At 48.5% G+C, this 201,986-nt stretch overlaps 68 protein-coding genes across 68 annotated transcripts; 33 read left to right on the top strand and 35 right to left on the bottom strand.

Moving 5' to 3' along the window:
• Positions 1–145: 145 nt before the first annotated feature.
• On the top strand, positions 146–5,478 carry N7455_003918 (snoRNA-binding rRNA-processing protein PWP2; the record flags this gene model as incomplete). Its single annotated transcript, XM_040959393.2, has 7 exons — positions 146–163; positions 251–363; positions 432–927; positions 991–1,238; positions 1,294–3,100; positions 4,116–4,881; positions 4,979–5,478. The coding sequence occupies 7 exons, from the start codon at positions 146–148 to the stop codon at positions 5,476–5,478; spliced, it is 3,948 nt and encodes a 1,315-aa protein (XP_040810108.2).
• A 309-nt stretch (positions 5,479–5,787) lies between these two features.
• N7455_003917 (chromatin-binding exonuclease XRN1) lies at positions 5,788–10,032 on the bottom strand (the record flags this gene model as incomplete). The annotated part of the gene is made up of 2 exons (XM_040959409.2): positions 5,788–8,282; positions 8,343–10,032. The coding sequence occupies 2 exons, from the start codon at positions 10,030–10,032 to the stop codon at positions 5,788–5,790; spliced, it is 4,185 nt and encodes a 1,394-aa protein (XP_040810113.2).
• Positions 10,033–10,291: 259 nt separating this feature from the next.
• N7455_003916 (WD repeat RBAP46/RBAP48/MSI1 family protein) lies at positions 10,292–12,261 on the top strand (the record flags this gene model as incomplete). The annotated part of the gene is made up of 6 exons (XM_040959405.2): positions 10,292–10,550; positions 10,606–10,683; positions 10,751–10,856; positions 10,912–11,373; positions 11,437–11,922; positions 11,988–12,261. 6 exons carry the CDS (start codon positions 10,292–10,294, stop codon positions 12,160–12,162), a joined length of 1,566 nt encoding a protein of 521 aa, XP_040810141.2. The 3' UTR covers positions 12,163–12,261.
• Positions 12,262–12,921: 660 nt separating this feature from the next.
• On the top strand, positions 12,922–14,601 carry N7455_003915 (GTP cyclohydrolase I; the record flags this gene model as incomplete). Its single annotated transcript, XM_040959460.2, has 4 exons — positions 12,922–13,223; positions 13,295–13,428; positions 13,498–13,802; positions 13,859–14,601. 4 exons carry the CDS (start codon positions 12,922–12,924, stop codon positions 14,159–14,161), a joined length of 1,044 nt encoding a protein of 347 aa, XP_040810124.1. The 3' UTR covers positions 14,162–14,601.
• Positions 14,602–15,686: 1,085 nt separating this feature from the next.
• On the top strand, positions 15,687–17,750 carry N7455_003914 (uncharacterized protein; the record flags this gene model as incomplete). Its single annotated transcript, XM_040959471.2, has 1 exon — positions 15,687–17,750. One exon carries the CDS (start codon positions 15,687–15,689, stop codon positions 17,748–17,750), a length of 2,064 nt encoding a protein of 687 aa, XP_040810162.2.
• Positions 17,751–18,972: 1,222 nt separating this feature from the next.
• Positions 18,973–23,678, top strand: N7455_003913 (putative protein kinase). Its single transcript, XM_040959418.2, has 4 exons — positions 18,973–19,870; positions 19,934–21,296; positions 21,361–23,277; positions 23,331–23,678. Exons 2-4 carry the CDS (start codon positions 20,140–20,142, stop codon positions 23,515–23,517), a joined length of 3,261 nt encoding a protein of 1,086 aa, XP_040810157.2. The 5' UTR covers positions 18,973–19,870; positions 19,934–20,139; the 3' UTR covers positions 23,518–23,678.
• A 268-nt stretch (positions 23,679–23,946) lies between these two features.
• N7455_003912 (MFS transporter) lies at positions 23,947–25,629 on the top strand (the record flags this gene model as incomplete). Its single annotated transcript, XM_065604625.1, has 3 exons — positions 23,947–24,061; positions 24,114–24,608; positions 24,662–25,629. The coding sequence occupies 3 exons, from the start codon at positions 23,947–23,949 to the stop codon at positions 25,627–25,629; spliced, it is 1,578 nt and encodes a 525-aa protein (XP_065462176.1).
• A 46-nt stretch (positions 25,630–25,675) lies between these two features.
• On the bottom strand, positions 25,676–26,777 carry N7455_003911 (uncharacterized protein; the record flags this gene model as incomplete). The annotated part of the gene is made up of 3 exons (XM_065604624.1): positions 25,676–25,748; positions 26,040–26,467; positions 26,562–26,777. Coding segments are annotated over 3 exons (717 nt in total), but the record flags the coding sequence as incomplete, so codon positions are not given.
• An 869-nt stretch (positions 26,778–27,646) lies between these two features.
• N7455_003910 (uncharacterized protein) lies at positions 27,647–28,039 on the top strand (the record flags this gene model as incomplete). Its single annotated transcript, XM_040959459.2, has 1 exon — positions 27,647–28,039. The coding sequence occupies one exon, from the start codon at positions 27,647–27,649 to the stop codon at positions 28,037–28,039; it is 393 nt and encodes a 130-aa protein (XP_040810122.1).
• Positions 28,040–30,303: 2,264 nt separating this feature from the next.
• On the top strand, positions 30,304–36,617 carry N7455_003909 (NACHT domain protein; the record flags this gene model as incomplete). The annotated part of the gene is made up of 3 exons (XM_040959406.2): positions 30,304–30,792; positions 30,853–31,192; positions 31,264–36,617. The coding sequence occupies 3 exons, from the start codon at positions 30,304–30,306 to the stop codon at positions 36,615–36,617; spliced, it is 6,183 nt and encodes a 2,060-aa protein (XP_040810116.2).
• A 387-nt stretch (positions 36,618–37,004) lies between these two features.
• N7455_003908 (uncharacterized protein) lies at positions 37,005–41,658 on the top strand (the record flags this gene model as incomplete). The annotated part of the gene is made up of 4 exons (XM_065604623.1): positions 37,005–37,559; positions 37,639–38,020; positions 38,080–39,641; positions 39,697–41,658. The coding sequence occupies 4 exons, from the start codon at positions 37,005–37,007 to the stop codon at positions 41,656–41,658; spliced, it is 4,461 nt and encodes a 1,486-aa protein (XP_065462174.1).
• A 233-nt stretch (positions 41,659–41,891) lies between these two features.
• N7455_003907 (ABC transporter integral membrane type 1) lies at positions 41,892–45,454 on the bottom strand (the record flags this gene model as incomplete). Its single annotated transcript, XM_065604622.1, has 8 exons — positions 41,892–42,579; positions 42,672–43,451; positions 43,503–43,574; positions 43,628–43,679; positions 43,803–44,156; positions 44,211–44,373; positions 44,436–45,181; positions 45,265–45,454. The coding sequence occupies 8 exons, from the start codon at positions 45,452–45,454 to the stop codon at positions 41,892–41,894; spliced, it is 3,045 nt and encodes a 1,014-aa protein (XP_065462173.1).
• A 3,067-nt stretch (positions 45,455–48,521) lies between these two features.
• On the top strand, positions 48,522–49,636 carry N7455_003906 (eukaryotic translation initiation factor 4E; the record flags this gene model as incomplete). The annotated part of the gene is made up of 3 exons (XM_040959396.2): positions 48,522–48,556; positions 48,631–49,380; positions 49,441–49,636. The coding sequence occupies 3 exons, from the start codon at positions 48,522–48,524 to the stop codon at positions 49,634–49,636; spliced, it is 981 nt and encodes a 326-aa protein (XP_040810161.1).
• An 833-nt stretch (positions 49,637–50,469) lies between these two features.
• On the top strand, positions 50,470–54,472 carry N7455_003905 (uncharacterized protein; the record flags this gene model as incomplete). The annotated part of the gene is made up of 5 exons (XM_065604621.1): positions 50,470–50,700; positions 50,888–51,162; positions 51,236–51,296; positions 51,354–52,459; positions 52,516–54,472. The coding sequence occupies 5 exons, from the start codon at positions 50,470–50,472 to the stop codon at positions 54,470–54,472; spliced, it is 3,630 nt and encodes a 1,209-aa protein (XP_065462172.1).
• Positions 54,473–54,795: 323 nt separating this feature from the next.
• Positions 54,796–55,443, bottom strand: N7455_003904 (gamma-glutamylcyclotransferase family protein; the record flags this gene model as incomplete). Its single annotated transcript, XM_040959416.2, has 2 exons — positions 54,796–55,367; positions 55,416–55,443. 2 exons carry the CDS (start codon positions 55,441–55,443, stop codon positions 54,796–54,798), a joined length of 600 nt encoding a protein of 199 aa, XP_040810093.2.
• A 270-nt stretch (positions 55,444–55,713) lies between these two features.
• On the top strand, positions 55,714–56,637 carry N7455_003903 (signal peptidase complex subunit SPC3; the record flags this gene model as incomplete). Its single annotated transcript, XM_040959469.2, has 2 exons — positions 55,714–55,883; positions 55,992–56,637. Exons 1-2 carry the CDS (start codon positions 55,738–55,740, stop codon positions 56,635–56,637), a joined length of 792 nt encoding a protein of 263 aa, XP_040810142.1. The 5' UTR covers positions 55,714–55,737.
• Positions 56,638–56,967: 330 nt separating this feature from the next.
• On the bottom strand, positions 56,968–57,459 carry N7455_003902 (YqaE/Pmp3 family membrane protein; the record flags this gene model as incomplete). Its single annotated transcript, XM_040959467.1, has 3 exons — positions 56,968–57,142; positions 57,204–57,279; positions 57,411–57,459. 3 exons carry the CDS (start codon positions 57,457–57,459, stop codon positions 56,968–56,970), a joined length of 300 nt encoding a protein of 99 aa, XP_040810084.1.
• Positions 57,460–57,829: 370 nt separating this feature from the next.
• On the bottom strand, positions 57,830–59,575 carry N7455_003901 (protein kinase PKP2). The gene is made up of 4 exons (XM_040959413.2): positions 59,295–59,575; positions 59,110–59,229; positions 58,757–59,039; positions 57,830–58,701 (listed from the first exon to the last, which is right to left on the bottom strand). Exons 1-4 carry the CDS (start codon positions 59,423–59,425, stop codon positions 57,910–57,912), a joined length of 1,326 nt encoding a protein of 441 aa, XP_040810127.2. The 5' UTR covers positions 59,426–59,575; the 3' UTR covers positions 57,830–57,909.
• A 540-nt stretch (positions 59,576–60,115) lies between these two features.
• N7455_003900 (ubiquitin-specific protease UBP15) lies at positions 60,116–64,462 on the top strand. The gene is made up of 10 exons (XM_065604620.1): positions 60,116–60,298; positions 60,363–60,483; positions 60,652–60,783; positions 60,873–61,031; positions 61,088–61,277; positions 61,327–61,435; positions 61,501–62,428; positions 62,487–63,613; positions 63,670–64,105; positions 64,169–64,462. The coding sequence occupies exons 1-10, from the start codon at positions 60,290–60,292 to the stop codon at positions 64,276–64,278; spliced, it is 3,321 nt and encodes a 1,106-aa protein (XP_065462171.1). The 5' UTR covers positions 60,116–60,289; the 3' UTR covers positions 64,279–64,462.
• Positions 64,463–64,666: 204 nt separating this feature from the next.
• N7455_003899 (p24 family protein) lies at positions 64,667–65,598 on the top strand (the record flags this gene model as incomplete). Its single annotated transcript, XM_065604619.1, has 4 exons — positions 64,667–64,813; positions 64,925–65,113; positions 65,182–65,461; positions 65,588–65,598. The coding sequence occupies 4 exons, from the start codon at positions 64,667–64,669 to the stop codon at positions 65,596–65,598; spliced, it is 627 nt and encodes a 208-aa protein (XP_065462170.1).
• Positions 65,599–70,016: 4,418 nt separating this feature from the next.
• Positions 70,017–70,376, top strand: N7455_003898 (uncharacterized protein; the record flags this gene model as incomplete). Its single annotated transcript, XM_040959425.1, has 1 exon — positions 70,017–70,376. One exon carries the CDS (start codon positions 70,017–70,019, stop codon positions 70,374–70,376), a length of 360 nt encoding a protein of 119 aa, XP_040810076.1.
• A 2,957-nt stretch (positions 70,377–73,333) lies between these two features.
• Positions 73,334–74,010, top strand: N7455_003897 (uncharacterized protein; the record flags this gene model as incomplete). The annotated part of the gene is made up of 3 exons (XM_040959478.1): positions 73,334–73,646; positions 73,726–73,808; positions 73,894–74,010. The coding sequence occupies 3 exons, from the start codon at positions 73,334–73,336 to the stop codon at positions 74,008–74,010; spliced, it is 513 nt and encodes a 170-aa protein (XP_040810098.1).
• Positions 74,011–74,527: 517 nt separating this feature from the next.
• Positions 74,528–76,159, bottom strand: N7455_003896 (RNA polymerase II-binding domain-containing protein; the record flags this gene model as incomplete). The annotated part of the gene is made up of 2 exons (XM_040959453.1): positions 74,528–75,943; positions 76,013–76,159. 2 exons carry the CDS (start codon positions 76,157–76,159, stop codon positions 74,528–74,530), a joined length of 1,563 nt encoding a protein of 520 aa, XP_040810137.1.
• Positions 76,160–78,108: 1,949 nt separating this feature from the next.
• Positions 78,109–78,411, top strand: N7455_003895 (uncharacterized protein; the record flags this gene model as incomplete). Its single annotated transcript, XM_040959437.1, has 2 exons — positions 78,109–78,302; positions 78,381–78,411. The coding sequence occupies 2 exons, from the start codon at positions 78,109–78,111 to the stop codon at positions 78,409–78,411; spliced, it is 225 nt and encodes a 74-aa protein (XP_040810152.1).
• Positions 78,412–78,625: 214 nt separating this feature from the next.
• N7455_003894 (uncharacterized protein) lies at positions 78,626–79,542 on the bottom strand. The gene is made up of 4 exons (XM_040959404.2): positions 79,484–79,542; positions 79,416–79,429; positions 79,314–79,339; positions 78,626–79,222 (listed from the first exon to the last, which is right to left on the bottom strand). The coding sequence occupies exons 1-4, from the start codon at positions 79,490–79,492 to the stop codon at positions 78,870–78,872; spliced, it is 402 nt and encodes a 133-aa protein (XP_040810130.1). The 5' UTR covers positions 79,493–79,542; the 3' UTR covers positions 78,626–78,869.
• A 444-nt stretch (positions 79,543–79,986) lies between these two features.
• N7455_003893 (TFIIH/NER complex ATPase/helicase subunit SSL2) lies at positions 79,987–82,564 on the top strand (the record flags this gene model as incomplete). The annotated part of the gene is made up of 3 exons (XM_040959441.1): positions 79,987–80,014; positions 80,065–80,178; positions 80,238–82,564. The coding sequence occupies 3 exons, from the start codon at positions 79,987–79,989 to the stop codon at positions 82,562–82,564; spliced, it is 2,469 nt and encodes an 822-aa protein (XP_040810101.1).
• A 1,976-nt stretch (positions 82,565–84,540) lies between these two features.
• Positions 84,541–85,213, bottom strand: N7455_003892 (uncharacterized protein; the record flags this gene model as incomplete). The annotated part of the gene is made up of 3 exons (XM_065604618.1): positions 84,541–84,914; positions 84,961–85,015; positions 85,067–85,213. Coding segments are annotated over 3 exons (576 nt in total), but the record flags the coding sequence as incomplete, so codon positions are not given.
• A 749-nt stretch (positions 85,214–85,962) lies between these two features.
• On the top strand, positions 85,963–86,897 carry N7455_003891 (uncharacterized protein; the record flags this gene model as incomplete). Its single annotated transcript, XM_065604617.1, has 4 exons — positions 85,963–85,972; positions 86,029–86,065; positions 86,119–86,314; positions 86,433–86,897. 4 exons carry the CDS (start codon positions 85,963–85,965, stop codon positions 86,895–86,897), a joined length of 708 nt encoding a protein of 235 aa, XP_065462168.1.
• An 8,628-nt stretch (positions 86,898–95,525) lies between these two features.
• Positions 95,526–95,711, bottom strand: N7455_003890 (uncharacterized protein; the record flags this gene model as incomplete). Its single annotated transcript, XM_065604616.1, has 1 exon — positions 95,526–95,711. The coding sequence occupies one exon, from the start codon at positions 95,709–95,711 to the stop codon at positions 95,526–95,528; it is 186 nt and encodes a 61-aa protein (XP_065462167.1).
• A 664-nt stretch (positions 95,712–96,375) lies between these two features.
• Positions 96,376–97,176, top strand: N7455_003889 (aspartate/glutamate racemase family protein; the record flags this gene model as incomplete). Its single annotated transcript, XM_040962087.2, has 1 exon — positions 96,376–97,176. The coding sequence occupies one exon, from the start codon at positions 96,376–96,378 to the stop codon at positions 97,174–97,176; it is 801 nt and encodes a 266-aa protein (XP_040807468.2).
• Positions 97,177–97,348: 172 nt separating this feature from the next.
• On the bottom strand, positions 97,349–99,370 carry N7455_003888 (fungal specific transcription factor domain-containing protein; the record flags this gene model as incomplete). The annotated part of the gene is made up of 1 exon (XM_065604615.1): positions 97,349–99,370. One exon carries the CDS (start codon positions 99,368–99,370, stop codon positions 97,349–97,351), a length of 2,022 nt encoding a protein of 673 aa, XP_065462166.1.
• Positions 99,371–100,247: 877 nt separating this feature from the next.
• N7455_003887 (hydantoinase/dihydropyrimidinase family protein) lies at positions 100,248–101,906 on the bottom strand (the record flags this gene model as incomplete). The annotated part of the gene is made up of 2 exons (XM_040962106.2): positions 100,248–101,741; positions 101,874–101,906. The coding sequence occupies 2 exons, from the start codon at positions 101,904–101,906 to the stop codon at positions 100,248–100,250; spliced, it is 1,527 nt and encodes a 508-aa protein (XP_040807459.2).
• Positions 101,907–102,479: 573 nt separating this feature from the next.
• Positions 102,480–103,127, bottom strand: N7455_003886 (ankyrin repeat domain-containing protein; the record flags this gene model as incomplete). The annotated part of the gene is made up of 1 exon (XM_040962090.2): positions 102,480–103,127. The coding sequence occupies one exon, from the start codon at positions 103,125–103,127 to the stop codon at positions 102,480–102,482; it is 648 nt and encodes a 215-aa protein (XP_040807466.2).
• A 698-nt stretch (positions 103,128–103,825) lies between these two features.
• Positions 103,826–104,029, bottom strand: N7455_003885 (uncharacterized protein; the record flags this gene model as incomplete). The annotated part of the gene is made up of 1 exon (XM_065604614.1): positions 103,826–104,029. The coding sequence occupies one exon, from the start codon at positions 104,027–104,029 to the stop codon at positions 103,826–103,828; it is 204 nt and encodes a 67-aa protein (XP_065462165.1).
• An 899-nt stretch (positions 104,030–104,928) lies between these two features.
• On the top strand, positions 104,929–106,823 carry N7455_003884 (alpha/beta hydrolase; the record flags this gene model as incomplete). Its single annotated transcript, XM_065604613.1, has 6 exons — positions 104,929–105,269; positions 105,328–105,369; positions 105,429–105,685; positions 105,747–105,855; positions 105,929–106,586; positions 106,650–106,823. 6 exons carry the CDS (start codon positions 104,929–104,931, stop codon positions 106,821–106,823), a joined length of 1,581 nt encoding a protein of 526 aa, XP_065462164.1.
• Positions 106,824–107,225: 402 nt separating this feature from the next.
• Positions 107,226–111,023, bottom strand: N7455_003883 (uncharacterized protein; the record flags this gene model as incomplete). The annotated part of the gene is made up of 5 exons (XM_065604612.1): positions 107,226–108,973; positions 109,026–109,177; positions 109,232–110,030; positions 110,090–110,869; positions 110,939–111,023. Coding segments are annotated over 5 exons (3,564 nt in total), but the record flags the coding sequence as incomplete, so codon positions are not given.
• A 905-nt stretch (positions 111,024–111,928) lies between these two features.
• On the bottom strand, positions 111,929–113,082 carry N7455_003882 (uncharacterized protein; the record flags this gene model as incomplete). The annotated part of the gene is made up of 2 exons (XM_040962098.2): positions 111,929–112,262; positions 112,316–113,082. The coding sequence occupies 2 exons, from the start codon at positions 113,080–113,082 to the stop codon at positions 111,929–111,931; spliced, it is 1,101 nt and encodes a 366-aa protein (XP_040807456.2).
• Positions 113,083–113,720: 638 nt separating this feature from the next.
• Positions 113,721–114,241, bottom strand: N7455_003881 (uncharacterized protein; the record flags this gene model as incomplete). The annotated part of the gene is made up of 2 exons (XM_040962089.2): positions 113,721–113,826; positions 113,880–114,241. 2 exons carry the CDS (start codon positions 114,239–114,241, stop codon positions 113,721–113,723), a joined length of 468 nt encoding a protein of 155 aa, XP_040807451.2.
• A 1,279-nt stretch (positions 114,242–115,520) lies between these two features.
• Positions 115,521–116,606, bottom strand: N7455_003880 (uncharacterized protein; the record flags this gene model as incomplete). The annotated part of the gene is made up of 1 exon (XM_040962101.2): positions 115,521–116,606. The coding sequence occupies one exon, from the start codon at positions 116,604–116,606 to the stop codon at positions 115,521–115,523; it is 1,086 nt and encodes a 361-aa protein (XP_040807455.2).
• Positions 116,607–117,407: 801 nt separating this feature from the next.
• On the top strand, positions 117,408–118,984 carry N7455_003879 (uncharacterized protein; the record flags this gene model as incomplete). The annotated part of the gene is made up of 2 exons (XM_040962085.2): positions 117,408–117,808; positions 117,874–118,984. The coding sequence occupies 2 exons, from the start codon at positions 117,408–117,410 to the stop codon at positions 118,982–118,984; spliced, it is 1,512 nt and encodes a 503-aa protein (XP_040807457.2).
• A 529-nt stretch (positions 118,985–119,513) lies between these two features.
• Positions 119,514–119,945, top strand: N7455_003878 (uncharacterized protein; the record flags this gene model as incomplete). The annotated part of the gene is made up of 1 exon (XM_040962100.1): positions 119,514–119,945. The coding sequence occupies one exon, from the start codon at positions 119,514–119,516 to the stop codon at positions 119,943–119,945; it is 432 nt and encodes a 143-aa protein (XP_040807472.1).
• Positions 119,946–120,200: 255 nt separating this feature from the next.
• N7455_003877 (uncharacterized protein) lies at positions 120,201–120,746 on the bottom strand (the record flags this gene model as incomplete). The annotated part of the gene is made up of 3 exons (XM_040962091.2): positions 120,201–120,431; positions 120,490–120,562; positions 120,619–120,746. The coding sequence occupies 3 exons, from the start codon at positions 120,744–120,746 to the stop codon at positions 120,201–120,203; spliced, it is 432 nt and encodes a 143-aa protein (XP_040807454.2).
• A 263-nt stretch (positions 120,747–121,009) lies between these two features.
• On the bottom strand, positions 121,010–122,816 carry N7455_003876 (uncharacterized protein; the record flags this gene model as incomplete). Its single annotated transcript, XM_040962097.1, has 5 exons — positions 121,010–121,623; positions 121,679–122,115; positions 122,171–122,348; positions 122,431–122,575; positions 122,631–122,816. The coding sequence occupies 5 exons, from the start codon at positions 122,814–122,816 to the stop codon at positions 121,010–121,012; spliced, it is 1,560 nt and encodes a 519-aa protein (XP_040807463.1).
• Positions 122,817–124,309: 1,493 nt separating this feature from the next.
• On the bottom strand, positions 124,310–127,217 carry N7455_003875 (glucan 1,3-alpha-glucosidase ROT2; the record flags this gene model as incomplete). Its single annotated transcript, XM_040962095.2, has 2 exons — positions 124,310–127,107; positions 127,169–127,217. 2 exons carry the CDS (start codon positions 127,215–127,217, stop codon positions 124,310–124,312), a joined length of 2,847 nt encoding a protein of 948 aa, XP_040807452.2.
• Positions 127,218–128,308: 1,091 nt separating this feature from the next.
• N7455_003874 (uncharacterized protein) lies at positions 128,309–129,062 on the top strand (the record flags this gene model as incomplete). The annotated part of the gene is made up of 5 exons (XM_040962105.1): positions 128,309–128,331; positions 128,421–128,451; positions 128,540–128,687; positions 128,744–128,874; positions 128,934–129,062. 5 exons carry the CDS (start codon positions 128,309–128,311, stop codon positions 129,060–129,062), a joined length of 462 nt encoding a protein of 153 aa, XP_040807461.1.
• Positions 129,063–129,237: 175 nt separating this feature from the next.
• N7455_003873 (uncharacterized protein) lies at positions 129,238–129,870 on the bottom strand (the record flags this gene model as incomplete). The annotated part of the gene is made up of 1 exon (XM_040962088.2): positions 129,238–129,870. One exon carries the CDS (start codon positions 129,868–129,870, stop codon positions 129,238–129,240), a length of 633 nt encoding a protein of 210 aa, XP_040807464.2.
• A 437-nt stretch (positions 129,871–130,307) lies between these two features.
• On the top strand, positions 130,308–132,443 carry N7455_003872 (methylenetetrahydrofolate reductase (NAD(P)H) MET12; the record flags this gene model as incomplete). The annotated part of the gene is made up of 2 exons (XM_040962092.1): positions 130,308–130,397; positions 130,458–132,443. 2 exons carry the CDS (start codon positions 130,308–130,310, stop codon positions 132,441–132,443), a joined length of 2,076 nt encoding a protein of 691 aa, XP_040807465.1.
• Positions 132,444–132,686: 243 nt separating this feature from the next.
• On the bottom strand, positions 132,687–134,297 carry N7455_003871 (tRNA-ribosyltransferase family protein). Its single transcript, XM_040962099.2, has 3 exons — positions 134,062–134,297; positions 132,986–133,988; positions 132,687–132,931 (listed from the first exon to the last, which is right to left on the bottom strand). The coding sequence occupies exons 1-3, from the start codon at positions 134,285–134,287 to the stop codon at positions 132,757–132,759; spliced, it is 1,404 nt and encodes a 467-aa protein (XP_040807470.1). The 5' UTR covers positions 134,288–134,297; the 3' UTR covers positions 132,687–132,756.
• A 201-nt stretch (positions 134,298–134,498) lies between these two features.
• N7455_003870 (bifunctional thymidylate/uridylate kinase) lies at positions 134,499–135,232 on the top strand (the record flags this gene model as incomplete). Its single annotated transcript, XM_040962102.2, has 2 exons — positions 134,499–134,646; positions 134,700–135,232. 2 exons carry the CDS (start codon positions 134,499–134,501, stop codon positions 135,230–135,232), a joined length of 681 nt encoding a protein of 226 aa, XP_040807450.2.
• A 31-nt stretch (positions 135,233–135,263) lies between these two features.
• N7455_003869 (structure-specific endonuclease subunit SLX1) lies at positions 135,264–136,532 on the bottom strand (the record flags this gene model as incomplete). Its single annotated transcript, XM_040962107.2, has 2 exons — positions 135,264–136,233; positions 136,291–136,532. 2 exons carry the CDS (start codon positions 136,530–136,532, stop codon positions 135,264–135,266), a joined length of 1,212 nt encoding a protein of 403 aa, XP_040807469.2.
• Positions 136,533–137,288: 756 nt separating this feature from the next.
• On the top strand, positions 137,289–143,224 carry N7455_003868 (uncharacterized protein). Its single transcript, XM_040959420.2, has 6 exons — positions 137,289–138,016; positions 138,098–138,146; positions 138,229–139,095; positions 139,154–139,245; positions 139,297–141,962; positions 142,012–143,224. Exons 1-6 carry the CDS (start codon positions 137,663–137,665, stop codon positions 143,126–143,128), a joined length of 5,145 nt encoding a protein of 1,714 aa, XP_040810095.2. The 5' UTR covers positions 137,289–137,662; the 3' UTR covers positions 143,129–143,224.
• Positions 143,225–143,445: 221 nt separating this feature from the next.
• On the bottom strand, positions 143,446–144,630 carry N7455_003867 (1-aminocyclopropane-1-carboxylate deaminase/D-cysteine desulfhydrase; the record flags this gene model as incomplete). The annotated part of the gene is made up of 1 exon (XM_040959432.1): positions 143,446–144,630. One exon carries the CDS (start codon positions 144,628–144,630, stop codon positions 143,446–143,448), a length of 1,185 nt encoding a protein of 394 aa, XP_040810099.1.
• A 210-nt stretch (positions 144,631–144,840) lies between these two features.
• On the top strand, positions 144,841–146,238 carry N7455_003866 (putative exopolyphosphatase; the record flags this gene model as incomplete). Its single annotated transcript, XM_040959394.2, has 1 exon — positions 144,841–146,238. The coding sequence occupies one exon, from the start codon at positions 144,841–144,843 to the stop codon at positions 146,236–146,238; it is 1,398 nt and encodes a 465-aa protein (XP_040810123.1).
• A 421-nt stretch (positions 146,239–146,659) lies between these two features.
• On the bottom strand, positions 146,660–151,210 carry N7455_003865 (putative SH3 domain protein (Cyk3); the record flags this gene model as incomplete). Its single annotated transcript, XM_040959407.2, has 1 exon — positions 146,660–151,210. One exon carries the CDS (start codon positions 151,208–151,210, stop codon positions 146,660–146,662), a length of 4,551 nt encoding a protein of 1,516 aa, XP_040810133.1.
• Positions 151,211–154,112: 2,902 nt separating this feature from the next.
• Positions 154,113–154,875, bottom strand: N7455_003864 (uncharacterized protein; the record flags this gene model as incomplete). Its single annotated transcript, XM_040959439.2, has 3 exons — positions 154,113–154,205; positions 154,249–154,613; positions 154,677–154,875. The coding sequence occupies 3 exons, from the start codon at positions 154,873–154,875 to the stop codon at positions 154,113–154,115; spliced, it is 657 nt and encodes a 218-aa protein (XP_040810146.2).
• An 882-nt stretch (positions 154,876–155,757) lies between these two features.
• Positions 155,758–155,937, top strand: N7455_003863 (uncharacterized protein; the record flags this gene model as incomplete). The annotated part of the gene is made up of 1 exon (XM_065604611.1): positions 155,758–155,937. The coding sequence occupies one exon, from the start codon at positions 155,758–155,760 to the stop codon at positions 155,935–155,937; it is 180 nt and encodes a 59-aa protein (XP_065462162.1).
• A 2,027-nt stretch (positions 155,938–157,964) lies between these two features.
• On the top strand, positions 157,965–164,785 carry pksP (polyketide synthase alb1; the record flags this gene model as incomplete). Its single annotated transcript, XM_040959481.2, has 5 exons — positions 157,965–158,251; positions 158,320–158,611; positions 158,672–162,094; positions 162,151–162,906; positions 162,963–164,785. 5 exons carry the CDS (start codon positions 157,965–157,967, stop codon positions 164,619–164,621), a joined length of 6,417 nt encoding a protein of 2,138 aa, XP_040810115.1. The 3' UTR covers positions 164,622–164,785.
• A 590-nt stretch (positions 164,786–165,375) lies between these two features.
• N7455_003861 (uncharacterized protein) lies at positions 165,376–169,071 on the bottom strand (the record flags this gene model as incomplete). The annotated part of the gene is made up of 5 exons (XM_040959464.2): positions 165,376–166,317; positions 166,370–167,161; positions 167,217–167,944; positions 167,993–168,764; positions 168,856–169,071. The coding sequence occupies 5 exons, from the start codon at positions 169,069–169,071 to the stop codon at positions 165,376–165,378; spliced, it is 3,450 nt and encodes a 1,149-aa protein (XP_040810147.2).
• Positions 169,072–169,466: 395 nt separating this feature from the next.
• On the bottom strand, positions 169,467–170,978 carry N7455_003860 (putative flavin dependent monooxygenase; the record flags this gene model as incomplete). The annotated part of the gene is made up of 2 exons (XM_040959426.2): positions 169,467–170,853; positions 170,908–170,978. The coding sequence occupies 2 exons, from the start codon at positions 170,976–170,978 to the stop codon at positions 169,467–169,469; spliced, it is 1,458 nt and encodes a 485-aa protein (XP_040810156.1).
• Positions 170,979–171,511: 533 nt separating this feature from the next.
• Positions 171,512–173,192, bottom strand: N7455_003859 (uncharacterized protein; the record flags this gene model as incomplete). The annotated part of the gene is made up of 3 exons (XM_040959433.2): positions 171,512–172,579; positions 172,650–172,946; positions 173,001–173,192. 3 exons carry the CDS (start codon positions 173,190–173,192, stop codon positions 171,512–171,514), a joined length of 1,557 nt encoding a protein of 518 aa, XP_040810112.1.
• Positions 173,193–175,589: 2,397 nt separating this feature from the next.
• N7455_003858 (uncharacterized protein) lies at positions 175,590–180,137 on the top strand (the record flags this gene model as incomplete). Its single annotated transcript, XM_040959429.2, has 2 exons — positions 175,590–176,003; positions 176,061–180,137. 2 exons carry the CDS (start codon positions 175,590–175,592, stop codon positions 180,135–180,137), a joined length of 4,491 nt encoding a protein of 1,496 aa, XP_040810153.2.
• Positions 180,138–180,329: 192 nt separating this feature from the next.
• Positions 180,330–182,320, bottom strand: N7455_003857 (DUF3176 domain-containing protein; the record flags this gene model as incomplete). Its single annotated transcript, XM_040959465.2, has 3 exons — positions 180,330–181,507; positions 181,563–181,729; positions 181,788–182,320. 3 exons carry the CDS (start codon positions 182,318–182,320, stop codon positions 180,330–180,332), a joined length of 1,878 nt encoding a protein of 625 aa, XP_040810140.2.
• Positions 182,321–182,870: 550 nt separating this feature from the next.
• N7455_003856 (uncharacterized protein) lies at positions 182,871–183,632 on the top strand (the record flags this gene model as incomplete). The annotated part of the gene is made up of 4 exons (XM_040959472.2): positions 182,871–182,987; positions 183,040–183,099; positions 183,407–183,535; positions 183,591–183,632. The coding sequence occupies 4 exons, from the start codon at positions 182,871–182,873 to the stop codon at positions 183,630–183,632; spliced, it is 348 nt and encodes a 115-aa protein (XP_040810139.2).
• Positions 183,633–183,856: 224 nt separating this feature from the next.
• N7455_003855 (NAD(+) diphosphatase) lies at positions 183,857–185,220 on the bottom strand (the record flags this gene model as incomplete). The annotated part of the gene is made up of 3 exons (XM_040959400.2): positions 183,857–184,560; positions 184,621–185,067; positions 185,124–185,220. 3 exons carry the CDS (start codon positions 185,218–185,220, stop codon positions 183,857–183,859), a joined length of 1,248 nt encoding a protein of 415 aa, XP_040810077.2.
• A 393-nt stretch (positions 185,221–185,613) lies between these two features.
• N7455_003854 (glutamine-dependent NAD(+) synthetase) lies at positions 185,614–188,406 on the top strand (the record flags this gene model as incomplete). The annotated part of the gene is made up of 12 exons (XM_065604610.1): positions 185,614–185,642; positions 185,701–185,970; positions 186,023–186,081; positions 186,143–186,332; positions 186,388–186,413; positions 186,463–186,554; positions 186,607–187,184; positions 187,267–187,601; positions 187,661–187,664; positions 187,718–187,760; positions 187,823–188,240; positions 188,297–188,406. 12 exons carry the CDS (start codon positions 185,614–185,616, stop codon positions 188,404–188,406), a joined length of 2,154 nt encoding a protein of 717 aa, XP_065462161.1.
• A 371-nt stretch (positions 188,407–188,777) lies between these two features.
• N7455_003853 (uncharacterized protein) lies at positions 188,778–190,238 on the bottom strand (the record flags this gene model as incomplete). The annotated part of the gene is made up of 1 exon (XM_040959475.1): positions 188,778–190,238. The coding sequence occupies one exon, from the start codon at positions 190,236–190,238 to the stop codon at positions 188,778–188,780; it is 1,461 nt and encodes a 486-aa protein (XP_040810092.1).
• A 958-nt stretch (positions 190,239–191,196) lies between these two features.
• On the bottom strand, positions 191,197–193,556 carry N7455_003852 (uncharacterized protein; the record flags this gene model as incomplete). The annotated part of the gene is made up of 2 exons (XM_040959421.2): positions 191,197–191,275; positions 191,326–193,556. 2 exons carry the CDS (start codon positions 193,554–193,556, stop codon positions 191,197–191,199), a joined length of 2,310 nt encoding a protein of 769 aa, XP_040810154.2.
• An 891-nt stretch (positions 193,557–194,447) lies between these two features.
• On the bottom strand, positions 194,448–196,266 carry N7455_003851 (questin oxidase family protein; the record flags this gene model as incomplete). Its single annotated transcript, XM_040959462.2, has 5 exons — positions 194,448–194,545; positions 194,603–195,007; positions 195,085–195,444; positions 195,512–195,814; positions 195,870–196,266. 5 exons carry the CDS (start codon positions 196,264–196,266, stop codon positions 194,448–194,450), a joined length of 1,563 nt encoding a protein of 520 aa, XP_040810103.2.
• Positions 196,267–201,986: the final 5,720 nt, after the last annotated feature.

Below are 201,986 nucleotides of genomic sequence, written 5' to 3'. Positions count from 1 at the left end.
ACTCGCCTTGCCTATCTGGGTTTAGCGTAAACCACTAGTACTAATTGGGATCGGGATCGGGGCATGGATGATCCGAAGGCTCTTATCACGGTAGCTGGTGGAATTATCTCTAATTTTTTGATCTTTGAGATCGCCGACAGCCAAAATGAAGACAGACTTCAAGGTATGTACTACGCTTGGATGGTTGATCGCATGCAATTGTCAGAAAGCCTTGATTATTAAGTTTCATACTAACGCCACTCAATTTTAGTTCTCCAACCTTTTGGGGACGGTATATCGCAAAGGAAATCTTCTCTTTACTCCCGATGGCACATGCTTGCTTTCGCCAGTAGGCAATCGAGTCTCGGTCTTTGATCTGGTACAGTATGTGTCGCCTGCTGTTTCTTCGTTTGGTGGTTTGGAAACCAGTCCGCTCACAATTGATTGTATAGAAATACTTCTTATACCCTGCCTTTTTCGCACCGTACAAACATCGACCGTCTCGATCTTTCGCCCAAGGGTAATCTTCTGTTGACCGTGGATGAAAATGGTCGCGCAATTTTGACCAATTTCCAACGGCGCATCGCCATTCACCACTTTTCCTTCAAAGGACGAGTGTCCGCACTCAAGTTCTCCCCGTCCGGCCGACATTTCGCTGTCGGCGTCGGAAGACGCCTGCAAATCTGGCAGACACCCTCTACCCCAGGCACCGAAACCAATGGCGAGATTGAATTTGCACCCTTCGTTCTACACCGGGATCTTGCTGCCCACTTTGACAACATCGAAAGTGTCGAATGGTCCAGCGATTCGCGCTTCTTGCTCACTGCCGCCAAGGATTTGACGGCGCGAGTATGGAGCATGGACCCGGAAGAAGGTTTCGAGCCGACCACTTTGGCGGGACACAGACAGGGCGTGGTGGCTGCCTATTTCAATGCGACACAAGAAGTGGTAGGTGCTTCCTGGAAATTGGGGTTCGAAATACGAAATACCCTACTAATTTTTTATCTATAGATTTACACTGTCAGTCAAGATGGCGCACTCTTCCGCTGGGAGTATGTCACGAAAAAAGACGAGGAAACTATGGAGGACATTTCCGATGCCCGATGGAGGATCGTCAAGAAGGATTTCTTCATGCAGAATGACGCCAAGGTCAACTGTGCGGCGTTCCATGCGCCGACAAACCTTCTGGTGGTAGGGTTTTCAAACGGTCTATTCGGACTCTACGACCTGCCAGAGTTCAATATGATCCATCAATTGAGGTACGTTAGTTTGTGACACCCTCCCTTCCACAATGACTAACATCTCCCCCTCCAGTGTCTCTCAGAGCAATATCGATGTTGTGACAATCAACAAATCAGGCGAGTGGCTAGCATTCGGATCGTCTAAGCACGGTCAGTTGCTGGTGTGGGAATGGCAGTCCGAGTCATACATCCTCAAACAACAAGGTCACCTTGATTCTATGAACGCCCTCGCATATTCACCGGACGGCCAGAGAATTGTCACGGCTGCCGATGACGGTAAAATCAAGGTTTGGGATGTCAAATCAGGCTTCTGCATCGTTACTTTCACGGAACACACCAGTGGAGTGACCGCATGTCAATTTGCGAAGAAGGGAAGTGTGTTGTTCACAGCATCTTTGGACGGTTCTATCCGTGCATGGGATCTTATTCGCTACCGTAACTTCCGAACCTTCACAGCGCCATCCCGTCTGTCATTCTCTTCGTTGGCCGTGGACCCCAGTGGAGAAGTGATCTGCGCCGGTTCACCGGACTCCTTCGATATTCACGTCTGGTCCGTGCAGACCGGTCAATTGCTTGACCAGCTCTCCGGCCACGAGGGTCCGGTTTCCAGTCTTGCTTTCGCTGCCGATGGCAACCACCTTGTCAGTGGAAGTTGGGATCACACAGTTCGCATCTGGAGCATCTTCGGCCGGTCACAGACCAGTGAACCTCTCCAGCTCATGTCAGACATTCTCAGTGTGGCTTTCCGCCCAGATGGGCAACAAGTCGCCGCATCTACCCTAGACGGTCAGCTTTCCTTCTGGTCCGTTGAAGATGCTGTGCAACAAGGAGGTGTTGACGGTCGCCGTGACGTCTCTGGAGGACGCCGAGTGGGCGACCGCCGTACTGCTGCCAATGCCGCAGGCACCAAGTCTTTCAACCGAATCACATACAGCGCAGACGGTAGCTGCATTCTGGCCGGTGGCAACAGCAAGTACATCTGCTTGTATGATGTCGGAACCGGGTCATTGATCAAGAAGTTCACCGTCTCCGTCAACACCTCGATCGATGGTACCCAGGAGTTCCTGAGCAGTCGTGACATGACTGAAGCTGGTCCCCGTGCTCTTATTGACGAGACCGGCGAAGCTTCTGACCACGATGATCGTGTTGATAGCACTCTTCCTGGCGCAAGACGCGGTGATGCCGGTGCGCGCACCACACGCCCAGAAGTCCGCGTGACATCTGTGGACTTCGCACCGACCGGACGAGCATTCTGTGCCGCCTCTACCGAAGGTCTCCTTGTTTACAGCTTGGATACTGACTTCATCTTTGATCCCTATGATCTGGACATCACAATCACACCATCCAGCATCATTGCCACACTAGATGCTGCCAAGGCAGCCGCCACATCCGACACTGTGGACGAGGAGAATACCTTCCTCAAAGCTCTTATCATGGCCTTCCGATTGAACGAACAAAAGCTACTTCGTGTCGTATATGAAGCGATCCCTCCGTCAGATATTCCCCATGTGGTTCGGTCCGTGCCCTCCGTCTATTTACCTCGCCTTCTCCGATTCGTTGCACATGCCGCCGAAGAAACTCCCCATCTTGAGTTCAACCTCATGTGGATCGAGTCTTTGTTCAGCAGCCATGGTCGCTACTTCAAGGATAACACAGGTACATTCGCAACCGAGCTTCGCGCCGTCCAGCGTGCTGTCGATGACATCCGTGAAAATCTGAAGCGGTTGACGGAAAAGAACCTCTACGATCTCAACTACCTGCTCTCAAAGCCTGTTCTTGGAAACAAGAAGACTAGCAGTGCTTTGTTGGCCATGGAAACCGAGGATGCTGAGGTTCCTGATGATCAGATGGTCGATGCTGACGAGGGAGAAGGTGACTGGGTTGGCTTTGAATGATTTCTATGGGGTTTTCTTCGTGTATGTCTACTTGCATCTGAGCCAGGCGTTTTGTATATAGCAAAGACCAAAAAAGGGAAAATAGACAGAGAGGTCTTTGCCGGCCTTGTGTGAATAATATACTCCAAGTTCCGCTCTCTGAGACCTCAAACGGACCCTTTGTCCATCTTTTCGCTTTTAGCAAACGCCCTTTTTTAAAATAAAAAGGTCTTACTTCCTAATACTATCCGACTGTCTCCTGTGCCACCCTCTCATTACTTTTCTTACTCTTTCCTACCACCCAACAACTTCCTTAATCTCCCCGATTCCAATATCCCGGACAATCCAAGGCTCCGGAGAATCATTTATCTAGGTACCTTTCCCCATCTGCTGTAAAAAGCAATATTCCACCAGCAAGTCTGAAGATGACTGGCCTACCCTTCTGGCCCCTCGTTGGGGTGTTGGTTGTAGTGCTCTATCTCCTTCGACGACCACCAGCTTCCAGTTTGAGACATGTCCCAACTGTCAAGTACAATGCCTATCTACCGGATTTCATCAATCGATTCATCTACTACCCCAAAGCTGCTTCGATGATCAGTGAAGGATATGAAAAGGCACGCAGTATACTTGAAACCAGTCGTGTGCCTTACTGACATCTGCAATATTTAGTACAAGGATACTCCATTTCGCCTGCTTACCGGCGATGGGGAAGTCATCGTCTTGCCAGTGAAATATCAGGATGAACTGAGACATCTTCCTCCTTCGAAACTTAGTTCTCTACATGCCCAATATGAAGTAAGATCATGAGTTTATCTGTGCTACGTTACGTTGAGAGGTTGGAGCTGATACACTACTTCACAGAACGCATTGGGTCAATATACCAACATCATCATCAATACTCTTTTACCTTCTATGACCGTGCGGAAAAAGTTGACACCAAGTCTAAGTACTGACATTCTTTGCTTTTCTTATTTTTGGCCTCATGCAAAAACAGAGAATTAACATATATCAAATCGAATAGGCCGTGTCGTTCCCGGTATCATCGACGAGCTACGAGCAGCATTCGACACTGCCCTCCCAGGATGTGAAGGTGCGATATGCGAACGCTACTTTGTGGGACCACGCAGGCGAACACTCAGATACTGACAAAGACGTACCGAACACAGACACCTGGATTCGAATCAACCCATGCGAGATGTTCACCCGACTAATCGCCCTCTCGACATCCCGCATGATGGCCGGCGACGTCCTCCGCGAAAACAAAGAATGGCTGAACGTCGCAAGCAACTATGCCGTGAACGTGGGAATCACCATTCTCCTCCTCCGTCCAGTCCCCAAATACCTCCGTCCCATCGTAGCGCCTTTCCTCCCCAGCGTCCGGACAATGAGGAAGCAGTTGCGCTATGCGAAAGACCTCTTTATTCCGATGATCCATGAGCGCAGACTGGCAGAACAGGCTAAAGATCCCAATCATACCAAGCCAGACGACTTCTTGCAGTGGATGATAGATCTGGGTGGAGAAAGGGATGAGGAACTCGAACCGGATACCCTGGCGCATCACATGCTGCTTTTGGTCACACTGGCGGTTGCGCACACAAGCACGATGGCTTTGTGTCACTGTCTCTTTGATTTGGTTACTAGACCCGAATACATTGAGCCTCTGCGCGAGGAAATGAGCCGGACTCTACCTGATGGCTGGTATAATGCGACTCAGGCGGCGCTTAAGGACCAGTCTCGTCTGGACAGCTTCTTGCGCGAATCTCAACGTTTTGCTCCGCCTGGTGAATGTGAGTATTGTGAATATCTTCTTATGGCTGCGCGGTATAACGAGTCGGAGGCAGGGTAGTGATTGCATGTCGTTCTCTAACCACCTGCGTCGTCTAGTGAACTTCCACCGTATCGTCAAAGAACCCATCACGCTCCATGACGGCCTCGTTCTTCCAGTAGAAACACATGTCTGTTTCGCTGCCGGTCCGATTAGCAAAGACGCCGCCTTCATCAAAAACCCAATGGTCTTCGACGGGTTCCGCTGGTGCCATGACCCTCGGGACCGATTTGTTCTCACTCCTGAGCTAGCAAATTCCGATACGATGCCGAATGGTGCTGGCGAGGTTATGCAAGGGGAGAAGCCCATGCCTGGCGCCCATTTCGTTTCTATCACCAATACTAACATGCATTTCGGGTACGGGGTCCAGGCGTGTCCTGGTCGGTTCTTCGCGGCGAATACTCTGAAGGCGATCTTGAGTCGCATCGTCCTTGATTACGAGTTCAAGTTTGTTCATGATCTGGATGGGAAGAGACCCCGTAACCTTGTAGTTGGGGAGCATATTCTTCCGAATATGACCACTGAGATGCTGTTTCGGAAAAGGCCTATTGGACTTTGAGTAGAGGGGGAGACACGGGGATTTTCAGAGAATGTTGCTGGTTAGGGTTACCAGAGGTCGATGCGCAATGCCATATTTACTCATTTTATCTACAGGTTGCAGTTATTTATGTCTAAAAGATCCCAGACTGGGAAATACGAGCATCGAGTTGGGTTTCAATTCCATCGTACATTCATCTTCAATAGATATAAGCACTGCCTCGACGTACACGTCTAAACTACGTGCAGATATCTAAAGTGTCCATATACATACAGGGTTCAAATCCAATCATTTCATCATATCTTCGCTCTTGAAAGCCACGTCCATCATTCACTGGGGGGTGGCCTGGGGTGCACCTCGCCCACGACCTCCTCTGCCACGGAACCCATTACCACGACCGCGACCACGGCCACGTCCTCGATCCAATCCTTGTGGCGGCGGAACTTGAGAGTAGTTCTGCGGGCGGAAGTTGGGGTTGTTTTGGATAACACCCTCGCTGGGGTCACCGTTATCCATTGCGACATATCCACCCCGGGCACCTCCGCGACCGCCGCCACGGGGACCACGGGGAACACCACCACCATTGGCGTGGGGACGGAAGGGGAGAGTGGTCTGCTGTCCATTGTTGAGACCCAGACCCCCGCGACCTCCACGCCCAGCGCCATTGCCCTGTCCGGCGACAGCTCCTCGGAAAGAACCTCTCAGGGGCGGAGGGGCAGTTGCGTTCTTCAGTTGTCCCTGTCCGTGGGGGCCGATAGGGGCGCCATACCCGGCAACTGTCAAAGGAGTCTGTGTCTGCTGGGTCTGCTGGCTAGCTGTAGCACGGGAACTAGTAATAAGTTGTCGGTTGGAGATGTTGAGGAGGGAAGATGCCAAAACAGTTTGACCACGGAATGGTGAGCATCGGCCACCTAGTGTAGTGCCGCTCATAAATGACACATCAAAGACAACATCAAGCAGAAGAGCTCGCGAGGTTCTGGTGAGACCGACAACTGTGCCACGAGTAGCGATCGGCACTTTGCCAGAATCTTGCGCATACACAACCCGATCGCCAAGCTTGAAATTTTGGTTTCCGAGACGGTGCTCGACATCGGCAGGCCGAAGGAGGGCACTACGGGGTACACCCCGAACCTTCTTCGGTTGCATTTCTGGCAGGGACGCATTGAGATTGTCGGCATCCTGCTCAATTAACATCACAATATCCGAGTCAAGCTGCTCAGCATCGAGGGGCACTCTCTCGAAGTTCTTAGCTTCTATAGATTTGAGCCAATCCTTGATCTCCTTCATCTTGAGGGCGGCAATTTCCTCAGGATAGAAATCAGTCGGAGAATAACGGTCGCTTTGAGGGTTGCGCTGGATGCCAGCAATGAATTCAGGGAAATTGATCATATACTGTTGAATCAGTTCCACTGCCTTCTGGCTGAATTCCCAGCCGGATTCTCCTCGACGGGAGTATCCAAGAACCTTCTGTTGCTTTGCCTGGAACTTCAGGTTAAGACCGAGATTCGCACGTTGGCCTTCGATGTCAACAGTAAAGGAAGATGTGATCTTAGCCAGTACTAAAGGATTGAGGCGAAGACTGCGGGCAACAGCGTACGAAGGCATGTACGGGCAAAGTTGCTCAGATGCCCTAACACGCTCTCGACCGAATTCTGGCTCGCGACCTTTCACAGCCGCGACCAGTCCATTCACCTTTCCGTCTTCGTGTCCGCCAACATACACAGGTCTTCCGTAGTTGAAGTCACCCAAGAAGAAGGCACGAGAACCTTCAGGGAATTCTTCTTGGATAGAGAGAGCTTCCCGCTCAATGAAACGCTCATCAGGATTGATCACATCATCAACAACAACCTGAAGAGCATAGTCTGTCTCTTGGCCGGGTATGTCAGCGAATTCCTTGATCGTGGCTCCATCGTCGGTCTTGCTCATGCCCTTCAGAAGTTGGATGTGGACCAGAGATTCGACATCGCCAATGATAATTGCTAGACGCTTGCTGTAGGTGCCCTCGATCTTATTGGCCTTCCTCTTCCACTGCTCAATTTGCTGAGGGGTGTGGGGAATAGACAAAGCGTGTTCTTCTCCGACAGGGAGAACATAATCAAATAATTCATCCGAGACGCGAACCACAAGAGCTTCTTGCAAGAATGGATAGCCCACGTGGACACGCTTCCCAAGCTTCGTCTTAGCCAGTTCAACGCTCGACCGGCTTCCCGGATCGAGGAGTGTAATAACTTGACTCTCATTGCGGCTGTCTTGATTGAACACGCAAACGCCGTGGAAACCCAATTGGCCATGGTGCGGAAGTGTCTTGATGCTAGGGAAGCCAGCAAGCGCTGCTTTGCCTAGGTGCACGCCGTCCATTAAGCCAGCGTAGGGCACCAAACCATCCATGACGGGGAGGTCGAAGAGGTTCTCAATGCAACGGCAGCTAGGAAGATCTGGGAATACACCGGGCATTGAGGAGGGGTAAACGAAGTTCACCTCTGGGGAATAGGTGAATTTGAGGCAGGCCCCAAAGTCGTTCCTTGCTTTTTCGTCCGCGGAAAGATGGTTTTCTTTCGTTTTAAGGGCGTCCAACAGTCGCTTTTCGTCGATGAATGGGATCTTGACAACAGCTTCCCATTCCATCTTTTTCCCGTTCATATCAAGATCGAAATCACGAGGGTAGAAATCGTAGATGGGGGAATCAGGCGAGGTCATCAGGTCCCAATATGCAGTAGGCACAATCTTCTTGCTGCGGTCGGGCAAGACACCCATAAGTTGGTCGAACGGCCGGAAAGGCTGTCCCAATTTGAAGTCCATGTCTGCACCAAGGCCATCATTCACATCTGTTCCACCGTCAGCAATCAAAGCAATCCAAAAAAAAGGGGGGATTTAGTGCTACTAACCAGAGATCATAGGGGCATAGTGGTACTGGAAGAACCAGGGCCACGATGCAATGCCACGGTAATAGTAGAACAAGACCCACTGCAATCCTTGCACGTAGTTTTGCGCCAACTTCTTCATCTCTTCCTTGTTGTCGAGGCCCCAACCGAACTTGGTCCGATAATAATTATCTTTCCATTCAAGGAACTTGGCGTCATATTTCTCCTGGGCGGCCTTCTGCGCTTCCTCGGCCGTCATCTCCTGAACCTTGGCCTTCTCGTACTTCCGAATAATACGCTGAACAGCCATTGATGCCTCCTCGTCCTCTTCATCGTCATCACTATCACCGTGGGTCGGAGGCAAGGAGAGCCTCATGAACCGATCACCGTTCTCATTGTCGAGGGAGGACCAAGACAACCGGAGCTCATCCGCAAGCCGTTCGACGAAAGTGCGGTCACGAGCTGGAAGTGTAGGAGGGAGGTCAAGAGGTTCAGATGCCTTGTCAGACCGGTTCAGAACGTACTTCTTGACCGTCTTGAGGATCTCCTTTTGAGAAGGAGTGAGCGTGAGCTCTTTCTTCTGTTGCGAGTTCGAATAATCAATGTTTGAGTCTTTCTTTGACTTAATCCATTGGGCATCAGAGTTCTCTGCCTCAAAGAATCGGTATTCCACAGCACTGAGTGCGGTCACGAGCATACCCAACCGTTGCACATTGATAACACCCTGCTCGTTGATGTAGCCGCCCATCTTTGGCAACACCTCCTTGTAGAGCTTGAACATAAGGGCAAGGGCACCCTCGTTGATATGTAAGTTTGGAAGGTTGGGCAAGAAATCGTTGCCAACGAAAAAGGCCATGAGAATGAAATCATCAATAACACGCTCCATATCGAATGGGAAATCCAGAACACCTTCTTGTTCTAGCTCTTGGAATTCTAATTCCAAATATTCCCGAACCACGCTCAGATGCAACAAATAAAAATTTTGATGTTCCAGTTCCTTGGGCTTCTTGGATACTTGGCGACCAAAGGTCACCTCTTCTCGAAGAAGGCAGAAGTGAGGGTCATGGCTGAGAAGACCCAGCATGATCAGATCGGCATCCAGACCGTAAAGACAGTGGCGAACGTTGGATTCATAGTCAGGCTGCGCTTTCGAGCAGCGAATATATTCCATAATCTTGTGCTCGCCTTCTCCTGGAACCTCGTGCCCAGAAAGCACAATTTCCACACCTTGCCAATCTGTGTCCTCCGAGATCTTCTTGTTGATGAAGTATTTGAGTTGTTTCGTCAATTTTTGCATGAACTCAGTACCCGGGGTGATGCAGTTGCTGTCAAAGGCATCTTCCTTTGGCATCTCCAGGCCCTGCTGGATGGCCTTCTCCTTCGCGTTTTCTGCATCCAGAGCCGTTCGGAATCGACGAGCGCGTTGTTGATTCATCTTAGCGCGAGGCGCAACACCGTCTACCGCCATATAGAACAGTTTCTTGGGCTTGATCTTGCCAAATAGGTGTTCAATGTAATTGAAGATGGCAATGAACATTTGATCCTCCGTCATGCGAAATGTCGGGGAATCGCTGTCACTATGCGTACAGTTGTGAATAATGCCGTTCATGTCGAGGTATAGGCTATCGAATTCGGGTATCCGGCTCTCTGCGATCAGCATCGAGATTGACGGATACCGCTCACTCAGCCAGCGGAAGAATTTCGGGACACCCATGGTGAAGGTTGGGTTAGATCGAAGACAATATTGTCAAGGAAGGAAGCGGCAGGTAATTTATTGTAAGAGTTGAGAGATCGTATGAGGGGTACTCGTAAAGGATTGAAGTAGACTTGCGACGAAAGGTGAAATCATCCAATGAAGAAATCTTGGAAAAGATACTGCGCCAGCCAAGTGGTACCCAAAGAAAGATATAGGGGTAGAAAAAACAAGCAAGAGAAAAATATAGTAACGCCAAACTGACGCTTTTCAGTTGTCTATGATGCAAGAAAGCAGGTGTCCCCACGATGTGAACATTGAAGAGTCAACGGAGCTCACTCACCGCCTATTAATTAGGACTAGCGCCATTACAGGTCTCCCGGCACTCATTAACGCGCTGTTGCGCGTAGCTTTCCGCTGCCTACCTATCTGCTTCACACACTCTTTCTCAGTAGTTCGAGGCCCATTTCCTAGTGATCTCAACATACTGCTCGGTCTACACCACCCTAAAACCATGGATCCCTACGAAGATGATGCTGGTGAGCATTTATGTCCTTGCGCACCACTTAAAATCTCAATCTAATCAACGTCTAGGTGTTGGTGACGAGCACGAGAAAGATCAGGATCAGGATCAGGATCATGAACATGCTGATGAGAAGGCGATCAATGAAGGTACCTTTGCTCAACCTCTCAATTTCTACCAATTACGGTTATATCTAATCACATTCATTGAGAACAGAGTACAAAACATGGAAGAAGAATGCGCCCTTCCTCTATGATATGATCCTGAGCACAGCATTAGAATGGCCAACTCTTACAACCCAGTGGCTTCCAGATAAGCAAGAGTACGCCCCGAACTCATACTCGTCCAATCATCAATCTAACCAAGTCTATCTTCAGAGTCCCAGACAAGCCCTACTCAACCCACCGTCTCCTCATTGGCACACATACCACTGGTGATGCGCAGAATTACCTTCAGATTGCCCAGGTGCAACTTCCAAACCCTAATGCCCCAAACCCGGAAGACTATGACGAAGAGAAAGGAGAGATTGGAGGCTATGGCGGGGGTTCAAAGAAGGCACAAATGGAAATCAAGTTCAATATTGTGCAAAAGATCGATCACAAGGGCGAGGTCAACAAGGCCCGTTATCAGCCACAGAACCCGAATATCATTGCGACAATGTGCACAGATGGTCGGGTGATGATCTGGGATCGTTCTAAGCACCCCAGCTTGCCAACCGGCACAGTGAACCCTCAAATGGAGCTCCTGGGCCATGAAGCTGAAGGCTTCGGACTTAGCTGGAACCCCCATGTGGCAGGTCACCTCGCAACGGGCAGTGAGGATAAGACTGTTCGACTTTGGTAAGCGAGCGCAACAGGAAAACATAAAATTTGCTGTGACTAGCATCTAATGAAGCTCACCAGGGACATTACTACATACACCAAGGGTAACAAGGCAGTCCGACCAAGCCGCACTTTCACGCACCACTCCTCGATCGTCAACGACGTTCAACACCATCCTCTCCACTCCTCTCTCATCGGAACCGTCTCCGATGACATCACGCTTCAAATCCTCGATACCCGCCACGATGATTCCACTCGCGCGGTTGCTTCGGCTGAAGGTCAGCACCGCGATGCCATCAACTCAATTTCCTTCAACCCGGCCTCCGAGACCATTCTGGCTACGGGTTCCGCCGATAAGACCATCGGTATCTGGGATCTCCGCAACCTGAAAGCGAAGCTCCACTCACTGGAGGGCCACACTGATTCGGTGCAATCTATCTCGTGGCATCCATTTGAGGAGTCCGTCCTGGCAAGTTCCAGTTACGACCGCAAGATTATGTTCTGGGACCTCAGCCGGGCAGGCGAGGAGCAAACCCCCGAGGATGCTCAAGATGGGCCACCAGAGCTGTAAGTGACTTTTTTTTCCCCACTTCATTTAATTTGTCTGAATTGTTGGCTGACCTAATCCTTAGTCTGTTTATGCACGGTGGACACACGAACCGTATCTCAGACTTCAGCTGGAACCTGAGTGACCCGTGGGTTCTCTGTTCCGCGGCCGAGGACAATCTACTGCAGGTATGGAAGGTAGCAGATGCAATTGTGGGCAAGGATCTGGAGGATGTCCCAACAGAAGAAATTGAGGCATGATTTTATTTCTACCGGACTTGCGGTAGTCCAGTCATTTTTTCATATGAGTGCTTCTTTGGTATAGGTGAATTAAGACCATAGCGAGTAATCATAAAAACACCGTTTCATCTATAACCCCTGTTGCCAGCAACATGATTGTCATATTGTCCACTAACCCTACTATCTCTAAATATTGTATATAGAAGGGTATGCCATTACCCATGATCACCAGCCTAGCCAAGCCAAGCCATGATATATTAACCAAGTTGCACAGCACCTATAGCTCTTGTAGACTTCAGGACCGCTTAGTGAAGTCAGTATTTATTTCGTACATTATTAGTTGCTCTATTTCAAGATGTTTCTCACTGCAGGGGCTTAGAGTGCATTCCCGCACGTTCCACTACATAAAGCTAACGCTGAGAGTATATGAGGTCTGTGACGAATGGAGCAAGGAATATGTTCTGTACCACACTCTAATATATAGTCCAGGATTCATATAGTACAACATAAATATGTAGCTCTGGAGATCTATGCATGTGCTATTCGGGCGGGAAGTCCGTTATCTGACCGCGGGGAGCATGTCATCATTCCCGTGGGATATGATTGGTGGTGATTGGTGGGGGGCGATGAGGGGGACAGAAGAAAGTTAGTGTCGTTTGCTAAAAAAAAAAATGTGTCTGACTTTAGTTTAGATGCTCACCTCGTTTATTATTTATATATCATCTTGGAAGGTGACATATTCTACTTTCTATCAACTTCACTCTTGAAAGAATCTCCATCATGGGTTCCGGTTCCCCTACAAGCCCCAGGGCCTCAGCCATTCCGTCCCACATGCTGAACGGTAGCTCCCCGCTGCAACGTTCAACGGGCGGCCGTGATTCTCGTGAGCGCGAGAGTCTGAGTACATCCATTCGCTCCTCTTTTGAACCCCGAATTCCCATTGAATTTGAATCTCCTGAGACCAAGACCGACGACACCAAGACCGAGACCGAGACCCAGGCCGAAACCGAGGAAACTGGAGCCGCCCCCACCCAGGCCGTTTCCAGTGCTTCTGTGCCAATCCGTAGTGTGGCGCCAGTGCGGTATGTATACAACGATATCAATATTGGTGAATATGGCGCTTTACATTTCATTGCTAATCTCTGGGATGTAGTCCTACCTTGAATGACCCTCCCCGCGATCCCCGGGATGCGGCCGCCCCATTGACACCCTCAGCCACTGTCAGCCGACCTGCCAGCCCCTACACATTGACCCCACCAATCGACTTTGACGGTCTCAGCTGGCCTTGTTAGTGATACCAACCCCATCGGTGGACACCGCTCTATTGGTGTGTATTCCTCTAACCATGATCGCTAGGCCCGGGAACCAGACAGCGGAAGGAGTCGACACCGGAGGAGACCGAACAACGACTTGAGAAGATGTCCGGAGCTATCCGCACAATCCTGGAATGTATCGGCGAGGACCCGGAAAGAGAGGGACTTCGCGAGACCCCCATGCGATATGCCAAGGCCATGCTCTATTTCACTAAGGGCTACGAAGAGAATGTTCGGGACTTGGTCAACAACGCTGTCTTCCACGAGGACCACGATGAGTTGGTTATTGTCAAGGACATCGATGTCTTCTCGATGTGCGAGCACCACATGGTGCCATTCACCGGAAAGGTAAGAGTCGCGACATATAAAGATACCGTGGTGGCAATCATTCTAAGAACTTACAGATGCATATCGGATACATTCCTGACCGCCGTGTCCTTGGTCTGTCAAAACTGGCTCGCCTGGCAGAGATGTTCTCTCGCAGACTCCAGGTCCAGGAGCGTCTCACCAAGCAAGTTGCGTTAGCCATTTCAGAGGTCCTCCAGCCTCGTGGCGTTGGTGTCGTTATGGAATCTTCCCACCTCTGCATGGTTATGCGCGGTGTTCAGAAGGTTAGCAGCACCACCACTACCAGCTGTATGCTGGGATGTATGCGGTCCAGCGCCAAGACTCGCGAAGAGTTCTTGACTCTGTTGAACCGGAGATAATGCCCCATTTCCCCATCTGCCCAACCTGAACACAGGTTGTTGATTTTTGGAATTTTTAGGAGTTTTGGGTACCTTTCAACAGGTTTTGGGTGGTCTTGCTTTTTACTTTACATGTCAAGCGTGGATTGGTGTTTCTCTTGTCTTCTTTCATCTGGGTTTTCCTGCACATACTCAGGCAAATCTTTGCCCTGGTGTCTTGCCATGCTTCCCTTGTCCATGAAGCTCATACCCTGGTTGTAGAGCTGATGACTTTGCGGGAAATGGTGAACATCCCTTTCCTCGACCTATGATGGGCCCGAGGAAGAAAATAACCCCCCTCATTCCCTATCCCTTATGCCCTATGCCTTGCCATACTAACACAACCGCACAAGAGGCCTTTGCTATGCTGTCTACTGAGATCTTACTCTCACTAGATAGCACCCGCAAGGCTGTTTCAACACTTAATCTCATGCCGCTTACCAGCATCCTAGTAGGATTTCCGGGAGCTATCCACTTAGATACGATGTATGTATTAGAATCAATGTACAATCTCGTTCAGATTCTTGTTTCCTCGTCTAGAAAAGCAAAGCTCTGGTAGTGATGTGTCGACGTTCAGCATAGACCTTCAGTTAGAGGCCTGCAGCTGATTTCTATAAAACTATTTGGGCTGTCTTAGGGCTTTTATAAGACCACTCAAATCTTCCAAGGTTTGATGAAGGGTGGCTGGGTGATCCCCGCTACCTGTCAGGCGTGGGCATATAGAGAGGTACTTTGATCTCCGAGTGCTTGGTGCGCTTGAAGATAGGTATTGTCAGAGGCGTTCAAACTTCTCGCATCAGTGAGGACCTCGTCAGCAGCAATGACACCTGGGCAACCACCCATCTGACGACTAATCGTTCCATGTGACGATGTTCTACACGTACACAAACCTGACATTGTTTTCTTTTCAATCCGTCCTCTAACAAACTCTTTATTCCTCTCCTCTATCACCCAACTCTCTATCCAACTCTCAAACTCTCCCTATTCGGAATCTTACTCGATTAACCTTCAGTTCTTGCAATCCATTGATTGCCTCTGCTTGTGCTTATTTGCGCTTCTTCTGTTACATTTGACGTGTCTGTGCATCTCAGTCACGTCCACGTCTCTCCTTACCTCTTGTTATCTCTTACCACGCACCACCCCACAGGCACTAAAGAGTGGCATCGGTGTTATCTATTTCTGTAAGTCTCGTGCGAGTTGATCCAGTTCCTTTGCGTGTGCTATATACAACACCAGCTGCCTATACATATCCCGGATTTTCTTTCAAGAAAAACATGATATGATACTCCTCTGATCTGATCTACGCATACTTGTTTGGTGCCATGAGATGTGACACTAATCTGTTTGCAATACAAAAGGGTTCTCGCACTCAAACCTGTCAAATACCCTGCACCTGAAGGGTTCACCCAGACAACAGTGATCACTGCAGGTATGCTGAACGTGTCTGATCAACTCAAGCATGCGACTTACTGACATGGAGTGAAAGGAACCTGAATCCAAGAACACAATGGGGGACCACACTCGACGTTCAGCCTTTCGTAGCTCCCCGAGTATCTCTTCTGACGACGATGACCCCGACTTCTCCAACGAGCCCACCAGTACCAACAATACTGCCGGGTCTGGATCTCCATGGGTTCCCTCTCAGACAACTATTGATATTCTCCAAGCGCACCTGGCAGTTGACCCCGACTCTAACGCTTCCGACACTTCTGAACCGCGTGTGCACCCCGACTTCTTCGTCTATCTTGAGAGACTACGAAGGCTCAACGAAACCACTCGAGTAAATGCGCGCAGGGAAGTTGAAGCCTGGTACCAAGATATGTTTGGGTCAAACCAGTCCCAGAACCAAGCTTCTCAGACGGTTGATTCCCAACAACAACACCATGCTTCTCGCATGATTAATGAGTCCCACGATGAAGATTCTCGCATGATTGATGAATCCCAGGATGATGCTTCTCGGATGCTTGATGAGTCTTATCAAGGAACTTCGCAATTTACCAACGAATTCAACCAACCCGCGTACCATTCCAGTGCTGAGCATGGGTTACAGCCATCCACGATGGGCGTGCGTGAGCAACATGGAACCCAAGATCCCACTGCAGCCGAATCATCCGGGTCGATTCCACATGTCCATTTTGAGACACCCGATCCCATGGACACTGCCGCTAGGGACCATTCTCACCACCATAGGCCTCCTTCCCCCTACCCTACAGCAACTCGGGGCGAATCCTCTGCTGCTCCAATCTCCATGCCACCTCCTCCCATACCAGCACGTGAGCCACGCCGGTATAGCGACTGGGGAAACCCTTACAGATTTCCATTTGACCCTGCTCCGTTCCCTGAGGGTGCCACCCCTTATTCTCCAGAACGCATTATGCAAGCATGGCTTATTCGGCAGCAGCTAATTGCCGGCGTTCGTCCTGAGGATATCGAGCCCATGGCGGTCCCACGCGGAAGGCGCCACCGAACTCCTCCCTACATGATTTTGAATGAGACCGGTGCCCATATCATAAGAATTGAGCCTGCCGCCTTCGAGGGTACCATGCTTCCTCTGCCCGTCCTTCCTTGGCTGCCGCGGCGCTCAAATCCAAACGCACCCACTGCATCTGTTTCATCTAATGCACTCGATGCTTCGGGTCTACCCACTGGTCTAAATATCGCGGATGCTCCAAACTCAGCGAGTGCTCCAAACCCGTCGGTTGCCCCAAATCCCGCCACAAACCAGCCAGTTGCTTCTGGTCTGCCAGCTGCTCTAACCCCGCCGGATCCTCCAGCCCCTACGGCTAATCCGAGCCCCGCTAGTACTTTGAACTTTTCGGTTGCCCCAAATTCGTCGGCTCCTCAAACGCCTCCGGTTGATTCAAGCTCAACTAGTTCTCTCAACTCGTTGGCTACCCCAAATATGTCGGCTACCACAAACCCGCCGGTTGCTTCACACCTGCCAGCTGCTCCAGCTTTGACAGACTCCACTGTTGTTTCGGACCCAACTGATGTACCAGAACAAAGTTCGGGAGATCCAAGTCAAGGTGTTGGAGAAAGTCAAAACCCGGATCCACGTATGGTGGCCTTCTTCCAACCTCTTAGGCTACATGAACCTGCTAATTCAGCCTCAGCTTCTGTACCAGATTCTCCTCCAGAAAGACCAAGCACATCTGAGCCCAGCTCCAACGAGAACAGCCAAATTTCCGCCGTTGCCCTCCAGTCGCAGTCGCAGGCCACCATTCCCCTGACTGTGCAAAATTGTACTGATGCTGATTCGATCAGTTCTCAAGAAGTCCATGGGGTTGGGGTGTCTCCCGCCCATTCTCAGGACCGGGACTCTTCAACTGTCTCTCCTCTGTCGAACGAAGGGACCGAGACGAGTAGTGTTCCTCCTCCTCATGCCCCCAATGGAAATGGGGTTGTGCATCACGCCATCACCTTCTCGGAGCCCGAGGACCCTGACGAACCCGCTGCGCCACGTCTCCGTCGTTTTGCCATCGATGGAGCGGATGATTCACTCGTGGTGGGCCACTTTTCTGAGGAGGTTAAGGCTGCAGGTGGTCAATCCTCCTTCAGAGGGTTGATCTAAGGATACATCAACGTCTGTATGAGTATTTACCGAAGGAATATTGCTTACTACGTAGGCACGAAGTGATTTGCGGGCGATCTTGAAACAGTTGTGCCAGTGGTGAGGCTGTCAATCTTCGAAAGAGAAGATGGAGTGTATGGTAGAGTATTACTGAATAAATTTGTATGAGTATCAGTTGTTTTATGGCCTAGATCTACTACTAGATAGCATGTAGAAACATATTTGTGTGCCTATAGGCTATGTATTGATAGGTAGGTAGACATAGGGTCTCAGACTCTGATTTGCTCACCTATGTAATAGAATATATATTCGTCGCCCGGTAGTTGCACCACGACAGGTCACAGCTACACACGCACGCCTGTCGTTGGCGTTTCCTTATCAAAGGAGTCCTATGTGTAGTGCTTGGCTTCATGAGCTCAGACCGGACGACAAAGGGGGTGAGTCGTGTGACAACGTGTCAAAGACCTAGCACATAAGTTGGTATACTCTGTGTTCAATATAATGAGCAGCTATATATAGGACCTGGGGGTATTGTCAGTATAATCTGTAAGCAAAATCTCCTGTTGAAAACCGCGAGGAAAGTACATAAACAATATGACGTCACGTGATCCAAATGTGACCCCACGCCCAATTCCGGCACAACTTCGACCTGCCCATGACATCAACCTACCTCTTTGCTTTCTTAGTTACTCGGCGATTCGGCATGGCGTGCCCTTCTGATCGTACTGCGATAAAATCTTTTATTGAATCTAACCCCCTGGATTTTCTGGGGAATGTCCCCTTTTTTTGTCCGGTGAGAATGGCCGGGGGTTTGTGTTCCAGCACATCCCGCTCAATCTCGGGCTGACTTTCAGCCACGGCCCTGAGTTCCCTGCAACCACATCCACATCATGAGATGTTGCTTTCTGTTAGATTACAAACTGTCAATTTCTGGCCCTGGATTTGATCTCGCTATTTAATATGGGAGGCGGGGTTGGCTGAGTGCAGGGCCTAGTCTCTAGCATTTCACCTACAAGCTACACCTTTGGGAGGAACTTGCTCATTCTACTGAATTGTACTGGACTGGGGTGGAACCAAGATTGTTTTTAGGCTCTTCTTGCCTTGACCGACTCGTACATTGACCCCTCATTCGGTATGCTCCCCACCATTATCGCGAGCCTTTTTTCTGGTCAACCGACCTGGACACTTGGGTATCAGCAACATGAATCCGCAACCTGGTGGGGCACAGCCATAAGGATACAGGATTCGCAAATGTCAGGTTAAAACGACGTCGCAACCGGGATTTCCGCCCATGTTTCATCTCTGCCCCGGTGGTATTTATCCCCCAGATAGTCAACCATCAGTCTGTCTGCTGTAAATCACGACAAAGCTTCATTTCATCGCACACTATTTTCCTGGTGGATGACCCGAATCTCGACAACTGACCAATCTACAACTTACGAGACATCGAAAAACTGACTGGCCGGGTGTGATACAGACCATCAAAGTTGTCTGCAACAAAGAATCACAGCGTGTCGAATCGGCCCTCTGAATTGACCAACAGCTCCGTGATCCTGGGGAAAAGAATGATAGGAGACTCCAGCCATTGATTTCATGGTGTGACCTGATAATCCAACGGGGATTGTCATGTTGACAATGGTGCCTCGGGAATGTTGGCCCATCTGGCCTTGTGCAATACGTAGATAGTTTCATTCGTGGGACAAGCCAACACAGTCTCAATATGGCTTTGCCAAAAACAGGCAACTGCTGTACAAAAAGGCAGGGCAAGGCGAGCACAAAGGAGACAAAATGCTAGCAAGCCTGGCTAGCATGTCAGTTTCTCCCACACTGGGCCACCACCTGATCAGCTCGTCATGTGCTGAGCAGACACAGACTCGACACATTCGGTATTCAAAAAGAAACTCGGAGGAGCCAAGCAGAAGTACAGGTTGCACTTGTCTTCGACAGCTGCACGCCAACCTTCCAGCATCCAAGCGTCGAATCAAGTTGTAGAGCCGCAACGCGCGGATCAGTCAGCAACCCCGAGGTCTCCAACCTTGGGAAAGCCCACCTTCCACGGCCAAGTAGTGTTCTTTCTTTACGTGGAAGGGTGACACGCCGTATTTGATAAATCTGAATTGGTGCGTATGCCCCATTCAATTTTCCCCTTGCTTATGTTCTTGTTGTTCACCAACGCTTGATAGTGTGAACAGTTCGGAATCTGGAAGAACCATCGTTCCGGATCCCCCAAACCCGAAAGACTTCCGCCTGCGATCGCCGACACGCTTGGATGCCATCGCTCACTGCGCTTTCTCATCATTATCTTTAATTCAAGGCCGCTTCCAAGGACTGGCCTCGCTGACATTCTCTACTTCTCCTGATTGAACCAGATGCCGTTGGCGACGTTTACATGGCTGCGTCCCGTACGAGTCCGGTGTTGAGAGACCAGTGGAGCGCTGACCCAGACCGTGATCCCCGTGACAGGGAGAGACGGAGGGGCCGAGGGTCAGGCCGCGATCGAGGGAGAAACAGAGGTCGTGACCGAGGCCGTCCATATCGGCCCAATAACCGCAATTTCGATCGCCCGGGGCGGTCGCCACCACGCGCTTCCCGCTTTGGCCCTGACTCTTCTCGCGACCTAGGTGATTTCGCTCCGGATCGATCTCCTCCTCGAGGTTCTCCTCCACCTCGAAACTTTCACAACAACCGTCGACTAGATTCAACCCAACCGGGGTCATCAGCCGGTGACTGGAACACCCACAACTCCGGACCTTTCGACAGAGAAGCCCCCGGTCTTCGAAGAGACGAGTCATCAACCGGACCTCCACAGAAACGGCAAAGGACTCGAAGCCCCTCACCGCGTGGCGGTCGTGGCCCTCTCCCTCCACAGCGACCAAATTACTCCGATAACTGGGATATCCGGGATCGAAGCCCTTCATTCAAGAAACGAGGAGGCCGCAACCAAGGCCGTGGTGCTCCGAGACGAAGATCACCACGACGGGGCCGCGACCGTCGTGGAAAGGACCGTCGCCGTCCAGATATCCCACGTCCAGGAAGATCTAGGTCACCGGTTCATGAACGAGGGTTTCATCCTTCGCCCGATCGACGGTCTCGTACCCCTGGCGATGATAATTATAGCGATCACGGATCTCACTATCGGTCGAACTCACGGCACTCTGTAAGGTCTGCAACCTCGAGATACTCAGCATCGTCTCGCAGGTCAAGGCGTGATTCAGCTATGAACATAGCTCGACCGATCCAGTCTGCTGTGGACGGTACTGCTCGGTCTCCATCTCCACCGCGCCCGATTCCTAGTTTTGACTCTGATAACTTTGGTCCTCCTGGAGAACAATCTAATCCCGCGCGGGATGAGTTTCCAATGCATGCCATGCGCTCTGACCACCAGCCTCGCCGTCGGTCATCCCGACCACATCTTGATACCCGACCCTATGCAAACGCTCAAAACGCAACATCAACAGGCTCATACCACGGTTCACCGCAACCGCCATCACCTTATTCTGCAGGACGAGGAGGATGGTCTGGCCCGCCTCCGTATTCTGGAACTGGGTGAGTTTTCTATTGCTTTCACTTTACATGTTACATTCTGAATCACACTAACACTCCCTTTTAGCCACGCCTCTCCTTATCGAAATGATGACTATTCATCGCAAAATGGAAACTACTATCACAACCAAGGTCAATTTAACGGCCCTAGCAATCATCACCCTCAGTCTCCATACGGCGGGCCTCCTCACAGGGGTGGCCACTCTGGTGGCGGTCATCGAGGAAACTTTTCAAACCAGGGTCCCGATCGGCGATTTCCTGGCTCTGGCCCTCATTCATATCACAACGGACCTTCACAACGCGGCGCGAGGGGACATTTCAACAACCTACAATGGACCGCATCGGGATCACGAGGCCGTGGGGGACAGCATAGCCCTCGCCCGGCACACAGTCATGGGTCAGAAACTCCCAATCGACCACACTCCTCTCACAATGACCTGCAATCTCCTCGAGCTGGCGACAGTGATAATTATGCCCGGCCCTCCAGTAGGGATGAAGAGGAGAACAAGACACAACCCCAACCCTCTGGCGGAAATGCCCAGTCCATGCCGCCCCCAACCCACGAGTCCAATCAAACCACGCCCGCAAACAAGGGCGGGAAATTCAGCTTTGCTTTCAAGTCAAAGGCTGCACCTTCCCCCGCTCCGAAGCCGGTACCTGACCTTGCCCAGAGGATGCAGCAGGTCCGCGAGCCGGCCCCTCGTGCACCAGAGCCACCCCAACAACCCCGCAATCGGTTTACCAATGGGCCGTTGCCCAAATTCAAACCAGATTCGAGGGGTGATCGCCGTGACCGGGACCGTGGTGGACGAAATCGAGATCGAGACCGCAGAGATTTCCGCGAGCCACGAGAATTCCGTGATCCACGGGATCGCAGAGATGACCGTCGTTTCGATCAACGTCGTGATCGACGACAAGGAGAACGGCCCCCAGATAAGCCCTTGGACTGGCAAGATCGCCGCCGTGAACCTTCTCCGGAACCGCCGAGAGAGCCACCACCGCCCAAAGAGAAGCAGATTCTTACTCGCCCTAAACCACGCCCTACGCTCCCTGAGGAGTTCGCTAATGCCGAATCTGTGTACTACCGAAAACCGGGCAATGAGTCTGTGATCGGTGCTGGAACATATGGAAAGGTGTTCAAGGGAATCCACGTTTATACCCAGCGCAAAGTCGCACTCAAGAAGATCCGAATGGAAGGCGAGAAGGATGGCTTCCCTGTTACGGCTGTCCGAGAGATCAAGCTGCTTCAGCATCTCCGAAACCATAATGTCGTCAGCCTCCTGGAGGTCATGGTTGAAAAGAACGAATGTTTCATGGTCTTTGAATACCTCTCACACGATCTGACTGGTTTGATCAATCATCCTACTTTCTCTCTCACTCTCTCTCACAAGAAGGATTTGGCGAAGCAAATGTTCGAAGGTCTCAATTACCTTCACCATCGAGGGGTTCTACATCGTGACATCAAAGCAGCCAACATATTGATCAGCAATCGTGGATTGTTAAAGTTTGCCGACTTTGGCCTAGCCCGGTTCTTCTCCAAAAGTCGTCAACTTGACTACACCAACCGAGTCATCACCATCTGGTACCGACCTCCGGAACTCCTCTTGGGTGAAACTCGATATGGCCCCGCGGTCGACGTATGGAGCGCTGCCTGCGTTTGCATGGAGATGTTCACCAAAAAGGCTGTCTTCCCCGGCGAAGGTGGTGAATTGAGCCAGATGGACAAAATCTACAATGCTTTGGGTACTCCTACCAAGACTGAATGGCCGGACCTTGTGGAGATGCCCTGGTTCCACCTGATGCGACCAACGGAACGAAGGAAGCGTGTTTTCGAGGACGTATACCGTGACGTGCTGACGTCCGGTGCGATGGATCTTATATCCTCGATCTTCCGCTACGATCCCTCACAGCGGCCGAGCGCCGAGGACATTCTCAAACATCCATACTTCGTATCGGAAGAACCAGCTCCTCACCCGCCCATTGAGTATGTTTCCCCGCTCCCTCCTGTATACTATCCCTTCTAACCTTTGTCTACAGATTGGAACACGTTGAAGGAGACTGGCACGAGTTTGAATCGAAGGCGCTTCGCAAGGAAGCTCGGCGCGTCGAGTATCAAAACCAAAAGGACCGCGATAAGCGTAAGGCCGACGCATCGGTTCCCAGCAGCGATCGGGATTCCAAACGGACCAAGCAAGATTCAAGTGATCGTGCCTCTGCACAGTGATGACTCTTGATTGGTAAATTATCTTATTATTATTATTATTTTGCTGTCTTATTGCATCGGACATGGTTGGTGGAATGGTTTGCATTTACTTTTCACGAGATTCACTACCCTAGGTATTTGGGGGTTCTTCCGGGCTTGTCTTTTTTTGTCACATATTGCCCATTGATCAAAGAAAATTTAGATCAAAGTTATTATTGTATGGTCAAGCATAATGGACTGATGTATGGACTGATGTATATCGATGTGAGAATCCATGATATTTTAACCCGCGAGGGGCGATCCATGGATCGCGCCCCCTGGAGGTCCACGGGTCCATGGGTGGCAAGTCTTCGTTACTAAGCACCTGGGCCTCCCGAGGTCGGGGTGACCAAGGCCTCAAAAGTACCCACTCATTCTAACTCCCAACTTCACTGATCTGTCCCATCTTATATGTGGGCGCTTATCCAAAACCGGCAGATTGGAAGGATTGTCGCCCTTGAAAGCAGACAAGAGCAAGTTATCGCGCTGCATAGCCCCAGGGACGACCTTGGATTTGCACAGCTAGGTGGGTGATATTCAGAGTTGGGGGAAAGAGGAATGCTAAAGATCTATCCCAGATGCCGACAATGACCGGATCTGGGTGAGAACAATGGGCGATGGCGATCCTATAAATCCGCAAAATTGGACATTGCCATCGAGATCCAAAAACATTGCAATCCTATCACTTTTGATATTTGCCCAAGCATGGGCAGGCTCTGCCGATTCTTCGGCCAACAAGCAGGCGAGCCGAGAGTTCGGCGTGTCTCAAGTCGCTGAGAACCTCTCAACGGCAATGTATTTATTTGGCATTGGTTCGGGATCGCTATTTGCAGGGCCGGTATCTGAATCTATCGGAAGAAACCCAACGTACCTGGTGTCAACCTTCATTTATCTTCTCTTCCTTCTCGCTTCCGGGCTTACTCCCACATTTTCCGGTCAGGTTATATGTCGATATTTCGTTGGTTTTTTTTCCAGCGCGACACTATCAATAAACGGATCTAGTGTCCGCGATCAATTCCGACCAGTTAAACGCACATTTGTTTTTCCTGCCATTGCATGGGCTAATATTGTTGGTAAGTATGTAGAATTGACAACCCCAACAAATACTGACATAAATGTATTTTAGGTCCGACAGTTGGCCCGATAGTAGGCGGGTGGATTGTTTCTAACTCAAGCCTAGGCTGGAGATGGACAGAGTTTATTTCTCTGATCATATCAGCCGTAGCATGGGTTATAGCACTTCTCCTTCTCCCTGAAACATATTTGCCGATATTACTGGACTGGAAAGCGAGGCAACTGCGACACTGCACCGGAGATACACGTTACGCATCTGAACACTCCGCAAGCTCCTCTTTCTTTGGACGGGTGAAAGATATCCTCCCGCTCCCTGTAATATTTTTCGCTACAGAGCCGGTGATTTCTGTGCTTGGCTGCTATCTGATCCTCTTGTACTCCATTTTGTTTACCTTTTTATCCGGATTTGACTACATCTTCACACAAACCTATGGCATGTCCACAGGACAAACAGGATCCTGTTTTGCGGCCATCGCAGTAGGTGCCACGATCGCCGCATTTGCTGCGCCTGGGCTTTACATATGTGCCCGCCAGAAAACCAAATACCAGCATGGCGCCACGGTGCCTCCCGAGTTCCGTCTTTGGCCAGCGATCATTGCCAGCCCTTTTCTCCCAATTTCGCTATTTTGGCTGGGATGGACAAATTATACTACCGTGTCGATGTGGTCCGGCCTTTCTGCCTGCGGAATTTTTGGTCTCGTTTTAATTTTTATTTATATTAGTTGCTACGAATACATCATTGATAGCTACGGGGAGCACTCCGCCAGTGCATTAGCAAGCATTACGATGTTGCGATACCTGGTGGCAGGTGGTATGGTCATGGCATCCCGTCCTATGTACGAAGGAATCGGTGTCCATTGGACGATGACCATCCTGGGTTGCGCGTCAATATTATTGGTCCCTATGCCATTACTCTTTAAGAGGTACGGTGTTCAATTGAGACGGAGAAGCCGGTACGCAGAGAGCCCAGTTAGCCGCCCAAACTCACAGCTTGTATCATCTGGGGCCGTCAGGGTATAATTAATATTGTCTCCAAATAGCACTTTGGAATACCCTTGAGATACCTTTGGTTGTCCTTTGGTTGTCCTCGCAAATTTGCACAGTACTTCTGAACAGTTGCTACTAAACGAGTACTGGATCTATTTAAAGTAGTAACTAGCTGTGTATTTACCTCATTCGGGTCAGGAATGACGAGACCATCTAGCTCTGGAAATTCAAGGGTCTCGTCGTTCGGCTCAAGTACAGGAACATAATACAACATGCGGGGGCTATGTAAAAACCAGGGTCATAGGAGAGATGCATGTCCAGATAAATAATGATTTTAATTGAATTAATTGAATTAATTTAATGGAGTTTTGGTTGACATATACGTAAAAGAAAACATAAAGAAAAGTGAATAAAATTTTACGCGAATTCATCACGATTCCGACGTAGCTCGCTTGAGACGAATTTCTATACCTTCAGAACCGGGCGGGAGATCAGCTCCATCATCATTTTGATCAAAATACAGCCGCCAAATCTCGCTACCATCGCCGATCTCGAGGTCTGCCTCCGCTTGTTCCCTCGTGTGGTCTTCCGGTAACCGGACTGCCAGCCACCCCTCCCACCCCTCTAGCGTGATGCACTGCTCATCTTTCGTCCAGTCAAAGGGCCCACATATGTGGCCCGCACTGTCGGGGCGCCCACCCCATCGCATTTGATGCGTGTTGGAATCCAGGAACACCCAGCGCAAAGTGGGTGGTTGTTCGCCAGTGATGGTCACAACGCCGGAGGTATTGTCAGGGGGGAAATCCGGGTGTGTATAGAAGCCGCCATTAAAAAGAGACATGGTAGAGCTGGGTTGTTTGGTGATATAAAGCTGACACAAAGTTAAATGGTTAGAATGGATTTTTTTTACACTCTTTTTCTTTTTCTTTTCCTTTTTCGGCTTTCAGCTGCTTGACGATACTTACATTGCCGTCTCGCCCCACATATACTCGGGCATTGTGAACCTGTTCGCGCTGGGTCTGAGTTCCCTTGTTGACTTCACACATAGCCACTAGGTGACATCTCTGCTTGCGTGCTGTATTCTTCCGGCTGTTCTCTTGATCACGCGTGCCTTTAGAGGCCTCATTTAGTCCCATAATGGTCGGCACCATGGCCGTCATCATGACTATCCCCAGGACCATCGTCGAAGAGTTAGCGCAGCGCAGGGAGTCCGTGAAAATTTCAAGTCTTGCGCGTGTGTGTGTGTGTGCGTGTGTGTATAAGACGTGGAAAGGCCCGTAGGCGTATACCAGCTAAATACAGAGCTTTTCAGCTCTTCCCAATATGGAACATCGACATCGATCGCAATACATACAGCCCAAGAAACAAACGTAGTTCTCCACTATTATTCTGCCCGAAATTTATTATTCATCAATGTATTGTGTTGTTTTAATACTGCATAGCCCGTCCATCTCTCTCGATCAGAAGAAGCGGGGTTTGTAACGTATAGTAATAATACGGGGCGGTATGTTATGAAATGGAAAGGCGGTGAAGAGGGCTAACGTTTGTTTCTTGGTGGCCTGTAGGGATAAATCCAATAGGGATGAATCGATCTACTTTGTCTCTATGACCTACGTCACCTTTTCTGCAGCTAAAATGGATAATCCAGATATTTTCCGAGTGTGAACGCAGAGATGAGACCAAGGTGATATGCAGATCTTCAAGGGATTCAGCTTCATTATCATAGCTAAGTGGAACTGCAATAGATCTTTCCATCGAATAAACAATCCTTCCCGGCCAAAGCGGTCTACAACACATATATATTTTTATTACCTCTTGCCTATGAGTCCTAGAAGTACTTATCCCCTATTCTGTCTGTTGTTCTCTGCTCAAACCCTCATAACCTCATCTCAGCCCTAACCTTTCTTAAAGCAAAACAATGTCGCTCAGGTATACCTAAACCATCTCCTTTCAACACTGCATCCCCATCCTAAATGATCATTCCTTTACTTGGCTCGCCCTCATAACATTCAATTCCTTCCCATTACCCCCCTTCATTTCATCACCGACCATGGCAAAGAAAAACAAGTCCCAAAAGGCCAAATCGGACGAAAAACCATCCAAAGGCCCACAATCAAGCCACAACATTACTCCAAACAGCTCAAGTGAGACTGACTTTCCCCCGCTACCAAATAGCCCTACCACCGAATCCGTCCCCGCGCTGGGTGGCCGCAAGGGCAGCAACCTAGCTGACGACCCCGTCGGTGCCGTCGGCGAGACCGCCCAGGGCGCCCTGCCTAGCACCAGCGGTCTGACAGTTCCCGGCGTCACTGATACTGGAAAGAAGGATGGCGAGGATGACAAAGGCAGCCTCCAGATCAAGATTCACCTCAACCTACACGCTAAGATCAAGCTCGAGCTGGACGCCCAGATCTACGGTGACATTGTAATCGGACTGCTATAATCAACTTTCAATTCTATAGAATTGAGTTTTTCACGGTTATGGTATGTATAAGTCCCGTCATATTGGCTTGAGTGTGTCGTACCTGCGTCGTTCCAGTGTTCTGCATCTAATATGGGTCTGACAAATTATTTTAGGCATTTTGGCTTAGGGTTAGATCCGGGATGGACGTGATGGCCGGGAGACAATGGGACTGTGTTACGCTTGGAATAGTCATAATTGTATGTATTTAATGGTCCCATCTGGATTTTCATCATAGTGTATACAATATGGTGCTTTTTTCTCTTTCAACCCGGGATGTTTTTCCCACGGGGTAAATGCAGGTCCTGCAAATGCAAGGTTTCATGGTGTGCCGCTTTCGTACGTAACATGCACCTCGAGGTCTGTATTTCAGCTCGACTTTGTTTCAGCCAGCATGTTTTGTGTGATCAGTAATTTAGAAATTGGACAACTTGTATTGTGGATCGGGCCATTTGTGAGAGAATTCTCCCATTGGTGAGACAGTGCAGAAGTTGGGTTTTAAAATGGTTGGACCTGAAGTGCTGAAAGAACATTGTGGGTACAATATATAGCCGCTAGCCGCTAGCTTGCCCAGTTGTGAGGGAGGGGGAATGCATATCGCACTTGCAAGGCAAATCTTCATGGCAGTTCAATATTGATATCCTGTTGGACTTTAAATTCAATTATGTAAATTAGTGGATATGAGATGGGCCATGCATTTGTTTGAAGTCCAATCGTGTGCTAAGTTTCCCAATACAAGATCAGAGGTTATATACTGTTTTATATTTATTCCTTTGTAAACTCTGCACCTATTATATTAATGACTTTGCTGTACACAGTACCCGGGCACATCAAATGGTTGATAATTACTGGAAATAGCCCTTGAGGCCTCTCCTTTTCCCGTTTCCCCCTTGTCCCACGGACTTCTCCGCAAGGTATTTGGAGGCAGCTGAGTCGATACCCCATTTTCTTCCACGGACCCAACCACCTACGTCAATAATTATGCATGAGTTCATGACGATCGGCACGCACAGGCAGAAATAAACTTGGCAACCAACCCCGTGCGAGAAAGGGACGACACGGCTTAGTTCCAAGGTTCATATACCGAGATCGATCGACAGTTCGTCCGAATGGGTCCGAACCGCACGACCAGCTTCTAAACTGTGGATTCTTTTTCATTGGCTACCGGCACAGCGGGTGGAGGACCCATTTAGGCCCCACACCTTTGGGTGACGGCGGGAAATTATATGGTTGTCAGCCCGCCACATCCGGCGCACGGGGCAACTCTGATACATACTCGTACCTCTTAGATGATCGATGGTGAAACCAATTCTACGACCGGAGGCAACTATTCTCTACGGTAGCGGTGGTTTCGAAATTTGGGCTCTCATATATACAGATGGATAGGTTTTGCTACCAGCTGGAGTGGAGCTGGTTATATACCGTGCTGAAGAAAACCGGGTCTTTCATGGCAAGAGGAGAGAGAATACTTTTCAGCCATCTCCATCATCCTGCAGGCCCTATAATGATCCACATTTGCATTGGTCCAGCTGAGGCATGGGATCACACTCGCATTGACTGAATTGGAACACGGGATGACATTGGCAGCCCACAAATGCCGTCCACCCCTGGTGTAGTTCCTTGTCATTGGATCATTATGCTTTACCACCATGCCGCTCCGGCCCATTATATGCGAGGTTGAACTTTCTATTGTCCCGAAAGGAGAACACCTGGAGGCAGCTCCGTTTTTGAGAAACTATACTCTGTACTGTTCCTTACATTCCTGATTGAATACGTCCACTTCCTACACTATAGCCCATTGGAACATCCACATTTTCAGCCAATCTAGGTATAGCAGGACTGATGTCAGCGCTATGCAAATCCTTCCTCGGAACCTGTACTCAAGAGGAAAAGTGGGAGGCAGGTGCTGGTGCCCACCTTGAGTGCTACAAAAGCATGGCTTTCTCCACGAAGCTGCATGACCTTTCTTTTTCTACTTTAATCCTTGTGAGCTTATCGTGGTGATATCATACATACTCCTTTTGCCGTTTTTCTTCCTAGACCAGATTGCCAGACTGTCTCGATTATTTTGTTGCTTTAAGAGCCGTTGTCCCAAAGAAGATATATCGGACTCCAACCCTCCTCCCCGACATACCCTTATTACAAAACCTACGACCAAAGAGTATACTGAAAGCATTACTGTCCCTACCGGTTTAATTATCGAGAAAAGACCCTTTCTAAGCTCAACTGAATCTATACCAAGCACAATGGCCCCAGGTATCTTGGCTCCCGTCCCGGGCAATCTCACATCCCCTTTTTATAGCAACCGGCCTGGTAGCTCCAGACAGGTTTCTGCTATGTCTAGTATGTTGGATAACGATAGCCACTCCAATGGTGGCTTGTCCCGCTCCGGTACGTCCCGCCGTGAGTCCTTCATGCCTCGGAAGTTCCACTCCGCTGGCAGCTCAAAGCTCTCTGGTGTGGTCCAAGGCCTTCAGCGCCAGAGTGGCGCCGAATTGGGTGCAAATGTATCCTCCACACTATGCAATACCGACCACGCTGCCATCTTGGATTGGATTGCAACCGAGCGCATGAGCCACCTGCCCCCCGAGGGAAGCAGCTATGATAAGGTGCTCGCTTGGGCCCAGCTCTTTGTTGAGCGTCTGCATTCCTTTGACCTGGCTATTCGCGACTTCGAGGGAGGTAGTTGGCTCGCTGCTCAGCTCTCTTACGGATACTGTGCAATGCTCCTCGAGGTATGTACCAAATATATTCCTTTCAAGTCTTATGCTTCTTCAATACTGATTCCATCATAGCTTGGCAAAGAGAATGCGCCAGCTCTGATGGCTTCCTTCGGGTTCTTTTACAGCACTTCCTCCACTTTGGTGGACCTGCTTGAGCGCACTGAGCTCTTCGCTGTCTCCCAGACAATCAAGAACCAGCTGGTTGAGGCCTTGGCCGACCTTGTTTCTTTGGTCGCCGGCGTTTCCACTCACTTCCACCAGTCTATCTATGCACTTTCCGAGGGCTCGATCTCAATCAATATCTATGAGACCTTCACTGGTCAGATCGAGTCTTTCCGTGAACGCTGCGCGAAGATTTCAGACTCTATGTGGAGACATCAACTCGTACAGGAGAGCAAGGACCCCGAAAACGGTAAGAACAATTTGCATCCTTTGAGCGTTGGAAACATTCGAATGATACTAATTATATTTGATTATGTTTAGTGGCCGTTGTTAAGTCCGTCCGAAGCTGGCTGTCTCCCGAGGACCGCATCCTCAGCCACCTCGCCGAGAACACCTCCCACCTTGCCCACGAACGCGAGGAGATGACCTGTCTCTGGATGAACCCATACTTGACCCACTTCCTCAAGAGCGACAATCACGTTCTCGCCTTTACTGGTGCCCTTGGATCTGGGAAGACTGTCCTCGCCTCCGTTATTGTCGACCGCCTGCAGGACCACATCGGCGGTGTTACATACAAGTCATTGTTTATTCCGATCAATTCCAGAATTCCAGCCGAGGCCACCCCGATTGCAATTGTGAAGACAATTCTCTTGCAGCTCTTTGAGAAGCGTATTGGTAACATCCAGCTGCTGCAGATTCTGCACGAGGCCTACGATGCAAGCAAGAAGACCACAAACCCGGAGGAATATGAGAACATTCTCTGGAATGCTCTGGAGAACGCTTTGAGCGCAGCTCTTGCCCGCGCTAAAGACCTTGTTATCGTCATTGATGGCGTTGATGAGGCTTCTTGTGGCGAGGCACTTTTGCTCCAGAAGCTGATTGCTGCCACCTCCAATGGAACCAACGTCAAGCTTATCACCCTTGGTGCCGAGAAGCCTAAGACTTCTGTCGGTCTGTCGCATGTCCCTATTGGTGGTGACCGAATTGCTGATGACATTTCCACTGTTGTCCGAAGCAACTTCACCGGCGCCAAGTCGCCTGGAACCAAGGTCTTCTCGTCTATGGATGAGATGGAGCAGGAGACCCTTGTTGACCAGATTAGCGAGGCCTCTCGCGGTTCCTTCTTGTGGGCTAAGCTGTGCACCAAGCGTGCTCGCCTTGAGCATACCCCCGATGCCCTCCGCAAGGTCGTCGACACTCTGATCAAGAGCAAGCCCACCATCGCCGACTTTGTTCTCCACAGTGTCCAGGCTCCCGAAGTCACAGAAGAAGCCAAGCTCATGCTCCTTTGGCTTGCTACAGCTGATCGTCCTCTGCTGGCAAGGGAGCTCATCACCTTGGCTTCGATCGAGCCAGAGAAGCAGATTGTGAATGATCGCAAGATCAACATTCGTCAAGTCTTGAAGCCCTTGAACTCCATCGTCTTCATGCAAGATGGTCAGGTGTACCTTCGTCACGGTCTGCTTAGGACTGCCGTTTTGGATGTGTTCTCCAAGGGCAAGCTGATCCCCACGGTCAAGGACCGCCACACTGACCTCGTCACCCGCCTCTTGGTATACATCAAGTACACCGTTCCCGAGCAGCATGAGCCTTCCCTCACTCCCCTTGATGATCGTGATGTCGCCCCCCGTGTGAAAACCCACCCTCTTCTTGACTTTGCCATTCGCTACTGGCCTCATCACTTTAAACAGACCACGACCTTCACTACCGGTGGCAATGCTCCCACTGCTAAAGAGTTTGGCAAGGTATTCCCAGCCAGCGTTACGCTTTTGCTGGTCCAGAGCACACTCTGGAACAACTCCTGCACACCCACACTGCTATCGTACCACACCACTATTACCAACATGTGCCGCACAATTTTGGGGACCAACCACCCTGTGACACTCCAGTCCATAATCTCGTTGGCTCTGCTGTACCGTGAGGTCGACCAAACCCCAGAGGCAATCCCTCTTATCTACGAGATTACCACTATCAGTCGCACTTTGTTCAGTACAACTCACACAATCACGATGCAGATGGCTCTGTTGTTCCTTGATCTGACTGTAGACATGGTCACCTTTACCAAGTCCGATATCATGACTAGGCGTGAGGAGCTTCTCATCATTATTGTCGAGTGCTATCAGGCTCACTACGGCGAGAAGTCTGAGAAGACACTCAGCATCATGAAGACTCTGGTTGAGCATTACCGCGCGACCAAGGAAGAGGCAAAGATTCAGACTTGGACTCTCAAAATCCAGAGTCTTACCACCACCACCACCAACTACGACGGCGATGATACCCGTGATCTCAGTGTCCGCCTGAAGGGCCACAAGCAGGACCTAGGTGACACTGGTATTCGCTTCCTCCTAGATGCCGAGCACGACGAGGTCCACGAAAAGTCCGAATCGTTCGAGGGCCAGATTACCAAGGCCGAGAATTACATGGCCAATGGCCGCCTTGACCTGGCCGAACGTCTGTACATTGAACTCTGGCAGCAGGCTAAGACCCAAGAACACAAGTTGCAGTCTGTTCTTGCTTACTCGAAGTTTTTGGCCACGAAGAAGAGAGAGCATGAGGCTTCTTCCATCCTGTCCAGCGTTTGGGAAGAGCAAAAGAACAGCGCTCACTCGCTTTCTGAGAGCTCGACTTCACACTTCGAGCAGATCGCTAAGGTGATGACTACTGTTGGCCTCACTGTCGCTGCCTTGGGCGTCTTCAAGCACTGTGCCTCGTTCTACCAGCGTACCAACCGTACCTCATCCTACTCGGAGATGCAAAAGCACATAGAATCTACCTCGCAACACGTCAAGAAACAGGCTAGCTCATCATCGTCGCACTTCTCCGAGACTACCTTGGAGGAGATTGTCTATGAGGCTTCTAGTTCCTCCAAGCTCGACCAAAGCTCGCTCACTGCTACCAGTACTTTGCTGACCTTATACACTAAGGAGCACCGCTGGAAGGATGCCACCCGTCTCCTCAAGAAGGTTCTCCATGGTATTTGGCCTTCCTTGTTTGCTCCTTCCATCCAAGATGTTGTGCTCCCAAAGGAGCACACTGACAAGGCCGTGGACCTTGCCGAGCGTTTGAGCCAGTGCTACCACTACCGCCGTCGTTTCCCCCGCGAGGAAGGCATTCGCGCCCGCGTGTACCGTGCGGTACGTGCCGCTCGGCCAGTAGGTGACAAGCTGAGGGAGACCATCAAGGATCAGCTGATCAGCTTCTTCGAGGGGTCTTCCCAGCCCGACAAGATCATCAACACCTATGAAGAGCTTTTGGACGACTACACCAAGCACTACGGCCCTGAACACCCCAATGTGATCAAGACCCTATTCACCTTGGCTGAGCTTACACGTCCTCGCCCCGTCTTCGTGGAGTACTACCAACGCATCGTTCTCGCCTTGAACAAGCACTCGTCGGCCATCAAACCCGAGGCATTGGAGCCCGTCATCATTGTTGCAACTGAGCTTTGGGCCCAAACTCGTTACACTGATGCCGTCCCCTACTTTACCCTGCTCTTCACCACTTTCCTGAACCAGCCCAAGCAGAGCCCTAAGTTCCAGGACGAGGCCTTTGTGCAGTCAGTCTTCGATCGCTACACTCACTGCCTGCGCAACAACCGCACTGAGTTTGCCTTCGTCCACAAGATTACTACCGAGTTCTACAACAAGGCCAAAATAGTCTTCGGAGCCACCGCTACAATCACCATCCAAGCTACCTTGACCCTTGCCAAGGTGTGCCAGGAGACCAAGACCTATGAGAGTGACGCTATCGCACTCTACGAGCAGTTGCTCAAGCTCAAGCCTGCTGGCGTTAACCTTGAGGAGATTGAGGTCATCCTTGACGGTATTTTCGAGGAGCAGACCGCCAGCGCTACCTCCAAGTCTCAGTCCGTTTCCTCCGAGCAGATGAAGCGCGTCACTAAGATCATGCGGAAGCGCATTGAATCCGCTCGCGAAACTTACGGCTGGGCTCACGAGGAGACCCTTTCCAAACTTCAGGAGGTAATCTCATTCCACTCCAGCCACAATGACACCCAGCGTGTGTCCCAGGAGCTGCACGAGTCAACGAAGCAGATCCTATCTTCTGAGACCTCTTCGGAGCGCCTTGTAGCCGCAGCCACCACTATTGCTACCGGCTACATTACCAGCAGCCAGGCTCACAAGGCCGTTGAACTGTCCCAGGAGCTCTATCGCCAGATCGTCATGAAGGACACCTCTAACTCTAAGGAGACCCAGCTCGATGTCTCCTCCAAGGGCCGCCAAAGCCTTGTCTTCTTGGCCCAGCTTGAGCACAGCGTGCACCAGGGTACCTCCAGCGTCACTGAAATCCTCGCCTCTTTGACCACCGAGTATGTCTACTTCGAGGAGTTCAGAAGCCACACCAAGTCCAAGAGCAGCTCTTTCTCCACAGTCGCGGTTTCTGCTACCCGCCTTTACAACTTCCTCCTCGCCAACAAGCGCCAGGAAGCTGCTAACCGTGTCTTCGGTGACTTTGTCGCTTATTTCGTTTCCACCGAGGGGGCGCGCATCAAGTTGACTGAGACTGCTCAGGTGACCGTCTTCCTCCAGACCATGATCGGCTATCTCACTCAGCACCAGACCTCGAACTTCGTCCGCTCGGTCGGTATTGCCTCCAACGTCAAGGTCCTCGAGCTGCTCGAGGCTAAAAACTACGATGGTGCTACCAACCTCGCCATCGCTGCCTTCCGCTACATTTCAGCGCACGATGTCTACCGAACCCCTGAGATTGTCAAGTTCGTGTTCACCTTGGGTCTGCTGATCTCTGGCCAAACCCTCCCTCAGCCAGAGCCTTCCGTCCAGAAGAAATTGCGCAGTGTGTCCGCGATCATTATCCAGGAGGTCCTCCGCGTTATCGTTGACCTGAAGATCAACCTGGCCCAGATCAACTTGGACTACCTGAACGCCCTCATCGGCATCCTCGGTGAGCAACAGGACTACAAGAACCTCGTCTGGCTCCTCAGCGATCTCTGGAATAGCCGCAACAAGCAAAGCGACTGGACCCCCTCCGTCACCCTCGACCTGGCCCGCCGGTACATTCTGGCCCGTTTCCTGGTTGGAGATGCCGTCAAGGCCTCTCGTCTGGCTGAGGACATCGTGTACAACTGCCGCCGCGTTAACGGCGCTCGCCATACGAACACTCTCGAGATGTCCACGCTGCTCTCGCAGCTGTACACCGCGATCGCGCAGCGCTACCAGTCCGATAAGAACGGCCAGCACATGGCTAATAAGTACTACAAGAAGAGCGCCGCGGTGCACGAGAGCCTCCTCCGCGTCTTGGTCGACCCCTCGCTTGCGGAGTTCGAAGGTACCCTCGACGCTAGCTTCAGCATGGATGGCTCCGCGTACGACCTGAACATTCAAGAGCAGGGCTCCGACGGCGGGTACTCGTTGGCTAGCGGCGAGCACGTTCGCGCCCACCTCAACCTGCTCAAGCTCTCTGTCCAGCGCCTAGGTGACTGGCCCAAGGATTACAGCGAATATCAGACCCTCAGCGCCGGCCTCTTTGCTGAGTTCGGCGATGAGCTGAAGGGTGTCAGTGGTGTTGAGGAGTGGAATCCGAAGAACTACGGGTCCGGTAAGGCTGCCAGTGCTGAAGACATATTGGATCTGAAGGCCTTCACTTGGTCTATTGATCTCGGCGAACAGAATGGCGAAGTTGAGGAGGAGGAGCTGTAATTGCTTGTCTTCATGATACGTATATTTGTATTTCAATTGTGTTATTAGCTTGTCTTTACGTCTTTGTCCAATCCCAGCCATATACTCGCACTCAGTCAGAGCCTTTTGGCACCACTTAAGCATGGTAAAAGACGATAGCAGAATCCTACATTGTTTGAGTCAGTCAAAGGGATCTTCAACTCCTCATCGTCTAACTATCTTTTGTGTGAAATATACGGAGTACTATGTATACATTCCTGTACCCATTTCTGTCAGGACATTTAATTGGCTATATCAGCTCAGCCCCCACACGAGAGACCCCTCATATAAATGCCCAGGTCCCTTTCCCACACCCCCACATCTCACACTTCCAAGGTTGGTATCTCTTTCATAGAAACCCCAACTACAATGGGAAAACCACATAGGTCTTGGAAACAAGTGTTGCGCATTCAGCCTTCCAAACACAAACCGACCGGTCCAGACAATGGAGCTAATACTTCTCCTGCCAACTCAATTCACTCTGCTACCACCCACCCCCAGAGTCTGACCTCTTCACTTTCCCCTTCTTCAACGGTGTTAGTTAATTCTACAAACCAAGAAGCAACACATAAGCCAAAGAGGAAAGCCATCGATATCTCACCAGATGAACTCTGGCATCAAGCCTACGATGAACTCAAAACTGAGGAACCAAAGCTATTGGAGGGATATGAAATACTACTCTCAACTAAACTGCCTTTGGATCAAACGGACAAGGTCAATGACCAGAGCCAACGGAACAAACTATCTCAAATGAATCTCCTTTTGGAGGCCGCTTTGGACAAGACAGCCAAGATCAGCAAGATAGAAGGAAAGTTTGGCGAGGCCATCAATGTTGTTCGGTCTGTTAGTAAGCCTGTTGGTGCTGGCCTAAGCGCTGTTCCGGCCGCTGCTGCTGCTTGGGCTGGCATCTGTGTTGCTCTAGAGGTGAGTTGGTCTCGAGTTGCCCTGATCCACGCACTTCTCCTCCTTTGTTTCTGGTGTTTTCACCTCTAAAAACCCCTAGTTTCTCTCAAACGCAGAAAACGAGGCAAAGAAAAATCGCGAGGGCATCACGAAGGTCGTTCTCAAGATGAAATCGTATTCTAGTCTCTCAAAACTCTTCGACCAAAAGAGCTCGATGGCAAACGACCACTTGACCGAGCTACGTGAGCAACTGGCCGAGCGCATTCTCGATTTATACAAAGAAATTCTCCAATACATCATCGAAACTATCTGCTCCCACTATCGCAACCAAGGTGTGAGGTACCTGAGAGATTTGGTCAAATTGGATGACTGGGATGGGAAACTGAGTGGTGTTGAAGAAGCTGAGGCGGACGTAAAAGCGGCTGCTAAAGTCATTGGGATCCAACAAACCAGCTCATATCTCGAACTGCTTGTCAATATGCGTCGGTCTAAAACAGAGGACGCAATGATGGAAAAATGTTGGGTCTCAGCATGGACGCAGACATCGAACTTCTTCAGGGACTAAAAGAGAAGTTGCTTCCTGAATCCTATGAATGGGCTCTTCGGACTCAGGAATACATAAATTTTACCAATTGGGACGACGGAAATTCCAATAATCTCCTGTGGATGAGAGGAGATGCGGGAAAGGGAAAAACAATGCTACTCATGGGTATTGTTGAAGATCTCAAGGCCCGATTGCAGACTCGCTTTGATGAATGTTGCCTATCTTACTTCTTCTGTCGCGGTACAAACGACAAGGTCAACACAGCGACGTCGGTCCTGAGAGGGTTGATATGGATGCTTTTGCGCCAAGAAAAATCACTTATCTATCACCTTGATGCATTCAAAGGAGATCACTTGAATGCATTCAATGATGGCTCGGCATTCTTCAAATTGAAGAAGGTTTTCCTTGAAATTATCCAAGACAGCTCCTTGGGAAGAGTCTTCTTTGTGATTGATGCCCTCGATGAATGCAAAAGGGAGGAACCTGGTTTAGCACAACTTTTGAACCTGATCAACGAAACGGCTAAAGACGACAAGGTGAAATGGCTACTGTCGAGTCGGAATGAACCCGAAATCAAAAACCTCCTTGGCAAGGGTACGACAAACGCCCAACTCAGCCTCGAAGTGAATTCACCGGCCGTTGAAAATGCCGTCAACGCCTATATTGACCGTAAGGTCTCGGATCTTAGCGAGAAATATCGAACTGATTACGAAGCGGACTTGGCCCCTAATCTTCCGTCACAGTACGAACTCGAATGTGCTCAACGGCTCGAAGTCTACCTTTCTCAAGCACTGGCTGAATTGAAATGCAAGCTCAAAGAAAAAGCAGACGGCACTTTCTTGTGGGTATGCTTGGTCATGAAGGAACTACAAGACGTCAGCCCCGATGAACTACTCCAGAGAATCGAGCAAATTCCATCAGGCCTTGCTGAAATGTACACCACCATGTTGGACAAGATGAATAGTTCCAAGTGCGCAGCAACGTGCAAGAAATTGCTCTTGGTCATGACAAGCGCATATCGTCCTCTCCATTTACGCGAATTGCGCGAATTGGCCAACTTAACAACTTGGGCTGTTTCACCCCCAGTTGTGAAACAATGCGGCCTCCTTATTCTAGGGGATTATGATCAGACGGTTTATTTTGTGCATCAGTCTGCGAAAGATTACCTTGTTCAAGTCCAAGGTCCAGAGGTCCTATCCAGCATTTTTCCACATGGCCATATCGAGGGACATCACATGATAATGACTCAATCGCTTGAGTGTATGAAGAAACTGAAACGAGATATCTACGGGCCGAAACACCCTGGATTGTCCATCGACGAACTCGAAGACTCCAAAAAACATAGAGATCCACGTGAGCTCCCCCGGTATTCTTATGTCTATTGGGCCGATCATCTTTCGGATTCTGAAACCAAGTTTCAGTCAGCCAGTCTACGGGATGATGGTCCAATCAATCAGTTTTGGAAAGAACGTCTTCTCTATTGGATTGAAGCTCTTAGTCTTATGAGAAAATACTCAGTTGCAGGTTACACTTCGATAAAACTCATCAAATTGCTTTCGGTGGGTATCGATCCTAATCTGAGAATATCTACTAGAATACAACTGACAGAACTAGACTCTCTTGCCTGAAGCTCAATTTCTACTCTTTGTTCGAGACTCTCATCGGTTCATCTCGTCGGCCAGAGGTGCTATCGAAAGTTACCCTCTCCAAACATATGCCTCAGCACTTGTGTTCGCCCCAACGGATAGTCTGGTACGAAAGACGTTTGAGCATGAAGAGCCAGACTGGCTTGTAACCAAGCCTCTTGTGGACCCAAAGTGGAATCAATGCATACAGACTGTTTACAGCCACTCCGACCTGATAATTTCAGTTGCTTGTTCTCCTGATGGTACACTCATGGCATCTGGATCAAAGGATAATACCATTAGGATCTGGGAAAAAGAAAGTGGTGACAGCCTCAAGACCCTGGTGGGTCATAGCATGGCAGTTCATTCAGTCAGCTTTTCGCCAGATGGCACACGTATTGCATCCAGATCATCGGATTGGACAATCAGAATTTGGGACGTTAATCGTGGAGAATGTCTGAAGACTCTTTCTGATCACACGAACTCTGCCACAAGGGTTAGTTTCCCTCCTGTCGGTCAGATTGCTTCGGCGTCAACTGATAGGACTATCAAGATATGGGATTCTGAAAGTGGTCAATGTCTGAATACCATCAAATCGGATTGTCTAACGGGGGCGGTGCTTTCTTTTATCTCTAGCGAGCATGTCGCCGTTGCTACCCCTGAGTACCAGATCAAAATCCTGGACGTAGTTAGTGGGACATGCCTCCGGGTTCTTTCAGGCCATACAGTTTGGGTCACCAGCATTGCTATTACTCTTGATGGACATATAATGTCAAGCTCACTTGATGGGACTGTCAAATTATGGGGATCGGACAACGCCTGTCTTCAAACACTTGATCATCATGACCCAGTTACAGGGGTCGCCATGGCTTCTAATGGGAACATTATATCTGGCTCTAGGAATTTGGTGTATATCTGGGATCTCAAGAGTCGAAGCCCGCCTAACAAGATGACAGGCCATGCCGGTTCTGTCCTGTCAGTGGCCTCGACCACTGATGGTGATATTGTATCTTGTGGGGAGGATAGAACCGTCAGACTTTGGGATCCTACAGGTACCCATTGCAATCACCGTGATAGTAGTCCTAATACGGTTATGTCCTTTGCATTTTCCCCAACTTCCGCCGTCAAAATTGCATCTCTGCATCGAGATAACATTGTGAGGATTTGGGACCCTAATACCGGACTCTGTCTCCAGCTATTGGTCAACGACAACAGGGCATTTGTACACTCACTGGCATTCTCGCCTCACGGTATTCTTGCATCAAGTTCAGATAATGGTATAATCAGGATCTGGGATCCGGAAGATGGCAAATGCCTCGATAAATTCCAGGCTCATGATGAAGTGACATCAGTTGCTTTCTCTCCCGATGGAAAAAGCATCCTGTGCGGCCTATCCAACGGAGAGATCCAGATTCTGAATTTCATGAATGGCATCTGCGTCACTAGGTTTAAAGTTGGTCACCAACCGGTCAGGTACATTTCTGTCTCAACTTGTGGCATGATTGCATCCTGGTGTGTCGGTGCCGACAGCATCAACCTCTGCCAGACAAGTGGTGTACCATTGAAAACCCTTAAAGCCAGCATATTTCCTTGCTTTTTGCGCTTCTCTCATGATGGCTCATGTTTAATGATGAAAGATGTAACTGATTACATCATTTGGGACACCAGCAGTTACGAATGCCTCCTAAGAATCAAACAACACGAGTGTAGCCTCGAAAAAGCATCGGAACGCCTTGGTCCTGGTTCAAAACATCACTATGCTCTTAATTACAGCGGAGAGTGGATCACCTATGAAGGGGAGAAAGTTCTTTGGTTGCCTGTAGAGTATCGCCCACCTACCATGTGGTCATGGGCGGTTGAGCCGGCTGATGCAGGAAACCATCTCGTCATTTGCTGTCTATCGGGTCAAATCTTGATATTCAAGTTTTCGAACTCTCAGACCCCTCTCTGACTTGTTTTTCTTTTAGCCCTTTTATATTTCCCCCCCCTCGTGGTATCTAGAAGCGGTACAATTCCTTGATTCTCTTGTGTTTTGTTCTTTTGGAACTTGTGGCTGAGGCATTTTCTAGGGCAAACGAGTATAGGATCTATTTCAAAATTCTGTCGTGATCTAAGAAATCAGGATTATCCACGGTGACGAATCATGTGCTCATCCTAATAACCTAGCTTCTCCATATATTTCCTTCATTTGTGCGACGCAGTGTGAAGCTTACGAAACTCCGACTCACGCCCTAGCAATGCCCTAGGAGCATCAAACTCCACCAACTCCCCGTGTTGCAGAAGAGCCACTTTATCAAAGCGCTCGATATGCCGCAACCGATGCACAACAGCAATGACCGTCTGTCCCGCACACTCCTGCTCGATTATCTCCAGTATCCGAGATTCGGTTTCCCAGTCCACGCCGCTAGTCGCTTCATCCAAGATAAGTAGCGGGCTAGGGGTGGTCAAGGCCCGTGCCAGTGCTAAAAGTTGCCTCTCGCCATATGACCAGTCCAGCGCATTGAAGGTGGCATCCAGTTCACTCTTTCTGCAGATCGAGTCCCAAAGGCCTACTTTCTCGATAGCGGCGACGATCCGCTGTTCCGATAGGGTGTCTGTATGGTTGAAGCAATAACGTAATGTGCCGGGGAGAAAGAAGGGATCCTGTGGGATAACAGTAATCTGTGCACGAAGCGCGGCGGGGTGGATGGTGGAAATGTCCACGTTGCCTATGGTGATGCGGCCCTGGGAGATTTCCAGCATGCGCAGGATAGTCATGATGAGGGAGGTCTTGCCACTGCCAGAAGGCCCACAGACTGCAATCTTTTGACCGTAAGAGATATGGAATGAGAGATTTAAGAGAGTAGGTCTATGGCCGGCAGTATTATCGGACCTAAGAAAACTTTGTTAGCTTTGCTATTGACTTGGGGGAATATTGGGTGAAGATTTAAATTCATAGTACTCCTTTTCTTTGCCTCTACATACCTATATCCCGTGCTGACATTGTCGAAACGTATATCTGCGCGCGTTAGCCAGCCCTCTTCTATCCCCGCTGATGCTTCGGCGGGCGTCTCCTTCATAAATTCCTGTACGCGTGCCACTGCCCCGAGTGAGATCTCCATCTCCGTCCACGCCTCGATGGCAGTGTTCAGGTTCTGACTAATGGAAATGATCAAATCCAGCGCAACTCCGATTTCACCGGCACTGAAACGATCCTTCAGGGCGGTGACCACTGCGACGAGGATAACTGCAAGGAGCATGACCAGAACATCCAGCGCCAGCTTGAGACCCTGTCGTATACAGTACAGCATATAGAAGGGTTTCTGGGTCACATCGAGCTTTGCAATGCATTGCTGGTGGAGCTGAGATTGCCACCCCAAGCTCTGAATCACCGATAGTCCGTTGACGGTCTCTTGGAAGTGGGAGAATAGAAGTTCCTTGGCTTCGATATCCAAGAGATGGACCTGGCGGGATGTCCGGAGGTAGCCATGCTGGAGGACAGAAATTGCGACTAAAACGAATGGGAGCGCAATAGTGATATATTTGCCGACCACGCAGAGGATCACCAGGCTGACGATGCACAGGCTGAGGGTTGGATAACTGACGTTAATAAAATGGCCATAGTCATGTGCAGTGGCTGGAGGCTTACCTTCCACAAAGTTCAATGCGTTGATTGGGAGTCCAAAGTCAATGAGCTCCATGTCCTGGCTAAACCGGTTCATGATGCTTCCAATATCGGTTTTCTGGAGGAAACTAAAGGGTGCGCTGGGGATTTATCAGTAGAGGCTTCCTGTAACCGATGCTTTCTCAACTTACCGTAGCACTGAATGTAATAGGTCTGAATGTAGATCTAGTGAGGTGTTGCCCACAATTTCGAAAATCAGCATCCTACATCGAAATAAGCAATTTTACACCACAGGTGAAAAGAAAAATGATCTTACCAGCACCCGGCACCAAGGGAAAAAATAGCCAACAGAGAAATGACCGTATAAACTCCGAGCTATTTGCCTATATCCGAATTCGGATGGGCCTCATTTGCATCAGACCACCATTTCAACCAAACCGCTAAACAGTCAGCTTAGCCTCGATACTATAAGATCGTATGGGCAAGCTTACAGGAGAACTGAGTGGTGAAGCCGTACGCGAGTAACAACGCGACAAAGAAAGCGACTTGTAGAAGCCCTGCTTTGCGGGCGTAGTAGCTGTAGATGGACCAACTGCCATCTCGTCTTGCCAGGTTTTTCTTCAACTCGGTAGATTGGGATTCAGTTCTTTCGGTACTTTCATGGCTTAATAGAGGGTTGAGTTCTGTTATTTCGTTGGGTTCTGTAACCTCTGCGTTATCTTTGTCGTTAAGGCTAGACTGTGTATACTCGGGTAGCTGGTCGATCAATTCCTGGTATGTGCCTTGGATAACTTTGCGACCATTTTCAAGGAGAATAACCTCGTCCGCATATGGAAGGAGGGATCCTAAGGCCTTTATATTAACAACCTTACACTAAGAGGGTCGTATGATATGCCCACGAGTATGTGTTGCAAGGACCACAGTTGTATTTGTCCGTCGAAAGATCCCATCGGACCCAAATAGGCGCTCGCCAATAATGCGGGTGTTTTGTGCGTCCAGTCCACTGAATGTGTCATCAAGGACTACATTGGGGAGCCGAGAGTAGACTGCGCGCGCAAGAGCCTAGGTTAAGTTAGCATTTAGTCTAGGAATGTAGACTTTTCGGCTGTTCGCTATTCTCTTACCACTCGCTGTTTCTGCCCACCGCTGAGGGCTATTCCACTACTGCCAGTGATATGCATGTTTCCTCGAGGGAATTTGCTTATATCGTCCACAAGTCCACAAGCCGAGATGGTAAGTTCGTACCATTTCTGATCTAATTGCGTCCATCCAGTGATGTTATCCTGGATGGAGCTATTTATAATCCAAGGGTTCTGCGGGCAATAGGCTACCTTTCCCGAGGCACGGTACACAGTGCCACGATCAATCTGAGTCTGGCCCATGATCGTGCGTAGAAGAGCGGATTTTCCACACCCCACTGCACCCACGACCATAATGATCTTGCCTGTAGGGATGGACAGAGTTAGGTCGTGAACAATGGGAGAGCTTTCAGCGGTCCAAGATATGGATGTGTTCTGGAATGACACGAATTGGTCGCACGAAACTGATGTTGTAGGGGCCTTGGTAGCCCCGGAAACCTGAGCAAGTTCAACACTGCCATCTATCAAAAATTCGGATTTTGTATGGGTAGTAGGAAATTCACTTGATCTTTCTCGTAGACAATAATTCTGAATCCGGTCGAAGCAGCCGATAGACTGTATTATTGTAGGTAGCGACTGGATGAACGACATTAGAGGAGTTGTCAAGATGGATATAAGAGACAATGTGGTGAATGCCTGCGTAGTAAGGATCTGCGCATCATGCTTGGCCAGAGCTATAATTGTAAACACAAGAAAGACTGCATACGGTGAAAGGTCCACAGAAACAGATGCTGATCAAAACGGAATCCCATTGAGTTAGTACATTTCTACAATATGTTCTGTCAGTCAATGAACACAACTTACATAGCATGACAATTCCTAAAGGCAACGTTCTTCTGTGTGAAGATTATCCGCATGCTATCCTTAAGGCTATGAGCCAGAGCCATTATACTCCCGAGGTCTCCCGGAAGCGGGCCTGACAGTTCTTCATTGTCACCAGAGCTTGGGATCTTGGTGTAGTCGCCGTCTTGGTGTCGAGCAGCATGTTCATTGGTCTCCGGCATGTACCAGGAGCGTAGAATGGAAATAGCACTACAGATGGAGTTCAAGAGAAGGGGAACCCAGAGGCTTTGTTTCATTAAAAGTGAGCCAACTGGGGGCGAGATTATCTCGGCAATAATCACCGCTGCGTTGAAGTACATGAAATTTTGCGACCTGTTCTCAATCGCTCATAATTAGTATCACGACCGAGAACTGCTGGCAGATAAGGGGAGTTTACCTCTTTGTCTCCGGCGTCGAGTCAGTAATGACCATCATGCTAACTGATGCGGCGACATTGCTGCCCCCTCCGATGATGAGAAATAGAGACGATAACCACATCGCTCTGATGGGTAATCCTAGCCAACCTGTGTGAGAGATCAAAAATTAGCGCATCCCTTTTGATGAGACTATTCGGCTAGAATAAAAACTAACCTGCAGACGATCAACACCCAGGACATTCCAAGAAATTGCCCTACGAAACTCAGCGTCATTATCAACCGCCTTCCGTATTTATCTGCTAGTATTCCGTATGGTAGTGCAAGAAGAAGTCCGGGAATATTGTCGAAGAATGATTGCCATCCAAGGAGTTGGGCCAGGGCGGCCTGAACAGGACCTTCCTTACAGAGATGTTCAGGAATCCCTGCTTCTGACCCCGAGGACTCCGAACCTTCATAGTACTGCTGGCATATGATTGACTCCAAGAGACGTAGTTGCGGTGCAGTGCTGATGAAATACCCAATTCCCATCAGAAGGTACATAAGGGTACAGAGTATAGCAGGATGCCAGTAGACAGTGCTAACATCATTGTGTTGATCTGGACTTGAGTCTATTATAGACTGATTGCCCAAGGTATCCTGGGGTTGTTCTATCTTTTCGTAATGAGGCATTCCCTTTTTCTCCAAGTGTAGATTGAATGAATATTGGAAAGGGGTTTGTACTAGCCAGAAGAGGAGTTTTAAGAATGGAGTGAAGGGAGAAGTACTAGTACATATGTAGTCGTTGGGACAAGAAATACCAAACAAAATACGATACAAACAGACAGACAGATATAATACTAAGGTACCTATTTATGTACATAGGTAACTATACTCCGTACTTTCTTATGATACACCGTTACATACTATAACCAACATGCCGTGTCTCCTCGGGACCTCCGACGGGCCACCCGGGTAGCCCCACTTTCTTTTTCCAAGGCGACGGATTGTAATATCAACTTCGGAATTTCCATAGCTGCTTGATAAAACATTAAATGTGATAACCATGGTATGTTGCATCAGTTATGTGTTCGGTACTTCTAGACAGGGAGCAAAACAACAATTACATATAAACTACACTGCACGCTCAGACTAGTGAAATACTGCCTTCTATTCAACCATTACATTATACTCCATTTTTGCTAATATTTCCCATCTTGAAAACGCAGTCTCAAAGAACTATCTTTGGAGAAACAGAGACCAACTACTCTCGAGTATCCTCAAGCGATGGAGGCCTGCTATCCTGACCGACGCGCACAGCACCTCATTCCGTATGAGGTGTTGGAACAAGGTGAGCATGATTAGGCTTATAAGTTTCTAGAGAGAGAATTAATACCGCTTGTTAGCTATTATAGCTCTTTTAAATAATATCTTCTCGATACTTGTAAAGGGTATGTCTGGGCGCGTACTATTCCGCTCGTCCAAAAGACCATTATGTCAGAGTTCGAGCTCTGACATGCCCAGGACCATTATATATAGTAGCACCAAAATTACCTAGGTGCCGCGGGACTTGTCAAGGCCTAGTAGCTACTAGCCGAAGCAAGCCTCTTAGTTGAAGCTTTTTAAATGATTACAACTACTAAGCCGGCAGAAGCAACTGGGCACCTGCCACCTGGGCAATAGAAGAGTGCCTTCCCCTTAGCATAGGGCCGCGCCGCTTCGCCGGCTTTATATCTAGCAATACGGGCTACAACATGAGTGGATTTGAGATGTAAGAATCTAAGGTATAAAATCAATAGATGCCCAGAAAGACGATATATTTTACTAGATTCAATTTAATGGCGTTATGGTGGAGATAAATGCATTTCAATTTAATATGTAGAGATGAAATACCCGTGGACGTTAGTGAGCAGGACCATAACCACCCTCATAAAACGGCGGCACATACTGGTACATATTGTAGGTAAGTTACTAGACATCAGTCCATTGGTCACTGCAAGAGACAGAGAACTATATATAGCATATTCAAAATATATTTCAAGGCTCAGACTTTGCCTGTTGACCGCATGCTCATCCAGCCCGTGAGCCCGAAGGCCAAAGTAGTAGGGCGGTTGAGACCTCGGATTACCAGAGAGCTCAAAAGAGTTTCTTCACTGCGTTGAAATATGGAAAGAAGAATGAAAATCAAGATGGATTGCTATTGCGTAGACGTACCTAGGTACCCTATACTACATAAAACAAAGAAAACAAAGAAAACAATGGATGTGCCGTCAATCAGGTCATCAACGTTTCATGGGTTGCTCGTAAGCCCTCGTGATGATGGTTTTAGATGCGATCAATTTAATCTCGACACACACATCGGAAACGCCAGTGCTGTAAAAAGTAATGAGTCGCCAGCGTTGATTTGAGTTTGGTGGTCTTGATATAAAAAGAAGAAGAAGAAGAAAAAGAATCGAAGGAAAAAAAAAACGAAAGAAAAAGGGAAAACTGGAAAAAAGACGGTGCGGGCTGCAGGCGAAAATGGGGCTCACCTGACTCTGATTGGTCAGGACAGCTGCTCCTCCAAACTGCAGTCGAGTCTCCGATTCATATCGACACTTTTCCCCTTCAACCTGATTCCCCCTCTATACATTTGTTTCTCTATTTCGATATTTCTTTTTTAAAAACCAGCATTACCAATATCCTCCCTATTACCCTCGTTCGAACTCACTTACTTTCCCTGGATTTCCCTCCCTCGAATTTCTTATTCCTCAGGAATTTCCCGCCATCTGCCACTATACTACGTCACTGAGATAATAGCGCCGGCGTCTCATCTCTCTGTGTAACGCTTCTTACGGATCCTTTCTTTTCCCCCTGATGACCGCTCGTGTCTCGGGCAGTCTTCTCACCCGCCGCGATGGATAATGCAAACCTGTGGACCCGCCGGACAAAGTTAGTCGTGTGCCCCTCCTCACCCAGGTTGACCATTGTAACTTATATCGGTGTTTTTTTCCCCCTTTGATTAGCTCGTCCAAGTTGTCCCTGTCTACGTCCGGAGCGGACGCGAAAGACAGTGCCCGTGTCGAACTGCCCCGCCCATCCAAGCGGTTCGGACCCGACAGCTCGCACGGCCGCTCGAATCCATTTAACGCAATATCCCCATTATCCGGCGGCGTTTCCTCCCCATCCACCAATGCCTCCTCCGCCTTCGGCCTAGGGTCCGGCGCATTCGCCTCTTTCGGTGCGCCGAAGACTCCCGGTGGCTCCGAGTTGAAAACACCCGGACGGGAGGTACCCTTGGAACACGATGAGGCTACCCGCAAGGCCTTTGAGAACCAATCTGTCGCTGCTCCTGGTGAGCACCCGTTGAAGTCTACGTGGATCGTCTGGTACCGCCCCCCGACACCCAAATACTCCGACTATGAAAAGTCCACCGTGCCGCTCGCTTCGATATCTTCGGTAGAGAGCTTCTGGGCGGTGTACTCTCATCTTAAACGTCCCTCTCTTCTTCCTACGGTTTCCGACTACCATATCTTCAAGAAGGGGATTCGCCCCGTCTGGGAAGATGAGGCGAACAAGCGGGGAGGTAAGTGGATCGTACGTTTCAAGAAGGGGGTTTCCGATCGATACTGGGAGGATCTCCTCTTGGCTATGGTTGGGGACCAGTTTGCGGAGGCCGGGGATGAAGTATGCGGCGCTGTGCTGAGCGTGCGAGGTGGTGAGGATGTTTTGAGTGTTTGGACGAGGATTGACGGGGGGCGCAACATCAAGATCAGGTATGTACAAAAAATCTTGCTTTATCTTACCACTGTGCGGTATATCTAACTTGACTCCAGAGAAACGATCAAGCGCCTGCTTTCTTTCCCGGCAGACACCAACATCATCTGGAAGAGCCACGACGACAGTATTGCACAGCGTTCTGCTATTGACCAGGCTCGCCACGACAAGACTGCCACTGGCACCGGTCATCAAGAACGGCGGCGTACAGGCCAAGATGACTCGGACAAGGCTAAACCGGCTGTGGCCCTATGAACGGATCCATGATCCCAGCCTGGCCTTGGGCCCTGTATAGTAAACCCGAAAAAAAAAAAACCTTCAATCACGAATCATTGGGACGCGTTTGGGTCTTAGGGGCGGTGGGGCATCGAGGCGAACTAAGCGGTTTGATTTGATTTATGTCTTGAGTGAACTCATCTGTGCTATGTGTTTCTTTTTTTTGTGTCTACCGAGCTCATGCGTGATGTTTTTCCTTTATGTACCCAACATGAATGCAGCACCAGCTGCTATTGGTTTTCTCGCCTGGGAGTATTGTCTATCCTTTGCGTGATGAATTGGTTTCTTCTGTGAAGTAGAGCCCTTTCACTTAGACTTAGTCTATTCGACGTTAGGGCTCTGCTAGATATCCTAACTACAGCTATGTATGCAAAAGGTGATCCAAGGTATTTGTGTATGGTCCTGGCGATATGGGCATAATAAACTATATGCAAGCCAGACACCCTGGTAACTATGTCGGGTTGTTTTATTGTTCACGCTATTGGGCTATTGGGGCATCGAGCTATTGTTGTGAATAGTGCCAATAAGGCAGAAAGGTATGAATAAAGTAAATCACTCGGACAATGCAACCAACCCCTTGGAACATATTGAACCTATTCATCTATTCCAATATTCCAAGATATCAAACAGTGAATGTCTACGTAATGCCTAAATCCTCAGGCGTCAATCAATGCTGACCGCCCTAGGGCTCAGATGACGATGCGGCGTACTTGCGTCCCATGAATGAAGGAAAAAAAAAGAGACATTAGACAAACAATCAATTGGAATGGGATCTATGCACTGCAGATTGTCATGACCTTGTGGCTGCCTTCATGCCTGTGTTTAAAAACCTAGTCGACCTCTTCTCTAACTTGTCACCGCGACGCCAACGCGAGACCGAAGATCAACGATCTGCTGCTCAACAGGCTCGACCACCGCCCTCGACCCCTCCTCGTTCTCGATCAGATGGATCTGGTCGCAATCCCTTTACTCTGCTATCTGACAAAATCAACCTGACTGAAACCACTTCTCCCAAAAACGCTGGGATCGCTCCTCTTCCAACGGTGTGTATGCTTCCGTATCTCCATGCGCGTCCCGCCAATATTTGCTCTTTGGCCGTGCATATTGCTTTTTGATAATTCGACCCTACGCAATCTCCTCGTCTTGCGCACTTATCTCTTGGCTCTCTGCATGTTTTCTTGTTGCAAGCTATCCTCACATATTTAACTTGGGACTAATTGATTTTATCAGGTTGTTCATAGTTATGTCGATACTTTTTCGTCCCCAACTGGATCTACAACCGCAGACGAACCGTTGCGCACACGTCCCTTCCACCCTTTCCTCAGTCCCATTACCCGGTTAGCCATGTCCCATCGGAACCCACCGCCTTTCCCCGCCGGCAGGCAAATGCTGATACCCCCACCCATTCCCAGGCAGGGTGATTCGTCGCCGATGTTGAACAAGGACCAGCAGAAGGATTCTCAGAATCGGCAAGATGAGGCTCGTTTGCTCGGAGCCAGATATCCGTATGTTCTACGAGTGTGTGTGGAGTCGTTCGAGATATTGTGGCTAACCAGCTTTTTTTTGTGTGCTTGATAGTGACTCTAACGCCGTCAAGATAAAGCCCGGAGCATTTCATGCTAGGAACAAGAAGCCAGGGGTAAATGCCCGCATTTATATTCATGACTATAACATCCCATCTGATCCTCGGTCACAGTCTAGCTTCGCGCCGTCCCCCGTGGACAAACTTTCACAGAATGCCCGAAGCAGCGGGCCGGTCCGTTCTTACGGAGGATCAAATCAACAAACTTCACGGATGAAGTCGCGCCACTCTGAAGATGAGTTCGAAGAGTCGAGTCGGCCTACCAAGATGCGACGCCAGAGTGAAACTAGTGAAGCCATCGACCTCACAGCCCAAGTGAACCCAGCCATGGATCAATTGGAACAGCCCTCTCTCTCCCGCCCAAATGCACCTCGTCGCAACCGACATGAAGGTTCCAGGGACGCGGAGAATGACATTAAAGTAGCGCAAAGCTCTATTCGTCCTCAGCATGGCCAATTCTCTTCTGTGGACTCTCGGGATGAAAGGTTCACCGGAACAGCAGCACAGCAACGCCGTCAGGCGAGATCTGCGGATCCCCGTCTGCCTCAGGTTAACGACAAATCTAACCAGACTAATGAGGCCGTTGTTATTGGGAGCATTGAAGATGGACCAAAGAGAGCTGGCCGGAATCGCACTGCAGTTCCTTCGACGAACATCCATCGTCCTGTCAACGGCAGAGAAAGTCCAGATGAGCTTCAGGGCGACACCACCACACATCCAGTACCGAGATCCTTCTCAGGAACACAAATTCAAACCACTCTCCCATCCAAACCCGGAATGCACACATCACCAACGACTCGAAAACACTCCCCGTCCGATACCCGAACCCCAGACTTTTCGCCATCACCGGCCGCAAAAAAGGCCAAGGTCTCTCAAAAGAACTCTGATAAGAAACACCTATTGCGCTACTTCCGAACCGGCTCCTTCGGCAAATCTTGCGACATGAAGGAATTCGTCTCAATTTATTCAAACGAGGAAGGCCTTGAACTTCGTGAGAATGCACTCGGCCAGGGTAACACGATATCAATACCTTTTCAGCAAATTCGTCAAATCATCATTGGCGAGCCCCCCAGCCGGAAAGTGAGAATCAAAATGCTACAGAGTTCCGTCCAAGCAGACGACCAGCTCGACGTTGAGTTTTGGACCACCGACGAAAGATTCAAGTTCCTAGAAGTGTTGAAACAAGTCAATACCAAGGCCCAGCGTCCTATGAAGGAGATGTAGGTTTTATTGGCTATCTTTTAGTTGAGTTCGCAGTTTACTAACATTGAAACAGGAAATGGATGGACAAGGCTTTTTTGAAATACGAAAAGCAATTCCCACAGGAGAACAAGCTGCCCAAGAAGCGACTTCTTGATGACTTGGTGGAAGATCCCGATCCTGCGCACTCTCCTCCTCCCTCGCGACGACCCAAACTTTCAAAGTCCTTGAGAGATGACTATGGTGAAGTCAACAATGTGAATCTACTTGAGATCAAACGCTCTGCTCAGGAAAAGGGAAAATATGGAAATGGCATTGATTCTCAAGCATATGCCAAAGAGCAACAGAATTCCCTCCCTCTTGATAACGGCGCTGAAGTCGATATTCGATCTACCATCAACCCACCGGAACATGAAACCCGGTCGTCTACCCGCCGTGTCGCTAACAAGCCCGGCGTGTCGAATGGAGACATTGCATCCGAAGCACACTTGGGCTCACTTCTCAGAGATGATTCTTTCAGGTACAAGTGGAAGAAACCGTTGGTGTATCCGCGAAACGGAAAGAAGAAGGCCGAGGTCACCCTCGGCGATCGTGAACGGTTACTTCGGGATGACTTCCTGAACGATAACCTGATCGCCCTGTACATGCGTTTCCTTCAGGACCACCTCGAACGCACCAACAAAGAGGCCGCGAAACGAATCTACTTCTTCAACACCTACCTCTTTGCAACTCTCACGAACACCCCACGGGGGGACCGTGGGATCAACTACGGTGGTGTTGAGAAGTGGACTCGGAACGTCGATCTCTTCAGTTATGATTATATCGTCGTTCCCATCAATGAGAGTGCGCATTGGTATGTTGCAATTATTTGCAACTTGCCAAGTTTGTCTCTTGGTTCTGCCAGCGGCGTAGAGCCGGTTCAAACACCGACTCTACAGAAAGAATCATCCAATGCGTCTGAGAGTGAGATCCAGGAAATTGAAGAGACCCCTGAGCCGGAACCGAGGTCAAAGTCAGAGCCCAACGCTTCTGACAAGGCCCGTCAATCCCGTGAGATTCGAAAGGGATCTGAGACCAGTGGAGACCCTGCTTCCCTGCAGATTGAGCGGGATGAGCATGCGATCCGGGATGCACCCGACCAGCACCCACTCCAACCCCCAAATCTCTCCAAATTCGCCGCCCAAAAGCTCGCCCAAGATCAGGCCGCGGCGTCGCAACCGACGCACAAATCCAAGAAGAAGAGATCTGGGTTGAAGCTGGATCCCAACCAAACAACAATCATCACATTTGACTCCCTCGACATGCCTCGCTCCCCCACCATCAAAATCCTCCGCGAGTACATCTGCCGTGAAGCAGAGTCTAAACGCGGCGTGGAACTCGACCCAACCGAAATTAAGGGCATGCGAGCACGCGACATCCCCCTTCAGCCCAATTTCTGGGACTGCGGTCTTTATCTGCTCGCATACTTGGAGAAGTTTGTTCAAAGTCCTGATTGGTTCATCACGAAGGTGCTCCAGCGGAGTATGAGTTCTACCGATGACTGGCCGCCACTAGGCTCTGGTCTCCTGAGATACCGTTTTGGCAAGTTCCTGGACGAGCTGTACGAGGAACAGCGGGAAGCCGATGAACCAGTCATGGCAGCCAGACGACCCGTTTCATTCCTGCTTGGCCCGCCCCTTCCATGTCAAGAAGAAATTGCAGATGTCGATGTGGTACCTGAGTCTCAGCATGATACAGATCCTTCAAAGGACCCTGTGAAGACTGCCAATTCAAAGTCTGAAGACTCGAGTGAAGATTCAACCGCGGACCAGATGCATCTCTTACCTACCGAAAAACACTCAAAACCACAAAAGTCATCCTCGAACCCACCTGCAGACACAAAGTCGCAGAATCGCCATGTTGCTCCACCAAGGGAGGAACCCATCATCCAAGTACCCGGTAGCCAAGAAGAGCCCGGAGTACGAGACACACCGCCCCCTACAAGAAAAGAACGAAGGAAACACAGCCCACGAGGCCCTTCGCGAAAGAGATGAGTCTGTTCATCCTAGTGATACAACCCTATTGTCTAAGATAATCTCGACATCTGAACACAGTACCGGCTGGACCGGAACTGACCCTCTACTTCATGAATCAAATATGTTCACTGTTGTTTTAGCGTTTTAATCCGTGTGCGTCATGGCATGTCCCGCGCATAGCCCTGCGTCGGCGTTCGATGAAAGAAGGATGGTGTTTTTTTCCCTTCATGTCTTTACAACCATAGCATCATATACCATCGTCCGCATCGCAATGCGAATTTAATCGTTATTTTTCGGCCAAGTACCAATAATAACTACATATGATCAGACACATGAATGAGCTACCACTCACTCTCATTCGCCCCAACCCCAACCCACCACGCCATCTTATCACTCCTAAACGACTCAAAATCCCATTCCGTATCCTCGAGCAGATCCTTCCCAGCAGTCCACACATAAGTCACAGCCGAAATCTCCTCCTCCTTCCCCTTATCAGTAACCTCGACACCCGCCGCATTCAGCATTTCGCGCAGCTGGCTCTCAGCAGTACTCCCCTCGCCAGACTGGCCGTTATCACCATGCGACTCCCGCAGCAGGCGCACAACAACCGTTCTCTTGTCATAATCAGACCCCTCGAACCTATCCAGTCGGTAAATGTCGCCGTCTGTTAGTCCCGACACCAGGGTTCCTATAACTGATGTCCCAGCGTTGGTTTTCGGATCAGATGACTTCTCCGTCTCAGCTGCTGGCTTTGGCACTGCCGCGATGCCTGGGAAATCGGCGTCCTGCACCCGGTGTCGTCGGTACCCGTGTAAAATTGCGGGTTGGAAGCGGAGCATGGCTTTTTGCCAGGGTTCTGGGTTTGCCTTGCCGTGGATTACTTTGTACAGGATTTGGGGGACCATTAGGGTTCCTATAAGATTTTTAGCTTTTGCTTTCTCTTGATTCGAGAGGGACTTACCATAGAAGAAGAGGACGTGGTCGCCCATTATTGTGTTTGGTGTGGGGTTGGGGTTGGTCTTGGTGCGTTTGTTGGTTCTTGGGTGAGGGTTGAGTGAGGGTCAGAGATAGTGAATTCTATGGAAATGAGATACTATATGGATTTCCAAGTCCAGCTCAAGCTTAGTGTATAAAGAAAGTCATAAAAGAGAGAAGGCAGAAGCCAATGGGTTATCTATGCGGAGATGACAGGCCCCGGTCTATAGCTGCCGCTTATCGATAAGACCCAAACATCCAAACAGGCCCAGCTGGCTTCATCTTCTCAATTCGACCCCAAACACACCATGCATTCCTCCTTGAACCGCATCCAGTCCGTATTCGGCTTCTTCACTACAGTCGCGCTGGTCGTCAGCGCACTGGCAGCCGTCTCGGTCACCCTCTTCCCAGCAGACGAGGCCAATGCCTCCGTGCAACTGAAGAACGTCCAGGTGTAAGTTGAAATCGCGATCTCCCATTCTCCCTCCAACCCTACACTCCCCCGGGACAAAAAAGATATAAAAAAACAAACAACCCCCCATTTACTAATACCCATTTCCAGTGCCAGAGGCCGACCAAACTACTACTCCACCAAACGCGAAGAATACGCCCAGCTCCGCTTCGACCTGGACACCGACCTAAGCCCCCTCTTCAACTGGAACACAAAACAGCTCTTCGTCTACGTCTACGCTACCTACTCCTCCTCCGATATCCCCGGCTCGCAAGCCCGCCTCTCGGAGTCCATCATCTGGGACATTGTCATCCCCGCGACCCCGTCGCCGTATTCATGGGATATCCTCAAAGACCAAGTCCTCGCGCTTCTTCCCTCGTCCGTTACATCCGAGGCTGTGTCTGCTGCGAAGAGGAATGCGAAGCGCCATGCTAAGTCCGCTAAGGCGGCTAAGAGTAAGAAGGAGGCTCTTGCGCCCGGTGTTCTGAGACTCCGTGGTCAGAAGGGTAAGTATCAGATTAGTGATATCTCTGGTCGTCTGGCGGAGCGTCAGAATGTTACTCTTCATGTTGGTTGGAATGTTCAGCCTTGGGTTGGGGCTTTGTTGTGGGCGCCTGGTACTGGTGCTGCGCCTAGGACTGAGGGGAATATTGTTAGTAGTGAGCCTTTTGATTTCCCCGCGGTGAAGGATAATAAGAAGGCTGCTGCGGAGAAGAGGGCTAGGGAGGCGGAGAAGGTGGAGAAGGCGAGTGTATAAGCTTTGGTTAGGTCTGTTGAGATTCGGAGTTGGGATCTACCTTATTTTTTTTATTTACTTTTGGGAGCTTCTAGAATGCTCACCTCCTACAGTTGCATTTTGAAAAATGATACATATGAAACGCATCGTCATTGGAGTGGAAACCAATCCTTCTTGTTTTATTTATTGTTTCAGAGGGGTCCAGTTACACTCGAGTGAAGAACAAGGATCGACGCTATGGATACAGAAGAGGTAGAGACTCGCTTAGGTTCAAAGTCGTAGAGAATGCCGACCGTCGACGGACGGGGTCAAGCATGTCGAAGAAGAGAATTCGGAGGTATCGAAAGAAAATCACACGGTACCGTAATTAAGGTCTGCGGGTGTATGGCGATGGCCTCCATTCTGGATGCGGTCGGAGTAGACGCCCGGTGCGGGTCGTTGAGAGGCACGAGTCAGTGGATCGCGATCGCGACGATCATAATAGACGTATTCCAAATAGAAGGCATGGATGTGTCCGGGGAAGTAGCTAGAAGATATGGTTAGTTTTCGAATACAACGGGAGTATGGGTATCTAGTATAACACTCACCCGAGAATTGTGAGCAGGACGTTGATCCAGAAATCAACTCCGCAGCCTGCAATCATAAAGACACCAAGAGGAGGAACTGTTTGGTTTGTTAGCGGGTCATTCTGGTGGGGATGGGTTGATACATGTAGATTGAGGGGCGACCAGGGACCACCATGTGGGGTAGTTTTTTTTTGGAGGTTTTTCAGGTAGCAGAAAGTGTCGACTTACTGAATAAGGTGATGATAATCAAACAGAGCGTCGAGCAAGCGCCGGCCATGATTGTGGTGGTGTTTGATGTTTGATATATGTGGTGTTTTTGTTCAGGTTTGGCAGATCAAGGTCTGAAATCGGTAGTGGCCAGAAAACTGAGGAGGAGGATTGCAAAGAGGAGGATGAAGATATAAATAGGAATGTTGTCATCCGCAGGGGAGTTAAGGTGTTTCATCTTGATCTTGACCACGACGTCACGACTGGGATTTGAAAGGGAGCCAGGTAGGGCTGAGGCAGCCGTGAAGCTGATTTGCTGGAACAGATCATGACGTCATCCCGAACTGTCACCGCCACATGCCACAGTCAACAGATGTGGCTGGTGTCTGTGCCCAGGTGTACATGGCAAGTACACTTGACCGGGCAGGTACAGGCAGGTACAGGCAGGTACGTTGGACGGACTTGGAACAGATGTAGAGGTACTGGGAATAAATTTCCTGTAAGATTCCGTATCAAGTTCTTACACCGCATCAATCGCCGCCCGGGTTGTAACTTGCTCGTTCTTGTTGCCAAGCTTTGAGATCTGCAAAAATGCGTCCACTCCATACCCTTCGAGACTGTGCAGTTCCAAACTGCCTGCCCAATATTCAGCATAAACTCGGCTCATGGGGAGACCCATCCCCAGACGGAGATTGGGTGGTCGTGATGTCAACGTGTCCAGAGATCCTTCATGGTATGAATCCCGGCCGGTGTGTTTATGGTCGTGTGACACTTGCAGTTCTTGCATCGTCGCCGCCATTGCAGGGACCTGTCCAAGATTTTCCAGCCGCGATTGCGTGCGAGGCCCCTTGCTGAAGGACCACAGATACGGCAAAATCTCTCGAGGGATTCCTCCTCCTTGATCAGATATGCGCATTATCACATGCTGCGGGGTCTCGCACACGAGCACTTCGATGGGTGGTGGGGGTTCGGTTGAATCCTGATATTTCTCCATCACTGCTTGTACTGAGTTGCGGAGAAGTTCTCCGATGATATATTCCAAGTGGCTCAAAATATACGGGAAGGTCGCGTCGACATGGCCCTTGACGGTGATCGCGGGGATCTGAGTCAACCCTGATATGTTCCGCATTAGATCCTGTGCGACCTTCCCACATCGCTCGACTACCTCCTTCGCCTTGCACTTTAGGAACACTTCACCCACGAAGTCTGCGTTCATGTCGGTTCGGTCGTGGGAATCGGGGAAATGCCATGGCGAGTTGAAGGTTTCGGTTAGAGCTAGGTGTTGCTCTGCGATGACTCGGCGAGAGATTCGCTACCGAGGAGATAATTGTCAGCTAGGAGGCAGATCAGAGGTCGACCTTACATACCGCTCGCAAAAGTGTGTTCATTAACCGATCCATTTCGTCTGCCGGAGCGAGATTGCGGCATTCCAGCACTCCCATCGCCAGGTTGGGAATCGCAATCAGATGCTCCCGTAGCATTTCTTTCAGGATATCACAAAAACGGTCATTATCATCAAGGCTACGGATCTCAGGAACTACCCGAGCCCGCTCAAATGCTTTGTAGTACAGTTCGTATACAAGGGTGAGATGCGGATTGGCAACTACCACATACGGTAGTTGCTGGATGTCTCGCAGACGATGCGCAAGGCTATTCAACAGACCATGGTCAGAATTTTTGCTTTTTTGGGGGGAATTCTGCAGATTGTCTCCCAACTTACCGAGTAGGTAGCTCAGTCCGCACATAGTTTGCGGAACTGATGAGTCGTGGTTCGGTCAAGGTGCGACCAAAAAAGGTCAACTGACGAAGACTGATAGGTCGAATAGCTCGTTCCACCCATCTACCAGTACATCCCAGTCAGTATTATGTACCATTTTAAGCTTTATCAACGAGAGTCATCCATACTCATCTACTGCAGAAACTGGCCGCCATGGTGGCGGGCTGTGAGCTCCAGAATAGCAGCGTTTCAAGGGAGATTGGAGAAGCTGCCAGCTTCTAGCTGGATAAGTCAACCTCATTGTGCTCCATGCACTCATTCAATAAGTACCAAGACCATATAAGTGCTCACTATCTTGTGCACGCGCGTAGTTGGGAGTTCCAGAGTTTGGGGTTGCCGGGCGGTGAGTCAATCTTGGAAGCATGTGACACCAACAGACTTGTTATGCTTTGGGTCAGTTTTGTTTTGCTCGTCATATATATATATATATCCATAATCCATATATATCCCGAGGTCTTTATATATGTGTTTCAAAACACCGCAAATGCCAATGTCATACGATTTGAGTTCCCATCCCAACTTACCTCGGATCTGAGGCAACTCGCACGGACTTGGGGCTAACGCATCATCGGCTCATGGATCCTTTGGATCATCTGAGAGTGAACTGGGGAAATTTGGATGATTTGAGAGCATGCAAAGAGATACACATATGGATTGGCATACAGAACTAAAACATACATATGTATCTATCTACGCTATCTACTCCCGTACATCATCGATAAATCAGACTGGTACAAAATAGGGCTTTCTTCACCGTATACTCCGCACCTAGGTACTCCTGCATATATTATTGCACACTACCAATTAAACAAACTAATTGATTTCAATTCGATAGGGAGAGAGAGAAAAGTCAGAGCTTAGTGAAAAACAGCTATATGAACACTATAAATAAGCATCTAATCAAAGACAGATCTTATAAACAACATCCTTTCAATATCACTGCCGAGCCCTCGAGGCTCCGCCACCGCTAGCTCCGGCCCTTATTATTTTGCGGGTTCAGACGAATTTCCTCCACCACCAGGCTCTACAGTGTATTTCTTTCCAACATTCTGTCTTTTTATTCACAAAACTTCCTTAAAATACAAACCCTGACGCCTTCCGGGACGGGAAGGCGCTTTCCGCGATGGAAAACGTGAGAGATCCCCCGACCGTGCCCCTCGCTAGTGTCGTCATTGGACCTAACCCTGTTCTACCAGCTCGCGGAGAACGACATGCTTGTCGATGATTATGACCAATACCCTGCCGAAAAGACCGATGTCGTCGTCGTTTCCCGGTCGGGATCCGACGAGCCTGAGTCCGCACCGACCGCAGATGATCGTATGTTCTTTGTTGCTTTTTTTCCCGTTCCTTAAACCACAATCAGGAGGGCGGTTTGACGGGTGAACTGGACAAAGCATGGCACCTGAATGAGATCGCCCTCGAGAAAATATACACCCTGTTTGCTTGTCGGTATTGAGTGGTCGCTAATCAAGACGATGGACACAGACGCGGCGATGATGGCAAAGGTCCTCCCCAAGAACTCGGACCTCGAAACCCTAGACGAAGTCCACAACACATGGCGCTTGTCAGACTGGCGGAAGATGGAGCGCAAGTCACACGGACCCATCTTCCGATGCGGTGACTCCCCGTGGTGAGTACCTGAAATCTCTTTGCCGGGATTTGGCTCTTATGGCTCTGTGCTGGCATTGGATCTGACTCGAGAATAGGCGCATCCTCTTTTTCCCCGTACGGAAACCAGACCGAATTCGCCTCGTTTTACCTCGAACATGCGTGGGAAGGTGGACCACCGGAGAACTGGTACGCTTGTGTGCAGTTCGCGCTGGTGTTGTCGAATGTGAACGATCCTTCCATTTATACACACCACGGTAAGATATTCAATTCCTAAGGGATTGTTTGATTAGAATGCTGAGTTGGATTTTAGTTGCAACCCACCGTTTTACGGCCGAGGAAGGAGACTGGGGTTTCACTCGATTTTCCGACCTCAAAGGTCTGTTCAGCCACGCGTGGGAGGGAAAATCTGTCCCGTTGGTGCAAGATGACGAGGCAATTGTCACGGCCTATGTTCGCGTAGTGAAAGATCCCACGGGTGTCTTGTGGCACAGTTTCCAAAAGTGTGTTCTCTCCGGGAAGTTTGACCGAGTGAAACTAACTTCTTTTTAGTTACGACTCGAAGAAGGAGACTGGAATGGTAGGATTGAGGAACCAGGGAGCTACATGCTACTTGAACTCACTTTTGCAGTCGCTCTATTTCACAAATGCTTTCCGCAAGGTACGAAAAGAAAACTTCGATTGCCCCCCCCCCCCCTAACTACTGAGACTAATGGAAATCCTTAGGCCGTCTACCAAATACCGACTGACCAGGAAGCTTCCCGTGAGAACAGCGCGTGGGCCCTCCAGAGACTATTTTACAACCTGCAGACCAACGATGTTGCTGTTTCCACAACTGAGCTCACCGCGTCTTTTGGCTGGCAGTCCAGCCAGATCTTTGAACAGCAAGATGTACAGGAGCTCTCACGGAAGCTCATGGAAAGATTGGAGCACAAGATGAAAGGTACCGTTGCAGAAAAGGTTCTACCTGATCTGTTTGTCGGAAAAACCAAAACGTATATTTCTTGCATCAATGTCGATTACGAGTCTTCCCGCGTGGAAGACTTCTGGGATATTCAACTCAATGTTCGAGGCAACAAAACCTTAGACGACAGCTTCAGGGATTACATTCAGGTTGAGACGCTGGAGGGAGAGAACAAGTACGAAGCTGGGCAGCCATACGGTCTGCAGGACGCCAAGAAGGGCGTCATCTTCGAAAGCTTCCCTCCCGTTCTGCATCTTCACCTCAAACGTTTCGAGTACGACCTCAACCTTGACATGATGGCTAAGGTCAATGATTATCACACATTCCCTATGGAGTTCGATGCGGCCCCGTACCTTTCTGAGGGCGCTGACAAGTCGGAGTCCTGGGTTTACCAATTGCACGGTGTTCTCGTCCACAGCGGTAACCTCGATGCTGGACATTACTATGCCTTCCTGAAGCCCACCAAGGATGGACACTGGTACCGCTTTGATGATGACCGAGTCAACCGAGCTACTGACAAAGAGGTCCTCGATGAGAACTACGGAGACTCCCAGCAACGCACGAACGGAGCGACTGGAGGGCGATCGGCTATTCGCACAAACAACGCCTACATGTTGGTGTACATCCGGAAGACGAAACAGGATAATGTATTATTACCAGTCACAAAGGATGATGTGCCCTCTCACATTGGTACGTCCAGAGATTCCTCTTCTTTGGAGAATTGACCGGTTGGCTAATCTTAAAATAGAGAAGCGTATGTCTGAGGACCGGGTGGAGATGTTGCGTCGGAAGAAAGAGAGAGAAGAAGCCCACCTTTACATGAATGTTGGCGTTCTCAATGAGGATGCATTCCGAAACCACCACGGCTTCGATCTGACTAGCAATGACCTACCCGCGGACGATCCGGCCCTTCCCACTCCATACAAGATTCTTCGGGCAAAGAAAGTCAGCGAATTTGCACAGGAAATCGCCGAAGAACGAGGCCTTAAGCCGGAATCCATTCGATTCTGGGTCATGGTAAACCGTCAGAACAAGACAACCCGACCCGATCAGGTGATCCGCGATCCAGAGATGACTGTTGAGGAGGCGTACAACAAATACGGCACTAAAGGCCAGCTCTTCCGCTTGTGGATGGAGGTGGCACCGACCGGCGCGGACGGAAAGCCTACTTCGTGGCCCGATAATGATTCGATTCTCATTTTCCTCAAGAACTTTGACATCACGGCCCAGACATTGACTGGTGTTTGCTCTGTCTACGTTCAAAAGAGCCAGAAGGTGAGCGAACTGGCCCCGACAATTCTTTCCAAGATGGATTGGCCGGCCGGTACAGAGTTCTTGCTGTTCGAAGAGATCAAACATACCATGATCGACGTTATGAAACCGAAGCAGACTTTCCAGCAATCTGAAATTCAGGACGGCGACATCATTACCTTCCAGCGCGCAATCAAGGAGTCCGAACTGCCACCCTCAGCACTTTACACAGACGCTCGGCAATTCTACGATTACCTGTTGAACCGCATGGAAGTTCAATTCGCCCCGATCAAGACCAATGAAGGAGATACTTTCTACTTGACTCTCAGCCGCAAGATGACCTATGACCAGTTCGCCAAGAAGGTTGGTGAGCATCTTAAGGTGGACGAGACTCATCTTCGATTCGCACCCGTGATGGCCAGTACTGGCAAGGCCAAGCCTTTCCTGAAGCGCAACGTCAATCAGAACCTCTCACAAATTCTCAACGGTCAATATGGTGCCTACGGGTACACCATGCATCGGGCAGACGCTTTGTACTACGAGGTGCTGGACATGAGTTTGACTGACTATGAGAGTAAGAAGTGCTTCAAAGTGACCTGGCTCCCCGATGGCGTTACCAAGGAGGTTCGTGTTAAGGATTCCCTCTCCGTGACGCTGGGATTTGGCTAACATTTAAGTAGGAGATTGTTGAGCTCTTGGTTCCCCGCAGTGGCACCGTGGCAGATCTTCTGTCTGCGTTGCAACAGAAGTTGGAGCTGGGCGATGAACCCATCCGGATTGCCGAAACACACAGTGGAAAGGTCTACAAAGAGCTTCGGGAAGAACAAAACGTGGCTGCCATTAATGAGTACGCCACGCTCTACGCCGAAAAGATCCCATCGGAGGAATTGAAGTTGGACGCCGAGGACCGCACCATTGGCGTATTCAGCTTCGATCGCGAACCCAACCGCACTCACGGAATCCCCTTCAAGTTTGTTGTGAAGCCTGGAGAACTTTTCGCGGAGACAAAGAAACGTCTTTCCGCTCGCACACAGATCAAGGGCAAGAACTTTGAGAAGATCAAGTTCGCCGTGGTCCCCCGGGCATCATTCTCTAACGCCAAGTATCTCGAAGATGGTGAGTGTTTCTCTTTCGATCTCATTAGAAAATCTTCTTTCGGACTGACTAAACCCCTCTCAGGTGATATCTTGTCAGATGTAGCGGCTGGTGCCGACGACTTCCTGGGTCTTGATCATCCCAACAAGAACCGCAGCTTCTGGGGCAAGAGTGATGGATTCTCTATTCGTTAAACGATTGTTAAAGCCATGGCGCTGGGGGGTTATGAGTTGATGGAGGGCTGTATGCTGCAATCCGGTACATGAGCAGCAACACCCTGATGTGATGATCATGCCTTTCTCTTTTTTTTTTCTCGTACTATTTTATGTAACCAGCCGCAGTAGAAGACATTCCGTCTATATTATGAGTGCAGATTGTCTATTTTCTCAATTGTCGTGCATCCCATTTACAAAATAGACTCATGAAGTAGTCAAGAGTCGACTTAGTCGATATATACGGAAGTTTATTTGGGTGGATGCAAACAAATCAAACAGCGGAACACAAAGTTGGCCAGAACGCCATCTCCTGACGCGGATATCATCCCCCAGTTCAACGGTCCCCTCTCGGTACATCTTTCTCACAATGCGGTTCGCTCTTTTCGCCGGCCTGGCCTCCCTGGTCTCATCCGTGACCGCAACCGCCCTCACCTACAGACTCGAAGCGAATGAGAAAGCATGCTTCTTCACGAACGTTGAGCAGAGCAACGCCAAAGTGGCCTTCTACTTCGCGGTACGTCCAATTGATTATCCAGCTATAACACATTCATTCTATGATAAATATTTTGGTTGTGGAATTATGGGTACACGGTGTGGTGCCAAATGCTGATATTGTACAATGCAGGTCCAATCCGGCGGTTCGTTCGATGTCGACTACTCCGTCACCGCACCGGGCGGCAAGATCGTTCTAGACGGCACAAAGGAGCGCCAGGGCGACTTTGTCTTCACTGCCCAGAGCGTCGGCGAGTACACCTTCTGCTTCAACAATGAGATGTCCACCTTCGCCGAGAAGATGGTCGACTTCGAGATCGCCGTACGTTTCATATCCGCCGACTCAAGGAAGCAGTGAACAAATACTAATTGAGCCATTGTAACATACAGGTCGAGAACGAACAGCGCGCCCAGCTTCCCTCCCGTCAGGGTGCTAGCCCCGAACAAACCTCCAGTCTGGAGGAGTCTATCTACAAGCTCTCCGCGCAGCTCTCCACCGTCTCCCGCAACCAGAAGTACTTCCGCACACGTGAGAACCGTAACTTCAGTACCGTTCGGAGTACCGAGCGTCGGATTTTCAACTTCAGTGTGATCGAGTCTTTGATGATGGTTTCCATGGCTGCGTTGCAGGTCTTTGTTGTGCGCTTCTTCTTCCAAGGTGCCCGGAAAGGTATGTTCACTTTTCCCCCGTGTTTGAGGGTTCGATATAGGCGCAAGGCATGGTCGTGTCTGGACTGTTTTGCCGCTGTTGTCTATCCCATTTGGTGGATGATTAAATAACATTCTTTTGAAACAGGTTACGTGTGATGTGAGCATGAGCATGAACAATAATATGATGCATTTTACTACCTTTTATATTGGCGTGTTGGCCTAGTTATTTCTGTTGAAAAATCTATGATGTTCTTGTCTGTCTGGACTAAAATTGAGAAATATACTCGGTATAGTAGTTGGCTTCGAGCCGAGGTGGCTGCTGATCGTATGACATGCCAAAAGAAAGCAATTGAGGTGAATATTTGGTTCTTAAAGGCAACTCGGGTTCAAGGTGAGGGTCAATGACTGTAGGGGGACTTACCACTAAGGGAAGATCCATTGACACACCAGGCTCAAAATACACCGGGGAACTGCATGCTCGAGATGCCCGATGGTGTACGCTGTACGCCCCAAGCTCTGTGCTCCATGCTCGAGATGCTCAATGCTATATGTTGTACGCCTCAGGCTCTCTAGTCCATGGTCACAGGGGTATAACCGGATTCCGTCGAAGGAAAGTCTCCAAATAGAAGGTCAGGTCGTCTGTCGCTGAGCATCAATAAGCACTGAACCATAGCGGAGCCGGGGAGGCGAGGGCGATCGTTGCTGCATGTTGTATGTTCGCATGGATAGAACCGGTTTATGTTCGAACGAAGGTTTCCATCGGCGAGCCTAGACGGTCTTTTGCTGAGTCGAGGCTGATGAAAAAGTGCGTCGATATTGTGCTGGACCCGTTCTCATGCCTCGCGCCTCTCCCGGCACCTACCATCCGGGATGACCGTGCAGCCGGGGAACCGGGTACTGAATGCTCGCAGTGATGGAACCTGTTTCTGAGCGAAGGAAAGTCTCCATTATTATGTGAAAAGGAGTATGTGGAATGACTTGCAGCATATATTTGCGACCAGAGCGCAGAGCAGAGGCGAAAGCTCACATACTGATCATACTAGTTAGTTTCGGACCGGTTTCGTACGTCAGTTAGACGTTGTCTTATCTATATATGATGCTAGGAAAGATGGTAAACACAAGTCCAGATGCATTGATGAATGCTAGCGTGTTGAGTGCTGTCCGGCTAAGGGGCAATGTTGTACATAATACTATCGAGGCCGATGTCCTGTCCAAAACAGGTTTTTGGCTTCTCGTCCTGGCCCGCAATGTACAAGAGCGTGCAGCCAAATCATAGGAATGCCAATAACAAATGTGTGGAGATAGGTTGTTGCTGGACATCCAGGGCAAGGGCCCATGACGTGAGACGGTGCCGGTAAGAATCGGCTCCGTGCAGCTAAATTGCTGCCAGTGATATCATATGCTCGCTACGATGTGCAAAATAGGTACATAGTATACCTTCGTACTCCTTTGGCTTACAATACATCGTAGGGATCGCCGTCAGAGGCTGCGGTGTGATATCATTTGATACGCACTAGGAATTGTCAACCTCGGGTGTCTACTGTTTCAGTTGATCGACATGTAGTACTAAGACATACAACATAAAACGTATGTACAAAGTATTAGATTTAATTTGGGCAGTCTAGGGCCTATCATAACCTGTGGGTTCGTATGTGGTTCAGGCCTTCAGACCAGGCACGACATGGAATGGGACAGTGAAGAAAGTGGACCGTGGAGACTCATTTATTGACACTTAATGGGCAGAGAAAGACCCGCAAGTGCACATTTCGGTATCATCTACGGAGTATGTCTCGCACGCTTGTTTTTGACACATTCGGATGTTGATACAACTTGTATACTGTCATGTCTGGGATCGGACCCTTGAGGTGAAGCAGCGGTATGGTTCGGACTCCATCAGACTATGTTATAAAAGGGGCTAAAACATACGTTGTACTCCACAAGTTTGTTTCTACTGACGACATCGTATAGAATTTCAGTCAACTCTGATATCACACGAGTATCATTCTCTCTCCATTAACTTGATGAGAAGATATCTTTCTAGTCTGCATATTGGTGGTATGATAAGCCCACTACATTACCGACTTTGGTGCCAGCTGGATTAGACTGGTTCCTCTTCAAAATTAGGTCGCTGGTCTGAAAAGTTAGATGGCTGATCATGTCTGTAAATGACAATATAGAGAGTATTTCAAACGCTCTGATGTTGCTGGGTTGCTCCTACTTGAATCATCTTTCGAGGCAAAGGGGATCCTATATGCTGGATATAAGCTCCGGCTTGCACTAATATCCCCTAATGCAGTAGTACCATGTAATGCGGCCTCTTCAAGCTGAGCAAAATGTACAACTATCGAAGAGGCAAATTGTGACAAATGACTCTGATATTTTCGGTATCGTGCCGATCCTGCAACAATCTGCCTCTCCCCACTGTCATCAAGTTTCGTCCAGGGTTCATGGATGGCAAATGCACAACTCCGTCCCACCTCTGTTCTTCGATGCGAATACCCCTGTCACTGGCCCATGCGCCTTACCGATCGTTCTGGTCAATTTCGTTATTCTTCTAGTAGGAACAAGTATGGACTCCAATATAGTGGACCTACCCCGATATTCCATATCGTAACGCAAGTTTGGTTGCGACCATTGGAGAGCGTCAGAGTCTATAGACAATAGGATTTCCTGACTCTGGTACCGTGTCTGGGATTCATCTGTCGGGAACCCGACTGATTTGTCACTATTTCCAATATAGAATAGCGTGAGGTTAATATACAATGTAGTCACTATGTACATAACTAAGTAACATCTGAAGATGAGGGCTCACTGACGTCAGGTGCCATTCTGCCTCAGGCATCAACGCCAAGATTGGCACATTCCCCAAGGAAATCACTAGCTCATCTCCACACGGCGTCTCCATTTCTTCCTATTTCGTTCATTTCTGATCATTCGGCGAATGAAAACAGTCAAAAAATTAATTAAACCTTCCTCTGCTGCAAACTGTATCTCCACTGTGGCTGAAAGCCTCCATGTCTTTGATACGATGTACCAAACTGTTTCGGCTTCAAGCTCATTTTCCGCAGAAGAACGTTCCACTTTTTATAACCAAATCTGTCTCGGGTGACTCTGATTTCATTTACCATTTCTATGACCGGCGATTATCAGTATCTGATGGCCGGCCGAAGCACAAAATCAAATCGATTGCTCGGATCGCCCCGGTGTCTTGGGGTATGACGGCATAGCTCCAACATGAGCCTCAGCTACTGCACAACCTTTTTCTTGTGCAGGCGCATTTACTGCTTCCGACCACTCGGATTACATTGATTTTGATGGGCATGCCAAGCTGACTATTGATTTAGTTTGAATCAATCGATGTATCCAAGCATCTCACTACACACTACTCCGTAGAACCACACCCCAATCTGCGGCTTTGTAACAGCGTGTTTCTCACTCCTATACCGGGGCTCCACTAGTGATGCCCACATTTTCCTTCCAAAGGACACCCTATCCCGTATCGATACAGAATGCGACATGGGCCTCGCCCCTCTAAGGCCATGATAATTCAATTATGATTCGTCCTGTAGACGTCAGGTAAAGATCTGCAGGGGACCGGACTGTAATTGTGCCGATCTCAAAACGCCTTCGGCTCTCAACAGTCATTCACATTCCCCAGTGACCTCATCGAAGCACTGTGACCAATCCATGGGTGGAACGACTGATGATATCGCTTCCGGAGTTCACCAGTCTCCGTGCACATGTGGATCTTAGTTAGTTCATAACATCCTGTGATGATGATTTGACCCCACATTATGCTATGCGACATACCCAATAGGTCGACGATATTCACTTGCCTACAAACATTGAAGGCTGGGGTTTATGATGCTTCTTATGATGTCGCCTAAGAGAAAATATCCTCCCCCTCCTCCCGCCCCCTTTCGGCCAATTATGTCACCGTACTCCCCTCAGTGTAATCGGTAGAGATCTCTTGTGTTTACCATGGGTGGAGGAGAAATTAGGCAACTTATTGACCTATCAGAGGCTGCAAAGTCGGGTGCGTTTGCCATCTTCGACCACCCGATGTGATCTCAGTCTCATGTGGAGCCACGCGTGTCTTATATAACAACCTTCCTCGCAAATTGGATCCAGTTCTTCGTATATGTGCCCTAACTCCTGAATCCTGCACCATAGCACTTTCCCCTACCATTTTATATCTCCTTGGACCGAAACATACACACTGTTAGATTTCCGCCGATTTAGTACAACACATCATCTTGTCTACCCGCGACCCTCAGGACCATTACTATCCAACACAACGACTCTAATTGGTTAGATCTTGAAATATTTTCCAATATCACAGGTGAGTAACTGTTGAATTGACTGGGATACCAGTACCATCTACTTTCCCCACGACACCCACAACCCAACCTCCACCCCACGGTGATCGTCCTACAAATCAGCCTCATCCCTATGTCACAACCACCCACAATGATACTATTGATCAACTTTTTTTTACACTCCTGTCGCTGTCTGATAGATAGTCCTGAAACCTCAGCTGACCGTTTCACCTCGAAGACACTTTTCCTTCCATCATGAGTCACCCCGCCCAAATACAACAAGCAACTGAAAACATCCACACCATGTTCCCAGCCTCTGATAGCGTGGACGCCATGTCCAATGAGACCCTGGTCGATTCTTACCGGTCGCTGGATCCCTCTCGCGCCTCGCTGGAGGACTACAATCGCTCCATGCTGCAATACACCCAGCGCCAAATGTCTTCCTTCGTTGACACAGACGACTCTCGTCGTGATAGCCAGAGCAGTGGCAAGAGTGGTCGTAGCATCGCTTCCAGTGCCAGCAATATATCCCGACAGGCCACTGGATCTTTCACACCCGTCAGCAATACCCCTCACCTTGCCGAGACCAAGGTCAGTGGCCGCGATATGGCTTGAGGCTGAGTCTGTTGGATATTGAGGCTGTGCCCTGTATCAAGGTATGCATTTTATTTCACACTGATAGTTTCAATGTATAAGAAAGCTAACAAATGTACTTTCAGCGGTCCTGTTCCACCAATATCGTGATCTAGCATCATAATGATACCTAGCATTGGCGAGCTGTTGGCGGCCATGTGGGACCGTCAACAGCCACGTATACTTTCCGTCAATGCCTACCCAGATGCAGAATTTCTGTGGAGTTTTATATGAGATTCGTGCAAGAGAGCGTGCCTGCTTTTCAAGCGATATATTGAATGTTTTTTTGAGTTTGATTTCTATATGGCCTCGACTCGTCGGGGTCAACTGCGATATCGTCCTTTACTTTCCCCAACCCCTTTTCTACCCACTTTTTACTTTTGCATAGCATTTTTGGGATATCGATTGATCCTCGCCATCCTTTCCCCGGGCTTTTAGTGCCGGATTACGCACCGCGTATTCCGCCACTCCAGACCCCTTGGTCGTGAATCATCGCTTTCAATCCTTCTGCATCCCTTATCGGGAAACACATGACTTTTGCTTTTTATCATTGTCATCTATGACCGTTTGGGGGGTTCATGGGACTGGAAGGCAGTCTACAAACAATAGTTCATTTCCATTCCGAACATTTCTTGAACACTATCCACTCTTCCCGGGGTCTGGGGTAAGCGATCGACTCGTCCGTTCTGCTTGATATTCCTTCACAGAAGGAATACTGGCCTGTATATTATCTGTGTTTTTACTTCTTCCCAGCGATTTGTGCGTTTCCCTCTTATGATTCTTCTATATGATCAACCAACTCTTTCTCTGAGTCGAGGACACTGGACTGTCCCTCGGAGAACGATACCCTGTTACGATACCACATAGCCGCGTTGGCCATTGATGACCTATACAATTATACACAATCAACCCGGAGCAATCTTGTCTTTCTTCTACTTATGTTTATTTTCTTTATTATTTCCTTTTCGGCTGTTGGCTACGTAGTAGAGAATGGCTTCGGTACATTTATCCCATTTATGAAATACGCCTTAATATTGAGTTAGTGGCTGAAACAAGGCTTATACTACTCTGAGACAAATTGACGTCAGCATAACAGTACTATTGTGGCTTGGACTAATATATTTAGCCTAGGTGGCTTCTTGGTTTGGTCTAGCATCGTCTTTTTCGGAGTTTGTTCGGTATATTTTCTAGCTTTTTGTTAATATAGTGTATGTACTGTTGGTGGAGACCAGGCAAAATAAACATGTGAATACTATATATAATATACCAAAGCTGTAAGAAACAAGTCAAATCCGAGATCTAAAGAAACACTAAGAGTTAAGATCGAAGTGAAAGATCTCATACCTAATATGGTAATATTTCTCGTTATCATACATCAGTGGGGTCGAAGGACTAGTCAACCGTCACAATGGTTAGTGGCGCTCTGACCGGAACGCTAGGACAACACGGGCATCAGATGATTACCCCTCTGGATAGATACCCCGGTGTGAGCCCTGTAGAGAGATAAGACTTCCGTAGCATCCGGGACGGTGACCAAATCTTAATATTGGAGTTGGGAGTTGGTGTCTTGTCTCTGAAGTAGTGTTTCGAGTATGTTTTGGAGGTTCCCTCGAGGATCGACTGCATGGAGCTAGAAAGCTTGGCTTGGCTAGCTTTATCTAGGTCCATTGAAAGCGCAAGTGGTCAGATAGGCTGGGTCCATCAGTCCTCCCAGCGGGCCGGGGCCGCTTTGATCGGCGATGCCGATGTTTCAAATATGTGTTTGTTTAGGTGAGGATGGGACTAAAAAAGACGTGTGCGCAATGCGTTCATCTGACTCAAATGGGAATTTCTGTTGGTATGGCGATTAGAGAAGCGAATAAAATGGGGTTTGTTGCACTTTGTAGGGTTATATATCTTTGGTAGGCAAAACCTGATGATTGCATCCAAGTTTACTTTTTTTTTGACCCCAGATTTATTAGGATTGTATTTTCGTGTTTGAAGTTAACTAGGACATGTATTTAGTATTGCCAATTAGGAATAAATCCACTTTTTGCTCAGAAGGACATCTTCAACATATGTGTACAATCTACCATTTTGCTCTCCTGGTTCATAGATCGAACTCTCTGAATAATTGCTTCTGAAGTCGTGGGCTTCTACGAACATTATAGTTTTAACTTGGGATCTTGTCGCGTTGTAGTGAAGAGCTGCGTGCTTGAGGCATCCCTTGCATACCTCCGAAGGGGAATCCAATACACCCGTAGAGAACTTGTCCTCCCAACGAGTTGTATCTTTTATTGAACATGAGGTGGGTTAAAAAGACCATGAATATATTGTTGTGAGCATATTACATTGTTGTATGTCCCAATTGACTCTACTTTATATCGCTGCAAAATATATACATATCCCAATTCGAACATAGATAAACAACAGACAATACCAACACCGAAGCCCACATACCAGAGTAAAAGGACCCAGAGAGACCAGTAGAAACTATTACCGAGAGTGCACATTCCACATGGTTCAACTCAGCAGCGAATCAAGGCCATACCGTACCTTACTAAACAGAGGGATGAGACCCTTGGAATCCTGGGATTCGACTACTAGCCAACCAAAAGCGCCCAAGGGAGGAAGGCAGAAGAAATTACGATAGGCCTATTGAGGCTGGTAGGCCCCCCAAAAAATCGAGCATTGCGTACATTGAAGGTCAACATCGTGTTCCTGTTTCCTCCCCTCCGACATCCGACACACCCATCGACAACCTCGCGACAATCAAACCGGCCCAGCTGCAGCCGTTCAATTAGATCTCGATTCCAGAGACCAACACACACTCATTTAATTCACTCCCTCTTACATTGACGTTCATTCCGGATATCCAAGTCTCATAGCTATCCGCGGTTATACATCCACTCAGTACTTTTCACACTTGCACAACACACGAACAACAATAATCAGCAACGATGCACCTCACAACTTTCCTCACGGGCCTTGTCTCCCTCTTGTCTGTCACTACCGCCATCCCAGTGGGAAACGATAACCCAACACCCGCATCCTCCGTATCCAAGTCTCTCATCTCGCCCTCCAGCTCTGCCTCTGCCTCAGCTTCGGCTACCCCCTCGTCCAACCCGTACGAGGCTTACACATGCCCCAAGGGTAAGTTCAAGTCCTGCTGCATGTCTGTGCAGCAAGCGGGCGGAGACGTCGTCAAGGGGCTCGGCGAGTTAGTCCCAGTCGTCAGCGGGCTGCAGGTTAGCTCGGCTATATCTTTCCAGTGTATGTTTCTCTCCATTCTTTCTTCAATATGACATTTGGAGACTTGATTGTTGTATACTAATTCAATATAACCGTGCAGGCAAGAACATGGCTGAGAGAGAGGCTCCTGATACATGCAACGGGAAGGGTTACTCCCCCATGTGTTGCAATAGCAAAAGTGATGTATGTATTTCATCTTGTCTTGCTTTTCTTTTATTTTGTGTTTCCGAGAAGAGAGTGTATCTGACTTGTTCTTTTTTTTTTCTAGGATCCCGGCTTCAACTCCTGCAAGCCTTTCGAGGAGGTTAAGAAGACTTACTATATGAACCATATGAAGGATATGCCAGAGACGCAGGTCGATATGATCATGGACATTCTCACTTAATTTCAACGGCCTAGCCGGTCTGCAACTATGTGACATGGGATGAGTGCCGGATTTACTTTTTGGGGTTGTATACTTACAAATTGAGGATTGTGTGCTGGGGTCTTTTGGTTTCTTTTTTCGTTTCTACTTGATATTATATGGACAATTTACCTGTGATAGTTTGGCTCATGGAAATTACGGTGTGTGATTGCGTACGCCATGCTTCTAGCCGTGGTTATTTTCGATCTTTTTTCAATCCTCGCAAGGCTCCGCTGTAAATGTTTGCAGATTGCTATGTCCATCGAAGTTTACTACGTTGTACCTATACTTACTGTTGAAAGTACTTACTCAAATGCAACAACAATCAAATGTACTCTTTCATATTGTGCTTTAAATTAACATGAATACCCCGCTGCGGTGGGGCCGTAATCATACAAACCGCAGCATTGGAAGGCTGCCTTTCCATTGACTCGATTTGAGTCGATCGCATTTCAAGCATTCAAGCATAACTCTTACATCTTTCGTGTGCACATGTTGATTACCACCCGCGCCCGCCCTGGGGAGGAGGTCCCCGTGGCGCACCACCCCGACCCCCGGAATAAGGAGGGGGGAAGTGATGTTGACCCTGCGGCATTCCGTACCCCTGTCGCTGTCCCTGGGAAAGAGAAGGATGATGGTGGTACGGAGGAGGGAAGGCTGAGGAGGATCCGGGTCCGGATGCGGGGAAGGGCATCGCTGGAATATGCGGGGGAGGCGGAGGCCAAGAACCGTAGTTGGGTGCAGGTACTTGGGGATAGCCATTGCTGGGACCCATGGGAGGATGGGCATACTGTCCATTGGAAGTATGGGTAGTAGGGAAGGAGCTGTAGGGTGCGGCGGGGTGTTGAGGTTGGTGAGGGGGCGGGAAGTGTGAAGTGGATGATTCGTGAGGTGTGTATGAGCTTTCCCGGCTGCGTGAGCGCTGTGGAGAACGGTTTCTTGCTCGCGCGTCATTCCGATGACGGAAGCCAGGTCGGTATGATCGTGATTCACTTGGAGATCGTGACTCGGACTGACTGGAGCTGTCGCTGTAGCGTTGGCGCTTGTTATTGGTTCGTGATACACTACTACTGCGACTTCGGTCACGGAAGCTCTCGATGTCTGTGTCGGCGGGTTGGCAGAATTCAAGGGACCATCCGGAATAGTGTTCGCCGTCGAGGATATCGCCTGTGTTCTCACCCCGGATCACTTCCTGGCCCAGCTGATCGGCGTCTGTATGTTTGTCATCCCCAGGGACTCCCGGGTCGAAGTTTTTGTCCACATCATCGAAAAAGGCTTTGAGATCTTCCACTAACTTTGCGTCGGCAGGACCTGCTAGTAATTGTATCGGTTTCATGGTACCAGCTCGGATTGGACTAGTCGAGTCGGGCAGAAGGTGAGGATAAATGTTGCCTGCACGAACATCCTGCCACGTCGTCGATGGATCTCCATGTCTAGATGGCATGATAAAGGGCGCATTCTTGCGTGACTGCTTGGCTGAGTTTAGCTCGTTGGTCGCATTGTTGAAATCCATGGGGATCCCCAAGGTCACGACTTGTCGAAGCTTGGTGACCAACTCGGGATGGAAGTATTCGTGCTCAGACCAAAGATCTAGGAGATCATCTAGCCGTCGATGGTGCCGTGGGTTCTTTTGGCGATCACAGTTTGCTGCGTGGCTGACCAACTGCACGATACGCAGCTGCAGGGACCCGGTCACTGCGCAGAAGGTTGCCGGGGTGTCCATGTGGTACTTGCAATGGTGTAACAGATCATTAATCAAGTAGAGGATATGGAGGCGTTGGCGCTTTGCTGATATTTTGGATCCAGTGGGCTGGGATGGTGGGGAGGACGCCGCGAGAGCATCCAGGTAATTGGCCAGAGCCCGTACCCGACTAGATGAAGATGCAACAAAGCGAACCAACCAGGCTTTACAAGTCTATAAGAGGGAAAAATATGGTTAGTAAGGTGGTATGTGAGAGTAAACAGAGGTGACAGCGGCTCAAACCTGAATGTTGGCTTTGGAGCAGTGCGACAACGCGCGCTCTAGCGAGGTGTGGAAGGCGCTTATCTCATCGCGAGGAACCGAAGTAGGATCTGGAGATAGAAGGCAAGCGGCAAGCGTAGCCTTGAGAATAACCACATTGGTCGACATTCTGGTTAGGTCTCACGATCTCCGATCTCGCGATATTTTGAGAGAGAGAGTTCCAGGGTGTCAGCCTGTCTCCATCATGCTCGGGCATATTCCTTATCGAAGCTTTTATCGCACGTGAGCACATCGGATCATTCATTATCCGATGCCGCTTTGGGTGTCCCACAATTATTCCGGGTCCACGGGTGGACATCAGTGTGCGTATTCAGCAAAGGGGATACCCGTGGACCCGTGGACCCCGGGGCCGTGGACGGCCTCGTCGCCTCGCCTCGCTTTATATTAATACCTAGGTACAGTTTAGTCGGTTTATCCATTAGGAAGGCGGAAACAACCGAACATCCACCCATAATTCCTTGGCACAACGAGCATTTATACAAAGGTAGTAGCGGATAATCAAGAAAGACCAAGGTAGCCGTGCCAAGTGTGTTGGGCGCTTGGCACGGCTATAGAATGCATTTCTTTTGGGGATTGTTACTGGGACGGACCCCCCTTTTGTTATTTGGAGACCCCCTGCCCCCCAGCCTGAATTTGGCCTGGTCCCTTAGGCATCAATATATTCTGCCAGCAAAATATCTGCATGATTGAATATTGATTTACCTACAATTGACCAGTGAAGGCAGTGATTTCGAGTGCAAAGCGGCTAGCAAAGCGGTCAGTGTGTGCATGGGGCAGGTAGGAATTAGGCAGAAATTAGGCTAAATTCAGGCAGCGGCGGTCCAAATAACGAAAGGGGAGTCCCAGTAACAATCCCCTTTCTTTTTATATGTGATTTATTATGCAGAGTGGAGAGATCTCTAGAATACTACAAATACCCTCTGCAATCTGCATTTTTATACCTAATTGCTACGGAGTACATATCTCACAATTGTCCCTTGTTGGGGTATAATAGGTATACTTGAATTATTCCTTTTTGAAAGAAGCCGACGATCAACAGCAAGTGTGGCCGAGTGGTTAAGGCGTCGTGTTTAGGTCGTCATTCATATGATTACAAAACCGCGATTCTCCGGAGCGTGAGTTCGAATCTCACCGCTTGCATAATTTCTATTTTTTTTAGTCCAGTCGACGAGACGAGCCGAAGGACTAAAGGAAGAGTCGATCACGTCATTGAAATGGATATTGTGAAACAGTGGAATGAAGGGAAATTGGCCATCTAGAGTGAAAAAGGACACTCATATATTATGATTATATATAGTAACAACATTTGGAGACATTCGGTTCAACCTAACCGATTTCTAGAGCGACCCGCATGCCAGAGAGCATACGGAGTACAGCCTCGAGCGTTCTCCTCTTCAATATGTTATGTAGGTAACTACTACGTAGATTGTAGGGTATATACTATTAACTGGTTAGCAGCAAACTCATACATGTAGACATCCATCCACTAGATGTCTAGATCTAGAAGCCTTCTCAGGATCGGGTATGTGGTTCAGTATCCGTAGCATAGCCGTAGACATACATGCATCCGTAAAGTTACCCGTGAACGCGTTTTATGTACCTATGTTTACCAACATTGAATGTAGAGAAGTGAAAGTGTTCGGAACTGAGTTCCCGGTCTATACCCATATCATATTCCCGCAGTTGACGCGGTGAAGTCCAAGCCCACCTTTCGACAGGCACATAGATACTAAAAAGATCCCCATATTTTGTGACTTGAAACCCCGCGATGGCGTAAGGGAAAGGAACAGTGCCGATCCATAAACCATCTGATCACGGATGAGGATTCCCATCGAGGATCAGGCCATATACCAGATGCCCCGCAATGTCCGGGCCACTTGCGCGATTGCATGGCCTGACTGCTAGTTACCTTCTCTTTAATATAAAGTCTCTCTGGTCATTTAAATCTTAGTTTTATCTTCATACTCTGCGCTACACTACTCTATCCTGCTTTGCAACTCTGAAATCAAAATCAAAATCAACATCAAACCATACCCTCAAGGATTCTTACCACTACTATGGCTTCCATCCTCGCTTCTCAAATCGCCCGTCCTTCCATCCGTCACTTCTCAGCCCACCGTCCTCGTCCAGACTCTCGCGCTGCCCGCGCCGTCGCCATGGGTTGCATCGTATCTGGTGTGGTACTCCCGTTTGTCCCACCTGCTCTGGAGAGTTCGCGACAACGGAGCTCTGGCATGTCTACTAGCGCCAAGTAAGTAATAAAAAATATACCGCGTTTTGCGTCTGCAGTCAATGCGAGCTGGTGTGGAGAAACTAACCTGATATACAGGAACCCCCCACTTTGCTTCCATGCGCGCTAGTCGCCGCAACCTTTGACGACTCGCAATTTTGGCGGGACTGGCGGTGCAGGCGCTGATACAAGACTCAGTTGCCATGGTTGCGATATGATGCATTATGACCGAGGAGTTTGGAATTGGCGTTGAGGTTCTCTCTCTTTTTTTTTTTTAATACTAGCACTGTGGGATCGTGCTAGTACATACATTATTACTATTGAACGTGGAGACAAGGAGGGGGTGGAGACATGTTAGACCTCATCGCTATGAATGGCAGGGATCGATAGACAGCCAACTTTGTGCGAATCAATCCATTACTGAACTGACTTGGAGCTCGAGTGCAACGAACTAAATGTGGTACAAAGTAGATCGAGTCCGAGGAACTCCCCACTTCCAGGTTATCCACCTTGTTCCACAATCCTATATTTTTCAGTTTGCGTACGGAGTATCCCGTATCAAAATAGTATACAAGGCGCGCCAGCCGATCAACTAAACCGGTTCCCACTCGGAGGCCGGTACGGCTGTGCCGTTTCATATTTCCCCTTCTCCACCACACGGTCGGTATCGGTCAAGGGTTCGTGCCGGGTAGGCGCCGGGTCGTGGGAAGCTTCGGCACTTGGCGAGGCGGCATCATCGGAGGAGTTCTGGAATCGGGCCATGCTCGCTCGTTTCGAGCTAGTGTCGTTGCCCGGGGTTGGCGTGGAGGCTGATTGCGCTTGGCGCTTGTGCTCGTTCTCCATTTGCTTCATTTGCGCCTTGCGCTTGACCTCGGCTTCGAATCGGGCTTGTCGGTCGGCGTTGATCGATTGCTTCGCGAAATAGTAAGCTCCGCCGCCGGCTATAGGGGGTGTGGTTAGTCGCTTCTTCACTTGTGGATTACTGGATTTGTCACTGGTACTTGGCCAGCAATCAATCAATAGGTCACATACCCAGGCAAAGGGTGCCCCAACCCATCCTGTTTAATTGAAAGCCATATCAGTACTCATGTTCTGTTTCTATTTTATCTTTCAGATAGAGACATCTTCGCTCACCAGGTAGATCGAATCTAGAAGAGGACAAAATTAGTAACATTAGGGAGGCATTGGATAGAGGAAATTACCGTATTCATGGCGAACAATGTGGTAGTTGAGAGATGTGTGAAGTAAAACAGAATCGAAAAGGACGCTCTACGTCAGTCCGAGAGACTCCCGAGGTCGGACCCGGGCTGCGCACAGACCAATGATTGTAATGATGCCTCAGGCCACTGATTATCAATCAGCGCATCGTCTTATGAAGCCTAGGAATTAAGGACGACCGTTGCCTTGATTAACCTTCTCTATCATATATATGCTGTCGCTCTAGTCGACATCTCAACCACCACTGAAGGCTTCACCCTCCATTTCTGACGACCGCCGCCCACCGACACTTATCCCGTTGTTTCGCAATAAACTCTCGATCTTTTTTCGCCGCCTGTTCATCCGGCGCAGCATCTTGGTTCCATGCTGGCGTGAGATACTTTAAACGGGGGGCGTTGCTCCGCCTCACCGGTGACTCACTCACTGAGATACTATTTGATCAGACTTTCCGCGCTGTTTCGTTTGTCTTGCTGAACACAGTTCAAACATGCCTCCCAAACGCAAAGCGGCCGACAGTAAGTCTCTGGTACATATCTCCAAACGATAAGTGACTGATGATATCCAGCCGGCCGGTCTAGCGGTGCTTCAAAGCGGGCCACACCAGTCCCCGATATCGACATCTCCAGCGGCGATGAATACTCGGACCAGGAAGAGTTGCCAGAGGAATCCAACTTGAAAGGTACAGTGTGGCAGTCTGCTCACCTAAAGTGAACCAGAGACTAAAATTGGAGCATAAAGCGGTCGTCAATAAGTTCTCTCTCGAGGCTTTCAGCAAGAAGAACCAAGTGGAGAAGACGGACCCCAGATTTGGATATAAGGATCTTTCTTCGCTCCCACTGAAGCGCGACCACTACAACCGGCCGTTATGGATCGAGCCCTTGAAAGGAACAATCACCCTCGAGAGTTTCTCCCCGCTGGCACCCCAGGCCCAAGATTTCCTGACCACCATCGCGGAGCCGCTTTCCCGTCCGACCCATCTCCACGAATATCGTTTGACCGGACACAGTTTATATGCGGCGGTCTCGGTTGGTCTTAAACCGCAGGATATCGTTGAGTTCTTGGACCGTCTGTCGAAAACACCACTCCCCGAAAGCATTCGGACGTTCATCATCGAGTTCACAAAGTCTTATGGAAAAATCAAGATGGTGTTGAGGCATAATCGATACTACGTGGAAACGACAGATCCTGAAATGCTTCAGCGGTTACTGAAAGATGAAGTGATTGGCCCCCAGCGAATGGATAATACCGAAGGAATCATCGAACGGGCTGCTCCAAAAATGGGCGGTCTTGTCATTCCTGGAACGAAAGATGCTGCTGGTGTACGAGAGACCACTCAACAGGAGGCTGCCGCTGCCATAGCTAGAGATGAGACCGAAGAAGGAGGGGCCGTGAACTATGGCATCGATGACATTGGCGAGGATGAGACTGAAGAAGCAATCACGTACAGTTTCGAAATCCCCGCTGCTGGTGTCGAAGTGGTCAAGGCCCGCTGTCAATCGATCGGATGTCCTGCTTTGGAAGAGTACGATTTCCAAGGAGACACAGTCAATCCAAATCTGGACATGGATTTGAAACCCGCGGCGCGGATTCGGTCTTACCAGGAGAAGAGTTTAAGTAAAATGTTCGGTAACGGACGTGCCAAGAGTGGTATCATTGTGCTTCCTTGTGGTGCCGGTAAAACCCTTGTGGGTATCACTGCCGCGGCGACTATCAAGAAAGGCACCATCGTCCTCTGCACCAGTTCTATGTCCGTGGTTCAGTGGCGAAACGAGTTCTTGCGGTGGACAACCATCGACCCGGGTGATATCGCCATTTTCACGTCGGACCACAAAGAAAAATTCAAGCGGTCAACTGGTATCATTGTGTCCACATACTCAATGGTGTCACAGACCCGTGCCCGGTCTTACGATGCCCAGAAGATGATGGACTGGCTTCAATCGAGAGAATGGGGTATGATGATTCTTGACGAGGTGCACGTCGTGCCAGCATCGATGTTCCGAAAGGTCACATCTGCAATCGCCGCACAGAGCAAGCTAGGTCTCACTGCAACATTGCTACGTGAGGATGACAAGATCAAAGATTTGAACTTCTTGATCGGACCGAAGCTCTACGAAGCAAACTGGATGGAACTGGCTGCACAGGGCCACATCGCCAAGGTCCAATGTGCCGAGGTATGGTGTCCAATGACAACCGAGTTCTACTCTGAGTATCTGCGGGAAAGCTCCAGGAAACAAGCTCTGCTATACATCATGAATCCTCGCAAGTTCCAAGCGTGTCAGTTCCTGATCGATTTCCACGAGAAACGCGGCGATAAGATCATCGTGTTCTCGGACAATGTCTACGCTCTCGAGCGATATGCGCTCAAGCTGAACAAGGCTTACATTTACGGTGGAACTCCTCAAAACGAGCGCATGCGTATCCTGGAAAATTTCCAACACAACGAGCAGGTCAACACTATCTTCCTGTCCAAGATTGGTGATACCTCACTCGATCTACCCGAGGCCACTTGTCTGATCCAGATCTCGTCTCACTACGGTTCGCGTCGTCAGGAGGCTCAGCGCCTGGGACGAATCCTGCGAGCCAAGCGTCGTAACGACGAGGGCTTCAATGCCTTCTTCTACTCGCTCGTGTCTAAGGACACTAATGAGATGGTATACTCGGCCAAACGCCAGGCATTCCTGATTGATCAGGGTTATGCTTTCAAGGTCATCACTCATCTGCAAGGCATAGACAATTATGAAGGACTTTCGTATGCGACCCCAGCAGAACGTCGCGAACTTTTGCAAGAAGTCATGCTGCAGAATGAATCATCCGCCGATGTCGAACAGGTCAATGATGATTTGTTCTCAATGCGCTCTGGAAAGAGAGTCACCGCCAAGAAAGGAGGTGCTAAACGTAGTGCTGCCACTCTTAGTGGTCTGGCTGGCGGTGATGATATGGCCTATATCGAGTACAACAAGAGCCGGAACAAGCAGCTCAAGGATAAGGCTGGACATCACCCGCTGTTCAAGAAGATGGAACGAGACCGACAACGCCGCAAGAAGGAGAGGGAGACAGAGGACTAAAAGCTGAAATGCGTTTGCTGTTTTTGCTTTCCTTGGGCGCGTTAGTCTTTGACCTTTTCTCTTGCACCTGCACCCCAGAATGAGATACCCCTCAAATAATCACCATACGTGTTTATAAAATCAAATAGTAAGTTTAAAAACATAAACATTTGTACTATAGAGCAATCTAGACCTACAAGTCTGATCATCAAATGAGTAAGTTGGTACTGAACAACTACATACCTATGTACTTGATTTCCTCTGCCACTTCTTGGCGGTCTCTTTCCGTATTAGTGCTCAGACCTTGCCGCTTTTTGCTCACTGAGTACAACTGAGCACGCCCCTGAGCGCTCTGATCCGCTCACTGAGCATTATCTGAGCGTCCTGATTCGCTCACTGAGTCTGAGCTGAGCCTAGGGGTGAGCGGCCTGAGTAAGCTACATCAATAAAACGCAACACGCTAGTCCCATCACGTACAACCCTCCTCTTTTAGATGGCCTCCATCATCCCATCAAAAAAGGCCTGGCATCATCCCTGTGACCATTCATCCTGGTAAATTGGCTGCAACTAGTTGCGCCACAATGGAGCCTGCTACTTGACCACCCAATCAGCATTACCATTATATGATAGATGCTCCTGGGAATACTTTTTCTAGGATCTCCTAATCAGGCTTCGGATGACTACCGGTACTAGGGAAATTGGATGAGTCTACCCGGAGATTTACGATACGTCCTGAGATAGGGAATACTAGAGAAAGATCGTTCGGATATGGCGGCAAAGAACCGCTTCTCTCGTCAATAAGCGCATGCATCAAAAGGCTTCTATGAGCAATCGTCTTTCTTTTACGCTGAACAGATTATTACGAGAAGGACACGAATCATCAGGAAGTCTTCAATGCTTAACCCCTAAGAGCCCAGTAGAGTAGTTCCAGATGCGTGTAAGCTATATTGTTTAGGCCAATCATTCGCTCATAATCACCCCGGTTCCTAGAAACCCCAACCATCTAGCAAGCCCTAAGATAAGTAATGATAGATAAACACTATTATATAATGGTATTAAATTAGACTAAAGATTTCACGACACACGCATTTACTCTGCCAACCCTTACATTGCAGGAGGTCTATCCAATCAAAGGCAAACAACCAAATAATTACAAGTTCAGCTTGGCGCTGTACACCACCGCCTTGAGGCTCACTTAAATGTAGTGTAGCTTATACACTGTGAGGAAAGGTAGAACGTTTATTGATTTAGACTAGATGGATGATGGCGTTGCGGCAGTCAATTGAATCCGGTCGATTTATCGTGGCAGGGCCAGCGAAGCGTGTACCCCCGTTGTTGAGATCGAAGAAAAAGACGGTCACCGGAATATGTAGGACGCAAGCGTTGGTAATGATAATCCAGAGTACCTATAATACCTTTCTCACGTCGGAGACAACGAGGTTTAGACGTGAGTGGAGTACGATGGCTTGGCCGGTAACCATGGCGTAACATTAGATCATGAGGGGGATTGGCGTTAGGATGTTGGATGCTTGAGAAACGAAACGAGCTATGACAGAAAGTTTGTATGTCAACACCAGGCTCGGCTCTGACATGGAGCCAGATGTCAGAATAGGGAACATGTTGTGAGTGGCTATAACTAGCTGGCCATCGATTTCGGCATTTTCAAGAGCTTCTTCACTACATTTGTTATTCTATGGTTGATAGCAAATAACAAAGCAAGTTGAGACCTATAGAAAGAATATCATGCCTCTATCAATTCATTTGCTTAATACTTTTCAAACATCAGTTAGGTTCACTAGCTGCTAGCAGATATATGAGCTGGGGAAGTATAGATAATATATATGTGCCCGAATTGAAGATATGAAGTTTGTGATCATCTTTCTGTCATCTTCTTAGACTTACTTCATGTTTGCTGTTGTTTAGATACGATGTTATATTGGCCTCTGTTAGTTCTTGAAAGCCTCCATCAAGCTCCTCAACTCTGGACTTTTGCCTAGCTAAAGTCGAGAACCTCTCTGCTGGCCATTGACCCCCCATTTGCCAGAGGCCAATAATCCCCATACTTCCCTTTTATTGACCTCAATCTTATTAGGCTCATATTCTTCACCTTCATCCATAAGCTGCTTCACAATACTGCGTTTTCCTTTAGAGATTTTAAGAATTGTTCCTCCTTTGACTGGCAGAAGTTCACCACCAGATGGGATGCAGCTATGGACCCAATTATTTTCAGTTAGGTCAACCGTTCTCATAGCTAAATCACTAGAATCAACAAGCTGATTCAAATCACTGATCATGCGTAGCTTTTCCGGAGCCTCCGTCCAGATAGGCATGTTGACTAAGCCAGGAACGACAGCTACCACGCGGATGCCGACTGCTTACTCTAGTTTCTCGAGTGTTCGCACAAAGCCAGAAAGTACGTGTTTGGAGCTGTGGTGGAGTGGAAATGGGAGCGAGGTCACTTGTGCCGCTTGACTAGAGATGTGTACGACGACTCTGTCTAGAAGATCTTGATTCCCCACTTACCCCTCCTTCCTTTAGAAAGTGGGGGATGACTAGCTGGGTCACACGGATTGGATGCACGATATTAATATCAAGCGAAGTGTAGCGGTCTCTTTTGAAATGGTGCTTCGACGGTGAGGCTCCAGAAGCCTTCCAGAGATTGGACCATGTCTATCCGGTGTTAGGAAATCACGAACAGCGAAGATGAACTTTGAGAAACTACTGTATATAACCCGTTGCTTTTATCCTGCGTGCCCCTGCATCATAGCTCCAAGTTCTCATATCGGATAAGTGTGCAAAGAGCACATTTTCCCATTCAGAATAGAATTTGTAATCATCATTGACATCGGTAAGCCATTGATGCCTTGACTTGCAACCAACCGGGACTTCCTAAATAAGTAATGTGGCTTATACCCCGCAAAGCACTCGACATTATCTCGTGTTGTGAGAGGTTATTATCAAGTCGGAATACGGGGAAATTTGGCTTTGCATACAAACTACGGCTATCTAGAGCAGTCTATAGTTATGGCACGGAGAAGGCGAACATGAAAGAGAGACTAGGAAAGTATTGCGAACAGAAAATATATAGGAAGAGATGGTGTTCTCCATGCCCCTCCCTGCCCTAAACAGTCTAACCGGAGTACCTATTCCGTTCTAGCTTGCTTAGGTCTAATTTGGCATATTTGCTTCCCGGCATGTCAGCACCATCTTATAAACTTAACAATAGGTCGGTGAAATTAACGCTAATTGACTACTATCGCATTGCCAGTACTTCTTTTTCCAGATCACTCATCTAGCCCCAAGAATGTTATAAGATCCAGATACGCTAAGGCAAAGATTGATAGCTGTCAATGCTCATTTGACTATCAATTCCGAAAGCACTCTTGGACCGGAGACTCTGAAATTAGCTGTCTTTCCTAATGGCGCTTTGTCTGGTAAAACCGTGTCTCCCTCTCTAGCCAATTTTCTGCTAAATACACTTCAAGTATTCACTCTGAGCGGCAAGGTTCCTCTCATTACAGGGTATGAATATTTTGAAAGCGAAACTCTTGAGTGACGTACTTATGGATAAGCAGAGCGGCGCGTGGATTGGGCTACGAAATCGCCCGCGCTATTGTAGAATGCGGTACGGAAGGAGTCGTGCTACTTGATCGAAAAGCAGAACTTGTGGATAAGGCAGCTGAAGAGATACGGCAAACGACCGGAGTGCCTGTGCGGTCCTATCATATTGATACTACGGAAGGGACATCAATAGATTGCCGTTCAGCAAGTGTTAGGCGCTTTTGGCTATATTGACGTGGTAATCAATTCTACTGGAATTGCTGAGTTCGTTCGCTTGCGACAATTATAGCGCAAACGCTGACCGTAGAATCCTAGTTCGAATATCAAGGCCGAAGACTACGACCCCGAGATGTTTCGACGACTCATTGACATTAATTTGACGGGGTCATTCCTCATCGCCCGCGTGGCCGCAAGACACATGATTGCTCCCAAAGCTTTAAGCAGCATCGTATTCATTGCGTCAGCCGCGGCGCAGATTGCCACCTTCCCACAAGAACAATGTGCATATAACGCCTCGAAGGCCGGTGTAGTTTATCTAGGTCGGTTACTGGCTGCAGAATGGGCGAGGTACCATATTCGTGTGAATTGCATCTCTCCCGGGTACATGGATACAGAATTGAACCGCGTAGGGGAGCTGGAGGCTCAGAAATCCATCTGTAAATCCGTCATACCACAAAAGCGGTTGGGTGACGTACCCGAATTAAACAATCTCGCGGTCTATTTAGCATCTGACTCATCGAGTTTGATGACTGGGGCAAACTGCGTTATTGACGGAGGCTTGACTTTGTACTAGACTGAACATCCCGCCATAAGGATGAATACAATTGAAGTATTATTTAAGTTGCACGACGATCTAGAGAAATGATATCTCATACCCTTTTCGTCATCGGTTTGATTTTTCAAGTTGTCCAAGGGCAGTATATATTCTGCCTCCTGTGCGCCTGCGAACGGACTTGCAAATTGTCGAGGACGCCGAGTGACAATAAATGGCGCTTTCGATAAATGCGGAAGCCAAAGGTCCAGGCGGTGAAGTAGAAGCTGTCCAAGATCCAACACTTCCGCATTACAACGAGAATAGCGGGCCTACGAGGGACTCCAGACTGCCATGAATATGGAATTTTTGTGCATCTGTTTCAATCCGCTGCCCAATTGAACTGGTGTCACATGTCCAAATACTGTGAAAACGCCACCTTGGGTGATCAAAGAGTGTAGTTGACAACCAATTCCGGGATTTCCAGATCGAGTGGTGCAAAGCGGGGTAGCCGACCGCCGACTCATCGCTGATGACAAATTCGAATTGCGGGTATTGGCATTGGGAGGCAGTTATAGTCGCTCACTACTAAGATTCGTATCAACTCACGTTCAAAAAATAGATTAAAAGCTTTAAGTACTATACAAATGTAGATTTAAAGTAAAATCAGCCCAAAACAGTATAGAATTAGTGGTTGATATTATATGGAAGAGAATGTGCTGGTATTGTGTGTGGATATATATATTTACTCCATGTATATACCTTCCAGTTTATACCTTGTAGTTTGGATTTTATTTTTCTAAGTAAAAGCCTATATTAGACTTCCGCACGACCCAGAACCCAACCCAGTCTGGGTCTGGGTCGAAACCTCATAACCCAGGCCCAACCCAGACCCAGTGACTGGGGCCCCAGAAAACCCAGTATAGCCCCAGTTCGACCCAGTTTCTGCATAAATTATGGCATAAATATTTAAATAACATACTGTCATTTTCCCCTGTTATGGTTTCTACATCGAAATGCTACACTCTCTACCAACAAGGCAAAGGAAATTTTAAGAAATAACCTCGTTCTTCAAAGCAATATATCTGGTTCAAGATTAATTACTTCTTCAAATGCTTTGTTTCATATGGAAAGGTGGTATGTGTTGGCTGCTGGTTTTCTCAAGCGTAGGATAGCATTCCATTTAAAATACAAAGTATACCCCAAGTTGCAGATATATATATTCAACATACATCAACATAATATATATTTTCATCTACAGAGTAAAATAATTTTTGAATTCATTTATTTCTCTTCTTCTGTTTAATTTTAGAGCTTATATAACTATGGATAGATATCTAGTAAACTTTTATATTCAAAACTACTTACTACCTCTTAATCTACTTGGTATATGCGACTTGAAGGGAGGGTAGGAAGAAATATTTTGAGAAGGATTAATGGAACTGGGGTGGGAATTGGGGTTTGACTAGGGTTTGACTGGGTTTACTGGGTTCTTACTGGGTTCTTACTGGGTTCTTACTGGGTTAAATGGGTTAAATGGGTTCTTACTGGGTTCTTACTGGGTTAAATGGGTTATGACTGGGTCTTGACTGGGTCTTGACTGGGTTATCTCAGGGGTATTTCTTTAGACCTATATAATTTTAGTATAATAGACTAATTAACAAGAGTAGGATAATTTACTATATTTGATATATCAATATTCCTAGACACTTCTACAACTTTAGTACATTTCTACCTTTGTACGTTAAAGAATTTCTCCCCTTACATCCCTTTGTATATATTATATGTCATTCTTATGTTATGTCTTAAAGCCAACTTTCCGACTTTACATCGTCGCTCTATAGTGGTGATCTTGACGATCTCTTATATATTTCAACTGGACAAGTCACACTATCCGCAAGTCAATATATAATCGACTCAAACTTCCGAAGACTAGATGATCCCCTCCCAATCCCCCTTTATTGAAACGCGTTGGACCCGACCGTAGGAAAGGGTTTATTCTATACGATACAATGTTATATAACGATTTTGTGGACTGGTGGTTAGAGACTAACTATAGGAGGAAAAGTAAGCTTAAATGGGATTCGAACCGCTATACAGAGATCTGGAATAGCTACTATTAGGTAGCTTAGGGTATTGATGGCGCACTAAAGGTTATGTGTAAGCGCTATAGGAAGATCCTAGAGTATCCTTATACACTAAGCCCGAATAGTATAGGCAAAGCGCAGTATCATGGCATATCAACTATCCAGAAACATCGGAAAACGGCTGGTTGTTTACGGTCGGAAAAGGGGAAGAAAGTAGAGATTATAAACTTCCTACAAAGAGAGGTATATTTTATATCATAAAACTAAGTAACTATACTAATTTATTATTATTCTAGGGAGAAGTTTCAGTAAGTATACCCTTCTTATAAGAAGATTGGGAGGAGGATCTCCTCCAATTTCTTACTCTTAACCGGCTCCTATTCTATCTGATCGAGTATCTATCATTTAAACGTATTATCAATAAAGCTCGTTCCGCCCTATCCTTTCCAGTGATCCTATCTGCCGATACTATCCGTCGCCGATTGGGCAGTCTAGTTAAAGACCGGCAGTAGCGTATCCTTCGTACGCTGCCTTCTGGCTTAAAGATATCTATTGCGCTTGACTGCTGGACATCTCTATTCTCGTAGGTATTTATGGCTATTACTGGCTATTTTATTGATAGTGATTGGGTATATCGTGAGGTACTACTTGGGTTTAAGCCGCTTTATGGTATATATACCGGCTCTTACTTGAGTAGTGTTCTTATAGAAACCCTAGTGGAGTATAATATTGAAGATAAAGTATTCGGGTTGACAACAGATAATGTATTAAATAATAAGACATTAGCTACTGCTCTCTAATAGGCTTTGTTAGATGATACTATTATCACCCGAATACTATGTCTTGCCCACGTTATCCAGCTTAGCCTAAATCAGCTTCTTGTTCGGATTAAGGCAGTTCTATTAAATGAATCAGCCGAGATAAGGTGGACAGAGAAGTAGTTAAGGCTAGCCTAAGAAAATGCGAAGTAAAGTCAGATCTCCTCTATACTGAACAAAGTCCGTTATCTTGCGATTTACGTTAATGTAAGTCCCTAGTGTAGAGAGACCTTTTACAATCTTCAGACAACTAATATCAAGATCGTTCTAATCTAAGATGTAAAGATACGATGGAATTCTACGTTCCTTATGCTTCGCCGGGCAAAGAGGCTACGTGCTATCTTCTCTTTATTCTGTATAGAGTATGATTGTGAGGAGATGCTACTTAGCGAGTAAGAGTGGCGTTAGATCGACTATCTTCTTTGTATCACCGAGCCCTTCTTTGATTATATAACACAGCTATTAAAGACTCGAGATGTCACTGCCCACTATGTGTTCAAGATCTATAATAAACTGTTTGATTATCTTGAGCGATCACAGGCACAGCTACGCCGAAAGCGTGTCCTATGGAAGAAACAGATGCTAGAGGCCCTTGAAGCTGGTCGGTCTAAGCTTGATGAGTATTACTCCTAAGCTGATGATCTTCGAGGGAATATCTATGCAATCAGTACAATGCTTATACCGGTGAACAAATTTAAATTCTTCCTCTCCAGTGATTGGGATTAGAAATGGCGAGATACCTGTCGACTTACTTTTGAATAAGCCCTTGTTCTATATTAAGCACAAGTTAGAACAAGCAGTCGTGATCTATAAAGCTCTCTAACGATAGCCTATCTAAGCTTAAGGCTAGAGGAGATGCTTGATGGAAGGGATATATAACCACGAGCTATTACTGATGAAATCAGTCAATATCTTGACAGCGGTAAGTAAATATAAAGAGTATATGTAATAATAATACTAATATATATATAGATACTGTTTCTGTTAGGCCGCTTACTTTCTGGAAAGAGCACTAGGCTCGCTTTCCGGCCATTGCTGCCCTTGCGCGAGATACACTCTTATTTCCAGCAACTGGCGTAGGAGTTGAACGCCTCTTTAATACCGCTCGAGATATTTGTTACTATTGTCGTGGTAGAATGAAGAGTGAGACTGTCGAGGCATTAATGATGTTTCTTTGTATAACGAAATTTGATATAGAGGAGCAGGAAGCAACACTTCTTGAGAAATTCTTCTCCTAGGATGAGCTTGAGGCGGTAAAAGAGGAGAGGGAAGAGAAGCTCAGTGAGATTGAGGTTGATCCAATTAGTGATACAGAGGAGCAGGAGAATGAACCGGAAGATAAACCAGGGGATACAATTGAGATTGTAGTTGAGGATAGACCAGAGGATGTATCGGAGGAGAGGCCCTTACCTACAAGTGAACATGGTCGTCCTTGCTCGCCATCATTACCACCAACCTGTACACAGACACGAGCATCAGGGAGAAAACGTAAAAGCAGGGAAGATGATTTATTTGAATACCATTAGCTTGCTTGACAAAGAATCCTCAATTATACGCATCTCTTTTACCCTTTTTACAAATAAAATTAGATATAATCAAGTAAAGCAAATACTCAAAATTACCGCGAACAAATGCATAAGTTATACATTTAGAATCCTTAGCATGTTTGTTTAGTTTGTAACCCAGTTTGGGGCCCCAGACCCAGTACTAGACCTCTGCATAGCCCACAAATGGGCCCATACCCCCGGCCCATAGCCCACTGTGGGGTGGGCTATGGGCCCAATATTCAAAGCCCAACCCAACCCACAGCCCATTAATGGGGGCCCATAAGGCCCCCATCAAAGCCCATTTCTACGCACAAATACAGTCTTGGCATGCATAAAGTAGCTGATTAATAGCTGTATTTTACGCAAGTTCCAGCCTGTATATTCAGTATTATTATATTATCACCATCAGAAGTACAATATTGTAGGAATTGAGTAGATATTATACTGAATTCAACATCATGATGCCAGATTTCATACAAAATCACCCAAAAAAGATCCAATTTGACCATGAATTCATACTATTATAGCGTACTGAGTATCAGTATGAAGAGATATATATATTATCTAGATTGAACTAGGTGCATCTTTCTGTTGAAGTATAAAACCAAGTATCAAATTCATGTTTTGTAGGTTTACATGACTGAACTTTATACTGACGGATACCTATCTCTCCTTCTTTGTTTCTGCTTTTATAGATAGGTGATATTATAGCTGATCTCGAGGTAATAGAGGTTTAAAAATATATCCTAAGCCATCGGGTGAAATTTTTTGGATCATAATATTGCGAAATGGACCGGGAAATGGGCTGGGAATGGGCTATCTATGGGCTTTTGATGGGCTAAGCCCACTTAATATGCACGATGCAGCCAATCATATACGAGTATTATGATCATACGTTTCAATTCTGACTAGCACTATGATGAATCCTCTGTTTATTGCATCAATTTGCTGTTTAATGCTACTATCAAGATTCAAGAAGTGGCCTTTTGTAATGTATGACCTTGAAGCTATCCCCCTAAAGCCCTATATCCTTCCTACTATACATTTCATACTATACATCTTCATCTTTGAATCAATCTTCATTATTGAATCGTCAACTGATCATGTCGCAAAGCCAGCAAACCGAGTTTGGATCATCTCAGTTCGACCCATTTGAACCTGACCTCGATACTATATCATTTACTACCTCTCACCAGGCATCCAGCAGCTACCACCGTAGTCGTTCATCGTTTCTTCAGCCGTCTGTTCCTTCGTCAATTGCCTTAGAAGCAGAACATTTTCAGTGCTTTCAACGAGTTGGTCCTAGTAGAATAGGCACTTATTTTCTTTTCGACGCGATGAATCACAGCAATTGGGTTGATTGGTGGTTACAGACCGACTATGGATCTACCAACACGATGATTCCATAGGACTCCCAGCATGGTTCTGCTTCGGAGACTTGGAAACAGTATGAACAAGTGGCGCATGTAGTTTCTAGGAGCCCGAAGGTGATGTGCAAGCGTTGCGGTCTTATCCTTGAGCATCCTTATGGCACTAAGAAACAAACTGGCAACGGTAAGAGTACTGAAAAGGTCAACCGTCATGGTACAACGACTATCACTCGTCATCTGGAAACTGCAGCTTGTAAAAAAGCTACAGGGATACGGAAGCAAAAGGGGGTAATGAGAGGGTTTATTCAATCGGTATATACAGTCCTATCCTTCTTTCATACTACTTACTTATATCAATATCAATATAGGGTCATACCGAAGCGGAAGCATCTTTCTCGCAAGAGGACTGGAACGATCAACTCCTACAATTCATTACCATCAACCGACTCCCATTCCGACTTGTCGAAAACCCATCCTTTCGTCTCTTGATTTCGCAATCACAGTTAGCCCCAAGCCCTTTAGATATACCATGCGCTACTACAATTCAACGTCGGCTATCTCTTCGTGTGAAAGAGCGGCAAAAGAATATACTTAGGATGCTACCGGAGCATGCAAGGATCTCAATTGCATTGGATTGTTGGACATCTCCATTTGGGCAAGGATTTATAGCCATTACTGGCTATTTTATCGATGCTGACTAGGTCTACCGCGAGGTGCTACTCGGTTTCAAACCCCTTCATGGAACACATTCCGGTATAAACCTAAGTACAACTGTCATACAGACGGTTACTCAGCATGAAATTGAGGACCGGATATTTGGATTGACCACTGATAATACGTCGAATAATAAGACTCTGGTTGATACACTACAGCAATCTTTGCTACAACAATCTTTATCTAATGCACGGGATATCAACATCATCCGCATCCCCTGTCTTGCGTATGTGATCCAATTGAGTTTGAACCAGCTACTTGACCGTCTCAAAGCAGTCCCTCAGAATGAGACTACAGAAACCAAATGGACTAAGCAACAAGTTACTCTCGCAAGGGCGAATACAAAAAAACGGGATATCTCGCATACTTTGAAAAGAATACGAGCACTTGCTGTATATATCCGCGCTAGTCCTTAGCGCCGAGATTCATTTATCGCACTTCAACCTTTAGGGCAAGGGATTATGCTTCTCTAAGATGTGAAGACTCGGTGGAATTCAACATATCTTATGCTCCGGCGAGCTAAGAGACTCCGTATCTTTATCATACAATTCTGTGATCAGTTCAATGAGCAAGACTTCGCACTAGATGATGATCAATGGCGTCAGATTGACTATCTTCTTTGTCTTACAAAGCCATTCTTTGATTATACACTTGCTCTCTCAAAGACACGAGATGTGACATCACATCTTGTCTTTGAGATCTATAATTTGCTATTTGAGCATATTGAACGATCAAAAAGACAATTGAAACGAAAGCGAGTTGTATGGAAGCAGCAGATGCTTGCTTCTCTCGATGCTAGCTGGTCAAAATTACGCGACTACTACAAGGAGACTGATAAAATGCGAGGGCATATCTATGCAGTTTGTACAATGCTGTCGCCGGATAATAGATTCCAATTCTTTCTTTCTGATGACTGGTCCGACGCTAAAGAGCTACGGGATCAGTATCGAGTAGCATTCCAGGATGCACTTACTCCAATCCAGGAACGTCTTGATAGTGCTAAGGGCCCGCAAGGGTCTTCTACATCGACACCAAGATCAGTTCTTCACAATCTTGTTCGAAGCCAGAAATCTATCCCCAAGTCAAAGCCGGTTGTTGATGAAATAACGCAGTATCTTGATGGCAGTAGGTTGAATCCTTCCGATCACTTATCTAATAGATACTAATGTTGATATAGATATAACTGATTCGGAGCCGCTCTCATTCTGGAAAGAGAATGAATCTCGTTTCCCAGCTATCGCTTCACTTGCACGGGATTATCTTGCAATCCCAGCAACGGGTGCTGGTGTGGAACGTCTGTTTAATACTGCGCGCGATATCTGCCATTATCGCCGCGGCTCTTTGAAATCGGGCACCATCGAAGAGCTAATGCTATACCTCTGTACATCTAAGTTTGACCTTGATGTACAGGAAGCGGAGGAATTGAAGCAGTTCTTTACTTCTAATGAGATCGACGCATTGATGGAAGAGAAGGATGAGACGCCGGATGATGTTGAGATTGATGAGATTAGTGATACTGAAGAACAGGGTGATCTATCTGGGGATTTGATAGATATTGATAACTACAGTCTTGACGGAGATGATGATGATGCTGCTGCACCACAATTACCGACTACTCATACTCAGCAGCGTACATCAGGGAGGAAGAGGATGCGAGTTGAGGATGATATGTATGAGCATTATTAATATAATTCAACCACCTAGCATCTATCACTTAATATCTTCTCAATCAATCATATAAGCTTATAAGAAGAAGATGGTTCATGTACGGCTTAGACGGTAATTGGAATACCCAAAAAAACCAGGGAAAAATGCATTACTTATGCAGCTGCGATACATTGGTATGTTTGTATTGTTTGATGAATAATGGGGGCCCATTATGGGCCGAAATGGGCCCTGTGGGCTTTCACTCTGGGCCCATAACCCACCGATGGGCTCGAAGGATGGGCCCAAAGCCCAACCCATTCGTGGGTTGGGTTGGGTTGGGCTATGGGCTTTGTGGGCTATGCAGAGGTCTAGTCCGAGAGGGGTTATGACGCCGGATAATTTGTAGCGCAGCACATTGAATTTGAGCAGCAGATGGTGGAGAATAAGCCTGATCTAAGGTATCGATCCATAGAATTAATGCCTTTTCTTACTCGGTTTCCAATGCTTCGTTGGGTGAGGTACGGTCGTTTCGAGACTTCCGACCTTTAAGCCGTCCTCTTAATATGCCGTAGCTAATACCGAATTCCACAGCGATGGCCTTGATGTTTGGCTTCGTTTTAGCATAGCAAGCTATTAAGGCATTGGTAATACGATCTTCCAAATCTGGAGACATAATATGAAGAATTGAGGGTGTAGTGAATTTTTAAAAATAGGTGGTTGGGAAAAAATGCAATTAGACCCGGGACGCAATTAGACCCGGGAACCCGGACACCGCGAAGGCGGTGGCCGCAGTTCGACGACCCGGTTAACACTAAGTACCCATGCCGAGAGGGAAACTTCGACTATATGACGGACCAACATCTGAAGCATACATAGCGTGGTAATTCATGATTACAAATTGTCGTACGATAGCTACAGTCTCCGAAGGTCATTTCTGACAATTTATCCATCAGCATCTTCACCTGCCTCTTATTTACGACCCGACCCAACTCGATACCCCAAATGTCGGGGTAAAAACTCCAACATTACCAAGACAGAAGAAATACCCCACGGAATAACTGAGAGTTGTTTATATTTACTTAATGTATTACAGATACATAGATCAATGCGCTTACTTAGCTCATGATTTTTTCATCCTAGACAAAATGGTTGTGTTGACAGTTCAATAACGTGCCCTTGACTAATCCTGCCACAAGTACCTAAGTATAAAATACCCCCCAAACCCAAGCGCATAATACTGGAGAGCAAGTGGTGATCGAAATTAATCGGTTTGTATTCTGATTCCCAGCCTTCTTTCATTCATATTTCTGACCCCAAGTGGCCCCAAAAGGACAGAAATGTCAAACCAAGCCGAACCAACGCTACCCAGCGTTTCCGGGTCACCCAGAAGCCGAAAAATCAACATCCTCCTGATAAACCCCAACTCTACCGAGTATATGACAAATGCATGTTTGAAAGCTATTGCGCCAAATCTCCCCTCGGATGTTATCGTGTATGGATTCACAGCTCCTCACCCGGGGCCCACAGCGATTGAATCACACACCGATGCAGTGCTATCCACCGAGGCGTGCATAAGAGCCATAGCACCAATTGCGGGAAACTACGACGCCTTTCTGGTTGCTTGCTTTCGAGCGCATCCTCTTATTGGCGTGTTGAAAGAAGAATTCTCCCAGCCCGTCCTTGGAATCATGGAGGCGGCAATGTATTCTTCGCGGGTGTTAGGGGACAGACTAGGCATTATCTGCACATCAGCACGCTCTTTGGTAGCGCATAGACACGCTGTTTCGGAATATGGATTCTCGGAATACTTTGCTGGATGTGAATCGGCCCAACTAGGAGTTTTGGAGCTCGATTCGAAGCCAAAGGAAGAAGTCCATGCAATCCTCTCCCAGAAGGTCGGCCGGCTTGTGAAAGAGAAAGGTGCGGATTGTGTTCTGTTGGGCTGTGCGGGAATGGCAGAGATGCGGACTATTTGTGAGGCTGTGGTTGAAGGAACTGGGGTAAGGGTGCTAGATGGAGTGGGACTAGGTATTCAACTCCTGGTGGGCTTAGTGAGAGAGAACCTGAGGACTGCTAAAAGCGGGCTATACAAAGACTCTTCAGCAGATAGATCCAAGCGTGGACAGAGCTGGCTTTGAAACGGGGGCAGACCATAAGCATGTAGATGCCTCACATGCAGGAAGCTCGTCTCGTTTAGTCCGCAAGTAGATGCTGTAAAAATCGAGCAACCTACGAATATCAGACCCATTGCCGATGAAATATTTGTTCCCACGATGTTTGCAACCAGATGACCGAAATCGATATATACATTTACTCTTGCGTGCTGCTATCGATATTGCTTTCCAGTAGATCGGCATATATCCTTAACGCCCCGCCAAATACGTCCATCATCTCGAAGACATGCGTGCCTCTTAATATATTAGAGAGTAATCGAACCAGTATCACTCCTATCCGGCGTAGTTCTTCTCTTCCAATGTCCCCCGAATCGTCGGCCGCCGGGGTCAAATCAGCTTCCCGTAACACACTTCGTATTATCCTCAAAAGCCGCCTCTCATCCCGACGCAGATCTGTAGGGTCCGTAGCAAGTGTTTCCAGCCACTTGCATAGGAACAAAGCGCATTCCACATTGCAGAGCGAATGAATTGTGCTCCACGTCAAAGCTTGTGTCTTGGCGACATACTCTACCCCGAGCCGTACCGGAATGGAAAGAGCGTGTATAGATTGAAGGACCGCATGATAGATCTGCGGTGTCTGCACAGGGGGCGGTGCATTGAGAAAAGCATATGCAATGGTTTCGGAGTCCCAGGTTCCAAAACTGCGGTGCGGGCCGAGATTCACATGTAGTCGCAGACAAGCTATGCGAAAGATTGCGGTCGCGTTGAACCCCAACGGCCCACCTGGAGATGACGGTGTTATTGAAGGGTCGGAGCTAATCTGCCAACTTTTTTGCCATCTGTGAAGTGCGGCGTGAAATCTTGCAAGAGTCTCGTGCGGTAAAGAAACCCCCTTTCCCTCAGACATTGAAAGACAGGTTGCTGACTCCCAGGCTAAATATATTTGTTGGAAAATGGCATGCACAAGGATCAGGTTGCCAAATGAAGATAGGCTAAAATGATGCTTGTGAACGGATTGTGATCGAAATAGTTGGGCATAGCCATCACCGAACGAGGGACAGGATGGCCATTTTTGGAGAAGGGCCTTCCATTCGGAAGAGCTAGAAGCCCTCCAGAGTTCCTCGGGCCACGGAAGATAGAGTGAGGTGATTTCACTATTTAGAATCCTTGGCGGTGTATTGTAAAGAATGGTTTGGACGTTGGAAAGCATAAATGCAATAAACTTGGTACGTCGCCGCCCTTCTAGCTGTAGCCAAGAGCTCCATGTTCCATCGTGGGTGGGAGTATCATCTAGGAGAAGTCCGCTGTCCCGAAGATAAAGTGACATTTGGCTAGCCATAGCGAGTGAATCGTGGAGCAGGTCGGGATCAGCCCAAATACCGAGGGTTGTGAGAATGATCTGAGCTTGCAAGACCTCAATATGTGCTTTTTCAGCGGATTTTCCGTCTTCATTATGGCCTCTAGGAGTGCCGAGAAATTTCCCTTCTATGTTCACTCTGACGTGATAGTCGATCAGAGATTTTGAAGCCTTGTAAAATGACACGGCACGAGCTCGTTCGAATCGATATTGCGCGCCCATAGCCATTATGGCTAGTGTCAAATGCGGTGGCAGATATGCGACTGAGACAGTGGGAAAGTGTAGAAATGGTAAATGTTCATGGCTTCCTGTGAAAAACCCCTCGATGTATCTGCAAAATACGTACTTGGACGGAAGGCTAAATGACTCTGGCAGAATATGGCGAACATTCGTAATATGGGATACAACTGCCTGGTAATCATCCTTGGAAATATGCCAAGGGTAATTCGCGGTGAGAACTTCCGGGTGTTGTGTGGAAGAACCGCGTGGACTCTGTGAAGCATTCTCCGGGAGTGACAAAGCGGCGTTATCATCTTTTTGCAAGGGTGGAAGCTGATCGTTGCATAATGAGGTGTCGTCATCCGAATAGGGGCTATATGATCGTGTTCTGCCAGAGTTTGGACCTGTGGGCAGTTCCGAGAATCCAGAACGTGTCGGCTCCGGGATATCGAATTCCGGCAAGGAAATGAGTTCATTCGGAATACCCGAGGATACTGGAAATGGACCTTCCCAGGAAAAGTTCGCTTCCATGCCGCCCCATAAAATTTGAAGATCGTGCAGATTTTCGTCGAAAGATTGTTGTGGGGCATTTGAGGGAAGTGTGGTCGTAGTTGATAGTTGTATTTCTTCCGCCGAGGGCATTTCACCTAATAAAATAGTTGGCAAATCGTATGCGGCAATTGGACTTTGGTTCTCGGCATCCTCGTGCCTTGGTGGCTGGACCGGTCTGGAAACCGCCAACGAAGTGTTTTGATGATCATCTGGCCATAAATCCAGTGCTCGACCATGAACTGCCTCGGATCCAACGAGATGCGAAGTATTGCCATTCACAGAGACATCGGATAACTCAACCTCGCCGTGGTAAGAAGGGTCATTCTTGATTCTAAGGTGCCGAGATAGAAGGTCACTGTCATTTGTTATTTCAATCTCTGCGAACCAAAAGGGGCAGCGTTTTCTTACCGTCTGGCAAACCTTTTGCTACAGCGGCAAGGGAAGGGCTTTTCAAGTGTATCTAGACTATATCAGCCAAATCAGGCTCGAGATATGAGTGGAGTGAGGACCACATACGAGTCCGCTCATGACGGAGTAAATGCTCTCTCCGGGAAAACCGTCTGCGACAAAATTTACATGGCGCAACTTCAACTCGTGGCCGCATATTGTAACAGGAATGAGCACTTTACAGTTGATTGTGCGCTTTCTTCTCTCAATTGTGACTGCATAGTTCTAGAGGCTGGCGCGTTTGGGCAAGTTCACAAAGGAGTTAACGGGAACTGATAACAATGTTTGTTACCCCCGGGGGGGCCAGGCCGCAGGCGGGGACGCGGGAGATAAGCAGTGAGTCAGCTGACACCTTATCTCCAGACCCGGGCGGGATCGGGTTCTCCAGGGCTGGTCAGGGGGTATGGAAACCCAACTGGTGGACTTGAAATACATCGGTAACTGAGGGACTTGATCAGTTCAACAATTAAATGTTATAGTAGTCAACAGATGTCTAGGTAAGCCATTCTAACCATTCTAATCATTGAACAACAGTCTTAGGGCGCCATAGATCACGCTCCCCTTCAATCATACCGGCTGGTTGCCGACCCAGCTTTCCAACCAAAACACGACCATTATCCCGTTTGAGATATTTGCCAAATCCCTTGACGCCCGTGACACGATTCTCATCTGCGTTCCAAACGACCTCACCGCGCAGGATTGTAAATCGGGGCCAATTCCTCACCCGCATTCCTTCGAAAGGGGTGTAGTCAACATCATGGTGAAGATTATCCTGAGAGATAATTCTTTCTCCTTGGTTTTGCGGATGCCAAATCACCAGATCTGCATCTAACCCTGGCATAATTGCACCCTTCGACGTCAACCCATACAGCCTTGCAGGATTGCCGGATGTGAGTTGCACAAATCGCTCGAGGCTTAATCTCGCTTGGCTTGTGGGGAGACAGCCTTCTGACTCGCTGAACAAAAGTGACAATCGGGTTTCAATTCCAGGAATACCCTTGGGAATTTTACTGAACTTTGGAATGCCATTTATGATACCAGCCTTCTTTCCCTGAGGGTGATCGTACTTAGTTGGGGCATGATCTGAAGAGAAAACTGTGAATGTATCATTTGCAATCCCATTCCAAAGAGCCCCAAGATCCTCCACATGGTGGCGAAGAGGAGGGGAGCATACACCTTTTGCACCGTGAAAGGCGTCATGCTCGTGTGCCCTTAGCCTTTCAGACAAGAGGAAGAGGTAATGAGGACATGTTTCAGCGTGGATAGGTAGGAGCCTTGTCTGTGCATCTCTTATATGCTTCATTGCTCCGTCAGAAGAGACATGAACAAGTAGGACTGGCGCGCCCACCAGCTCCGCAAGTCTAATAGCACGATACGAGGCCTCATCCTCTGCAATCTTGGGGCCTGCGATGGCATGGAAGAAAGGATCTGTGTGTCCGTTTCTTTCCAAGCCCTGGATCAAAAATTCTATGATGTCGCTATTCTCGGCATGGATCATCGTGGTCAATCCCAGTGACTGACAAGCCAGCATTGTTTCAAGCAGTTGGCGGTCAGACAACTTGTACAATTCGTAGGTCATGTACAATTTGACACTTGTAATCCCTTCTTGCTTTGCAATAACGGGAAGTTCTTCGTTGAGGATCTTTTCACTCGGCTTCGTAAGGATGAAGTGGAACCCATAATCGCAATAGCACTGTTCTCGAGATTTGTTGTGGTAGTCTTCGAGAACCGGGAACAGAGATTCCATCTCCTTTGTCTGTGATGCGAATGCAAGAACAGTTGTGGTTCCTCCAGCAACAGCGCTGCGTGTCCCTGTCTCCCAGTTATCTCCAGTTGGCGCATTCCTTTGCGCGAGATGGACATGCGAGTCTACGCCTCCGGGGGTGATATATGCTCCCTCGGCATCTATTACTTTGGTCTCAGGCCCTTCGGGGATCTCATATCCAATGGCAGATATCTTCCCATCGGAAATTCCAATGCTTTGACCTGCTGGAAGCACCCCGCTTTCCGTGGCCTAGCCAATACCGTTAACAATCAATGCTCTGATCGTATCTAATTCCCGTGTGAGGATTGATGCATAATCGTGCAAAAAATAGTAGGAATGGCAACCAAGGAGGATAAACAGGAAGAAGATAGTTTAACTCACAATTAGGCCGTTTTTGATAATCGTATCCAGCATGATGGAGGTGAGTGGTTGAATAATGGCAGATAGATAGTCCGATCAAATAGATAGGATTTTGGTTCCTGCGCCGTACATGATCGAGTCTTGGAATTTACAGGATACTTAAACATCCATATACGCATACATGGAATTCTTAGTACCTTTTCTTGCATGTACTGTATCTCGCTCGGGGTAGTGGTGGGACTCCAAAAGTATCTACCCCAATTCCCAACGAAGTGGATCTTATTGCCCCCTCATTTGCCTCTTGAAGAGGGGAACTAACCAGGCTTTGAAGCCCACCTGTAGCCATGGGCATTAGATCAGTCTATTTGGATATTCCCGGGATGTCCTGGCACCGAGGCTAGCGGAGATTATTGTCAAAATGCGGAGAAAGATAACCTCTTCTTTCCGATAAGCGCATGCACCCAGCTGATACAGACATTGTGAAACCAGAGAGTGATGGAAAGATGTATGATATTCATATGATGACTGAGTGAAGTCGAGAGATGTGAAATTGAGGTCCTTCCATTGAATGCAGAAACACCTAGCGAACCTTGGAAGCGATGGAACAACATCAGGTAATCATGTCATTCAGGACCAACTCAACTTCCGGTTCCGCCCTCTGTGTTGAATATAACTTTCAGGTACGAGTTTCTCCATAATCGCCCGCCCTTCAATTTCCAACAGCCCGATCAGCCGATCTATGACAAACACGTCTTGGCCATTCTTTTCGGCCGTCTCCGCAAGTAGCATGAAAACACTCTTTGCTCCATGCTGAGCGGTCAAGCCCAAGACCTCTATGAGAGCCTTGTGTTCTTCTTTGACATCACTCAGCGGTACAAGCTCCGAGCTCTCCTTCAAATTTGCATTCGCCCCCATGCTGAGCAGCGCGTCACAAACTACCTCATCCCCTTGATCGATTATCCAACTTAAGAGCTTGCTAAACGCAGCGCGCCTCTCTTCAGCAGCCCCCTGTAGCGATGCCCACTCCGGGTTAATTTGCCGGCGATCAGCGCCTCTCGCAAGCAGCAATTTAACAATATCATCACGTCTTTCACGGACAGCCCAGGGAATACCATCACGTCTTTCTCGGATAGCCCGGACGGCCCAGGTCAGCGGTGTTCTACCCAAGTTATCCTCTGCATCGATGTCGGCATTTTGATCGAGGAGGTGCCTAACGACAGTGACCATCCTGTTTCCTGCGGCCAGGTGTAGGGCCCTTCGACCGAATTTATCCATTGTCTCAATATCGGCACCGTTTTCGAGTAACAGCTGGATTACACCACTGCATCGACGTGCAGCAGCTATAAGAACAGGCGCTCGGGCAATTTTATCGTTCACGTTGATAATTTCAAGTTCAGCATGAAAATCAAAAACATTAAATAGAGGTTTACGTATGGTCTCCAGCCACACTACAAACCTATCAACACAAAGTATTCTTCGCGACTCTCCAATAAAAACGCACCCTTGATAGTCAACTGTCACTTGATCATCCTCATTTTAGTATGTGGATTAGATGAACCCGCTCTGTCACCGACCGACCCTTGGGAATTTGATTTTGAGAGAACACATCAAGATCCAGAGTCTTGAACTGGCCAACTACGATCGGATCGTCAATTGTCCGTCTATACGTAAATGTTTACAGACTCTCATGCCCCGAGAATCTAATGCCAGAAAAAAAGAAGAAGCAGAAGACATTGCTGATGATATTGTGAGGGGCAGGTTTTGATTCAAGAATGGAAAGTAATAGCCTCTCTGGACATAGTTGAACTCTACAAAGTAGTTGCTGGAAGCTTCCACTGGGAGCCAATTCAATTCTATCTTTTCCCTTCACGACAATGTATTGATCCTTTTTAAAAGACATAATATGCAGAGTCGCCTAGAGGAAGCTTGGCACCCCCAGTCCATCTAGCTGTAATACACGAGTGTATGGCCGACTAGTAGTTTCTGCTTCGATATGCGCTTTGTGGCACCGGACAACGTTTGCGATCCTTTTTCTCCTGGCGTAACTGGCGACGAAGCTGAGAATTATATTCTGGAGTTTTCATGTATTCTGACTTGCGGCGAGCGGTCCACCCCTGGCCATCGTCGATATATCCCCACCAGTAAGGGTCGGAGTCTTTGCTGGACCCGAAGCACATTTTGAATGCCGGAGATTTAGTTGATGACTGATACCTAGGTACGGAGTGCGATTACCAGTGGTTTGGGCAGTGATTGAAGAGTAAACGTTCTGAGTGTCAAGTTAGTCATTGCAAATACGATAGCCATCTAGCTAGTACTAACCCAGCCCTGGTAAGTTGAATCTAAATATGATTGGTCAAAAGATCGAACTCGAGTCTCAAACTAAAATCGGAATGTATTGTTCTTGGATATCGGAAGGATTATTATTGATTTTTGAGCGCGTGAAATTTTATTTTGAAGAGCTCTAGTACTCGATATATATCGCTTTTTATATCATTCGTACTTTAATGCTCGACAGCTACTATACTTGGATCTCTATTGTTAGTAACCAGAAAGACCCAAGATGTTAAAACGTCATACTCAATTAATAAGGAAGTTTGCAGCGCTCAATTATTACCACAGCGCATAAATAACGGGAGCAACCAGTCAAAGCAGTAGTTACAGTGGCAAAATTTCATCGCCGCGACTGCGCCAGGCTTGGCAACAACTTGAATGCATTGTGCCCCACGGCTGAAAAGGGAATATTGTTGCGCTGCTTATAAACTTTCCAGGCGGCGTGTCGAAAAGCTACCACGTGACATTGGTGGGACCGTACAGGCTAACCAATCAGAAGTAGATATCACGCTGGTTGCAGCGGAATAACTACCAGGAAGTTGAAGCAAAATAGGATTTTGCATGGTATTTCCATATGCAATTTGCATCATAGACGAGGCGCAGCGCCAGTGTTCACTGTATGTCTCTTGGCTTACTTGAATGTTATTTAAAGACCGCTCCGCATATCTCAATTCCAATTCCATCAGCACTTTCTCGGCAAATTTCTCTTTTTCTTCGTTACTATAATCTGTGCGTTGCTATGAGAATGTGGAAATTAATGTTTTCGTATTTCCTTGGTTTTGTGGCCTGCGCTGCCGCCGCACCATCAGACTCAAGAGCTTCTCTTCATGACACTCGGAACTATGGCAAGATTCAGTGGGAATCCTGTGGCGACCTCGGCGTGAACGGTACAACGGAGCTAGAATGTGGTAGTTTGGCTGTTCCCCTGGATTACACCGAGCCTGACTCCGGTAAAACACTCGACCTTCAGATCTTAAGGGCTCCTGCGCCAAATCAACCCTCGAAGGGAAGCGTGTTTTTCAATTTTGGCGGACCAGGAGCCAGTGGTATCGCTGAGATGTCCTTGATGGGGTCTGTTTTGAGTGTGTATGTGAAATCTATCGTATGGCATTGTTTCGACGGAAGCTCACCTAGACTGGGATAGATTTGTCGGAGGCTCATACGATATCGTCAATGTGGTACCGCGGTGAGCATAGAACGATTAAATCTTGGACGATTAGAATAGAGCTAATGACCGCATTACAGAGGAACTGGCAACACACTCCCGTTCTCCTGTTACACAGATAAAGAGGAACGAATGAGATCGAACTTGAGGGCCCCTGTTGCTACAAATGCCTCTGATGTTTCTCTTGGAGAGGTCTGGGCCGAGGTTAAGAACAAAGCAGACGCTTGCACTCACGCACAGAACGAGACTGGTGCACTTGTCGGGACGGCATTCACAGCTAGGGACATAATGAACGTGGTTGATGCTCTTGAGGAAGACGGAAAACTGAGATTGTGGGGTAAGTCCCATTCACTTGCAAAGGATTTATCATAGGCTCTTTGGACTCATCAATTCCTTAGGCCAGTCGTACGGAACGGTTCTCGGATCGACGCTAATTGCTATGTTCCCGGACAAGATTGACAAGGTTCTCCTGGATGGTGTCATGGATGCGCAAGAATACTATCATATGTACGCCGGCTTCTCATTCCGTCCTGGAGACGATAATTGTACAGAATTCGGGCTAATATATATTTTCTGATAGTAATGTGAACCAGGTCGCGGATGCAGATAGCGCTTTTTCCGGGTTCTGCTCCCAATGCGTCGATAAAAAGGATATCTGCGCTATCGCTGGCAATCGTACAGCCGAAGAGCTTGAAGAAGACATTTATGCGGCGATGGAGGCGCTGAAGTCCGAGCCTATCCCCGTCTCAGTGGATGGCCATGGATACATCGTCGACTATGCAGCCATCAAGGGGACAATATACAATGCCCTCTACTACCCCGCAACGTGGCCCAGGCTAGCTGAGAAGCTCGACGTCATGTTTTCGGGAAACATCACAGGCATTCTTACTGACCTCGTGGCCCCCCTGCCGGCAACCCCAGGCGCTGAGGCTGGCCTAGGGATCAAGTGTAGCGACAACCAGAGTCCTCTGGAGACTCTTGAGGATGCGCTCCCCGGTGTCCACGCGCGGGCGAAGCTGAGCAAGATTGGTGGCGACGTTGTCGACTTTAGCGCGCTGCAATGTGCGCGCTGGGGAATGCCGGCAAAGGAGCAGTATACTGGAGACTTTAGGATCAAGACTGAGAGCCCAGTTCTACTGGTAAGCACCCAAAATGACCCCAACACACCGCTCGTCTCAGCCAAGAAGATGAGTGAGGGTTTTGAGGGAAGCGTGGTGCTTGAACAGGAAGGTTACGGAGTAAGTTTAACGTCCCATTACGTGACTTAGTTCTATCGTGATTCTCTAACTGGGAGGTTTCAGCACACAATAACTTCACAAGGCTCTTTGTGTACTATCAAGGCGATAATGGCGTACTTTAGTGACGGTACTCTGCCCGAACCCAACACGATTTGTGAAGTTGACGCAGTGCCGTTCTCAGGAGATGATGGGCTGACAGCTGTCCTGGAAGAGCTTAGCAACGCCGCTGGAAAATAATGTGTAGCACATATTCGAGGTCTAGGTGGCCTGGCTGAAGGCAGCCAACAAACCAATGATATTATCAAACTTCGTTGCTATTCTTTGTACCCACAGTTCTCTTTGTTTGCTAGCAGCGTTGCTGAATCGACGAAGCAGACCGCCCTGCGACTCCTCGTGTATATTTGACGCCGTTGGTGTGATCGACATTTTTATTGGATAAAGGATATGAACGGAGCAGTAGGGATAATAGCTCGTGTGTCCGTTTAACGAGATGTGAGCTGTTGCCATGATTAATAAGATCATGGAACGGAACGGTCACTAGGTGTAGGGCATTTTGAAAATAATTGTCTTGTTGAGTTTGAAAGATCTTTTCAACCCTTTTTCTTTTTCAGTTGTTAAACATTCCATTACCAATCATGTTCAATTAAAATGCTGCTTCTTTGCCGGGCTCAAGGGTGGTATTGCTGTGCTTCCGGAAAGAAGAATCATGGCAACTTCCGTGTGCCCCCCTTGTGCCGCCCACGACAGTGCCGTCCGCCCGTCCTTATCTTGGACGTTAACATCACTAGGGCCGACCAGCAGCCTCGCAATGCCTGCGTGGCCCCCTTGTACCGCCCGCGACAGTGCAGTCCACCCGTCTTTATCCTGGGCGTCAACATCCGCTTTCCGCGTTTTGAGAAGAAGCCGAGCATGCTCCTTTCCAATGCTTGTTGCCCACGACAACGCGGTTAACCCGGTATTGTCTTTGCCCTCGGAATTGCCAGTGCAGAGCAGCAGCAGCTCCACAACACCTTTGTAGCCATTTTCAGCCACCCACGATAGCACAGTGCCTCCGTTATTGTTCTTGGCGTCAAAATTGCTAATCCCTCGCAGCAACAGCTCGAAAACTCCTTCGTACCCATTTTCTTCCGTTAAAGATAGCACATCCCGATCGTCGTTATTTTTGACGTTAACATCCAGTTTAATAGCCCCGGGAATCAGGTTGACCACGCCCCAGTGCCCTTGTTGCACTGCAAACGAGAGGGCGGTCCGGCCGTTCTCATCCTGGAGGTCAGGATTACTGGTGCCGACTAGCAGCTCTATAATGCCTTCGTATCCAAATTGTGCCGCCCACGATAGAGCGGTCCGGCCGTTCTCATCCTGGAGGTCAGGATTACTACTACCGATCAGCAGCTTTACAATGTCTTTATATCCCCTTTCTGCCGCCCGCGACAGAGCGGTCCAGCCGGCCCGATGTTGGATGTCAACATCACTAGCGCCGACCAGCAGCTTCACAATGCCTTCGTGCCCACCGTCTGCCGCCCGCGACAGAGCAGTCTGGCCGTTATTATCCTGACTAATGCTGGCTGGCAGATTCGCAACTTCCCCACGCGCACAATCTCCTGCGAAGAATAGCGGAGTCCGTCCGGAGTTGTCTGCGGAACCTGAATTCGTCGCCTCTTTACTGAGTAGTATCTTCACAATCGCCTGGTGTCCATTTTCCGCCGCGTGGAACAGGGCTGTCCGTCCCCGGAAATCTCTGGATTCTGAGTCTACTCCATCTTGATCGAGTAGTAATCTTACGACATCTTCGTGCCCTTTCGTGGCAGCCCAAGATAACGCTGTCTCACCGGAATTGTCTTTTAGATTGGGATCCCCACCACCGAGAAGGAAGCGTACCGCTAGATGCATTGCTGTAATATTCCCTCGATGATGTTTCCTATATCTCATGCCCGCTCGCGTTGAGGATAGTAGGAGCCGGGTCACTGTCTCGACTCTCGCTTGGGACCGCAGAAACTTCACTGAGTCTTCGTATAAAATCGACGCCTCGCGAGCATGATGTCCCCAATATATTGCGGCGTAACGATAGAGCTTATAACTCTCCCGCCCTTTTTCGAATGCGCTTCGTGTTGAGTAGATAGCGCCTTCGAATACGTCAAACAGTAAATACCGAGCACAATCCTCTGTGACATCAGATATAGCATTTGGGAGCAAGTCGTTCTTCTTCTCCAAGAAGAATTCTTGGATCGTGTAATGGTCTAGGCGGACAACATCCCCTTCTTTATCGATCGTGACTAGTCCAGCACACACCGACTGTAAGATTCTAGGAGATGGACAAAAGTCTTTGTCTAAGTCTGAGGTAGATTGCCGGATGGCAAGTGCATGCTGAAGCTCTTCTGGATAGTGGCCTTTTTGAGTGGACAATCTATCCCAGAATGCGCCATGCGAGTTTTCGAGAACCATCCGGTTGCCCGTTGATTCTCTCCACGGCCTGTTCGTATGTTTTGGGCAGTCCCTTCTCTCCCTTGTCGAGTTTCTGCAGGGCCTTTTTCACATCCCCTTTTGTTGTTTGAGTTGCGAGCGTATCCATGTGCAGCTTTGCAAGCAGAAACCTAAATTCAGCATTAGCATATAATATTTTGCTGTGGTATATACGGGTCACATACATCCCATCAATTGCTTTTAGCACATCAGACTTGATGTTCTGTCGAATCTCATCGTCGAGGATTTCGGTATCCAAATCACACATTCGTGAACCCAGGTATGCTTCGACATCTCCGTCGTTGGCAGAAACTGGCAGACTATCACTTTCGGAGAAATGCATACATATCTCACCCACTTTCCTTGAAGTGATCAAGATGTTGACTCTTGAGTTGGCTAGAAGCTTGAATATCTCCTTGAGGAATGTTGTTCGGCTGTGGTCGGGTGCCTCGCACTCGTCAAGTGCGTCAATGGCGAAGAAAACCCTCGAAAACGTGGTGGAAACAGCATTAAGGGTTCTTGAAATCTCATCAACCGTTGGTCTTGTTCGATCTTTCTGATGCCTCTCGTGAAGATCCTTCACGTTTGTGGGTAAAAGCGCCTGCCTCTGAGCTAGCTGCTTCAACAGGCTAAGAAGCAAATCTTCAGCCTTTTGTACAGTTTGACGCTGTAAGTTGCAGTAAATATATCCGATGCCAACGTCAGTGGTTGGGAACACTTGGTAGAGGTGGGCGATCACTGTGGCTGACATCATTGTCTTGCCTGCTCCAGGGATCCCAGGACAAAATAGTGTCTGTTTGTCATTTTTAAGCCACTCTTGGAATTTCTCACACCCGAAAAACCATTTTCCGGTCCCTGGTTGCCGCCTACTGATGAAGTCGTTGTGTTGGGGGGCATAGTCAACCGGCGTGAGCCAATCAAGGATAGCTTGCTGTTTTTGATTACGGGCAAATATGTGAACGTCTTCAACCTTTTCTTTGACGTCTGTCATTACTAGTCTTATTAGTATCTCAGCTGGATGATCCTACATATATGTCACCTACTGGACAAAATCTCTGCAATTCTTTTCTCGTTCTCAATCTTCCTCGGGGGAATTCGACAGAGAATATATTTCGCGTATGCAACTGTCGCCATCGCGGCATACCCTTGCCACTCCTTGTTTTTCTGGCTATCCGAGTAGTCACATATACCCCGGATGACCAAACAAGGAAAGTGGTTCATCAACCCAGCGGCCTCCATTTCAAAGCACAAAACGTCTTTTTCTGCTGCAAGTCGATCACGAACTGTGGCGTCCTTCATCAACCGGCTTGCAGATGCTATCAACCCATAGTGCACTATCGGGTTGTCATCATCTTTCGTGCGCTTGGGCCGCGTTGTTATCAACTTTGAGGGATCGTCACCGCAAACCGCTCCACAGCAACCTTCATCATCGATAGGGTGAATAACCCCACTCAAATACAACATGTCACTGCTTGCCTCTGGGTGCTGGTATTTCTTCCGTGGCCTTGGGTACTTGCTGAGAACATCGCCAATAGCCTCTTCAAGTTGGTGACCCTCTAACTCATATTGGGTAGCTAGACCACTAACCGCTGTTGACAGAAGCTGTGGAGGCTGGTTTAAGGACCCTGTTTCTTGGAAGACTTGCCCTTGGATCTTTTTTCCAAAGTCATATTGGAGCACGCCACCCTTTCCATGGCCGGGTGAGCTGACCACAATGTCACCCAGACGCATATCATGCCTTGTTGGCACGCCGCCCCCAATGCCGACCATGAGCCTGATTCTAACATTGGGGAAGCTATTTAACATGTCTCTTACAACACATGCTGCGCTGGTTATGCCATATTCTCCGTTGGGTAAAACAGCGATAACGATATTATGCTGTCAAATCTTACCCAGTGTACAATCGTTGTTGTCACTGGGGGCCAAAAACTGCGGACCCTGGTGCTTCTCGTCGAGGAAGGCCTGTGCGGCAACGTACTAAGTTCGTATAGCGCAGATCTATCCAACGGCGTAGCAGTCGTTCGATAGGGATGTCAGCGGGCCAGTGGAAGCCATCATCGGTATCTTCGGGTATAAATATCAGTGTTTGCTGTTGGATTGTAGTAGGATACCTACATGTCGTTTAAGCCCTCGAAATAATGGCTCAAGAGGGAAAGCAGCAACTGCGACAGTAGTGGCAGCAACACGGAATCAACAATCAAAACTCGTGTGCCTATTGTGTTAAGGCAAAGGAGTTCTGTACTTGCGGAAGGGTATGCGTGAGAATTACAATGTCAATCCGGATAGCGGGGCTATCTAAGCGCCGCCTTCCACTTGGGCATATGCACACGTGTACAAGCTAGACCGGTGCGGCTGAGACAGGATTGCTACCACCCATAGATCTACAGGGTGATAGCCACATAGAGATCAGGACAGGCCGCGGTGTTCCCTAAAAGGTTAGCGAACTAATCCAATTAAGTTTACGCATCCGTGCAAGTTTTAGCGCATTTTGCTTTCACATTATGTATGTCGGCGTAGTTGCGGGATTCCAAGTATATACTCCAATACCTAAAGATGGACCTTATTACCCCCTCATGTACCTATGTGTAGGTAGTTTTTAACGACAGCTGTAATGTTCCCAGGTTAATAATACATAATAAATTAATAATATCAACCGCAACATAAGACTTGAGTTTTAAACGGTAAGTGGACATGAACACTTGATAATAAGACCATTGCTGAATTCAAGTAACTAGGATTGCATATGTCCAATACTTATACAATTTATCCAAATGGGGCCACGGAGAAAAGTCATGATTATTATATGTTTGGGTTAAGAAATATGTTTAACTCCAGGAGAGATGATATCAGCTTTGGGTTGAAGATGGCGTATTGATCAAATATCAATAAACGCCATTGAAGGACTGCTTAAAGTTGCCTGCTCCATTTGCCAATCGACGCCAAATCGAAGGTGCAAATGTTGCCACACTTCCAATGAAAACGGTGAGAGAAAGAAATGGGCGTTGGTGAACGAAGTTTTGCAGGGAATGCACAACTGAGACGATTGTCATGGTTTTCGAGGAACAACTATCGAATTTGGGGGAGTGAACGTTGACAATATCGGCATCTCTGACATTGCCGTAGTTGCCATCCGGCAAAGGCAAAGGGGGCACCGGGGGGCCCGGGACTGTCCTTTTCTCATCCTGGGGTGTCAGGTCTTCCACAGTTGTGCTAGGACTATCGAATTGTTAACGAAGAATAATGGCAGATAACGAGGGGGAAACACTGACAAATAGTACTTTTGGGTATTATACCACACCCGGCATATCTGCGACTGCTGAACGCTTTCATGAGGTGAAAGCGGCTTCATTGACTGCAGGAGCTGAGAGTTGAATGGCCCTTCCATCCCTTCGATATTCCATTGGGCCCAAAATTCAAATATCCTGGGATAAAAGCCTGCAGAAGCCCAGTCTACCAGACAAATTCTACCATCTGGTTGCCAAATAATATTCCTTGGTGCAATATCCAAATGACAAAGCACTAGGTCGCAATCACGGAATGAAACATTTCCCTCGCCTGGAAATAATTTGCTATTAAACCATGATTCCATCTGACCTTTATCATCGAAGTCCAAGTCTTCGCCATCAGGCCAGAGAAGTCCTCGAGATAGCCCGCCGCCCAGACTTCCCACACGATTTGCAGTGAGAGTGCTAAAATAATCGAGCACTTGTGCTATTTTGGTTATCAGATGAGGTTCGTGAAGAGGGTCTATCACGTGGCCTTCAACGTATTCCATCAGGATATAGCCACGTCCAAGTTCGTCAGTGAAGAAACGATAGAAACGCGGGACGTGGACTATATCATGATCAAGAAGTTCGTAGGCCTTCCGCTGATTATTGGCTTCATCTTCAGTGACTCCTACTCCAAATTTGATAACAGTATCATTTGAAGTCTTGACGACAAGATTGCCTCCTTGGCGCCCGCCAACAATTCGATCAGGGGCGGCTTGTAAGCAAAGACTTATCAATTCACGGTCCGACAAGGTAGTGGGGTCCATTTATCATAAAAGAAGGATGAAACGATCGTATAAGGCTCCAAGTGGGATTTCTGGCTGAAAGGGGGACTTCTGTGACTCGGGCCGCGTCTAGTGGGTAAGGTCTCTATCGTGTGGGCATCCATCCATGGATGGATCTACCTACGCCCCATCTGGGGTATTACATAACCAAGGTTGGTTCCTTGGAACCTTGGTTGCCCAGGTGCTCACGTGCCCACCTAGGCAGGAACCTTGGAACCTTCCAAGGAACCGGCTTCACATTACCTAAGCCAAGCTTCCTTTATGCCGCGAATCACCGCCAATTTCGAAGCAACACAGATTCTTATCTCATTTGGCAGATGCTACCTATCTTCATATGCTGTTTTGCTAACTTGTAGGTCTACTGAGCCTTTCTTCAGTGGTTGGTAGTTGTGTAATTTCTATCTTACTCGATCCACTTAGTCAGACCCTAGAGCATCCTTCAATACCTATCAATGAAGTGAAGATACTCCACGTTCTGGATGGTATCTACAAGAGCGAATCGAGAAGAAGCAAGCAAGCAAGCATCCAACCGGCAACAAGCATAAGTCTCAGAGAGCTTATCAAATATCCTATGATAAATTATCACGCATTAAATGTCCCTTCGACCCAGTTAAGGGCCTTCAAACCGCCATTACGATGATATTGGAACTGGAGGTGAGGCCATAATATCGAATAACAATTTCCGCGATACATCCAACCCGGCCCAAGTCGTACGTGATGGTATACCTATCGGGGGACGTTAAAATTAAGCTGAGACGGGTGTGCCATATCATACGTACACCCAATACCGACACCCAGATCCTCCACCAGACATTTGGTATTTATCTCGACCATTGGCGTAAATAAGCATCGCAATGGAGGCTACCGTTGTGCCCGGTGTAGTCACAAAGTCCCAGTTTTTCAAAGCAGATGTCGTAAGTGCGTATGAATGACCCGTCCAAACGAGATGCCCAGTGGTGTCTCCATATTCAGCGGCCATGTTCACGCGAACTGAACCAGAGTTGTCCGCCAGAATAAGATAGATAGACCAATGGTTGTCGCTTGTGGTGGGACCAGCTTGTCCTAGAGTGTGCACCACAAGACTCGCATGAGAAATGGCCCGCATATCATTTTCAACTTGTGTCCGAATGAGTCGCACCATTCTAAAAATAAGGCGAATAAAGCACGAGAGATCGAGGAGCTATATCTATAAACTAGAAGTGCAAGTAAGCAAGAAGTAACTGTATAATCAAATTAGGTGAGGGGATGTACGCACTATTGAGCTTGTAGGCTGAAGTGCAGGATTCGTGGGGGTTTTGTTTTCACCCAAATTCCCTGCTGATGCTTTTGTTTGATACTTCTATTCCTCTAAGTAAACATTTGTAAGCTGCCCAACTGTGTTTTGCATGAACCACCCTGGAAAACCCCAAGTTACAGTTTAACGCTTGTTAAACTGAAACAAGCCTTGTAGGCAATCATTCGCGCGCGGCTTTATCACACAAACAGGCCCCACCTTCCCGGTATAAATTTAGCGGTGGTGTGCCTAAATTTCACTTCTAGTGATAGGTCCTCATTTGATTATGTCGGGAGAGCACTACGTCGAGGTGCTTGGTGCAATGTGAGCTGCTTGATTGAGTAGAGAGTTGTAACAAACTAACCTGGAAGGGCTAAGAAATGTGTTCTCGCAGATCGCCCTTATTGTCGACTATTTGAGGCTATTTGTGGGATACTTGTCATCTGCTTGAACTACCTTCTGCCTTGTTTCAAATGCTTTCTGCATGACTCGATAGGATTGATGAATGGATATCCGGTCTAGATTTCTAGTCAAGAGATTGCGGTACGTTGAAACGGCTCGTATAGCCTTTGTCAGCCTCAGAATCTTGGTCCAAAGCACCGTGAATTTGGTATTATGCCCACACATGACCACCATTACTAAATCAGAACGAGTCAATATACTGGCTGAAATAGGCACATTGCATCTCATGCGACCGCTTGAGGTGATGAAATGATTGGTTGGGGTTTAGCGTAAGTGTATCTTTCGGCGCAGACATGGGGCTATGATATGTCAGTATCTAAGGTCGAGTGTGTGTGGTGTGCGCACATGCCAAGATAAAAAGCGTTTCGTGTGGACGATGACGGCCCAATGAAAATCTTCCTTATTTGAGCTGAAAGAGTCAGTGCGGCAGCCGCGCGAAAGATAATTGCTTTATTGGAATACTTGACCAAGGGGTTTGAACGGCTCGCATGGCGTTTGTACTGTGCAAGCTGAAGCATAAGGATCGATGCGAATGGATTGATAATAAAAAGAGATATGGAAGGGTGAAATAGCGAAGAAGAGAGAGAAGCTCTCTTTCTAGCACAACGAAGTGGAAATATATATTTCTGAGGCTCATTCATGGCACTAATCTCAGCGCCGACCCCAACCTAACTTTGTCATAATTTCAAAGCAATTCTGGCTCAATGACACCAGCACGCTCCAAGATTGAATGGTAATGCTCAGGTCTCCGATGCTTTTCGAAAGCAAACACGGTAGTCTTAGGACGACGACAATCAGCCAAGTCAATTGTGGCGACAACAACATCGTCTGCCTTTGTCTCTGCTTCCTTAATAATATGGCCAAGAGGATGCACGATCATCGTTCCACCAACCAGCGGGTGTCCATCCTCGGCGCCCGTTTTCGCCACATTAATACTGAAGCAGCCGTTCATATAACTATTTCCCTGACAAGAAAGCCTATGATGCAACAAAACTTCTTCCTCGGCCGCCTCTGGACTCAGATCCACCATATACCCCTCGGAAGTTGTGGCAAATGCAGTAGTATTGTAACCACAACACATGATCTCCATTCCTTGGAGACCATATACTCGCCATGCTTCGGGCCATCGTCGATCGTTGCAAATCAGCATACCAATGATCGGATCGCCTTTTCCAGCAGTCGTCACGGTATCGTCAGTACTGCTAGACTTCTTTAGAACACCATCGACAAGCCCCGGGGCTCGGAATGCCGGAAACCCGAGGTCTCCGTTGCGGAAGTAGCGCTTTTCCAGCTGTTGAAATGCACCTGGCGCAGTGCGTGGCTCGACAGTTCCCGGAAGATGCACTTTGCGGTATTTTCCAACAACCTTGTTTGTTTGGGCCGAGTAGTACACGCTAGAGTTGTAGTCGATGTGAGAGCCGTCTTTTTGCACACTCCGTTCCGCATAGCCTACGTAAACGTCGATGCCAAGAGAGTGAGCATGGTCGAAAAGAGGCTTGACATTTGGAGATTGCTCAATTCCGCCCTTGCTTGGGTCCTCAATATCGAAGTATTGGCTCAGGTCTTCCCCATCGATTACGTATCTAGGGAAGAATGTGGTGAAGGCTAGCTCGGGGAAAACGGCGAGTTTTGCACCTTCCTTCGCAGCATGATCCAAAAGAGTAAGCATGCGCTTCAAGACATCTTCACGTGAGTCTGCAAGATGGACCGGACCAAGTTGGCAAGCAGCAATGGTCAATAGTCGTGGAGATTCGGCATTGTTGGAACCCATCGCAGAAGTATGGGCGCTGATTCAACGACTTGGACAAGGTTCCAGAGAGACGTGGACAAATGATCGTAATCAACGATGCAATTTGGCAATAACATGAAATTGTAAATCAAGAAGTATGAACAGTGTGAGGCTGTTCTATTCAAAGCTGGAAATGAAACCTCCGCACTCCATATGTGCAGGGCCATGCAGCGACATATTTACCCCAACCAACACCGTGTATCAAAGCTCACCCACCCGCTGAAGGGAGGGGTAATTTGGGGTATTTTGAGTGGCTTATCTACATCGACTATCAAGTTATCTCAACGTCGGAATTACCGCGATAATCTAATCTCAAGGGCTATCGGATACTTCATTGACTTGCCGAGATATCGGCAAGTGCTAATCCAAGGATCCTCGAGAAACATACATCTACAACATAGTTTGATAAAACTATCCTTCTTGTTGTTATTAACATCAGTGGTCATATTGTCATTACTCCGATTCTTGATATTGATATATCATTGTTATTATTGTTATATTCCCCACATTTTTACTGCCCATGATCGGTTTGGAGACACATAGATAGTGACCTTTGGGGAAAACCCAATACCCAAAGCGAGAATGCGGAGAAATCATCGGCCAATGAGCTGTTTGGCTCTATGTTTCGTACATATCGTTATCTCTGGGGCAATAGTGTATAGGTAGTATGCTCAGGTATAAAACAGTGAGAAAGCGGCTTGTTTTTAGTTTAGGGATAGAAGTATTTGTCAGTTTCTCGAGAAAAGAAGTTGTGTGCGTATCTTTATTCTGATAATCATCCAAATGAGTTTCGATTCCAGCCCTCGGCAGCCAGACGAACGGCAACCGATCAAAAGCTACGCCTATCAACATCATGAAAATGCCCTGGACAAGCGCCCGTCAATTCGAAATTATGCAGTCACAAGAGTCACTTCCCTCAAACCTCCTATGGAAAACATCAAAAATCCGTTTACCTTACTGGCCATGCTGAACGCCCAGCAATGGGCTTTTTTGGCGGTCTCCTTTGCCGGATGGTCATGGGACTCGTTTGATTTCTTCACTGTATCCCTCACAGTCTCTGATTTGGCCGAGACATTCAACAAATCAACCACGGATATCACATGGGGGATTACTTTGGTGCTTCTACTGCGACCGTTTGGCTCGATAGTATTTGGAATTGCGGCAGATCGCTATGGACGAAAGTGGTAGGTCTTAGGTCTTGACAGGACTAGACAGTTGAATTTGAACCATCCACTCATTATTGCCCCAGGCCCTTTATCGTGGCAAATACTATTTTCGTCATCCTGGAACTTGCTACGGGGTTTACTCAGACATATGGACAGTTCCTTGCAGTTCGTTCTTTATTTGGAATTGCCATGGGCGGACTATACGGAATTGCAGCTGTTACAGCCCTCGAAGACTGCCCCGAGGAAGCGCGTGGTCTAGTGTCAGGCTTAATGCAGCAAGGATACGCGTTTGGTTATCTTCTGGCTACAGCATTTGCACGGGCATTGGTCAACACTACAAAGCATGGTTGGAGACCCCTATTTTGGTTTGGTGCATGTCCACCAATTCTCATCATTGCCTTCCGCTTCTGCCTTCCAGAAACAAAGGCATTTCAGGCCCGGCAAGCGATTCGCGAAGAGCAAGGAAGTCTGGCTCAGACATTCCTTGCAGAGGGACGAGTTGCTCTAAAGCGGCACTGGCTGTTACTGGTCTATCTCATTCTCCTAACATCCGGACTTAACTTCATGGCACACGGCACCCAAGACTTATATCCTACGATGTTGAGCAACAAATTGAACTTTTCAGCAGATGCAATTACAGTAACCCAGATTGTTGCTAATCTAGGTGCAATCACCGGAGGAACAACTGTGGGATACTGTTCACAATTTCTTGGTCGACGACTCAGTATGATCATTGTTTGCATTATTGGAGGGGCTCTTTTGTACCCTTATACTATGGTGCAATCAAAGGGCGTAATTGCAGCAGCTTTCTTTGTGCAATTCTGTGTCCAAGGAGCTTGGAGTGTGATACCCATTTACATTATGGAGCTTTCGCCTAGTTCCTTCCAGACTTTTGTCCTTGGAACAGCATATCAGATGGGAAACCTTGCTTCAGCTGCCTCATCCACGATTGAATCAACCCTTGGCGAGCGTTACCCACTCCCACCGGTGACACGGGCAGACGGTACCATTGTCAAGCGCTTTAACTATGGCAAAGTCATATGCATCTTTATGGGAGCAGTTTATGCTTATAGTATTTTCATGATTTTTATTGGACCGGAAAAGCGAATTCGTGTCTTGAATGCTGAGCATGACACTGAGGTTGGTGAGGTGATCGATGAATCAAAATCACACATCACTAAAGTCCAAGTCTAAATGGGTTCAGAGCTTCTGTCGATCTCATCGCAGAGTTCCCTGGCGGTTGCCTGCTCGGAAAGGATTATCTGTTATATAAATCGAGTGTCTAGTCAAAAAGAAATTAATCATTCCATGTGATGCACTCGAATTTGCTCCAACTCCAAAGAGCACGGCGGAAGTTTTATCAGAGAACAAAGCCAACCCTAACATGAAGGCCTATCCATCCAAAATTTCTCAAGCAGGAAGACTGTGGGAATATAAAGCCCGGCCTTGATGACAGCTTTGCAACATGAAAAAGAAGCAGAATTTCGGTTCCTGGTAGAGTATTGGACAAGTCTTGCACGCGAATTCCACCGTTGAGCGACAAGAGGGGTGGATATTAAACTGAGTGGGGACCCAAACTCAAACGCGAACTTTTGCCCCTCTTTTTCATCGATATAAACAAACGCCACGTTCCACGCCAACTCTCTAAGAGACTCAATTTCCACTCGTCTCCAGCAAAAGCCAGCCAAATCACCCAATTCAACTACCCAGCCAATCCGCAAAGATGCGCTCAGTCCCAGAGCCCCCACAAAATCTGCTAGACAGAGTCAACGCGGCCGAGCACAGTCCCTCGCGCGATTCCAACGTGAAATACGTCTTCCATGTCATCCACAGTAAAGCCGAAGATCTATCCGCGTTTGAGGAGATAGACTCAGAGGACGATGAGGTGGAGTCTGAAGATGGTGATAGCCAAAGGCAGCACAGATTTGACACCCTCGAGGAGGCCAACAAGGCTGCTCTGGCTCTTTTCGGAAGCGAGTATGAGGACTTCTTTGATCAAGAAGAGGATATGTCCAACTGGTACGAAGAGGGTACCAGCGAGGTTATGATGAATGACGTGATATGGCAAGTTGTCGACGGGATGCTTTCGTTGCAAGCTCACGACGCCGAGGAGGGGATTGTAGGTCAGGTTTACATCTTTGCCTCGAGAACCTAAGGTACATCTTTGCCTCGAGAACCTAAGGTTGAAGAGAATAGAAGAGAAAGCTGGAGGGGAAAAGCAAAAGTAAATTCTGATCTCGAAGTTTGGTTCTGTGTACAAAGCCTTTTCTTGGTATGGAGAATTGTATGTTGAAAATCAAGAATCCAGGAAATGAATGACACATAGCCCACCGAAGCTTATCATCTTCATGGCTTACTAAAAAAAATCAATGAGATTAGAAGTAGGGAGTTTGAGTTGAACAAGTGTAACTTACGGCGTGCGTGGCTTCGTCACTCTGCCCGGGGTAACAGAGAGCCCAAGGAAGTCATGCGGCTTTTTCTTCCGATAGATATCAGTATACCGCAAGCCGTCCACGACTGATAGTCTCACCAGATGATCACGTTTGATATGAGCACGGAGTTTCACTACCTTGGGGGTGGTAGTCTCGAGGTTATCGAACTTCGGGCAGTAGGGACACTTGTAGACGCAGGGAGGAATTGTCTAAGGACAACAAGGATTAGTATCGGCTTGAATGGAAGATTTGGGTGCTTCCACTCACAATGATCGCGTGTTCCATCGGCCATTGGCTTGGCTGGTGCTCATCACAAGCGCAGAGCTTCTTATTCTCCTGGCTGATTGATTCTATCAGTCAGCCATATTCAACAGTCCGATTCAAAGCGATGCTTACAGCCATTTGGTGGGTGGTACGTCCCTGTTTGACTTCCAGTAGTGACCATACACCCCATAGTAGGGACTCCCGGGGGCAGCCTCAGTCGGCTGAGACTCGGCAGGGGTTGTTGGTGTATTTTTGGTCATGGTGGTGGTGGGGTGAATGTGTTTCTGAGTGGGATCTTGAAGTGAGTTGATATCAAGAAAGGTAAAGTGCTGATATGATGGCTCAAATGTGGGAGATGGGGAAGCAGAACTAAAACGGAAGGAACCCAAACAGGAAAGTGAAATCGACAAACAAACCCATCTGATATGATATGGCACGTGAGGAGGTTATGTCTGGGACTGAAGACGTCAGGAGTCTATCGTAATATCAAAAGCATCATCATAAATTCATTCTCACAGAATATTTACAAAACATATTTGAACAGCGGCGACTTGTCTCCCATATCGAACAACTGTTCCTCGGTGTAGTTAACCCTCGCGTCATCAGCAATCCTTTCCTTCTTCGCATTGCCCAGCTTGTAAGTCCATTCGAGGAACAAAGCAACAAAGAATCCAACCCCACCGAGTGCCAAACTGAGGCCGAATCCAGTTGTGTACTTCGGGCTCTCTTTCTCAATATACATGAAGCTGCCCAATATGCCACCAATATTGCCGACACAGTTCACCAATGCAATACCCATAGCCCGGCGGGACGCTGGGGCAATGTTGTTTGCATTCCAAGACGCAGCTCCGGGCTGGATAGGGTAAATACCGATGACAGACAAGACGACTGCAAAGTAGGCCACTCCTTTCTTTTCTTCGAGGGCTCCATTAAGAGACATAATGATAGAATAAGCCACTACGACGATTATCATGGGGATGCACACAAATGGCATTCGCCAATAGAAGCGATCGGAGAACCGCGCAAACACGATAGCAGATATCGCGCCGGCAATATATGGAGGGGCAGAGGTGAGCTGGGCATTCGTGGAGCTGAAGCCCATGGCTTTGGTGATGGTCGGGAGGGTGAACTTGGTACCTGGATGCAGACTATATTAGCACAATGTGTCGTATAGGATTCGAAGGGCTGTTACCATAAGACAAGGCAGACTGGCAAAACAAAAGGTAGCCTTGCACGTATATCCTCCAGTTCAACAGGACCACTTTGAGATCTCTCCACTTGAAGCCCGCCTCACCGGTACTAGTTCCTCCTTGCTTGATGAACATTGAAAGTTCAAGATAGCGAATTTCTTCAGGGGATAACCAGCGCTTGGATAAAGCCGGGGTGTCGATGAGGAGGAAGAAACAGGCAATACCTAGTGCCACACTAGCAAGGCCTTCAAGGATGAAGATCCACCGCCATCCCTCAAGTCCAGCAGTACCGTCCATCTTGGCAATAGCGGCAGCCAATAGGCCGGAGAACGCGCCGGAGAGCGCACTGGCGCAGTAGAAGTATGAGATACGAAGCGCTAATTCCTTAGGCATGTACCAGTAGGAGCAAAGGTAGATAGCGCCAGGGAAGAATCCAGCCCTATAAAGAAAAACATTAGGGTGAAAACGAAATGTGGTTGATTAATGTCACTCACTCAAAAACACCGAGTAGGACTCGAGTGGTCATCAGACCAGCAAAATTTTTAACCAGGCCTGTGCATGTCATGATAATACCCCAGCTCAAGACAAGAAGGCCAAGGTACATTGAAGGGCGCTTGAACTTCTTGAGAACGATGTTGCTGGGAACTTCGAACAGGACGTAGGGAATAAAGACTATGTACGAGTCAGTACACCTTGCGCTTACAGCCAAGAAATATTAAGCTGTCTGGGTGTGTGCCGCAGGAAATAAACTCACATATGGAAAGAACAGTATTATATTGCAATCCCGTCATATTGAGATCTTGGACCATGCCTTCGATTTTAGCATTGCCGATGTTCGCACGATCGATGTGGCACATCAGGTACAGCACTGCGAGCATGGGGATTAAACGCTTATCGACCTGTATAAAGAGTTAGCCAGATATTATATGTGAGAATATTATTAAGCATTTTCACCTTATGAAAGACCTTTTTCCGTTTCTCCTCCGAATAGTTATTATAGAAATCTGCATCATCGGCAGTTAAACCAACGACACGGAAGTCTCCAACCTGGGTGACCAGAGAGGGTTTGGTAATGTGTTCGACATGAGAAGACTGATCGACAATCTCGACATCGTCTTTTCCAATTGAACCGCGGTTCATAGCTAGAACTATAAGTAATACACAGCCTTTGGCTACTTCGAATAGACCAAGCTCGAGAGATGTTCCTGTATATATAGGGTCTCAGAAGATCGGCACAAGCAAGTCGACGAAAAGGTACGTTATATATGCTATATACCTAGTTACATCGTGTCGGCTAACCTCCATAGATTGGTGGAATGATTTCAGCTTTCGTTGTTTACCCCAGTCTTGGCGACTACGTTCCAACAGCCAAGAAATGCGGGGAAGCTTGGCCATTGAAGGGCCATGATCCAATGATTTCCAAAATTAGGCCGGACGATCTATGAGTGACCGGTAGTTGGTCTGTGCCAAGGTGAGCTTGTTGACGGGCATCCAGTCAGAACCCAGCCTGCTACGGAAAGCACTAACAACCACCGCGGGTGGTCATGCGGGGTGTATGTTTTCCCCAACAGAGCAATGATGGACCTTTCTCCGGGCTTTGGTCCCGGCCTTTCTCCGAGGCTTTATCCAGGCGCTTCTCCGGACCTTTCTCCGGGACTATCCGCTCCGACCTTGTTTAGACATACCTATCTCTCATTTCCGCAGCAATAGAAGAGATTTATATCCGGCCTCTGCAAGTTCACGACAGTCTATTGGTGGGGAATGTGGTTATTCATGAGCCGCAGTATCATCAAGACCATCACGGATTTCGCGCACGGCTTGGGATGCTCATTCGGTGGCTTGACTCATCTAGCCGACTTGGGAAAAGCTGCTAGGATCCTTGGAAGATCAAAAGCCTCGTGGTGTACGACAAAAAAGCATCACACAAACTCTAAACTAACTCGATGAAATTTAACAACAAAGCACTTCTAGTCTTTCCCCCTTGGATTTGCATGTCTCAATTCCACGACAGACTGGGTCTCTTAGTGAGCAACTCGCTCAGTAGATGTGTGAGAATCTAGAGAATACCCCGCATATTTGTTCCATGAGTAGGCCGGACAACCTCCAGCCAGACAAGAAATATAACGCAGCGCCAAATCCAGGTGGGGCTGGGAAGGCAGCCGAGAAGCGTGTCGGCAAATATAGTCAAAGCTTTATTTGATCATAAGGGATATGTTGACTAGCCTGCATAGAAGGTTGAGGCCATAAAGGCGATGCGTGTTGCGTTCTCAGACCGGCATATCTTCACGAGAAGATTGGGAGATGAAAGAAAATAACTAGGTACCCGGAGCTACACAGCGGTATAGGTGCCATGGGACAAACCTCCCTTTTCGGGTATTATTGATGACTGAATGCTTCATTCCTCGTTCTCCTTGGGACTTAGACCGCGGGGATGGACTTGTCAATATATTACTAGGAGATTAAAAGGTAATCACCAATACGATAACGTTAAATTTTGTGAAGGGGCTGTTTCCTTCCCCTGGAAAACAATTTTATACGAACCAAAAGAGGTTTTCATGAAATGCAGGCCTATCAACTTCTAATAATGTGAATATTGCATACATGTATTGTGCGAGAAATGAAACATATCGCTCTTAGAACTCGATCCGCCATGCCTTTCCAATGCCAACATTCGGGTTCTTCACAACAGCATATGATGCCTTGCTGCCCTCCTGCTCGTAGAACTCCAACGAGGTAGTAGAGGCCGACTTGGCTCCATCTTCAATGACAGTCACAGTGTTCTTACTCTTCCATTCGGCAGGAGGGTCAACAACCACCACTCGCTCGACTGTCACGCCAGCCATGGTCTTGAGGTACTCAGCAGTCTTGGGTCCCTTGGTTCCAATGTCCTCCGACGACAACACCGACTCGCGGTAGTTGAAGCGGCGGTGAATGTAGGCGCCACGCTCGTAGTCGAATGTCTCGCCGTCATCCACGTATAGAGTGCCTTGGGCTCCACTGTTCTTGTCTAGGGTAATGACCAGTGTATACGGATCCCATCGCATAAGACCGGTGCTGCGACGAGGACGGTCCTTGCGGGGGATGATGTGACCACCCTGAATCAGCACAGGAACCTTCTCCTCCGGGGCAGGGACGGTGTGTTTCTTGCCCGCGCCCTGGTAGACGGTGAAATCGAAGTAGTCATAGTACTTCTCGTCGTCGGAGATATACACATCCGCGGTATAAGTGTTCTCCTGCACAACAGGCTTCACGAGAAGACCTGTGGAACCAAGGTACAGCTGATCATCGATGGCAAAGCCTTGTTCGTCCTCTGGGAACATGTAGTACTGAGGCCGCACAATGGGCGTACCATTAACTGAAGCTTCATGGAAGGCAGTGTACCAAGCAGGCATAAGTTGGTACCTGAGGCGGATTGCCTGAGCGATGTAGGACCGTTGCGGTTCGCTGATCAGGTACGGCTCACGGCGGCGAGTATCGATGTGAGCATGTGCGCGGAAGAAGGGATACCAGATACCTGTCTGGTACCACCGGGTCAAAAGGTCCTTATCGGGGTTGTGGAAGAATCCTCCGACATCTGCGCCGGCAAAGGGGAAGCCAGCGATACCGTTTGTCAGAACCATGGGGAGAGAAGCCCCGAGGTGCTCCCAGGTGGCCTGGTTGTCTCCAGTCCACATAGCAGACACACGCTGGGCCCCAGAGTAGTACGAGCGCGTCAAGATAAATGGCCGGCGCACCTCGCCCTTCTTGCGCTCCAGCATTGCTTTGTAGGTGGCATCCAAAAGGGTCAGACCATTAAGGTTGTGAATATCGCGATGTTCCCAGTTTCCATAGTGCAAGTTGTCCTTAGGCATGGTCATGTCAGGTCCGTTGAAAACGGAGGGTTCATTCATATCATTCCAGATGAAAAGATTCTGAAGCGATCCCTTGAATTTGTCGAACTTGTGCAGGGTCGCCCACCAGGCCTGTGCAGCGGGGTTGAAGCAGTCGACCCAGTTTGAGGAACCTGGCCAGCACCATCCATCGTAAATCTCGCCATCCTTATTCAGTACAGCAAGTTTCTTGCTTCTAAGCTCCTCGGAAACAAAGTACTTGTCCGCATTCTTAATGTGCGGATCAATCAAGACCACGAGCTTTCGCTCGGTTTCATCGAGCTTTTGCTGCATACCCTTGGGATCGGGGAAGGTGAGGGAGTCCCAGGTGAAGTATTTCCGGTCATCGGTATATTCAAGATCAAGCCAAATGACATCGTATGGAATCTGGTACTTGTCGAACTTGGCGTTGACTTCCTTGACATCCTCGTCCGTAACATAGTTCCAACGGCATTGATGATATCCAATGGCAAACTGTTGGGGCAGTTGTGTATATCCCGTGAGTTCACCATATGTCTTACTGATATCATTCGGTGAGGGGCCGAGGAAGACGAACAGGTCAATCTGACCCGATTCGGAGATCCAATGAGTGTGTGTATCTGTTTTTGAGCGGGCGCCCAAGGCAAGGGGGTTGGAGGAGGCAGTGGACTTGACAATATCGATCCACGTTTCCGCTGCATTAAGCCAGAAGACCCCGACAGTGGAGTTCTTGCGGTGGGCTTGCATCAGCGGAATAGCTCCGTACAAGGTCATCGGGCTTTCGAGTTCATACTCGAAGACATCCGAGTTGTACAGACGGTAAGGGTTCTCATGGTTGCCAGACCCACCTCTGGTCTCTTTGAGCGAGAGCGAATCTGCGTGCTCCGGGATACCAAATACGTGATTATAACCGGGGAAGGTGATATCAAGAGCAACGCTCTCGGGACCACGCGGCTTTGAGTCGGTATTTCCCCCAAACGTCTCCTCCCACCAGGTGCCCTCGTCCTCGCCGGATTCGCCGTCTTTGCCGTCTACCTTCGGTCGCCAGTGCTCCAAGTTCAAGAAACCTTGGTGGTTCAATTGAACATGGGTCTCTCCGTCTCGCTGAAATTCAACTCCGAATGGCGCGTGGCGAACAATTGCCTGGAATTTGTCGCCTGGGCCGTATAAAATGTTGGTGAATCCAGTTTCAGTCTGAGCGTTCAACGTGGCCAACTTGCTGACTTCCAAACCACCCACGATAGCCCATTTCTCAGTTTCATCATATCGCTTCTTGTTCGCTTGGCTGCCATGTCGCATTTCAATGTCGCCCTTCATCCGCTTCTCTTCATCCACCACAATGCGGGCGGCTCCCGATTCCAAGAAAGACACTGTGAGAGGTAGCCGGACCTTCTCATTGGCACTTGTTGTTTTGGAAATGACTCCAGTAAGGATGCCATCTTTGAAATGTATGGTGGCGGGGTCGAGTTCGTAGGGTGAGCTCCATGAAGTGCCTTGGGAGGAGGCGTTATCGGCGTAGGCACGGTTTCGTTTGCAGAATCCGGACTGATCGCAAGTTTTGAAATCCTTGTGTTTCACCGCCACTGTTCGTACCATGAGTGTTAGCCTTTTGCAATCTTGCGTTTTGGCAAAAAGCAGCCTTACAACCGGGGACGACAATGCATCCAAGGAGGATAACCAAGGAGAGCAACATTGCCCAACGGGGCGCAGGTAGACTCCTGGCCATGGTGAAATAAATAATATGATCAATCAGAGACCCTCAATCTCCGACAGAATGGCGTAGGTTATCACGAAGTGACCTGCATTTAGAGGTGGAGATGCCATCAACAGAAGCTACAAGCTGGCCTGAGCTGGGGTAAGACACCTAAGGCAACAAGGCATCACATTAGCTCCTGAACAGCCAATCAACTTGTTTTGCCTTTGAGCCAATCCGTGTCCACGACAGGAAACCCTTACTGATGTACGGAGTACAGATGTACTCCGTACAGATACTGCTTCTACAGATACTACTTCTATACATATTTTAACACGCCACGGATTAAGGATATTTATTTATAATGGTAACTAAGTCTTGGTCGCAGTCTATAGCTCCCCCCCAGCCTCTGCCCTGACAACCCGCTGTTTGCACAGTGCTAAATCTCGCAAATAGCCATCCCTTCTAGCAGCCACAGGGCATTCAAAAGCTTGCAAGAGGCTGGTTGACCTTCGGGGCCGCAATTCAGTGTCTCCCGTAAAAACCGACAGAAGTACAGTACTCCAAGATTTGTTATTAAACTTCAGCTCCCTATCTATTTATGTGTACAGGATAGTAGTATAGTGGGTACAGCCTCATTCTCCAAACTGCAGCGGAAAATCGAGTACCCAAAAATAGAATTCAGGAGCCAGTATGAGAGATTAGAGTGCACATGGTGCTGCAGCTGAACTTCAGGGGCAACGACAAGGGACCGGGCTAGATGTGAGTTGTTATCCCACGTGTTAGAGACCATGGTATGAAGATGGGTGATCTTATTTTTATTGAGCTGTTAGTTTTAACGTGTTAGATATTTCTATCTTTGTAATTGAAAAGTAAAAGAGTGAAGCAAAAGAGTTGTATACAACTTTTCAACGGCAAGGTCCCACCATTTTTGGCCTTAGCATTCTGGCATCAACACCCCTCCTTGTGGCCACCAATCATCGGCCCAAGTGGGAAGGCCCGAATTTTTTAAAAGGCCTCTATTTAATCCTCCCCTCTTCCTGCTCTCTTTTCCTACTTCATACCTGAATTATTATTCTCATACATTCAAAATGTCCGCCAACGAGGAACAGACGTATGTCACAATCAATCTTTGTCCCAATCCCCTTTACCTTTCGATTTTCATTACCCCTCAATGCCGGTCAAGCTAACCAAATGCTCTAGTTTCATTGCCATCAAGCCCGATGGTGTCCAGGTACGGACACAGCACCATTCGATCCGAATCCATCACGGACCCGGAAGAGTTTCGCAATTGAACAACATTTACTGACAATGTCAACCAGCGTGGACTCATTGGCCCCATCATCTCTCGCTTCGAGAACCGTGGCTTCAAGCTCGTTGCCATGAAGCTCACCTCCCCTAGCCAGGACCACCTCGAGAAGCACTACGCTGATCTCGCCACCAAGCCCTTCTTCAAGGGTCTCGTCGCCTGTTAGTTGCCTCTCCCGAATCGTTCCGCAAATCACAATACATTAACACAGCTCTAGACATGCTGAGCGGCCCCATCTGCGCTATGGTCTGGGAGGGTAAGGACGCCGTCAAGACCGGCCGTGTCCTCCTCGGTGCCACCAACCCCTTGGCTTCCGCCCCCGGTACCATCCGTGGTGACTTCGCCATCGTAAGAGACCCCTGATGCTCTCTGATATCGCTTTTTTCCCCCCATGCTGACAACACTAGGATGTCGGCCGCAACGTCTGCCACGGTTCCGACTCCGTCGAGAACGCCAAGAAGGAGATTGCTCTCTGGTTCGGTGCCTCCGAGGTCCTCAAGTACACCTCCGCCCAGTCCGCTTGGGTTTACGAGTAAATTCCTCGTCTTTAACTAGACTGGTCGGATGGATTTCTTTTTCGGATACTTCTAGCATAGAATAAAGCAGCGGTTCTGAGGAAGAAGCCCAGTGGCTTTGGAAAATACACAATATACAAATTCATATTATTTATGAATATAGTTCTCTCTGGTATCACAGTAATGCTCGACTAGCTCATCCTCTGCGGAAGAGCCTCCTGGTTAGGTTTGCTGTCGGTGTAAAGACCGACCTTGCAAACCACGGTGTCGCCCAAACACTCGCTGCCAGCCGGACTGGCAACAAAGCTTTCGTGATTGCATAGGCCGTAGCAAATTCCAGCACTAATCGAACCCCTGCGCGATCCACCGGCTTCTCTGCGGTGGTTTCATGCTCCGCAACAGTATTCACGTCGGACTCATCCACCCAACCTTTCTTTTTCAGCCAGCGGCCGAAACGCGCAGCTCCCTCGTCGAAGGCATTGGTCTCGCTTGTCTGCGATGCAAGGTCCGGCATCCAGGCACCATAGTGAAATGCGCCAACCAACCCAAATAGCGGAAGAATAGCGGTCATTTCGTGAAGTATTAGGAATGATGTGATGTGGGTGACCGGCGCACCAAATAACGGTGTAGTATATGTGCGGAGAAAGCGAGGGAGCCGGTCATTGAACCGGCGCAGGCGAGAGCGAGAGTCATTAGGGATAGGCTGTGACGCTTTCGGTGGCTGTGGGGGAGAGGGAGTGGAAATAGTTCGTCGCGACGCATGCGATCTAGTATTTCGAGCTGTTTGCAGACGGAGGTAGCGGAGAAAGTTGGGTGGTCGGGAAGCCATGTTATTGTGGAAGGATTGGCTAACTTGAAGGGTTCGCAAAGAGAGGTTATATATGTTCAAAAGAGAATCGTTCTCTGGCGGCCAATATACAGGAATGCGAAACAGTTAGGTGCTCGCGTTAAGCTCGTCGATCCCGATCTGAGAAATGACGATTATCTCGCTGAGTCATCTCAAGCGCTGCCATTTTTTTTTTTGCTCTAGCTCTTCGGGTCAAGATAGAGTGTCACTCCTTGCATAGAAACAGTATTTAAGACTTTAGATCCACATAGAATATTTGCAGTAGACCTTTAATGCGCGATGGCCACTAAGATCGGCAGCTGTAGACATCATCGTTCCCGATACGACTGGCGCATATGGTGACATGGTCCACTTTTGCCCGAATCCTCTCTTCTTCATCCAACCCCTCCCATTGCCGACCCATACACTCAAAGGACGCAATGGAGAAGAAGATCACTGAGAAGATCGCGGCTCTGCCGCCAGATGCTAACTACTTTTCCTTGGAGTTCTTCCCTCCAAAGACCCGGATGGTGGGGGTTACCCCGCGTGCTGAACGCATCGTGAACATTTGCTAATATGGTCTACTACAGGGTTTCGCCAACCTGTCCGCGCGTCTGGAGCGTATGGCACAAGCACTCCGTCCTCTCTTTGTTACGGTTACTTGGGGTGCCGGCGGTAGCACTGCGGCACGATCGCTCGAGCTGGCGGAAGTATGCCAGCGCCAACTGCAGTTGACGACCGTCCTGCATCTGACATGCACGAACATGAGCCGCAAGCTCGTGGATATGGCTCTAGATGAGGCCAAGGCTCTCGGAATTCGCAACATTCTTGCCCTACGAGGAGATCCGCCCCGCAGTGAGGAATACAACATGCATGGAGAGGATGATAGCAACAAGGATTTCACTTTCGCCGTTGATCTGGTACGATATATTCGCCAGACACACGGCGACTACTTCTGTGTCGGTGTTGCCGCATACCCCGAGGGTCACCCTGCCGACACCTTCCAAGACGTCCAGGATCCCATCAGAGATATTCCTTACCTGGTCGAGAAGACACTGGCTGGAGCAGATTTCATCATGACCCAACTCACCTACGACATCGAAGCTTACCAGAAGTTCGAGCATGCGCTTCGCAACCATGAGTCTGGTGCTTTCAAGACCATCCCCATCATTCCGGGCTTGATGCCCATCCACAGCTATAAGATTCTGACTCGGGTGACTAAGCTCAGCCATGTCACGATCCCACCTCCCATTGCCAGACGCATGGAAGAATTGAAGCACGACGACGATGCTGTCAAGCGCGCGGGTGTGGATATTGTTAGCGAGATTGTGGGTGGTATAAGGGACATTCCCTCCCCGGGCCCGCGAGGATTCCATTTCTACACGTTGAACTTGGAAAAGACAGTATCATTCATTCTGGAACAATGCGACTTGATTCCGTCGTACTCGGATGCTGGAGAGCTTGCTATCGAGGATGATCCCGCATCGATTCCACTCGATTTCCCTGGACGTGCGCTGCGAAGACGCCGTGCTTCCTCTATCAACTCGCAACCTCACAACCGCGTCATTGTGGACAAGCTGTCAGTCCACGAGTCATCGCAGGACTCCGTCCATGAGGCCCTCGCAGACAGCGCAGGCGTTCCCGCGCCTCCGCCAAACCGCAGCACTACTCTTCTCATCTCCGAGGGTCTTGGTGCCCTTGGTAGAGAAGCAACATGGGATGACTTCCCCAACGGACGATGGGGTGATGCTCGCTCGCCTGCCTTCGGTGAGATTGACGGCTATGGTCCCTCGCTCCATGTCACTGCCAACTCCGCACGTAGGCTATGGGGCAACCCCGTGGACTCCAAGGACATGAGCACACTTTTCCGCCGCCATGTCTCGGGAGATCTGCACATGGTTCCGTGGTCTGAGGGTGGTGCCGAAGAAGATGGTGACGGTTTGAACGCAGAGACTGAGCTTATTCGACCGGAGTTGTTGAAGCTCATTGATGGCCGCGGCTGGTGGACACTGGCGTCACAGCCCGCAGTGAACGGTGTACACAATGACCACCCCATCTTCGGCTGGGGTCCCCAAAGAGAAGGATTCGTCTTCCAAAAGCCATTTGTGGAGTTCTTCTGCTCGAGCAACGACTACACCAACATCCTGAAGCCAATGTTTGCCAAGCACGGCCACGACAAGCTCACCTGGTTCGCGACAAACATCAAGGGCGATTTCGAGTCATCGCTCCCAACCCAGCCTGCCGATGTAGAGCTCGATGATCTTGGCTCCAACCCCGAGAGTGTCAACGCTGTCACCTGGGGTGTATTCCGCGGCAAGGAGATCGTCACCCCGACCATCATCGAGGAAGTGAGTTTCCGTGCGTGGGGTGAGGAGGCTTTCCGAATCTGGGACGAATGGCGTCGTATCTACCCCCGCGGATCGCCCAGCGAAACCTACCTAGACACAACCAAGAACGACTCTTGGCTTGTGTGTGTTGTCGGACAGCAGTTCGGTGCCGGTACTAAGCGGGGCTCCAAGGAGGAGGAAGACGAGGTTAAGTGGATGTGGCGGGTCTTGGCGGGCGAGGAGGCTTAAGAATGCGTCTTTCTACAAATCGGAATAAAGATATACCCTGTGCCAATGAGGGTTCTTACGGTTGACGGTTTAATGAGGGCAAGCCTGGACATATGGACTATGAATGCCACAAAATCTGGATTTATGTATACTAGTCTTGACCCTATCTCATCGAGATGAATATTACGATTATGCGTGCACGTCCTTCTTTGATATATATCTTAAATCGATTGATAGGTTTCATACGCCAATTGCTAAGCAAATGCTTCTATAAATACGTATCGTTTCTCATGCAAGCGTTTGCCAGAGGCGATCCTCACTGATGCGAGCTTGATCACAACTTCTCGGCAAACCCGTGTTCCTCGAGTCCGCTAGCGTCGGTGTCCGGGGTAGCAATTTCAGACTGGGCCTCAGCGTATTTTTGTCTAGCATTGTCAAGTAGGCCCCATGCCTTGGGCTTGCGGCGGGGTTGATCAGGGCCGTTGGCCGGGAGTTGATATCCACGTAATCTGGGATGGTTGTTAGCGATTTGAACCAAAATAACGCGTTTGGAATTGACATACCTAGGACCTTTTCCACTACTCTCCGGCATCGAAGAGGCATAAACACGAGCAAAGGTCTCAATGTCCTGCTCGAAAGACCCACGTTGGATACTCTCCCGCACTCCTGCGAAGAATGTATCCATCACGTGGAAATTGTGGACTTGAAGGAGCGCCCAAGCGGTCATCTCCTTGGCAAGTAGGAGATGGTGAATATAAGCACGATGGTAATTCTTGCAAGTGTAGCATTCACAACCCTCGCCCAGCGGAGATGTATCTGTAGTGTGGTCTCCGGTCCAAAGATCTATTCCCAAAGGCCGAGGTTCGGACTTGCCCTCTTGTAAGGCAGCAGGAGCGGGGAAGGTGAATTCCATCGCGATGCCGCCATCTGACGCTGCGCCCTGCAGAGGCGTTGTCAGAAGGTCTGCTCCAAGCGATACGTCTCGCAGGATAGTGTGGGGTGTCTCGGGCTCACTGAAGAGCAATCGAGGAAGGTTCGCCAACGATTCTGGGACGAATCCCAATGACGCAGACTGATATAGCGCGAGGCCGGATATATCCCAACGGAACTCGCTCTCCAAATCATCCAAATAGAGGGACTGCTGCGCATTATCAAGAGGCAAGACAGGTGCAAAATATGCGCTCTTTGACTTCTCTTGCTCTGGTACAGCGTCTCCATAGAGCTGCTCCAATGCATCTCGAGTCCAGGCATGCGTCCGGTCAACCATCTTCCCCCGCCTCTTGGATCCTGGCTGTTTATTAGCCAGGTCCACCATCCCGATTGCAATATCCGGTCTCAGTTTTTGAACTGCCTTCACATAATCATGCGCAGATAACTGAGTGAATCCGACTGAGGTCAGCAGCGCAATGGAACTCGTTGTATTCGCGGGTGGGCATGAGATTGGAGGGAATCGCCGCGGACCTAGGATCAAAGGCGTATCCTCGGCCACACAAATGAATTTCTTCAATGGCGACTCATGATCGGCGGCGGGTGTCTTGTAAACGGGGGCCTGCTTTTTGGCGATGACTTATTATAGCATGCGCTGTCAGCTATGTCCAGATGAGAACCGATGGTAGTCATAATGCAGTATTCCGCTTACAATCTTCCAATCCAGCATACAAGCTGTTGATCCCGGTGTGATCGCGCATCACATCGTGCGCAACATGTGGGACTGTGCCCCGCGAAGTGAGCGGGACATGGTGCGGTGTCGCGAGGGTCTTTCGGCCTGGAATGGCCAATTTGCCTACTCGTGGCGCAAGGACTGGAGCAGTGGAGGCCAGGACACTGAAGGTCATCGCTGGGGACGCGGACGTCGCTTGGTCCATGGCGTTCGTGGTTATTGAAAGACCATGTTGCGGGCGGCCTGGATCTTGTTCTTATCGGCCAGGAGAAATTGGATTTCCCGATAAACATCACCCTCACTATCCTTCGGACACTTCGTTGGACTATTTTGCATATATTCAGCAGGAACTGAGGATCTTGATTTACAATTTTCAAACATTTACACCTAATCACAGCCCTTCGCCCCAATCAATCATGACAGGCACATCAGCCCCGCCGACGCGACGCGGAGCTCTCATTGTTGTCGAAGGACTCGACCGCGCGGGCAAATCGAGTCAATGTGAGATGCTACGGGATTCGCTCTCGCAGCAAGGGCACGTGGTTAAATACATTCGATTCCCAGGTACTTCGTTACGCATTCATTATGGGTGCCATTGGTCTAATATTATCCTCTAGACAGAACAACACCCATCGGGCAATTGATTGATAGCTATCTACGCGGCACATCGCACCAAGATGACCATTCCATTCACCTCCTTTTCTCGGCGAACCGGTGGGAGATTGCAAAGGGCATCGAAGAAGATATCACGAATGGAACAACAGTCATTGTAGACCGATACTCATATTCCGGCGTTGTCTACTCTGCCGCGAAAGCGAACCCCACACTATCACTGGAGTGGGCCTGGCAGCCAGAAATCGGTCTACCGCGCCCGGATATCTGCCTATTCCTTAGCATTTCACCCGAAGAAGCAGCAAAGCGCGGTGGGTTCGGCGCCGAGCGATATGAAAATGAGGCAATGCAGACCCGCGTGCGGGAGCTCTTCCGAGCGATCTTCGAGAAGCAGCAGGATGTTTCCATTATCGATGCGGGTAAATCCATCGATGAGGTGTCACAGGAGATACAAGGCGCTGTAGCTGGTTGCATTGCGCGTTTGGACGTGACCGGCGCGTTGAGGAAATTGGAGCCTCTTGCGAATTTAGCGAATTAGAAATAAGATTGGGCTTGGTTCTACTTGGGTCTCATTCAACGAGTTCTGCATCATCCCAGTCGCTGTCTTCAATCACGATTTCGAGCTTTGATGGAGGTCGAGTCGAGCGGTGCTTCTGTCGGCCCTCGAAATCAGAGTCGGATTCTATCTCGACTTCCTCGAACCAATTTGGGCCTAGGTCATCTTGGGTCGGTTCTTCTAGCATTGACCTTGGTCCAATAGATGAAGATCGAGTTCCTGAAGATGCATCCACGGCGGCAGACTCTTTGCGAACACGTTTCTCTTTCTTTCTGAGAATTGCGCGCGCTTCTTTCTCTGCTCTGTTGCGGAAGCTTAGCTCACGCATCATTGCCACCCATTGTACGGTGTTTTCACACGATGGGCAGGTCCCTTGGGTGGGCACCAGGAGGTCTGGTTTGTTGGTCGCGTCAAGGAATGTGGTAGATAGACATAATAAATGACTCGTGCCGCGGCAATTCGGATGTGGACACACCACTATTTGTTGTTCGTCCGGAGAGATCGACTCTTTACAGACCGTGCACTGCAGATCATCCGGGTCTTCCAACATAAACATTGACTTTTCGAGATGATCTTCAAGCCTGGTGTAGTCAACTGATAGGTTGTTAATGCTTCCAACGGGCGCGAGCTCGTCGCCTTGCTTGGAATCTGGCGGCATTGGAAGGTTGTCTCCATCTATAATAACTTTGACGTTGTCCGGCAACCGACTATCCACACGGTCATTCCAGGCCCGCCATACACGGTAGACATCGGCACAAAAGAAGCGGACTCGTAATGGCCAAGAGGAGAAATAGGTTGAGCGAAGTAGGGAATGCAAATCCTCCAAATGCGCCATTAGGGATCTCCGAGTCCGCGCTCTAGGTTTCGGTTTCGGCTTGCCCGTCTTCCCATTGGCATTGGCACTAGCCTTTGCTCGAGGCTTAGGGTCTAAGTCATCTTCGGAATCAAGGTGCCGCGACCTTTCCGGGTGTTGCCAAGCCCATCTACGCGAAATGAGAAATTAAGACGCGATGTATATAAACAATTCACATGCGACTTACTCGAATTGCAAGGCGCCAACTCTGCTCGTGAAACCCTCTACGACAAGGGTCATTTCCCAGGGGCGTAATTTATCTCTGGCGGTTCGTTTGGCCCCACCTTTAGCGACACCGTTGTGCTGAGGGAGTCGTCTGATCGGGTTTGGCGTCGAGCCGATGTACAGTGAGGCGTGTCGAACGGTCGAGCGGAGCAGATAACAACAATAATAAGCCGGGATTGGTTTTGGATTTTCGGATTCCTCCATGATGTTTGATTTGGAGAAGATTTATATGCTTTTTTTCACATTGAGACGTTTAATTCAACGTTGTAGGCTTGTCAAGTCCTTGAAATTAGCTCTGCCTATCGAATACGGGCGGGTCCTAAACGGTACCTTGATATACACCGGATCACATGATAGTGTATTTTTTTTACCCTCTCAAGGGGGAATGGAAGTGCAATCTACAACATAGGGATGTTATTGGATATTTAATGGAAATTACTACATATTTAGTTAAGGGATATGCAAAGAATTTTACTCGACAGTCTCTATAAATAAGTTAAACCCCATCTAATATACATTTGAACATATCAGAAAGACAAAAACAATAATAAAATACATATTTAGACCATTGAAATATAACAAATTATAGAAACAAGGTCTATACGCAAGTAATATCACGCTAGAGAGTATCCGAGGCTCATCCTTTATCAATTTGTTGTGTCACAAGACACTATATATCCACCAGATATACAGTCTCGTAATATTGGGCTCCCAAATACACCCGTGGACAAGAAAATCATTTAGGGACACCGTATGATGTTCCCCCCGTTTGCAGCATTGCAGTATAATTACTAAACTTTCAGGTGAAACTCAGGGCCTAAGCGGTACCTGAGCTCAGATTAGCTCATTCTTACAGTAACTCGTATACCGTACTGATCGGTACCATCGCGGCTGGGTTGAAGGTTCCCCCATAGTCACTCATTGGTTCCTTTCTTACTGGTTTACCACACAAAAGGGACCTGGCAGTACTTCTGGAGTACCACCCCAGTCGATCTTTACTGCACATAATCTCATTCCTCCACTCTTAAGGTTTCTATCCCATCTATCCTTCTTTCCTCTCTGCGACTTGGGCCTCTCTTTTCTTGATTCTATCGCCTTTCGCCCCAAGTCAACCTTTTCTTTTATTTTTCCTTACACTCCATTCACTCATATACTTGGGTTCGTCACCGATTCTTCACCCTTCGGTCACATTGACAGCACGCCGGCAGCCGCCTTTCCTGATATCTATTATCACACCCTGCCTTTGCCGCATTACAGTCATTGTTAATCGAATTCCCTCAAAACAGACGCGCTCAATCAAACATCTTCCCTAGTCGTCTGTCCTATTTCGAACAATGGGAGCTCCGGCCTCTGCCGGGGCGACCTCGACGGCCGCGGCAGCCCAGCCGACTCGGTCCTCAAGCACCCATCCGTCGCACTCCCACAACGTCCCCCTGAGCGCTCGCAGGTCCACACCTCTCGACTTGTCCACCGTGGAACGACGTGGACAACCCAACAACCCCAGAGAACCATCCAAGCGCATTCGTCCTCATGGTATCCCAGAAGCTCCGACTTTCCGTCCAACGGAGGAGGAATTCAAAGACCCGGTGGCCTACATTCAGAAGATCGCCCCGGAGGGGAGAAAGTATGGAATTTGCCGAGTAGTTCCACCAGAGGGTTGGCAACCGACTTTCGCAATCGATACAGAGGTAGGATCCCTCCTTCCACCTATGCATTCACCATCGCTTTTCGCGCATGATCACGTCTGACAATGCTGACAATGGATACAGCGATTTCACTTTAAGACCCGTCGACAAGAGCTCAATTCGGTCGAAGGAGGTAAGGGCTCACACTCAGCACATCAGGCTGTCCCAGCTTGTAGGATCACCGCAGTGCGGTTCTGACCCTCACTCAAACATAGGAAACCGCGCGAACATGAACTACGTCGATGGACTCGCTATGTTTCACAAACAACATGGCACTAACTACAGCCGGCTACCCAGCGTCGACAAGCGACCATTAGATCTCTACAAACTCAAAAAGGCAGTAGAGAGTCGTGGAGGGTTTGAATCCGTGTGCAAGACGAAAAAATGGGCAGAAATTGGTCGCGATCTTGGATACAGCGGCAAGATAATGTCTTCTTTGTCCACTTCGCTCAAGAACTCCTACCAGCGCTACTTGCAGCCGTACGAGGAATACCTGGCCCGAGCCAAGCCTGGTGTGCAACAACAGCTTGAGCTTGAGCATGGTGGTCCATACACACCTTCGCCTCTACAATCCCCCATGACTCACAAGCCCATGTTTGATGAAAATGGAACGCCTTCTAAAGTCCGCGACGAAACTCCTAGCCTGCCTCGAATGGCCGCTTCACATACCCCAATGGCGTATACTCCAGTGGCACATACTCCGATGGCACATACCCCAATGGAAAAGTCCCCGGAGAAGCCAACTCCCCCTGTCGAACCTACTCCTCCTCCTCCTTCACGCCCAGCGGCCGCAGGCTTTACTCCTGTTAACTCCGGCCTCGGTGGCTTTACCGCTGTCAATCACTCCCCCTTCACCCCCGGGAGCAACACCCCTGCGAACAACGGCCCACCAATCAAGCGGGAGGGAGAGAACGGCGCGTCGACGCCAAAGGTCGTTTCCGAGCATGCTTCCGTCTCGACGCCTATAAATAGTCAAGATGAGGAATCTCTGAAGCGTGCGATTAGCCGTGAGGACAGTTCTCAGTGCGAAAATGGCGATGACGATGATGGAAGTGGTCGACGTAGCAAGCGTCTGAAGAAAGGTACACTTTGTAACTCTTTCAATATTTCGAAGCAAGCCTTGTCTAACGCCCTTTCCAGATTCCTTCCCAACGATTGCGGGTTCTCATATGTCACTTCTTCGCCCAGCGCCGGTTAGATCGCGCAAGGATGGCTCCCAGCCAGCTGGAGAGGTAGGCGGAGGTTCGTGTCAGCGTTCTATTGATATACTGATTTGTGAACAGAAATGCGAGACTTGTGGCAAATCAGATGACCAAGGGTCTATTCTTGTATGCGACGGTTGCGAACTAGGGTATCACAAAGCGTGTCTCGATCCTTCCACCACCACACCATCGGAACACGACTGGCACTGCCCTAAGTGTTTGGTCGGCACAGGAGAATTCGGATTTGAAGACGGCGGTGTTTACTCACTCAAACAGTTCCAAGAGAAGGCCAACGAGTTCAAGAAGAAGTACTTCGCTGCTAAAATGCCCTTCGACCCGGTTCTCAACACGCATCGACGCGAAACCGAGGACGACGTGGAGGCCGAATTCTGGAAGCTTGTCGTTGATCTACATGAGACCGTTGAAGTCGAATACGGCGCGGATATCCATTCGACCACGCATGGAAGTGGATTCCCAACTATCGAGCGGAATCCCCTTGATCCATTTTCGTCAGACCCTTGGAACCTGAATGTCCTTCCATTCTATGGAGACTCGCTCTTCCGTTACATCAAGTCCGACATCTCTGGCATGACGGTTCCCTGGGTCTATGTGGGGATGTGTTTCTCCACTTTCTGCTGGCATAATGAGGATCACTACGCTTATTCCGCAAATTACCAACATTTCGGTGCTACCAAGACCTGGTATGGAATTCCAGGCGCCGATGCAGAGGCCTTTGAGGCAGCCATGCGCGATGCAGTTCCGGAACTTTTCGAAGGCCAACCCGATCTTCTTTTCCAGCTTGTTACCTTGATGCCACCAGACAAGCTTCGCAAGGCCGGCGTCAACGTTTACGCGGTGGATCAGCGAGCTGGTCAATTTGTGCTCACCTTCCCTCAAGCGTATCATGCCGGCTTCAACCACGGTTTTAATTTCAACGAAGCAGTCAACTTCGCGCCTACGGACTGGGAGCCATACGGCGCAGCAGGTGTTGAGCGTCTTCAGAACTTCCGCAGGCACCCATGTTTCTCCCACGATGAATTGCTTCTTACCGCTGCTGCACGTGATACCTCTATTGCCACTGCCAAGTGGCTTGCGCCTGCACTAGCAAGAACATGCACTCGAGAACTGGGTGAACGGGCTGCTTTCCTATACAGGCAAAAGGAAGTGTCTGCTCGTACCCCAGGATTTGGTCCCGACTCCATGACAGACGATGCACAGCCGAAATTCGTAGTTGAGAATGAAGACCTTCCCGAGGATGATTACCAGTGCCAACATTGCAAGGCCTACGCTTACCTCACTCAGTTCCGTTGTCACAAATCAGGCAAGACTGTCTGTTTGTCGCACGTTGACACCTATGACTGCTGTGGCGAAACGTTTGCTCAAAAGTTGTGCGGCTCAGGACACACCCTCCGTTATCGCATGAGTGATGATGAATTGCAGGCCCTTGTGCAGAAAGTCCAAGAACGGGCCAGAATCCCTGAAGCATGGTCCGAAAAGCTCGACAAGACTCTGGAGGATGAACCGAAGCCTCAGCTTAAGGCCCTTCATAACTTGCTCAATGAAGGTGAGAAAATCCCATACCACTTGCCAGGCCTTCAAGATCTTGCGGCCTTCGTCCAGCGTTGCGATAAATGGGTTGAAGAAGCCAACAACTACATTACCCGGAAGCAGCAGAACCGGAGAAAAAACGAGAAGGCTTGGCGCAGAGCCAGTACCAAGGCAGCGCAGCTGGACGATCGCGATCGCGAAGTCCGCAGAATTGAACATATCTACGCCCTTCAGGCAGAGGCTGATAAACTTTCGTTCGACTGTCCACAGATGGCGGCGTTGGAAGAGAAAACCCGCGAAATCGAGAAATTCCAACAGGATATTAATAACGCTCTCATGCATCCGCACACCCGCCCTCTCCAGGAGATTGAAGAACTTATCGAACGCGGCAAAAATTTCAACGTGGAAGTCCCGGAACTGGAGCACCTAGAGCAAGTCTCCCACCAAATCAAATGGATCGAACAAGCTGTGCGCAAACGGGACCAGTACATGACCCTTACCGATTGCCGGGAACTTGTCGCTGGTGCGGAGAAGCTCGGCCTTTCCGATACCAATGAACACTTGGTTCATTTCAAGGAGCTTGCTCGTCATGGGGATGCGTGGGAGATGAAGGCCAAGGAATTAATGTCCGTTGAAGCTGTTCACTATCAGCAATTAGAAGCTCTCTCTGCGCAGGCGTCCCGTTTTCCAGTTTCACCAGATACTCTCGCGGCCGTCGATGCTATATTGACCAAGCAGCGTGAGGCGCAGAAACGGATCCAGACTCTGTATGAAAAGAGCAAGGATGTGGAGATGAAGAATCGCCCCAAGTACAAGGACATCCGTGACCTCATGGAATCTCTTGAGCATTTGACTAGTCGACCCATCGGGGCGATCGACTTGGAACGTGAACAAAAGCGCCATGAGGACTGGATGAGGAAAGGGAAAAAGCTATTTGGCAAGGCGAATGCTCCTCTTCATATTCTGAGATCCCATATGGAATACGTCGAAAAGCGGAACTCGTACTGTTTCGACCTAGAGGACAGTTACCGACCGCCTGTGGAGCCTTCGTCTCGAGACAATTCACCTGAAGGTTTACTTGAGAATCCTGGCAATCCTACCAACATGTGGGGCCCAAAGTCACGAAAGCGAGATGTGTTCTGTATTTGCAGACACTCTGAAGCGGGAATGATGATTGAATGTGAAGTATGCCACGAATGGTAAGTCAACAAACGTTCGGCTTCTGGTGTAGTTTACTGACCTATATAGGTATCATGGCAAATGTTTGAAGATTGCTCGGGGTAAAGTAAAGGAATTTGACAAGTATACCTGCCCAATATGCGATTGGCGTCAAAAGATTCCGCGCGATGCTGCTCGTCCTAAGCTTGAGGATCTGCAAGATTGGCACGCCGAAATCGCAACTTTGCCTTTCCAGCCCGAGGAAGAAGAAGTTCTTGAGAGTATCATTAATCAAGCGACAGCCTTCCGCGATTTCCTGCATGGTTTCACTAATGCTGCCTGCACAACAACCGAGGAAGTGCCTACTTTGATATTCTACCTCCGCAAGATTGAGGGCGCTGAGGTTCTTCTTACCTTTGAGACGAATTTCTTCCGACAGGAGATACACAAGTGGGCGCCCGTCGCACCGGAACCCCCTCCAATCTTAGAGCAATCTCTGTCAACACGAAAGCCGCGACCGACGAAGCAACAAAAAATCATGGCTCAGCTTGGGGTGAATCGTCCAGAAGATCTTCCGGAGCATCTACGCCCCAAGCACATTGGCGCAACCAAGCGGAAATCCGTTGATGCTCAACCGCAGCCGGGTCCTGGTCAACCTGCATCCATGCAACCAGCACCGCCGACTTCTAGTAGTGGACAACCTCCTAGCACAGGTCCAACATTGGCTCAGATGACAGAGCCAAACGCTGCGCCATATCCATTCTCTGCAAACTATTCTTTGCCTGCGAGCGATTCCACACCCGCCTTTGCACCTACTTCCTCCTCAGCTTTCCTCCCCCACGCTGCCGCTTCTCAGTCCCCCTCATTCCTACCGCGCTCTCCTCCTCCCCAGCCAGATCTGGAAACCTCCCTTTTCAGCCCTCCACGCTTCGGTCATGATCCTCAGTTCGCCAGCAGCAGCCCTCGTCAGAACCTGGATGACGTATTTGCAGACCTGACCAACCAAGAGATTGACCCTGAAGCTGATAACCAGCCCATGGAGAATACCCATGCCAATGAGGCCTTGGAGGCCCTCGTGGTCAGCAATGGCAGTAGTCGTGCTGCCTCGGTTCAAGATGAATCGGTTCAAAATGGCGATCATGGCGAACCGCAAGATGAGCCCAAACTCGACGGCACTAATGGGGACCTTGAAGACGAGGAACTTTGACTGGGTCTTGTTTTTTTTTTCTCGAGATGAATGTTTTGTTTTTATTGAAAACTTGACCTTTTTCAGTATTTGTTTACTCGCCTTTCCTATGCTTTTATCGTTCTGTTCGGATCAATTCTCAAAAAAGGGTGTACAAGAGAATGGACTGGCGAGTCCGGGGGTGTTTTCTAGCGATTCCACGCTTTTCTGTTTTTCCATACCACAAGACTATGTCTGTCATGACTGCTTTTCTTTGCTGCTGCCGATGCCATGTAATACTAGTTGAATTCAGCCATTCTTATTCGTGTCTCCAACTATAAACATCCCATTGATCTGTTTTATTGGACATCCGCATAAGCTCCTAGAGCAGCCTGTCCGCCTGTATGAATGAACAATACATTGACCTGATCCAAGGGTTTAGCAGAGTCCGCGACTTCTCCCTCGCTCACCCAATGCATCATGCCTCTCGCAACCTTCGCTGTATAAACCGGATCCAACACCATGCCCTCCGTCCGCGCCATAGTCTCAAGAGCCTCTTTACTCTCGCCATCAAGCACACCGTATGCAGTCCCAACAAACCGATCATCAAGCCGCACATCGTCCACCCCAATATCCCGCTCCCCATCAAGCCCAATCAACTCACCCGCCCTCCGCGCAAAAGTAAGAACCCGCTTTTCATGATACGCCTGCGGTTTAGTCGGCGAATTCAGAATCCCAACAATCTTCCTCCGCTCCCCAATCGTATTTGACACATCCAACTTCTCCAGCAGCTTAAACCCAGCCACCAACCCACCAACCGTACTCCCACTTCCACAAGCAACAAAGATGTAATCAAATCTCCCCGAGCCCCCAAGCCCCATCTCCCCCTCCTGTGCAGCAATCTCAAACGCCGCGCGTGCATACCCTAGTCCACCAAGCGGATGCAAGCTCGCGCCACCGGGAATCCAATACGGATTTTGTCCGGACGCCTTCAACTCATCAAGAAGAGGCGTCGCGTCCTCCGCTAGCGGATCGCCTTCTTCACAGACGCGAACCTCCGCCCCGAGAAGGTGATTTATTTGCACGTTTCCGCTGCGTTGGAAGGCTTCCTTATCGCTGGCTGCTGCGAGTCCACCGCCTGTGCCTCGGTGTAGAAGAATTACGGCTTTTAGCCCAAGTCTCCGTGCGAGAGCAGCGACTTGCACAGTGTGGTTGCTTTGGATTGCGCCCTCTGTTACGATGGTTGTTGCTGCGCCTTGTAACGGGCCTGGGGGTGTTGGGTTGTTTTCATGGCTGTGGTAGAGGGGTGTTTGAGATAGAATGTCTGGGACTATGTATTCTAGTTTGCGATATTTATTGCCTGCGCAGGCTAGTGGGGAGGAGTGGTCTTCTCGTTTGGCGTAGATGGAGATGAGGGGTCGATGCGGGGAGACTCTTGGGGGTGCAATTGAAGATAAGGGGTGAATGGGAGAGGGATAGGAGTATAGGATGTTATAGCGGGGGATTTGAGCGAATGTTTCTGGCATCTGTATTGGAAGAGACATTATTTTGTGCATGACTTTTGGTGAGATCAAGTTTGGATGTCGTGATGGCGCATTTATACTGTTTGGCCGCATTTTAAGGCATACAAGGCACCCAATCTAGTTAACTAACTAATCTATGATGTGTCAGCAATTGCATGACTAAATTGCATGACGTCGGCCCGAGAGCATATAACTAGAGCTCTTGGCTGTGATCAAATCCATTCAGCAAACATGACTCTCCTCCAGTTTTTACGACAAGCCCGCCAATTACACCTCCGATTCCTCTCAGGCGGCCTGTCTGAGCCTCCAATCTATGTAATCGGTAATCCCTCCGCCGATCTTGACTCCATCGTCTCGGCGATCATCTACTCCTACTGCGCGAACAACCGGCTTCCGATCAAAAGCCCACGACCACATATCCCACTCTTAAACCTGCCCAATTTTCCCGCTGGGACAGAGTTGTATCGACTAAGACCGGAATTTTCAGCTGCACTATGGTCATCAACCAATTGCCCCGCTCTGAAGAGTGAAGAGCAATTCGAGAACACCCTACAATCTGCAGGGGATTTCCTACGCGAGCATGTTATGACCGTCGCGGACTTTGCGCAATCTCTCGAAGACAAGCATGTGTGGAAACAGACCCTCGCCGATGCAACGCTGGTAGACTGGAACGCATTCCCGTTCCCCTCGACCGATAAGGGCTCCGGATCCTTAACCGGATTGCCGAGCGTCTCCTTCCGGACTGTTGGATGTATCGACCACCACGTTGACGAGGACTCCATGCCAAGCATTGACGAATTACCAACAGGCCAGCCGATGATTATTCAGCCGGGACCTGGATCATGTGCCTCGCTCATCACGCGAGAATTACAACAGCGGAAACTCTGGGACGCAACCCCCGAGATGGTGCAGGTTGCGAAGCTTGCTCTTTCCGCGGTGCTTATTGATACCTCGAACCTCACTGCGGAAGGCAAAGTGACCGATGTAGATCGTATGGCTGTTGAATTCCTGAAATCGCAAATCGAGGGGGAAACACAAGCTGCGGTGGATGCAAAGGGCGATTGGGATTTGGAGGCGTTCTACAAGAGCATTCTTTATGCTAAGCAGAATAGTCTCGATCTTCTTACTATGGACGAAATATTGGACCGCGATTATAAAGACTGGACTGAGACGTCACAGTCCTCGGGGAAGACCGTGAAAATGGGCTTCTGCTCTGCCGTCAAGCCCATGCGATGGATTGTACAGAAGGCGGGTGGTCCGGAGAAGTTTATCGATGCCGTGCACTCGTTCGCGGCTTCTACTACGAAAGACTTGGATGTGTTGGTTATTATGACGGCGTTTACGGGCACTAACGACAAGTTTTGTCGCGAGCTGTTTGTCAGCGTGATGGGTGACAATGAAGCGGCTGACAAGGGTGTCAAGAGATTTGCTGAGCATTCCTCTCACCATCTTGGGCTCATAGAATGGTCTCCGCTCGATGAGGAGGATATCCCTGAGTTGACAGGAGATTGTCTTTCTTCATTGAATGAGGAATCACCCCTCTGGAGGAGGCTATGGGTGCAAACCCATGCGGCTGGAAGTAGGAAACAGGTTGCGCCGTTGTTCCGGGCAGCAGTAGCTAAATTATAGAAGAAATTCATACATGTGTCTTGGATATTAAATATACCTGATGCTATTTCGCTTGTTGGCCGATTCCCTTCACTGTATATTATTCGACTGCTACTCAAAGCCTTTTGGGTTCTTTATATGGTCACTCTTGTGCACTTGAATTTCTCAAACTCCTATTAATTCATACAGACTCTCTAACACTGAAATCCAGGTATGTGGAATAGAACACAAACAAATAGAACGCAGTATATGCAATGCTCCAAGCTAACTCATGCAAATGCTAGTATGCCAGGAGGACAATATGACAAAAAAAGGATATGCAACTCGCAATAAGACAAACCAAAATAAGAAAAAAGACACGTAGCCACCTCCTCCCGAATTGGTGTATCTGAAGGCTTCAAGTTAAAACGCCCATAATATGTAAAAGGAAAAAAAAAAAAAATCAAACACATTCCCACTCGCAAAATACACACCAGCGCGCAGCTCGGTCAGCTAGCACAAGACCACGCCACATACCACGCTCACCAATCTTAATAACAGTCTCCCAAACACTACCCTCAGCGACGGCATCAGTGACAGATTCAGTGCCAGTATCACTGCCGATCATATGCTCAGCTTTACGGGTGAGACGAAGGATCTTCCCAGACGGGGACTGGATCGCTAATTTCGCAGCCTTGTCCCGTCCAGAAGTAGATCTGCCCGACGAAATGACCGAGGTCGACGCCGAGAACTCATTGGAGGCACCCGATACAGTCGAGCCGCCCGCTGTACTGGACACCATGCTCAATGCACTGGATGGACGAGTGAAGACGGACGAAGGCGAGCCGCGGCCATTGGAGGTCTCGTCTTTGCCTGACCCAGGAGCAGCAGCATGTTGCCGGACAGCGAAGACAAATGTATTGTTGACTGCCAGGCGAGAGCACTGTGGCTGCATGATGTACAAGTCATGCCGCTGGGCGTGGGGTGTAGGATGACGCAGGACAAAGTCATAAGATGGATTCTCGCCGGTGTGGAGCATTGGTAGGGCCAAGGCTAAGGGATGGGGGATGTCTCGACTTGAGTGCATCAGCCCCTTCTTGCCTGCATAAATCTTCAGCACACCTTGGCCTTCGTCGCCTGGCAGGACAGCCTTGATTGTGATGCGTTTCTGGCCGCGGATCCAGTCCGGCTGGACCAAGGCGCGCTTGCGCACAATGTCTCCGCTTTCGAAGCAATCACCATCTGCGTCGCGGGCGAATCCCGGGGCTTCGACTTCTGCGGCACATTCAACATCTGTAGGGACTATCATGCGTAGTTGCATGACCTCCAACCCGTCGATACGGAGGAAACTTGTGTCGTAATCGGGCATCTGGACGTTAAGCTTGAAGTATGGCGGGCACACGGTGGGCAGGGAGAGGAGGACATCTGGTGAAACTGGCGGGCAGATGTGCTGTTCTTCCGGATAGAGCGGGACATGAGTGTAACAGAGATCAAGCGGGCGCGTAAGGAAGTACCAACTCTCTGCTATGGAAGAGTTGTTGGAAACGAATTTACTGCGGTGAGGGTTCGTGGGATTTGCAAGTGCGCAATCCATAAAGCGCCATTCGCCATCGACCAGAACAGAGTTCCACCAGTGATTGGGACGGGAGAGGCTTTCCAGATCAAGGGCATCACCGGGGCTCTTAAGGAATCCTCGGATGATTTCTGTATGCAGGCCAACGGCTGCGCACATCTCGTGCACCAATAGTGCGATTTCCTCCGGAGTACCTCGTTTGGCCTGTAGAAGTCTCTTCATATCGACTTGGAGGCCGTCGACAGGTTCCTCCCACGATATTTTCTCGCTGACCCAGGTAAAGATGGCCCGAAGACGCTGAACGTCACTCTTGTAGGGTCGGCAGATATAGGCTTGCGCGAGACTCATAGGGTTCGTCATTGGAGGTAGGCTGCTGATAAAGCGTGCACTCTTATCAACGAGGGTAAGATTAGCGGCGTGGAAATTCGTTGGCTCGGTGATCGGTTGCCCATCGATGCTCTCATCGCCCTCCGCGGTATCGTACAGCTCTTCCACAGAGTAGATAACAGGGTGATCCATCATCTGACATCGTTCTGCCCTGTCGATCCTCTCGTTTCGGCTAGGAGACGACGCTCGGTTAACATCTCGGCGCACCTGAACCCAGTCCATGGCGCCAGTTCCGAGACCCATATCACGACCACTATCACGATTCGAGTGAGATGCAAGAGCCGGCGACACGGCGTCTATCCCTCTGATACTCTTAGTTGGAGAACCTGATCTCTCGCCGTGACCGACCGAAATGCTACTCCTTGCGCTAGCCGCACCAGTCTTGGCTGTTTCAAATATCTTTTTGAAAAATCCTTGTTTTTTGCTCTTTGGCGTAGAGAGACCACCAAAGACTCCGCTATGATCCGTCGAGTCGAGACCGGTGGACGACCACGGAATAGCTGAAGATGCACCCTGACGAGAAGAGTTATGACTGGAGTGATATGAAACTCCGGTGAAAGGTGTCTCCGGGCGTACGTCACTGAACCCTCGAGAGCGCACAGTGTCCATAGCAGTATTTGGCCTTTCATGCCCGCCTCGCCTAGCAAAGCTTCCCGCACTCGTCGCACTAAATCCCCCCGCAGAGAAACCACTCATAACACTTTGACTGGTCTTGTCTGTGCTCGTCGTCATGGATGTGCCATTACTTTGCACCCCACTAGATGAATTGGTGGCACTAGACTTATTGGTAAATGATCGGTTGAGAATGTCACCCCGGAGATCATGGCCGGAACGCCGGGCCTTGAGGGGAGCATATTGTCCTGGTATAGAGTTATTTCGTGGGTGGTAAGTGGCATGTTTTGGAGGAGGGGGAGGAGGTCCGTTGTCGTCGTCCTGGGCGGCTCTTCGATCCTCAGACGGTCGATTCTGATCTTCCAACTGACGTAGGCGGCTCTCCATTCTTTGGACATAATTGTTTAGTTGAGGCGGACCATCCATATGGTCATGGCTATAAACGCTGTTGCGGTGGACGAGTCCGCCCTGTGGTTGCTCTTTGTCGCCATCAAAGCCCATTGACGTCAAAGGCCGGCGTCTGTTGCCTTGGGGGGTTCTTTCGTGCGAGGTGTCAAATTCTTCAGGCGACCAGGGATTGTTGAACATTGGGGATGGAGAAGGTGACTGGGCCTCACGAGGTAGACCCATATCTTCCAATGAAGTCATAACGTCTTCCATGGCATCTCGCAGCGGAGATGGTGTGTTTCCGTGAATATCTGACTGCGCCGAGGTTTCAGAGACAGCGGAGTGCATTGAGGCTGCAGATGGGGACGGGGTACGATCGAATATCGCGTAACGGTCATTCATAACTAATGGCGTGGGGGATCGTGATGGGCGCGGGGAGTGCGATGGAGGCTGAGGAGAGTGTGCGCGATGCTGAGATGAGTGCATCGGTGGTAACGGTGAATGACTTCGTGTCTGAGAATGCATGGGCGGCTGAGGAGAGCGGGATTCCGTACGAGGGATGACGACTCGGTGTGGCGGCGGCGGAGGGGGAGGGGGAGAGTCTTCCCGCTCTTCGTACATTTGCACCGGGGATGGCTCACGAGACGGAACACGGTAAGATGATATACTTCCGTGAGAGACCAGCGCAGAGGGATGTTCCTGCATTGGTAATGGCGATTGAGCCCGATAGAAGGACATACTTCCATGTGGCATGTGCGCAGGTGGATGATCCTGCGTGTACAATGGAGATGGCCCACGGGATGGAGCCCGGTACATACTACCGTGGGAAACCATCGCAGAATGATCCTGCATTGGCAGCGGAGATGGCGCCCGCGATGGAGGCCGGTAAGATGGAATACGCCCGTGTGGCACCATCGCAGATGAATGATCTTCCATTGGTAATGGTGATGGAGCACGGTAAGATGACATACTGCCGTGAGAGACCTGCGCAGATGGATATTCCTGCATTGGTAATGGCGATTGAGCCCGGTAGGAGGACATACTACCATGTGGCATGGTTGCAGGTGGATGATCATCCATATACATTGGAGATGGCTCACGCGATGGTGCCTGATAGGATGGCATACTCCCGTGGGGGATGGTAGGTGGCGGATATTCTTGCATTTGCAATGGAGAGGGCTCGCGCGAAGAGCCCCGGTAAGATGAAATACTGCTATGTGGCAGAGTCGGGGGCGGATAATCCTGCATTTGCAACGGAGATGGCTCACGAGATGAAGCCCGGTAAGATGAGATGCTGCCTTGTGGAACCATGGCAGATGAATGCTCGTGTACTGGCAAGGGGGATGGATTGCGGGACAGAGGGCGCGTGGATGAAATGCTGCCCTTCGACGTCACTGCATATGAACGTTCCTGCGTTTGTAATGGAGATTGCTCGCGGGATGAAGGCCGAGAGGATGAGACACTTCCCCTCGGCAGCATCGATGGGGCCCGTTCAGGCTCCGCAGACGAACGAGGAGAGACACCGCGTGAAGAAGACCGCGAGCCAGACGATGGGGGTCGAGATAGAGAGCCTTGGTTCTTCACAGCTGACGCATGCGTGCGCAATGGCTTCGTATTTCGAGGAATGGCGCCAACCCGAGGTGGTGTTTGGGGAATCGCGGGTGCCGCTGGGCTAGATTCGGTTGCGCGCCGAGCGACGGAAGCTGGTGATACGGCTTCCTTATGCGCCTGAAAGGGTTTCCGCCAGACAGTTTTCTGTTTCTTGGGAGCTGATGTGGGGTTGTTGATCGGAGAAGATCCTGCTAGCACCATTGGACTAGTAGTGTCACGGCTCACGGGTACGAAGTCTTCACTCAGAAGCTCGACAAAGTTGGACGGGAACAGTCCAACTGCGCGCCTGTCACGGCGCAACCGACCCATCCACCATTGTCCATCGCCTGCATTCAAGCATTCAATCAAGTCACCCTCCACAAATCCCAGATCTCGTGTAGTCTCTCCGCCCCAGGAATACACTGCTCGGCACCAGCATGGAAACCGCATTGGCAGCTGAGCCATCGTGGCCACTTGAACACGGTTTCGTCGGGCGCAACACACGGGATCGACCTAATAAGTCGTTTCAACACTTGGCGCACTTCTGAAAAGTCCACATCCAGGTAAAGGAAGGAAAGTGATGTATCAATCGACGAGTTTGTGTTGTTGATGCGAACCCAATACAACACAGCTTGGTCAGATGGGTGACAAGGTCCGCACGGCCGCAGGGATAGCAACGATCGCTCAATCAATCAGCATTGTCGAGAGAATAAGGAGGTTTCGATTGGGTGGTTCAAAATAAAAAGGATTGGCGAATTGAGATTCAATTTCACCGAATGGGGCCAACAAACTGGTTGCAAAGACGTGGGGGGAAGGCAGAGCGGTTCAGATCGGTGAGGCCTAAGACGACACTTGGGGCGTAAACTGGGACTGGGGTTGTTTGTTTGTGGCCCAATCAGGACTAGCGGCGGAGGGCTGCCTTATCGATAAGCTTATATCATATTATGTAATATCTCCTGTCCACCGAGTCTTGAAAGAGAGCGTGATCTTTCCAGGGTTATTCCTCTTAACAGTCATGAGCCTGTATATATGCATCTGGATGTCTTGAAATCAAGCCCTGAGGTATCATAGTAGTCAAATACCCGATGATGTTTCCCCATTTGTTGCAACCATGGAAAAGCTGGAGCCGTAGCCGATCCATGGTTCGGTGTCGAACAACCCTGGTACTCTCGACAACAGAGGGTCTCTGGCGAACTAGAAATATCTTTATTTTAACTTGTTTGAATTACATTATAATGACAATTAGTCTTGAGGGCTGCCTTTCAAGAGTGGAATACCCGGGGGCGTTGGATTTAGATATCTGGGAGACAACCTTGAAAAAGGACTACCAACCCCTACCTTATAGATATCTGCAACTGGTTTTAGTCTAAAAATAAGAGGTCTAATTATATTACTCAGTAGAGAGATTTTCCCTAGTATCTAAGTATAGTACGGAGTATAGAGATCGATGATCGCTGAATGTGTAAAATCTCGTAAAATGGATAATATATATATAATGTGGGTAACTAAGCACAGTAATACTTACTTCACTCTTGGTTTCATTTAATATTCTTCATTTCGGCCTTGGTATTATAGATAACCTCATATATTATTACTGTTATGGCTTCAATGCATAGTAGCATAGCATGTATATTAATTGGTTCAAAGAAACTTCGCTAAACCACCCCATCGATTTGGTTTTTGTTGCCTACTCTAGAAAGCCCCTGGAACCCGTAGACAACCAGCTAGCATTCCCCACCCAGGGAACAGCAAGGTTCCCTCATCCACTTATGTGAGTTACCCAGTTATGTGATTACAAACACCCTAATTTTGCTTGGTATCTGATCGTAAACTTACAGGGCTACTCCCTAGAGATGCAATGTCGCGATCCGTGCACACTCCCCTTAGCCTCGCTTTCGGCAACCAAATCAAGAACAGAACCATTTTGAAAGCAATATAAGCTACCATATCAAAGGTTATATATAGAAACCTCCTCTATACAGTTTGTGCTGTTTTACCGCCTTGAAATACATCTAATATTACTACCAAACAGACTACTAGAAAGACCGCCAAAAAGACGTGACAAAGCTGAAAACCCCGGCCGACTATTCTTGCTGTAAATTATTTACAATACACGTTGTACAATTAAAAATCTGGGAAGTCGTATAGCCAATGCCATTTTACATTAGGCTGCCGGATTGGGAAATTTTCACATTCTCGGAGTGGCCATGGAATCTTCCGCGACCACAAACAGTTTACTGTTTTCGGATGACCCAACTCATCGACACCCCTTTACGAAGAAGTATAGTGGCCAGGGTTCAAAACCCCATTTTAGCGGGAATTTATGTCTGAATGCCTTAACTTAGAACGGCAGAAAAATTAAAATATCTGAATTACTATTACAGATGCCGTAATAACCAAAGTACCCTGATTCTGCTGGCGTTTACAAGTCTTAAAGACCATTAGTTATGGCAGAGCTTTCGCTCTAACATGCCCAGGACCAATATATATAGTAGCGCACATAGTTATCCGTGACACTCGCCCGCGGTTTATAGAATCATCTCACTGGGTTCTAGAAGCCTAGGAAGGAAACGCAAGGAAACAAGGTACCCTAGTATGATAGATCCCATTATGAGAGGCTGGCTGCAACAGTTTGAATGACTTCACAAGCTCCACCCTACTATTCGACTTGTATACCCCGAGAAGACCTTCGACATGACAAGTTAAGCGGGGTAGGGCCAGACGGTGGAATGGGACTGCCAGGACTACGTGCTTGAGATCCTTGTTGACTTCATTTTGGAGGACGATGAAGATTATCGTGAAGCGCGAAGAGTTTTGAAGGGTAAAAGGGGTTCAATTGTATAATAATCTCATTGTACGGAAGCTACTTTGAAATATGCCGAGGCGCTAGCTCATACAACTCTAGTTTCCCTGACTCGATCGAGAAGCCACCACTGAGCATAGGTATTCGGTGAGACACATTCTGGTAGATACAAAAACCAATCATCTTCCTCGTAAGGGCCGAGGCAGTTTGTACACCGTACCGATTCATAATAGTCAGGGTAGAAACCGCTATATTCCCAGTCAAGTATTCCAGAAACCATGTACTTATTGTCGTCGGCCAATTCAACCATGATATTGTCCGGCCTTAGGTCTCCATGTGTAAAAACGATACGAGGGCCCGGATGGTTTGTAGAGGACGGTGATAATTGACGGAGAAACTTGACGAACACGCTGCCGCCTGGATGCGAGCTCGAGAACAAAAATGTTTCAAAATCTTCAAGACTGATGATAGGTATTTCGCTCACTCGAACATGCCTCCTAAGATCTCTACAGCCTTCACCTACGACTCCCCCTAGAGGAGTCCCTTCTATAAAAGGAAGAGTTCTCAAATCTGCGAGTATTGTGTTGAGTTGGTTGCTGATGGAGGCTTTTTGAGAAGAGTCGAATGTGGGCCAGACTTCTCCAAGCGGCACAGATCCTATATAGCTCATGAATATCAAACAAACCCCACCTATACGTACTAAGCCTAGAGGCTTTGGCACTGGAATATTCGACTTATTCCGGTCAAGATATTGCAAAGCGGTGTATTCAGTATAGTGCTCCATGTTGCGGACCGCTTTAACAACGATTTCTGCGGAGCATTTGAACACTCCTTTCTGGCGAGCGAAAGGAGCTTCCCAAAGAACTTCACTGCTCTTTAAAACCTCAAATAGCTTTTGAGAGAGCCCGACCGGCAAACCCTCCGCAGTTTGTGACACCGGCTCGAGTAATTTTGCAACCGCATTTGAAAGAGGAAACACAATTTCAACCGGGTCTGATAGGCAAAGGGATCGTCGGATGTCTTCATCCGCTTTGAAAATACCTGGGGGATTATATTTGGTTCTTTCTAGCAGATTATGTTAGCTATATGAATGAGGTGAGACTGAATTGGGGTATTTGTGGTGCTTACTCGGAGAGCTTTTGATTGATGTTTTCATTTCCATGAGACGTTGCGGATATTCAGCGGGGAATTGCTCGGCCAAGTTGATCTCTGGATCTTTCGTAACTGCGGCCTGTAGCATTTTCAATACATGTGCATTGAACCTCACGGCTTTGGACTTGCTGGCAGGTTGAGCGTCCTCTAAGTCGAATGCCCCTTTTCCCGCCATGTTCCAAGACGGCAATCTGAGGCCTCAAGATAAAAAAAAATAGAATGGAAGTCAGATCAGATAATAGAAATATCGATCTAGTATGCCTGAATAAGAGGGAAGATGAGTGAGAAAATGGAGGGTGCTTCGAGAATTGTCGCTGTGGTTTCTGGCGGAAGGCGGGCAGAGCGGCCAAAGGATAAATGCCTGATTATTCAGGCTTATAACCGTAATGTGCCTGAATTAACTATAGACCCCTTTTGACACCTTACTTGGTTTTTACTCTTCATAAAAACCCTTCTCACCCAGTTCTCAACTGGTCTCACATTTGTATCAGCTATAGCTTAGTCTCTCTATATTTCATATATTATGTGACTATATTTAGTCTTGAATTTTGAAAAAAGATGGCCAGAATAGAGATTTCTGATTCTTGCTATTACTCAGGCATCACAGGTATTGCACTGCCTAGGATATTCTCAATGTCGCGCTTTCCTTATGAAAGCGCAGTTGCCGTCGTAAGCCTGTCTGCTTCCACAGTTTCACATCTCAAATTCCTTCAGGCACATTTGAAAGGTACGATCCCTTCAACAATATAACAATGAGCTATCGAAATCTGACGAGTCGCTTTACAGCTTGTCATAGCATCCCATAGATACCTCCTCACTCAGATCATATATACCACTGACGACCTCCGGAATAACGCTAGAAGTGAGGTCCTCTCTCTCTCCTCAATATTCCGCCTCAGCTGCCTCTTAACCATAAACCAACAAGGGAAAAGTGACACACAAGCATCAAATACTGGCCCTGAGTGACGGTGAGCTCCTCAAGCTCACCCAGCCGAGACACCGCTAAGACAGGCGGGCTTTCCATCGCACCGAAATCACATACGAATCAACCGATATCATGCTCTGGGTGGGTATGATCATCGGTCGGTTTTCCAATACTCACCAGACACCCGTGGTGCACGTATTGGTTGCTATTAAACTGTGCATGTGGGTCCTCCTACACGAGATGGCTAACTTGCACATGGAGGAGGTTAACAATAACGCTCTGGAAGGGGAAATCTTTAACCAGCTTGGCTGATGGGCCATGCGAGGAGTCCTCCGTGGATTTGGGATTTGGGGGAGGAACTCGGTTTTCAGAGCACGAGGAATGTGCAGGAACCTTCGAAATAAGGTCTCTAAAAGACAATGTACATACGTATGCTAACCTAGGTAACTGGCCTAAGATACCCACAATACCATTCATCCCTACATAGTCGTCTTGCATTAGTAGAATGCTTGGAAGCATCGCCCTGCACATTAACCCAAGGCAGAGCCTATTACCCTTCAGCTTCACTCAGATTCCAGCTTTTCCATTTCCTTGTGGATTTCACTGGATAGACATCAGTAAATTCTACGTGGCTCTTCCTTTTGATCAAATCCTTTCTTGACCCGCTTATGGAAAGGTTGGTTTATTACAACTCATAGGTTACACTCTGTATACACTAATCATCTTATGAATTCTATAACTTTGCCTAGTTTTAACCCTTACAAGGGTTCTCAGAACACCAACACCATCCCATCTAGACTGCTGGTTAACGTGTTGCTCGGGTAACGAGTGCTCCGCCTGTTGGTTGGGTTTGATATATGACTTGTGTTCTGGTGTTATTTTTGTACTAATATTTTGTACTTTTTTTGTCTGGCCATACATAAACCCAGCTCCTGTAATATCTAGGGTACCATTCAGTTTTGTTTCATTTGTTTTTATCACCTCTTCCTTTCGCAAAATACAGTCCGTTTGCGGTCAGTTATCCCAGGGGCCCGGTCCGTTGCGAAAGAATGATCTGGGTCCACTCGATCGATCGATGGCTTGAGAACATTTGGGTCGATCGTCGGATGAACCACGTGTGTAATTGATGGATTATTCCATATTCTAACAATCGAGTGATGGCGTTGCACAGTCTTCATTTGAATATCTTATTGATGGCATTGATAGCACAGAAGTCACTGGAAGAATGAGAATGAGACCTTCTAGGCTGCGACCATCTGGAACGAGACTTGATGTCTCGGAATTTTAAGTTAGAGTCATGACGTATTGGAATCCCTACGATGATGCCTTCAGACGATGTACATGTTCTTACTGATTTGCAAGACATTTGTAGATACTGTTCATAACCGGTTTCCTGCATTCTAATAATGTATTCTACGACTTGATGAGCGTATGTTGTATAAGGGGGGTATTCTAGTGAGCTGTCCTGTGATTTCTGGAATTAAAGAAAAATAAGCCTCTTTTTAAGCCCTTCTATTAAACTTCGGTGCATTCTTCGAAAATTCCTGCTCGATGTACGTAGGGCAAATCACGTCACGTGATTGATACATGGATGCAGCGGCTGTAACCTTCCGAATGCAGCGACACCATCTCTTTTATTGCAACTTCATTGTAATGTTTCTTTGGAACGGGTCTATTGTCTATGATTTATGTCAAATCTTGCCGCGGGTAGCTCGGCTCACATACCTGTTCTAAATCTTGATTTCTGCAGTCATTGCTAGTTTTATCCGCAAACAGCACTTCGGCATCCGTGAACTAGCATCGCTTAGATGTTAGCTTTGTTAATTCAAAACCCATGATTCAGGATCCAATCAGGTTATCCAAGGAACCAAGCTTTCAGTTTGGTCCAGCCCAGGTCCACTTACGATCTACTCAGGCGGACATGCCGACCTCTTCGAGGGATTATTAAACCCGGCAGTAACGGTACCATTGAACCATTTTAGGAAGTATACATATCAATACCAGAACTACGAAAATATATGAGGTTTCGCCGGATACTGGGGAATAAGCCGTGGGATCATACGTTTCCCAATGGTTTCAGCTGGGTTACCATACCATAAAATCCTGTTTTACAAGAATGAATCTGGGAACCAAGCTCTTCCGTTTCCTATCTGGTTGTCTGGTTACTACTAAGACAATTGAAAAATAATAGTCGTTTGTAATATGCCATTGCCCCACTAAATGGAAAATGTCCCCGTCACGTCCTCTATAAAGTATGATATCCGTCGATTTGCGCTTGATCTAAACTTTTCTTCTTTCTCCATATATTTCCGAACCGTTTATTTGCTATAGGGGAGATTATGGAAGGTCCCAGTCAGGTGTATCTCTTCGGAGACCAGACTGCGGATTTCGACTCGGGCCTTCGCCGTCTGTTGCATGCGAAGAATGACTCGCTACTGGCAGCATTCTTCCAAAAGTCATACCATGCGTTGCGCAAGGAGATTACATCGCTTCCACCATCCGAGCGTCAGCAGTTCCCGCGCTTTACCAGTATCGTTGATCTTCTCGCGAGGTTCAAAGAGTCAGGCCCGAACCCAGCGCTGGAGAGCGCATTGACGACAATTTACCAACTGGGATGTTTCATCCAGTAAGCATATTCCAGCCTTTGATAGATAGTCGATATTTGGAATCAAATTCGCTAACAACGTCTCTTAGCTATTACGGCGATTTGGGTCATGCCTATCCTTCGGGTGATGATAGCTGCATTATCGGCCTTTGCACAGGTCAACTCGCATCTGCGGCTGTGAGCTCTTCGAAAACAATCGGAGAGCTCATTCCGGCTGGAATTGAGACCGTGGTTCTTGCGTTGCGGCTCGGAATGTGCGTCTTGAGAGTACAGGAGCTCATCGAACCGAGCAAATCGGCAACGTCAAGCTGGTCTGTACTAATCTCTGGTATCCGCGAGCCCGAGGCTCAGGATTTGATCCAGCAGTACGCAAAGAAGAATGTGAGTCTCTTTCTCAGAACCAACTTATAATAAAATAGGATCATTGTTAATATCTTCAAGGCTTTGCCCCGGGTCTCCCAGCCTTATATCAGCGCGGTCAGCCCCAATGGACTCACGATCAGTGGCCCTCCGACTTTTCTGAGCCGCTTCATTGAGGATAGTCTCTCGAAGGAGCACAAGCCCACACGAGTTCCAATCCACGGCCCTTACCACGCCTCGCATCTGTATGATGACAGGGATATTAACCGCATTCTGGAATCCTGGCCTACCGAACAGTTCGTGGCCTACGTGCCTCAGATCCCTGTTCTGTCGAGTGAGACGGGCGAGGAATTTCAAGCTGAAAGCCTTGAGCAGCTGTTGAGATTTTCTCTTGAGGAGGTTCTGCAAAGACAGCTCTGCTGGGATAAGGTCATCGAATCTTGCCAGTCAACCTTGGAATCCGTCACAACATGCACTCTGTTCCCAATTTCCAGTACTGCAACCCAGAGTCTATTCAATTCATTGAAAAAGGCTGGAGTCTCTAATCTCGAGGTTGACAGCACAATTGGTGATGTTCAGAAGGATTCCGAGGGGGATAATCGAACCGGCCGTGCTGAGCAGTCCAAGATTGCAATCATCGGTCTCTCAGGAAGATTCCCAGAGTCACCCGACACCGAGGCATTCTGGGACCTTTTGAAGAAAGGACTGGACGTTCACCGCGAGGTGCCCCCAGAGCGATGGGATGTCAAGGCTCACGTCGATATGGAAGGAAAGACAAGAAACACCAGCCAAGTTCAATATGGATGCTGGTATAACGACGCCGGAATGTTTGACCCTCGATTCTTCAATATGTCTCCCCGTGAAGCACTTCAAGCAGACCCCGCTCAACGTCTGGCACTTCTTACTGCTTACGAGGCGTTGGAAATGGCAGGCTTCATCCCTGACAGCACCCCCTCTACACAGAAGAACCGCGTCGGTGTCTTCTATGGAATGACCAGTGATGACTACCGTGAGATCAACAGTGGTCAGGACATTGATACCTACTTCATTCCCGGTGGTAACCGTGCTTTTACTCCTGGTCGCATCAACTATTATTTCAAGTTCAGCGGCCCTAGTGTCAGCGTGGATACAGCTTGCTCCTCAAGTCTTGCGGCAATTCATGTCGCTTGTAACTCCTTGTGGAGGAATGAATGCGACTCTGCCGTGGCCGGTGGAGTAAATATCCTGACAAATCCTGACAACCATGCGGGTCTCGATCGTGGCCACTTCCTCTCAAGGACCGGAAACTGCACCACCTTTGACGATGGTGCTGATGGTTATTGCAGAGCAGACGGAATTGGTTCCATTGTCGTTAAGAGACTCGAGGATGCTCAGGCAGACAATGATCCTATCTACGGTATCATTGGAGGAGCTTATACCAACCACTCAGCAGAGGCCGTTTCAATTACTCGGCCTCATGTAGGAGCACAGTCCTTCATCTTTGACAAGCTCCTCAACGAGTCCAACAGCGATCCAAAAGAGATTAGCTATATCGAAATGCACGGAACTGGTACCCAGGCAGGTGATGCAGTGGAGATGCAGTCGGTTCTCGATGTCTTTGCTCCTGACTACCGTCGTGGTCCAACTCAATCCCTTCACCTCGGTTCAGCAAAGTCAAACGTTGGCCACGGAGAGTCCGCTTCTGGTGTCACAGCTTTGATCAAAGTCTTGATGATGATGCGGAAGAACATGATCCCGCCTCATTGTGGCATTAAGACCAAGATCAACCACAACTTCCCGACAGACTTCCCTCAGCGCAACGTCCACATTGCCTCTGAGCCTACCCCCTGGAACAGACCAAATGGTGGCAAGCGAAAGAGCTTCGTTAACAATTTCTCGGCGGCCGGCGGCAATACTGCTCTGATGGTTGAAGACGGCCCCCTCAGTGAGGAGAATGTGGTAGACCCCCGGTCTTCCCATCCTGTGCTTGTTTCTGCTCGGTCTCAGTCTTCACTGAAGAACAACATCTCCGCTCTCGTGCAGTACATCGACACAAACAAGAACTCTTTCAGTTCCAATGATGCTAGTCTCCTTGCCAATCTGTCTTACACAACTACAGCAAGGCGTATTCATCATCCCTTCAGAGTGGCTGTCACTGGATCAACCCTGGATGAAGTCAGGAGTGGATTGGCTCCTATCGTCAACCGAGACAGCATCAGCCCGGCTCCTGTAAATGCACCTGGAATCGGCTTTATCTTTACCGGCCAGGGTGCTCAGTACGCAGGCATGGGACGCGAACTGTTTGAGAGTTGCTCGCAATTCCGCACCCACATTGAGCACTTGAACTGTATTGGTCAAAGCCAGGGCTTCCCATCTATTTTGTCCCTAGTGGATGGCAGCGTTCCAATTGAAGAGCATAGTCCGGTCGTTACCCAGCTCGGAACCACCTGTGTGCAGATGGCATTGACCAAGTACTGGGTTTCTCTGGGCGTTTCCCCTGCCTTTGTCATTGGTCATAGCCTTGGCGAGTTCGCCGCCTTGAATGCGTCCGGTGTCTTGACAACAAGTGACACGATCTACCTCGCTGGGCGACGAGCCCAACTTCTCACTGAGCAAATCAAAGTCGGAACCCACGCTATGCTTGCTGTCAAGTCTTCAGTAGCACAGGTCAAGCAGTTCCTTACTGAGGCTACCGAGGTTGCTTGTATCAATGCGCCCAGCGAAACCGTTATCAGTGGCGCAAGCGAGAAAATTGATGAGCTCGCACAAACCCTTACCAACGAAGGTTTCAAGGCTACCAAGCTGAATGTACCATTTGCTTTCCATTCGGCCCAGGTTGAACCTATTCTTGAGAGCCTTGCTGAAATTGGAAAGGGGGTCAACTTCAATACGCCCTCTATTCCATTTGTATCCGCCCTTCTTGGAGATGTCATCAGTGAGACCAACAGCGAGTTGCTTGGTCCCAACTACCTCACCCGCCACTGCAGGGAGACTGTCAATTTCCTGGGTGCTTTGGAAGCTACCCGGCACTCCAACCTGATGAACGACAAGACAATCTGGGTTGAAATTGGCTCTCACCCGGTCTGCTCTGGGATGGTCAAGGCAACTTTTGGACCTCAGGCAACTACTGTGGCATCTCTCCGTCGCCAGGACGACACGTGGAAAGTTCTTTCAACCAGCATTTCGGCTCTTTATATGGCTGGAATTGAGCTCCGATGGAAGGAGTATCACCAAGACTTTACCGCCGGACACAAAGTTCTCCCACTTCCTTCCTACAAGTGGGATCTCAAGAACTACTGGATTCCTTACACCAATAACTTCTGTCTGCTTAAGGGTGCACCTGCGGTACCAGTGGCTGAGGCTGCACCAGTCGCCGTGTTCCTGTCGTCAGCAGCCCAGAGAGTTTTGGAGACGAGTGGGGACAATTTGTCGGCATCTATCGTCATCGAGAATGACATTGCTGATCCCGAGCTCAATCGTGTCATTGCAGGTCACAAGGTGAACGGTGCCTGTCTTACTCCATCGGTATGCACATTCTCAACTTTTGCACTTGAATGTTCTGTTTGCTAATTAAACTTTAGTCCTTGTACGCCGATATTGCACAAACACTCGGTGAATATCTAGTCCAGAACTACAAGCCCGAGTGGAAAGATCGCGGCTTTGATATTTGCAACATGATGGTCCCCAAGCCGCTTATTGCCAAGGGGGGCAAGCAACTCTTCCGCGTCTCAGCCACCGCAAACTGGGCCGAAGAAAGTGCAAAAGTGCAGGTGTGGTCTGTGACCCCAGAGGGGAAGAAAATACTTGATCACGCCAGCTGCAACATCAAGTTCTTTGATCCCAGTCCTTACGAGCTCGAGTGGAAGCGCAGCTCTTACCTCATCAAGCGAAGCATTGAGCATCTTCAAGAGAGCACGATATCCGGCCAGGCTCACCGCATGAAGCGAGGAATGGTCTACAAGCTGTTTGCTTCTCTGGTGGACTATGATGAGAACTACAAATCCATGCGCGAAGTAATCCTCGACAGTGAGCAACACGAGGCTACAGCTCTGGTTAAGTTCGAGGCCCCGCCGGGCAACTTCCATCGCAATCCATTCTGGATTGATAGCATCGGCCACTTGTCTGGCTTCATCATGAACGCTAGTGATAACACCGATTCCAAGAACCAAGTGTTCGTCAATCATGGATGGGACTCGATGCGATGCTTGAAGAAGTTCGACTCGAGTGTCACTTACCGCACCTACGTGAGGATGCAACCCTGGAAAGACTCTATCTGGGCTGGTGATGTCTATATGTTTGAGGGAGATGATATCGTCGCTGTTTATGGTGGCGTCAAGGTATGTTGAACAGTCGTCTGAGCTCTCGAATAAAACACTAACAGAATACAATATAGTTCCAAGCCCTGGCACGGAAGATCCTCGACATGGCTCTTCCTCCCGGTGGAGCTCCGGCACCCAAGCCAGCTGCCAAGCGTGTTCCCGCTCCCATCGATGTTCAGAAGGCAAAGCCTACCGCCACCAAAAAGGCTTCCCCTTCACCAAAATCTGGACTTCCAAGTCTGGCTACACGCGCTCTTGCAATCCTGTCTGAAGAGGTCGGACTTTCAGCATCTGAGATGACTGATGATCTCAACTTCGCTGATTATGGAGTCGACTCTCTGCTCTCGCTGACTGTCACCGGGCGATACCGCGAGGACATGGGACTCGATCTTGACTCCACTGTCTTCGTGGATAATCCAACTGTCAAAGACTTCAAACATCTCCTAGCCCAGATGGACCCCGGTGAAGCCAGTGATGGGTCAAGCAGCGAAGGTGACATGTCCTCAGCCGCATCCTCGACCGACCTGTCGTCTCCCAACACCAGCGGTATGCCAACGCCCGCAAATGAGAAGTCGATGACACACGGATTGCAGCAGCAAAATGACAGCATGAGCCAGATTGCCTCCATCTTGGCCGAGGAGATCGGTGTTGTGCCTGAGGACCTCAAGGGCGATGTAAACCTTGCTGAGATGGGTCTGGACTCCTTGATGTCACTCACAGTTCTCGGTAAGATCCGTGAAGATCTCGATCTCGATCTCCCTGGAGAGTTCTTTATTGAGAACCAAACACTCGATGATATCGAGACTACTCTGGACCTAAAGCCCAAGCTCGCTCCCGCGGAGCCAATCAAACTCCCCGAACAAATCCCTGTTCAAGCTCCGGTGGTCGCTCCCAGCACTGCCCCCCAGCACCCACCAGCTACTTCGATCCTTCTGCAAGGAAACCCAAAGACAGCGACTCAAAGGCTGTTCTTGTTCCCTGATGGTTCTGGTTCTGCTACCTCATATGCTACCATCCCTGGAATTTCTCCCGACGTGTGTGTCTATGGGCTGAACTGCCCATACATGCGCACCCCCGAGAACCTCAAGTTCAGCCTGGACGAGCTCACAGCTCCTTACGTTGCTGAAATTCGGCGCCGCCAGCCCACTGGCCCTTACAACTTCGGTGGCTGGTCCGCTGGTGGTATCTGTGCCTATGACGCCGCTCGCCAATTAATCTTCGAGGAAGGCGAGCGAGTTGAGCGCCTGCTTCTCTTGGACTCACCCTTCCCCATTGGGCTGGAGAAGCTGCCTCCCCGTCTATACAGTTTCTTCGATACGATCGGGCTGTTTGGGGAAGGCAAGGCGCCTCCACCCAAGTGGCTCCTTCCTCACTTCCTGGCCTTCATCGACTCCTTGGACGCCTACAAGGCGGTTCCATTCCCCTATGAAGACCCCAAGCTAGCCGACAAACTCCCCAAGACCTTCATGGTCTGGGCCAAGGATGGTGTCTGCTCTAAGCCAGGTGATACCCGCCCTGCACCAGCTGCGGATGGTAGCGCCGACCCTCGTGAGATGCTCTGGTTGTTGAACAACCGCACTGACCTCGGTCCGAATGGTTGGGATACCCTTGTCGGACCGAAGCATGTTGGCGGCATTACCGTTATGAAGGATGCCAATCATTTCACTATGACTCGTGGCGAGAAGGCCAAGGAGCTGGCTACATTCATTGCTAACTCTATGGCTTCGGTGTAAACACATTGCATCTTGGAGCTGCGACATGTCGATTTCCTGGAGATTTGGACATGGACCCCTTTCTCTTCTTTTTATCTGTCCATTCTGTATGCTGTTGCCCAGGACAAAGTTCTTTCTTTCCTCCCCTGTCTTATTATCTCAGTGTATACATAATCCATAATTTTGTGGCCCTTCGCTACTTGTGGGTTACATTTTAATTATCAAATATGAAATTCAGATTGCTTTTTTTTTTTTACAATTGGAAGTGTTGTTTTTATTTTAAAGCCATCGATGGAACAGCTAGGTAAAATCTAACATTGAACACCTTCCGGCCCTGGAAGGCCAAAAAGAGGCGCCCGAAAAGAGGTGCAGCCTAAAAATCGAATAAAAACACTAAGATATCTGTCATTGGAGCTGTGGCGAAAAAGGACTACCACGAAAATCGAATGAAGCAGCAGCACTAGCTTGGAGATGACACAAGACTCAGATATCGTTGCATCCGAGACCCGCTTTACTCTCGCGAAAGGAAAATCGCTCATGGGTAAATGGGAAAGTCGCAATGGATGGAACGCCAGAAAGATGCAATGTCGTAACGAGCGGATGAAAGAATTAAAGATCTAGCTAATGTGATTGTGAAATGCTTCGCAAAGGGCAGATGCCCCGTCTATGTATCGTGCCTAGACGTCATAGATTGGCCGGGGTGAGAAAAACGCGCGCCAAGAACATGATCAATAAGAGGAGGCGTAGGAAGAACGGGAAAGATTGAGTAATGTTCTTAGAAAGGCATCTCTGAGCTGTATCGTAGCGCACTGCCCCTACCTCCAAGGCCGCCATTGCCGTTACCATTATGACCAACCCCGGGGCTGGTCGGGCGGCTGCCGGCCCACTTGGGGCTTCGTGGTTGAGTGCTAGTCGACCGAGTCGATGGACGATTCTTCCGGATTTCACGAAGCTCATCTTCCTTCCTGTGTAGGAATTCGTCGCGCGTAGCGAGAGTTAATTCTAGCTCTTCAATCCGAGCTAGATGACGGGCCGACTCGTCCTTAATGTGTAGCTCACGAAGTTGAACGGCATTGCTTTCAGCCTTGCGCTTTAGTTTCTCATTCTCGGCGGCCAAAAGGCGGCGTTCTGTGCCAGACTGAGCGGCCGCTGAAGACGCAGTTTGATATTGCTCTCGCATGTACTCGGATTGGTTTTTCTCGAACTCAGCCTTACGCTCAAGGTTCGAGTTTTCTTTGACCAGACGGCGGATTTCCTCGCGTGCTGTCTCCAGTTCAGCAGAACTGCCACCGCCATTTTTGAGGGCTTGTCTGGCTTCGTCGAGCTCTCGCTTTAGCTCTGTTCGTTCTTCTTTCAGACTAGAGATGGTCTCCTTTTGTTTCTCCACGCGTTCCTCTAGAGACGGCTTGCTTTCAGTCACGCGATCGCGCTCTTGGCGAGTGGCGTGGAGTTCATTTGTCCGAGTCTCGTAACGGTGCTGTAGAATACCCAGTGACTTCTCCATTTCTTGGAATCGAGATTTTGACTGAGCAAGCTCAGCCTGCAACTGGGCCTTTTCACTGGCGTGAATTTGTTTCATCTGGATAAGATTCTTTTCTAGTGATTGCAAATCACGGTCCAATGTTTGACTGGGAGGCTTGGTTGATTCGGTCAACTGGCTGTTCTCTTGGGTACCGACTCGTGCGCGCTTCGACGAGTGCTCCTCGGGTTCTTCGTCCTGCTCCGAAGCGTCAGTTGAATTCAGATACATCAAAATGTGGGATCCTTACCAGTGTGCGTTTCTGGGCCGGCGGCATCGCCTCGTCAGAGGAAGAGCTGTAGCACTCCAACTCCTCTAGAGACACAAGATTCAAAGGCTCAATGGTAGGCAGTGGCCAGCCAGCAACACTATCTAAGAGGTATCCAAGAATTTCTTCGGCATCTTCATGTACACCGAGGGCATCATCCTGGAGATCACCGACCTCGTCATGGAGACGGGCAATGTAGTGCACAAGTAAACGCAATCGATCGGGCTCCGGTGAGTCGGGCAAACAACGCTCGATATGTTCACTCGTGTTGGCGACAAGAAACCAGATGACGGGAAGCAGGTTCCCGTTTCGGGCATAAGTCGTTCGGAGGTGCTGCACGGACGGACTTTTGGGTATAAAATATGAATCCAATGCGAAAATAGCAGACGGAGGCTTGTAGAGTTCACGGGCGGTCTCACTGGAACGAATTCCAAAGCTGAGCGACCCCTTGGCTAGGGAAACTTCCAGGGTGCTGCCCATCTCCCCACGGGGTCGGGTGTATGCAAAACCCTTCCCTTGGAGATAACGCTCAAGAACTGCCTGTTTCTTCTCGTCTTGAACAGCAAGAATGATATGGACCTCGTTCGTACCCACAATCTCTATGAGATGGCCGAGTAGGAGAAACTTTGCACTGGAGTATTCAGCCCAGGATGCCTCTTTCGCAAGGTCGGGATCAGCATCTTTCAAATGGTCAGAGATGTTCAAGTCGGGATGGGTCGAAACATTGCTCAACCGCGCTATGACCTCTCGCATCTGTGAGGGTAAAACCTCCCTCTGTGCGTACGATGTTAGCAATATGAACTATATTCAAGGAAGATTCTCCACCTACCTCAGGCTCAGAAATTTGAGTATTCGACTGAAAGCTTTCGAAAAACTGGCGTATGCTTGCAGCTGCATCTGATAGCACTCGTTCGTAGTCGTCCTTCACACGAGAATCCATCGGAAGGGTGACAGCAAATTCAGATGGCCCAAGGTGGACTGACCCGGGCGCAACCTCATCATCCATGCCGGCGACGGTCAACGCGCTGGGGTGGATAGTTTGCAGTGAAGGTTGACTCATATGGCCCCCGTGAGCTAGTTCTGATGGTGGTAGTAAAGGTTCAGAATGGCCATGGTGGACTGCGGTATGTGAATGGGAAAAGGAATCTGTGTCGGGTCTGACACTAAGTGGTGCAGTTGTCTCGGGGACAGACACAGGGATCGAAGCCTCGATATCCCCCACGGAAGATGGAGTTTCGACGGCGTTGGCAGTTTGCGATAGTTCAGATGGATTCTCTTCGCTGAGTCGGGCCCAGGCGTTCCGCATTTTTTCCGCGGGAGTTGAGCCTGGCAGTTGACTGTATCGGTCCAAAGGGGCATCGGAGAGAGAAGGATCCGATGGCTTGGGCTCTTTGTCTGCCATGATTTCGGCAGATGGTCCTTCTTCCACAATATTTGAAAATGAAAGCGTCGGTTGAGTAAAACGCCCAGCACTGAGATGTTCAGGATATTGTGAAAAGTGTTGAAAAACTGTCTCTGGAATTGAGCTTAGATAAGCTGACTGGAGAAACTCGCGGTCTGTGAAAATGTGAGCAAAATGTCAATTTAACGCGCATGTGACACTACCTCCGACGATGCGGCCAGACGGGCCAAGAGGCTGTGAAGTGAAATGGGTGTAAGACGGAGTATTATCAAGAAGAAAAGAGCCGAGGCACGAGAAATCAGCTCCTGAGCCTGTTGGATGAGCAGGCGTCTCAGCTATTTCGGAGACCTTGGAGCTCAGTCCAAGACCCGGCGTGTTCGGGTGTGAGAATCCAATAACGTTGCTGATTTCCACAGAGTACTGCCGATGCGATGAGCAGCTATCAACCGAATCGTCCGTTGAGTCACAAGTCGGACTAGGCTGCTGCGTACTGGTGTCGTTCCACTCACCTGGTTGCAGGTATCCAGGCGGAGTAGATGACTCGGGGATGTATTCAAAAAACGCGGCGTCCGTCTGCGAGCGAGAGTTTGTCGATCTAGCCACTAGGGGTAGAGAAGAATCGGAGAGAGATTGGGATGGAGATGCGGTCCCGTAAAGGCAGCCTGAGGCTTCAATGTACTGGGATTGAAGAGAATCTACTATCTCTGAAAGGCCCTCTTGTCGCACAAACAGTGATGAGGAAGCTCTTGAGTAATTATCAGAGTCGGCGTCACTCTGCTCGGTGTCGTTGTCGAAGGGCGTGCAGTTGCGGTCCTCTGGGCCTATGTTTGCTTCTGATGACGAAGAAACCTCGATGACACTGGGCGATTGAGTGATCCTTTCCCGTGTCGATTTCCTATTTAGCTCGCTTTGTCGCCGAGCTTTCCGCTTGTTCCAGACCTGTATAGCAAGCTCGCTCGCGTTCTCTTTGGGTTCCTAAACAAGAAAGGCAAGCGCATTTGTTAGCACAAGCTCGCGAACCATTTCTTTGATGCCATTTATGTCCAGAAATTTCACAGAAACTCACCCAAGTTGGATCGTAAGGACCCTCCCAATCAATAAGATACTCGGTGTCTGTTTCACGGAGGATACACTTTATAGGCCACTCCTCGTCGTCCGAATCACTACCGTCGCTGCTTTCACTGCTATCGCTAATAATCACAGTTGTAGCTGCAGGCCGGTCAGTATTCTTTCTGTGCTGACTATCGAGTTTCGGCGGGTGAGGCTGCTCCCGAAACATCATGTGCGGGCGATTGGTCTCGGGTAGATGTTGGACAGCATGACGGGGGTGAAATGAGAGTGTAGGTTCAATACTCAAGTTTAAGCTCATACGAGCTGCATTGATCCAAGACACATACAATTTTCAATTCTGGGAAACATCTAACACTTCCCAAAACAAAGCGAAGGTATATGAAAGAGGGTAAATGCCCAGCGCGGCGCGACGGACGGACGGATAGTGAGCCCGCTTCACGTGATAACGCTTATCGGCTGTAATCGACAAGATTTGGGGATAGTGACATGTTGGCCTACCTTGTAGGCTTATTTGTCTATATAAAAATTCAAAAGGTGCATAACTATTGTATTTCTAATGGATATAGATTACTTTAATGTTGTAGGTAAAGGTTGAGCAACAATGAATCAATGATCATCTTGTTGCCTCTTCCACTCTTCAAAGTCGAAACCAAGCTCTGTTAGACTCTTGATCTCGACTCGCTCGTCACCTCGCTGTATAAAAGCACGCCTTATATCTGGGAAATTGGCTCGCATCCATCTTTCCCGCTCACCCCACCGAGTACCAAGTTTGCCTTGTCCATTGTTAGACAGTCCAGGTCGTGCCTCGGCCTTTTCCGCCCAGTCGTAGAGAAAGTTAAGGTAGTCAGCATCCATGGGGAATGGAAGCAGGTGGAACTCCTTTCCATCTCCTTTGGCATCAATTTCAGAAGCCTCCCATGCCTTCATCTCATCTTTGGGTGGAAGTGTAAGCCGCGCGGACCACACACGAGAGAAAACAGCAGCGTGGTTCTCTGCCATAGGGAATGGAATAACCCGCTGGGAAAGCACCGGGAAGACGAGAGTTGGGTGGTCTATGTAAAACAACTGCTGGTAGACATTCATTGTTCGCCAGCCGTGGGTCACAGCTGGTGGGTTGAGTGAGGACAGGAAAGGATATGAATAGAAATAACCGGTGCAGAAAACAATGGCATTAACATGTTCCTCAATGCGGCCATCCGCAAACTTTATACCTCTGTCATGGGTTGTCGAAGGAAGAAACTCGACTATCTCCGGACAGATGATTTTATCGCCATTTGGGGGTGCAGCCAAGTAGGATTCAGATAGTTGGGAGAGCAAAAGTTTGCCTTGGCTTACTTCATTGATTTGCGCACCAATGTCAAGCCCGGAAGCGGAATTTCCTACCACAACCACTTTCTTCCCCTGGAAAGGTTCTGGGCAGTTGTAAAACTTGGAATGAGAGATGACACCTGGGTATGATGCATCCCAGGCTTGTATTCCCGAGATGCCGGGTATATAAGGGACCGTGAAATGACCACTTGCAACCACCACCGCATCGTAAGTGTGGGTTGTGTCAATGCCGGTTGGAAGGCTCTTCGTTGTTAAACTCCAGGTACTTAGAGTTTCATCCTTGAGTTTCACTTCTAAGACTTGTGTCTCAAATTGAATCAGGTCTTTGACATCTTCGGCATAATCCTCCAGGTATCGTCTCACTGTCCGGTGTTTGGGGAAGAGCTGGGATTCCAATGGGAAGGCTTGATCCGAATAACGCATTAACTCCTTAGGGATGTTGGTTTCCAGTCGATCGTAGAGCGGAGACACGAATGTTGCTTCACGCCCCTCAGCAGAATCAACCCATACTGGCTTCTCAACTGGCTCGTGAGGGGTTAAATGTGGCACAGTTGTTGAAATCGCCTTTTTAGAGAAACTCGGAGTGTAGTTCCAAACTCCTCCCACGGAGCTTCTTTGCTCGAAGACCTTGATTTGATCGAAACTTTTCTCGGCAAGCAGGTACCTGAGTCAGTCAGCATTGCCATGTTGGGAGCGAGTATGTAACAACCCCGCTTACTTGGCTGCAGCGAGGCCAGATGGCCCTGCGCCGATGACAGCTACTCGACGAATAGGATTTGTGATTGCCATGCTTTCAACGAGCTCTTGACAGTTACGAGTAATCTATGTAGTTCGAAATTCGAGTTCAATTGCGAGATAAAACTTTGAAGTGGCCTGATGTTTAGTGCTTTCGCCATAGTGGAGCTGCGTTAGTTTACTACCTCATTTAGCCGGTTATGTACTCCGTACCTGTTTTACGATAACCCCGCTTTATCGGAGAAAGCACCGATTTACCTGGGCAATTTACATAGTAAAACCCTCCGCTCTCACGATATCGTTTCCTCTCTTGCTAAGATCGGGTAAGTGCAATAGGCCTATTATAATGCTTTATTATGGCAGGATCGTACTAAATTATCCTCATATACACTGTCTCTTTATACATGGCCATACACGCCCGTATGGATCTAGATATCGTCTTCCGAAGGCCAATTCTGGTAGGACGCCCAGCTTTGTACATTTGAAGAACTTGGCTTACTCGTCTTCTAGGGTTCTTATTGGTGAGCCCTGCCTGAGATTAAAAACTGTAAATGTACCAAAAGCCCTTGTGTTGAAGGGAGTGTATCTCAACCCGAGTCTTCAGGCACCTTTGATCCGATTGCTCTCAGTTCCAACGGGCTCTCATAAGACCTCCACTTCCACATAGGGATGTCAGCTGCGTACATCTCATCAATCTCAGCAAAAGTCCGTCCTCGTGTCTCGGGCAGCAAGAAAAAGGAAAACACGAAGACCACAGCCATACAGCCTGCGAAGATGAGGTACGTGCGCGCCCCAAGATTTGCAGCATCAGATGAAGTGAGTTGCGGAACCACCAGTGTAGTAATGACGGCTGTTGCTTGTGCACAGGCGATCGTATAAGACATGGTGTGATGGCGTAGTTTGGGGGTGGCCATCTCAGAGGGCATCAGGTTTGACAGGGAGAAGAACGACGACGCCCAGAAAAAATTGAAGATGAAGGATAGTACCGCAATAGCTACAGTAGCTTGCCTACTCTTCACAAATGCTAAGCCGCCGGCTATAGCATCTATGGCGAATAATATCCCTATTCCGACAAGCGCCGTTGGACGTCGACCAGCACGATCGATAACAAAGGGCGCCGCAATAGTTCCAACTAGCGTACAACAGGACGCAATGATTGTCAACGAGAAAGCGTCCCCGATGCCTAGGTCCGTTAGGAAGACTGTGGTATATGTTGTCGATAGAATGACACCTGAGACTTGGTTTAGGGAGAAGAAAGAACCTGCGGTCAAGGTTCGCTGAAGATGCTGGCGCTTAAAGATAGACCAGAACTTAGTCTGAGTATGTAGCTCGCGCTCACTCTCTTCATTCAGTACCAGGAGGCGAATCTCGTTATCAACCTGCTGATCGCTAAAGCCCCGTAGTTTGCGTAGACTTTTTCTTGCTTGTTCTATATCACCCTTACCAGCAAGCCATTGCGGGCTTTCTGGTAGGATAATAGTTAGAAGGAGCAGAATGACTGGCAAAACACTCTGGATAGCAAGTGGTATTTGGAAGGCCAAAGGTCCATTAATCTTCTCGGTTCCAAACACCACCACGGTCCCTACCACTCCAGCTGTGAGATTCAGAATGTTAGGCGCACTGACAGCTCGTCCACGAATAGACGCAGGTACCACCTAGTAAGACCATTTGAGACAATTAGCGTTCTTTGCCATAAAAACAATCAAGGCCCAGGTTCAATTTTACCTCTGAAATATATAGAGGGTAGGTTGCATTAGCCAGTCCTAATGCCACACCGTTGATTGAACGCCCTCCAATAAAAGATCCCAAATCTGAGGCAAAAACTTGGAGTAGTCCACCTCCCACAGAAACAATATAGGCGATATACAATGGCAATTTGCGGCCAAAGTGGAAGTTCAATGGTGAAGCAAGCAGACCGCCAATGACTGAACCGACTAACGGAAGGGAGAAGATCAAGCTCTTGTTGCTAGCCGTTAGGATACTGTGCCCGGTGGTTGGGTTCGGTCCTTGGAATTTAGCAACCTAGGTCTGAATGAGCTTTTTTCTATCTATTCTGCCATGATAAAGGTCACTCACAAAAGGTGTCAATGCCGCGATAGGAGAGATGATTTTGTCGTCAAAACCGAACAAGAACGAGGCGGCACCAAATACCGTGCAAGTAAATATTAACCAGGCATTGATTGCGTTTCCAGTTTGACGGTCATGCAATTGATCAATATGCTGAGTCTCGGCTGAGTTGGCATCATCTTTTCTGTTGTTGCAAGACATGATGCGGAGTATGGGCCGCCAATGCCAAAAATGGGGGTTGTGCGAGAAGGCCAACCGACGGGTCTCAGAGCATGATTTATATATACAACTGTACTTCACGCCTATCATCAAGAGGGCCGGTCGTATACCTCCGTAAAAATGAGAAGAATGCCAAGACTCCTGAATCGGTTCGCTGGATTTAAACTTGATGCAGAGTTTCTCCGAGATTTCCCCTTCTATACAACATACATACGTCTATTTATTCCATACATAAATGAATCGCACTCTTCATTGGGTGTTTTGCTGATCTGCAATCATTATGTGTAGTATGACTACATTGCCTTGGTGGCCTTCAACACTTATTAACTGTACATCTTCATTTAGTGATGACACATCTACATCCTCTTGTGACATTACATAGTATGGTATTGATTAAAGACCCAAGTTGAAACTAAAACATTCCATCAACAGAGCTGATGCGAAATACCCTCACTCTATCGTGGGCAGTAGGAGAGAAGATACTATCGCATCTAGAGTCCTACCAAATACCTTCACAGCATCAAAAAGTATCACTATAGTGCCTCAGTTATATCCTTTAGCAGTTGAGAAATATACAAATTTATCTAGTCTATTTCAATCGATTATGCAATCCCCATGGCCCAGCAAGAAAGCTGGAAACCCCAACGAGATTAGCTGGTATTCCTATACCGCCATCCACACGCGCAATAGTGCCCACATAGTGTTGGCAGTCATACTGTTCCACCATGCTTGATCTCCAAGCCTTCTCTCCTCTTGCTTGTTTCTATACACTTGATCTTTGCTTGGATTCTCAGATAGGATCTTCATCTCCCTCGGATCCAACCTTTCAGCTCCCAACCCTTTTGACAAAACAGCATCATCCCAATGCTCGCGAAACTGGAGAACCAGATTCCCCAGCAAAACGCGAGCGCTTTAAAGATATCATTTACCAATATGTCAGTATTTTTCAAGAAAAGCTTTTGGAATCACGCCCTTAACAGCCACCTATGACCCATTTCCAAAATTCGGTACAAGACAAGCGCGAAGACTTGCAGATGTGCATGGATGCGAATCCAAATATCCCGGGAGGATTTGAAACAATTCCCAGGCTCGGATTTAAGGGCCTTACAAGACCAAATAATCGGAGGGTGTACTATGCATCTGAAATGAGGGAGGAAAAAGCAAGTATAGATAGTGGGCCCTTGATTTGGGGTCGTCTACGTGCCTTCTTGTGAAGTACTTTTTGGATTCTTGTCAAGGCTAGTATATGATGGAGAGTATAAGAGAATACTGCCTCTTGGCCTGTTCATATCGATAGAAGTCTAAGTCACACATAATTATGACGCATCTTCAACTCCAGGGTATAAGCTTGACATGTATGAAATGGACAATGTTTTCGATTGGGAGTGGGTTTTATTAACTTATGGAATTGTTTAATTTTGCCAGTCTTTTTTTTGCAAGATTGCTCGAAGCAATGAATCTGCTGTCACTCTGTGGGTATGTCTTCAGTGTGGCTCATCGATTCATTTAGAAACCCCTGGTTTGCCTCTGAAAATGTGGCCAATTCCCTGATACATAGTTGTCATATCTAACCCCGTAACGTTGAAATATCGCAATCCCATAGATGGAGTGACATACGAGAGGCGGAGTTGGAATTACCTAAATAGGAAACCCGGATGGTCTCAGTTTCCCTTTTGGTATATTCGGCCATCCCGCATAAACCATTCCAATGCCTACGTACGGAGTATATTGCAACTTGTTGTCCGAAGGATAGCCCCCGGGACTTTGTTACTGCTTCTAAATAAACCCTGTTCAACGATCCTCAGATCAATAGAGTCTAGCTCGTCACCACTAGCTTCTACGAGTCATTTAATCCTTAATTGGTATAGTCATAATATAATAATGCCTCCACAAGCTCAGCTGAACTTAAGAAACACAGAGTTGGTGCCCCTTGGCCCAAGCGGAAATTCCAGCCCTGCAGCTCTACCTACTTATAGCTTCGGTAGTATTTTTAAATTAGATTGTTCACGATAATATATAGTGTTCTACTGGATGAAAGATCTAATAAGGCATCATAGCTAATGTTAATCCCGATCCTTCGGTGAGGTTGGTACATACACAATCAACAATCCAAGGGGGTAATTTTGGGTTTCACAATACGTACATTACACCCTTCCCCTCATGTCTTTTACTGTACCATTACCCGACGGAGCTTCAGCTTGTCATCTCTTTGTTGCACGAAATATTCCCTTACATTTTCCTTTCAGCCCTCGGTCTTCTTTAGTCGCATTTTTTTTTTTTTTTAAAAAAACTCTTTATTTTTTTATCCCAACTATTCTTCCTGCTTGACATGTGGACAGCTTGACAAAACAACAAGTCGGGCCTGGGAAAACCGGCGCAATGAATGCGATCGAGCAGTCCCCCGAGCAGTCCCCCGGGCAGCCTCCCGCACCGAATGCGCTGGCGCATTTGACTAGAGTTCCGATCGCTCAGCTTTCTCCCGACATTGAGGAATTGGCCGAAAAGACTTTTCTCGCAGCTGTGGCACTTGTGTGGCCATACTCCTCTTCAACCAAGTCTGTGAGCCTTCTGTTAGCGGAGCCGGATTTCCGCCTGAGGGGCGCCAAAGGACAAATCAAGGCCACGTTCCATGGGCGCGTCGCAGAAAAGGTCGCAGAATCACATGTCGGGATTGGGGATACTGTTTGTCTGGCCTTGAAAGATATCAAACTTGTCAGCAATGACGGCGTCCAGCAAACCCCGGGAAGGTCAGTCGCGTGGGATGCGCACTGGGAGAATGGCGCGTTTCTCGAGGTATGTTGTTCCCAAACTGGATATGTGTTTTCCAGTGACTGATTCCTGTCCCTCTAGATCTACCGATCTTCCCAGCCCCCGTTGGTAATATCAGTTGAGCCGCAAGTGACAGCACCGCATGAAACCGAACTCGCACCGCCTACAACTCCTAGTGGGAAATCGATCAATCCCGAACTCGACCTGCCTTCTAGTGCACGCCTCTGGGGATCTCCGGTATTCCTTGAGTCTGCCCGAACCTCATTCGGAGGAACAAACCGTTCCACCTTCCATGCGTTTGCGGAGGAAGACGGATTTGTTCCCGGGAAAGGTAGAAAAAAGCCGAGGTATAGCCTGCACAGGGAGGATTGGCGTGTTATCAACGAGCCAGAAAGCCCCCATGAGCAAGAAGCCCCTGTAGATTGGGAACAGGCTTTGATGCAATCTATCGACCAAGAGCTCGATGAGGCAGATTTGGCAAGTGAGCCTTCAGACGAGCCGATGCCGGATGCTGCCCAAGCTCCAACAGCCACAGAGGATTCACCACAAGATCCGCTTCCGGTGTTCGCGAAACCTTCCCTTGAATTGACTGGGAATATCCTTGAAAGACCTTCCGACGAGTCAAATGCTTTGTCTCATGAACAAGTTGATAAAGATGGAACACCTTTTCATCTGCCAACGGACACACCGCAGATTCGACCCATCCCTTCTCCGGGGCTCCCGGTCCCTTCGCCCCTTGTATCTAATCATGTTGGCTCGTCTGACTATCCCCTGCCATGGACTGCGCCCACGCAGTCCCAGGAGAGTCGATCTGTTCCTGTGGAAATGGGCACCATAGCAACACCCGCAGCATCATCTATCAAAACCCATCACATCGAAGCCATTGATCCCATTCATACAGCGACAGTGGAACCAGTTGATCCGGATGTTGAACCCATCCAGCAAGAACATGTCCTGGGCGCCGGTTTTGGCTTCCCCGATGATTCAGCATCATATCCGAACTTAGAAGGTCTACCAGAAAAACAAGAAGTTGAGATAATCAACACCGAAGTTACTGAGGAATCAGAAGATGTTGTTGATGCTAATGTGATCATCAACACTACCGGCGACGAAGCTCAAACGTCAAATGAATCAGAGCAGAAGCATACCGTCGATAGTATTAACCGCGACCATCCAGCACCACTTTCGGGCTCGCCAGGTAAATCGGATGACTCCCCTGATGTCAACGATGAATCTGCTGCCGCTCAAGCTGATACGGGCACCGAAAATCCCGCCGACGAAGCTCAAGCATCAGATGAAACAGATGACGAACGTCTCATTGATGCCAGTTACCTATGGCGCGATAGTTCAGCATCATCTTCGCGCTCGGAGGGCTTAGAAGATGAATCACTTGGATCCTCACAAGGGATCGATGGCTCAGATATTGCCGAAGCTGATCTTGGCATTGAAACTGTTCGTGATAATGTTGGATCTCACGAGGAACATTCTGAGCGAGAGCCTCAGTCGGTCAACTATCCACAACCACCCGCCACCTTCCATCAGGATGCGATTGATGCCCTCGAAAGAATGATAACCGCTCGAGATGAGGAAGTCGAAAGGAAGAGAGACATGGAGGAGGAAAAAGAAATGGAAGACGACGTCGATCGTTCACCCAGTCAAGAATACAGTAAAGAAAATCATGAAATCGCCAAGGATGAAGAAGTGTACTATGCGGAGTCAGTGGAAAATTACGATTCACAAAATGAATATGAAGACGAGGACTATCCTTTTGATCCTCGTTTGGAATCACGATTGGACCAAGATGAGTTCAGTGGTGAAGAGTCTGAGCAGGAACACAACGTGCCTTCGCAGACGGGAAACCAAGAAATAATCGTGCTCGACAGTGACAGTGATGATGAGCCTGCCTCCAATTATCCGGTAGCGTCGGCGTCGCAGTCAGCAGAACGAGAGGATCATTCACACCGCTTTGAATCTGGATATCCAGATGTCCCTCCAGCTACAGCCGAGTTTGCAACTGGTGTACAGGAATATCCAGGGCCGTGGTACGTCGGTGGAGAGGATGGCTATCACAGAGCTGAGGAAGAAGATTCAGACATTGCTGAGCGCCAAAAGAGCGAGGAAGGTGACGAGAGCGAAGACAGCGAAGAGCGTGAATACAACCAAGAGGATGATCGAGTTCACGAGAGTGACATGGAGGACGACGAGCCGACCTCAGGCCACTACGAAACGGCGCATCCATCTGAAGTTTCATCACCCAATCCTGAACAGGATGAAGACAAGGAAATGGATGACGCAGAACTCATCGAAGAAGCTGACAACGACGAGGACCATTCTGCGACCACACTTGGCGTAGAGAAAAGTGAAGAGCGCGAATACGATGAACAAGATGACCGGGTTCACGAGAGCGACATGGACGACGACGAGTTGTCCCAAGACCACTACGAAACACCTCATCCATCTGAAGTGGTATCGCCCAACCCTGCGCAAAACGAAGATAAAGAAACAGAAGAGGCGGAGCTCATCGAAGAAGCTGAGCACGACGAATATTACACTGCGGCCAACCCTGACGTAGAGAAACGTGAAGAGCGCGAGTACAATGAAGAAGATGATCGAGTTCACGAGAGTGACATGGATGATGATGAGTCGACCCGAGACTACTATGAAACAGACCATCCATCTGAAATGGTATTACCCAACCCTGAGCAGGACGAAGATGAAGAAATGGAAGATGCAGGGCTCATCGAAGAAGCCGACGACGAGGAATATCATGATGCGGCCACAGTTGGCGTAGAGATGGAAGTGCCAGTTGATCAGAACTCTGATGAGGGGCAACCAGGCAATGTTGATCCAAATTTGCTTGATATGCCTGAATCTCATCATCAAGGCCCATCCTCGGAAGTCGAAAGTCATGCTGGGCAGTATCTCCCTGTGGACGGACAATCTGATTTGCATATCCCTTCATCTGCTGGAAATGCCACGGCCGACTTTTTGTTGAAACATGAACATAAACCGACTGTCGAAGGACCCGAGGGACCTGAGGCCCTTGGCGGCCGAGTCTCGCCATCCATTGGGCCTTCATTTGAGCAACAACTCTTGACCCCAGACCTCACCCAGGAAAATACATCCACACGTGAGCTGGTTCATGATATTGAAGTTGAAACTTCATTCACGATTGAAGAAAATGACGTCCCTACTGGTCTAGATAGAATGTCGCAGCCTGTGGGCTCCCCGGAGTCCGACCAAGATGATGGTCTTGAAGCAGAACCCATAAAGGATATTCAGCGAGAGATGCACGTTGATGGACATGATGATTCCATTTCTCCTTCAAAACTCGCTGAAGCCGCAGAACCCCCAGCAACGCCCGAACCTAGCCGCTCTTTGGAGGTTGTAATCAGCACCGAATCCCCAAAAACATCAGCAGTTCCCGCTGCACATCCCCCAGTACCTGATCGTAATGCCTCTGGACTGCGTAGCAAGCTTTCTTACTTCGCCCCGCTTGCTACGCTCATTGATCACTACAATGCATTAGTCGATACCATCTCAATCGTGCACGACGCTTCGCCGATAACCCGAGCCAAATCCGGTTCGAAAGACTGGTTCGTGACTATTCAACTTACCGATCCCTCCATGGCTGGCACGACTCTTCGTGCTCAGATTTTCCGGCGCCACAAGGCTTCAATGCCATCATTGGCAGAAGGCAACGCCATCCTCTTACGCGACTTCAAGGTCCGGAGCCTCGATCACACCGTAATGCTTGTCAGCGTCGATTCCAGCGCATGGGCAGTATTCGACGGTTCGGGTCCCGATGCCGAGACGAACGGACCCCCTGTCGAATATGACGCGCAGGAACGTGCCTACGCCTCTGGCTTACGTCGATGGTACTATGAAGTTGGCTCGGATAGGGTCGCAGATCATATGCTCCAGGCAGCTATTGAGACAGACAGCCAGGAGCGCGATATGACCCCAAGCAGTCAAGTGCCAAGTGAGTCAGGGAGTCCGGATTCTAGGCGTGGCTCTCAGCGCAAGCGCAAAAGCAACCGAAGAGTCACTATTCATGAACTGCGGGATGGCACTCGTTACACCGAGGTCGGTTCTCCAAACAGTGGAAGCAGCAGTGTTCACGAGTTACGGGATGGCACGTTGTATGCCAATATCTGAAATGGCTGTCTTAATATCTTGATACTTGACGTGGCATCTGTCACAATTCCCATGTACCTACGAAGTGAAACAAACAAATTCACATGAACAAATCAAAATCTTTCGGTAGTATTGTGTACTCTCTCATATACATATCGGCATCTCTATTCTCCAGGAACAAATGCAGCATACACCTGTCTGTATCCCTAACAACTAGCCAGACAGCATCATTTTACCCTCGCTTTGGTATAACATCACCCTCTCGTTCTTCATCGCTTGACCACTTTCTGGCTTCTCATTCTGACCATCCCTATACAGAGATAAGAGCGGCATCGTCTCATTCTTCCAAGTGGGAATCCTAGCCGTGCGAGTCTTCCAAATAGTGCCTACCAACGTGACAAGGCCCAACAGCCACACCAACACCGGAAGAATGATCCACTGCCAATGAATGGAAATATGTGTCCTGGCGGACATTGCCTGTCCGGCAGTAGTGACATTCGAAGGTGACGCGTTATCCCGAATAGCCTTTGACATAGCCTGGGCAACATTATCCATAGCACAGTGCATTTTATTGATAGTTCCGACGGCGCAACCCGTCACGTTCGCAAGTGTGATGAACTGCATCAAATCCGCCGTCGCGTATTTATATTCCTTGCTGTCAGGAGTGAAAGTAAAACCGAAAAGATCAAGCCGCGCTCGGCCAGCGAAGAAGTTTTGGAAAAAGTATTGGATCGCTGCGAGTGAATTCCTCTGTATCATGAACTCTTTGTTTGGCTCAACGCCCATATCTGGTCCCCAGGGGGGATGCATGCGGTAGTGCTTGTGGATTGAGTTGTCGAAAGATCCATTCTTCGAAATGCCTAGTGTTTCTTGGTGATAAACGCCCTTGGTGACGTTTGCGCGGAAGCTGTGCACAACAGGTTCAATGCTGCATTCTATGGCTTCCCATTTGAAATCCTTTGAAAATGTGTTTTTCCATGTCACTTGGCCTTCTGGCAGGTCATGTGGGGCGATAAGTTGGATAGCAGGGATGAGGCTTTTTGTGTAGATGAAACTCTCCGACGATCCTATCACGATTGGCGTTCCCTTGTATGTATTCAACTGGAAAGCCGCGGAGATATTATTGGTGTTACTAGTGCCACCTTGAATGGACACAGAGCACATGGGCTCGATTGAAGCAGGTCTCTTGTCGTCTTGGTTACTGCATTCGGTTTTCAGTCGATCTGTTATGTTCGTGCAACTCGCCCTCATTTCTAGTGTAGCTATTGGATCCCAGGTACAGTTTCCTGAGCTACAGGTGTACCGCGGAATGGACCATGGCTTTGACGTGTCGCTGTTGAATACCGAGTTGTAAATATTGGCTTTCATTTCCGCATCAAGGTAAAAGGTTCCTATACACTTGGGTTAGGGACATTCATATCAAAATAACACCACTCAACGTCTTACCAGTTTCCAATATAGGACCTATAGCATCGTATTGAGCGTTGCTCGACACGATTGCAGTCCCCGAAGAGTCGGCAATGAGTTTAGGGTAGTAGTGGATCAAATTTTGGATGAAAGGGTCAAAGGCGATGGCGAGGATAACGGCTAGACTGCCTAGAGCTGCAAAATGTCTATATATATCATAAGTCCCTAGTCAACATACGACCGCGAGGATACATAGATACATACCTTGCCCGTAGTTTCCAAACTAAGCCCGCACAACCGTATATCCCGCGGCTAGCCCCATCGAAGGTACCCAGATCAACTAAGGGTCGGCTCTTTGGTGTGAACCACACCCACTTGAGTTGTCCTATTCCCTCGCTGATAGCGGATAAGACACACCCTTTCGAGACCGTGCTTAACCAGGAGATTACCGAGTTCAGCGACATTAACCTCCAGGCCGGTTGAGGACGACCGTCATATTGTGTCAGGATCACAACGATCGCGACCAGAACACCCGAGGATAAGACCATGGCTAGTACCTCCCAGATGAACAAACTCGAGATAAGCTGCCATATGGTCGGGTTTTCTCTATTTTTTAGTTTGGTTTCCTGGTCTGCCGTGCCGTGCACTAGAGGTTCATTTGCTGGTTCTGGATGAGGCTCAACGGGAAGGATCCTGGGCGATTGTGTGGGTGCGTTCGCCTCTTGTGCATTTTGAGCAATTTCATTTGAATGTACAGGGGACACAGGTGACCCTTCTGGTTCTTGATTCCGAACCATTTCGAAGAGGTACTCGACGGATCACAATGGCAACAAGGGGAAAGATGGGAGTATAGTCCTAGGGCTTGGGATGCGTCTCAACACTGACAGTGGCACATCGATGTACGGAGTCGATATGGACCGTACCAAAGGGGTCTGTAAGGAGCGGACTGGACGCCATTAATATTAAGCAATGCTGTGCCGCCATTTCATCTGTTGGCATTTGGCCCCATTTGGCCCCCATGTTGATAAACAGCCTACATGAGGCAGGCTACATGAGGCTATGCGGGGCTATGTTTGAGTTTGAGAAAGGGATGATCGTCGCTCCAAGGCGCTTCGAAGGTCTTTTCCTCAGGGATATTTCGGACATTTAATCTGAATGGATAAGAATAGACTGGGCATGATGTGCATCCTATTGCATTCCCAATGTAGAAGATTGCGAAGACAGGACTGGAGGATTGATGTTGGACTCCAGTTGGAGTGCTGGACCCTTGGGCCTTGCCAAGGAGTCGATCCACCGTAATTTCCCGCCACAATTTGTCTTTCGTAAACAACTTGAACTTCAGAAACTATGAAACTCGACGATGTCAAGCCGACAGAAATCATTTTTAAGAAAGAGATTTTTGCATCTACACATTCATTCATATTTCCTGTTGATATCCGCCAACAGACATGTGTCATGAAGGTGGTAAGTCAAAGAAGTCCTATATATATACATAGATAACTGTTAATATAAATAGCACCATGAAAGGGGGCCACGACGCTACTACGAACCCAAAGGTCGTGAATTGGACATTCACGTACTTGAAACCACTGCCTACACTCGGCTGAAAGAACAAGGACTCTGTGATCGTGGAATTGTGCCAGACTTCCTAGATTCTAGAAGGAAGTTTGACCCCACTTTATGCCAGCCTCACTTGAAGTTTCTAGACGACGAATACCCACCTAGTGCTTTATTTATAGAGTAAATCCCCGGCCTAGAAATGATCACCTTGGAAAATTACACGCCACAGCGGGTGAACAATTTCCTGGAGGGTATTCACCAGATACATAAAGCACTAGTGCGGCATAGAGATCCAAAACCGCGGAACATGATGATCGACACAGATGGCTCAGACAGCTGTTTGGCTAGACTTTGATCGAGCGCATACATACGACAAAGATCGAATCACCGCGGCTGAGGAAGACCTCATTAAGGAGGAGGAAGCAATTGTCATGAAATTCAAAGATGCCATAGTGAGTAAGCTGACTATATGCACATAGTGAACCTTTTTCTAATGCTCATCAATAGGCTGCTGATGTTGTCAAGGGGGAGCTTGATGAAACATACTAGTTTTACTGCGGCTCGTGATAAATCGTCTTTTTCCAAATACGATGCGGGAGTGACAAGGATCTAACCCTGGCAACCACAGATGGTCATACCTATGTAGATATTTAAATGGATAATTGACTACCGAAAATGGGAGTCTATATACATACTGCCAGTGTTGAGAGATAGTGAATATCTAAATTCATCAATAGTATATATAGTGATGCGTTATCATAAGAATCATGATTTTATATCTTAGACTGCTTCTCTGCCGCAAAATATTCTGCGCTCACAGCAGCCTGAATCAATTGATTGGCAATGGCAGTAGGAGGGGGCAATCGCAAACCGCCCTTGTATTCCGGACCAGCCTGGGAACCCAAGTCACTTACACCAATCCGCAGCGCCTCCTCCACCTCCTCAATCTCAAACCACCGCGCATCCTCCAACTCAGGATCGTGCAGTAAAGAGATCGTCTCATGCTCGGGGTCACTGACCTGGGCAATAGCACCAATCATCAAATTAGCCGGATACGGCCAAGGCTGCGAGGAGTGAATAACAACGCGGGATAAAGTGACACCCGATTCCTCCCACACCTCTCTCCGCACAGCATCCTCAATCGACTCGGCCGGCTCAATAAATCCAGCCAAGGTGGAATACCACCCTGGTGGGAATCGCTTGGAGCGCCCAAGCAGGATCCGCTTGCCGTCGGCGGAAACAACGGCCACAATGATAGTCGGATCGGTACGGGGGAAGCAAAGGTTTGACAACGTAGTACGGGTATTGCACTCTGGCCGTTGTTCCGTATTGCCCTCGGTTGCTCGTGCAACATCTGTCGGCGGACAGGCACGCTTGGTTCCTGCATTCACGGGCAGAGTACGATGTCCGCATGTCCCACAGAAGGTGTTGCGAGTATTCCAGTCCATCAGCGCACGTGCCTGTGCGTAGATAGCAGCTATCCCGAATTGGTTAGCTCCCTTTTATCAATATAGACATTAATACCGCGTCTTCGTACCTTCATCTGCGGAGAAGGACATGACAACTCGCGCCTGGAAGAAAGACAGTCCCTTCGCCTCCATGACACTGATCACATCCTTTGCTGCAGTCTGCTGTTCTTCAGGGCCCTTGGGGGTCACATCGACTGCGAAATACGGCGTGCCAGAGTAGATCTTCCACGTCATACATCCTTCCTTACGGCTCTCGTCCAGTCCAAGGAATATAAGGCTCGGGTGTGTCTTGCGCGAGTCATAGCTCTTGATCATGTCTTCCTCGGATGTATCGAAAGTATCCTGGGGCACAAGATTCCGCACATCGTCATACTTGGCATAGTGTAGCTGTGCCGGCGACGGTGTCAAGGGGGCTAGGTTGTTCAACAGTACAAATCGGGTCGAAGGGTGCTTCAGAGCCGTAGACAGGAACGGGTGGTCAGAGCGTAAGAACGATAAACGGTTGATTGGAGAGCCTGCAAATTATTTAGCTCTACTGCACCAAATATATGAGAGTTCAAGAAATTCTTACTGGAGAAGTAATTCACCGTCTCTTTGCCGAAGTGTCGGGACAACATGGAATCCGCAAGCATATGAGCTGGGGTAGGGATTTGAGGGGTCGTGCTCATTCTGTAAGAGCTAGATTGCCAACAATAAATGTCTAAAATGGTAGAATATTAACAAGAAAAAAAAATCACTTCATAAGTCTATGTTCAAGGTATTAAGAAAGTGAAATCCCAGGAACAGCCCTGGAGGGCTCAGGGCTGCCCAAGTGAGGGATCGCATTAATCAGCGGCCTCGGGACATTTATCCATGAATACAAGAAGATTACACGTTTTTACCGGGTTTTAACTGACGATTCCAATTGGAGGGTAAATTATAGTAATTTACAGTCACACTATTACCAGTGAAGCGGGGGAACTTAAGCTCCCCACACACGTGACCACATTCTTTTGACTCTTATCGCCGACGAGCCTCTTTGCGAAGCACAAGACACGGACGTCACAGTGATACTAGGCATCATGGGGCACCTGGTAACTCTAGCAACATGGTAAAGCTAACCCACCTACTATCCGGATACTAGAGAACCCCGTGCTAACTTGTTCTAGCTCTCTTAACCAGTGGGCTCTCGACTTTGAGGGCAACGCGGAGCGGATCATTGAAAGTATTCGGCAAGCTAAGGCTGCCGGTGCCACTTTGCGCGTTGGACCGGAGCTCGAGATTACCGGCTATGGAGTTCTGGATGGTTTCCTTGAGGGCGACACCTTCTTGCACTCATGGGAAATGTTCGCCCGCATCATCGACCACCCCGATTGCCAGGATATTGTGGTTGACGTGGGATTGCCGGTTCGCCATCGCAATGTGCGCTACAACTGTCGGTAAGTATTGCCGATGTAACTGGTATCGCATTAGCTGATATATCCTCTCAAGTGTGATTTTCTACAACCGCAAGATCGTCCTGATCAGGCCGAAGATGTGGCTTGCCAATGGTTTGTTCAATTGCTCTTTATACTTCCGGAAATAGTTGCTAATATCATTTTTTTATTATAGATGGCAACTATCGCGAGCACCGACACTTTACGCCATGGCAGCGTCCGCAGGAGGTGGAAGACTACTATTTGGAATCAATTGTTGGAAAGGTTACTGGCCAGTACAAGGTTCCATTCGGTGATGCCGTTATCAGCACGAGAGATACATGTCTGGGTCTTGAGACATGTGAGGAACTTTTCACCCCTAATGGGTAAGTTTTGAGCTCTCTGTGTGACTTTGGATGCGATTCTAACGGTCGATTTTAGCCCCCATGTTCCATATGGCCTAGCTGGTGAGTCTCAATGTCCAGACTACCTCGCTCATTGTCTAACCTGAATTAGGTGTTGAGATCATCTCCAATTCTTCGGGCAGCCACCACGAACTGAAGAAGCTCGACACTCGGATCAATTTGATCACCCAGGCTACCAAACTAGTGAGTGGAAAATAAAGCTACAATAGGATAGCACTTTTCTCACACCTCGCAGAGCGGCGGAATCTATCTTTACGCCAATCAGCAAGGCTGCGATGGTGATCGTTTGTACTATGACGGATGTGCTATGATTGTCGTCAACGGTGACATCGTGGCCCAAGGCTCACAGTTCTCCCTGAACGATGTGGAAGTCATCACTGCAACAGTCGACATCGAAGAAGTCCGCACATACCGGTGCAGCGCAAGCCGTGGAATGCAAGCGAGCAAGCAGTCGCCCTATGTTCGCCTTGATCTCGATATCAGACTTTCTCGCCGGGACGAAGATGCCGAGCCTAGCCTCGCCACTGCTCAACCTATCAAGCCGCGGTACCATCCTCCTGAGGAGGAGATTTCTCTGGGGCCCGCCTGCTGGCTATGGGATTACCTTCGGAGATGTGGAGCCGCCGGTTTCTTCCTTCCTCTGAGCGGTGGTATTGACAGCTGTGCCACGGCAATCATTGTGCACTCCATGTGTCGTGAAGTGCTCAAGGCAGTCCGCGAAGGGAACGAGCAGGTCATCAAGGATGTCCGACGATTGTGTGCGAAGCCAGAAGATTCAGAGTGGCTTCCTACCACCACCCAGGAAATTTGCAAGTAAGTCTTCCAACTGTGGAGCCTCTGTCAGGCCAAACCTTTCTATGCTATACTCTGGATCAACATTGACCGATTCTTTTAGGTCTATCTTCCACACTAGCTACATGGGCACACAAAACTCAGGCCAGGAGACACGGGACAGAGCAACTCGACTTGCCAGTGATATTGGTTCTTACCACATTGACTTCAATTTCGATACTGTGGTCACTTCTATCATGAATCTCTTTACTGTTCTCACTAACTTCCAGCCTCGTTTCAAAATGCACGGTGGATCTCCAGCAGAGAATGCCGCGCTTCAGAACGTGCAGGCTCGCCTCAGAATGGTTCTCTCATATCTGTTTGCCTCGCTATTGCCGACTGTGCGTCAACGCCCTGGTGGTGGCGGCTTACTCGTTCTCGCATCGTCTAACGTCGATGGTAAGTCTCTCAAATCTGCACCGTACACCGTTGAACATCTTCACTAATCATTATTACAGAATGGTACGCCAAACCTAAATACATTTCCATCCTGGTAACTGACTAAACCCATCTAGTTTGCGAGGCTATCTCACCAAGTACGATGCCAGCTCCGCCGATGTAAGCATCAATTTCCGCAAATCCAATCACAAATTCTCTTCCAAACTAACCAAACCAACCAGCTCAACCCCATCGGCTCGGTGAGCAAAGTAGACCTCAAGAAATTCATTTCCTGGTCAGGCCGAAGCTTCGGCCTTCCAATCCTCGAAGAATTCATTCACGCAACACCCACCGCCGAATTGGAACCCATCACACACGACTACGTCCAATCCGACGAAGCCGACATGGGCGTTACATACGCGCAGCTAGGCGTTTTCGGGTACTTGAGAAAAGTCTCCAAGCTCGGCCCGTACTCTATGTACGAGAAGCTGCTTCACCTGTGGGGTAACGAGTACAGTCCGCGCGAGATTTACGAGAAGACTCGCCATTTCTTCTACTATTACTCTATCAACAGACATAAGATGACTGTTCTTACGCCTAGCTACCATGCTGAGCAGTACTCGCCTGAAGATAATCGTCATGATCTGAGGCAGTTCCTTTGTATGTTTTTTCTCGTTTTTGGATTTGTGGGGTTTTGCTAACTTTGGTTTGTGTAGACCCGCCGTTTACTTGGGCGTACAAGAAGATGGAAGATAATGTCAAGTACTGGGAGTCTAAGGGGTGGACTACCGGTAAGGGAGCGAAGAAGAGTGTTAAGGCTGATTAGATGTACATCGTGTGGGTTTTAGAATTTTCAAGATGTTTTGTGTACCTGGCTTAAGTATTGCTTGATATGAAAGGCTCCATGGTAATTAAGATTGAGTAATATGTGGATGGTTGAATTATTTCCTATGAAATATCAAACTAGCTAGGATTTAATTTTGCTCCCGGGATGAGAAAGGCAATAGTCGAATGTACAGAGCCGCGTGGCTCACAACCAGGCTGCGAAGAAAATTGCGAAGAGATAGGGAACGCCATCCGGAAAACAGGTGGGATATGCAAATCATAAACTGAGGGAACGAGCTGGAAAGGAGATCATGTTAAAAGTCATAGCCAGGGAAGATCGGCGTTCGTCGTAGAAATTGTCCAAACAGAGTCCTAGTCTTTCCAGAACCAACCGTTCTTCGGCTTGTCGGACTCAGGTCTGGAATCCAACCCTTCCTGGGGACGAGACACCTCAACAGACTCGTCACTTTCCTCCCGGCCATCTGCGAAACGCCTTGTGTTGACAATCTTGCTCTCAACCGAGCCATCAGGAAGCCGCACGCGTTCTGTTCGAGTCATAGTGGAGATGACACGAGGCTGCGCTGATTCCGAGATAGCTTCAGTTGGCTTGGTGTCGATTTCGGTCGGCAAATCCCTGGGCGTTTCAGGCACAGATTTCTTGTTCCCGCCAGACACAAGATCAATCCAATTCTCATTATCGTCATGGCTGTGCTGGTTTTCGGCCTTCGGAGGGCTGCGCCTGTATTTCTCAAGTTCTTCCTGTTGCTCCCGTCGCTCATCCAGGAGAAGACGCAGAAGGGGGCTTTCGGAGACACCGCGGAAGAATTCACGTTCGCGGTTTTCGATATCATTCAAGAAGCGTTCGTACAGATCCAGCTCGCTCTCGGCCTCCTTTGTATCTGTAGATTCTTTCTCTTTCTCGGGTAGAGACCGAGACCGAGACCAGTCCTGCTCTGGGCCTGCACGGCCGGAGAGCGTAACACCAGACCAAGGCTGGCCATCTCTGCCAGACACATACTTCCACTTATCTCCCAAGCTGCCTCTTTTAACAAGCCCTTGTAGCCAGTCCTTTCCGGACTCGGATCTCGCGACAGAGGCATTGCGATCGAGCATCGGCTTATCGTTCTCGAGTCGAAGTAAATCCTCAAATGCTTCTCGCCACTGCGGTTCGGAAGGGTCACGGTCGGAGTTGAGATGCAAAGATGACATGAGAGATGAGAAAACGCCCTTTTCCTGGTGCGCTTGGTATTGTGCTTGGCGTTCTAGGTGGAGAGGCGAGTATGGGCTGAACAGGATATATCCGATCGGCCAGGTTGGTGAGTCAGTGTCCTCAAACATATCTCGGAGAAGAAGGTTGTGGCCGGAGTGTAGAAGTTGGGACGCAAAAGGGAAGAACCGGTCCTCGAAGAAGCGGTCGAAGAAGGAATCGAGGCCGAAGAAGTCGGATGGTCCATTACACCACTTTCTCCATGAATCGTCATTCTCAGGCCAGCGTGGTCGTGAATTATTTCCATGGTTGCGTGGATCATCTCCATCTCGGTTGCCCGGATAACCACTTCCACTGTCTTGGTCTGTTGGATAGCTGCTGTTGTCCATATTATCACTGGTTCTTTGACGAGACATTCGATTCTGGTAGCCGTGGTTATCTGCGAATATATCCCAGTGGCCATTGTGAGGCTGAGTTACCATCGAAGGGAGGCCCGTGATAGACTGAAGCATGGTGGAGACCTGCTCATCGGCGTAGCGCCGGAAGGCGACGAACGGGTTGTTCTCATCATCAGGCCAGTCTTTCTGAGTCGAAACATCCTTGCGGTTGATGTCTTCCTTACCCATGGTTATGATGAAATCAGAGAATAACAATAGATACTACCTTGGTAGACTGATGGAGGGAAAAGTGAAGAGATGCAGAGTTGAATACATGTTGGGGGGCCCCACTCAGTCCCACGTGATCCCCAATGTATTTTCGTTTTTGCATTGTTTTTTTCAATGTTTCGTTTTCTTCATGTGCCCTATTCCCCAGTGTGACTTTACAATATGTGATACTCTGTTCTTCTTTCATTTTAATTCAATTCAATTCAAGAACTGTCTAACAAGCATACTACATATTTACTCTGCACAAACACAATTCCGTTGAGCCGCTGGCGTCATTGCAAGGCTAAAGCCCCACAGCAGCTAAAGCGGGAACCATAGTTCAACCTCCGAAGTATGGGGATAAGAGTCGAAAACATACATTTTTGGAGAAGAATAGGAGAACTCCTGGGTTCCGTATCCTTTAGCAAACCGTCTCAAAATAAACGAACACACATTTAAATGGCTGCAAACCGGGAGCATCAACGTTGACCTGGGCATAGTAGATCCTTAATAGTCAGGCGGCTTCATATTCACGACGTTGAATATGCTTTTTACGATCTAGGTGTTGAAGATGAAAGACTCGAAGCACCCATAATCCGGAACCGGTCTTTTTTTGCGAGTCATGACATCCTCGAGATGCTTCATCTCCGGTAATATGCTGGCAATACCGGAAGCCTTCAGTAGTGAAGGGAGCGTATATCTATGACTTTACATGATATGAGCAATAGAGCAAGCAATTGTTACGAGACCTCGTATATCTTTACACAATTCGATACTACAATTGTCTTAAATTTACTTTCCCACCTGGACTCGCCAGGTGACAATTCTTTAGCTGACGAAAATGGACACTTTTAGATTAATGTTGTTATGAGAGCCGGTTTTTGAATAGTTCATGAAACATGGTGATAGATCTAGGCCTCTAAATGGACAATAAACTTGACTAAATAATAATGATAGCGCCTACTAATGAGAACGCAGCCCAGATAGCCGTGAGGACTCCAAGTTGAGGAGGACAGAACCTATATTCGGTTAGTTGATATGGACCAAGTAATGACTGTGCAATACGTACTCTTCCGAACTAAGTCCAATAAATCCACCCCAAAAGAGCCACTGCGCAATCCAGAGAAGGAGCATGCTGATGACCGTAGCCGCATACAATCCCACAAATGATTTCCGGGAAACCCGGTCATCTTGGCCTTCAACAGAGCAAGTGCCATAATCCGTGTGGTCTCCTCCTTTGCTCCTTATCAACGGTGTTTTTTCTGGGCTCCTACTCCCCATTAACCTTGTGCAACATTCATCCAAGTGGTCCATCAGTTCCTCAATCTTCGATGTTGTCTGCTTGCCTCCCTGCCAATCTGGTGTGTCTAAACCAGGTCCGGTCAACCTGTTCATCCTAATAGCTCGTATTAACTGAGCAATCACCACGCTAACGATGATAAGCCACACGAGTGCTCCAGCATACATCGTTTTTGCGGGTCCCCCTCTCTCCGCTCCGTCCATGCCTCCGAAGTAGAAATGGTGTTTTCGACCATAATGAACGGTCACAAGCAGGTAATATGCTGATAGAAACTGAAGGATCACTTCAGCAAATAGAGAAGACCCGGCCGCGAAGAACTTCAAATCTCCAAAGGTTGGTACACCAATCAACAAAATCGTCAGCCAAGTAGGCCGAGGCATTGAGCTCCAGAGGAGCATTGATTGAATAACGGGAACGTTCTCATAGCCAGGGGTTTGTTGAATAAAAAGAATATTGAACAGGTTTGCAAAGAGTTGCAGAGTGGCGATTAATGTTCCCTTGACAGCCCATGGCCACGGCTGCGAGTTCCATGGAAAGCGGCGTGCGATTCGACGTACTATCCCTGTTCTCTGGCTGAGAGCCACTACAAGGAAAGTAGCTATATTGACTAGAGCAAAGCTTGTGAGTTTAGACTCATTCGAGGCACATTTATCTGTTGTCCTGGCGTCTCCCAAACAGGGGGTATGGGTAATGTCTGAATCGTTAAATGGCTTCAATCTCCAACGCCATGGAATTATGTCGAGGGTGATAGGGACGGCCAATTGACGCCAATTATCTGGCAGACCGTTCCAGTCCTGCGCATTTCCACAAAGATCATGGAGCCACTTGATATAGTCAATTCGTGTCTCAAATATCTGGCACGACCCTCCGCAGGAATCGTAGTTGATGTTGCGACAAAAGCAAGCCCTGTCAACTGCGCGCTTGATTTTGCAGTAGCCACCGACCTCACAAGCATCGGTTGCACACTGATCAGTAAGCTCGATCACCTGCTCCGGCATATCTACGACGCATTTGGGCCAGTGCCAATCTTCGATGGGAATGTACGCGAATTGGGTGGTTTTAAGTGTGTCTGCCCAGTTCTCGGGTAAGGATGTCGACCCACAGGTGGCATAAATCCAGAGACGCTCCTTCGTGAAGTCCAATTGTCCTGACCCTGAACAAGGTTCCTTGTTGAGATCTATATTGAAGGTGTTGCAGAAGCAATATTTGTCAAAATAGTCGCCATCACTGATGCGATGCAGGACCAGATCGTAGATGTGACGCTGGACGAGATCGTAACCAACAGTTTCAAAATCCAGAGCGATCATAGACCGTAGCCTTTCACTATATTCCCAGGGACGAGCAGCGTTTCCGGTGTGTTGGGTGGTGCTTGTGAAACCACAGGAGGCCATTACATGTTGAAATGGTTCCATCGATGAAGCAGAAACCGAGTCGCTCAGACATGTCGGTGCATTGTGACTCACGTCAACGGCCGCATACCCTTCAGCTAGGGAGTCTGGGGAGAGACTTTGCAGACCGCTCGCGTCGCCGACATCGACAAGCCACGTTCGACCTGTGATAATATGAATCCATTGATACAACTGCGCTTTGGCGAGAACCGATCGACCACAGTATGGGAGATAACTTTTGATAACGTCGGGGGAGAATGCAATGCTGAGGCAGCTGAGTTGAGTCAGCCATTGGTGGTGGGTGCAGATAAATCCAAAGTGCGAGGTACATCGTTTGCTGGTGCATTTCGTCATGGCACGCAGCCAGGTGGACTGATCTTGCTGGGCGATGCACTGTGGCATAGGAGCCAAATCTTCAGGGTTGACCCATCCATTGCGGTTGTTTTGGGGAAACAAGATACCGTCCTCCCCATCATACTTAACGGTGGTGGTATGGATCGCTTCTGCGATATTGATGTTGGTGCCAACGATAGATGGAGACTGGAGGAAGCTACCTTTCGCATCTACCCCGTAAACCCCCATCAACAGCACAATACACGTAAATATTTTCATCTTGCTGGTATCAAGGCACCGAAGTAGTGTGAACGGAACTCGGGCCTTTTTGATTTGCGAAATGATACTTTGGTGCGGGGTTGGCCGTTTTAGGCCGATGTGCTCTACGGGCGACTAAGTATGCCACCCTAGACATCACTCTCTCATTGGATATCACCTGCATAATGAGCGAGTCATGTCCAGGGTGGCATACTTAGTCGCCCGTACTACTTGAGGGCTGTAAGCGCTGTGCTGGTTTCAAATGTTCTTTTTTTAGTCTTTTTAGGCTCAAGGTATGGGTATTTTTGTATCTAATACCTCTTAGATATCTATAGAGGATGCATTCAAATGTATAAAATCCTATTATAAACTATACTACAGGCAAAACCTGAACTGACGCACTCGCGGTAATAGGCTGTCGTAGACTGCGACGGTCATATGATGGGTATTAACGATCATAGGAACTCCTGCAAGGTGCGATTTCGAACCCGCTCTACACAGTATAATGTAAATTATTCATAATGTATCTCCATATCTTTAGGTGGTTATATCCAGGTCCATTCAAAGCTCCATTTCTATATATGGACTAGGGGACATGTAAACGATGTAAAATTATGGCGATGGGTTTGTATAGGATCAAAAGCTTCATATAGTGCAATCCTGCGACGCTAGCCGAACTTTCGAAGGTTGGAAACCTGGGTAGGTATTCGTATTCTTCTGCCATGCCGAAAGAAGGCATTCAGACCTTATGCCCCCCCCCCTAAAACAGAGATTGAACCATAATAGCTATACGACTTTGTACATTACTCTTCGCATTTATGGTACTATATCAATTTGGTATTAAACGATACCATTCTGGGAGGCAGAAAGAAAACAACACAACATCGTCGTGAAGACACTGTGTTCCCCATTTTACATATGCGCCCGCTCTTGGGGCTCCCATGCTTCATCAAATCCAGTAGAGCGAACCCACATCGGTCTATCTCCCTCCTCGACCGTCGAGTCAACGGCTGTCGAGCAGTTAGTTAGGCAAAGGGGAGATTGCACTCTCAGGTCCTTCTGCTTACCTATATTGCCAATCCTAAGCCACATATCTCCCTTGATCTGCATCTCGGGGTGTTTGCTCTCATATGCCTGGCAGACTTTCTGACCATGCGCCAAAGCCCGTGCTAGCTTGGCTAGATGTCCATCGTCACCGGGATGGGCGATGCTTCGCGCGAAGATCTGTGCCCAATCCTCCTTTATGGGATAATTGGCCACCTCATCCAGCAGAAGGTCTGGCGTTCCACGTGAAGTATACATCAGAAGATCGATGCGTCCCTTCCATTCCAGCATGCGCAGCTTGGATCGCTGATTCAAGAATGGGAGGTTGTTAATTTTAGAGAAGAAGATGGACGAATTGACACAATGGATGAAGAAGAAATCAAGTCTCATCTCTCTGGTCAGACGCTGCGCGGCACTGGTATAGTAGACTGAGGTAACTTCAGCAGTGGCCCCTCACTCACATCCCTCAAACAACACCACCTAGGACTTCCAACGCTAGACTTACCGACTGTATTGATCATATCCGCCAACCGCTCTTCCACCTGATCCTCGGACACAGTGAACTGAGAAGCATACTTCAGCATCTGCTCCGGTGCTCTATGAAGCACCCCATCCATGATCTTATTACTGTCAGACCACTGCACACTCTCAACAAGAGCCTTGTCTGCCCGCATCTCATTTATGAGCTGGAGGGTCGACTTCTGTCCCGATTTTCCAATACCGCCAGCCATCTTCTCCGCGGGTAGGAAGAATGCACGACCCAGCCAGTCATCATGGACTGCTGTCTGGGCAAGGCCTTGCGCTACGATGGCGGGTTGGTTGAACTCTATACCGAAACCGAGCTGGATGAGCGGATGGATAAGGCCTGAATTCATTAGCCTGAGGAAGATACAATATCAATATAACCACGTCTAGGTAGAAAATATACTTACCGGCAAACATCCGACACATCATACTCTCAGCTCGCTCATCCCCGGCGAAGACATACTCCCCCAGAACCTCTCCGACGCCCTTTGCATCGATCTCGTGTTGGAAGAAAGCGAGGTAATTAGGGTAATGTTCTTCTTTCCCAAAGCACTCTTGGAATTTGGCGATGTCATGCATAGACTGGATGACATCTCGGTTCGCTGGAAGGGCGGGTCTCTGGTAAGTCTTATTTCGTTCATAGCCAGCCTTGATATCCTCTGGTGCTGCGCCAAGAGCATAGATACTAAGGAGCTGATGAGGTATGTGATCTGTGTCTATATTAGATATAGTTCTTGGTGGGGATTTAGCCTGAAAAGAACATACTATGGAAGTGTTGGTCATTGAAGAAGACGTGGTGGATATCCAAGTCTTCCTGCAAGATCTCACTCACTGTCTGCGCAGTGTCTTCCCTCACCCTTGAGCTATAGATGCCTGAATCTGTCACCGGCGACAGGTTAATCTTAGTAGCGGTGGCCATTTTGGATGAAGTCACCCGGGAAAAATTCCCGACGTTGGAACTATACGAGCTGTATTGCGCGGCTAGTCGCGGAAGGGGTAGAGCAGGTGGAAATATTGAAGCCGAAGAGACAACTGTTTGAAACGGTGGACATAGACTGGAATAGCAGCGAGTACTATTCAACAAGAGAAGCCGAGAGTTGTTTGTAGTAGGTTTTGATCCGAACAAATGATGTTTGTGACACTGAAGAACGCGGGAAAGCATGTCCTTTATATAGCTCAAGCCATCCGATCCATGTATTTAGTAATATAATTGGAGCTGTACAACTGTCAGAGCAGCTAGACGGTTCTACAGGAAATCCAATCCAGCAATGGAGCCTATCAAAGTCGTACAATTATTAAATCTGAGTAATGAAGCTCTGAACATGAAAAGCGGAGAAATCGGACTTTCGGCTTTCCGTTGCGATCAACACGTCATAGGAATCGTTTCAATCGGTCAGCATATGGGCCAGCCCTCCAGCCCTGGACCTCGTATCTGCCAAATCTTGGCATCTCGTTCCCTCGGGGAAAAAAAAGAATCCAAATGAGCACCGAGCGTGGATCGAACACGCGACAACCTGATTTGCAATCAGGCATTCTACCACTAAATTACCGATGCGACCCTAAACCGTTAGGCTGTCGGGGCTGGTTTGTTTTTATTTGCGGATTTAGTGAACCATAGTACAACCAGAGTTAGCCCTAAATCGGAGTTGTGGTTCAAAACCACCATTCTAGACCCTAATTTATATTAGTAATTTGGCGCAGCGTGAGACCAAGGATGTCTCTTACTGTCTATTGCTTTAATATCTATAAGATATTTATATTTAAACGTTCATAAGGATGAGTTCCCTGACTACGGTTCCGGGACCCACCTGTTTGGATTTTTACAGGCTTCTATTAACCTGCTTCCATAGCTGATCTTATATTGGTGAAGTTCAAGCTAGAAACTTATGGGAACTTTGGTTCGTGGGGCTGAACCCCGCGGTTATGGCTTCATTCCATGGATATCATGACAGATCCCAACGTATCCGGAAAGTTCATATATGATACAATACGTGTAAGTTCATAGAGAAAGCACTGTATGTATTCGGGTGGACGAAGAGGAGAAAGAGAGGACGAGAGAGCAGGCAAACTATCTGGGTTCTATTTACATGTGATGCCTTAGGCATCCGGCATCCAACAATATATTACAATAATTTGCCACTATCCATCTACTGTACACAGCCGGTATTCTCGAATATAACTAATATTGATACAATACGTGTAAGTTCATAGAGAAAGCACTGTATGTATTCTGGTGGACGAAGAGGAGAAAGAGAGGACGAGAGAGCAGGCAAACTATCTGGGTTCTATTTACATGTGATGCCTTAGGCATCCGGGCATCCAACATCCCCCTCATAGAATCCTGCATGCACTCCCTCTCAAGATCTCCAGTTCCGGCATACATAGTAAAACTCTGCAAATTTCTTGTGGATTTAGCACATGCCAATTAGCTCGGTAAAGATCTTGAATTGATCCTTTGCAAGAGCCTTGGTAAATCCATCTGCGGCATTTCGCTTGGTGTTCACTCGATGAATCTCAACATGTCCTTGCGCCACTGCATCTTTGACAAAGAAGTAACGAAGATTAAGCCATCTGTTCGCCGATTTGCCTCCTTTCTTCGAGAGAAGCAATTGTGAGTTGATGTTGTCAGTGTAGATCTCTGTAGGACGCTGCTCTGGGAGCATAAATGATCGTGCGATCTTGTTCAACCACATTGCATCACGACTAGGTTGATCCAGTGCACACCACTCAGCAACTGTCGTCGAATTGGCCGTGATCGTCTGCTTCTTCGTAGACCACATAACAGGTGATCCGGCAAGGTACCAGACATTTCCTTCTGTCGATTTGCTATCTTCCCAGTCTGTATGTGAAGCATCTGTGTGTGCATAGAAGCGAAGTTCACCGGTTCGACCGAGGATAATTCCGATGTCAGGTTTTCGTCTCAGATACTTTACAACATGTTGCATTGCTTTGTAGTCAGAAAGGGTGGGATTTGCTAGTCGATGCTGTAAGCGTGTCACTGCGAAGCGAATGTCTGGTCGTGTCTTGACTGCCAACCAGTTTAACATCCCCACGATAGACTGATATTGATCAAAAGCATCGTCATCTAGTGCATTGGTCGCATCGGCTGGTGTCTCTCTCCATGCAGCTGGCAATGGCGTGTCTTTCCAGCCAGAGGTTTTAGCCATACGTAGCACCTTTTGCACGTACGCTTTCTGTGACATAGTGATTGTCCCGTTGGCGTAGTCTCTGTCGAGCGCACAGTTCAAATACTGCTTTGGCTCACCGAGGTCCTTCAAGTCGTAGTACTGACGAAGTTCGCTGACAACTTGCTCAATGTCATCGTCGGATGGTGCAGCAATGATGAAATCGTCAACATGGATCATCATAATAGTCAAATTCATGCCTTTGCCTTTGATATAAACGCAAGGATCATCATCCAGCGGACGAAAGCCAATCTGACGTAGTTTGCAGTCCATCTCTTCGTTCCATAGGAAAGCAGAGTCTCGCAATCCGAAGAGCGCTTGATTGAGTGTACACACCCAGTGTTTCTTGTCTCCTTGTGCATCTGCGTACTCAAAACCTGTAGGTTGTCTCATATAGACTGTCTCCACATCTTCACGTGAAGCATTGAGATATGCAGCAGTGAAGTCAACTTGCCTCCATTTTAGACCATACACTGCAATCAGTGTGAGAACGATTTTGATCATACATTCGGCGACGACAGGGGCATATGTTTCTCCATCATTTTTGTCTTGGAAGTTGCCACATACCACCCATCGTGCTTTGAAATCGTAGACTTCATCTCTGGTGTTGGATTTGACAGTGAATCTCCATTGTCCTGGCAGTACCTTAGCTTTTGACGGCTTAAGGATCAAGCTCCATGTGCCTTTAGCCTCGAGATCACTAAGTTGTCTTTGCATAGCCTCTTGCCATTGAGGCCAGAAAGGGCTCTTTTGCGCTTGCTTGTACGTAGATGGCAAGTCAACGTCCTTTGCGCATAGCGGCTTTCCATTGTAGAGAAATGGTTCGTCAATATCGACTTTGTCCATTGTCACATCAGCTGTTGCAGACATCGCACTAGGTCCCGCAGACCCCTGTCCATCACCCTCCGTCACGTTGTTACCGCCCGAGTCCTTCGCCTTTGCCCTTGTGGCAGCTCGTTGAATATCTCGGTCTCGTTTCTCGTACTCGACAGCGAGGTGTTTCTGCTTTGGATCGTGGTATCGGTCAGGTGCAATCCCGATATTCGCTCGTCTCGATCGGCGGGGTAGGGTGGGAGCCGGTGTAGCTGGGTCCTGAGAGATAGGATCTGGCGATGACTCAATTGAGATGATCTCACGGCTTGGTGACATCTCTGATCTCGCAGTAACCGGTGTGTTCTCAGTGCTTGTCGTTGTCTCCGTTGTATCGATAGCCTGTGTGATCTCACGACTTGGTGACACACTGATTTGTCGAGCGGGTGTAGCCTGTGTGGTCTCACGACTTGGTGACACACTGGCTTGAGGAACTGGTGGAGCTTGTGTGATCTCACGACTTGGTGACACACTAGCTTGTTGAACGGGAGAAGCTTGTTGAGTGGGAGATGAGAAAGGGTATTGGTAATCTGTTCTCTGTCGCTCTGGAGAAGGAGTCATATCTTCTGATTCCTCGGTGACAGCTCTCTCAATGTTGTCGGTATCTCGACGAATATCGTCCATACTTTCAGCAAGTTGAGACACTTGGGTTGACAGTTGTTGAAGTCTTCTTCCGAGATCTTCTTTCTTCCGCTCAATGTCCAAAACCTGTGAGACGCTCTCAGTGGTAGGATCCGTGATCTCAGTGATTCTCGCGCCTGTCATCATGGGCTCCTCTCCCACAGTTGGGAGAAAACTTTGAAAGAGTTTGCGCTGTTTTATTGGCGGAATGATTGTTCTCTGCGGTGGTGCCTTCTGTGGTGTCTCAGGCATTGTAGATGCACTGCCATGAATTGTTGGAAGATGAATTGTAGACGGCGTAACAGGTGCTTGTACAGCTAATCGTGTAGGAGTTTGTACCTGTAGTGTACGTACTACTTGCTGCTGCTTCTTTTCTGGCTTCGAGATCTCGTCTTCTTGCGACAGTGAGACAGGCATGAATCCGACGACATCATCATCATCATCAGGATCCTTGGGATCGGTGGGTGCTTTGCTAGCTGGTGTTGGTCCCATACCATCGTCATCTCCAGGTTGCGGAAAACCAACATCACGAGACACTACCAGTTTCTTCGTGACTGGATCCCACACTTTGTAAACATGACCACCGTCCCCCTCATAGCCAACAAGCATACCTTTCCACGCTCTGGGTGCTGCTTTCCTAGCCTGTGTCCTCTTAGGCTTCGGAATGTGGACGTATGCAGCTGATCCCCATGGTCTAAGGTGCTTCAAGGAAGGCTCTGGGTTTGCAATTTCAAATTCTTGACGCCAATGTGTGAGCGGCGAGATCTTAGTCTTTGGATTGACTAGTCTGTTGTAGATGTAGATGGCTGTGTCTGTCGCATACGGCCACATCTCTTCCGGCATCTTCGCATCGATGATCATCGTTCTCTGTATGTCATTGATATGTCCACCGAAACGTTCCACCGTACCATTTGGCTCTGCGGTGTAAGGTGGTGTGGTCTCAAAAGTCATACCATGCTTCTCACCCCATTTGATGAACTCTTTAAACTCTGTACCGCCATCCATTCGCCAGATGCCTGGGTATCTGCCGGTGAGTAATTTGATCTTCTCACAGAACGCAGTAAGCTTATGGTAAGCATCACTTTTGTTCTTTAGCATGATTCCCTCAATTAATCGAGTAGCATCATCAACGACTGGTAGCCAGTAGTTCTCTCCGTTTGGCCCAGTGGGTTTCATTGGCTGTGTATCAACGTGGAATTTCCATGCTACATCTTGTACCCTCGCCTGTTGTTGACGGGATATCTTGAGCTTTGACTTGCCTTGAAAACAGGCGTCACAATCGAAGTGTTCCGTGCCGTACTGCTCATCATCACCTAGTTGTTCAGCATGTTGTAGTGTGGAAGCAATGCGAGCTTTTCCAGCATGTCCGAGACGTCTGTGGATCTCGTACGCAGTCACTTTGTTCACAAATCCAATCTCATCGTCATCGTCGGAATCTGTGTCCGATTTGATCTCATTGGGGTCATCATCGTCCTTCGGACTGACAAGGTACGGGACACCTGTTGACGTGTCTGCATACCCTAGGATGTCTCCCCTTCCATTTGTGAGATTCTTAGTGCGTGTGTCGTAAGAGATATCTTGTTCTTCAAGAAGCTTTTGCATGCCAAATAGCTTGCCGTGTCCCCCAGGAGTGTAGTAACCAGTTGTCATGAACGAGTACGTCTTTCCATCCAAACCTGGTAGGGCAGCCCTTACAATGACTTCACCGTGGCCTAGCGTGACGACTCTATTACCAGAGTAATCCTTGTACGCATAAGCTGTGTCAGGGTGATCCAGTTGGTATGTGTGGAAGTCCTCGAGATCGTGTGTCAATGTCTTGTCAGAACCAGTGTCTAGCAACCAATCATTCTTCCTGTCAACAGAATTGGCAGCTGCAACAACCATATTGTTCTGTCCATCTTGACGTTGAGTTCTCTGGATAGCCTTTGAATAGGCCCACAAGTTGCCGGACGGTTCCCACGAGGCTGGTGGGTTGTCACTGAGATAGGCACATCTCTTTGCAGTGTGCGGTCCAAAGCCGCAGAATGAACACATGTTATTGTCATCCTTTTGTGTGCCATTACGCATCTCTTTTGCGTAGTCATGAATGTCTTTGCCGTCGGCAGGCTGCTTGCGAAGACCTCTCTTCTTCTTCTTTTTAGCAGTGGCTACGTCTTCGTCGATAGCATTGATGTCTTTGCTGGATTGGGTGTTATCGTCTTTGTTG

Source organism: Penicillium solitum (genome assembly GCF_028829755.1).
Source record: "Penicillium solitum strain IBT 25940 chromosome Unknown utg000002l_segment0_segment0, whole genome shotgun sequence".
Taxonomy (NCBI): Eukaryota; Fungi; Ascomycota; class Eurotiomycetes; order Eurotiales; family Aspergillaceae; genus Penicillium; species Penicillium solitum.
The sequence above is the reverse complement of the archived record's forward strand: the minus strand, read 5'-3'. Positions and strand labels throughout refer to the sequence as shown.

Coding starts and splice junctions, on each gene's coding strand:
- N7455_003871 (XM_040962099.2), bottom strand. CDS start 134,287: ATGGACCAAGCGACGTCCGCGTCCCCAGCGATGACCTTCAGTGTCCTG. Junction 133,989..134,061: donor GTATGCTGGATTGGAAGATT/GTAAGCGGAATA, acceptor TGCTATAATAAG/TCATCGCCAAAAAGCAGGCC. Junction 132,932..132,985: donor AGTAGTGGAAAAGGTCCTAG/GTATGTCAATTC, acceptor CAACCATCCCAG/ATTACGTGGATATCAACTCC.
- N7455_003901 (XM_040959413.2), bottom strand. CDS start 59,425: ATGAGTGCATGGAGCACAATGAGGTTGACTTATCCAGCTAGAAGCTGG. Junction 59,040..59,109: donor CGGACTGAGCTACCTACTCG/GTAAGTTGGGAG, acceptor TCTGTTGAATAG/CCTTGCGCATCGTCTGCGAG. Junction 58,702..58,756: donor TGAACACACTTTTGCGAGCG/GTATGTAAGGTC, acceptor TCTCCTCGGTAG/CGAATCTCTCGCCGAGTCAT.
- N7455_003913 (XM_040959418.2), top strand. CDS start 20,140: ATGGCTGCGTCCCGTACGAGTCCGGTGTTGAGAGACCAGTGGAGCGCT. Junction 21,297..21,360: donor CCTCCGTATTCTGGAACTGG/GTGAGTTTTCTA, acceptor ACTCCCTTTTAG/CCACGCCTCTCCTTATCGAA. Junction 23,278..23,330: donor GCTCCTCACCCGCCCATTGA/GTATGTTTCCCC, acceptor CTTTGTCTACAG/ATTGGAACACGTTGAAGGAG.
- N7455_003900 (XM_065604620.1), top strand. Junction 60,784..60,872: donor CGGACCCATCTTCCGATGCG/GTGACTCCCCGT, acceptor ACTCGAGAATAG/GCGCATCCTCTTTTTCCCCG. Junction 61,278..61,326: donor TTGTGGCACAGTTTCCAAAA/GTGTGTTCTCTC, acceptor ACTTCTTTTTAG/TTACGACTCGAAGAAGGAGA.
- N7455_003894 (XM_040959404.2), bottom strand. Junction 79,223..79,313: donor TTGGGGCACCCTTTGCCTGG/GTATGTGACCTA, acceptor CACCCCCTATAG/CCGGCGGCGGAGCTTACTAT.
- N7455_003868 (XM_040959420.2), top strand. CDS start 137,663: ATGGGAGCTCCGGCCTCTGCCGGGGCGACCTCGACGGCCGCGGCAGCC. Junction 138,017..138,097: donor CTTTCGCAATCGATACAGAG/GTAGGATCCCTC, acceptor CAATGGATACAG/CGATTTCACTTTAAGACCCG. Junction 138,147..138,228: donor GCTCAATTCGGTCGAAGGAG/GTAAGGGCTCAC, acceptor ACTCAAACATAG/GAAACCGCGCGAACATGAAC.